Source organism: Triplophysa rosa, linkage group LG24, assembly GCF_024868665.1.
Source record: "Triplophysa rosa linkage group LG24, Trosa_1v2, whole genome shotgun sequence".
NCBI lineage: Eukaryota > Metazoa > Chordata > Actinopteri > Cypriniformes > Nemacheilidae > Triplophysa > Triplophysa rosa.
This window is the reverse complement of record NC_079913.1, coordinates 321030-598055: the sequence shown is the minus strand read 5'-3', so window position 1 is coordinate 598055 and position 277026 is coordinate 321030. Positions and strand designations below refer to the sequence as shown.

Genomic DNA, 277026 nt, shown 5'->3' with positions numbered 1-277026 from the left:
GGAAGTACCGCTCGATCTAAAATCACTACGGCTGCGTTCGAAATGGCATACTTCCTTGCTATATAGTAGACAAAAAGTAGTAGGTGAACGAATAGTATGTCCGATCCGTCAGTATTCATAAAACAGTAGCTGAGAAATATCCGGGTGGTGGAGAATTTCTTGTGAGATTCGGACGTGCGTATACTAATGTTGCGTCCGAATACGCCTACTCGAGAGCGCGCTCTGGCTTTCGGATGTGGCGGCGTTTAACCGTAATCCATTGAGAAACTGAGCCTAAACATGACACGATATATCGTCCCAGCCCTATGTCCCTTTCAGGTTCTGGTGCTAATTTGACGTCACTATTTTTGGACGTAAAACGGTTACCGCAGATATTGCATAAGGGCCAATGTAATAACATCTGCGAAACCGTACAGACAGTAGACACCGTGCATTGTGGGACAGTTCTGAGTAAATTCTGTTTATCCACATAAATAGTGCATATGACGGCGTGTGGTTAAACAGTCCCCGAGAAAGTAAACATAAGTTGATAGTGCTACAAAAGTCGAAAAACGTCCATATTAGGGGGAAAGAATTGCAAACAGAATGTAATGAAGTCTTTATGCGGTGTCCTCTTGAATCTAATCTTCTGGTTGTTGTTGCTTTTGAATGTATTTGTGTTTTTTCTCTCTCTCTGAAGTCTTTAGGTACACTAATCCTCACACAGGAAGTACTATTCCTGGCATACAGTATATATCTTCAGGTTGGTCATTAGTCATCGTGTTTTACAGTTGAATGAGAACGGATTGTATCGCAACTGGCACGTGTTTGTTGAACATCATTCCAAACCCGAAATAGGACTTCAGAACCCAAATACACAAATTCAGATCTACACTTATTCACAACACTCCTTTAGCTCAATATCTGACTGTTGGGTTTTTTCTTCACTGGTGCGTGAAGTAGTACGAGGTGCACAGGAACCTAATCCCTATATTTACAACAGACCACCCTTTCGATTCCTCCCGCTCACTGTTGACAGATACATGAATCTGAATCTGTTTTGCAGAGGAGATTCCCAGCGACGAGGATGAGGTTGGAGAGAAATCAATGCCCCTGCACTCATCCTGCATGCCCACCGGGAGCGACAATGAGGATGAGGAAGATGATGACGACGACGAAGAGTACTGGGATGATGACGCTCTTGAGGGGACACCATTAGAGGAATACAACACGCCGCTGGACTATGACAACGGAGAGGACGAATACCAGTTTTTTACAGCGTCTCTACTCCGTACGCACGCATTCTTTCAGTTTTTTGTGTGATATAGATTCACTGAAGTTACGCTTGTAAAACTAGATCGAATAAGTATTTAGACTCACGTATGAGTAAACTTTTCTGTGGCAGGTGTTCAAAGTTCAGATGCAAGTTGGTATCAGTCGCTCACATCCTCGCTAAGTGAAGACCAGAAGAAGCAACTGCAGGAGATCTACAACATCTGTCAGCAGAGGAGAAGTGCAGGGGTCAAAGGGCTGTGGTGAGTATGTGTGTGCTAGGAAACTTTCTGACTGGGATGATTCTTGAAGTCATTCAACATCGCCTCATTCCCTCTCAGAAGAGACCCAGTTATTCCGAGACGGGGAGAGCCGATCTTTTAAGGACTTGCCCTAGAAGTGTTCAGACATGGAAACGGTCCACCCTGACCTCTCGATACTAGAGACAACGCGGAGCCAGGGGTCGGCGAAACCACAGCAAGCTCTTCAGAACCGAGACTATCCAAGGAATACCGAGGCATCTTTGAGACTGGACAGAGATGTGTTGTCCCTTTGAGGTCGATGAGGTTACTCTAGGTCACCCACTTCCCTGGAGCTGTGTGTGTTTGGCTGCACATTTGTACAGAATTGTGTGTGTGTGTCTCTAAGTAAATGGACGTTATTCTGTTTTTCTCTTTCAATCTCTACTGCAGTCGCAATGAATGAGTGACGAAGTCGACTGAGGCAGTGAGGTAAGACGACGGGTCAGGCTTCAGACAGACAGACAGACAGATGAAGGCTCAGCTTCAGACAGAGAGTAAGACACACACAGATTGGGGGAGTGGTTAACTGTGATGGTCAGAGAAATGTCGGGATCTTTCTCCCCAAACAGATGAAATGTGCACTGGCCGGATGTACTGTAAGAAGGATGATGTTTATATTTGTCGTATATGTTTGTATGTTTCAAGAGGTTGTTTTTGTAACAGTACATTTTCAGAATTAACTTAAGTGATAAAAAACTATGTAACACTAATTGTTTGTGCAGTTATTTGTGTGGTTTTGCACAGTGGTTTATGTTTGTTTTATTTTTTTATATTGTGACGGCAATTTCATGACAATTTAAGAACACTTTTTTTAAATTTACATTTCTTTTTTTCCCTCAGCCTACACTGAATTCAGTACAATAAATACTGCGCTGTTTTTTAAAATGTACTTTACAGTTTAAATAATATTTTTAATAATTTATTTATACTATATTTTTTACATGAATTATTATATTTATAGTGTTGTGTGATTATATAATCATAATAATGTAAATATAACATTTTATAAATATTATTATTGCTACAGTATATTTTATACATTTAAATCGTTTTTGGTATGGGTTATTTGATTGTCAGGAAAATAATGTCTCAATGCAAAACTCATCACCATTAGCATTAATTGAAGTTCACATCTGGTTGCAAGAGTGATTTGACCACAGGGAGAGCCACCAGATGCATTTAAACAGGCCCCACCCCTTTTTTTAACATTTCAGGCATAAAATCATGTTTAGCCAGATGTTGCCCCGTCAGAGTATCTTTAAATGTACATTTATCATAATGAATGTTAGAATCTATTAGTACGTCCGATCCCAGAGCAATTTGCTTATGAACGCTCCAGCATGGAAGCTTAGGTCACGGTCAAGGCATTGAAATCATTGTGTGAAATATCCCACATTTCTTTATTGATTTCCTGTGTGAAAGCTGCAGGATCTCTGTGCTCTAATTTAGATTTGTTTTCTCTCTCTAAGTCTATTCTCCTCAATCATTATATTCTCTGGAATTTTTGCATTCTTGTTACCTTGGAAACCATAGTCCTCCAAAATACTATAGTTTACTACTGATGTAAACCATAAACAGTTCAAGACAACTCTTTCAAGCAGGGTAAAAAGCATTTACATCGTTCTGTCATTTTGTTTATTTGCATTTTGTATATTTGTTTCTAAAATATGTGTTTATGAATTGCTTTTTGGAAATGCAATCTTTTAAAAAAAATGTTTTAATTCTTAACCAATATTTACAAATGATTTGAAAGGTGATAAAAGTAATGGAATAGAGTAAATATTATTTAAATATCCCTGGTATTGTGGTGGAAACTATAGTTGCTGTGGATATTTGCTTTAATTTGCATGCATCTCTCTCTCTCTCTCTCTCTCTCTCTCTCTCTCTCTCTCTCTCTCTCTCTCGTTCGTCTCTCGTTCTTCTCTCTCTTCTCTCTCTTTCTCTCTCATTTCTCTCTCCTCTCTCTCTCTCTCTCTCTTCTCTCTCTTCTCTCTCTCTCTCTCTCTCTCTTCTCTCTCTCTCTCCTCCTCTCTCTCTCTCTCTCTCTCTCTCTCTCTCTCTCTCTCTCTCTCTCTCTCTCTCTCTCTCTCTCTCGCGCTCGCGCTCTCTCTCTCTCTCTCTCTCTCTCTCCCCTCTGGTTCCCCTGCGCATGCGCCGGTAGGCGGTTACACAGATTCCAGCAGTTTATACACATTCACACTCGCTAACGTTACGCATTCAGACTCGGAGCCGATATCCTACCCGAGCGTCAGGGCAGCACGCGGGACGCGTCTCCTTTTCACCCCCGTAATCAGCATGCAAGACGCGGACCGACATGACAGCGAACAACCGAGGGACCAAAGCCGCGTCTCATCCAACCCACCGGCGGCCGTCCGCGCTGCTCCTGTCGGTAACGGCAGTCCAGCTGCTCCGGTACGCCGTGCTGGTGGCGGTGTGCGCGCTCTGTTACAGTAACTCTCTCTGGGGAGAGTTTGTGCATGATGATATATGGGCCATCACCAACAATCCGGATGTCAGACCGGGGTCCAGCCTGCGGAGCATCTTCACCAATGACTTTTGGGGCAAACGGATGGCTGACAACACCAGCCACAAATCCTACCGACCCCTCTGCATCCTCACTTTCAAGTAAGAGCATCATGTCAGACGGAGCTTTGATCTCAACTGTTTGCATTTCAGAGAAGCATGCTGGATAGTTTTTGAACGCACTTTGCAATTTCTTTTGCCTTGAGCTTTTCACAGTGTGCGTCATTGCAAAGCAGCTTTAAAGAAACTTGGTTGCAAACAAATGTTGAAAAACGGGAATAACTGAGCTGAAATGCGCAGTGACATTTGCAGTTGCCGAATGGGTTTTGTAGTTTTTGATCCATTGATCTGTCAATCATGTGTTAAGTAAGTGTGCTAAACCCAAGGGCGTGGTGAATGCAGTTAATATTTGGTCATACCGTTTTAACAGCTCATAGGGGCGTGCGCGCGAGACTGTTCCTGTAGTCCAACTGGCGTAGCATTGCGCTAGTAACGCAAAGGTCATGGTTTTTACTCCCAGGGAGCGCATATACTAAAACAAACGTATACCTTGAGTTGGATAAAGCGTCTGCAAAAGGCATAAAATGTAAATGTCCCATAATCCGTTTGTGTGCCAGAACGACAAGGCTGAGCGTAACGCAAGGGTAAACGCGTCTTGCAAGAAAAGTTGTTTTAACTTGACACACCCCCTTCAAACCGCAGCGCTCGCGATGCGCGACGCAACGTGCATATGAAAGACGTTTGTCTGGTCCAACCAAGTGTACTTACGAAACCGAAAGTCCTCAGTAAACGCAACTTGAGATATTGAACAGCGTCATTAACATCGTGATTGCGCAGCTGTTGACACAAAGTGTCACCGCACATGTTGACCAGTTTATGGAGAGAGCTGTTTTTAGATCTCTTCCCACTTGTGAAAAGTACGTGATTGCGGTGAAACAAGGCAGACCAGTGTGGGAGTTAAAGAGATAAGGTTTTGCTCCGGATTTAGAGCGCGGGGCGTTCCTCTCGCCACCATGACGTCATAGTCCATATGGCGTGGGATCTGACAGCTTTGCCACAACATCACGAGTGATTCTCCTCATTGAGATAGCGCGAAGCGGGATGAAGACTGGAGGAGGACTTAGTTCCTTGTTTATTTTTAGCAAGGCAATTAACAGCAAACTTTGCGCCTTATTCTTTATCTTTATTTTTAGATCAGCTGCTCTCAGTCCTAGCTGCTTCTCTAAAACACTGGAGCCTATATTTTTTATAGGTATATATATATATATATATAAGGCAATAATTGATTGAAACGCAATGTTTCTATTAATAACATGTTTGTTTAATATTTATAAGTGTAATTCCTACAAGAATGTTTTTTTAATGTATGAAAGTCCCTTTAGGATTCAACACTATGACGGTAAGTCGTGTTATGTATAAGGTGTTTTTTTAGCCTATTTCTATACAGTTGCTAGGGGGATCCAGGTTATTATAAGTGTAACAGAATGATCAATAGTAAATCATTCATCACTAATATCAGAAACACCTTTAAGACCCAGAGGATTACGGTGTTGTGATTGTTATGAGACAGAAAGGATGCTGCTTGTGAGGTACTCCACTTGTGTGTGTGTGTGGGAATGAGAGGGATGAAAATACCCATGAGGCCATAGAAATGTGTGTGCAGGAGAGCTGTGAGAGTATCTCAGCTTGATCCTCGTGTCTTTTATCTGCTCTTTGATGCAGGCTCTTGAAAAACTTCAGCTGTCTTTTGGAGACGTGCACAGAGAGTTGGAGCTTAAAGCAGAGGCTAGCGTGTGGAAAACGCGAGACTCGATGTTAAATGAGTGGTGAACTCACCTTTATGTTCGTCCAGTCTTCTCAGGAACACCGAAAGGGAAAATATTAAAGAATAGTTGCACATCTCTTGACAATCAAGTGGATTCAAAAACAGTATTGGTCTCAAGGCTTGGTAGTCAAGGCTATATGTTGCTAGTCATAGCTGGGGGAACGGTATCTGACAATGGAGAATGTTGCTGTCAGATACCGTTCCCCCTCTGTTCCATTGGATAGAAAGTTTATACTTGTCTCACATTAACTCTGCTGACTTTAACACCAAAACAAACAGGCCTGATTTCACTAAATTTTCTATCAAAGCAGGAGAACGTATCCTGACAACTAAGAATGTTGCTGTCAGATAAGGCTCCCCGCGTAACACCTTTTGCTGCACCCTGGTCATCATTAATTGTTATAGTATGGTAAGAACTGTAAAACAAATTCTACTTTCTAAGACTGAAATTTTATTCCACAGAAAATATAATAGTTTAAATGAACTATTCCTTTAAAAGTTTTCCCGTTTCAGCATTCAAAACAGATGGAGAAGATGCTATAATCTTGGGTAGATCTGCAATTAGCTGCTGTTAGATGTGGCCAAGAGTTTTCTATGGCTCTGTGATTGCTGAATGCCCTAGTGATGCTGTTTGATGGCAAATACAGCCTGCGCACCCAGCATGGACGGAGAGATGTTTTTCTGCTCTGATGAGGCTTGAAGACATTTTCTGTCTCTCTTGTAGCGACTGTAATGCACTCAAGGATTCTCCATGTCATGTTAATCAGTGCTGGTTAAACAAACATAGGTTTACTATTAGCCACTAATGTACAATGCGTTTCACGTCGTTGCCGTTTTTACTCCGTCATGCCATTTTCAATTTTCTCATCGTGAATGTCTTCGTCCCCGGCTGCTGATCGTCAAGCTCGGAGCAAAATGTTAAGTGACAGGTGTGGTCACTGACTCATGTAAAATAATGTGCATTGCAGTCTCACGGGCGGTTGCGTAACAAGGTATACACTGTCCCAGTTGGTCTTCCAGTAAAGCTGCCACTGAACCTGTCAAAGTCATTTAGGGTTTACTGTTTGTATTCTTGTAATATGTTCCTGGTCTTGTGTGTGATTTATCGGTTATTGTATCATTTTTGTTGTTGTTTGTATTGAATATTTTTGTTTGTGTTGCCGGTACAGGTATCCAGTGATTACTTTTAGACTGTATTAGTCAATTGTAATTTCTGAAATCCTGACGTTTTATTTTAAATTGAGGTGAGCTAATGTCTGATCATTGGTTATCAAAGAACCCTAAGTGAATGGTGAGATGTGTTCATGGTCTTTCATCTACATTCTCCATGACCGTGTCGGCCCGCGGTGCTCTTACCAAATTTTAATTCAATCTCTCATTCAAGTCAAGGTGACCATGGAAACTCATTAATGTTGCATCACTTTAGGCTAATTGTTGCCGGCTCACATGTCTAACTCACTGGGTTCTTCTTGAAGCGCTTTCTGCGCTGCTACATTGCAAGGTCAATCAATTTCTTCTGGAATTTCTTTCGTTATTTATGAGGTTTTCCACATGCAGATCTTGTTTTGCCATTCGGATCTGGTCTTGATATCATTAAAAATCCTTAAAAAATATGAATTTAGAAAATATTATCTGTTCCTTGTGTTTCCTGTGTCTAATCATTTTTCACACTAAAAGCAAAAAATTGATGAAACACAATCACAGCCAATTGTGGCGTTTAATATGAAATATTTGGTTGTGTCAAAGAGGTTTTTGGACTAATGGGATGTCATCCTGACATCGTTTCAGATGTAAAACGAAATTCAGACCATCATTCATGTTCACGTACGATTCAAGTTAAAAACAAATGTTCAATGTCTTTTCGTCCCAGGTTAAACATTCTGCTGGCCGGCATGACCCCGTTCTACTTCCACCTGGTGAACGTGTGTCTGCACTGCACGGTGACAGCACTGCTCATGCACACCTGTGAACTGTGTGTGTTTGACGACAGCCGCCTGTCCTTCCTCACCGCCCTCCTCTTCTCAGCGCACCCCATTCACACAGAAGCGGTGAGTTTGCACACCTGTTTCCAGCCCATTCTAGGCCTTTGCTCACCTCTTTATTTTCCATTATCGTCTGTAGATTTCGTTTAGGTATTTTCTGACACAAATGTTTCAATTTGGTTGTGTTCCTGTAGCTCATTTGGTCCAGCATTGTGCTTGCAGCGAACAGGTCATGGGTTTGATCCCGTGGAACACACATACTGTACAAAAAAAACACACAACTCGAATGCACTGTAAATCGCTTTGAATAAAAGCGCCTGCCAAATGCTTTTATTTTCCTGGACGGCTGTGGTTAGCTAATGTGGCTCCACTTCTCAATAATATCTTATTCGTCAACATTAGTGATTTTATTAGCTATATTAGTAGTACACAATAGTACTATTAAATGTTAAAGCGATCATTATTTCATGTATTTACAAGTATTGTTTCTTTGTTAGTTCATGTTAACTAATGTTAATAAGTGGAAAGTTATTGAATAGTTACTGCTAATGTTTTGTGAGTCAGTAGTTTGTAATTTAAGGGCTTTTTATGAGGTTTTACGGGACTGCGTATTTGCCTGTGTGTTTTGGAGAGCAGAGTTTGTTTACAGTAGAGCGTTTGCCGAGGAGTTTGGAGCGAATCCATCCGGCGAGCCGAGCTCTGATCATCAGCCCTGTGTAAACAACACTATACATCAACAGCTGCACGGCAGCCCCCCAGCATTAATGAGACTGAACACACACACACACACACACACACACACCCACACACACACTCACGCACGCACACACACGCACACAGCTACTGAAGGTGGCATCCTCTGAGATTTGATTGATTCGGCAGAAATATAATTAGTGTTTGGATAAGTATTGGAAAGACGTACTGTGAGTTTGTCTATGCAGTTTAGCTTCATTTTTTATTGAATCATTTATTAGAACATAATGAAATTAAATAGTGCGAGAAATTTTTGGGAAATATGGAAATGTTGCCAACCGGATTTGAACTTATTGAAGAATTCATGCAAACTTGAATGAATGTGAATTAAAGTGACACCCAAAGATGACAATTCTATCATCATTTCCTCACTCTCTTCTCATTTCAAACCTGTTTGACTTTCTTTCTTCCGCAGAACACAGAAGAAGATATTTTGAAGAATGTTGTTAGCCGGCACCCATTCACTTGCATTGGTTTTGTGTCCATACAATAGACGTGAATGCGTGCCGACGCTGTTCGGTTACCAACTTACCTCAAAATATCTTCTTCTGTGTTCTGCGGAAGAAAGAAAGTCAAACCGGTTTGAAATGAGAAGAGAGTGAGGAAATGATTTTTGGGTGAACTATCCCTTTAATATTAAATCAAGCACACGGTTTTACATACAGGAAGCTTAATAGAATAGAAATGAATTTTACATTTGAATTTCTGTTTATATTTATACGTTATATATCTATCATATAAAGCAAAAATCATTCATTAAAAGCAACATTTGGTCACAATGACCCAACCTTGACCATAATCCCCAAACGCAGGGGTGCTTTCATGTAACAAAACAGTTTGTGATGAAATTTCCGTGTGTTATATTGTGTCGATATTGTAGTAACTGATATCCAATAACACGGCATCAGATGCTCTGCGAGGTTGCCGTGCCGACCGTCCACACGCAAGCCCCTCTCGTAACTGGGCTCGTCACCGAAGGTTTTCCTCGTAGCAGGGACTGCTGGCTAGTTGTTAGCGGCGTGGAGCATCGCTTTACAAGCATCAGCAGGACCCTGATGGAAGATGAAAGAGCTCATTCTTTTCCTCCCTGGAGACTGTATGGAAGTCTGTCCGCAGCATGCTAACCATCTGCTTGACTTCCTCCAGCGCCGGACCGTGTCGTGATGTCATGCCGTGTTTTAAGTGAAGCACCTGCCTGTCCTGTCATTGTGTGGATTTATGACTCTTGACAGGAATGTGTGTTTGCGTAAAGCTTGATAGGAAATCTTTCTATTTGCTAGAGGAATAGTTCACCCCAAAATGTCACCCTCGTGTGGTTCAAAACCTGTATATGACTCTTTCTTCTGTGGAACACAAAAGAAGATGTTTGACAAATGTCGTGTCCATACAATGGAAGTCAATGGGGACCGTTTGGTTACCAACGTTGTTTGAAATATCTTTTGTTTGTTTTTAGGTTTTAAAAGTGTTTACCTTTAAAGCATGTAGTGTTATTATATTCACATACTCCTCTATTTCATTTATAAATGTGAGTAATAGTTTCCAGATAACACGTTTGTGAACTGCTTATTTGACAAAATATCCACTCACATGAGCACGTGTCAAACGCTTGCTTACCTTCAATAGTAGAAGCAGTGTGTCAGAGAGATAAAAACGTATTTGTTTATCTTTGTTTATACTCACTTACGCTTGTATGGGTTCACATTGACAAAGGTGTTTTCCTTGTGTAGGTTTGTATATACAGACATTGGTGTTTGTGAACTCTCTGTTGGCAGGGCTGGTCTGGACTTTACTGCAGCGGTTCTCGTGAAATTCCTGCAGAATTAGGTAATTGGCTGAAACGAGGTTTCGCTGTGGGTCTTTTTACAAACCGCAGTCCGTTTTAGATCTCCAGCTTGATATACAATTACCTTTCAGTTTGTGTGCGTGCGTGCGTGCATGTCTAATCGCCGATCTTAGCTTGGCTGGCTTGTGCTTGAATCCACACCCTCGAAAGGGCCCCAAAGATTCCCGGGTCGCCGTTCGGCTCCAAACACAATAGATCAAGAAACAGGATTAGAATGTTAGGCAGACTCGCTGGCCATTTATGCTCGCTTGTGCTCTCTCTCCCTCTCCAGCGGTATAGATTTGATATATTCTGAGATTGGGTAATTGATGCAAATTGCATATTGCTTGAACAAAACTGTCAAAAATCAATTGGAGGAAGGATGTCACAGCATACGAGTCCAATGGAGCGACAGATGTGAATTTATTTGAGTGATGTTTGCTAAGGAACCGTAAACCGTTATTATTTACAGTACACTAGCCTTTTTCAAAACTCGTGATCATTTGTTCCTGGTTGATGTAAGCTGATTTAAGAAAGTCGTTTTTACTTACGTAGACTTGCTGACTACTAGCCCAACACTTACATCTTTGGCCGGCCGGCCCCTAAACACTCGACGGTGAGTTGAGTTCAGGGCCAGTGGGCTGTTACTATATTCACATGAAAGCTGACGTCTCGGGAGTGCAATAACACACGCGCACCAGCGGTGCATGTACGGTCTTTTGCTCCGGGGTGTGTGCTGTAGATGTGTGTGTGTGTTTAATTCTGTGGAATTCTGCCTCGGGGGGGATGGGCTTCAGAAATGCTCCAGATGTGGAGTGTGTCAACTGTGGGATCATTTTAACATTTGCGCCTCTGGCAAAAACAAGAGGGAGAAAAAACAGAGGAGAGGAAAGGAGAACAGAGATGAGGGGAGGGTGAGGATGATGCACATTTTTAAGGGGGATGGGAACATAAATGCAGACTGGAGCGGGGATGTAAGTCTCTTCTTTCCGTCTCAGTTTCGGCCCATTTCATTCGTTTCCTTTTTTTGACCGCACCGCAGATACAAACTGTTCCCTGTGATAAAGCTGTTACAATAAAGAGATGTTTATTGTTTTGTTGTTGTCAAATGGATGCGTTGCATTTATTGCATGAGTTGCGTGTGTTGCAGGTGTCTGGGATCGTGGGGAGAGCTGATGTGTTAGCCAGCATGTTATTCCTTCTGGCCTTTCTCTCCTATATTAGGTAACCGTCATATCTTTCCATTAGCGTTGTAAGCATGCATTGATCTCGCAATGAAAACCGCATAATTGCCTCGTTTACTGAAGTTAAAAATGAATTACAATTACTTTAATTAGGCTACTGTAATTGTGCACATTACAATTATAATTTACATTCACATTACACATTTATTTCTTATCCATGATTCAATCTTAAGCCTGGGAAAGTAAAAGCAGGTGTTTGCCAATATTTCAGTGTGATGTACGTTTTCTTAATGCTCACGTTTCTATTTTAGTTACGTGACTTCTCGATGTTTTTTTCAGGAGTGTGTCAGCAGGCGGAAGGGCGGACGTTTTCCCCCCCACAGTTTCTGTCCCGTCGCTGTCTCTCAGTCTGTTGCTGGGCACCTGCGCCATGCTGGTGAAAGAGACGGGCATCACGGTTTTTGGTGTCTGCGTCCTCTACGATTTCCTGGTGATCTGCCGTAAACCTCTCGTCTCGTAAGTTACCGCACGTGTGTGTGTTCATGTGTGTGTAACTGCAGTTATGACCCATCATAAATGATTGACAGCTGGCGTTGGCTTGTCACTTTGTTTTTTACAAAGCAGTGAAATGTTCTTTGCAACATAACATTAAGGTCTTTAATCTTTTTAGGTTACACATTTTTTTTTAATTAGCAGTGCATACTTTATTTGTCATTATGACATCATAAAACCAGCGCTTTACTATTTCCGTAACCATCTTTCCACGAAAGACATAAATCCACCTTTAATGATCATTTATACGCATTTTGTGTGTAGATTTGAAACAACAAACATGCTCATCCCTCATTGGTGTGGGACAGTTTGTAGAAATGGCATGTTGAGGGTTGAAAGAAGCCCATCTGTCTCTGTCTAAAATGAAATCTTCAATGGAAAGTTTATGGAGATTTCCACTGTAGACCCAGCCATATGCTTTTCATCTTTGCTTGAGACTGAGATGAGCCAGAAGTAACCAATAGCATCAAATCATGTAATCGGATCACATAGCGTGCATACTTTCTAAATTCATTAAGAGAGGATTTACCCATCAGAAACCTCCAGGGACATCGACTGGTTATGTACTGTCTGAAAATTTGCTTAGCTCATCAAAACATGCAAATGCATGCTGACACACCGTCTGACCTTATTCAGTTGCCATTTCGAGATGTGTTGCACAGTTTGCACACCGACACAAAGTTGTGTGTATTGCTGCGTGAGGGTGATCATCAGAATACCATGCCTGGGTGTGGATCATTACAACACATTTATTTTCTTTGCTTAGATCATATTTTTAAATAAGAGCTCTGTTCAACATTACTGGAGCCACTTAAATGCAAAGCGATAGAGAAGACCTTCTTGATGACTCGTTTTTATTGAACTCAAATTTAAACAAAAGTAGTCTTTGAATCTAGTCTTTGAAAGTCTTTGAATCTATACCAGCAAGAAATGATGCTTCATGGCATTAGTAATGTTGAAACCTTTGATTTAAAGGATGACTCGTGATATTTGAAGCTGAGATCGGCACGCCGTTCTTTGACAGACGACGCACAAAGCAATCTTCCAATTAAAGCCCGGCTGTTTTGTTCGGGGCTGGCAGTAATTGGCATTCAAAGAGATCAGGCGAAACAAACAGAAACCGCACTACCCTACTCTCTGTCTTGCTCTCTGGCTGTCTCTCTCTCTCTCTGTGTCTCTCTCTCTCTCTCTCTCTCTCTCTCTCTGTGTCTCTCTCTCTCTCTCTCTCTCTCTCTCTCTGTGTCTCTCTCTCTCTCTCTCTCTCTCTCGATGTGAACCGTATTTGCTTCAATTACAGTCTCGGTTACTTCAACTCTGCTCTGTGTCCGGTGGGTCTTCACTGTTGAGGGTGTGAAAAACTGAAGAAAGAGCGAGTAGGAGCCGCAGAGGGACGCACTGACCAGCCCTTGGGTTCTCATTACTGAAAGATACAAATCTTAACGTAGTGGTGGAGGCCAGAATACAATTGAATCAATCACTGGTTTTTCCTCCAACCAAGGTTTATGAGTGCAGGCATATGGGGGGAGACCACCTCACCTAATTGTGAACCAATTATATTACGCCATCTAGAGCAATTTTACTCCAAATTGAAGCGGTATTAAAATTGTAAAGGGGGAATTGTTATTTCCTACTGTATTGATATTCTAATGCATGATGTCACTACGTGTGGGCGGGGCTTTGTCTCACATTGTGCAGGTGGCTCTCGAGGTTTTCCACACTCCGCTTGCCAGAAAATTGTATCCGTTTTATGTTATGTACCAAAATCTACCATCAATATTCAACATCATTTTCAGCTCCAGCTGTCAATTATTAATGAGTACATAACTAGGGATTTTAAAGGTCCTACTTTGGTTTATGGAGTGACCAACAAGTTTATGTACATAGAAGGTGTAAAAACACTATTGTTTCGTAATAATAGGCAGTTATTCTTGATTCGTGTCTTTGATTCATGTGTCTAATCCTCTCCTTTCCGCTAGCCTAGTCTGATGTAGGGCTGCACGATCATTTATCGCGATACCACTAAATCCTATTGAAATCAAGCTGGCTGCGATATGCAATGTGTCGATAGCTTGTCCGTGAAGCACGGCTCTGGGATCAGTGGAAATGCTGCTCGATCTAAAAGCAGTGCGAGTTTGAGTCGCTTATAAAGTGCATTTGAAAAAGCAACACCCGTCAAACATGATCATTATAAATATACTTTATTATCATGAAAATACCCGAGGAGGCTTGAGGAACAGTGATAAAAAGATGTCCTTAGGCATTTCCTAGATTCTAGAAGGCGTCATGGTCTTCTTCTGCAGTGCGTATGTGGAGTTTCCGCACGAGAGCGCCCTCTGGCGTTCGGGTGCAGCAGCATTTTACCGTACTGCACTCACAAGCTGTGCATAAATCACCTGATATTTATCCTCGGTTTATCGCGACAGCCCTAGTCTGATGTGATTGGTCAGATGGTCTAAGTCTGCTGTGATTGGTCTACCGCGAATGAGGCTCACGAGCTACAGCTTGTTTGGGGGAGAAGTGAAGTTTTGGCGGGCAGTCCTAGCAAAACGTAGGCGGGGACTATATGTAGTGACGTAAATCTGCGGCGGTTCGCGAATCGGAGTTAGGGACGACTCGTTTGCGTGATTCAGAGTCGACTCTCTTTTTTCCAAGACAATAACTTTGTTATTCATTCACCTTCGGCTTTACAACTTGGCAGACTGCTTACATTCAAACACGCCAACATTACACACTGCATGAAACGTCATTTTCATGATCTCATGTTATGTAGAAGAGATCAGTCTAACTATGTGCAATTCAGTGTGTTCGGCATAGATCGAAAGAACAAGACGTGCATCTATTTCTGCTGTTTTCGTCACAGTGAATATGACCTCAGTGAAGAAATAAAGCAGTCTCTCAAGAACTAAAGCAATCGTCTACGGGAGGCGGTGTGTCAGAGTGATCTTAGCATGTTACCGCAGTAATGCTCAGAAGCAAGTGGCTTATTGAAATGTGGTATTCTTATATAAACAGTAACATTTGTTAGTAATAATAAATCAGATGATATTACCTATATTATTCATAATATTTTTTTTCTGCTAAGTAATATAGATCATTATCCTGACTGTGTGTGGTTGGTCAGCAACACCGCAAACTGGTGCGTTCACATGTGCGAACACCACGTGGCTTATCCAGTCAGAATTTAGAGTTGGAGTTGGTTTGGTTTTTAAGAACTTTATTGTACAGTTGGTATCGTTTTATTTTGTTAATTTGGCTTGTACTTTTGCGTAATGTGTTAGCCGAGGTATCCTTGTAACAGGAAGTTATCGAGGCCTCGTGACATCAGAAAGGAGCATCATGAGAGTAATATGAGTGACATTGACTGTAGATTTTCATTACTCTGCACAACCTTGAAGAAGCACAACGATCATCTCTGTCCCTCTCTGTCCTCAGGGGAATGAAGGGCTCTACAGCGTTATTTGATTTTCAAGAGTGCCTGTGAACCTTTGCTGCTGAGGACGACACGAGACACAAACTCTCTCTCTCTCACACACACACACACACACACACACACAGTGTGAAACGTGTGATTGAAGGATAATGAGTGATGGTCGCTGTAATACCTGCAGACACGCTGTCCTCTTGTGTTTGTAGTGAGGAGGTGGAGAGCCACTTGTGGGTTTTGTTAAATGCAGAAAGGCGACTCTTCGTTTTCTCTCTTATAACTCTTCATTAGCGTAATGTTACGTAAGTGCCCTATCAGATACTCAGAAATGCACGACTGAATGTTTAACGTGTTTGTTTATCTGCATCTGTCGTTGAGATGCCATAACTGTGAATTCAAAGTGGCTGTAATGCATTGTTATGACAAAGCAGTTGCCATCGTTTAACATCATTATTATTAAAACAGTAGACGTCACAGGGGTGTGCTTTGTCTGAAATGTTTGTTGTTTTTCAAATAAAATGGCAACCTATCGTAACGCTCTTGCAGTTTTCAATGAATCATTTCAAACGAGCCACCCATTGGTTGACATTTGAAGGGGTCCTGATGATGTCATCTGAAATGAAGGGTTATTTTAGAGTTACTATGTTTTAATGAACGATGTTTGTTTTTTGCTCAACTGAATAATTGATCAAGTACTTACTATTCAGTGGAAGACTGTCCTGTCTCATTCTCCTTGTCTTACAGTGAGGAAGAGACTAAAACGGCAGTAAATCCGAAAAGAAGGTTTAGCAGTAAAGGAAAGAGACGGAGGGGCGGGAGGCTGGCATTTTTTGTATTACGCTATTCCCTTCGAGCACGTTTACTGATCCCTGGAGGACAATACACTGTGAAAGGGACTGATGCACGCGCACACGGTCATTAAGCAGAACGCTCCTCCGCGCTTTACCGACTCAATCAGCACAAGTGCGATGTATCGCCTGAGCTCCGCCCCCTTCTATTTCACTTTCACTCCTATTTCTCCTCTTCCATTCATCTCACTTCATTTCCAGTCACGCTGAATTAAAATTCACTGTACGCTGTTCAAATAGAAATGCTGCCATTTTAGTTTAGGGCTCCCCGTTCGTCTTATTTCCTTTAAGCTCTGCATTGTAACGCTTGTGAGATGGAGAGTTAATAATTAAAAGAAGCAGTGAACAGATTAATATGGCCGTAAATTAATTAGATAATGGTTTGATGAAGTCTGTAATGAATGCAATTGAGATTGTTGATTGAGTTATGGAGTTGATGAATGCTTCGTGTTTAGGCACTTGTCACACTCCAGGTTGAAGGCGCTCGTGAGAGAATCTTCTCCGTTCATCAAGCGCGCCTGTGTCGTCTCATTACACGTAAGTTGCCATGTTTTCATGGTGTTAAATACATTTTAGTGTACACGTTTCAAAAGTGCAGGGCAGGCTTTATGCTTTTGAAAAAAATGCCAAAAATATTTGTAAAGAACATATATTTTCCTATATTCGAAAGTATTTACAATAATACATTGTTAATATATTACATAAGGAATTTCTGCTTATGGTATATTGTAAAATATATGCAATTGGTTCCAATATAATATGGAAATGTATTATTTAACATATTGCATTATATTTTGAAGAATATGATATATATAATAATATCAGATCTTTTGTTTCGTAAGAGGGATATACACATTCTTGTAGAATAAAACACTTTCTAGAATTTAAATGAAAAATATGTCAACTCGGGGAAAAAACATTTCATGGTGACTTTAAGGGGCGGTTGCCCAGACAGTGTTAAGATCAAGCATGGAACAGACCTTAGTTAAACTAGGACATTTAAATATCTTTTATAAACATGCATTAGAAAAACAAGTTGTTTTCAATAAAGACAACTCAAACCTGCTTTTTAGTTCGAGACTAGAATTAAGCTTTGTCTGTGAAACCGGGCCAAGTGTCAAGGCTAAGTAATTACTTTCTAAAGCAACACAAAACATCTTGCAAAGAACAGTCCCACTGGGCATAAGGGCTTTCTGTCCCATGGGCACAGAGGCTTTGAGAAATAATGAAATAGCTCCTGCCACTCGGACCTTTTGGTTAGCAGCCTAGATCCATTACCATTAGACTACAACGACCTCATTTGCAATAAATTCACAAGATATTTGACTGTATTTCATTTAGGTCATCGTCATCATGTCTATTCGCTTGTGGTTGATGGGTGGCTCCATGCCACTGTTTTCAGAGCAAGACAATCCTGCATCTTTCTCTCCGTACCTGCTGACAAGGTCAGTACGATGGCATTTCTCTTTTTTTGTAATGCCGAGAAATATGTTCACATTTATGATTACTGTATATGTAGACTAGCAGACTTTATGATGGTGAGTTGTGTATGCACACGAAAGCAGGAAAGCCTTTACGTTGCCTTACATCTATAAATAACTGTTGTTTTACTTGTATTATTGACTCATTTGGCTGCAACAGATAGCCCATTAAAACATCCCATTCAGCATTTCCAGCTAGATCTGCACGCTTGAATTGTAATGTATATGCTCGGCTGGGTGCTGTTTGTTAAGGCAAGCGTTCCTATTGCTTAAACGTACTGTAAGGGGTTTGTTTAAATCCTTTATCCCACAAATCTCTAGTGTTCCTATTAATATTGCGTGATATGTTGTTTTAGGTTTCTCACGTACTGTTATCTGCTCGCCTTCAACGCCTGCCTCTTACTGGCCCCCATAGTGCTTTGCTACGACTGGCAGGTAAATTGCATCACGTAACATGCCGGAAATTCACGCGGAGATGCTTTTGAGTGAGTGTTTGATGCGTATTGTGTTTAACAGGTGGGAAGTATTCCTCTGGTTGAATCTCTGTGGGACGGACGGAATATTGCATCTCTGCTTCTGGCTCTGGTGATGCTGGCACTGAGCATGACCTGTGTTACACATCTGCAGGTGAGCGCACACACATTTGCACGTCAAGACAGCCGCCGGGACGACAGGTTCACGCACTTCTTCTGTCATAACAGACACGTACGAACATGCCTTTCACTGTTTGATGGGGATGAAAGCATTCACACTGTCTCGCACCCCGCTGCTCTATCCGTTTCCCTCCCGTGTGCTCGATCCCAATTCTTCACTAAACATCTCCATAGCAACCCGTGAAAAGAGAAGCGATGGTGTGAATGAGTCTGCAGATGCTCACATTTCCTCCCGCGGGTTACGCGTGCAGTGAGATTATTTCTTCAGTTCATCGGGCTGTTTGTTCTGCTCGGCTTGTCTCAGTTCCAGAAATGTTTTGAAGCACCTCAGCATCATAGCCTATTCAGAGTGCAATTCATGTGAGAATGTTGCTCTAATTTGAATAAAAAAATAAAAACAAGATGCAGAAGAAGAATGCAGGTGGCATGATATTAAAATCAATCTTTACATCAGATGATGGTAATAATAAATGTTAAAAATGTGATTCATAGAAATGAAAACATCTTTTGAAGAGTGGCCAATTCAATTCGAAATGAAATTTCACGAGTTTAAAAGTCAAATCTTAGTGCCCATAAAATAAATTGTTGGGATCAACTTGCACTTTAGCTTCTCATCAAATTCCAGGCTGCGAGGTAAATTAAATGTTATTGGCTGTTTTAAAAAGATAGGGAGGATGTTTCCACTCCCTATGTCCCGCCCTAACTTCCTGTTCCAGTGGAAGATACGTCAATGCATTAAATAAAGCTGCACATTTCATCGTTAAATTCTGAATGTTACTTGACTTTGCCCCCATTGGTGGAATTCCTCATAGACAAACACACAGCGTACAAAAGCACTTTCACCATCAAAGTCGCTGAAAACAACCACACAAGTCCCACACAACTGCCTTAGCTTTATTTACTTTTTCAGGAATTGTAAAACTTTCCAGTAAAGCTGATAAAACATTTAAGCCACTTTAGTTGGATGTCAGTCATTGTTTGACGGTTCCCAGAATGCTCTTTGAGTAGTGTGCTGGTGTGGGGTGAAATCCTTTTATAAACTTTCACATGTCTCCACTCGAGTCCTTGAGTCTGAAGAAAGAAAAAAGTGTGAATGGCTGGTCCAGAGAAAACATGAAGGACGGAAAACGAGAGAAAGAGAGAATATCCCCGTCTGTGATCAGCAGATCTCATATTCCCTTGACTGAATCATTCATAGTGTGTGACTGACACATTCTGGCAGACCAGTGTCAGTACACCGCCTGCGTCGAGCCGCGCGAGTGTGCAAAGACTCTCAAGCCGAACTCAGATTTCATAAATACTGCACAAGTAAACTGACTTCCACCAGTCATTAGTCGTGTGTTTACATGTGGTCCAATGGTCACAGAGAAAATCTGGGACTCAAAATCTAGTTTAAACTTGAAATAACAAAGTTTGAGGATTTAAGAATATGTGGCCTTAAATGAATAATACAAATATCAAAATTCTGGGTCATTAAGTAAATAAGCAAATTTGCAACTTTGATCATGTTAACTCTAAGCCTCAAGTGCATGGTGTCAAGGGGACGTACTCGACTAAATACTTCAAAAATTGTCAAAACTGACTTTAACTTATAAGAAAATCAGAGCCAGTTTCCTTTCGTCAAGGACTGGTTTGCAGCGCACATAGAGGAAGAGATGAGGAGTTTGAGGAAGACGACAGAAAAGTGGAGAGAAATAGTAAAAGGCCGCGGCGAGATGAAATGAAGGAGGTGAATGCTACTGAATGGACTTTGGTCTGCTGACATTACGGATGACCTCTGTGTGCGCTGCCATGACAACAGATGGAGACTGGTAAAATGGATAATGCCAAAGCCATCATTATATGCATGACCCAGCTTTAGCTGTGTGTGTGCGTGTGTTTGCGTGTGTTTGCGTGTGTGTGTGTGTCTGTGCGTGTGCATGCGTGTGTTTGTGCGTGCGTGTTGACAGGTTTTTTTGTCTCTCATCATTTTACAATACGTTTTGTCCTAAAAAAATGACCATCCACATTAACAGATCAATGTCTTACAAGTACAGCAGACGAATTGATTTTAATAGTGAGAGAGAAAAAGAATGAATAAAAAAGTGTTTGGTACCGTCCTTGGCTACGCCTTTTTCATGCTTCTTCGATATCAGCCGTGTGTCAGCGATTCACCTTATTGACTTTCCAATCTGTGTCTTTGCAAATGTTTACTAGGTTAACATTGGGCTCCAAGAGCGAGACGATAACACAGACTGTGCTGAATGTTTTACACAGCATTTTTCCTGTTTCTCTAACGCTGTCCTGCCATGCGTCATAATATCTTCTCATTTGTTTCACATTCAACTGTAATTAATGTTTCTAATGCAATGCGAATCAAAAATCAATCTTAAAACATTGATGTCCTGTCTGGGTGTGTATTGGATTTTCTGTGTGAGAATAAACAACTCCAGACAATGGTTTCAATATTATTGTTTATTTCTTATCAGAGTATTGGAAGTAAACTGAGCGGGATATTTCATTCCACCATCATCTTGCATATCCATGTCATATCTCTATTGCCTCTCCATTCTTCAGCTGTCACATTTAATGATCTTATGCATTAATAACACAACAGCTCATTTTTCAAGCCTACAGACTCACATAAAGCTAATGTAGCGTTGTGGGAAAAGACAGTAAAGAGTGTCGATCATGTCCTTGAGTGTTTGTGGGCTTGTTTGGGTTGTGATTTGTTAAGGAAGTGGTCCTGGTCAACTTTTTTGGGGTGGACCCCTGTCCCCGGGCCTGTAAAGTAGGATATACTTAAATAGACCTTGGAGAGCCCTTCCTCACCTCAGGGCCTGGAAGCCCCTCCAACCGCCTGCTTTTGGACAAAATTAACATAGATTAAAGGATGTACCCAGACTCATATCGAGAGTATCTGGATGACCTAAAAATATCTCTTTTTAACCTTAAACGTGTTGAAAATGCTGAGAATGCCTTAGCAGCCACAGCGCGGTACCCTGGGAGTTTTGCGCAGACAAACGTCACTCACGTTTAATGTACTGCACAACATAATAGCTATTCTGAAAACACTGACGACGTGGTTTGAGCAGCTTCTCAGCCCCTGCATCTCTCTTTTATTCTGTTTCGTCTCTTTGTTTAGAAGATGGAAGGAAAGGAGGTGTTAGTAGGCGTGCTGTTCCTGGTCTTTCCCTTCATCCCAGCCAGTAATCTCTTCTTCCGTGTGGGATTTGTGGTGGCGGAAAGAGTTCTCTACATGCCCAGGTCTGTGCGCCGACTCCCTCTTTTATCCCTTTGTGAGGATAACAGGCTACTGATAAGAATGCATAATCTGTCAGAACAACGTTTCCCATAATGCACTGTTTTATAAATGTGTGTGTCTGTTTGTCAAGTGTGCAAATTTAGAGATCATTTAAACAATGAGGCGCAAATTGAAACAAATGAGTTCCCGAGCACACTTGGTTATGAGTCACGAGGGGTTTCTGCTTAGTGCATTTGAATGCCCTCTGTGTGCATGCTGGGAAGATATTAGCAACGCTGGGTTTGTTAGCACTAACAGCAATAGTTAAGAGATAAGTTAGGACTGCACACATGCTTTCCACACAATATTTTCAAGAATTCAGCAGAGCTATGAGAGGAATGTGAGGAACTCACACTGGTCACCGGTTCATAGTCTTTGTGTTTATGAAGCAGAAAGATCACGTAAAAAATGATCAAACTCATTGAACCTTTGATCTTGGAATCTTTTAAGTTTTTGATTTGCAATCTTAGAAAGCCGTAGGTTGCAATTTAACACATGATATCAAATGTCATGTAAACATATAGTGCATTATATTTGTAAAACAGTACTGTATGGAATACTGCTAATACTTCACAATGTATATAGTATATCATTCTTTTGCATGTAGAAGAAAATGTTTAAGACCACTAATGAGAACGACAGTAAAGGGACACTCCACCCAAATTCTGTCATGAATTACTCACTCTAGTTGTTCCAGACCTGTGTCCATTTCTTTGTTCTGTTGAGCACCACGAAAGATATTTGGAAAAATGTATACCATAGAAGGAAAAAATAACTTTTTTGTTGTTCCGTTGAACACAAAATGAGATATTTTGACGAACTTAGGAAAGCAAAAAGTTCTAGGACACCCTCGACTACCATTTACATTTTTCCTACTATTGTAGTCAATGATATGCCATAAATGTCAGTCGCTAACATTTCTCCAAATATCTTTCGTGGTGCTCAACAGAACAAAGAAATGTATACAGGTTTGGAACAACTTGGGGGGAGCAATCCATGACAGAATTTTCATTTTGAGCTAAAACCTTACTTTCTGTGTGCAAAATGTCCTTTCTTATTGATGTTTGGATGAATATAGACATGGATATCTTAGCAGGTTTCATAAGATTCACAAACTAGAGATAAACAACATGCATGTTAAACATTCGTAAGCATTTGGTTTCTGTACATTTTCCGAGAGAGAGGTTTCGCCTAGAGGAAGTAAAACAGTTCAATTCTATACAGGATCCTTGAAGGACAGACTTGAGCCATATTCAAGGATGTCTTAGAGACCTGAGCTGCAACGGAATAAAATCCATCGCAACACCACCTCTGCTTGAAGTTCTTAAGAAAATGTAAAAACCCAGTTCAAGGAAAGTATCTTACACAGAATTACAAAAGCCATCCATATCAAATGTGAATGTGCCGCTGGATTCGGAAAGATGTGAAGTGAGTCATCCTCCATCCTCCTAGCAGCATGGCCTTAAACTCACGGTACTGTTTAGCGTGTTGACTCTGTACACGCGTCTGCCAAATGAATAAATGTGAGCGTGGGAAGCAGTAACAGTGTGAAACCGCAGGAGTTTTCATACATTCTGTCTCCGAGTAAGAGTGGGTGTCGACGGGGAGGTGCAGGTTTTGTGAAGCGGAGCGGAGAGGCTTGGAAAGAAAAGGAGATTGGAGAGTAGTGTGGTGTGTCTTTTTCCACACTAATATTTCATAATGTCTGTGGGAGATGTCATTTTAGTTTGACTTCAGCTGTGACACCGGCGTCTTCAGATGAACTGTGAGACGTTTTGTGTTCTCACGATGATCAAATATGTGCTCAGGTCAGACTCTCGATCGCCCGCCTGACACTGACAAATAGTTCATGTCTCTGTGTTATAATATAAACCTCCCATCTGATTATGACTTTCTTTACATGTTTAAATGAGTCCTTTAGATGTCTGAAAGCAGGAGTGCATTAACATTTGTGCGTCTAAATAGTGTTCCACGACTTAGGAAAGACCGTGAAGACCGTGTGGTTGTGTGTGTGCAGTATGGGCTACTGTGTTCTGGTGGTTCATGGACTGAACAGACTGTATTCAGTGGTCAGTCGATGGGGTGCAGCCGCGCTTACAGTGTCCGTGCTGGTTGTTCTTCTTCTCTTGTCCTGGAAGACGGTCCAACAGAATGAGATCTGGCTCTCCAGAGAAGCCCTGTTCAGGTTTGTGTGTGTTTCACTGCCAGGATACTCTGTCTTAAAGCAATCGTTCACGCAGGATTTTTCTTTTACTATTTAGTGTACATGCAGGATTAAAGATCTGTATTAAAATACGATTTTTTGTTGTTGTCCATTCCTCTCATGAAAGACGGGCATTAGAAACAAGAGCAATATTTTAAATAACAGCAAAAATGAACAAAAAAGAAAAGAAAAGTTGAATGTGATTTATACTGTCAAGTTGTCAAAAAGCCTAATAAAAATCAACCCTACAATTTGCATGCTATTTTTCTTCGGAAGAATTTCGAGAATCATTAATGTAATGTCGTGCTGTTATACATTAGAAATCTTGACATCCACCTATTGAACTTTTTATTGAATATGTCTGTACTATTTCATATTTCATGGATTTTAGTTTCAATTTTAAGAATTGGATCAAGTTTTTGTCTCGAATGTTCGGAGTGAAATTTCCATTAGTTGCAGTTTGTGTTTTTAGACTTGCTTCTTTGGGAACACGTGGATATGATTTAGGAGTCGTTCGTGTAGTTCAGGGTTCACACACTAGTTCCTCTCTGTGGCCTCGGCGTTCTGAACAAGTTTCTTCCCACCTGCCCTCAGGTCCGGCATTCAGACTTTACCTCACAATGCTAAAGTTCATTACAACTACGCCAACTTCCTGAAGGACAGAGGCAGAAACCAAGAAGCCATTCACCACTATAAATCTGCCCTCGGGTATGTGTATGTGAGAGTGCCAAACCCTAAAGAATACATATGAAATCCAAGATTATGTTGTTCGACTGTGTTTTGTGTGCTATTATAAACCAACCACCGTAGAATCGGTACTTTGATTGATTATGTAAATTCCAACGATTCCCCGTCTCACTCTCTGTCTCTTTGTGTAGTCTGTACCCACGACATGCCAGCGCTCTGAATAATCTGGGCACCCTGACTCACCAGGCTGAGGAGGCTGAAATGTATTACAGGAAAGCGCTGGACATTAACCCTCAACACAACAGAGCTCTGTTCAACCTGGGCAACCTCCTCAAGTAAACATAACTCCACATGATTGCTATAAAACAACATTTTTTAAAAGTCAAAGAGAATTTACAGATATGGCATGAATATGAATATAATTATAATTTGGTTGTCAAATAATATCATGTTCTTTAAATAGGTATTTGTACTTCGAAACAAGACCAATGTCGAGGAAAACTGAGTGTGTACGATGGTAATCGAATTGTTTTCCAGGTCTCAGGGGAAGGAGGAGGAGGCTGAGAGGATGTTACAGGAATCAATTTGGTTCGGTCCACATTTCGCTGATGCCTACTCCAGCCTCGCCTCTCTGTATGCTGACCAGGTCTCTCTTTCCCCCTCTCAGGTTTTGTTACAGTGAATGACGCGTACACATAGTAAAAAAAATACTTGTACGACATTTTTATTTTTATTGCTTCGTAAGAAGCCTTATTGTTATGTAATGCACATTTTCCCTTTTTTTGTGTAGGGGCGTTCAAAAGAAGCAAATGAGATTTACACAAAGGGTATTGAGAACTGCCCGGAGAGTTCTGACCTCCATAATAACTACGGTGTGTTCCTGGTGGACACTGGTGAGAGGCTTATTTTTCTTTTCTAGCCAGAATGGTTGCTGTGCTGTTACTAAGAGAATCGACATGCTTACTTTTTAAATATAATACAAACACTTTCTGCTATGCACTTACTGTACATTGTAGGTCACGGGGACCGTGCTGCATTTCATTACCAGGAAGCTGTCCGTCTGAAGCCAGCTCACTATGTTGCCATGGTGAACCTGGGCCGCCTTCTTCGCTCCTCCAATGACAATGAAGAAGCAGAGTTATGGTACAAAAGGTAAGATGAGATCAAACGTATAGTCTATTTGATTATCCACCTTACAATGAATGCAACAGCAAACCTACTGTTGGGTGTCTGGGTGTGTGTGTTGCACACAGGGCCCTGCAGGTGGTCCGTAAGGTGGAGATCTTGACCCCTCTGGGTGCTTTATACTATAACACGGGTAGATATGAAGAAGCGCTGGAGGTTTACAGAGAAGCAGCCACGCTTCAGCCGGACAGCACTGATATCTGGCTCGCTCTGGTAAGAAGTGACTTTGTGCAAGAATCAGTACTATCTTTCAAGGGACAGTTCACCCAAAAATGAAAATTCCGTCATCGCTTACTCACCCTCGAGTTGTTCCAAATCAGTATACATGTCTTTTCTCTGATGAACACAGAGATCGATGCTTGTAAGCAAACAGTTCTTGGTAGGAAAAATGACAATGGTAGTCAGAAGCGCCCCAGAACTGTTTGCTTTCCTACATTCTTCAAAATATCTTCTCTTTTGGCTAAACAGAACAAAGCCATTTGTAACGCATTTTTTTCCCACTATGGTAGTCAATGGTGGCCAAGAAGTGTTTGGTTGCAAGTATTCGTCTAAGTATCCTTCTCTGTGTTCATCGGAACAAAAACATCGATACAGATTTGGAACAACTCGAGGGTGAGTAAATAAAGACAGAATTTTCATTTTGGGGTTTTTAAATCAAGAAATAAGGGCCAATCAGAATTTAGCGTGCACATAAAGCGTGTCTTCTGGCTTTCTTTGTCTTACAAAATAGATACAAACACAAATAAAAGTCCAGCACTTGGCTTTGCGATTACATTTGACAACATCGGCTCAGCATCTTCCAGAAAGCTTTGCTTGCGGTGTATCTGAGAGCACAGCATCAGCTTAAATGTGTCTCCAAAGACCTTTCACGGTGATCCACATCACTGCCTGAAAAGCACAAGCGGGTTGTCGCTCTTTGTTAATTTATTTCGTTATTTCTCGACAGGCGCAGGTTTTAGCCATGGCGGGCCGCTCTACAGAGGCAGAGAAGATGACCCTGGGCATCATTTCAAAGACGGGCGACTGCATTGAATGTTACCGCTTGTTGTCCGCCATCTACAGCAAACAAGGCAACCACACTGAGGTGTGTGTACGCGGGTTTGTGTGCGCTAATTCATGCATGCTCGCTTTTACTGCAAGCCTTTTTCTCATTTGGAGCTCAACTCATGCAGGATTTTCATTTTGCCGTCGTGCAGTTCTGCTGTGGTCGGCAATTCATAGGGAATGTTATTGAGTCCCAGCGAGCGTCTGCCTGTCCGGAGACTAGAATGAATCGCAGATCATTTCTCTTTACTCTTTTCTTTAATTAACGGACCTCAAAGAGAAATCTAAATGGCTCCCAAGACTGCACTTGCACTAGTACTATTAAAATGAATGTGCGCTTGTGTTTCAGGCCTTGGATGCTTTGAAAAAAGCCCTGCGGCAGGAGCCGTTAGACGCTGCGGTGCGGGCAGAGCTGCATTTCTCCGTGGGCAACCAGCTCAGAGAGATGAACGATCTTGACCAGGCCTTCCAGGTGAATTTACCTTTAGTTATCATGCAGATCCTCAACATTCTTGTTTACAAGGTTTAGGTAGGGTTAACTATTAAATATAGTATTTATGGTACTGTATTTTATGGTATTTTTTGACGAACAAGAAATACAACCTCGAACTGTGGTTGGTTATTTGACCTGTCAATCATCCATCCCCTTAGTATCTCAGTAACCGCTTCTTGTATAGAATAAGCTGCAATGTTGACCAGACCTCACATTGATGGTCTAAAGTCAGTCTGAAAGACACTCTTCCGTCTCTTCCCACCTTCACACAGCTCCTCTCTGCTGTCCTGATACTATCACAGAGACATCAGGGATTTCCTTTCATCCCCGTCTAGACTTCATCTCATTCCGGAAGAAACATTTGACTGTTTTTAGTTGTTAACCTCCGTATTCACAACAACCTTTAAAAGACGGTTTTCTGGTTAATAAGAAGGTTGTTGTGGTTGGAAGCGTTCCCGGTCTCCCGCTGCGGATCGGCCTGTAGTCCTACTTTTATGTTGACCACAAAGGACAGATGAGAACAGACTGCTCTCAGGTTTACAGGTCAAAAGTGCGAAAGTGCTCAATTCTGCTATCCGGTTCAAAGCTGGATTATAAAGCCCCATACAAAAGCCTTTTGAGCCGGTCTGTTAAATATGCCTCCAGTGGTTATGAATTATGAACGGGTCGTATTTCTATCACAGGCCAAAAACAGTTATGAAAAGGGGTTTTGGGCTGTTGAACGTATCACTGGCTATATATTTTGTACACAGTGTTTCATGTTTTCAGAGTTACAAGCTTGCTGTTGAACTCAAACCCGACCAGTCGCAAGCGTGGATGAACATGGGCGGCATTCAGCACATCAAGGTATGATAAATGAGTATGATTTCTAAAGCAAACACTTCAATTATAAAGCTCCTGATATTTTATGAGACTGTCTAGAGATGTCTAGATTGTATTTAAGCTCCCAAAGTTATAATAAAAAATCAATTGGAGGACCATTGTTTTTCATTTTCCACTTATGCAATTTAATTAAAAATCTCATATATTTATCTATTTTTACAGTGTACTGTCAAATTTAAATTATAAATGACATCTTATGAAAATTGTTTAGATGTGTCTAAATTATTTTTTACCCCCAAAATAATAATGAGGGGTATAATAACACTACATTTTGTGTGTAAAGTAAACAAATGAAAACGTCCTGAGACCATTACGGTAAACTTGAAACAAGACATTTTCAACTCGTGCAACGTGAGGTTTTTTTTTAAATCTTGAAATAAAGTATGTACAGTTTTACAGTATACTGTAAAGTTTCAATTATAGATAATAAATAAGTACGATATAATAGTTAAAATCATTTTAATTTAGAAAATTATTATTTCCCAAACAGAATGAATATTAATAAAGAATTTGAATACCATATGTTTTCTACAGTAATGCAGTAATGAGGCCAAATTGCCAAAAAACAAGTATCTTATATCTTATGCAAAAAGAGGATTTCTATTTTCTTTTGATTCTGAGCTAAAGGTGACCCAGATATTTCTTGATGAGATTCACCCAAGCTCTTTTCGAATGCCTGTTTGTGTACTTTTAGGGAGACTATGCAGCAGCGAGAATGTACTACCAAAGAGCCCTTCTACTTTCACCCGGTTCCAAACTGCTAAAAGAGAATCTGGCCAAGCTGGACAGACTTGAGAAAAAACTACAAGGGACGTAAAACAACGGCGTGACTTGAGCTGTCGGCTGAATCACAGAAGAGCAGTGACCAAGAGAGATGGGTGGGCGTGGGACAATGCAAACTACAGCTTTCAAGACTCAGGAGTTGATAAATGGCCTCCGTGCTTTACAAGAGGGGGTCTTAAATTGAACTAATCCAAATAGCCTCTCCATCCAGGAATGGACCGTGCCGTTACCTCTGACCTCAGCGCATCTTACAGAACCATATTTCAGGAGTCCTCACCAGTGTCCATGCGTGTCGTACCCAAAGCCATTTTACACTTTACAGGTCGGATGGCGAGAGCATTTCTGAGACTTGACTGCAGATGGAAGGGTCCACTTTAGATAATGGGCCGTCAGACCTTTATACAGAAGATCCGTCTCCGAGGCCTTTTTCTGGGATCCGAAGGCAGAGCCGTAGCTGTTCCACCCGAGCGCCGGAGCTCGATCCGCTTGACTGATTGCGAAGCCTCGAAAAGCATTTCAGACAAAATGTTGTTAGAGATGACTGGTGCTTCTGTTGTGTTCCATGAACATGGAAGAAATCCGTGGGTGGTCTGCGTTCTTCCAATTGTTTTGTTTCATGTTGGAAGTGTTTACGAGTGATTTAAATGAAGGAAAACGTGACAGCATGTTTTATCATGTGCTTTATTTTGTCTTTATTATACATGCTATCATTGTGGAATGTATCGTGGACTAAAGGCATATTGACCTGTGCAGTGCATTACATATCAAGAACCCTCATAAGCTGTTATACTGATGACGCTTAAAATTCTAATGATGAACATCGTATCCTTGAACTAGGTCACCATGTGATTAAATAGATTTGAGTCTTTTTAAGTGGTGGCCTGGATTTGTCATGCGGTACCCTCGATTATACCGTAATCTTTGCACTTACGTTCGGTTGCCATAGGAACTGTCATCAAGAACATTTCTTGAATTCAGCAGCCGTGCTAAACATGTCAATGTGAAGCGATGTATCATTATTTAATAAATATCATCTAGTATCTCTAAATGGTGTGTTTTGTGTGCTGAGAGAGTTTGTCATTCCTATGCAGCTTTGCTTGAAACATTGCTATGTGTGCAGAAATGCAATCACTTTTTATTAAAACATGGCTTTCAAAAACCTAATTCACTTACTTGCACAAAGTAATGCAATTGTGCTTCTGTAATTCCCTAAAGCTGCCTTCATTTAGCTTCACTGTTGAAGTACACAAACAATACATTTAGCTTTAAAAACAGATTGAAGCATACAGAGCTCTCGCTCTCTCCTTCGATTGCATTTTTGATGTCCTCCCAGATTTATTTATTTATATGTTTAATATAAATCCATATAGCTGCCATCACTACACGAACAGATGTAGCTATAAAAACAGATTTAAGAATCTCTCTTCTTCAATTCCATTCATTATGTGATTTTTTTACAAATATACTTATATCATGCATTGCACAAGACATTTCGTTAAAATGAAGGGTAGTCAAGGCCAAATCATGGATTGATAACCAGGTTGAATATTATGTCTACCTTGGAAAATTAATAATATAGTGGCAATAGCTTTTAATGGGGCAATATAAATGTGAGCTTTTGTGTAACATGTCCTTACGAAAATAAGCTAAGTTTCGTTTTATTTGTACTTCAACCATAACATTCACAAATATAGCCTATATGGTCTCGTAACAACAAACACAGTTTAACCATGGTATTTGTAGTAAAACTATGGTAATCAATCTGCCAGAAAACATGATTAATACACTTTCACTATAAAACAGTTACTTTTCCTAAGAAATCAAAGACAATTAATTGTTCTATTTTGTTAACGTTAAATAGCCCAATGAAGTATTGTCATGACTTTCGGTTTTACGAGGCATTGTTGACCTCTTGTGGCTAAAACCAGAGTTGCTCCGCTCAAATCATTCGACTTCAACGTACCGCGAGAACAGTCCAAACGCAGGCGCTTTCGAATGGCTCTCGCGATACTCTGATGTCATACGTTGATCAGTCTGCGCAGCGGAGCATGAAGAGCAGACCTAATTACGCGCTGATTGTGTTTTACTGGTGTCAATAGATTGTGTCCTGCTTTGTATCTCCATCTGGAGCGTATCGTCTGCACTTCTTCTTCCATTTTAAACTAGCGTTTGTGAACATGTGTATAAACTATTTATTATTTGTAATCTTCTGTCTTAATTTGTGTAATGCCGATCCTGGTGAGGCCCATTGATTTATAGTTTAAAAGCATAATGACAAAAGTGCCGATCTTGAGTGTGTTGTGGATGACGTAAATCATATCGCCTAGAAATAACTCTGCTGAGGTTGTAACTTAGAACGTTTGACTTTTATCGATCGCTTACATTACTGAATGCTTTATTTTCGTGCAGAATCTAATGCTAATGTGAGCCTGTCAGCTGAGACGGATTGCATTTTTGACAAGGGCTGTGATGGTGAGATATTATGGTGTTAAGTAGGTGTCAAAGTCATTTAAATTGTTTATTTTATTAAAAGCCTGATGAATTTCTGCTATGCAAAATAACAGAAGTCATCAAATAACAGATATGAAATCATAGGGTTTCTGTTGTGTTTTACAGAAATGGCTGGTATACGTGCATTCATCAGAGAGGAGGATGAGGAGGAGAGTCGGATTATAGGTGGGCAAGAGGCGTGGGCACATTCCTGGCCCTGGCAGGTGTCACTGCAGTACTCTGACTTGCCAGCCTGCGGGGGAGCCATCCTTGACCTACACTGGGTGGTCACGGCCAGCCACTGCTTCAAACGGTAAATATGCACAAAGAAATGTGAAGAAACATCCCTCATAATATAGGTATTAGACAAAGAATTGATGCATTAACTAACTTTATGTTTTTATATATATACCTTTTACATAAAAGTCTTGGACATCATCAGTTACAATAAGGCGTCGCTATGGACTGCAGTGGTCGGAAGACACAATTTAGAGAATGCGAATGAATCCTGCCATCAAGTAAGGGGCTGCTTTCTGTTGACGTGTGAGTGTGGAATACTGTAAGCCAAAACATTATGATATTAATATTATATGTTTTATTTGAAGACTGTAAAGGTGGAAAAAATCATCTCTCATGAGAACTACATCCAGAAGACAAATGAGAATGATGTTGCCCTGCTGAAACTGCAGAATCCACTGCAGTTTAATGAGTGTGTGAGACCAGTGGCCATCTGGAACAGTGACGTACCGTCTCAGGAAACATGTGCTGTCACTGGCTGGGGTGCCATTAGAGAAAGTAAGCTCTTATTACCACATATACAAAGAAATATTCTAAATATGCACATAGATGGTGTCGTTTTACATGTGAAATGACTTCGTAGATGGTCCGCGTGCCTTCAAACTCCAAGAGGTCAATGTAACTGTTTTTAAGCCGGAGACATGTAGACAGCTTTTTGGAGGAAAAATGCACGCATTTATGATGTGTGCAGGGGCGGATGCAGGCGGAATGGATGCTTGTCAGGTAAACATTTGCTGATTTAAAAAATGGTATTTGACTTTTTTCAGCGTAAGTGCATTTACAACGTATGTGTGTTCAGGGGGACTCTGGTGGTCCCCTTTCCTGCTTCACAGGAGAGAGGTACACGCTCGCTGGGGTGGTCAGCTGGGGGGTCGGGTGCGGTCGGGCCAAAAAACCAGGGGTCTACACAAAACTTGTCCATTACAAACAATGGATTCAATCGACAATACATGGTATGAACTTGACATGGTTCAAATTATGGCATTTAAAACCGAGGCCAGAGAATTGAAAATGCTCATCCTTACAGGTGAACTGAAGGCAGCCGTCTCTGGAATGGAATCAGCTGGTAAGACTCTCTCTTATATTGTCTTAAATCATCCATGTCTATTTTAACGCTGGGGTTTTAGCTCATTGTGGGCAGGCCAAGGTGGACCCCTGCCAACTGCCCAATGGCTTGGCACAGGTGGTTCCCGTTGAGGATGGAACATTTAAGGTGGACAATGTAAGCGAAGCGTGTCCTCACTCTTGGCCATGGCAGGTCAGCCTGCAAAGCCACGACCTGCATTACTGTAGCGGTGTCCTCCTTCACCCCAGCTGGGTACTGGCACCTCGCCACTGCGTTGCCAAGTAATCATTTCTATTATTCTCTGATCACTTGATCTTGAATAATCTACACTCAGTCTTTGCTCTTTAGTGTCCTGGTGTTTTGTCTTCAGGGTTGAAGATGCTGTGTTTTTAGGGGCTCATGACCTCAACTTCATGTCTGGCCAGACCTCAGCTGTGAAAAGCGTGCAGAGTCTGACCAACGACGGCAGCTTCCCACCTATGTCTGACCTCTCCATGATCCACTTAACTGTCCCAGCTCGAATAGGTGGAGAAATAACCTTCTCTGTGTTTTTAACAGGGTCTCGGAACAATTATAATTGTGTTCTGTACGTGTGCTCCATCCAGGACCAACAATATTCCCGGTGTGCATAATGGAAAATGACGATAAAATGGTTGATGAGGAAGAATCGTCTTGCGTGACAACAGGTTGGGGGCCAAGAAAAGCTACCTGTGAGTATACACATTGTCAGCTCGCTTCTCAAAATGAATTCAAACATATTAACAACATGAGCATTTACAGGTAATATATTTCTGTCTCATGATAGTGGACCTGAACCCTGATATTCTGCATATGGCCAGGGTGAAATTACTTTCTGAGAACGTCTGCAAAGCTGGCTGGGGAGAAATTGTTGCCAAGAAATCTCTTCTATGCACAGACGCAGCAGCATCCACCTCCTGCTTGGTACTGTGTGTTAGTCATTTCACCCTGTGTTCAATATTAAACCCTCACAATTTATTGCAAACATTTTGCAGGGGGACTCAGGTGCACCTCTTGTGTGTCAGAACAATGGGCTGTACTACCTTGTTGGACTGACGACATGGGGAGGCAGGAAATGCGAACCACGGAAACCGGCTGTATTCACCCGAGTGTCAGCCTTTTACTCATGGATACAAACTTGGATCAAAACGCCCTGAAATCTTTAATAAAGCATATTAAAATATTGTACGTCGTTTTGTGTGTTGATTTGTGAACTTTACATTAGCAGTGGTTAAACATACCTTTGAGTAATAATTCAAATCTAGCTTTTATATATGTGAACGGCGCCCTCCAGTGGCGTGTATATTACATTGCTCAAAGTAAAGTGTAAAAATCTACATGAACAGGCCTCCAGTGTGCAAAATAATATAAAACACATAAAAAAACATACATTAGTGGATGCTGAAGTCTCTTTATATTTTAAAGTCTTGGTTCTAATCATGCAGTTTACACATTGTATGAGCATAAAATAAAAATTCTCTAATAGAGGGTATGCATTGACGTCACTTTCCAGCGTGAACATGGGACACGCTCCCTTGAGTGGTAAAACTAAGGCAAAATGGCTGCGTTCAATAGGAGGAAAAAACACGCAATTAAAACAGTATAAAATCTATGAAGAATTATTCCATTTTTTAAAAGAGACTAATCTGATGAACAGAATTTAGATTTTTTTATTACTATTATGTCACCTATCATGTAGTGCTCCACACTCCAGTCCAGTAGGTGGCGGGAATGCACCTTTTAAGTTTGGTTTGCCAACCGCCATTAAAAATCATAAGAAAAAACACGCAATTATTTGCTGAAACTACAAGCAGCTGGACTCGACGGTGATCCTTACGACTACCTTATGAATTACAAAGGAATCAGGTGTTCTTAGACACTCAAATGTTGCGCGGAATTGCGTTTCCTGATATTGTAACCATTCATTTAGCCCAGTGTTTGACCACTCAAGCAGGCGCGTTCCGGCGTGTTCGCGTGGGCAAGTGACGACACGTGCATACGCTCTATTGTCTAAGAACCTTAGATTAAATATATAATGTATTGAATACAAGGTGTTAGCAACTAATATAAAATAACATAAAATCCTATTGAAAAAAAGATACTAAAAGTGGCATGTTAAAAGTATATTTTCCCTACATTTTAATTATGTTTGTAGGCCTACTGTTGCAGCGATAGGTAATGTTTGTGTAACTTTTTTAAATAAAGAAAATCGAAAATTGGGGTCAGAACAAATTTTAGTACACATCTCTTGAAAGGAAGATGCTGAAATAAACCTATTAAGATGGTTGCAAAAAAAAGAGGAATTTGTCATCGGTAATCTTTATTCCATCTGATGCAGCACTAGTATTTTATAGTGAGGCCCTAGAATTGGGGGGGAATCCAACTAGCGTGCAATGCTAATGTTGTTAAGAAAACAATAAAATTACAAATAATTTCATACAATTTAAAATAATGATTATTTTAAAATTTGTCATCAGTAATCTTTATTCTATTTAATGCATTAGTATTGTTCAAGACAAGAAATTAATTTTATCATCACTAAAGATGGCATAATATACAAAAATTGTGGCCTATTGTGCAATACTACATTTTATAGTGAGATCGCAAATGATTTGGTAAAAATTTAAATGCAATATGGTCAAACAATTACATTTAAAAATGGTAAAAGATTCCTTTGACCCGTTTCGCTCTGATAGTGGTGTGCGCGCACGCATGTGCTACAATTGAAACTCCGCCCCTCCGATTCCGCTTCATCATTTTTCCAATGAGCATCTGACCGAGCTCGAGCGCCGAAACAAAGTGACACATCATCCCTCCAAAAAGCCGACAAGATGGGGGAAGTAAAAACGCCCAGACAAATGTTCCTTTGGAGCATTGCGCTCATCTACGTGTGCGCTTTCGCGTCCGTCTACATCCAGATACCAGGTAGGGAAGTTTGTGTTGTCGATGGTGGATTTTGGGCGCGGCAGTAATGAATGGTTGTTGCGCTTGAACTTGAACTTGTCCCATGCTGCGGAATGTCGGGCGGTGGCAAAGACAAAACGTGCTTCCTGCGGTTCATTCATTCGTTCAAGCGTATCGCGCGTTCTCCCGCGAAATCGGGTGACGTGACTGCGGTGTCGTTTTTAGATGCAAACTTTTGGGTTCACATTTTAAATGTGAGGACATCGTGCTTCACGCTAGTTCCATGCAGAATGGCGGATCCGGTTTTCCATTGTAATCGCAGGGTTTCAGATCTTACAGATGTCCCCACGTAACTAAAGCACAACGTCATATTCTGATTCTTCACATGTGCTGAATGTTTGGGAGCCCCGCCAGTTAGTGATGAGTACTCATAGCGCAGTGAGTGACCCGTCATCATTTGAATGGCCTTTTGTTTCTACAGACCCATTCAGTGTTTCACGTGTATGCCATGTGGACCGTGCATTCGTGTGCAACAACAAACACTCGATCATGCAAGAATGCGTTTTCGATTTAGTAATATTGTACTAGTAGTAGTATTGAATGCATGTGACCGCAGTGTTGACCAAAGAGTTAGTAACATACGTGCATACAGCAGGTTAATTTACTCATACAGTGAATCTAATTGATTTTGTATTTAAAGTACAGTATATGTGCAATAACAACCCCATTTTTTTGATATTTCTATATTATATTTAGGAATAGTCCTTTTTTGCATAGTAGTTTGTCCCAGATTTAACCACCATCACAATATCTTGCCCACAATTGTTTCTCTTCCACGTTGAGGATATCTATCCCACATTGCATTGTGATTTGATGGACATTTCTTGTGGTTGGACTGTATTTTATGCCAGGATAACTTCAAATCAACGAGAGCAAAAGAGAAGTAGCCGTGACTCATTTGTTGGCCTTGGCACAATGCGGAGCCTGTTCTCTAAATTAAACCAGCCTGTGATGCGCTCGCTCGTGCTGTGGCATGTGCGTCAGAAATGTGGACCTGTAACTTTCTCAACTGCCATTCTCATTAAGACAAAGTTCAGTAAGCAGTTTTCTAACAGTAAAGTAGTCTTTCCAGATCTCACGGCGCTGTGCTGCTGTTGTTTTGTACACTCCCTGTTAGCAAGCACCATGCGGCTGTATTTTCAAGTGCACATCGGTTTGCAGTGTTTAACGCCACATCTGCTGCGTACGGGTTAAAAACAAAGCCACACAAGAAGTTTGTATTTTGTTCTTCGACATGGCAATATTGTTTGGTTAAAATAATGTTTCGTTTCCGTACATCACGGAACAAACACAACATATTATCCATGCAACCCCCGAAGGGGGAATCTGCCACCAACGCTTTTCCCAAGATGCAATTTTGCAGAATGATGAGTTGATGAGATATAATCCATATAATCTCTTTTATACATCTCACTCTCATCACTACCATAATAAAGTCATTAGTAAACAGCTGCGTGCGCAACCCGTTTCGTGGACCATCGGTAAGTAAAATTAAAACGTGGCGTGGGACTCGATTTGAATCCATCAGAAGTCACACAGACAGGACAGCCATTGGTTGAAATGTTTGTGGCCTTGATGATGTCAGCCAGGCGTCTGCTTATGTCTCTCGACAGGTTTGTATGGCGACGATGGTATGATCCCCGTGCGCCGGCTGATGCCCAAGGTGCAGCGGCCCCTGCTGGAGCAGTTTCGGGCCTCCCCATCCCTGCTGTGGCTGGGCCCGTCTCTGGGTCTGGAGCCCCAACATGCCCTGGAGCTCATCTGTGTGCTCGGAGTGGTACTCAGTCTGGGTGCTGTGCTCCTCGGGCTCCTGAGAGACAGTCTGGTCTACCTCTGCCTGTGGGCCCTCTACCTCTCAATATATAATGTTAGTACAGATTGACTTGGAGCAATTGAATCCTCTTGGTCTCATGTTGCCTTATGTTTGTGAAAAGCATTTAAATGCTTTTGGCCATAACGTTAAAGGGATAGTTCACCCAAAAATGAAAATTCTGTCATTACTTGCTCGCCCTCTTGTTATTTCAAACGTGTATGACTGACTTTCTCCCGCAGAACACAAAAGAAGATATTTTGAAGAATGTCAGTAAGAACACCGGCGCTACCTATTCACTTGCATTAGTTTTGTGTCCATACAATAGAAGTGAATGGGTACTGCCACTGTTCAGTTACCGACATTATTCAAAATATCTCCTTTTGTGTTCTACAGAAGAAAGGATGGTTCATCCAAAAATGACAATTCTCTTGTAATTTCAGCCTGTACGACTTTATTTTAAATGCTTATTTAAAGAGCTTTTTACCTGTGTGCATCATTCAGCGTGATTGTTGTTTTGTTTTATAGGTGGGGGGTGACTTCCTTCGCTCAGAATGGTGAGTCTCATTGCGTTTAACCGACGTGAGCCTTAACCGTTTACTGTTGATGCTGCAGAGAAAACATTTGCAAGTCAAATTCTGCCTAGTGCAAAGTCTTCTGCCCATTCATGCATCCTATAAAAACACTATTGTCCACTATTTGGAAAATACACGTTATCCATTATTGATAAGTTCGGAAGGTAAATAATAATTTGCTTGAGTAATTGCAAAACGTTCCCATGGCAACCATGCTAGCACGATGGCACATTTTGCACAAGCAAGCATCACTCCATCCAGTTAATCTTGTAATTCCATTTGGCAAGTGGCACACACAAGACGCCTCTAAGGATGAGAAATACTTCTTTGTCATTCTCTTCACAGGGACATGCTGCTGTTGGAGGCTGGGTTTCTGGCTGTGCTTGTGGCTCCATTCGGTGTGCTGCTGGGTTGCTCCGTGTGCAGGAACCACGACCCCGTGACCTTTTGGTTGACCCGCTGGCTGTTCTTCCGACTGACCTTCTGCACAGGTGTGAGTAAGCTGGCCAGCGGTGACCCTGCCTGGTGGAAGCTCTCAGGTACCCCGAATCATTTTAACATCGTCGTGGTTCAGATATAGTGAAGCATCTAAGGCATTCATGTAGTGTGAAGCATGAAACCCACGAGACCCTCATGTTTCAGTGTCTTGAAAGCTGAAGCTATCTCTTTTGCAGCGTTAAGTCATCATCTTGAAAACCAGATGAGCCCCACCCCTTTGGCCTGGTACGTCCATCAGCTTCCGGAATGGTTGCTGAGGTTTGAAGCTGTGGTTCTGTTACAGTGTGAGATCGTGGTGCCTCTTCTGATGTTCTTTGCCCCCATTCGGCGTTTGAGGCTTGTTGGATTTTATATTCAGGTTTGTTATAGTATTTATAATATTCTGCATCCTTGCACATGCTTGTATAGAAAAACAACTGAATTCCTCGCTTATTTGGAATTGGAAGAAATTATTCATCCAGTTTTCTTGCAGTTACGATAAATTGGGTTTATAAACGGTGAGGAGAGCAAATGTACAAATAAATCAATTGTGATATCACTAGCAAAAAAAGGTCACCCCTCTACAATAGAACATTTTCCAATGAAAAGATTATTTAGACAACATTGCAGCACAAATACTATTTTTGTTTTTCACAATGTGGATGAGTCAATATTATTTTCTTTTGTTTTGAACATGACTACATCGCAACAGTTCCTTAAAGGGACAGTTCACCCAAAAATAAAAATTCTTATCATCATTTACTCACCCTCGAGTTGTTCCAAATCTGTGTCAAATTCTTTGTTCTGATGAACACAGAGAAAGATATTTGGAAGAATGCTTGTAACCAAACACTTCTTGGCCATCACTAACTACCATAGTAGGACAAATTGCTTTTGCGTTGATGGCTTGGGCCCGTCATCACTGCTTGCAGCTATATTACATTTCTTTGTTCTGTTCTTTGTACTGTCCATTTAAAGGCGGGGTAACCGATTTCTGAATTATGCTTTAGACATCTGATTCGGGCCGAGTACCAAAACAATATTGTAGCCAATCAGCAGTAAGGTGCACAGGACGGACATTAGCCGAACCGAGCGCTGACGAAAGCAAAAGATGGGGCATGGCCGGTGTACCGGGCGTTATCCCGGTGGGCCGCTAACGTATGGGGCCGGAACGGAGGCGGTGGCCGCTTACGTATGGGGCCGGAATGGAGGCGGTGGCCGCTAACGTATGGGGCCGGAACGGAGGCGTTGGCCGCTTAGATGACGTATTATAAATGCGAATGCACACAATGCGAATGCAAAAGACACGTGTGCATGCACCACATCCCCCCGGCGCCAGATTCGAAAAATACCAGGGCTGATTTTTCTTCCCAGTCCAGCCCTGGATGGGGGTAGGGGTGTGTTTGTTTTGGTGATCTGAACATCAACAACGGCTAAGAGAAATCGTACACCCCGCCTTTTATGTTCTTCTACAAGACTATTTTTCACTTACCTCTCTTTTGTATCTGTTTCTTTAGCTATTTCTCCAAGTTGGCTATATCCTCATGGGCAGCTGCGGTCTTCTGAATCTGCTGAGCATCGCCCTGAGCTTCTCATTGCTGGACGACGATCATTTCAGCTCCTCTCCTGCTCAAAAAAAGAAGAAAAAGACCAGGAGTATGACCTCATTACTCATTCATTTGCCAAACAATTTTTGCAGTGTGTTCAAGCTGTACATTTTTATCCGTATGTGTGTTCCCTGGGAATCAAACCCATGACCTTCGCCCTGCTAAATGAAACGGGAACGCAATATAACTTTGGTTAACGTTCATTAATTATTGCTCATTAGAAGTAATTTAACATCAGTAACATTAGTGAAATAAACTTAATGATCAGGTCAAAGGGCTCATTAATGTAATCTCGGTATTGATGTTATTAAATCTGTCATTAGGAAGCACTCCCATTCAATCTGTGTGTTCTGTCAGTACCTCACAAGTATTCATCGTGTGAAATTCTCAACATCCTCCTCACTTATTTACTGTTGGATTGTGGTTTTCAGCATGGACACAGTCTTTGGTCTCCGTCCTGGTTCTGCTGGTGGAGTTGTGCGTCTACGTCTTGATTCTGTTCAGTGAAGTGAAACTCTTCAAACTGCAGATCAACTGGGAAGAAAAAACATTGTCATCCCAAACAGGTGAGTATTCTGTAACGTACAATGTGAGTTATCAACATTTTTATTCTGTTTACCTGGAAAAACAAGACCGTAAATGCATATATCTTTTTTTATTTCAGATTTCACAGAAAAGGAGTTTGATGAGCATCTAAAGTTCATTCAGGTGGCCACTGTCTGGGTTGCTGTGCTGTCGTTCACCTGGGAAGCCGTAGCGGCCATGTTACAGTAAGTTTTTGTCTTCCCCTGAATCTCAGCCCGTGGCTGTAGTGACGGGACACAAGCCAGGAATGACATCATATGTGTTTATTCGTAGGTTCGTGTGCACACGCGGCGTCATGAGCAAGCTCTGGTCCCTCTTACAGTGGACGGTCATGACGGCAGCAGCAGCGGGCATCTTCGCCCTCAGCGTGGTAAGTTACATTATTGTAAAAAAATGAAATGCCTTAAATTGTATTGCCCTGGATTGTAAACATACAAGTGCATGATTATGCAATGAGATGTATTGTTTTTCGGCACAAAATATTGTGATAAATGCACTGTTAATGAGTCACACAGCCTGCCCAAGATTATTATTTCTTGCATTCTTGTTTGTCCTCGAATGTATTTTGTACAATACTGTAGTGCCCCCTGCTGTTCATAATCATATGTTTCAAACGTTTATATTTCATTTGTAATGAACAAGCTAATCTTTTTCTCCTGGGTCTTAGGTGCCATACACAGCCATCACAGGAAGTAAAGTTTTACCCGTGGTACGAGAAGCTTACAGCGCCGTGGAGAAGTACCAGCTCGTTGGGGCGTACGGTGTCCAGCACAGAGCGACATCTGTTGAAGGCAGACCTGAGATCATTTTAGAAGGCAGTCAAGATGGCTTGGCGTGGAAGGTGAGAAGGAAAAGGGGTCACTTCTGCAACAAACCCAAGTTATCCTTTTATTTTCCGAATGATAAAAGCATTGTTTCAAAGGAAAGTTTGAAGGTTATTCTCAGTGGACTTCTGTGTTATAATCCTGTTACAGGAAATGAATCTCATGTATAAACCAGGAAGTGTGAATGCAGCCCCACCTATAGCAGGAGCCCACCAGCCGCGGTTGGAGTGGGTGATGTGGCAGGCAGCTCAAGGGGGGCATAATGAAAGCCTATGGTTTACAAGCCTCGTACAGCGCCTCTTACAGGGCAAACCACAAGGTAAGTGTTCCGAGGAGCTCCAGAATATATGCAGACTTAATATTGACATTATTATATGAGATATAGAGCCGCAGACAAAATTAAGAGACCATACCAAATTTTCATTAATCAGCGTTTCTCGATGTATCGGGCCATTCCGGTCCAGTGTTTGTTGAATTTCGCCAAAATCAAACCCCGGGAGTGACATGAAGTCATCCAACAGCAATGTGAAAGACTGACAGCGTGACAAGACACATGAAAACTGATCAAAATCGAGGTCATCGCACAAAAAATAATTTTTGAACTTTTCCTAAATATAAAAAACTTCTTTGCAGTATTTGAGGTCTGAAAATTTTATATATATATATATATATACAATTATAGTTATTTTGAGCAGAAACAATATATATTTTTTAATTTGGGCGAAATATTGTGGGTGAAATATTGTTAGTTATTGTTATTGGTAATTGACCTAAACACATACCTATAAATAGTAAATTCAGAAAAACTGATTTTTAAATGTTTTTTATTGTGGCTGGTGCATGCAGCCCTGAAAGCATGTGACCTGTAGGCCTATAATTGTTTTGCTTTCATTCATTTCGTATGCATTTATCACCGAGTTTGCAATATGAAATTGCTCACTTTTTCAATTCTGGGTAAATTGTTTAACATGATGTTGCTCTCTGTCTCTCACATTTATTTACTGTAGTTGTAGGTCTGCTCCAGGCAGATGAAGCACAATATCCCTTCAGTAAGAAACCGCCAACTTTCATCAAAGCCAACCTTTACAAATACCACTTCACACATCCTGCAAAAGACAAGTGAGTTGGTCACAGAATCATTATTTGTACTATAATTTTCATAATAATGTGATCGTAGGTAAGGTCATTTTTAATTTTTGTAAGAGATGCATTGTTTTTATTTTCAATGTAAGAAAGGATGAGGAGATTAGGCTTTAAAATTATTCATAGAACATGAGTGGAACACATTTTTGTGTAAGTAACTCACAAATGTATTCGTATTTAAGTTGTTGATTTGCAGACAGATTAATTCTGTTTATGGTTTGTGCATTTTAACCTATATGATTGAAAACAAGTTTTGTTTCAAAAGTCACTCTTATTGGACAGCATTGAGCTCGTCAGGCATATTGAAGTCTGAACTGGAACTGAAAGAGCACTGCAGCCTGAATCTGTTTTTACTTTTTTCCACATTTTGCAAGGTCCAATCCACAGGCGTGGTGGCGAAGGTCATACTCTGGGGAGTTTCTGCCCGTTGTGAAACTTGATGACCCTGCTCTTAAGAAATTGTTGGAACAGTCTGGACTGAAGGTGAAGTTGTTTCAGATTATTGCAAGAGGTGTTACCCTTTCATATGTTTTGAACAAACTTAAAAAATGTGTACGTGTTTCTGCGCAGGAAGAGTTCCCCGTTCAGCCTAGCTCAGACACGCCCGTATCCCAAGCCCTCGGTCTCATGCGGGGCCAGGTGAAGGGTCTCTCGGGGTCCCTAGTGCTTTCCACCCTGTTAGCAACTGTAGCTGGTATCTTCCTAGTCAAAGCCGTCCTGTCCTGGGCTTTTGGAGGCCGAAAACCCAAATCGGCTACAGCTGATCACAAGACTAAAAGACCAGCGGAATCCACAGAGAAAAGCCACGGGGCATCTGCGTCCAACCGGGGGAACAAGAAGGACAACTCCGAGGACAGGAAGTTGGACTCAGAAAAGAGCCCACGCAAGAGGAAATGAGCCCGGACGGTCACTTTGTGCCTTTCTGTTTGACAAGATGCGCTCACAAATGATTTTTCTCAGGTGTACATTTTCTAAGATTCTTTCTCTACTTGTCACACACAGATTTGATTGTTTACCACCTCATTGGATTTTCTCAAGCTTTCTCTTTGTGGCAGAACCTCTCTGTGTATGTCAGCATCAAACACGCACTACACATGGGATATAATTGGTTGTAATTGGCTTTGAATGTTCGAAGAGTCTATTTTTAAGCTGGCGATTGTTACACCCGTCTTTATACGCCTCGAAGGTTACAACAGAAGCACAAATGCCACTTTCTCATGCTATTTATCGTATTAAACGGTTGTCAATACGTTTATGTGTTAGTAGTTTGTTTTCTCTTTTATTTTTTTCTATTACGTACATTCTTTTTAAAAAGTGAAAAGTTTTATAGCTCATGTTCTTGAAAACTATTAGGCTTCACCCTACATTGTTTGTTTACAAGTACAGCGCACACACCCATTCCGTCAAGACAAAATCTACCTGTCAATCATACTTTTCATAATGAGAATTCCAGGTTTTATAGTGGCACAAGGTGGCGCTGTGCACAAAGCATCCCTGCACTCTTAAGGGAATGTTATTTGTGGATGTGTTTTTCCAAACCCTGCTTAGTCTGGGAATTTGTTTCTTAATATTACTCTACCTTAAAGTTAACTTTTATCTAAAATATTCAGTTTAGACTGGAATGAATTGCATAACACGTCCAGTCAGTCCTAGTTTATTGTAGTAGAATGTAATCATGTTGAGTGTAATGTTTCAACTATATTTAAGCTAATTAACATGTCTCATAGTTAGTTCGAATAATATTTATTACATTTCCATTTAGTTTGATCAGCGGTTCTCAAGCTTTTTATAAGTGAGTCTTTGTGGCCCCCTAAAGAACATTCAAGACACAAAACAATCTCAGACGCCTGATCAATTTAAATTTGAACAAATTTAAATTGAACCGAAACCATACACAAAATGAATGCTGCATGTAATGAAATGTCATAAAACTGTGGCGACATCCGGCGAGTTAGATTTTAGATTTTCATTTAGTTTAATGGAAAACACTAAACTAGTTATGTTGGTGTAGTTTAATGTTCCCTGCGTTTAAAAAAAATCCCCAAAAGGTTTCCATTAAACACCGTTATAAAGCATCAGCTGTATACCATTAGAACCATTACAAACTTGTTTTATTTAGGATGTTTTGGGCCATATTCCAGTATGACTGTTTCCATTTGACACAACTTCCCACCAATAAAACCTGAAAAGTTTACCAGTATAGAGACCACACAGAAGCCATTATAATTACCAACACAATATCCCATTATAACCATGAAGTTCTATATATAGCTTTTTTCAGCTGGGATTCCTAAAGCTTAGTTTGCATGCACTGTTTAGACAATCTATGGAAAAACAAAACAAGGGTGAGATGAAAACGTTTTGGTCACATTGTATTAGTGTTAAGTAGTAGTAATGCACTAGATGTATTTATAGGGCAATTACTGTAGGTCATCTCGTAATTACTTTCACTACTGTGATTAATTTCAGTTAAATGTATAACATGTACACGGTACAAGTTAATGGACAATTAAAAATCCCAAGTAACGGCTCTCCGTCAAAAGGAGAGGTGTCGCACATGAAAACATGATTTGTTGGTGTCACACATGAAACTCCCATGTGGCCTTTGTGATTGAAGTCCGCGTGAGTCACGCAACTCGACTTGAATAGTTTTCTCTATTTTACACATTAAAAGTGAGTCAAAGCGCCCTACCTCTTAAACACAGAGACGTCCAACCGCCCCCATTCATTTCACAGAAGCGCTGCGGGGCAAAATTGCGCACAGGCGTCGCGCGCTGAGCACGCCATGCTCCCCATCGGGACCGGAGCAGAAAGACACGCCAAAAGCACTGATCCCGAACAAGTGCTGTGATTAACTGAGTGATACGTACAGGCGCAAACATGCCTACATTCCGCTGCCGGGGAAAGCGAAGAAAATAACGAAACACGGCTGATTTGTTTTTAATATTCCCATATGTTCCACATGAGGAAAGTTAAGGTGAGTACGCGCACTTTAGGAGAGGCGCGCGTAAATGCGCCGCGGATCGCGTCTTGCGAAATGCAAATTTGCCAATTTTGCCTGTTTAAGTGGAAAGGTTCAAATATATTTACGTGGGAGGCGGAGAGGTGGGTTTAATTTGGATGGGTGTTTGGAGTTGCGCGTTATTTACTGTCTTCTGACTTGTCGTTATAGATTGGAGAAAGCATTTGTGTATTGGTATTGCTTTTTTCCGGGCTTGTGACGTGTTCAGGTGTTTTTGGAAGCCCTTTGACAGATGATGTGGTCACGCTGGGAACACTGGTAAGATGCGCAAAAGCAAGTTTTTAGTAATGCATTCTTGCCTTGTTTAATCTTCATCAGCTATACGGCGTAAAACTGCATGCTAGAGTTTCTCCTAAAATAATCCTGATTTTTTTATCATGATCAGAGTGAGAATATTCCCAGTGATTACAGAGTACCTGTTAATTTCATCTCCAAAGACGTGGTAAGTGTAAAAATGGATCCTTTTTGACGACCTGGTTGTTGTTTGAGAAATAGTTCACTAAAATAGAAAAATTCTCTCATACTCGTGCCATCCTAGATGTATAGGACTTCATTTCTTCAGTTAAACACGAACAAATCATTTCATAATGGTATCTTCTTAAGCTCCGTAATACACATCCGTCCATTATTAAAGTAATCCAGTGGGTTAATATATGTCTCTCGAAAGAGTCAATTATAAGATCATTTTTGTATTTCGGTAAACTGTTTCTTTAAAATAACCCTTTTGCTCTTTTTTCCATGTTCCCACTTTTTTATGTGCAATAATATACAGAGGGGTCAAAGGGGCTGTCGATAACAACTCATGCTCAAACTGGCATGGACTCAACAAGTTTGTGCAAAACCTGTCAATCCATATAAAACTTACATGATTTAGGAATTTGTCTAAGAGCTTCTTGTGTGCTTCAATGGAAGCAAGGAATCTTGACCTTTTGTAAAAATAAATGAACACAGTTGATTCCACAGAATTACTTATTTAATTTGTGATTTACAAATTTACTCTAAACCTTTGTTTATGTTCGGGATTAAATGTTCAGATTCTCAAACTCTGTGGAAATTCCATCATTTTTATGTAACCTCAGACCTTTGCACCCCACTGTATCCGCACACTTCTGGAACATTAGTTGTTGTGGTTTGTGACATTCCCACAGTGCCGTCTAACCACTTTTCCAATGTTTAAGGGTGGAGCTTGCTGGCTACATCTTAATCTGTACCCAGTTGAAAGCAGTTTAAAAACATTAGCCTTCAAGTTTGGCAACCTATCCACCAACAGAGCAAACATCACCCTTTTTATTACAATGCTGCAGGGCTTTCGCTTTACCCTGGATAATGAGGAGCTGGTAATTTCCTCTCGTTTTCATTCACACTCCTGTTCCTTCCATTGAGTTGTCATGGCTGTCAAATAACACTTGTTTGTTTGGTTTTCTTAGGAGGTAACGATGCAAACATTTAAGTGTCACTACAGAAGGGTGAAATGGCCAACTAGGCGGTACTTTGCCCATGTTAAAGAGGTTCTTATTGCAGCTGGGCCCACGCTCGGGGAGATTCATCACTGCACTCCTCCACCCTGCCGGACCCCCGCAGCCGCCCCTTTCACACCAGGTGATTGTGCTAAATCTTGGGGATGTAACAATATCCAAATCTCACTGTACGATAATACCTCGGTATAAAGGCCATGGTATGATATTGACTGCGATATTTAAAATGACAAATGATGACTTGGAAACGTGCCATAAGCATCCTCTTTTCTTTATCCTCTAATCATAACTGTTGCTTAGAGGTGTGAGTTGTAGTATGAGATGGGTCAGATGACCTAAAAATACCTTTTATCAAATAAAATAATTGCACCAGATGGACCTTGACAAAGGTAACATTCTCTATGTTGAAGAGAATGTCCTATGGTTTCATACAGTCATGTGAACACGATTATATTGAGACAATTTTGCTATTGCGATAACACGATATCAATCATTTTTTACTTGGTGTTATTATCTGTGCAGGATTCTTCAGAATGGATTTAAACATGACATTTAAAAACAAGAGTACTCGACCATTATTATTGATTTACTTTACCTCTATGCATTTGGCAGATGCTTTTGTCCAAAGCGATTTATGGTGCGTTCAAGGAATGCACTTTTTATTTCGTGTCTGTGTTCCATGGTAATCAAACTCTTACCTTTGTGCCGGTAAGGTAATGTTCAACCTGAGCTACAGGAACACTTAAATTCATTGAATTAACATGCAATAGCACAGAATCTGTAAATGGCAAATGTTCCAATGAAAGGTGCATATTCCGTGTGGGCCTGCACACGTGTTGATGAAACAAAACGTGGGCGTGTGTGCACAACACACATTACAGTAGGGACACCTATAAACATCCTGTTTGAAAGACAGAAGTCTAGCACTAATTGTGTTTGGGTATACATTGCATGTCGCCAAAAGATGTGGACACCTCCTTTTAATTACCAATGCTTTGATAGATCTCAATGCTTTGGTTTTCCTTTGTATGAAAAAAATGGTTTTCTCAGTTTGGGTGTGGAAGAACTTCCAAAATGCCTAGACCCCATTGAACATCTTGGAACGAGCTGGAATGCAGACTGTGGGCCAAACCACATCAGAGTCTGATTTTACTGATGTTCCCGAGTCTGAATGAGGGCAAATCCCTTCAGTCATGTTCCAACATCTAGTGGACGGCTTTCCTTGACGAGTGAAACATGTTAAAGAAATAGCTCACTCAAAATTCTGTCTTCATTTACTCACCTTGTGACTAAGCTGGTTGCTCAATGAAATTACAACGAAAAGGGGGCAGAATGGGCCATTTTTTTAATACCTCTATGGCGCTTTTATCTTATAAACATGCTTCAGTCACCGTTTAGTTTAAAGGCGGGGTAACCGATTTCCGAATTACGCTTTAGACAACTGAGTTGGGCCGAGTACCAAAACAACCTTGTAGCCAATCAGCAGTAAGGTGCACAGCGCACAGGACGGACATTAGCCGAGCCGAGCGCTGACCAAAGCGAAAGATGGAGGTATCGGTGTGTTTGTTTTGGTGATTTGAACATCAACAATGGCTAAGAGAAATCGGACACCCCGCCTTTAAGTGCAAGAAAAAAGAAACAAGCAAATTCCTCAGTTTTGAAATTCCTCTGTTGAAAGGTTTGTTAAGGGTCATTTAGCCCAAAGTGACCCTCGTGTCATTCCAAACCTGTATGACCTTCTACTGAACACAAAAGAAAATATTTTTAAGAATGTTGGTAACCAAGCAACTTTGGACCCCATTGAATGGCTCAAAGACATTTGTCAAAATATCTTCTTTAGTGTTCTACAGAAGAAACGAGAATGAGATGTGGGTGAATAAATGATGACAGATTTTCTTTATTTTTGGGTGAACTATCCCTTTAAGGAAGACCACCTTCCTATTAATGCTATTGATTATATAACTATAGTTCAGATGTTTTACAAGCGATATACAAGAGTTAAATCATGTCAACATGATCTGACAGGCAAACACAAACAGCAGAACGGAATGAACGGAGCGATCCATGGACTCCTGGCGCTGCTCATCATCCCCAGCATGGCGGTTCTGGTTCTCACTGTCAAAATGGTGAGTTAATATCGCACCTCAAGCAGTTATTAAACTAACATCATACAACCGTGTTTGCCAACGCAGGTGACTTTTCCCTGCGTCACAGGCCCTGAAGGCACAATATGACATTTCTGACATTTTTTCTTTGTGGTAGCTTAACGTTTCATGAGCACTCACACATACTTGTAGAGGAATGACAGAGGCTGCTTGCAAGTGCTTGTGTAAGTTATTGTGACTGCTTCTGTAGGTATTCAGAAGAGGAGGTTGTTGTTCTCAAAGAAGGCCCGAAATGACACCCGGTTTACATGAGCCCCATGACGAAGCTGCAGAAAGCAGCCATGGACCCCAGAGAGGAGATGTGCAACTTCTCCGTGAGCCTCTCGACGCAGCTGCGCGAGGAGGCCCTGTGTCCAGTTCCCACAGTCAGCAGGACAGGTACTAAAGTTTACCTGCTTTCTTTGACTCGGTGGATCTCAAAGAATTCTTTTTTATATATTGAAAAAATGATAGATAGATAGAGTTTTATCTGATGTTATCTATGTTTTAGCAGCAACACTGTTTGTTTACTCAATTGTAAACAAGACCTAACAAAGCTTATTTTCTCTCACACATTGCGGTGTCTTCACAGGGTGTGGCTGGATTCTTTAGACTGTGCAGACACAGAGGTTTAATCTTAAAAATGCACGAGAAATCAACAAAAATGGCGATATTTTTGGCAATATGTCCAGATTCATGAAGTAGACAATGAAGGGAATGGAACATTTACACTCGTGCCAAAGGACAACGCTACAAAGGGACCCATCAGACGTCTTTATCGACACGCAGAGACTTACTCATCAAGCCATACCTGCTCGCCACAAAAACACTAAGCAGAAGAGACAAATCACAACTTGCGCTGGGCTTAACCAATCAATGGGAGTCTGCTGCTCCGGGATGTGCTGCTAAGACACGGCCATGGGAAGGCTTGTATGATGTCATGCGGCAGGAAGTGAGGCCCTTTGATGAGTGTGTTGAGTGGCAGAGAGGCGTCTGCTGTTGTGCCCGCGGCGGGTCGTTGCCTTTGAGGAGTGCCAGTGGTCCTACAGGCCCCTACGCGTGGAACAAATGGCTTTTTTGTGGCAGCTCCACATCGCATGAGGATGGTGGTTTATGTTGCATCAAAAACATCTTTGGAACAGAGCGCTCGCTTGTCTAGAAATACGTTCGATTTAGAGCGTGGACCGAAATGGGCCAAGATTTTTGAGGTTTTACAACTCGCTTTACGACTTTTCTCAGTATGAGGAGGATGGTACTGGACAATTCTGACTTAGCATTGTATTTACATTAAGAGTTGTGTTCTCACAATCTTGAATCCACTTACTGGTTTTAACAGTCTAACAGGGCATATGCTGTACAGTGTGAGGTCCAAAAGTATGACTACATTGAATATCTAGTTTTCAATGTATAGAATGTATGAATATTCATATTATTTTTTTCCATGTAAATAAATATATTTATTCAAAAACTACCAGATTTGTATATCTATTAAAGCAGTTGAGGTGCTATTCGGACATTGTCAAGTCATGCTGGAATAGCATGCTGGCAAAAAATGCACTGTTAAATCACAACCAAATATTAAAACATTCTCAAATTCAGCAGATTTTTTTTACTTTTATTAAAATTTTTATCGGATAAAAAAAATGAAGTTGCAAAATAGAAGGCCCCAGACTTTTGGACCCCACTGCATAAAGATGTGCTCTCTCTCTCTCTCTCTCTCTCTCTCTCTCTCTCTCTCTCTCTGTCTCTCTCTCTCTCTCTCTCTCTCTCCCTCTCTCTCTCTCTCTCTCTCTCTCTCTCTCTCTCTCTCTCTCTCTCTCTCTCTCTCTCTCTCTCTCTCTCTCTCTCTCTCTCTCTCTCTCTCTCTCTCTCTCTTCTCTCTCTCTCTCTCTCTCTCTCTCTCTCTCTCTCTCTCTCTCTCTCTCTCCCTCTCTCTCTCTCTCTCTCTCTCTCTTCTCTCCTCTCTCTCTCTCTCTCCCTCTCTCTCTCTCTCTCTCTCTCTCTTTCTCTCTCTCTCTCTCTCTCTCTCTCTCTCTCTCTCTCTCTCTCTCTCTTTCTCTCTTTCTCTCTCTCTCTCTCTCTCTCTCTCTCTCTCTCTCTCTCTCTCTCTCTCTCTCTCTCTCTCTCTCTCTCTCTCTCTCTCTCTCTCTTCTCCTCTCTCTCTCTCTCTCTCTCTCTCTCTCTCTCTCTCTCTGTCTCTCTCTCTCTCTCTCTCTCGCTCTCTCTTCTCTCTCTCTCTCTCTCTCTCTCTCTCTCTCTCTCTCTCTCTCTCTCTCTCTCTCTCTCTCTCTCTCTCTCTCTCTCTCTCTCTCTCTCTCTCTTCTCTCTCTCTCTCTCTCTCTCTCTCTCTCTCTCTCTCTCTCTCTCTCTCTCTCTCTCTCTCTCTCTCTCTCTCTCTCTCTCTCTCTCTCTCTCTCTCTCTCTCTCTCTCTCTCTCTCTCTCTCCTCTCTCTCTCTCTCTCTCTCTCTCTCCTCTCTCTCTCTCTCTCTCCTCTCTCTCTCTCTCTCTCTCTCTCTCTCTCTCTCTCTCTCTCTCTCTCTCTCTCTCTCTCTCTCTCTCTCTCTCTCTCTCTCTCTCTCTCTCTCCTCTCTCTCTCTCTCTCTCCCTCCTCCTCTCTCTCTCTCTCTCTCTCTCTCTCTCTCTCTCTCTCTCTCACACACACACACACACACACACACACACACACACACAGATTCAGGCTCAAGCAATTAGATACATCTCTGTGTCTGAGAATAGTCTGTAATTTAGGTCATTGGTCCATGCGTATTTCCAACCACATTTATTTCGCGGATATGTACGCGGATAAAAACATGCTCACACACTCGCAACAAGAGCGGATTGTTTTCTTGACAAAAGGGTGAGATCCAGAGAGCATGAGAAAAGAGCTCGCATGATAAATATGTTACACCAAAATGACTCATGTCCCATAATTCAATCTCTCTTATAGTATACTGGAGCATCTCTCTCCAGTTTTCCTGCGTCTGCTTTTCTTCTCGCTGTAGCTAAATAAGATTTAGGTCATGACATGACAGTGTGTTTATTAGATAGGCCAAGTGAATCTCAGAATAGGAATATCTTTAACCTTTGTCTTAAAGAGATAGCCATCCTTAACTCACCCTTAAGTGAAAGTTTAGTTTCATAAAAGTGAAGTTTAATGAAGTGAAATCTCTGTTTTTTTCTTTTTAAGTTTTACATTCTTTTTGAATTCATTAGGGAAATAAGTTCAATGTGATGAATAATTCAAATTCAGAACAGGATTTTGAATGAAGTTAAAACGAAGTCTGACTTCAGGAAACTTAAAATAAAGCGCACATACATTTATTTATAGGGTTTTTATAATGTTGGTCAAGCTTTTGTCCCATGTGCATTTGTTGTATTTTGGAGCATCTTTGTAGAATGACAGAATGTTCATTTTTAGATTTGTCGATTTTTTAAAGATCCAACCCAAGACAATGCCTCTCTGCCTCCTCCGAAGTGTTTATCGTTTGCTGGCTTTGTGTATCCCAAACAGTCCTGAAAATCCCCGCTGACTCAGTCTGAGAGCATCGTTCTTACATTTGTCCAGACCGGAATCAGGTAGTGTCAGTGGAAATCTCGAGATCCTCTCCGTGTAAATTTCTCTTTGTCTCTATCAATGCCTGCCCTGTCAACTGTTGTCGTAAAGCATGACTGCCAACCCACGACCGCATGAGGTCAATAATGTCAGCCTGGATATCATCAACTGCAGGGCGACCTTAACAAAGACCCCTCTTATGTGGACAGACACGCTGCTCTTTATAGCTTATGAAGAGTTTCGTCCATCATACTTCAGTCAAAACCCACTCGCCGACTCAGCTTCCACACAGACACATTCACACACTAAACCATCATGCCTGTAGCTCTGTGTCATTAACATCATCTCTTGACTCATCAAGCTACAGACATGATGATTAATGAAACAACATCTTTGCAAAACCCAGATCTTTTCTAAAAGAGGAAAGTCTATGGCACGAAAGCAGAGCTGTTTATTTGCGCACGCGACTCCAATGCGTGCTCCAATGATTTTTTGTTTTGTTTACTGTTTGGTAATAATTTTAAGTTATGTAGATGGCTTTTGGTTGTGTGGTTTAAGTAAAAAGCAGAATATATTTGGGTTTTTTTTTTTAAAAAGAGTACTATTAATGTATACATATGCATCAAGAAAACTTACAAAGCATTATCAAATTTAAGCCAGTTTAACTGTATGAGTGCCATTGTATTATATAACAAAATATAAACAAATGTAAAAAAACAAACACAAAGTATTTAGACACTTTCTGTGAAATATGTCTGATGAGTTAGTTGTAGGTTATCTGTATATCCTTAAACTGACGTCATACATCTGGAAATGTGAAACTACTTCTGATAAAATGCATTTACAGTTATTGGTTTGATATTTTGTAATCTATGCAATGAAATGCATACATGTTGTGTGCCTTTTTGCATACGTATGTCAGTGTTTGAAAATGATTATAATATGTGTCTTTGTCATTTATGATTTCAGGTCAGTATTTTTATACAATTACACTTCTACAGTATATGTAAACTTGTAAAGGGGCATTAACATAAATGGAGATTAAAAAAAGGTCTGCTTGAAAAAAGTAGGTTGTCTGTCATCGCCAAAACCCTGACGTTCAGAAATATGTTGTTGAAAGAAATCCTATCAAGTGAACTCTTTGAGAAAGAGATGCTGGTTGTTTTAAAATGACAAATGATACTCCTGAGAACAAGCGCCGACCTGTTTGAAGAAGTGTGAAGGTATTAGGTGTCTTTGGTCAAATGTAGACCTAAGATTACTCTTTTCAAGAGAGCTAAAATTGGCCGGTCCCAATCTGATCAGATTACACGAGAGAAGAGATCTGGGCTCAGTAGTCATCGCCGTTGTAGCCCTGATGGTGAACATACTGCTGATCATAGTTGCCTTGCTGGTATTCCAGGTTGTGAGGTGTGTTGTCATTTTGACTGTTGTCTTGCTCATAAAACGCTTCACGATTGTGATACTGGTCATAATTTTCAGCAACATATCCACCGTGATCGTAGCCAACGTGAACGTATCCACCGTTCTCATGTCCACTGTCAATCTGTAGGTTATAGGTTTGCTCAACAGGCTGCAGGTGAACGGGCTGTGATGAAGGACTCTCCTCCACGGCGTTCAGCAGTTTATTCGGATGCACCTCTCTCATCTTGCGGCCGATGCATCTGTAGGTGTGAACTCCCAAGATAAACTGCAGCACCTGAGCATGTCAAGACAGCATCCATTATTACTTGAAGGGTGTCATTTTTTATGTTTCCTGTCAGAATGTGTTGAGACAACTGTAGGTATTTGATGCAGAAATGACAACCTTTAGATTTAACAGTCAGTATAGGAATATTCGGCGTTGAAAAACAAAAAAAGGTCTATAGTGGAACGATTCTCCCATATTCTGTACGTCAGTGCAGTGTATTTCGTTCAATGAACCTTTGATTGCTTTTACAAACTGATCTCTGAGTATAAATAATTCAAATGTTTACCTAGATTTATTATATCTTTAACATTTTTTATGTGCAAGTCTCTCACCTGAATCAACAGAAGTCCAGCATCCATCCCAAATATGACAATTATGTTTGCATGCAGCCAATCTCTGAGAAATGTCTCGCAGCCCTGTAAACAAAATAATTGTGTTCAGTGTGCATATTAAAACCACAGAGAGACACACAGTAGTTAGCTAAAGATGAAGAAGATGGGCAAAAGAGCAACATGTGTTACCCTATTGTGGATATTTGAACCATTTCCAAAACTGTGTGTTTGGTTGATTGAAGGGCAGGTATCATTGAAACAGGAGCACGGGTAGATGTCTGTCCCATTCAGGGACCAAATAACCGTATTATTCCTCCATTCATCTGATGTCAGCCTACCACAGCACTTTGCCTAGACAGCAAAAAATGTAGGCTCATTAAATACACCTTCGGCAGAGCCCAATGGTAAACTGCAGAGTAAAGTAGTCCTTTTTAAATTCAACAAATCAGGTTCATACAGAAGTCTGCACGCTGTCTAGAAGGTTCCATGATGTGTGTGTTTCATTTCCTCCATATTCCTTAATGATGTTATCCACACCGCTGGTCAAATATTGCTCGATCTGGTGAGGTTCCAAAGTAGTGTTATACATTTGATCACAACAGAGTACACAACATGAACAGAATTAATAGTTTATGTGTAGACTTACACGTTGTCTTCTTATTAATAGCACGAAGGTGACAAAAATCTGACCCAGTATGACGATAATTAAGAAACCCAGATACTGTGAAAAACGACACACGCAAGTTGTTATAGTTTGTTGAGTTGAACTAGGACAGGTCAAACAGCAGCATCAGCAGCTTTGTGTACTGATTATAAAATGGCCATACTTACAAATGTGATAAAACATCTGTTCTCTAAACAGGCACCAGTACAACCCAGCAGGGACACACCGACCACAACCAGTCCGATGAAAAAAAGCCCCCCAGCCACCAGTCTGATGTCCTCTCCTGAGACACCAGAGCTATTTCACTCCAAACAGACTAGTACAGATATTATGGAAAGATATCGTGTCGTAAATATACAGTATGAAGATAAACTTACCAGCACTTATAACCCTTATAAAGTTGGTCGTATCGAACAGGATCCAAGCAGAACACGCAAAAATGCTGATGCCAAGAATCTGTCAGGATTGTTTTATTTGTTACCACACGTAAGAAATAGGATATTTTATTTAACTTGAGTAGAACATGATATCCTGTCTTTTTATGGCATTATGAGCAAAACTGCTTTTGACTGCTGTCAAAACAAATGAAATAAATTATTTAACATTAATCACAGCTTCATATTCATATATGACATAAATGTCATCTTACCACAAAGACTGAATTGACAAGCATCAGAAAGAACTTCAGGATCTGAAGTTTGTCGTCAGCTTTCATTTTGTCGTTAACAGCTTCCACAGCTTGAAATAAAAACCTAACAAATGGTGTTTTAAAATAAAGAACACCATAAATTAATCAACATTCAGCTGCTTAAAACGCTTCGTTTTTATGATTATGTTTTTGTAAGACAAAACTGTATTGTCTTAATTAGTTCATTTTATAACACAGTCCAATATACAAAGACATAACATTCAAAGGTTGAGGTTTGACTTACCTTTATTGCTGAATCAGCTATCCTTATTCAGCAAAATTGCAGTGGAAAATAAATGTAAACTACCAAAATCTCCAGCTTTATGCAGTGCATTCCTTTTATTTTCCTGGATCAAATATTCACTTCGCACAAACCATCTGTTTGCATAATGGTTTCCTGGAGACCTTTCTAATACATCTTAGGTTTAAAGTTCACTTCCTTATAACAACAAGAATCATTAACTTGATGACAATCGTTTATGTTGGGCTTAAATACCGGTTTTTTTTAAACCCTTAGATTGTAAACAAGACTACGAGGGCTTTCTATCTCTGCCATAGTGCAATTTGTTTCATCAACTTCATCCATTAGCAAACCAAAGCACAAAGAAGTGCAGAAAAATGAATAAAACCTTTTGTATTTTCATGGTGTTGACATGTACACATATGGAAATCATTCAATTGAAGTACCACCATATTGTTATTAAATACCATTGTACTCCTTGGGGAAATAACCATGGTTTTACTATAGTAGGCCTACTAAAAGTGTGTAAGGATGGCATTTTGGCAGATTTATTACCATTGGTGATGGTAATTTGTTGTATTTGTTTTAATAAAAATACTTTGGTTAAACTATGGTTACTGTGGTGAAACAACAGTAAATTTGTGGTTCGGTTTTACTACAAAATAAAACGAAAAACTATGGTTGCAGTTAATAACCATGGGTCGTAAGGAACCACCACAGTACTGTTTTGTAAACGTCATCTCAGTCATTATCATCAGTATTTCCATCGCCCCCTTCTATGACCTTGAAACAATTTGCCTTTTTACCGATTTACCAAGAAGAGATTTTTATCTCAAATCTCTCACTAGAAATGTAAACAAATCGCCATCTGCTGGACACATGCACAACCACATGTTCGATTGCTCCTCATCGATTACTCCTGCCTGCAATTGACCCAGTTCGGCCGTCCGCTATTCCCGTCTACCCGCTCTCATTTCCGGCGCGACATAACGAATGTGTTTCGTTGTTGCGCTCGAGCCCCGGTGAATTTAAACGAGTACCAGCAGAGATGTCGACCGCCCTTGAGAGTTATATCAACCGTATCCTTTAATCCGATTAATGAAGGGCATATTGAAGCTGTGATGGATTGGTGATTGTTTCGATGGGCGCGAGAGCTGGTGAACGAGCGAGAGGTTTCGCGTCTGTTCACTGGAATGATCGGAACAATAAAGTCTTTATCACGTTAAACATTATATGCATGCATTCATATTTATGTTCTATGTACGTAAAGTTGATAAATGAAACATTATATTTATGTTAAGTACTCTTTCGTTTCTAAGTCGCTCATGCGTCTGCTAAATGAATGATATTAAATAATGAAATGTTTGATGTGTGCTGCTACATGTGACAAGTGTCAGATGCTTTGACACTTTTACAGACGTCATCTATTCATGAAATTTCCATAACTACCATTTTTTCAGGGACTGTTGCCATCGTCACTTCAGATGGTAGAATGATTGTGGTTAGTATTTCTAAGCACCTGAAGTGACCAGTGTTTGTGTGGATTCAGAAAGATGTAGTTCACTATGACCCTTTTCACCTGTCTTTAGGGAACATTAAAGGGCTTCGATCAGACAATCAACCTCATTCTGGATGAGAGCCACGAGCGGGTGTTCAGCTCTTCTCAGGGGGTGGAACAGGTTGTTCTGGGGCTTTATATCGTCAGAGGCGATAATGTGTATGTAGTGTCCCATTACAGTAGTTCTGGTATTCAGTGTTTAAGGTGTCAAGAATGTTTGGAAATAGTCTGTGGCCTCTAAACCTTTCTTGTTAACTTGTTTATGTGTTCAAGGGCTGTAATCGGTGAAATCGATGAAGAGACCGATTCTGCACTGGACCTTGGAAACATACGAGCTGAACCACTCAATTCTGTGGCACACTGACACAGAAAGGACAGAAAACTTCCTTTCAGATGAAACTCCCCACATCCATTTAAAGATGCTCCCTAGGAAACTTACAGATGCGGAAAAGCAGCAATATCATTTGCTTTTTTTAATCTAGATGAAAATGGACTTGGATATCCTTTTTTACTTATTGCAATAAAAAAACACTTAAAGAAATTTGTGAAGTTTTTACTTTACATGAAGGGCAAGAGACAGTTGCTGATTATCAGTTCACTGATGAATTTGGAAATGTATTAAATGACAATCACAAATAGGACATAATACAACATCTGTCCGGAAAATGTTATCAGCCTAAAGTAAATGCTCACAATGTTTTGGTTTTTCATGGGTTCTTACATGATCATGAAGCGCTACTGTCCAATATTTTTTCTGGTGTTTCAGAATGACAAGAGGAAGCATCTGACGTGTTTCACACTATTTGTGCCACTAGATGGCAGAATATAAGTATTTCCTTGCATCAAAAAATATTTCACCTTTTGGTTAATTTATTGAAAAGAGAAAAAAAAACTAATTCATATTAAAGCAAGGAAAGCAATTTGTAAAGAAAAAGTATTTTAGCATAAACTAGGTTGATGAATTTTACATAATATTTATCTTGCATCAAATCTCAACACACAGGGACAGTTTATTTGCACTTATAGATGATATACAAATAACACTTCCTACAAGGTTTTTGAAGTGGCTGATGTCTTTTTTGTTTGTTTATTTATTTAGTACTTATTTTTCCGGATAGCCACATTTCTGCAGTTTATTTTCAGCCCTGCTCCAACACACCTGGCTGCAATTTCCAATCTGGTTCAGGTGATTAGAATGACATCGAAACGTTGAAGGAGTTTCAGGACAGGACTGAGCAGCTGTGGGTTACAGTAATATTTCAGACTCCACTGGTAAGCAAATACGTTTAGCTCAAAGTTCAATGATCTTTAGTTTGTAGTGTCAGGCCTGTTGATAAGTCATGTATCATGTTAACTTAACTCAAACTGTTCACAAACAATATGACATTTTTGTTTAAGTGCACAATTAAAAAACGAGGATTCATTGTGACATATTAGGGTGGATAAATTGCGCTACACGTGACTCTTTCTTGAATTTGTCGCAGCTGTGAATAACCAAAGCTTTCTGGAGGTCTGAATGTTGGTGTGCGCTGAGCTCTGGGCTGTTGTGATGAATTTTGATCCAGGATTGACCTGCCAATAAACGGTGTTTAGTTGAAGTATTTGTAAAATATGTTTGGAGTATGCGACATGAATAGATTTTTACTACAAACCTTTTGTTACCTGCTGTCCCATGTCTACCAAAAGCTCTGCCCCCACGCTATGATCAATTTTCTCATCCAATTTATTACGTCCGGCCCCTAACCTATGCAGCACTTTAGCCAGGACCAAGCCATCAATCTCCAAAACCGTTCCTGTCAAAACAATGACAGATGTGTTGATATCAGTGAATGTTAATAGCGGTGTATGATCTGTTTATAATCGAGGCTGTGCTGTTAGCGTTATGTAAAAGTGATTCACATATTAGGCATTCAAATGAGATCACTGAACATAATTACCATCGTGTTGCGACTTAAGCTCCGTCTGATGTGTCGCCTGCTTCATGTGCTGGAAGTAGTCTGCGCCATCTGCACACAGGGAGCAGGCGACGTCTGCAGACACACCCTGGGCCACCAACATGTCCTCAAACTTTTTCAGGGCTTCTCCGTTCATCAGTTTCTGAATGATTTCATTTTTCCCGTTCTCTAGTGATGGGGAGTGGCTGCTCATCCATAATAAATATCCCCCTAAGCACAATTGGATATGTTCCATATTGCAAACTCGTTGCGTCTTGCACAGCTTGCTATCAAAAGTATGCAGATGTTTTAAAACTATTCTTACCTAAAGTTGAAACTAGTTCATTTAGATCATCCGGCCCCCGTCCTTTGAGACAATCGAGGGCTTCACACACCTCAACCGCATTTCCCACACACCGACCAATCGGAGCATCCATTCGGCTAAGCACCGCCCCTGTTTTTACGCCCAGGTTGTTACCTGCAGTAACCTGGGTGCAACAGGGACACAAATGTAGATTTTTGAGCTAAGTGCAACTGTCTGAATTTGAAGTCTAAAATAAAACCGGTCCAAAACAACATTTCATGGATATGTGAAGCATGTCACATATTCAAATACAAATGTATAGTATCATGCAACATAAGTCGCTTTGGATAAAAGCGTCTGCCAAATGCATAAATGTAAACGTCTCAAATTCACAAGTCATTTCACCAGTGACCGGGCGAGATGGTGTGCGCTGTCCAGATCTTTATACAAAGCTGCCCTGCCAAACTTCACATCTAATATGAGCGCTTTCAGACCCTCTGCTCCTTTCTTAGAAATAATGGAGCCTGTACAGAAGATGAACATTAACATGAGAAGTAATGTTTGGTTGCCACCAAAATAATTGTTTGTGTCCTCAAAATATGTTAAGTCATACAGGTTTGGAATGACATGAGGGAAAGTAAAGGATGTAAGCTTAAATTTTGTGTGGACTGTCCCTTTAAGTCATCATCCAGGTGAGTCTCACCTGTAATGAGAGGAAGACTATCAACAGTTGATGTGGCATCTCTGAGGGCATAGAGAACACGATCTGCTGGCACCAGACTCTCTGTCTGTCCCACAATACAACAGCCAATGTCCTGCAGGATCTGCTTGATCTGGAAACACATACACATGGATTTATTCCTACGAATTGCAGTTTGATTTCCTGATCTGTAGACCAATTAGTCCGGTTAAAGCAATAGTAAAAGTTAAAGTATAAACAGACTTTCATATTCCAAAATCTTCTTCCCTCCACTTCACATTACCTGTTCAACAGACTGGTTGACTTTAAACCCAGGGATAGACTCCAGCTTGTCCAGCGTGCCACCTGTATGCGCCAGTCCTCTACCACTTATCATAGGCACCTAATAAAACATGAGCATCTAAACCTCAGACGTGTTGAGATGCGGGAGCATCATTTTTTCATTTTTTTCAAAATCACAATTTTCATTTCTTGATCATTATTAGATTTACACTCCATATCATACAGTTCCATTAAAAGGTATTCGCCCCCTTTCTTGGATTTTGTTTATACTGGACAAAAACGCTTCAAAATCCCGACTTTTTATTAAGGAGACAAGACTATCAATGCATAGACAAAGAAAATCATGAATTGCATGTTTAATAAAAACATTGCATGCAGCATTCTGAATAGATTAAATGAAACGGAAGTTTAGGAGTGGCCCTGCATGTGTCAGGACCTGAAAAATATCTACCACAGAGATGAATGAGAGTCGATACATTACATAATAACATTCGGCTGTAACTACACACCCTACATTTTAGGTGCAAGAGATTTACCTTCACATTGGATTCTATTTTCTATTTCTTCATTATGTTATCTACTTTTACATCAATGATTTTTTTAAATAGTCAAAAATACAGAATATCATGACGAAGGTTAATACTGTTTCCTGATTTGATAAAGGCCATCGTCCGTACTTTGCAGCCACACGCAGCCAAGGCAGGTGCAAGTGGCAGACTGACTTTGTCTCCAACTCCACCTGTTGAGTGTTTGTCCACCACAAGCCATTCATCCGGCCAGACGAACACTTCCCCAGATTTCATCATCTCTCTTGTCAGTCGCAGGGTTTCTTCTTTAGACATACCCTTTAGCCAAATAGCCATGAGCATAGCCCCTGCAGTTACAACATTTTTAGTGAAACATTTACATTTTACAGCTGTAGGCCCTTAAATACAGTTACTTATGGGATTGAACATCAAGATCATGCGTACTCATGCTCACCTATTTGACTGTCCTGGATGGTTCTCGATTTGACCCCTTGCACAAAGACTTTTATGTCTTCGTCACTGAATTCACCACCATCTCGTTTTAGTCTGATGAGCTCAGGAAATGTGATTGTGTTGTTTGTAAATGACATATTTAAATGACAAATGGAGTTGTCTATATAGTATGCTAGCCAAGAAACAATGAATAGTACTTGATAGTGAAGTGAAGCGTTTGCAGAAAATAATGAAAGGAGTCGGACCTCTTGACCAATCAGAGGACAGTGCAGTTTTAGTAAATGATCTAACAACAATGCAAACAAACCATGCGATTACATTAAACTCTTCTGTAAATTGAATACTTTTATACATGTGAAAGAAACTGAATAAAGTAAATAAAAATTCACATTTTTTGAAAAGCAGCCTGCTATGACAAAATATGTGGTTTATTGTTAAAACATTCACTTTATTGTTTGAAAATGAAGGTATATCTGATATGATGACTTTGATAAAAAGATAATACAGCTTTGGGATTCGGAAACTTCGTAGAGAATTAATTTACCCATGGATCATATAAAATAGAAAATAAAGTACAATTTATTTTATAATAAGCAAAATCCTATTTAGTTTTCACTTGGTTACAGAAAAACGGCAACGTGAAGTACAGTATGTAAAAGTAAACACCTACCTCTTACTGCAAAGCAAAGAGATGACACAAGCTTTTAAATCCGTGTGCTCACAGTCAGTGATATATTAACCTGCTCCTCTCTCGATCGGATTCTGTTTGCCGTGTTGCTGTTGACTGCACTGCGCAAGCGCTGTCAATAGACTTTTATTGAAGTAAACACCTGAGGCTATAACATGATCTTGTTACCGTGTGCTTCAACACCCCCAAAGATTTGAATTAATCCCAGTAGTCATTTCATATAGCAATAATTACATAACGAAACAATGAATGGTAAAGAATTAAAACATTATAATAGCCTTAATGAATAGGAATGTACTGTGTTGACGTTAAGCATCAAGGAGACCGGGGCTAGTTGTCACATGGGAAAGTTGTCACAAGGGTTATATGTCCGTAGCCAAAGGTTTTGAGTCAAAAGTTCAGCTCTCTGGCAGTATGTCTATGTTGGCTTCAAGCTGTTTCAAACAAACATTTTTGCTAATCTATTCTACAGGCAAAGGTTTCAATATCATATTTTGTAAGTAGCTTGGCTGCACATTAAAACCCTGAAAATACCAAAAGTCTATTTAATTAATCCCCGTTGAACCAAATAGTTCAACTGTTTTCTCAGAACTAGGGTATTTTTTCATATACGTCAGATCTGGACAGGTGTCATGTGTGTTGATTGATACAATTCATACATTTTTTTTTTGATAGTTTAGAATGTGACTTATTCTGATGTTTGACGCTCTACATATTGTATTATAATCATTTTACGGTTTAAATGATTGCTGAAAGGTTAATAAAAAGCCTATAGTTTAAATATAAATATTTGAGTACATTTGTTTCCAAACAAAATTTAATACAAACTGTTTTTAGTTCCCCAAAGAACCATTTCTTCTCAAAAGAACCTTTTGTGAGTAAGTTCTTCAAATGGTACAGGTTTTTTGGAACCAAAAGAGTGCATATAATCTAGTAAAACCCTTTTATTTTAAAACGTGACATGTTTATTTCCCTGGTGTGACAGAAATGTATTTTTCCAATTAGGAATTTTGTCACAATCCTTTGATGTGTATTGTAGAACAACATTTCAATGTTCATTTTCAGAAATAAAGACACGTTCAAAACATGTTACTGTAAAACTCCCTTTTGATGGATTCACACCAACAATCCACAAAAACACACAGAAAAGCCATCAGCAACATGTTTGTATTCGTTTTAAAATTCTATAGCCATCCTGAAAGATAGATGAATAAACCCGAACCGATTGTTTTTCTCCAAATGATGATATATTATGATTAATCTCCACAGCCTGCGAGATTATCTTTAATAACAGACAAATCAAATGATATTTTTGTGAACATATTTCTCATTTTAAAGCAAACATGTCCAAAACTCAATCTTCAAATCACTTCATCCAACAAACAATACAAAAGAAGTCAACAACATAAGAGAGCTTCTTAAAGTAGTGAACTCAAGAACAAAGATGCCTCATACACCAGTATTTAATCATGTACTAGTGTGGATGAGAGAAAGTTGGACTGAAGAGGGACGAGCTGAGAGGCAGATGAGGGAAGTACAGTAATATTTTATGCACATGGCTTATAAACAGTAGCACCCACATCTTTGTGCAAATTGATCAACTGGAGGAGACACGTGTGCAAGGATTTTCCTCTGTTGGCAGAGCCTACCGAACAAAACATACAAGTCAAAATCATTTTTATAGTGATGCATATAATCTCAGTGTTGGATTATCAGACAATCTGAAGGATTTTAAAGCAAGAGAATTGAAAAATAGAGTGAAATATTCACAGTTCAGATGATTCGGCCGAATTTGTATACATAATTCAAACAAATGTTAGCAAGATTTTGGGGAAAGTCACGAGCAATACCTTTGATATGTTAATGTGTCATGAAGTTACTTAAGTGTGATTTTACTAATGGTTGAGGATTAGGCAATTTTGCCAAAGAGATTTAGAAACAATTGTAAACGCTTAATGCTGTCTTTGTTAAAGCCCTTAGGTAGCATATATTTAGCTAATATTGTTCTAAACGAAAAGCCTCGATAAGCATTCAATTCCAAATGCGCAATCGCACAATACATAACCAAATAGATCATGGCAAAGAAACATAGTCTTGGTAAATTCACAAATTGATCAAATAGACTGACGCGTAATTATCACATACAAAAGGTAACAAATACATGTATACCAACAACCCATAGTATTTCAAATCCTGTTTTTCAACGAAATTACATTCTACATAAAGTCTTAAGGAGAATTGATTTATAATAGACGTAAGTCAAAGCTCTGTTTGAAATAAAGTTCTTAAATAACCGACTAAAAAACTGAGCTAATCATTTCACAAATCACTTGTTGTACTACGGACGGGGGACGGGGACGGGGATGGGGGGTTTACTGTATTAATGTCAGGGTATCACTTTATAATTGACAAATCAAATAACAAATATAAAGAGACCAAATATGACACACTCACAGGACAAGTATAAGACAAGTATATCTCACCTCATACATTCTCCTTTTTGAATATATAACTCCATATATATCATATACATATAAAATTGAATGTAGTGACTGAAAATATCTATCTTTAACAAATTTTCGATGGCGGCAGTATTACCTCAAGGCCACACTTGTATTGTATTGGGAGAAGTTTTTTCTTCTCCTGGTTTAGGGCAGATTGTCAGATCCTTTCTTATTTGGACATGTTGTATTCACATGCCAAGTCCAGTCGCAGCGATACATCTTATCATCATTAACATGGCTATCTACTTTCCAGTTGCGAGATGGTTGATGGACATACTGTAAATAATGGGCACTTGGAAGCATCGGCATCGTTTACAGAACCAGCTTTCCATTTTTTCCCCTTTTGATTCCAAGTGGACACTGATTTTTAGATGTCTCTCTCATGGAAGCGTGTGAAGATATCCTTATACTTCTTCTTACAATGTGATATCCGGCTGTTGTGTTGTCCCACGCCTGCTGTTGTAGTTTAATTGTAAAAAAAAGGCGCATGAAAGAAATGGCTGCTTGCTGGCAATTTCATGTGTTATTGTGCAGGAAACCTACTTAACAAAAAACATGGCCAGTAAATTTGATCGATATTGCGCAATGGGCCCATGCTCCTTTCCGGCAGTTCAGTTTTACTCCTAGTAGATGGAAGTGATGAATGTGAAGATGTGTAAAATCAAGGGTGCATGGCTAATATGTTGTGTGAGTACTAAAAGAGTGGGGTCAGAAATAAGTGTGTTAGGTCTTAATCTGTGGAGAACTCGTCTTAAGTTTCTTTGTAACAATTTAAAAGATTTAGTAATGGGAACTATTTCCTGTATTTTTGTTCTCCTCAACTATCTAGCAGCTGCTTTAGCGCACGTTCAATGTTCATTCTGTGTCCCACTCGAGTCACTCCTAACTCTGCCAGATCGTCCTTGGTGAGGGCAGGCAGGTGCGCGCCTTCAATCTCATGCTCCAAAAACCGGGCGCGGTGTTCCCCTAGTCCTACACTCTCTAGCCATTCTCCCACGTCATACTTACTCCAAAGTGCTAGGGGGCGCTGTCTGAATGGTCGCAGGGCAAGAAGTGGGCCTCCAAGAACCGGTGAGGGGCAAGGGGAAGCGCATGGGGAAGGTGATGGAGATCGGCTGCGGGCTCGGGCGCTGGCGCTCCTCATGACGAAACGCACCTCCTTGGGCTCCTGGGGTAAACTCAGGCTAGAGGACTTGAGGATGGTGTGATGGTGGTGATGGGGACCGAAAGTACGTACGGGGCCCAGCGGTTCACTCCGTTCAGGGGTGGCTCCAGGGCTGGGAGTCCTACGGGTCACAGGGTATCGGCTACCAGGCCGGATGGTGAAGGTGGTGCCGTAACTCCTCTGGGAAATGGTGTGAAGCTCACCTAAACTGCTAAATAGTCTATAAGAGAGTGAAAAGATATAGACCGGAAAATAAGAGAGCTGTAGGTGTAAAGGGAGGAAATTAAAAACAATCTCTAAAACAGTACTTTTGGGAAACTGATGTGAGAGTGAAAGCCAATCCAATGCAGTAACCATTGGGTTTGTTAACTGAAATGGTGCAGAGCATGCAGTAAGAATTTAATGCAATAAAGTGACAGAGCAGTTCATATAAAACTGGAGTCCTCAGAGGAGTACAGGTTTTGTTTTAAAGAGTTGGAACTTCAGTTCATCACAGTATTTTCACAGCTGGTACTCGGTATGTATTTTGAAAATACCCAAAATCTGCTGCAATAAACTTACCACAACGCATGCAGTAATATAAACGTAATCTAGGTTTAAGGTATGGTTCCTATGGAAAACTGAATATATGCATGTAATAAAGACTGCATGAATTTGCCTTTATTTGAAATTTCTTCTATAGATATTCAAAAAGGATACACTGAAAATTCCAGTTTCTTTGCTCAAATACAAAAAGCTGTTAGAATCTGTTACTGCACATTGAACTATAATAAGCCCCGAAGACAAGCCCACCATGTAATTTGCAGCTGGATTAAAAGCTGCAGACAGGGGTTTTAGTGAAAGTTAGTTAGATAAGGAGTTGTTTTTACCCACAGAGCTAAAAACCTACGATTTACTCTCTCCTCCATTCTCCTCACATCTGCAAGGACATACAGACACACACACACACAGGTGTGTTATGGAAAGGCAGTTTAACCAGGTGTGTGACTGAGGGTGTCAAGTCAAGTGGCTGTATTGCTAAAAGACATTGAGAGTTTGGCTGTGGTTCATGCAGGTGTGCAAATAAGATTTTTTTTGTGCTTTATGTCCACTCATTATTCGTGAAAGATCTTTCTTACCTGGCTCCTCCCACAGGTGACCTCCTGCCAGGGTCAAGAGGTGCTCCCATTGGTGGCTCCTCCCCCAGTGAATGAGTGTCTTTACTTAGTAACTCTGCCCCCATAGCAGCAGGCCGACTTTCATCAGCCCCACCCACCTGGGTCCGGGGCTCCTCCCCCCAGAGTTTGGAGCGTCTTTGGAATAGGTAGCGTGGACGGGTGGGGCCTGTGCTGGGTGGGTGTGGAAGCAGCTCGCTGTCTGATGACTGTTTAAGCAGTGGGTCCCTGAGATGGGCGGGGCGACCACGCCCCACCCCACAACGTGGTTTGCTTGCATGAGCGGAATCTGTGCTCTCTGAAGACAAGGTGGACATGCTGGAGACTGTGGAAACAGTACTGGTGGTCTCCATATGAGGGTCTTCAACCCCAGAGTCCGCTGTTGAATCACTTGCTTTACCAGAGGAAGTCTTGGCAATAGATGGTCGTGATCCAGTAGGTGAAATGCTTAGGGTGGCTTTGGGTGTTTCTTTAATTAGAAGGCCATTCGAGAAGGGTTGAGGGGGTGGCACGAGGCCTATCTTTCGAAGCTCCTCTCTTGTTTCCTCGTCGCTTGAAGAGAGCAGAGCAGGGGGCAGAGTCACTGTGTAGGGCTCTGCATCCTCCTCCGAGCTCATAGTCAGACTTCGTGTGGTTAGATTCGAGAGGGTGGGGGCAGGGGAGGGCATGGGGGGTGGGACTGCTGGTTGGCTATGCTCTGTATCCATTAATGTAGTTTGGACGCCTTGAACGCTCGGTGCCGCTAATGACTCTTCTAGGCTTCGTCCAGACCCCGGGCTACCGCTAGTCACTTGGCTAGTCGACTCTGTGATACTGACAGGTTCATCTCGCCATGAATTTGAAGGAGGAGCCTCAAGAGGAGCAGGAGGTGTTGCTCCTCCCTCTGTCTCTGGCCTCTCCACTGCTCTGCCTTGAGTGGGAGAAGGTGTGGGTGACGGTGTAGGAGTGGGTGTAGTCCGGCCACTAAGAGCCCGTTCTCGTGCGGCCAGTGCAAGCGCTAATGGTGAGGAGGGATCCAGTGGTCGACCTGTTAGAGGATGTATAAAAGTGGTTCCCCCTGGTGGTGGGCCAGGGGAGAGCATAGGTGCGGGTGGAGGCAACTCAGCCAATTCGTCCACTGAGTGAGACTGAGACAGTAACGGGGTTGTCTGTGGTTCTGTTGCGCCCCCTTCCACAGACAGGAAAACGCTAGGCCTGCGTCGAGCCCCAGGGGGTGTGATCCTGGCTCGCTCTGAGAGAACCTGCTGTTGGAACTGCTCTGCCCTGCTGCTGTGGGGTATCCGTAACCCTCCCAAAGGAGAGGGGTCTCTGCTTGTCTGAGCACTTTCCTCAACTTGTCCTTGCTTGACTAGAGGGCTCTTCCTACGTTGAGGCTTGGTTGGAGTGTAGACGGCACTAAGGCGACCTACGTTAGCATATGGGTTCTCGACAGCTGGCCCGCGCCTACGGCCACGTTCAGGAGGAACAGCTCCAGAGGTAGGCGTTTGCGGTCTTGCTATAGGGGCAGGCTCCACTGGCAAGTGGGCGGTGTCCTGAAGAATGATCATGGAGCGGGTTTTTCGTTGGCGATCAGTCGTGACTGGGCCGTGGAGCTTAGGCTCCACCCCCGGGCGAAAGCTAGATCGGCTCTGGTTGGCAGCGCGAGAGGGGGGCGGAGGTGGAAGAAACGAAGGAGGTGGCCCTGAATCAAGGAAGTAGGGAGTCGGAGGTGGTGGAGGAGCTGTCTGCGGAGGCGGTGGAATACTGTCTTGTCTAAAGCTGTCTGTCATTGAGGAGCTTCGGGGGAAGCGATGCTCTCCAATCAGGGCAGAAATTCTTTCATCTTCAGGAACACCTACAAAGCAATGCGTATGAAGTTAAAAACTACTACTAGTATGCTTAGAAGAAGAATTTTTTTGACAACAACTCAGCTGCTAAAGGAAGTTTTTTGCTGTCTTTTACAGCTTATTCACACTAATCTGAAGGAGGGAGATTTGATGTGGAGAGTCTTACCAGGTAGTTTTACTTTTAAAGACAACCTCCAAATTATCTTTGTAGTAAACTAAAGAAAAACGAGTTTCCCTGCAGAGTAAATGTGTGTGTGCCACGCGGCGCTCAACTTTACCAAATGACTTGGTTCTGGACATCCCTCGAGGAAGCTGCATGTGACTTCTGTCCACACCCAAGGACACTCCTGGCAAACCCTGTCTCTCTAACAAGGACTATACATCAAAAATAAAAACAAACAATGGACAGAATTCAGATTCAGCTTTGCTTGAAATACACAGAAAATGCAATGTTGCAGGATCAATGCCACTCGTGTCACCATCTTTTGTCTAGACCACCAGATCCAACATTTTTATTTATCCCAAGACAATACGGATTACAAACAGAAGCCGATCAGCTGCCAAATTTACTGGCGTGAGTATCTTTACTGACACACTTTGGCTACTGTACTACAATGGAGATGTGCACCATCTGTTGCACACAATGCATATTATGTCATAATATACCTGCTATATATAGCATAACGGATGTTATTTTATGTAATAACGCCTTTTACATCAAAAATGATCAACTTTTGTTGAATGCAAAAATAACTGCACAGAGCGTTTTATGTTTATGTGTATAAGACTCACACTGATCTCAGCCTGTGTGATGCGTCGACTCGTCGGTCTCGGTTTCACAGTGGCCGCTCTGCAGTCTCCATCTGGGGGGCGTGGCCTCATCACTACAACAGGTTCTTTTGGCGAACTCAACATCTCATCCAACTTCTCTGTGAGGGATACACAGGTCGCAACCCACAAACACTTAATACACATCCATCCCTGAGCGGGGTTCTGTTATATCAATAGCTTTTAAATCAGAGAAGACAAAAACACCAAGTGCACTAGAAAATAAAAGTACATGAGTATGAAAGTCTGTAGTAAAGAACAAATAGGCTACATCACCAAACACACAAATACAACAGCAAATCTAGTTCGTCTACAGGCCACAAAAGGTATACAGTACATTTAAAGAAAATGTTTAAGAAAAAACACAATCTTTTTACACAGCTTGTTTCCAAGCAATGAAACAAGATAAAAAACGTTTAGATAACATTGACATTCCATGCTATCAGCGCATAGAAACATGGAGCTAGTCTCACAATTATGATGTCATATCTTACCTCCCCTCCTTCTCCTCGACGCTTGTGAACAAGAAGCAAGGAGAATCTACAGTTCCTGATTTAGCTCAAAGATTTGTACATTTGATCATTGCAATGAATAAAACAATGAGATAGGGCCTAGTGTATTATTTGAATTCATCTCAAGTATCCAAACATCTCCAAACGCAAGGAGTGTGCATCCATGTTGCATGTTTGCATATGTCAGTATTGGCTTACCCAGCTCCTCCAGTTCTGCGGTCATGCTTTTGGAGCGTAGGGTCAGGCTGGTGCTTGGGTCCCTTTTAGGAGGTGGGGGGGCTAAGTAATCATCAGCAGGGAAAGACCGTTTGTTTAAATCGAATTCAATGACGTCCTTGAAAATCAAAATGTATGAAACAGGCTTAGGATACGAACCTTTCTTGCGGACCACATCCCCCGTATCAGGTTTGCGTGTGACGGACACCACCTTCATTACGAGGCGACTCCCACCCTGCCGAATCAGAGATACCACCTGCCTGTGGCCCACCTTTACAACACTCACCCCATTCACCTGACGGATGATCGAGACAGACCGAAAGGAATCATATTTTAGCATGCGTTTCACACAGACCCTTCAGTGCATGCAGTGTTTGAGTTCATTATAAGTGATGCAATCAAATATTCTCTACCTCTATGAGGAAATCCCCCGTCCTTAATCCTGCCCTCCATGCCACCCCCTCGAGGTCCACTGATTCCAGATATTGCAGGGCAGGAAAGGCAGGCGTTGGCGTGAACTCCTCTATGGGCGTCTCGGCTGGTAATACACACGCCTCTTATTAGCGCATCTCTGTGTGAATTTATTTGCATGTCTGTGACTTCACCTGTTAGTGTTTGGGTTTCAGACCTTTAGCTCCCCGAAGCACGAAGCCAAATCCTTCGCTGTCTCTTTTCTGCAGTGTTGCACTTTTTTCTTCTATAACATAATCGCTGCGAATATACAGAAATCAATTGTTAAATGTGCTGCATTGCCAGAATTCTCTGTCTTTCCAGAGTCCCTCACGCACAATCCCACACATTGCCTCCAATTATATTGAGAAGGAAACCGAACCAAATGCTATTTCTCCATGCTAATATTATTTCAGTACGTATACTCTGCATTCTAAGCAAATTTCCACGCCAAAGGTACATTATGAAACAAAGTTCAGACTCCGTTCTGACTGGATAAGCTATTTTAGCAAGACATTGCGAAATGACTATAGGTCATAGAAACTCATTTTAGTGTTTCTTTAGTAATGAAATGAAGTGCAAATTGCTTATATGCGTGTGTCCACACCTGCCAAATAACAGATGAGTAAGCCAATAATGCACTCTTACATAGCTTTTTATAAGCGTAAATATTGAGCAGTTTACCTTATCCCACAGTGCAAAACCAATTTTGAACCGTCATGTTTTAAATGACCGTATTATTAACATGTGTAGTATCATTTTTGATTATTAGTTATTTTGTACTCCCACAAATGAAGATATCTGTAAAAACTGGATTTAAAATATCAAAAAGACCACTGAACCTCATTGATTTCATCAGGATGAGAGCGAGATTGAAACACAATGAAGGGAAGGATGGAGAGGAAGTGTGTACCTGTAGGAGGTATAATTGTCATAGGAGCCAACAGTGTAGTGCCTAAAAAGTCTCTTGGTGCGATCTTCTCTCGTCTCTGAGAAACAGATACATGACTACATCAGTACAATTGAACTTGATGCCATTTTTCTCACCAAAAATGATGCGCGACGCAGCAACGTGACCGCACCTTCATTTAAAGGGTGGGATTTAGATGGCGTGGGCGGGCCGGGCACAAATATATTAACCGTGCTATCTATGAGTGTGTAACACCGCACTTGTTTTATCAAATGCACCAAATGTCCTTGACAAACGTCTGGTGTTACATTGCATAGAACTTGACGTAGTACCTTGTGTATATTCTTGAATGTGGTTTGTGTACTAACCAAGTCGTGGGTCATACTGTCTCATCTGGACCTCCTCTACACAGTGAGCAGGAAACCAGCCGGTCCGTCCTTTAACTGAACCTTCCCAGAATCCTCCCTCACCTATGCTTAGCACTAAAAGAGATGCCATTTCAATCAATCGAAGACATCACTCATCTGCGCAGCATTTGTCATCAAAAAAATAACTTTCTAACAGAAAATGCATTCGGTCTATATTGTATAGTGAGATGACCAACTGACCTTTGACCCTCTCTCCGCGGTTCAGCGTGATCTCACCCTCGCCCTGTGGGGTGTGGGAGCTGACGGCGATGAAGGTGCGGCCGGGCACTGCGCTGTAGAGTCGTCGCTTTGGACCTCGAGACACAGCAGGAGGACTCGGCTCTCTTTGTACAGGACTGCCAGGGCTGCAGTACGCCAGCGTGCAAAAGTGAACGACAACCAGCTCTGGAGTCAACGGCAACTATTCTTCCAGGTATTTAAACGCATCACATGTTATATGAATGCCAGTTTGTTAGTGTGTAGATTCTGGACCAATAACGTCATTTATAAGATCAAAATAAGATTAAAAAGGGATTTTCCTAAACAAATCTGAGATGCACTTGTCTGTGTGAAACTGTTGGAAATGTTGGGGGTGGTTGTCAGGGTGTATGGTTGCTAAGGGGCTCCACTAATGCATGGCTTCAAAACACTTCATCTAGACCGATTTAATGCTACTGATTCAACATTTTTAAATTTTCACCGCCTGTGCTCACCGTTCACTTTCATTTTATAGAAAAAGCGTGTTCTTTTGTGTTTCACAGAATACAAATCATATGGGTCTGAAGCTACATTCATATGATGATACAATTTGTATTTATGGGTGAACTGTCCTCCACACCTCAGATGCCCGCGTGTGTGTCTCCTGAGGCTCCGCGTGTGTGTGTGAGCAGCTTGGGGGCTGCGCTGGGTGGGCACGTTGTCATCAGGCTCTAGTGGAGGCAGACTGCGAAGCGAGGGGGCCGGAGACGGGGCGGGCAGACTCTCATCCAGAGCGTTATCGCTGGCCGATCGCATCAGAGAGCGACGTGGGGATATGCAGACCGCACGACGCCGAGACGAGTACGAGGGGGTCTCCCTGAAAGGCACTGTTGTAGAAAGACAGTTTTACACACAGGGCTTACTCACATTTACTGTATTTTGCTATTTTGTTGTGAGCTTATTTCACCACAGTTATAATATAAAACCATGCCAGATTTGAGAAGATATTAGACACGCAAATAAGGAATTTAAAGCATACACACCAATCATGGAAAAGGAAAGTAATTGGGGTGTAAATTTGCATTGTTGTGGCTTTTACTGCTCCCAAAAATAAAACACAACTTGTTTTATTTCAATATATTTACCTACATAAACCAAGTCACCAACTCACAAACAAGGAAGCTAGGGAAACACATTTGTCTTTTCATCTTCTTAGTCAAGGTGGGTTGAGTAAAGCAGGCCGTATGAGGTCACATATTCATTCAAAGTTAAAAGCGACATGCGAGTTGTGTCCTAAACGTGCCATGTGGTGCATCGGTGAGTCTCACGATTTGAAATGATCTGATAGAATGACCACCATTGTGGTACTATTGGTTCAGTTATTCATGAAATCAGTTGGCCAGACAGTGAAGAAAACCCATTTTTGCCTGTCGAATGGATCAAGAACGCTCTCCATGAGGTTCAAGACTATCATATAGAAAAAGACTGGCAGAACAGATGAACCCGTGTCAATGTGATAGAAAGTGAAAGACGTATAATCCCTTTTAACCCAAAGCCTTACCTCATCTGTAAAATATGGTGTGGCTTAGGCATGTAAAGCTGCCATATAGAATTCTTTTGTATGTACTAAATGGTGAGACTGGGGTCATGTATTTAAAGTCTTTCATGGTTTATGAACGTAAATATTCAAAAGAAAGTTGGACTTTATTAACGGGGTCATATCAACCATTACATCGCATGCGAATATAGAATACATTTTGTAAATATACAGTATGATTTAATACTGTATTAACAGCTGCTATCTCAAAATATCAAGGACAAATAGATTTTTCATGATATGATCCCCTGCAGGCATACAAAGCAATAACCTAAGGGGTTACACAAACAAAATTCGACAAAACGGGTGTAAAATGAGGGTAGCACTAATGAATGAAACAAATACATCATTAAAAATGACAAAAGCACATATTTTTCGTTACACGCAACACATGGAGGGAGAGAGATTACACAAAAATGACAAACAGACGATGACTCACAGATGACATCACACAGAGCATGACTGAGGTTTACAAAGAGAAACACACACAAATTAAAAAGAGATTAGCCCACATAAACTAGTATGACAAACACTTCTGCAGAGATTACATCACACATTTCAAAATTAGACTGCTGATAAAGACAATAGCCAGACCGCAGTGGCTGTCTAAAACGAAAAGAAATCATGTTTTGACACCGATTTGATGGAGTTGCCAGATTTGGGCTGCTTCGTGCGATCAAGCGCTTTTATGTTGTCTTTCCTTTGTAATTTGCTATGAATAACATTGGTTTGTGATACTTAATGCTTGAGTTACAGTGTTATCTGAGTAGGACATTGAGGATTGTGATGGTTGGTTTTGGTTTACTCGAGCCCCTTATCACGAGGCAAACACGGTCATGACCAACTCACCAACATCTGAGGTTTTATGGATCTTGATGATTTCTGCCAGGTCGAAGTTCCCTGCGATGATGGCAACCTAACAAAAATCGTTAAGAAAATATTTACATGGATTTATTTATATTTAATCAACATTATATATAAACATACATTGATTTTCGTATTTGATATCTTTCTTAAATAAACACATGTGCTTGTATGTGTTTATAAGCACAAAATTAATATGCACATTCCACAGACATATATTATGGAAACACAGACGTTTATTCTGCATGCGATTAATCACGGTTAATCATTTAACAGCCCTATTTTTTTAATACAGTGAAAGTAAATGATGACTGCAAAAAGGCTCTATCAGATGTAAATTTCCTTCTGTCCATCAGTTAAAAGTAGGGCTGTCAAACGATTAATCACGATTAATCGCTTCCAGAATAAAAGTTTGGGTTTACATAATGTATGTCTGTGTACTGTGCATATTAATTTTGTATGAATAAAAACACAGCATTTATTTAAGAAAAAACAAAATATTAAAATGAATAACCATTTACATATAATTTAAATTATATAAATAAGTACAGGTAAACATTTTCTTAATATATACACTTTTATTCTGGGTGCGATTAATCGCGATTAATCGTTTGACAGCCCTAGTTAAAAGTGCTGTTATGTTATGTCTAGCACAAGTCATTTTTGAAGAATAAACTTGTAGCCTTGACATTGGTTCAGATTGGTCATAGGTACCTGAAATGCTGTTTGGTTGTTGTAGTTCTTGATTTCTTTATTTGCTCCTCGAAATAGGAGAACTCTAGCACAGCCTTCCTGCAGAGATGGAAGAGCACAGAGGAAAAAGTGGGTGAGTGAAACAGAGAAATAATGAGAGGAAATTATAGAATCCAGCAAATGTGTTTGTATGCGATTTGGTGCCCAGCGGAGTTTAATGACTAGAGAGTGTTGCCGATGAAATGCGCGAACTGCACACTACACACTTTGTACTGTGTATACTTACCGTTTTTACAGAGTAGTGTGTAGAACAGTATTGTATTACATGTTTGTCTCGGTGAGTGTGCAGGTACATCTCAATAACGAAATCATTTTTCATCTAATTCATGCATAAAACGTGTACCTGGTTGTAGAGGGCACACAGGTGAAGCGCTGTGTTTCCTGAGGCATTCTGAGCGCTCATCTCCGCTCCATAGAATAACAGGTGCTCAAGGTGCTGCACGTTTCCATGACGACAAGCCTATGGTACAAAAACACACACTCCGATCACCCACTGCTGCAGGTGTAACAAACAATAAAAGAGGATATATTTAGTCTCGCTGGAAAATGCAACTTTTTCCCCTCCCGTAGGTGTAATGTGTGCATTCTGAGCGGAAACGGACGATTTACTTGATGAATCTCTTGCCAGCCGTTCTCATCACTGTAGCCCAGCTGGGCGTGATCGTACAGCAGCAGCTCACAGCAGTACGGATCTCCCCCGACCATGGCGCTGTGATAGAGGGGGGTAAGCCCACGACTGTCTTTATAGTCTGGAGAGGTCCCCAGATCCAACAATGTCTGCAGATATGGAGAGAATTGGGACACAAAATGCGATGGGCATATGCGCACGGACCCACAAGCTGTTGCTGACTTGTGTAAGCGTGACTCCTTCTTTGGAAAATGTGTGTGGGAGGGACTCACAGTCAGTGCTACATGGTTGTGCGTTTGGACCGCTTTGTGCAGCGCAGTCAGGCCATCTCTGGTTCTGAAGTCCAGGTGAGCCCCTCCGCTCCTCAACACCTTGATCAGATCGCCACATGAGTCCAGCTGGGCCACGAGAGTCAGAGGAGATTCTAGAGACATCACACAACAGCATGACGGAGATGATTACGAAACCCAAATGTCAAAACGCTTCAAATGAGAAAAACGAGTGCTCATTTTGGGGATTTGGCCTGATTAGTTCAAAGCAGCATTGCTTCGAATTTGCATTCATTAAATGCTAATCAAGTCAAACTTTAAAGGAATAGGTAACCTTTCAAAGTTCACTCAATGTCGTGTTGTTTAAAAAAATATGTCTCTTTTAATACATTACATTAGGTTTGACATCATGAACGAAATCATTAATGGAAGATTAACGGAATGGCTTTCATTTCTTGAGGACTATGGACAATGGTTTTTCTTTATAAATCTTTATTGACGCTTTCATCTAAACAACATAAACACACGTTACAGCGCATGCGCACTCTTATGACCCCCAACTGAACTTCCGGTACACATTCGCAAACAATAGAGCGCCTGTAGATTATTTCTGATAACAGTCAAAAGAAACCGAGAAGAAGCGTTACTTGGCTAAACTTCAACAAATCATTTATTTAATACAATTATCATATTGTACAGTAAAATAATAATACGAATGAATATTAACATAAATTAAATGAAATATAAATGGTTAACGCTAGCCAAACACAAACCGGAAGTTAACTGGGCTCAGGCGCGCGCGTCCTTTGAAACGGTCAACAAACATTGGGACTTTTGGGAAGTTGCATCAGCACCATGGCTCCATGCACATGTCAACTCCTAACTCACCTCCGCTGTCAGTATCGTGAAAGTTGGGGTCCAGCCCTTTCTCCAAAAACCTGCAGACCTTTTCTACGCTCCTCTGTTGAACACACTCCATAAATTTCTTTAAATTGGCCTGTAAGCAAGAGCACATGGTCTCGGATTACTAACCCTTCAACAATGTTGAGTCTTTCTCTTCTCAAATAAAAGCAATGATGCAATTCTCTTCCCCAGTGCACTTGAACCATTAAATGGTTGTTCAGAAATCTGCAGGCTTGTGGAGTGTTGTTACTCATTACTCATGCAAAGAAGTTCGAGAGATTTATTACTCTACATGTAGAAGTCTTACAGGTACAGTAGCGAATCGGGCCGTTTAATTCTGAATGTGCTGTTGCGTTTTGTGTAGCGCTCGAGCGCTCGAGCTTTAGAATGACTCTTGAGCCTAAAAGATGTTTGCATGTGTACTACCTGGACCCTTTTATTAGTGCATTCAATCGCATGCACGGCACGCACATCATCTGTGTGACGACAACCCACACTGTAATCACGAACAGTACAATCTACTCATTAAAAATGAGTTAACTGTACTCAAAACTGATATAGTCCCGTTTACTTAAAACTTTAAAGTGTCTCAGATAGCAAGCAACCATTGAATACATTTTTAAAACTACCATTATGGTGATCAGTGTTTGCTTTAGTTGGGCTCTTGACTCATGTGTTTCACTACTAGAACACTTGCTTAGCTTCTCTTTAAGCGCTGAAACGGTGAGTTAAACCCGTTTGTTTGGGGTAAAAAGCAAAGAAATCCGGTAGCTGATTTCAATTGGTGATCGTTATGAATCACTGATAAAGAGTGTGTTGTGTTATTACTTTGTAAACTGATTTATATTACAGATTAGTGTTATGACTGTCATATCCTCAGAGACAAATTAAATGTGCTTAAAAACCTTTAAACTAATAAATCAATTAGACATGAAGAATCAGTGTATGAAACTCAACAATGGTGACAGTCAACAAAATAAAACTTCATGCAGCAATGCATGCTGGGTAACATCATAGTACAAAACTCATTCATGATTCCCAGCATGCATTGCAGTTGATCTGTTTAGCTGAATTAGTTTGATGATTGTCACCATCGTTGAGGTTTGTATGATGAGTGTTGATGTCTAAGTGAGTCAGTAAAACGTTCTTTATTCATTCTTACTCATTCTTATTTACAACAGCTTTTGTACTTTATTAATAATTGACACCTATTATGAAATCTACTCCAAACTGACCTTTTAAAGATCTCTTTTTAGTCGATGTGCAAGTGTTATTTCTGAAACACACACAAGCACTGACAGAGACGTTTACTTAACAGAAGCCAAGAGTCAAGAGCCCAACTAAAGCAAACGCTCATCACCATAATGGTAGTTTAATCACTTGCTAATATTTCTTTAGTAAAGTGAACACTATTATAATAAGTTAACTTAAGTAATGATTTTGAGTCAGCAGTACTTAATTATATTTGATCAGTAAGTTCAGACAACAATTATTATTGAGTTCTACGATCTTAAAATTAAAACACTACTTTACTTAAAAATATTGATGTAATCGGTTTCCTCATTTTTTTTAAAGTAAAGTCAACTTATTACATTTCGCAGTTGATGTTACTAATTATTTGAAGTTCAGTCTACTTAGAATTTAGTGCAATGCCCTTTTATATGTTGGATGAGCTGAACATTTTAAGTTCTCTTTACTCAAATATCAAATACACATTACTTAACTTGCCTCAAAATGTTTAAGTACACTCAACTTGTCCAGGTTTACAGTGGTGCTGTGTGTAAATGAATGCAAATGAACATTAAATGTTACCTTGGTATGTAATTTAGCCAGTTGCTTGTCATCTACATAGCTCTGAGTGTAAACACGCCTCTTATACCGGAACTGAGGGCACACAAATAAATTGAAGTAACAGATGAAAACATTTGTTTAAAACATGATCCAATGATAATTAGTTGAGAACTCCAAAGCATTATGGGAATTAAAAGTGTGTTTATGTGTGTGTTCGTACTTCTAGGTATGGGACGGGTGTGACCGTAGGGAGAGGGTACTCGCTGAGCAATCTCTCCTCATCGAGGAACTTTCCGGCGCGCCCGTTAAAGGCAGGGAGGTAGAGGCCATAGTTAAGCACATCGGTCAGGCTTTGTGTCAAAGTGACCAGAACTCGCTGCTTACAAACCCAAACTGGAGCTTCAAGATCCAATCGCAGGCATTTCTGGAGCGACAGACACACAAAATAATTGTACAAAATAACAGTACAGTACTTTTAATCCCATTTATATTTCTTACTGTTTTAATTTTACAGATTGACAGGAAATCATAGAGTGAAAAAAGAGGAAAGGGATCAGAGTCCTTTGGAGGAGTACTGTACATGCACTAGCCGTTGCGCCATGGATCTGATTGGGCCAGGTCATTTTAGTCGTTCATGTAGAATTGTTGCTGTGTTTTTATATATATATAATCATATTACATGTCCATGAAACACTTCAATACGTTTGACTTTACATGCATAGATCATTTAAATGATCAAGGCATGTGCTGTTTACAGGGCTGGGGAGTAACCAAATACATGTAACTTAGTTACGTATTTAAAGTACAAAATTTGAGTAACTGTATTTCATTACAGTTACTTTTAAAATTACAGTTACATCCGAAAAGTATTTTAGATTACCAAAGTGATTACTTGGAATTTCAATAGCATAAAACGGGCAATGAATGTAAACAGCAATCGGTGATTCTCTGACATTCTGCAAAAGCATCCCAAACTACAGTTCTGCTCATTTTCATGCCCCTCGCAGAATATGCAAAATTGGAATCGTTTAAAAAAATAAGAGGGATCTGGGTTCATAGAAATTGCATATTAATTTTATTTAGTACTGTCCTGAATAAGCTATTTCACGCAATAGAAGTTTTCATATACTCCATTCCACAATTTGAGACAATTAATACAAATTGCCACATAAAAAACGGAGATACCCTTGAATCTTTAGTGTCTGTGGTTACCTGAATGATCAACGACTGGTTTCATGTTTTGCGAGTCCCTTGTTTAAGTCATTTGTTTAGGTAATTGCGACTTTTTATCTCAGAGTTCTTTTATCTCCCAGTTCTGACTTTTTCTCACAATTGCGAGTTTATAACTCACAAATCTGATTTATTTTCTTAGAATTGTGAGAGATATACACTCACAATTGCATCTGTCAGTCCAATGAGAGAAAAAAACACTGACTTTTTTCTCAGAATTGCGAGCTTGAGAAAAATCATCTGAATTGTTATAAAGTTATAAAGTCAGAATTGCATAAAATAAACTTACTATACAAATGTCAAAATTGCGAGATCTCGCAATTGTGAGTGTTTCATGCAATTCCGATTTCATGACTTGCAACTGCGAGTTTAAATCTCGCAATTCTGAAAAAACGAAATTGAAATGTTTTATCCGTTTCCATCAAAGACAATGCAGCATTCAGAGAAGAGGGTGAAAATGTTCAAACAGGATGATGTGTAAAGATGTTTTATTTTGTTTATAGATCATATTTTTTTCATGTAGTTCTGCCCTTCACATTAAGCATGTATAAGCACATGTTTCCCAGAAGACAAAAGAAGTGCATTTTGCCTCCAATTCAAAAAAGTTGACACACCCCAGCTCTTAATTCATTGTGCTGCCTTTTTGAGCATCAGCATTTTTCTTTTTCTTTTTTCTAAGATTGTGTGCTTTTTTCACATTGTGCTGAACAAATGATTTCCTATAAGAACCAGCCAGTGCTTATGATGTAAAATGCAGAAGATGTCTAATAAGAACAGGTGAAAGGATGATGTCTGTGATCAAGACAAAATGTTAGATGGGACACAAGACAAATGTTAGACAACCCCAAAAAAATCAATAAAAAAACAATGTTGCAGTGGATGCTGGAATTGTCAGAAGGCGTGAGGTATGTATGTATGTGGATATTTCTGAACTGAAAAGTTGGTTTTGTAAATGGGTCATTCTGTTGTGTGCCATTTGAGTCCCCAACACGTAATATGGAATATTTTATTTAAAAATGGGATTATAATAATTTCGTAAAGCTTGTCTTCTATAATTAACCCATCTTTAATGCAGTTAAAGTGAAGGACATTTATTATAGAAATGTAAATATTACATAAACTATTACTTCTAAAGAGACGTCCTGTAACAGAGGGGACATTTGGCCTGTGTCACATGGTAAAAACAATCGTGGAAAGTTAAGCATTTTTTTTGGAAAGTTTGAAATGCCACTGAATGGTAGGAATGACCCAAATAATATATTAAGAAGCATTGTAGACTCTCGTATTTACTTACATTAATATGGATTTGATCATTTCTTTAAGAAATGCCTATTTTATTACTGACCTAGTTATTTCGAAATAATGCAGAATCTGTCATATTTCTTGCGAAACAAAAGTGACATCATTTGTTTCAAATGTTTTTCAATGTGCTCTTAGACTTTTAGACCGTACATGTAAGACTGTACATGTGAAATTTTCATCCTTTACCATAAATCGCCATAGAGTTCTGCACAGAAACATGCACGCATGCACAAGACCTGCTGTAGGTCTCTCACACACCCCTTACACCCACGCGGCATCAACAACCTTTATTCTACCAATCACTGCCACTCTCCACTCCAGCACTGCAGTGCAGCCATTTCAAAGAAAAGCCCAGAAAACTGAGCATGCCTGCTTATGCACATGGGTGTGTGTGTGTGAGAACGGAGTGAGAAAGAGGAGCGAAGCGAGAGAGGCTCACCGTTTGCTGCAGATCAGGGATTCCGATGCGGATGACAACTGCGTTTCCGTGGAGATCCTCCATAGGTTCGGAGGTAGATTTAGTCCCAGGAGAGGCCCGAATGCTGTCATCTCCGTAGTTACCGTTGGTAGGGGCGTGTTGTTGCCGCGGCCGGTCGAGACCCTCATGTTTGCCGTCGGCAGGTGGACTGATAGGCATGCTCTGGGAGAGTGTGTGTGTGTGTGTGTGCGTTCTGCTCAACACGTCAGCCTCACAACCCTACAACAGAACACACACAGACACACCTGCTTTTTCATTTACTTCATTTATACCCGGTTTGTTTCCCAGGTTTGGGTTGTACTGTATAAGAGATGGGCTATTTGGTACATCTGTGTCCTAGGAAGATGTGCGTATACTGTACAGTGCTTTTGAAATGTGTTTATACGGCCTTAAAGAACACGCTTTCGTGAGTAGTAGTATTGAAAGAGCATCAGCTAATGAAGTCTTTACGTAAGCATGGAGATGACATTTTAACACAAGCCACAAATCAAGATACAAAATATGGGTTGAGAGAGTTTGCGTGTGTGTGAGAAAGAGAGAGAGAGGAAGTCCATTGGTTGTGAGTGGTTGCCATGGACACTGTAAAGCAGATCCACTTGGGAATAATGGAAATTGAGGGAACCCTGCATCCCAGGTTACCATGGCAACTCAGCACTTTGCTTGTTCTGTTAAACCATAGCTCTACCACTTCCTCTTTAGAGACGGCTGTGCAAAATCACACACACAATATACACCTCCATCCCTCCCTCTGTAATCAACACACACGTGACTTTTAACATTTATTTTGTGTACTGTGCACATAACAATGCCTTAAAATACCTTGATCGATCCCCGTCGTGCTAGAAGTTACCGCATCATGCAAACACACACACACACACATCCTTTTACCATACTATTAACACAGCTGGCCACATGTGGATCCCACCTACTCGCTCATTCCAAAGCAATCACACGCAAAAGCGCTATTGTCCACGAAGACTCAAGGGAAGTCATCTGTTACATAAGACATTGTCATAGAGAACAAGAGGTGGAAAAACCCCCAAAAAGAGTAAGAGAGTGATCTCAAAGTTCCATTACCCAGGTGGTGTTTTCCATCAGAGACCAGTTGGGCAGACATAGAAAAATCAAAGCGTTTGAACAACTTACAGTTATAGGCATTCTTGATGGACGGCCCTATTGACTCACCTCTCTTATAAAAGACGTCCTCGTGTTTAATGGAGCCTGAGATTGTTTTGAGTACCGCAATTTATTCCTTGAATATTTATAGTTCCATTACGAGACCTGAAATATCACTAGCTGACTTTGATATACTGTAACTGTGAGAAGCGATTTAAACATTCACTGAAAACACATTTGGAAAAAGTCACACAGAATTGATTTGTAAAATATCTCCTGTACGTGGCTGGGTTAGATGAGTAGCTCTTACGTAGCGGGTTTCTTTTCTTTGTACAACAGGAATGGTCTAGTTTTGTCACATTCAATCTCTGTTGCCCATATAGTTCTCAATAGGGTATTTACTATAAATAGAAAAGAGAGTGAGGGAACAAGTGAGCAAATTGCATCAAAACATTGTTGTCAGTGCACACGTGTAGCCGAACTTTGCGTGTTAAGCATAAAGGCTTTTTTGTTCTTGTCAAGATGAAGACTTTCAGACTTTGGGCCTGTAATATTCCAAGGGGAAAAAATGGGGCTAGTTCTCCTATTTTTTAATTAATGGCAATATAGTGTACGTAGGTTTTGTATATACCTTAAAGCCGTATAGAAAAATATAGAAAAATTCTACTGTTATTCCCCAGAAAAAAGTTCTTTAACACAAATGTTGACCTTTTGCTATTGGGTTAGTGTCACACTATATGGGGGATGGTGTCACAATGGAGTCTGTCATTATAGATACCCTTTTAGCTAAATGTCAAGCAAAATATGTATTATTATGAACACAAAAGTTTTATTTTAGAGAACTGAATCAAAAATATTATAGTATTTATTCAGAAGCATTATATTTACATTTACATGTATTCATTTGGCAGACACGTTTATCCAAAGCGACTTACAACTAGGAGAGCATATAAACATTATATGTAGAACTAAAAAGCACATGTCGTCACATTTAACGATTTGCTCTAAACTGATATTTAATAAAAAAGAACTACATTTTTACTATCATTGTACACTCTTGTTGAATGTACAGTATTTTTGGGTTAGATGTTTGAATCTACAAATATCCACAAAACCAGTGCTAGAGAACACAAACTATTGATGTTATTGAGCCTTTATAGTCAAAACATTATAGTTACTGACAAATAGCCCTTGTGAGAACTTCCCTTTGTGACACTTATAGTATTTATACCAAATAGTGATCTGTCAAGGTGTTCCTGTTTATCACAATTAACAATAACTTAACTCTTAATACAAATCTATTAATATATAGTAAAGAAATAAACCTGCAACTATAAGTAAGCTCTAACTATTTTTGTAACATTTCAAAGCACAAAAATCACTGCCATAGTGCTAGGGGTCTTGCGGTTGCCAGGGCATTATTATGCTGTTGCTAAGGTGTTCTGGCTGGTTTCTAGGGTGATGGTAGGAGATTACCTGTTCTTTTGGCTGTTCAATAGTTTCTATTATACTTTGCTCTCTAGATATCGCTTTGGCTTTTCCTTCAATTTAAGCCAATTGCATTTTTACATCCCTATATGATTGATCCGGAAAGACTGATCACTTAGTAAAAACACACTTCCCCTCAACAAAGTTATACACCAAAGTCACACAGTGAGATATTTGAACAAACCCTTTTAGTAATAATGATTTGCCTTATCAAGCAGCATTAATAAGTCGAATACATTTAAGAACAGGGATAAAAGGAGGAGTTCACCTTTGACCTGGGCTTCCCATGTGAGCTTTCCTATACAACAAGGACCGTGGGTGTTTTCGTGAAGTTGGTCTCCTCGGAGTATTCTTCAAAGTTTCCAAGCTTTCAATCTTGTATTCCAGTTGTATTCTGCCAATATTCCACCCAGCGTACTTTGTGTTTCCAGGTTGGTGAAGTATCGACTCGAACGTCCCAGCACTCGTTCTGAACTCTGAGATTTCAGGACACTTGAAGCCCAACCCTGATGCTGAGTATTCCCGAGCAGGAAAACCAGCAGGAAAGAGGAAATTACAGCAGGAAGGTTTCCAGACCATCTCAACCAACCGAAAACATCCCTCGCTGATCTCGACCAATAAGCAAACAGGGTTCAATCATCTCAGCCAATCGCCAACGTTTCTCGAAACACCTCAGGTGAGGCTACATTTAAATCCATCATTCTGGTTGTAATAAACATCTCTGTCACTCCTGGCGCCACGTAATACTGCCAGTTTCAGGGCCAATGAGAATTTGTTGTGGATCAACTGTGGCAATAGTCTCTATGCATGTTGCAGTCAGAATAACAATATTTAAATGGAGGACATGGTGTGGGTCTGAATGAAAAGAATATGAAACCATGCATTTTAAATACAGGATCATCAAAACTCCCACGCCTTTCTACCAACACACACAAATCCCAACCATCATTTCTTCAAACCACTTCTACAGTCATCAAAAACTTCCACTAGACCTGTTTTCAAAGCTTTTTGCTTTGCACTTCCTGTGATCTCAGCCCCACTTCCTGCCCTCTTCCCGGCTATGTTGGGCCCGGCTCCTCGGGATGTTTTTGCAGGAAGTGTAGGAAAAGCTGCACGCCTCTGATAACTCGGTCCTTTCCTCAGACCATTCAAAAATGCACCTCGCACACATGAGTGCGGAACAGAAATAAAAGCTAGTGGCACCCACACACCTCCCTGCAAATCTGCAGCTACATAACGGCAACATTTCCATTTCCACCTCGCGCTAGATGATAACGAAATGACAGAAATGTACGACGGCGCTAATACTGGAAGTAGGTTAGCTACAGTTGATTTGAGCTGAATAATATATCAATATTTTAAATCGCACGGAAGGGTTAGGTGACTGCTTCAGGAGTCTCGATAGATTTCATTTCCTTTTGATTTCATCACACCAAATCATGGTGCTCGGTTACATAAGACGCACCTTGATGTATGCATCTGTGGATCACAGCTGGACTAGAGTTTTAAGACTTCAGCTGATCCTTAAATGACTCTTACCCACTCTCAAAAGCAGCAAATGCATGCATTTAGCTAGTTGATCAAAAACATCAAGGTCCATGAACCTCTTTTTCAACATCAATATACGCAGGGAAAGTGTATTTTTAGATGCAGCATTTCTTTGAGGTTTCTTGGCTTAGTTTTCAGCTTCCAGGACAAATATCCAGCTTAGTTTCTCAATTATTACGTTTTAAGGTCCTAAAACTACATAATGGTACAATGGTTCTTTGAAGTAGTTTTAGATGCTCAAATTTTCAGGTCAACTACCTACACTCACAAATAAAGGTGCTTAAAAGGTTCAATCACAGGGATGCCATAGAAGAACTATTTTGGGTTCCACAAAGAACCATTTAGTCAAAGGTTCTCTAAAGAACCATCTCTTTCTTGCCTTTTTATAATCTGAAGAACCTTTTTTGCCCCAAAGAACCTTCTGTGAAACAGAAAGGCTCTTTGGATGTTAACGTGAAGCACCTTTATTTCCTAAATGTCCCAACCCCTAAAACACCATTGTAAGTCCTCAATGCTTTGATATAAATCCTAACTTTACGTCTCTCAAAGTTTTGAAGTCTTGACTTAAAATGCATTCAAGTCATGACATCTGAGCTTGTATCAAGCATTCAAAGTTACAAAACCACAATTCCCGATGACATGCCTTTAAACCACTCAAGGCTAAACTTCTGGATACAGAAACTATGGTCCCCGTGTCTACAACATTCACAAATGCACATACATACCCTCTCTCATACTCGTTCCCACATGGTTTCCTCTCCCTTTGGGCTTTTTGTCACCGCGGTCCACAGATCCGAGAACAGTATGATCAGCCAAAGAATGCTGTGAGCAATAATGATGTGCGTACGCGTGGGTGTCTCACCTCACCTCATCGCCGTCTCTGTTCTGAGTCTCAGTGCATCTCCATATCTCAGTGTGAGAATTCACATGCTAAGAGCTGTCACTGCATCCCAGTACCACTGCACCTCTCCAAGTCCTAGCTCCATCACTATGGCAACCAGAAAAATGGTTCACCAGGAAACTTTGCCTGCGTTTAAAGGGCCAAAGCATAAATCTGGAGCGCGCGTCCTTCTGCATCTCCCGACGCGCGTGCAGAAGACAAGCAGATGTTAAAGAAGTGGGAAGATGGAGAAAAAGAGACGAGGGAGAAAGATGCGGGGAGCGCGTCTGTTTAATGAGTGGGCGTTAGGGATGAATAGATTGGCCTCAGTCACGACAGAAATCAGTAAGATGTGAAAGAGCGACAGGTACAGTAGGTAAGAGGGCTGTGGTGATGTGCGTCTATTCGGCAAAAATAAATTCACTCTCAACCAGCGAGAACATCCGGCAAATCTTTGATCAGATTAGTCTTTGCCTGAGGAAGACATATATAGGGTAAACACAACACTCATTCACACATCTTCGTGCAAACGCGCACACACGCGTTTCGCCTGTTAGGAAAGTGTTCCATAATTCCTCTCGAAACACCCAATACCAATATCTGCATAGAGCTGCTGTACAGAGGTGTGCTTACACAGACAGACAGACAGACACAAATCTTTCAATAAACGCCAAGTCAAATTCATTCAAACGCGGATAACCCAAGGATATGAAGGAAATCATTCAACTTACCCAATAAAACCAGGGCACACATTCCACACCATCTCGACTTCCTCCTTGAGCATCCGTCTCTCTGGTTCGTGAAAGTGTTTAAGTGTGTGGAATTGTGTATTTGGACGTTTGTGAGTAAGAAAGAGAGGAGAGGGAGAAAAGAGGAGAGATAGAGGGAAAGGGAAAGAGAGAAATAGGAGGAGAGAGAGAGAGGGAGAGAGAGAGAGAGAGAGAGAGAGCGAGCGGAGGCAGTGAGACTCTAACTCTATGATAGGAATGCTCAGCTCAGCCCACACAGTGCAAGCATGATACACTGACTGTGTGTGTGTGGTGAGAGAGAGAGAGAGAGAGAGAGAGAGAGAGAGAGGTACAGTCTCCCACTTCTTTGCGTGGGCATGGCCTGAATCTCACTCACAGTCTCTCTTTCTCTTCCCATCACTCTCTCTATAACAGCTATTACAGCAGAGATGGATGGAAAAAGAGGGGGATTGTGAATGGGCACGCTGGGGTGGGGGGAGGAGGGGAGAGACCAGTCCCCAGCAGTGGGCTCGCGGCTGATTGGTTCGTTTTATGACAGAATTTTGCTGACAAAGTTTTTATAAAAGCAGCGGCGAATGAAAGGTTTCGTGGTCGCCATGGCAACGCGCCAGATGTAAACATCAGCGGGGTCGCGTGGGCGTCCTTTGTTCGACGTGTGTATGGACGGATCGTCACAACAATGCCGTCCTTACGAGAGGTCAGGGTAGTGACACGCAATTATGTCATACGTCCGTACGCGCCCTCGCACACACGTATGCGTCTTCATGTTAACACGTAGTCACGGACGGGCAGGTTTTAGCACCGAAATAGAATGTGACACATACACGGGTGGGAAAATTTGTGCTTAAAAATGAAGCCTATTTTTATTTATTTATTTTTCATTACAGCGTTGCAACCGAGGTTTTTCTTTTTTTGGAAATGGGCTTGAGATGCAAATGATGTGGTCTTAAAATAGGCTTTAATTTCTTCAAGCAAAGGATGATTTCTCCATTCTTTCTTTGGATTTTGGGGTGAAATAGGTTCCAGTACGAATAGGCATGTAGTTGTGGTTTTAAATTGACAATTCACCCCAAAATTCTGTCATCATTTACTCACCGTAGAACACAACAGAAGATATTTTGAAGAATGTTGTTAAACGAGCAGGGACAGAATCCATTGACTTGCATTGGTTTGCTGTCATACAATAGAAGTGAATGGGTGCCGCCGCTGATCAGTTATGCCAGGATTTTCATTTTTGGGGGTGAACTATCCCTTTAAAGCTTAACCCAAGCTCTCATCACCTTTCAAATCAAATAGCTGTATATGTGAACCATCTCTGTGAGCAACAATTAATTGGAACTAATAAGTAAAAATGCTTACATCAGTACAGAACAATGAGACGCTGCATGGGGAAGTGTGCACATACTGCACAATAGCCAATCGTAACTAATATTATGAACAGGATTAAAAGGAACCTCAGTGCAATATCAACAGTGTCCCTGAGGGCAGCTGCACAAGAAGCAGGCTCCAGCATGGAGCTGCACCAGGAGGCCCTCTCATCAGAGCTGTGTGTCCTCAGCGTGCTGCTGCACCAGGAGGCCCTCAGAACTCCTCTGCATGCGTTCTGTGCTGCGCTGCGCTATGTTTGAGGGCCACCTCCTGGATGAGATCTATAAATTCACTCTTCTCCAGACAGGCTCTGCATTCCTCTCCCCATGAGGCCAAGACTCTTTTCAGCTCCAGAACTCGCATTTTAGACAAAGCATCCCTGCTCCAGTCCAGCACCGGACGTTCTGAATCATACACACACCAAATAAATCCGTAAGATAATCTTGCATCACTGTATAGGGATAAGTTACCCGTCGTCATTTATTCATCAAGCAGTATATTACTTTCTTCTGTGGAACACGAAAAGAAGATATTCTGAGAAATGTCTCGGTGGTTTTGTATCAATACAATGGAAGTCAATGGTTCTTCAAAATGTCTTCTTTCTATTCAGCAAATAAAAGAAAGTCATGCAGGTTTACAATGACATGAGTAAATTTCCAATTTTCCACCAAAATTTGGGGGTAACTTTTCCCTTTAATACACGAATGTATTAGTTGTGCATGCAAAACAATTTTCTCAAAGAAATTCAAATATTGTATACATACAAGTCAATTTATAATGTTTCCATCGTCTCTCTAAACATTAGAATTCAAAAAGCTGTCCGCCTTACTGTACCTTTAATGTAAATGACCTCCGATATATACATGTGTGTATTGTGTATGTTAATTTGTTGATAGTTCTGACATCACAGTGACGCATTCTGAATGACCCATTTTTGTCATCTTTGTTTCCATAAATGGTCTGCTCAGACTGAGGAAGGAGCTTTGCGTTGTATAAGTACATCTATATAGAACGCCAAACTCTCCTGTTTCCACAATTATGTCCCCTCTTTACCATTATCTCCAAGATGTTAATGTCTGAACGGAGTTGGCAGTCTGACCCCAATCTACTCCAAACACGCATGGTCTGTTAGAAAGGGTCTTTTGCTTAATCGCGTACCGTATCTAAGCTCACAGATCTGGCCGTCTCTGCGTTGAAGTCTCTGGCAGATTTTGTGGACAGGAACGTGAGCACTGAGGGGGCGGCTCACCTCACCTGTCACTTTGGCTGCTGCATCACTCGAGGCGCCGAGGTAATAACACTGAGGTAAAGAATATTGATTGAGGTTTGAATTACAAGCCCTAATAGGCTACGTTCAATATAACAAGTGTTCCATTCCACATATGAATAATTGAACAATGTTTGTTTGTGCTGTTCTGCTGGTTAGGAAGCGGTCTCCAAAGACAGACCAAGCAAGCAATGAGCGGAAAATGATAAAGTGAGCTTGTTTTGGTGCTGTTCTTACTAATCTGTTCTCTTTTCCTGTAGCCTCAGCACACGTTCTGATGAGACCCTCCTCCACCAGCTCTGGGGAGAGCTCTGTGTGCCTCATAACTAGTGAGGTGTAAAGGCGCTCCAGGACATTTACACACACTGCGGAACACATGTACACATTTGCACTTATACACTGAAAAACACAAGGTTTCATACATTAATTGTATTTCCCAACATGAACTGACAATGAACAATTTACATTTTACAACATTTTTTGTATTTGTTTATCTTAGTTCATACGAATACATTTTTTTTTTTTTGTTAATTCATTGTATTAACTAACATAGCCATACAGAATGTTTGATTTAAAACCCCTATTAGTAAACATTTACTAAGAATAATCAATGCTGTAGAAATGTTCAGTAGGCTATGGATAAATAATGTTAACCAATGCAGTTAACTACAATGTAAAAAACCTCAACTCATCTTTTTAAGTTTCTTTTTTCCATGTTTTTAGTTCATTTAGTTAGTTAGTTAGTTAGTTAGTTAGAACATTTATAATTTTGTCAAAACAAAATGTATTCAAATTACATTTAGTTGACTACAATAAAAAGTACAGTGTAGTGTAAACAAACCAAAGCATATTGTAATGTGTCAGCAATAGTAATTGGTTTGTAATAATCCTGTCTCACAATTTAAAGCAATATTCTTCTTTAAATAGGAATGGTTAAAAAACATGTAAATACATTTTTAAACAGAACAACAATTATTTTATTTATTAAAAATAAATAAAATGTTTGTTATAGCATAGCAGGCAGCACTCAAAAAAAAGTTGTTGAACGAACTTAATTAAATTAAGGAAAACTTTTACACGAAATTGAATTACATTTCTCCAACAAAATCTAATTTGTTTGAAACGACTCTTTATAATCTTGTTGTGTGAACTTAATTTTTTTAGTAGTCTTGATTAAATTCATTTGTGTCATATACATGCATATTTTACATGAAACCAATATAAAAAAAAAACAATTTTACAGATAAACTTATTTAATGAAAGCACTCAAGAACATTTTTTTATTACACATGTTTAACATTAACATGTTTGACATTACTTCATCTAACTTCAATAAGAAGATATTGAGTTAAAATAACTCATCAGAAATGTAATTAAAGGATTGTAACCGCCCAAGACATAACCGAAGGCAACGCTTTATAAACCATGGTAACCACAGAACTCAAAAATTCCTTAATTCAGAACTCTTCAAAATCTTAAAGATAAATGAACATTAAACACTAACAAGGGTTTCTTTTTACTGAAAAATGCATAAAATAACACTTATTTAAGAAAAGAACTCTCAAAATGCAGTTATACTCAAAGCATGCTGGGAAATATAAGTCCTCTGCCCATATGTAACTGTTTTATGTTAACACAACCCAACTCCTTTATGTTGTTCCAACATGAACGGATTCAGTTATATGACTAAACATAAAAAATCATGTGACCAAATTTTCCAAAAGTTGTGTTGATTTAACTTAAGCAAGTTAAGTAAATTGAACAAGCAGCAAAAATCTTTTTTTTAAAGCGGGGCATTGCCATAATACATTACCACCATGGTATTACCATAGTAGAGCTTCCACTGTTCCATGCAACACAAACCCACATCTCCTTTTGAAAAGTAACTTTATTTCATAAATGTACTTTATTTACTGTGACACGCACATGCACTTGCGTAAAATAACCCAACACAGTTCAAGCAACTATTTTTAACTGCAGAGGCTCGTGCGCATTGACACCCAAAACGACCAATCTCACCTTCGCATTCCTCTGCATCAGTAATGGGGAATAAAACAACACAGAAAAGCAAAAGAAACGGAGTGAAAAACACGTTAGTAGAAGACATGACACCGCTTTTAAAACGCGTATGGAGACGCACTTTTACGTGGACTTCAATACCCAGCACACACCTCGCTCTCGTTGGCTGGGGGTGTGGCGTTAGTGGCTACGGTTCGCCAAAGAGCTCTACTATTCGCTTACGCTTGTGCTTGCGTCAGCATAGCGAACCTCCGATTGGTTAACAACTCAAGCGACTCGCCTGTGATTCGACTGCCCTCATGAGCCCCCCTTTCTAATTTGCATACGAGTACCGGCTTCCGGCTGAAATTTTCGGAAGCATGGCTGCCATCGGTGTGCACTTTGGTTACACATGTGCCTGCGTTGCCGTATTTAAGGTAAATTTGTCATGAGAATAAAGCGTTATATTGCAAAATGAAAGCGTATGTGAAGCTAGACTTAGAAAATATACGACGTGTTTTTGTCTATGCGGCCGTGTTGGTGGTCTTTATGGGGAATGAATGAAGGTTTGCCAAGCTCTCTCTGGTTTATGAACATTGTTAAACTTTTTACCGCAGGATGGGCGAGCAGATGTTGTTGCCAATGATGCTGGAGACAGGGTCACACCGGCTGTAGTGGCATACAGAGAAAATGAGCAGGTGATTTACTCAAGAAGACACGGATGCTGTAGTTCTTTCGAATGCTTCTGTATGTATGTTCTGCGTACAGTGACTGTAACGTTAATACATTCACATCTCGTGTTGTGTGTTTTGATGAATGAAGCGTAGATGTCAGGTTATACATGTCATATAAATGTCAGGTTATGTTTAATGGTTTGTTTTCTGATTCCTTTGTTTTATAGATAGTTGGTATTGCTGCTAAGCAGGGCAGAATACGAAATGCCACAAATACCGTTGTCAAAGTGAAGCAGATCCTGGGCAGACGGTATGTTATGCGTCACACTCAGTGTATTTTAGTAGTTTTTAAAGCTATTTTCACATTTACACACTACTTTAATTTAAGCTGTGCAATCACTTTAAATGTGAAGGATCAAAGTTGTCATTCAAGTTTGTTTAATGATTCAAGGGTTAATGTTTTGTCCTTTTGCTTTCAGATACGATGACCCAGATGCTCAGACACACAGAGAAGAAAGCAAGTGCATTGTGCGTTTATCAAGCTGTTTTGTTTATGTATTAAGCCATAAAATGATGTGCCTTGCATGATTCGATATTATTCTATATTACATCAGGTTGTCAGCAAAGGTGACCTACCTAGGTATGAAATCGACACAGGAGAGACGACGAAGTATGTGTTGCCTGAAGATGTAGCAAAATTAATCTTCCACAAAATGAAAGGTACACTTTTCTGAATGCTTGCACACCACTTCCTCTCATAGTTAACATGTTCAGTGCGGGCCGGCTTTAATGTTCATGTTCTCGGCAGAGACGGCGCAGTCAGCCTTGGGTTCAGATGTGAACGACGCCGTCATTACGGTGCCGTTTGAGTTTGGAGAAATGCAGAAGAAGGCACTCAGGTATACGGCTTCATGTGACGAGATGGTGTTTCGTTTAGCTGGAGCACAATTGTATTGGAATTATGATGTTGTATTGTAGGCAAGCTGCAGATAGTGCCGGGTTCAATGTTCTCAGGCTGATTCACGAACCGTCCGCTGCCCTCTTGGCATATGGAATTGGGCAGGACTCCCCGTTGGGAAAAAGGTACAGCCAAGAAATTTCTGCATATCTGAGATGAACGGTTTCTTTTGGATTAGGTCTTGGAAATGTCATTACTACACTTTTAAACCACAGTCACGTCCTTGTGTACAAACTTGGAGGCACGTCGCTGAGTGTCACCATCCTGGAGGTAAACAGTGGAATGTACCGCGTCGTCGCCACGCAAACAGACCACAGTACGGGAGGCGAGAGCTTCACGCATGAGCTCGCGCGACATCTCGCTGCGGAGTTCAAAAAGTCAGTAGATCTCTAGTGTACTTGTGTGCAGGTTTTGTATTTTTTGTGCTATTTTATTTCGATTTGTTCCTTATGTGGGTCTGCAGGACTTACAAGCTGGATGTGACCGGTAACCCCAGGGCGATGCTAAAGCTCATGAATGGTGCTGATCTGGCCAAGCACACGCTGTCTACCCTGGGCAGCGCCAACTGCTTTGTAGACTCGCTGTACGATGGCATGGACTTTGAGTGCAATGTGTCCAGGTGAGCTGATGAAGATGCGTCTTCAATTAAATCAATATTATAGCGTAAATAATACATTTACATTTAGTCTTTTAGCAGACGCTTTTATCCAAAGCAACTTGCAGATGAGGGAAAAATACTCACCATGTGATGCTTGGTTCTGTCCATAGAGCCCGGTTTGAGCTGATATGCTCCAGCCTCTTTAATAAGAGCATTCAGCCAGTCAAAAACCTCCTGGAGCAAGTAAACCTGTCCACCTCGGACATCAACAAGGTAATGCAACATTTGAGTGCCTGTGGCCAGAAGGGGGAGCCAGAGTTTTATGTTTGAACCTTACAGGCCGTTAATACAGACCCAGCCGTGTAACTGAGCGTTCACACCAGACGCGACTTGGCGAATAAATTGCGCTATTCGCGCGTAGTTGGACGCTTGAACATTTTGAGTGTACTCGCTTCATTCGCGCGTGAAATTCACTTCACAACAGACGCCAATTCGCGTCATGGGAGGGGCTTCTGCCAGGCGGCTCCAGAAATGGCTGACATGGCTTTTGTTGAGAGGGTAGCTGCGCTTTGTGCTACGGAAGGCTGAAAAAAACGGCGTAGGCTCGTTCGTAGTATCGTACAGCTCCGGGTATTAGGGTACATAGAGCGACGATGATGTTGTCCTGCATTGTTGTTTCGGATTTCTGCCTCCGCTCGCTACGTCGTAATCACGTCACTACCAGAGCAAGCTCCTGATTGGTTAACGCGGCGCGAATATTCGCCAAAGTTTAGATTTTTCAACTCGCGCGATTCGTGCGTGTCATTCATGCAAATCGCGCCGCAGGATGTCCTATCGCGTCTTTGCATTGACTTCACATGTAAATCACTCACGCTTAACGCATCAGAATGAGATGAATCCAGGTTTTTACATGAAAACTTTAAATGGAGATTGAACTCATTCAGATCATGTCTAAGGTTGTCTTGTGTGGAGGCTCGGCTCGCATTCCCAAGTTGCAACAGATGATCAGAGATCTGTTCCCAGACGTGGAGCTGTTGAACTCCATCCCCCCAGATGAAGTCATTCCGGTGGGCGCTGCCATGCAGGCGGGCATCCTGGTGGGAAAAGAGAGCATGGCGCTCGGGGAAGATTCCATCACTTTAGACTGCTGTGCCAGCGACATCACCGTTAAGGTGGGTACAGTGAGGCGATCGAAAGCGCTTGTGTACTAAAGCTATATTTAGTTTATCAATCAGTAGATGGGGTTCTGAATCGGTTGATTTCTGTCTTTCTCTTTTAAAGGAGGTGGATGACTCGGGCACGGAGGTTTTCACAATTTTGTTTCCATCTGGCACACCTCTCCCCGCCCGCCGCCATCACTCTCTACAGGGTCCTGGCAGCCTGTCGTCAGTGAGCCTGGAGCTGTACCAGGCGCAGCGAGCGATCGCACAGGTTGGCACCCCTTTTAAGAGACTTTTCTGTACAAATCTCAAATAATTAAGGGATAACATACAGTCAGCTGGAAATGACTGCAAAATAAATCTGGATGTTGTGAATTCGGTTTTGGATCACCCTGAAGATGTTTTTCTATTTCTACATTTTGTTTTAGTTATTTAAAATCAAGGATTCCAGAAAACCGAGATATGAGATGACGTGTAGGCTGATTTGAAGAGTTCATTTATGAATGTTTCAGATGTATCAATCGTTTTATTTTTCTAGATTGTACTTAGAGACCTGGAACCAAAAGAGGACATGCACGACATCGTCACAGTTCTAACAATGAAGAGGTAATGAAAACATAATGCCATTATGATGTTTTAATAATGCTGTTGAACTTGCATTTAGATGGATGGTTCACCCAAAAATCACAATTCTGTCATCATTTACTCACCCTCAAGTTGTTCCAAACCTGAATAAATGTCTTTGTTTGCATTAACACAAAGGAATATGTTTGGAAGAATGTTAGCAACTGAGATTTCTGGGGCACCATTGACTACAATAGTAGAAAGAAATATTGTATTTTTTTTTGTTCTGTTAAAGACAAAAGAAAATATTTTGAAGAATTTAGGAAAGCAAACAGTTCTGAGGCATTTTAATGGTAGTCAATTTTGCCCCAGAAATCTCAGTTGCTAACATTCTTCCAAATATCTTTCTTTGTGTTCAACAGAACAAAGAAATGTATACAGGTTTGGTACCACTTGAGGTTGAGTTCCATTTACATGTACATTGAGTCATTTAGCAGACGCTTTTATCCAAAGCGACTTACAGATGAGGGAAACAATGGAAGCAGTTGGAACAACATAAGGACAACAAAAAGCATAAGTGCAACAAAAGAAAATTGGTCTCACATAGCCTATCACAGTGTGCAGAGCTAAGTTTTTTTTTTTTTTTTTTTTAAGAGTAGAAAATAGAGAAGTGTCAGAGCTGATCAGTCAGGTGTTGACGGAAGAGATGTGTTCCATGACAGAATTTTCATTTTTGGGTGAACTATCCCTTTTAAGTAATTAACAATATTCTGTTAGAATTGAATTGGTCTAAACTGTTTAATTTCAGGGATGGTTCACTGCATGTGACATGCACAGAGAAGGGCAGTGGCAGATCCGAGGCCATCACCATAGAAACGGCTGCTGCTGCATCATAACCTTGAATTGTTGTAACATGTTGCCATCTCGATTCCATACTGTAGCTAAACACCTGCATGTCATGAGGTTTTCCTGTGTAGGTGCTTTAGATCTCTCTAGATCTAAGTCCTCTCAATTTGTTATGTTTTAGTTAAAGGAACAGTTTAAAGTGTCATTTACCAATTCTCGTGTCATTCCAAACCGCCTTGCCTGTACTTTTTTATACAAAAGTAAAAAACAAAAAACAATGGGACTTGGTTTCTAGAATTCAAATATTCTACAGGCAAAGCAAAAGCTTTTTATGAGAAACTGAAATCATTGTTCACAGATATTCTTCAAATATCCATAACAGCATATGGATTTGGAATGACATGCAAGTACATATTTATAGAGTGCGTTTTTGAAGCTTTCTTTAAAATGAATGATATAGTCCCTATGACTGTTGTATTTTGTTTGCAAATTATGTCAATACTGTGTGCCTTCGTGTTACCTGCATCCCAGCATTGTTTTAATCACAAGTCAATAGTATTGATGGATGTGATAAGCAAAATTCAACAAAGTAAATGATGCCATTACACTAAACAGATCAGTCAAGGCCTGTCCTGGAGAAAGAGGCAGATGAAGGTAGAACGGATGGTTTCCCATGAGATTGTATGTGTGAGTATACAATATACGTATGTGGCTTGCTGATGTAATCTCGTGTGTTTTATCTGGTGCAGTCACACGCTGAGCAGGTGCAAAAGCTGTTCCCCGTTTAGTCAAGTGAAAGTATCACGCAATAAACTTTGTTTAGAGTACAAATGCTTGTGCTGTGTTTGCGTCATTTCAGCGTTTCTGTATTTACGACAATATTTCTATAAACCCGTTGCAGTTTTGTAGTTACAATAAATATATCAAAGCTTTGACTTCTTTCACTCGACTGTTGGGATGTCATGTAAAAAAATAACCGATTGCTTATTTTTAGGGCTGTCAAACGATTAATCGCATAAAAGTTTGTGTTTACATAATATACATCTGTGTTCTGTGCATAATATTTTGTATTATCACACATGCATATATTTAAGAAAAAAATGTAAATTATTGGTAAATATAATAAATACGTTTAAATATTTCCTAAATATGTATTCATCTGTCTGTGTGTGTGTGTGTGTGTGTGTGTGTGTTTGTATTTATGAACACAAAATCAATATGCAAAGTACGTAGACATATATGATGTAAACACAAACTTTTATTCTGGATGCGATTACTTATTTTGTGTCATTAATAATGCAACAAATGGATTTATTTCACTGCAGACTTGCATGCAATTTCAGGACAGTAAAAAGGTGATCAATTTGTTTCAAGACTTTATTGTTTTGCATTTTGAATGGTCCAGAAAATGAATGCTGACTTAACATCAAAAAATCTTCCTTTTTACAACTTCCTGCCCTGCTGCCAACTTCCTGTACAGCTCTTTCAGCTCCTCTGGCTCCGGGACTTTAGAACCAGGTGTTGGTGGAAGCTCAAAGTCTGATGATACCTGCGAGTCTGATTTCGGCTCATTACAGCTACCGATCACATCTGACGCCACCTCACCGGGTTTGCATGTACCACCCTGAAGCAGCCCATTGGTCTCTTGGTCGCTAGTAACAGCCTTACTGTCATCCACTTGTACAAGAACCATATCTATTTGACTTGAGCTGTCTGTAACTTCATCTGATATATGTGTAGACTGTGAGGAGGTCATGTGACAGCCGTCATCCTCGTCTTCAAGAAACCGCTCCGGTGACTGAGACGTGTTTTCAGTGGATTGCGTTTGACTGTTATCCAGCTCGCTCTCATCGGTCAACACTGGGTCAGCCCTGAAGAAGTTTTCCCAGCGGGGCGGAGCCGCCTTGGACGGGGTTGTGTCTGAATTGGATGTGGGCGGCGGGCATGGCATTTCTGTGCAGGGTGAAGCAGCACCTGATGGGTGAGGCATGATGTTTGAAAGCTCATCGTCGTCATCATCATCATCGTTTGATTCTGTGCAGTCAATGTAATTGGAAGGCTGTGTGGAGGGGCGGGGCTCTGGGAGGATATTCATTTGGTCCTTATCAGGGGAATCTTTTCTAGGGCTGTGAGGCTGTGTGTAAGCGGCAACCTTGGTCACGTCAGTCACTGGCATCTTCCGCCTCCTTGGAGCCGTGGCAACCTCATCAAACAGGTCCCCATCACTGTCTGAGCCTGAGGGGGAGAAAAGTTGGTTAGATAAGACGGTAAACAAGCATGCCATTCATAGTTCAGACTAACGATTTATACCTTCTGATGTGCACCGCTTCCTGGTTCTTTTGAGTGTTCCCAGCGGCTTGTAGACAACGTCCTCTCCTTCAGAGCGGCTTCTACTCAGTGGCTTCAACCTGAAGTGAAAAAAAGGTTATTTTACAGCAAGTATTTCATAGATATACAGCAAGTGAGATGAGCAGAACGACCCATCCTTACAGCTCCACAACGTCCTCTAGCGTTTGTCCCAAGGGAATGACACTAGGATAGATGTTTACAGGACAAATGTAAGACATGAAGTCCTTGACCTAGTTAGAGGAAGTAAAATTGCTTAAGACCGGGCCATTATGGAATATTCTGCATTTTTCACAGCAGGATGATTCTCACCTCCGAGTAAGAAGAGTGAAAGGAAAAACACGCTCTGTAAGAGCTGCTGCCCATCCTGAAACCAAAGTAACAATCATAGAACATCCCAAAAAAGCTGGTTTCATTTCATGGAGACTTTGAAAGCCGTATTATGATTAAGACTCACTTGACAACGACTGAAGTCTTTTTGGACCGTTCTCCAAACCATATCGTCGAGGGTTTGATGCTGATGATGTTCAGCGGAGTGCCGTCAGGAGCCGTGGAGCCGCACGGTAACCTGCTGGCCCTGAAAAACATCTCATCCTGTCAAAGAACCACAATTCTGCTCTCAGTCTACAAGCCCTTATTCAAGATGAGACCAATCATAAGACATCCTTGTGCAAAGAAGTTAAGCCTGCCTTAGGGTGCCTGCAAGCATGGATCTGCGTTGCACGGTTGGTAGTCATGTGACACAGAATTTCAGGCATTTTCTTGAACATATCCAAGTTGTTGACATGTATCTGTAATAGGAAAATTGGTTAAAAGTTGTTCGTTTGTCAACACGAAAGTAAACCGGGTGCAAAATCTGTAGAAATCTCTGACCGGTGAACTGAACTCCTGTCCCAGGTTGGTGAAGAGATATTCATAACCATACGCTGCTTTACAATTCAACCAAACTACGTGGTACGCACTCCGACAAATCCAGTCTCGCACCAGCTGCGTAATACCGGTCAAACAAGCCTCCTGAAACAGTGAGATATGTGATTGAGAAGGACATTGGCACAGGTATGTAATATAGTACATTTAACGAAGTGAGTGTTAATTCTTACCCTACTAGGTATCTGATGGTACTTCGAGTTAAAAAATGTACTATCGAGATACACACTCTGAATGTCTTTTACTCTGAAATGACAACATTGTTTGTAAGTGAACTAAAAAAGGGTTCTGTCTGTCTACAGGAAGAAGTAAAGGTAAAAGACTTGCGTGATGCTCACCTGTCTCCAGAGTGCAGGTGTTCCATTCTGGCAGCATCTCCAATGGCCAATCTGAAGTCTCCGGTGTACAGAACTGTACCCCGAGAACCCTCAAAGAGAAACCTACATCAAGATTCAATGACAACGTGTAAACCTTATCAAGAACTGTAGAGTTCATATTTTCCAAAACATAAAAGTTCAAAGATACCTACATAACTGATCCTGGACAGTGTCCAGCAGGGAGCAATGTGACAACAACATCCTCCGACTGAAAAAATAACAATACAATTTAAGATGAACTACACTGGATCTTCTTTGTAATACAAGTTGTAACACAGAATAAACAAGAAGTTAACGGCCCACCTCTCCAGTGGTTTCGTCGATCAGAGATATGTGAGTAGGACTGTCCAGTTCCAGGGCGACCTGATATTCGATGTCAGCATTAAAAGCTTTCAAAAGCAGCAGCATTCTGTCCAACTGTTAGGCAAAACAATGTTGGAAACGTGGCTGGCTGGGAAAAATACTTACGATGTGATCTTCCCAGAATCCATATCTTGGGTTACTAAGCAGGAGCTCCTTTGTCACAAATGAGCAGTACAGCTTGACAGTCAAACTAACGGAGGGTAAAGTTTCACATGTCAACTGTACGACAACAAAGTAATTGTTAAACATAAAATGTTATCGAAGAACTTGAACTTCACCTGAACTTTAGCTTTCTCTTAAGCAACGGTCCTTTTAATCCTTTCATGTGATCTGTTACAAAAAAACAACAACAATTACGCCAAACAAACTAATGTCTTCGAATTAGGAACCAATGGGATCGAACTCGATGCTTATGATTTACCTTTGTGGCAATGAGAGAGAAAATAAGCTCTTGCGTGTAAATTCTCCCTGTCGAATCGGTCCAGGGAGATGGTGGGATACTCCTTCATGCGTCCGGCAAAAGAGCTCATGTTGAAGTTTAGGCTCAAAAACACATAAACACACAAGACAGCACAGTCTTCGGTCTCTCTGAACTTGGGATCTAGAATTCATGCATCTGCTTTTCCTCTTCATGACATCGCATTGGTATGACAACACGTCGGAGTCTGAAATCAACATCTGTAAAGACAGCGACATCTGTTGGACTAGAAAACATTGCTTTTATAAAATGTCAAATCCACATAAAAGTGCAAAACGCGATTAACGTTATACTCTTGAATGGGGGAATTCAAATAAAAATGTACACTTCACGATGTTTTTTTTTTAATGTTGTGTGTAAGACTACATCTACTTTGCGCCATTTGATTTCCGGGAATAGTTTTGGATGGCCAACCAAACGGTTTCCTCGAGTGAGCTTTCTATCGGCCAGCACTATTTGTTTTCAGTACGGTTGCTTAGGAACGATGATAAGCAGCCTACAGTAGCTTACTGAACGAACGATTCTGCTGTTATCGCTTACGTCAAAAGTTTGTATAAAACATTATTAATAATATATTTTGACATGTTTTTGATGATAATTAACGTTAGACGTAGTGTTTAATTCAGGAATAAAACGCAAAGCCTCTTCTACGCAAATGAGATCAGATTAGCTGTCCTGTAAATCTACATCTTTTCTAAACTACTCGGCTGTTTGTACTGCTGTACTGTTGATTTGACTATTGCAAGAAATGGGACGTGTTAATTATTCCTAAGAATAATACTGTGACATTTTTCTTGTTTTTTTTATGTACAGAACATATCCTCTGTTATGATGGATACTAACGCCAGACCGAAGTCCATGAGCCGAGCAAAGCAATGGACAGGTGAGGTTGAGAACCTGTACAGATTCCAGCAAGCTGGATACAGAGATGAACTGGAGTACAGGCAAATTAAACAAGTCGAGGTACACTGTTTCTCTTCAACATATGCCACTTAACCATAGCTTTGCTTCCATTACTAACATCAACGAACATTCTTACATTATATAATGCTTACATTTTTCATACTTCTTCAGTGTGATTCAGTACAACATACAGTATATTTAATACACTGGAGCATTATATGCTTCTTATCTCTTTATAGGTGTATCTCTACTATTTCCTGATTAGTCACTTACGGTCATTTCCACAATTAATACTTAATTATATTTGCTCTAACTGAAAATAAAGAACTGATTTACTGTTGCCCCAGATTGACAGATGGCCAGACACTGGGTTTGTGAAGAAGCTTCAACGTCGAGATAATACATTCTACTACTACAACAGAAAGAGGGAGTGTGAAGATAGAGAGGTCCATAAAGTAAAGGTTTATGGGTACTGATGGCCCAAATTCAACCAGCACTTTTCCCATGTTTTTTTTTAAAGCGCAGTTGTTAAAGTCTTCATCCAGTCGACATGTCAAAGTCTTCATCCACTGTACAATTCAATCTGAATAAACATTTTCATGTAAACGAACCATTTCATGGTCTATATTTAAAGGTCAAATTCAACCCCTTATCCACGTATTTAATGTGTGAATACCAGTAAACATAAATAAAATCGATTTTTATGTTATTTATTTGTTTATTGCATCTAGGAATTCAAATATGTCCATGTGTTTAAGAGCAAAGCTGCTTTGACAGTTGATTTGTATTATTTAAAAAAACGTTTGTTGTAGGGTAAAGAAAACAAATAAGATTTATGTTTGTCTTGTTTTATTAAAATACTTAATAATAAATAAGCCCCTTGTATCAATTACACTTGTATGGTTTGATTAATGCTTTATTAGTATATATACCAAAAATGTGGTAATGACAAACAAACCGTGTGGCCCTTTAAGACGACGCGACTTCCGGTTTCAAGCAGCTAGTCGTCTTTACGGCGCTCTGCTGCTCTTGGGAAGTCAGGCGGATAATACTCTCGTCAGAAAACACCCCGTGTGATCAATAAACCCCAACGTTTCTTTCACATCCAGGTATGTTATATTATAACAGTTTATTAAACACTAACACCTTTGTTATTGTAGTTTGTTTTAGTTTACATTAGCCGGTTGGCTGTTTGATGGCTTTGATTTATTCAACAGGAACAAACTGATTACTCATATTTAACGTTACCTTTTTGTTTTCAAGTTAAAGAATCACAATTCGTTTTCGTATATTACTGACCTTAAATCCGCATGCTTTATTAATAGTTTATTGGTCAGTTATAATTTATGCAAGAACAAAATCAGTCCATGCACAAGCAGTGATAGTCAAATTGCTGAAGTAATGTACTGGACTGTTAAGATGAACATTCTCTCTTGTCATGTGAAAGTGTGTTAGGTCTGTAATAGTGTAAGCCGCCTTACGTTTTTAAAGAAGGAATTAGATCCATATAGATTTGAGCAATCAATAGTAAAAAGTGCAAGGAAGTTCCATCAGACACTAATGCTGATCTATGGTTACTAACACAGTTACACAGTCTGGAGGTGCTCCTGGTCTTCCATCCTCACACACCACTCACCAGCCATTTTAATCATCAGAAGGATGAAGAGTCATCTTAAATCTCAAGGTAATTTGTTGGAGTGCACACAGCAGCATAACATAACTTGGATTTGAGCCTTTTCAGCAAAATCATTTCTTAAAGCGTTGTTTGAGTTTGATTAAGTGATTATTTGTGTTTATATATGTGCTTCACTAAAGTCTACACAAGCCACATTTGTAAGTTTGTGCAAAACATGTTTATGCACTGACGGCCAGATCAACTCCCCACATGACCGGTCACATTTTTTTGAAAGGCCGTGCATGTGCGATTTCATGAATCAGACCGCAAAAGCTCGAAAGCCCCTAGGCTGATGGTTAGAAAGACGGACTTGTTTGGTTACTCTGAAACACCATTGCAACCTGGCGTCTTTTGATTCCTCGGAAGACTCGGAAGAGGAACAAAAGTGCATGACAAATGTGTTTTATCAGTTAATCACACACCTTTCATAAAAATAATGGATGTTCATTTTTAAACTGTGTGGCTGATCTGATATGTCCTAAGGTAACCCAACCAAAATGATATCCAGCTTCTAAAGAAGAGGAAACCTTAACAAGAGAGAGGGGAGCATGCATTGCCGACCTCCACTGAAGAAGGGACGCTGCTGGTAAAAGATATCGGGAAAAGGGTTATGTAGTGCTCTTGCCATGGATGACTTTACGACACGCACCTATGGCACCAGTGGTATGGACAACAGGCCTCTGTTTGGCGAGACATCGGCCAGGGTAACACAATTCATCTTTACTTTAATACATTTTTCGTGTCTTATTGTCATGATTCATGAAAGCATGCTATTCTAAACCAGCAAACGAACAAAAACAACACTTCCTCGAGGTACCTGTCAAATCACTTATACATGTTTTTCTTGTCCCTTTCAGGATAGAATCATTAATTTAGTCATCGGTGGACTAACGTCTTTGCTCGTTCTCGTAAGTTTGAACAGGAAAGAGCAGTTGGTGTTTCTATGGATATTGTTGGTTTGGCACGATGCTAAATTCTCACTTTCTGTTTCAGGTGACCATTATTAGCTCATTTGTCTTCCCCTCACTGCCTCCTAAGCCGTTGAATATTTTCTTTGCCGTCTGTATCATGTTAGTCTGCGGCTCAGTGTTGGTGCTGGTAAGTCTGAGATACGTTACACAAAAGCATTTCCTCACTGTACCATTGCTACCAGACGGTAGATAATAACTGCATCAGACTGTCTTGTCATGCGTTTCCTGATCTAAACAAATGAAATCACAAACGCATCAATCTTCTCTCTCTCTCTCTCTCTCTCTCTCTCTGTCTCTCTCAGATATATTGGTATAGGCAAGGAGATTTGGAGCCCAAGTTTCGCAACTTGATCTACTATATGCTGTGTTCCATCGTTCTGCTGTGCATTTGTGCCAACTTGTACTTTCATGACGTGGGACGGGACAAACAGAGCAATGCCTTATAAAGCTGTTTCCATGGGAACCGTCCCAATCACATGAATGTCCATTATGTGGGCTCTTTGAACCCCACATAAGCTCACGTGAGTGTTTGAATCAGGAGAATTCATACAAGCCCCAGATGTGGGCTGGGCCAGTCTGCCTTTGGGAGTCAGATGCAAATATGTTCATGAACAGGAGCACTCTGGGATGTCATGCACACGTTTTTCTACCCGAAATGCTGTACACAGCTTACAAACCTATATGCCAATGTAATTCCAAGACCTCTTGAAATAAGCCATGGCAGTGTAATGCAGAATGCTTTTATACTTGTACACGACACGCCTGTAGTACATTCCCAAATGAGACATTTCCTTTTGTATTTAAATGACTAGATAAGCAATCTTGAATCGGAGCACTTGATTAAAGACATTATGTCATTGCTGCTTTTTCTTCCTTTTTCTAAGTCACTGTACACTTGATATGGTGACAAACTTTACACATCTGCCATTAATCATTGGAATTTTATGTAATGAATAAATACATAACTGTAATGCGTTCATGTTTTTCGCATTTGTTATAGCACACAGGCATGGAACGGTGACTCTAGGCCCCGGTTTCACAGACCAGGCTTAAGGCTAGTCCCAGACTCTCAACTGAAAATATCTTGCCCTGACATCTTAAAATATGTCAGTGCCATTGTTTTGTCTCGAGATGCACATCGGTAATGCTGTTTCTAAGGCATTTTAATAAAAGCGATTTAAATAGCCTAAATGAACTAAGACATGGACCTGATTTAGGCTAAGCCTTGTCTATGAAACCTGGCCTAGGTGTTTTTTGTTGATCTGATATTGCTGAGCTTCTGATGCCTCCAGAACGTCCTTATCAAACACACCTGATTTAACTCATTAGTTCATTAAGCAGAGGTGTGACCAGGAGCAGAAATGAAAAAGCCCATTTCATTTTCGGGCAAATCTAAACACCCTGCAAGCTTTTTGGACCTCTACGTTTTGCAGACCTACAACAGACCCTTCACGAGGTTTGAGTTTTCTGCATGTTTCATCAAATAACCAGAATCCTATTCGTGTATAAGCTTAATTAGGCTTATTAAAGTTGGATTCGATTGTAGACTTTAGGAGACAACATTTCAGAAGAACATTATTGCTCGGGGTTGATGTTAGTTCACATTTGATAAGAGTTCTCGGTTGTGGTTCATTCAAGTATCAACTCTCAGATCTTTCTACTAAATTTACTTGGGAGAAATGAAATCGAAACAGATGAGACTATTGTTAAAATACATTAAGATGTATATAATAACCTGGATCTGGTAAAGTGGATGAGAAACATTTGAGTTCAAACTGAAATCTAATAATATTGACTTTTGATTGAAATTTGGGTCAATCTGAGCTCAGTTTGAGACATTGTTGAGATCTCTTCTGAAACTCTAATGCTCCAATGTCTATAGAAATTGAGATATTAAAGGGATCATATCTGTTTTTTTTTTCTTATGGGATGTTACAATAAGCTTTTTGTATTTCCTGTCTCTATATCAAATGCACTTTTAACCATTTAAAAGTCATAACCATTTTAATCTTCTTAATATAACGTATGTGAGTGATAAAAAGTTTGACTTGCTGTTAAACTGTAAACCTCACAAATATAATCAGTTTTGTAGATGGCTGGTTTCACAAAGCCCTGACGATTTTTTTAATGAAGGTTTGTTATTACAAAATGGGAGCGACTAAATATCTATTGTTGTCTGGAAGGTGAAGGTTTTGTGGACATCATTTGTAAATTACCTATGCAGAGGTCGATTCCCATGAATGTTGATGTGCTGCTAAAAATCTTCCCCAAATAAGACATATTTTTCTCAAAAACGTCTAGTTCAGTCCCTTGCTCTTGGGTAAGAGTCCTCAAGGTAACTTTCAGGGATGAATTAATCGGGGATTTAACCAACAACATTCCCATCCAAAGCCCCGTTCCTTAATCTCTGAGCTACTGTAATCCTACAATCCCTGCAGCAATGCATCATATTACTGCCGATACGTCACTGCAGTTTGTAAAAAGCGCACGCATGCAAGTCGTGACATTTTGTTTATTCAATAAATAAACACCGAGGCACTAACATACAGGTTAGATGGATATTTAAACCCTTTGATAAATTATAGCCAGTCTATAGTAGCCGTTTGGAATTCTGCTTCTAACATTATTATCAACAGTGCAGCTTTACATAATTCACTGATCAAGTATCACGGCAGAAAAGCAGGCTATAAAAACTGTCAAGTCTAGAAATGCACACAAAAATATTTTAACGTAAAGGCATGTCATATTTTAAGAGCGCGTTAAAAACAAGTGTAACATAGTAAAAGTCTCTCTGCATGGAGACACGGATGAGGCTCAAAAACACACATGGGTTATATAAATACTGTGTTTGATGCAAGCATGTTTTCTACTCATGATCCTGCGTTTCATCTCACTAAAGATGCTACACATCTTTATATCATTTCACATTCAGACCCATCACACGTCAATGGAACTTGGGTAACAACAACTCAACACAAGTCTTACAGATTTATTAGTAACATCCGTGTGGAGTACTGTGTGTTTATCTTATTTTGATTTGTCATTCAACAGTGTTGGAAGTCCCGCTTCTGAAGTCTGACCGAGCATCGGCAACAGCCTTCAGTCTGATCCCTCTTCTTGGTTCTCCAAAATGGGATCTACATGGAAACACAAACAGTCAGTTACGTAATGCATTTTTATCTCGTCTCTTTTCAAGTGACTTTAATAAAAAAACAATCAAGGCTAGTCGATGCACTCGGTACCGGTCAATGTTCCAAGGGGCAGGACCGAATCGGTGCCGATATCTTCATTAGATGGAATGAAGCAGCTTGGAGACGGAACCATAAGCACGGCTCCACCACCAATCCCAGAATTCTCGGTTTCCTTGACCTCACAGGAGATCAGCATCTACGGAAAAGGACAATGATTAAGAGAAGTAGATGAACAAACACACAAACCATTTTTGACAGGTTTTGAAGATAATACCTTTCCTCCATCCTGTACATCCTCCGAAGTTTGTTCACCGTGTTCCTCCTCCCCGCAGTCGTTTTGCTCTTCAGGAGGCTGTTCCTTCATCAGCCCCTGCTCTGCTTCCAGCTCGGAGAGGTCTTCTGAGGTCACCGTCTGGATGATGATGCCAGGATGGGACATCTGAACCGTCACGTTTTCAGCATCACCCTTGAAGACGTACAGTAAGTGTGGGTGAAAGACGTTTCAAGTACAGAACAAGAGTATGTTTTGTGCTACTGCAAACAAACAGATTTACTGTGAGACTGTGCAAGATAATCTGGTCCGGGGAAGATGGAGAGGCCGCAGCTGTGAGCGTGACCGTGGGATTGGCTGACAGTGTGAGTGGGAGGCTCTGATTGGTTCCTGTTTGGAGGTAATAGGTTCCAGGTGTGCCAGTGGGCTGCAGGTGAAACGACTAAAAGAGGAAACGAAACCATTTATTTATAAAACATCACGAATAAATGTCTTTTAACCAAAATAATATCAAACTGCAATACTCACAGGCAGTAATTCAAATGTCTGTAAAGCTCCAGAATTCAACGTGATCGTTTCACTGTCTGAAGTTCCACTCACACCATCTGAAGACGCTGGGGATGAAGACATGCACTGAATCTACAAAAACTCCTGTAAACACACAAACTCCACAAAGAGTTCCCTTAACTCACAGCTGCAGGTCAAACGCTCATGTGACTGCTTTTTCATTTCAAGTTGAAACTCAGTGAACGTGCATTAACAGGCCTGTTTGTATTCTCACAGACTCACAGACATGCGTGATCTGCACTGGAATCTGAACGGGGATCTGAAGCGCAGTCACCGGGCTGGGCGACGCAGTAGCTGACCGAGAAGTGACCACCACGACCTTCGTAGACGGTGGGGCCTCCACAACATCCTGCAACCCTTTCAACAAGACTAGAAACACAAGAATTCACTTCCGAGTCTGACGAGATATTGAATACCTAAATAAGGAAATTTCTCATTGGCTTACATGGAAAGGGAAGCTCCTTGTGATTGGCTACTTGTCTTTTGATGGTCCACCATTTGCTGCGCAGCCACTGAGGCGAGCGCACGCTGCTCCATCCGCCAGCCAACGTATCCCAGTTTATGTCATTCTCGTCCTCCACCTCCAGCTCTGCTATTCTGCAAATGATTACAGAAGAATGATCGGTGGATTTAATTGGCTGAAAATTCTACGAAACGTCTCCATGTAAGGGTTGAGGCTGTCCATCTGCTGTGACCTCACGTACCTGCGGACGAGGTTGATGTCGTTTTCTTTGCTCCATTCTGTTCCGCCGCTTTGCTTCCAGTTAAGGTAGTTGAGCCACTTAGAGCGGCACTGTTTCTCCGAGCGAGTGCCAACTAGTTCTGCCACCGTCGCCCAGGAGACGCCCTGAGTAACGACATCGCCTGCCTCTGTGCCAGTCAACTCATGGACCACTTCTGCCAACTTTCTCTCCTCGTCCTCTGTCCATTTTCCTGAACGATGGGAACGTTAGCGTTGTGCTAGGTTGCACCGTTCTCAATGACACGTCAGTATTTATTGCTCGTAACCGATGGATCAATGTGGTGGAATTCAGAACAGCTCACCGGTGTTGCACGTGTCCTTCATGAGTCGACACCGGTCCTTCACAGAAGATGCGCTGCGACCGAGCGCCGCCCCGATGGTGGCCCAGTCGTTCCCGTGTTTCTCCCTTAGCCTGTTGCCACAACACACAGAAGGAATGAATGCAATGCAGACTCGGATCAAACGTCGTGGCATTCGTGGTTCCACTTACTCTTTCAGTTTATTGATCTCCTCATCGGTGTATCTAAACAACAAGAAAACAGCACATCCAATATTACGGCAGGCATCAGGGTGTATACAGGATTCTGTGCGAGTCCGTAAACATCCGTGTCCTTACTTGCCTACGTGGTTCCGGTTGTCGTACATTCGCAGTACACGTCTGTACACAGCAAACAGCGGTCTGTTTAAACCCCACGCTATACTGCGGTAAAAATCTTTTCGCTCTTCTTTTGGCATCTCGAAGATGATCTCGGCAGGGTCCTGGATCCCCCGGTTCTGAGTTTGGACAGACGGAAGATTAACAAGACCGCATCTTAACCAGCAAACGTGACGTGTCAAATATCAAACGAGCTCACCTTCACGTAGCGCTCGATGTTACTCATCAGGATATCGATCTCCTCTTTTGACCACATGCCCTGTTTCCATTTGTGACCTGTGTAACAACTTCAGTTAGATCCGGTATTTTGTCTGTCTATCACGCGTACCACAGTTCACACATGCGAGAGGTCAAATGTACCCTTGTTGACCAGCGTGTCTTTATCTTCTTTCGTGGTGAACCAGGCTTGACTGACGGCCGACACATCTTCGGTCTTCTTAACGACGGCAGAATTCTTATGCTGTTGACAAACAAACACATCAACATCTCTGCAATGACGCAACTACGTCCTGGTGCTGACAGCTTCTCTTGTAAACTCTGGCTTTAAAAAAGACAAGCAAGTATCATAAACATATATGATTTCCAAAAACCGAGATGCAGGTTGATGAAACCCAGAAGCTGAACGTGTACCTGTGTTTCAGATGGATCTTGGGTTTCCAGCTCTCCTTCTCTCATCTCTGTCGCAGTCATCGTCACCTCAAAACTTTCATCGCCTTCCGTAACTACAATCATCACAAACTAGGTAAGGTCGTAATTGATGTTAAGTGCATTATGAGTGCTCCATTCTTTCTCTTGTCCCAGTTTCATACACAAAGACAACTACAGGCAACTATTGAGTCCGGCAGGACTACTAGTTTGGTTGACAAACAGAAGGTGAAGGTGTTTGGGAAACCTATTGGCATTCGTTTTGTGGTTGACTCACTAGGTAAGGTGACGACAGCGTACTCTGCTGAGCTAGAATCATGAGGGTCTTCGCCATCCTCACTGGACAATCGCAGTCGTTTGTGAACCGGTTCGTCTGAACCCAAGTCCTCCTCATCTACAATACATCAACAACATTTACATGAACACACGTTTGATACGCACGCAAATAAGAAACAGTCTTGAAGTTTGATGTGGGGTGTCTCGCCATTTTGAGGGCAGTGCAGGATTATGTTTCCATCGGTGTCCTGAGTAAATGTGACGGAATTGACGGATTCAAGGGTCACAGTGGCTGGGACATCTCCTGCGTTCATAGTCAGTCTACAGGTCAAGCAAACACACAAACAAACTAGTTTGACTTCTGAGCTAATTCACACATAAACGTCCAGGAACACAGAGAAGTGGAGTGACATCTCCAACAGCAAATTGTTCATCAGCACTTTACTCTGTTTGTCACATGTCTGTAATACGTATGCCTTCAGTTATTGAATATTTGATGTTCACTAGGCATGGGCCGAACACCGGGTCCGAGGTGTACCGCGGTTTTGGGCCGATCGCGGTTTCAAACCACTAAAAGCTTCTGTTATGCCGTTCCGAAGGTAAGAGCTGTTTTGTGCAGGAATCCACCAGGTTCTGTGCTATATTTTCTTTATGCTTAATTAGTCGTTTGCTCATCTGCATTTAATTTATTTACGTGTACATGTATGGATGAATGCATGGAAGTTTAATTGCTGTGGACATGCATTTAAAAGAAGACTGGACAGGGGTGCCATGCTTTCAAAATGTTGGGGAAGCACTGATTTAACCTGACATACCGTTCATGTTTACTACTGTTCCAAATATTGTGTTCAATGGTTCTACTCAAGCTTTAAAATGTGTTCTTTTAAATGTCTAAGTCTTAATGGTGCCATACCGTCAACCTCTCATACCGGCCCATGCCTAATGTTCACAGAAATATTTACACATCTTTTATGTTTTCTGGAAGTAAAAGCACTTTAAAGTGAGATGATGTTTCTTTTCTGTTCAGTACAGTATACATACATGTTATTGCAGAGTTCTTGACTGAACTGTTTTAATATTATTCATAACACTGCAATAAAAACTAAAAACATAAACTCACTCGTTCGTTGAATACTAATTTAATACAAAACAGGCTGGTGTACATTGTGTTGCATATTTATTGCAGTCATCCATTTATTTCACCATGAATCCATACATCACATTCACACAAATGAAGCCATTTCAAAGTCAAACAGCTAAAAACCACAAATGCTTATCCGGTAAAATTATGTAAACATGTGCTAAATAACACCAGAATCAATCAATCACTCCGAGCATAGCTTTACAGTTGTGCTCGTTTAATATAACCTTAAGCCGATCAGAACTAACGAGACGCCATGTTCGTATGCAACATGAAGCCGTGAGATGTCGACGGCATTTTTTCGATGTTGGTGCATTACTTTCTGCATTTAAAGGATAAAAAGAATTTGAGTTGCTCGCGTCCCGCGCACAGGAGTGATCGAAAGTGAATTTTAGGCTTGATTTTGGTACTTACTTCCTGTTTTGGGTACGGGGACTTCGCAGTGACCAGGATGAAGTCAAATACCAGGATGGAGGAAAGAGCTTTTCTCTTTGTACAGAGCGGAAGTGTCTACAGGAGCTGGTTGTTGACTTCCGGTTTGGAAAGCAATGGCTTTGGTTGAGCACCCTTTTATCTATTAAATGTGCTTTTGTATGGGGATCTGCCATTGGGTAGTTTACGAAATATGTGTAAGTGTTATGTTGGTTTAAGGTTGCACACGCCTCTGAATTGCAGCAGGTTTTCAATTTAGACGTATCAGCAGCACCACCTAGCGTTGACATTTAGGAAATGCATCATGCTTTTTGGGTCTGAATTTAGAAAATATTTCAATATTTGTAATATAGCCTTGGGCACGTGTTTAGAAATAAGGTATGTTCATTTTTGAGTTGAACTTGATTGTCCTAAGGACCTAATTTTGTATGTACAAGAACAAATTCTCACTCAATTCTCTCAACAACGAATCACTGATTTATTTACCTAGACCAGGGGTGGGCAAACGTTTTACCTCGAGGGCCACATCAAATTTTCGAATCCATGTTAAGGGCCGCGTATTATTCGCACATTAAACTGAATCTTTTTTTAATTTATTCCAGACTGAAGTTTGATAACTATTGTAGTGTATGCACATGCAATTCCTTCTACCCTGTGTTTTATAAACACTTTAATATTGAAAAATGGCAAAACATTTGCACACTGTCATAAAACAGATTATTATAATCATTTACAGTATACTTTATTTTTATTCTTGACATCATTTTAAATATTCCTCTAATTCAGGGTGTGCAATTAATTCCAAAGGGCCACATAAGAAATGGGAATGTAGTGGAAGGCTGAACCAAAAGGCTAAACTTAATTCTGCTCAATACTGAATTTATGGCTTTTAAAGTGCAGTAAACATCTGATCTGATCTAATTCTTTTATATTTAAAAAAGAAAAACCACCAGCACTAATACTTGTCTGTATCTACCCTTTGTGCATATCACTGGTTAAACACGTACATACCAATGTGTAATATACAGTTTTATATTCTATTATATTATAGCCTATTAAATTGTATTATATTTATTATTTGCAATAAGATTATCACTAATTATTGAGTGCAGCATTTATTTAGTATTTTATTTTATGAGAAGTAGCGATCTCTTGTGGCCAAATCCCGCAATTGCATTTCTAAATGAACTGTAACATTGTACTAATGAGAAAATTGAGTGCAGCATTTATTTCGTTTTTTATTTTATGTAAACTGGCGCTCTCTTGTGGCCAAATTCCACCATACATAGAACATAACCACAAATTAGTTTTCAAAGTTTGTGTACAAACATATTTTAGGCATTATATTATATTATATTATATTTATTATTTGCACTAAAGTTATGTTAGCATAATTATCACCAATTATTGAGTGCAGCAATTTACTTTATTTAGTATTTTATGTTATGTAAAGTTGCGCTCTCTTGTGGTCAAATTCCGCTATTGCATGTATAAATTAACTTTACCATTGTACTAAGGGGAAAACTGAAAAATATTACTACGTCAACGAGTTGTGCTTTGTGAGAACTTGTTTAGTCATATTTAGTCTTTGAAAATGAAAACATTAAAACATGAAAAGATGGAACGAAATAGAGCGGTCCTCCTCTAACGGCTAATATTACCCACAACTCACCGCGAGTAGGCGGAGTTAAGTGACGCTCCACTGCATTAATAAAATTAAATAACTGATGCGTCACTAAATTAATAAATATAAGCACAGAGTTAACATTACATATGAAACAATGAATGAATGAATGAATGAATAAATACTTAAATGGAAAGAAGAGCTGTATTTTAATGTGTGTGGCAGTTAATGGCCACGATGTTGTCTAGGCAACAACGGCCACTTCCGTTTCCTGTTAGTATGTCCCAGTGTGTGCATATTGTTTGCTACACACTAAAATGTATATACTTTTTCATAACAAAAACAGTACATACTTTTAGTGCATAGTATAAGTAGGCGAACTGGGCCGCAGCTCAAGGATTTAGTGAGAGCCCCGATGACACATCGCTGCGCGAGCTCTGCCTGCGCAAACCGCTCCGTTTCGTTCAACATTGGTGTGTTCGGCTTCCCATAGTAGGGCGTGGCTAATGGTTGTATGACCAATAAAACTAGTGGAAAAACTAGTAGTCGTTTTGTCAGATTATTACAAAGGGCGGAGCTCTGCGTTGAGGAGGGGCGTATTTCTGGCGAGGGCGGGGCTAATTTGGGAAATTTATTCCCAAAACTGTTTTAATTTTATGATTTTTATCCCGCACTTTATACACTGATGCAGATTTAAGTCTTCTGTGAAAAAAACCCTCTTATTTATAACGTTGTTTTACAGTCAAAAACTTTAAGCTTCCCGGCCGTTTCCATGGTGACTTCCATGGAAATCTGTGCTCCATTGACAATATCTTCATGTTGTTTGTGTGCGCGCGCGTTAACTCTGGGTACAGTGTTTTCAGATTGGGTGCTTCTTTTGAACGGGTTAGACCGGAGAAAAATGCATTGGGCGGGTGGACAAAATTTGCAAGCAGCTTGCCTTTCCTTTGCTTTTGATTAGTCAAGTTATTTCAAAACGTTCGAAAATAATGTGTAGTGCAGTCATAAACACATTATTCCTTAACACAGCCCTTATTGGTTCAGTTTAACCAATCAGGTCTGGAATAGGGAGACCTCGCCTGTCAATCAATCTACATTTGAGATCATGTGATGGCTCGTGAGTGACGGGGTTTTGGCGCGTCGGACCAGATTGAGATTTTCTATATTGAAGCGATCGCAATGTCCCAAAGTGGCCCGAATATATGTTGCACGGTGGGGCGAGTAACTCAAATCTCACAGGTGGTGACAGACGACTCGAAGACTTTGTAAATATAACTATAACTGAATTCACAGCAGTTGAATGATTTAATAAAAATCAATATGGAATTCCACTCACGTTACTTTTGTTCATCATACTCGTCCTTGACAGCTGCGGGACTTGATAAATTTTGCGTTATATGTTCTGCAATATAAACTTCACGAAAGACGTACTGTAGTTCTGTCTGATGTCAAGGCAACTCTCAAAGGTAAGCGCATTATTGTTGCTGCTGCTGTTCCTTTTGTTCTGTTGTGTGTATCAATGAATCGCATATTTTTGGCTGCTGTGGCGTGTGAATGAAGTTCATGTGTGAAAAATGCCTACTCAGCTTTCCGAATCCCATTAATTATAGGGGGCACTTTTTGCACAAAATGTGTTTTTTGAGGGTTAAAGTCATTGGTTAATTTCTTGATTGTCGCTTTGAAGTGGTTTCTGGACACATTAGTCATATTTTCTAACTCTCTTTCATGCTATGTTTGATCTGTTTGACCTGTTTTCCTGGTTTAATTATATTTTTTCATCTTGTCGTAGTTCGTTTTAAGGAGATAAAATGGTCATTATCATCGTTGATTGACATTGCAATAAAATACTATCACATTATTTTGGAAGTTAAAATTTTGGGCTGGATTTTGTTGGAGTGGGCGGGTTTATTGAGCCTTTGGGCTGGAAATTGTCCACCCAATCTGGCAACACTGTTTGGGTATCTTTCGGGAGATTTATTGAACTAACTCTTATCAGGTGTTTTGGAACCGACATGATCAGGGTAAGCAGGTTTTGGGTTAATCAACCGAAAGGTCCAGGTTAAGCTGGTGGTAAATTAACCCTGCTTTCTGGAATACACCCAAGGTTTCTGCCCAAAAGCAACAATATATACTTGTAATAATCTATTCTATTTTGTTGATCTTGCTAACAGCAAGTCATATATTTGGATCTCTTTCTCATTTAGTAATATATTTCAAGGTCAAGGAAATCTTAGCCTAAAATTCAAATATGATTTCTAGTTATCTTTCGGAATATATCAAATATTTTCTGTGGTTAAAAACATGCATTCATTATACAAAAGTTGCGAAATGTGTGGCAGGTGAGGTGAAAATATGCAAATTTCGGTAATTTTTGACCCATTCGTGTAAAGTTGATGCTAAAAAACAAAAATTGTAAGTAAGAAAAGGAAAATAAGAAAATAGCATCTTGGAATTATCCCTTTGGAAGGTTCTAACTTACATTTTCATTCACATATCTTATTGTCATGATCCCTGTCTGTGTTTCCCCGATTATTGTGGACTTTTAGTTTGTATGCCTTAGTTCCTGTTTCCTGTTGTAGTTCTTTTGTTCATTGGTTTTGTGTCACGATCTGTTTCAGGTGTGTCTTGTTAGTCCTCTCAGTACCCTGTGAATTTAAGCCCTTGTGTTTCCTTGTCTGGTGTCTTGTTCTTATGTCTCTTGTTTTCAGTCGTTTTCGTGGTTTTGGATCTTTTGTTATTTTGTTGCTTTACTGCATGTGGACCGCTTCTCTGCCTGGCTACTCCGCGTTACACTTATTCTGTGACTTATTTACACTGTGGGGGTTTTTCTTTGTTTTGTACATTTTTTGCCTTTTTTAAATAAGAAAACAAATAAGTTCTATCTACGAAGTCAAATGAAATGCAAAATCTTTGAATCTCAATATCTCAAAACCGCTCAGGATGCAGATAGAACCTTATCATTCTAAGGTGGCTAAAAGTATTTCTGGAAATCAAAATCAAGATGTTTAATGAATACCTGGAATATAACATGATGAAATACATTTCTTTCATAGATTCAGCAAAGAAACACACCATGATTGATATTACGTAAGAAATGAATGCGGTTCATTTAGACCATGTTGTGCATTAGAAGAGTAGTGTTACAAAAACTATTTTTATTCAAAAAGTAAGAAAGGAAAAATGAAAATAACGATTTGTGATGATCAAAAACAAGTGCATTGAGGAATACTAAATTATAAAATTAATTTCTTGCAAAGATACAGAAAATAAAAAAATGTCAGGTCAGTTTAGACCCATGTTGTGAAAAGGCACATTTTAAATAATAAAAGAGAACTGTAAGAAGTGCAACGGAAGTTTATGCATTTACAAAGCATCCGATTACATATTTTATAGCTTTATCTTTCTGCATAAAATACTAGTGATGTGATCGCTTTATTTTTCATGGCGAATATGTGTTTATGAAGATGAAATTCAACTCTGGCTCACTAAATAAAAGATGCCGTGTGAATTTATACTGGGAGACTAGACACGCGTGACGTCAGACCCTTCTTGTCAATCAAAGCAGCACAAGCGCCACTACAGTAGCAGCTTACCGCTGAGAACCGAGCGCAACGTGCTAGCATCTAACACTGTAGCCACGGGCATCGTGAAACCTTCTTATCTTTGTTGGGATTGTTGGCATCTCTTGTTTTCCTTTAATACCTGCCCTTATGAAATGGAGAGGAGGACGCGTCGGACATCATGTTATTTCGTGCGCTTTGTTACGCTCTTCCTCTGCGCACGAGCGTCAGGCAACCTGCCACAGTGTAAAGAGGTAAACGACATGTCACCTTTCTTGATATTCAACGTAAACATAACGCAATGACCAAGCTGATTTGATCTCAAATTATGCTCTTTAATGCGTTTAAAATTCATCCGTAGGAAAAGGTAGAATAATATTATGCCACTGTGAGCTTTTAAAACGCACAGAATCCGTCTTATTATTATCTGTATAATTGTGACGGAGATTGGGTTTTTATATAAATAATATGCAATAAAGAAGAAAATGGTACATCTTGTTATTGAAATATTACAATGGTTACCGGAGACCCATAATATGATGACGCGGCGCCTTGGCGACCAATCAGCTGACAGCTCGATTAATGTCATACGCTGCAGTTGTCTTAAATCTAGTGAAATGGATAGATTCAATCGCTGAAAGCATGTTATATTTGAATATATAGTTATTTAAATATTAATATTGCGACTGTAATACCTGGCCTATTAATACTATTTTAGAACAGAAGTAGCCTAATAATCATTTCTGATCAATTGTAGCTCTTAAGATTTCGTCCTGTTGTTTTTGATATGAGAAGCTTTTGTTTTTATGTCATTAATTCGTTTTTTAATTTGGAAGACACAAAAGGCCACACATTAAAACATGTGGAGGAGGCTAGTGCAGCAGTGACAGGTGCAGGTGCACCATTATGTTAATGGTCCTCCAGGTGTGTGTGCTGTAACCATGCATCTCCAGGCTACAGTCACCTCCGGGGATGTACGCATGTCTCTCAACCCAATGGGAAAACTAACAAAGACATTACACGTTCATCATGGCATATAAATGAAATACCACACTGCAATTTAAATGATCACAGTGGTGCCTTTTTCATTTTCAAAATCTTGCACCTGCTTGATAGCATGTTCATTAAAATGGTATGGTTCTTCACTTGTTTGTCTCGGCACCTGTTTGTGTATCTTGGCTGCTGTGTACACACCGTGCACAGGCTGATTAGCATAACAAATCTGTCACTGACGACACACGCACAGTATTTGGTGCCTTCATTATTTCAGGCCGTTATCAGTGTATATCAGGCTCTAATTCATCACTGCCCGTACACAAGCAATGAGTGATCGTCATGACAACAGTCACAGGGCCTCTGGCTGTTTCCCTGGTGACTGTCCGGGGACAGAAGGCAGATGGAGGCCCCCTCCCTTTTTTCTTTGTGCACGCTCACGTTATCTGTATCTGTTCGATGTGCCAGTGGGAGACAATAGGGGTACGCCATCAGCAGTGTTGGGTGTAACTAGTTACTAAGTAATTAGTTACTGTAATTTAATTAATTTTCCCTTGAAAAGTAAAGTAAGGGATTATTCTTATTTTTTCTGTTATTTAATTAGTTACTTCTGAAGTAATTAAACTAAATACTGTGTGTAATATGTGTGTGCAATAGTGGAATTGACATCAAAATTTAAAGTCTAACTTTAAAATCTGTGCTTTAATGTGTCCTTCTCACATGTGTAATACTTTGGTCAATTAATAATACTACTTTATTTAGTTTTATATGATTTATTTGAATGAGTTTAAAGAGCCGTTTCATGTCTCTCCTTGACTCACTAAACTAATCAAAGTTGATGTAGGATTTAGAAAGTAATCAGTAATTAAATACTTTCTGGAGAGAGTAATTTGTACAGTAATCTAATTACACTATTGAATTTGTAATTGGTAACTAGTGATTAATTACTTTTTCATAGTAACTTGCCCAACACTGGCCATCGAGCCATCTACTAATGTGTAAACAATACCTTCTGAACACAACCAAGCCACACAGGCCATGAAGCAAAGACCTTCCAAAAAGACATAGGCAAAATGTATATGTGTGTTATGTATGTAGTTCATCGCGATCTTTAAATGTGTTTTGTTTGTGCGTTTCAGACAGACTATTACTTTGAGTACACAGAATGCGACAGCACAGGGTCCAGATGGAGAGTAGCCATTCCTCACAGACAGGGCAGCTGCACGGGCCTGCCAGAGCCGGTCAGAGGCACAGACTGCAGTAAGATTCACATACTACATACATATGCATGGATGTGTTCGTATTAAATGTGAGTAAATGTACGAGGTTTCAGAAGGACCGCAGTGATGTATTTGATCTAATGGATTGAAATTCATATAATGCAATGATATGCAAGTTCTTTCTAGGGTCATTTTATTTGGATTATAAACATGCCTATATTTATTATTTCCATATAATATTATATGAAGAGTTTGGTTCCAAAATGAGATGACTCTTTTTTTAAAAAAAATCAAAAATCATGTTTTTTATTATGTTATCATGTTTTTATTGTGTTAGTTGGCTGTTTATTTTAGTTATGGCGTAAATCAAAACAAACCAACTGCAGTTTGATTGATATTAATTGGAATGCACAATAAAAAAAACATGATTTTTGAAAATGTTTATAAACGGAGTTATCTCATTTTGGAACCAAACTCTTCATATACTTGTATAGTATCATTTATAAGTTAATAATAAGTATAAAAGTATTTTTATAAAAAATATTGATTTATATTTTTATCTGTTTAAATGAAATGCAACAACATATGAAAAAACCCTTCATTCTTATACAATAAAAAAGACCTTCACTGCATTTACATTCAATTAATAATGTTTTTTAGCCTTTTCCTGTGAAGCCGGGGAGTTTTTAGAGATGTCTTCACAGCAGTGCACATCATGTGCGGCCGGCTCATATTCATTGGGCAGCGGTGTGCGTTTCGACCAATGGGATTCCATCCCTGCCGGATTCAGCAGCCTGGCCACATACATGGATTCAGGAAGTTCAGGGGACGACTCGATGACCTGCAACAAGTCAGTTTCTGTACCTAATACATTTGTCCTAAAATATTCTTTGTGTTTTTCCACAATCATGATTGACTGGAAGTCACGGGGGTTTGTAGGTCAAACGTTTGCGTCATCTTAATACTTCTAAAAGAGCAGTCATGTGTCAGAGGAGTTGTTTTCAGGTGTTTGCATTACGATGTTTGATTGCAGTTCTTCATGGACAGCTCAGGGAACTCACTTGGAGTCCAATCGTGATGACTGCACAGTGTCGCTGGTGTACGCAGTGCATCTCATGAAACAAGGCTCCGTCTCCTTCGACTATCAATACCTGGACACTAACATCTTCTTTGAGTTCTTTGTATGTCTTATTTTCACACCTTTCGTCAAATGAAGTGTAAAAAATGAATTTCTAGAAGACCACATATTAACAAGATGTGTCACTGTTTGCTGCAGATCCAGAATGATCAATGCCAGGAGATGGACCAGGCAGGAAGTGAGAAATGGATCAAACTCACCACAAACGGAGAGTGGGGAACCCACACGGTTGGTCATCGTTTGGTTTTGTTGAACAATTTTTGCGGTTACGTGAATACTTTGACCTGAGGTCTGATGCTTACCTACACCTGTACGCCGCAGGTTAATCTAAAGTCAGGAACAAACATTCTGTATTGGAGAACCACTGGAATGCTTTTGGGTGGGAAGCCTGTGAAGCCGGTCCTTTTGAAGAACATTCAGATCGAAGGTGTGAGATGCTGTGAAAATCACTTTTAATTAACCTTTTTAATAACAAATCACATCAGTCTGTGGAAGTTAGAAGCATAGTCAGTTATTTTCATGTGTGTGTCTTTTGGGTCGTGTCCTTTGAAAGCAGGCGTGGCGTACACGTCCGAGTGTTTCCCATGCAGACCGGGCACCTACAGTAAAACTCCAGGCTCTTCCTCCTGTGATCTCTGTCCCAGGAATACGTACTCTGGAAAAGGAGCCAGCTCCTGTACGCCATGCTCGGAGACACAGTATTCCCGTATGAACACACACACACACACACACGCATATTCTCTGGTTGTTAAACACACTTCTATCGGTCCACACGTATCGGTACAGTGCTGTATTTCTCTACGTGTGTGTCGTGTAGAGGAGGGCTGGTCGGAGTGCAAAGAAAAACCACCGTGTTCGGAGAAAGACTATTCCCAAATCCATACTGCGTGCGACGGCGATGGCAAGGTGGGTTATAACGCCGATTGCGGTGAATGTGTTTTGTATTAAATGTTATGCAAAAGCTCTTGATATATTTCACACTTTTTACTTTAGACCCAGATTTTGTACAGATGGGTTGAGCCACAGGTGTGCGTTGAAAATGTGACCGGTGCTGTGACGCAGCCCCCTAGTGGAGAGAAGGAGGACTGCCCACCCTGTAATCCAGGCTTCTACACGCACAACACTTCCACCTGTCTGCCGTGCCCGCAAGGGACCTATTCTGATGGCACCACAGGTATATACACATCTGGACATAGACGGACATGCGTGTGTTTCGGTTTTACTGGTCTGGTACTGGTCCACTGACATTTATTTTACGCAGAATGTCAAAGATGCCCAGGGGGAACCGAACCGTCTCTGGGATACGAGTACAAGTGGTGGAACATCCTGCCGAGGAATATGAAATCATCTTGTTTTAATGTGGGAAACTCCAAGTGTGATGAAATGAATGGTAAGAGTAACGGAAAGTAAAGAACACACTGTGCAGAGATTTATGATATTAAACATGGATTGAGGTTTTTTTACGAGTAATGAAGTGAATGATGAAATGCACATTTGTTTGCGCAGGTTGGGAAGTGGCTGGCGACCACATCCGCAGTGGAGTGGGAGGCTCGGATAATGATTACCTCATCCTTAACCTACGAGTGCCTGGATTCAAGTGAGTCATATTATGTGTAACTGCATTTCTAAAGGTACACATCCAGGGTTGTGTATAAACATTTACAACCACTTTCTCTTTCAATTTTTGTTTCCAGACTTCCTACGTCTGTGGATGACGCATCGGCGACTGAGTTTGGACGTATTACTTTTATCTTCGAGACCATCTGCAGCGCAGACTGTGAACTTTATTTTATGATAGTAAGACACGACGCATAAAAGGCTCACAGTAACCCGTCCTTCGGATGAGACGTTAAACCGAGGTCCTGACTCCCTGTGCTCATTAAAGATCCCATGGCACTTCTCGTAAAGAGTCGGGGTGTAACCCCGGTGTCCTGGCCAGATCCCCTCCACCGGCCCTTGTCAATCATGGCCTCCTAATGATCCCCACCCTCTGAATTGGCTCTCTCTCTCTCCTCTCCTCCTGTAGCTGGTGTGTGGTGAGCGCACTGGCGCCGTTGTACTGTGGCTGCCGTCGCATCATCCAGGTGGACGCTGCACACTGGTGGTGGTTGAGGAGAGACCCCCCCCCCATATGATTGTAAAGCGCTTTGGGTGTACAGCAATCCACAGAAAAGCGCTATATAAATGCCTCATTCATTCGTTCAGTACTTTGCAGAACATTTATAAATATGTGACAGTGACGGTGGTCTCATACGATGACCCCTAAAAGTTTTTGCACACTTTTATGAAAGTTAGATCGATTACCAATTGGCATTCGTTTTAAAGACAGCACAAGGACACTTTTAAAGGACATGACATAATTCATTTGTATCATAAGTATGGATTCAGTCTACAAGTACCTTTGGGTGATGAATAAGATGTCTTGAATGGTTTTTGTAGGATGTGAACAGGAAGAGCACTAATGTAGTGGAATCGTGGGTAGGAAGTAAAGTCAGACAGGCATATACCCACATCATGACCAAAAATGCATCTGTGTCCTACACATGGGCTTTCCAACGCACCAACAAAGCCATGGATGTAAGTAATCCACACATACGTCCGGTTTTGTCGTGTGACAAACACAATAATCACATTGTCTCTTTATTTGTCAGGCACGTCAGTATGTGAACGACATAGCGAAGATCTACTCCATCACGGTGACTAACGCTATGGATGGCTCGGCGTCCGGATGCCACGCCTGCGCTATGATGCGTCAACAGGAGGGCTCGTCCTGCGTCCCCTGTCCTGCCGGACATTTCATCAACAAAGACACAAACCAGTGTCAGGAGTGCCCGGCCAACACCTTCCTCTCTGGGCATCACATTTACGGCCGGGAAGCCTGTCAGCCATGTGGACCTGGTAGCAAGAGCAACAAGGTACCATAATCAAGATTCTTGGTTTTACAAATATACTACAAAAATATGTTTGTAACATGTATGTTTTTGTTTAGGAACACTCTGTGTGTTTTAACGACTGCTCCTTCTCACATGTTGTTGCCAACCGAAATTTGACCTATGACCTTAGTGCCTTAAGTTCGGTGGGGTCGATCATGAACGGGCCTAGCTTCACCTCCAAAGGAACCAAATATTACCACGAATTTAACATCAGTCTGTGCGGCACAGAGGTACTCACATGACACTCTTGTGTGCATGCAAACTGCTGGTGTCTCCATGAGTCACACCTGAGAGGAAGTACATGTGTTAATCCCAAACACATAATACAAATGAATTAGACTCGTCTTGACGTTATTGCATTAGCAGCTTTCATTTAATTCAGATATCCGACTTCTGTCACAGGGGAGGAAAGGGGCGGTGTGCACCGACAATGTTACAGATCTATCCAATAAGGACCTGCAGAACGAATCAGCTGACCTCAACAATTTTGTGGAGACTTTTGTGTGTCAATCAACCATCATCCCTGCAGATGGGCGGGGCTTCAGAACAGCCCTGTCCTCTCAGTCCATAAGCCTGGCTGACACTTTCCTCGGTGAGCTTGTGTAGTCTATAGCCGCAAAATTTGACGTCATTTTTCCTTAAACTCTTTCCCTTATGAAACTAGGAATCAGTTTCAAGGCCATCAAAACCTTTCTATAAGAAGTCCAATTGTTTTTGTACAGACCCTTGTTTGAGTGTGTTTTACTTCAATGTTTGCCTCTCGCAGGAGCTTCTCTTGGTAACATGCTGGATGGAGTGTACGCGAGCCCAGACCTTTTTTCACAGGCCTCACGGAAAGTTCCATATATCCATTTCTTCTTTCGGTAAATGATGAAAGATTATGTCAATAAATTGAATGATCTTTTTTTTACAATAGTGTGTGTTACAATTCTGTTTTTTTTTATTGTTGGTATGAATCAAGCAAAGGTTTGAATACTTGAATGTCTTTCAATTGCTACATTTAATCATATAAAACAACAAAGGGTTCAAATCCCTCGATTACTTATTTCTTTACTCGCGTTGAACTAAACACCAGCCTCCAAAAAAAGCAACTGGAATTTTGCCAGTCCGGTGGCTCAGCGGTTGAACTCTCGACTTTTGTTCTTGAAGGTCTGGGTTCAAGTCCCGCGTTTACTTATTTCTTTAGAAGAAGGAGCTTTATTGCCAAGTATGTTTCCACACACAAGAACAGGCGACGGGAGCTTAGTGCAGAAGAAAGTGTGCACATGGTGCAAACATGGAGAGAATTAAATAAAAACAATAATGCACCATATACAAAAGAGAAAAAATATATAGACAAAAACAACATATAATTGTTCAAATGAGTGTGCAGATGTGTTATTTACAGGTTTAACCTATTGTTTCTTACAACGTACAGTTTCCAGATGCAATGTGAACAATTTACCCGCATTGAACAAAAACCCTCCCTCCAAACAAAAGCAGCTACACTTTCACCTGTTCGTTTCTAAATGTTGAGGGAAAAAATGAATGTGCACGTCTTCAAAAAACAGAGTGACTTTAAAACGTCAAATGTAAATGAACGTGTGCATCTCTTTTTCCGTCCATCAGCTCTCCCCAGCCGACGGCATCTTGCCTGAACGGCCGTAGTACAGTCGTAACTCTCCGCTGCAACCCTGAGAAGAGCGAGCGTGGGGAGCTCACCGTGCCGAGGTATATGCTTCTTTACACCGCTGTTCAGAGTCCTGCTCGCCCACGAATGTATTCTGATGACAGATGTGTGTTTCCAGCAAGTGCCCAGCAGGTACATGTAATGGCTGTGAGTTTCACTTCCTCTGGGAGAGCTCCAGCGCTTGTCCACTCTGCACCGAGGCCGACTACCACTCGATAGAAGGTGCATGCAAAGGAGGAATGCAGGTACGACCGTGTCTTGCTCCTGGGGAGCCACTGCTCTCTTATCTAACGCACCTGCCTCAAATCATCAGCTCATTAAGGACGAGATCCATGAAGTTAATGTGTAGAGCAGTGCGTCCTCAGGAACAGGTTTGGGAACCACTGTCTTACTCCACTTTCTCTATTTGCGTCATTCATTCATCATGTAACAGGATACGCTGTATGTGTGGAGCGAACCGAAACTCTGCATTAAAGGGGTTACACTCCCGAACAAGACATCCAACCATTGTGAAGTGGTCAGTCTATGGGTCAAGGCGGGAATTGGCGGCGGAGCCTTCACGGCAGTCCTCCTTGTCTGTCTCACGTGCTATTTCTGGAAAAAGAACAAGAGGTAACAACATGTCACTTCACATGGCCGCTATTTCAAGACTATTTCCTGCATTTTAAGCACTGGTCCGATGTAACTGAATGGGGAAAAGACTTCATCTCTGATGGTCAAGATTACGTTCTGATAGCATATCTTCAATCAGTTATTGCGCTTTAAAGTTGCAATCCGTATGTTTTTCAATTATAAATGAACAAAAATGAGTTATTGAGCCAAGAACATACAAAACTCCTTTTGGGTACGATTTTGCAGAAAGGATCAGCTTGATGTCATTTGACTTTACCCACATGGTCCAATGAGTAACCTGCAACAGAGATGGTGACAGAGACAAAAGTTATGAACTGAAGCTTTAAAGTTCAAATGCAAAAAAGAAAATATAAAAAAGATCTGTTTTCAAACAGGCTTGAATACAAATACTCAAGACTAGTGATGTCTGCCAATAAGGACTGCGAGCTGCCAGCGGCCGACAGCTGTGCGCTGGCGGAGGGAGAAGGGGAGGAGAACGAAGACGATGTGGTTTACTCGAACACTCCTTCATTACTGGGAAAACTGAAAGCTATCGCGAGCAAGGTCAGTCTGTAAACCTCAATGGCCATAAATGCAACAATTTGTAAATTATGAAAGAAATATTCCAGGTTAAGTTTACCTTAACTGCCATTGATGCAAAGTCAAATAAAAAGTAAAAAAGACATGCAAAACTGCACAATTGAAATTCAACATTAAAAATATATATTGTTGAAAGATCTTAAGTTGTATTAGACCAAAAATATTCCTTAAATCACACAAAACGACAACAAAAAAACCACACAAAATGTAATGTTTGTTTACCATTTTTGTCTGGCAGCAGGCAGACGGTGACGGCAGCGAATCGGTACAGCTGAAGTCGTCTCAAGCAGAGAGATGGGTTTGGGGATAACGGACTAGAAAAAACAGATTCGTCGTGATGTACAAAAAAGAGAAAGAGAGACGTGAAGGGAGCATTTAGGTTCTTACCAACAGTTTCCAATATCTTTTTCAGATTCTCAATATTTATTTACAAATTCACCTGGTTCCCAATACATACAGTACTCACCCACAGACACATAAGCATCAACCGCAACAGGGACATCACAAACACAGCGTTTGAGTATTCACACTGCCCTAAAAAACTGCAAACTGAGCCGAAACATATTTGTGAGAGTAATTGTGGACGGAAATGCTCCACGTTTAAGTTCTGCTTGATAAGTATATATCTAGTGATTAGCCAACAGAGGGAAACTATACCGCCACAGAGCGTGACTATCGCTTTCGTTTCCTCTTGATCACACAGCAGATCTAAAAGAGACGAGATGACCGCCCGTTCCCTCATGTCTTACCCAGAGAACCTACAGCTCTCCTCTTACTGTTGTTTTCTATTTGTATTGTGTATTTTGAGCTGTTTTGTTCTTCTCCCTATATTGGTTATGCTTTAATAAACTTTAAAAGTGCTTTAAACAAAGCAAATGTCTTAATGGACGCGTCAAAATCTTTCTCTCGAATACAAAAGAAGCTCATCTTAACGTAACTAAAGGTCCAGAGGCGGTGGAGTCAATGACCCAATAATTACGGACAATTTATCAAGATGTTTAGTAAAATCAATACCAGGCAAGACCAGTTTCTTTAAAGCATTCTTTTTATTGAAAATATGATATTGGTTAAACAGCAATGCAGATGTGACTCATGTCTCTGTAATAAATTATCCAGATCAATAATGACGCAGCTATCCGTGGATCAAAGTCCATCTTTTGTCATTTGCAAACTGCATACGGACGGGAATGTGTGTCATGGGATTCCTCAAGGAGCCAAACAGCTCGCTGCGGCCCTGGCTCTACAAGTCAATTCGCGTCACGCCCTTTCATGTGTAACTGCGTGATGTTGTTTGTTTCCCAGAGAGAGCAATATTAGCTCGTTTTCTTTATACTTCCTGGCCTCTATATCCTGCATGCTTTGATGCCATCTCGTGCTTTCCTGACGGTAGGCGGAGCAGGACAGCTCGTTTGGCTCCCGGCAGTACAGATGCACTTTGAAAAGATGAGTGAAGGAGAAAACAAAGAGACTAGACTGAGACGGGATCAGAGTCGCCGGGACATAAAGCCCCAGAGCGAGCGGATAACTAGCCCACGCGCGGCGTCTCAAACACGTAACACTGAAGACTCTTTACAAGAAACACGTTCAGACTCGGAGTCAATGAAAGTAGGGGAGAAAGGGGTAAGCTGTGCCACTTTTTACTTAAAGGGACAGTTCACCCAAAACAAAAAATTCTGTCTTCTCACTTTCGAGTTGTTCCAAATCTGTATACATTTCTTTGTTCTGATGAACACAGAGAAAGATGTGTGGAAGAATGCCTGTAACCAAACAGTTCTTGGCCACCGTTGGCTACCATGGTAGGAAATATGACAATGGCAGTCAATGGTGCCCCAGAACGGTTTTCTTTCCTACATTCTTCAAAATGTTTTCTTTTGTGTTCAACAGAACAAAGAAGTCGATAAAGCATTTTTCCTACTATGGGAGTCAGTGGTGGCCAAAAACTTTGGCACTCTTCCAAATATCTTCTATAAATGTATACAGATTTGGGTAAGAAAAATGTTGAACTGTTCCTTTAAGCTAATTCTTGGATATCTAAATGTGAAAAATATAAATCTCTTGAACTTATGTTTTTTAATGCTAAAAAAATGTATTTTATCATATATATGTAACACAAATGATGCATTTCTTCATCTGACCCCGTTCTCCCTATAACACTCAAATCAACATAACAATTGTTTTGCAGTAAGCTAACATGAATGTGAAATATATACAGCATGCTATTGATATATTACATCAGCAAAGGAAACTGTGCCTATGTTTACATAAACGTCCAAGAGAAAAATAGGGAGCGTATCCTTCAACGTAAGACAACATATATATTTACATACCAACGGCCAGTCTCGCATGACGTTGATCATTTTGTTTGGTTCGTAGGCTAGCAGACCGTTTCCAGGCTAAAAAGATATTGATGAAAACCTTTTGGCGGAGACATCCATCAATGCTTCCCAAAACAGTTCCTTTCATTAGTTTTCCTTTTAAAGATGCTGTTAAATGTCAGGCCAAGAAACACCAGCCACGCAGTTGTGAAAAAATATCTACAGTCAGCTCTACATATTTCAATCTGACGGGCTTTAAAGTCCAAATGTTTCAAGTCACTGGATAAAAGCGTGTGATGGCGTCGAACCGGATGTGAAAAACACACGTGGTGTTCTGGAAGTTTGTTTCGTAACACTTCTAGGCGTCGTACTTCTTTCCCGCTCTGTGGATCTGCTGGTATAAGGTCATGGAGAAGGCCATTCCAAGAAGCTGCAGGAATGAGGAAATTACATCAGCCCTGTGCCTGACAGGATATGACATCATTCCAGGCAAAACTATGGCTAGAAATGATTCTTGGTGATTCTCATGGTGATGCGTTTGAAAGTACCTGTAAGACCAGCACACACATGGCGATGGTTCCCAGCAAATGTTTGTTGTCGTTCAGCCATTCCTCAACCTTCTCGTAGCAACCCTAACAGTCCGAAATAAGACGTGTGCTGAAGATTCACTCAAACAGAAGTATTAATGCATTGATGCTCATGAGAAACTGGCCTGTTGGCACCACTTTAAGGACACCACATTTAAAAAAATGGCCAAATATAAAGCACATTTAGGTCATTGTAATATTTAGAAGTGGGTTTATATATCAGCATCTTACCTGTGACCAAAAGACGTTTGTGGCGTTGCGACCGCACTCTCTGTAGTGTTCCTGGCAGCATCTGTCTGGCACGGTTTTCTCCTGTAGGGCATCGTGCCAGTCCGTGTGCCCAGTGACGCCACAACATTGCCACTGGGAGAGAAAGAAAGAAAGCGAGCGGGCGAGAGAAAATATTCTCATTCACGAAGCCAAATTTTGCAGACGCTAGCTTATTGTTTCTATCCAGGGTAAAATCAATGCTGGAGGGCTTCTGATTCATCCCCCCCCCTGTAATTCCGCGGGCAGGCAGCTGCGACCAGAAATGGTCCATTTGTCTCCGTGTTAAATCAGCCATCTGAACTTACAGTGACCTGTGATTATTACCCGTGTCACTGATGGCTGTATATCACGCAAACACATACCTCGGCCTGTATAATGTTCCAGGCGTTGCGGAGGCCGATGTTGTTATCCGTGTTGTAGAGCCTCAGGCCGTCTTTAAGATCCTGTTTAGCATTCTCGCTCACCTGTAAAAGAGTTCGATTTAAGAGCGACATTGGGAAATGAGCATAATGTGGAGTGAGACACACTGCAAAAAAAAGAAGTTCTTAGTATTTTCTAAGTTTTTATGTTTTGCAGTACAAATACAAAAAAATAAGACGCATACCAAAGACACAGAAAAACACATGTACGACCCCTTTAAATCTTGTTTTCTAAAAGAAAATATTAAAAAGTTTTGCTAAAACAAGCAAAATATCTGCAAATACTTAATATTAAAAAAATGATGTTTATCTTTTCTACCCCGCTAGCAAATATTTTTGCTTGTTTTAAACTACTTAATTTTTATATTTACTTGAAGAAAAGAAGATTAGGTCACTTTACATTTCAATTCATTCAATAAGCAGATGGTGGCGTGACATACAGAACACAATGTGAAGATGAGAAACACTGGAGCAGGTGTGTGGGCTGCTGGATGTGTCTGGAGTTAATGACAGTGTGAGGTTTAGTTGTGTGCGTGCTTCATACCTTGTCCGTGTACACGAAGAAAAGTATGAGCAGAATCAACTCTGCCAGCAGGATGATCAACAGAACGATAAAAAACTGGAAGAGAAAAAAGAAAGCGAGGGATTGAAAACGTCCAAATGTAACGTTTTGGAGTCAGATACATTATGCATAGAACTAACACTCTTAAGTGGACTTACGCTCAGCAACAAGCACTTGTTCTCTTTGATGGCACCGAGGCAACCCAGGAAGCCCGTAACCATGACAACTGAGCCCAGGGTAATGACCAGATTGGCGGCGGAGAGGGAGGGGAACGAGGGAGAGAACGTGGCGAAGCTGCCCTGAGAGACGGACAGCCAGATACCCACACCTAACAACCCACAGCCCGACAACTGAGCGGTGAGAAAGACACGACATCGATTATGAATGAAACACGGATCACAGTTCGGTACAACAGGGTTTTTAGGTTTCAGAAAGCTTCGCATTTTGAAGCCGAAAGACTTTACAGAGTGCACTTGGTCAGGACACGTGAATACTACAGACATTAGTCAGTAGACAACATGTGTGACCCTGGACCACAAAACCAGTCATTTTTTTAAATTGAGATTTATACGTGATCTGAAAGCAGAATAAATAAGCTTTCCATTGTTAGGATAGGACAATATTTGGCTGAGATACAACTATTTGAAAATCTGGAATCGGAGACAATTGCCTTTAAAGTTGTACTTCAGAGGCGCTGTAGCAGGCCGTGGCTAAAAAGAAACAGGTTTGTTTGAACGCTCTCTGTTGGTTTACCGCTGTCATGATGTTGTGGAGAGGAAGTGGAAATTCTAAGCTTTACATAGACGCCAAACTTGAGTGGGTAAAGTTTGTAGGCGTGTTTCTGGCCATTTTTTTGGTTTGCGATTTTGCTGCATGCTCTTACAAAAATAACGTTTTTGAAATATTTGCGGTAAGAAATTTACTAAATATCATCCAAATAGCTTTACTAAATAGCTAAGCGTCTGCTAAATGACTAAATGTAAGATCTTCATGCAACATGATGTTTACTTGATATCCTAATGATTTTTGGCATAAAAGAAAAATCGATAATATTTACCCATACAATGTTTTATTGGCTATTGCTACAAATGTGGTGGTCTAGGGTCTCATATTGAACTGAACACAATTCAGTCTGTTACACACAAAAACGTAAGGGTCAGACACTTAAATTCAAGTCAATTCGACTCGTTGCACTAATAGTCGTTGACTATTCAGCCAAAACGTCTTTTTCCCAAAATGTTTAGCGCGTACAACTCTTTATTAGGTGGCCTAGAACCTCAAGACATTTATCTTTTATTCAATTGGCTGTACTCATACCCTCCGTTTCTTTCCAAATTAAATACGTTCGTTATTATATATATACAGTATATACTATTAAAGGCTCTTCATGAACTGAAGGTCTGAGGAAAGTGAGTTTGTGTGTGCCCAGCCAACAAAATGATACCTGTGTCAGCTTCCCCTGCTGTGAGAGTTATATAAATGCTAATACAACCACAATAAAGCTAGGTGTTGGGGATTCAAGTGTGTATGGCTGTATTTTGTGTGTGTCTAGGGTGTAAGAGATTAGATGGCACGCTCGTCCACACATCTTATGGGGGAAACTCTTGTAATTTCATGCTCAGGCAACCGAAATGTAAAAGCAATCTAGTCCGCTATGGGCCAGACACCAGGAGACACTCGGCTAAAACACACCTAGACGGGCTCCAGACAGAAAACCACAAAATGTTGAATTTGCTGCACACGCCGTGTGTGTGTTTATGGGAGAAAGATTGGACTCTTGCTAAAATCAAAGTCTTTTTTTCACTTTAAAACAAAGTTTTCAAAACATTATATTTAATGTTAAAATACTTCCTTCCATCCAAGCAGCATTTATAGATGAATAATTAACATTGCATAGAAAGAGATGCGGTGTGTCACGGCTCACTGTCTGCCCTCATTCACCACCGGACTACAGCACCCACACAATCCTTTTCACTCGTCACACCTGCTCCCCATCATCTGGACATTATTGGTTAATCCCCATCACCTGTCTACCCCTCCTTATCTGTCCTATTTCAGTTCTCTCCTTGTTCGGTTCTGTATCTGGTGTTGTGTGGTTCTGTGTCGTCTCATCTTGGATATTATGAAGAAGTATTGGATGATCTGCATCTCTCGAGTGGTCCCTGCACTAACCGTTACACGGTGAAGGTATGGCAAAAGAATGGTCACAGCAGTGAGATTCCCAACTTGGGTTTCTTCGTATTTAAAAACTAAAGCAATAAATAAATACAATTTTAAAACACATCTAGCAATTTAATCTAAAATTAAACCATTTGTTAAATATTAAAACACATTTAACAAAAGTGCTTTTAAGATAATTAAACATCAAATTTAAGCAAGCAAGATGTTCTACGTTCTCTCTTCTACCCCTCGACCACATTGTGTGTGTGCGTGCGTCATCGTGCGACGTGCCCTACGGTCTAGTGGTCCGGCTCTCCACGCGCTCCTCTTTGAGCGTAATTGAAGGTGAAAAGCCGTGTCGTTCAGTTCCTTCATGAAAATACCCAGCATGCACTCTGAGGCCACGAGGAATGTGAAACGAGACAGAATCCTTATGCTCGCGAAACTATATAGAAACGAAAATAAAGCGATAAACCGGCTGCGAGAGAGCCAGAGATAAACAGCAGGAGTCCGAAAAATAGGTTAAAGATGACGAAAGTATTTAAAGGACCGTGAAATTAAAAAGGATGACTGGCAGAGAAAATAATTGGCGTGTGAACGTAGGCAAAAGACAGAAACTAGAGATCAAATCTGAGGTTCTTCTGTCCACAGAAACAGACAGACGTTGTGGGCGCTAAGGTAGGACGCAGTGTTCTTTGCCAGCCGTGATAAACGGCTTTTAACCCAAATTGTAGTGTTCATGGTGCAGAAACACGTACACAAAACAAATTGAATTCAATGTACTCTCTCTGCCTTTGGAAAAGCTTTTATAACGGGTTTGTTTGTTAATGTGTTGAGATGCGTTTGAAGTGGACTGCCACACAGACGGCACAGGAGAGAAAGAGCTCATTCTCTAAAAGCTGTTTGGTGTGAAGTAGCCGTAATGAACACAAACAAGGTGTAGAAAAGCAGAAGAGGGGAGGAGGAAGAGGAAAGTTTCCTTTTATTTGAAGCAAGACTGATAAACAAGGATCGGCTATAAGAAGAAAGGCTTATGTAGCAGTTTATGTTAATAAGATCTCTAATGTGCTGACCTCTCACACAAATGAGTGTGTTACGCTTGGCGTGTTTGACCTTGCTGAAGTCAATCTGGCCTTAACCTTCCGACTCATGTTTTAAACATCGAGCTGAGAGCCATCAGGCTCACTAATGTCAAACGCATGAAATATATATCACCCGTCTCACACCAACATGCCTAATTACCCCTCAATCATTTATAGAAGTAGATCAATCCTAACAAAGACCGCGTGGCATGTCATATGGACACAAACACACTACCTTTCATAAGCAGGAAGGGTTTGTTTATCATTCGGATTCAAAGGGAATCTACATTAAAAGAGCTGAATGCTTCTATAAATCAGGACATCAGCACAGAACAAAAGCCATTTCTCTGAAAAAAAATCACTCTCAAATTGAATTGCAACCAACCGAAGCACCGAAAAAGAAAAGTCTTCGAATCCGTCTCAAGGTAATTCTGTCTCGAGCGTTCCGTCTCACCTTTTAAGCCGCTTCACTTTTATCTTACTTTCTGTCCCTCCCTCACATTTATTCTTTTATTCTTTCTCCGTCCTGGCGTTTAAAGTGTCAAATCTGTCTTCAGGCTTTTGTAATCTTTCTGTAGTTTTCGCATTCTCGTGCATTCCCTTCCTAACGCTACACCAGTGGGGTGTGTGGGAGTGTCATCATGAGTGGGGAGCTTTTTCCTGAAGTTTCCTGATTGTGATTCGGTACATCCGTCATTAAACACAAACAAACAAACAACAACACACACACACACACAAACCAGCAATCGCTTCCATCTCAGAACTGTAACACACACACACACACACACATAACCAGACAACTAAAGGTAGAGAGAGGGAAGAAAGAGAAAGTGATTACTTTGACTGCTTCAGTTTAGATGAATATGTATTACCGCCTTTGATCTGTGAGCATTTAATACCTAATGATGAAACAAATTCCCCAATGTCTCTCAATGGAGCAAACACACACACACACACAATATCTGAGGAAAGCCACTGAATATCTCATGGAACCACTGAACATTTGAGCCAATCAATTCAACTCTTAATGTCGTGACTGCTCTGGAACTACAGGAAAATTGTTACAACAATGCTGATTGGTCAGTGGAACCACAGATGCCAACCCCTTTGCTAGTGACTAGTATAAAATAGTATGAAATCGTTTCCATTTATGACTTGCAAATTTTGCATCTTTAGTTGTGTACGTGTACACCAACATGACAGTCAACAAGAAAGTGCGAGACAAGCTTGTCTTGCGTTATTAGACCGAACAGGTCCATCCTCATAACTGTACTGAGTCAGTGTTTTTGGTGTTTCAGCAAGCTCAAAAGTACTACAGAGCCTGTGTTTTCCCTTTTTTTTGTTATATTATATATGGTGTAGTAACCATGTTTTGCAAATTGATTACTACGTATTTTTATAATAGTTTGACCATAAACTATGGTTGTTGTAGCAAAACCATCATTCATTTTCATAAGGGATTAGAAAAATATGTTTAGGTTGAAGAAATGACACTAGAGTGTATGTTACACGGTTCAGGCAGTGCTCTGATACTCACCCAGAACAGCAGGTTGAACAGGAACATCATGTATTTGACACAACACAGACATCCACGCGCCATCTTCAACTTCTCAAACTCTAGAAGAAAGATAAAAGACAAGTCCAGATAAAACACAACGTACTTCCCCCCGGCAGACACGCGCTTGTCCTGGGGCTTCACCCCTGGCGGGACCGCGACCACCGCTCCGTCTGTGCACGCTGCCTTGTTTTTGACATTCGAGCCCCGGGAGCCGTAGAAAGCCCCCACGGCAAGACGATGACCCCGTCGGGCCGCCCGGGTGAACTCTGACTCCGCGCTGTCCAATGAGGGACTCCGCAGGACCTCGGAGTCGTGGCTCTCACTCCTCCGCATCGTCAGATGAAGCGCGCATGTTTTTACGCACAACTGGATACGAAAGGTCCGGTGGCGCGCGTCTCCAAAATTGGCATCTGGTGCGGAAGGGTATAGTTGCGCGTAAATTGTTTCAACACCACCCACGAATACACGCACTTGCACAAACTCCGGAACTTACAGATGTCTCCAAGTGCCCCCAAAACGCATTTGCACGAGATCTTGCTCCTTCTGCGTTTCTTTGGAGGGGTTGGTGATGCGCAATTCCGCTTCACTCAACTACGGATTGTGCCTCAGATTTGTATTTTCCCCCTTCTGTTATATCTGTCACGCATGAACGCAAGAACACGAAGCGTGCGCTTTCAACTTTACGCGCTGCGTCTCTTCATCGTTGGCATCTGTCGAGCGGATTCATCCTCTCTCTCTCTCTCTCTCTCTCTCTCTCTCTCTCTCTCTCTCTCTCTCTCACTCCATAGAGCAAGTAGCGGTCCGTTCCTCTCTTCTTTCTCACTTCTCTGCATCCTCACAGCATCTCTTTCACTCGCTCCTCCTACAGCATTCAGGTCAATCCGTTTGCGAGTCAGTGGATGCGTTTCTTCGCACCTTTCAAAGCCAAACGGGAGAACGAAGCTGATAAACCGAGTAAAACAAAACCTCAGAACATGTACGAGCAGCAGTTTTTGTTGTCCTGTGAGTATGTCTGTGTGCATACCGTCACCAACTGAGACTCAGAATTGCTGTGAGATTGTTATGCAATCCATGTTTCCAGGTCATCTTGTTTATGTCACCCTACATAAGTGTAAACAGCGAATTTTACTTGCTCGGTTACGTGATGGTGCACTTTGCATAAAATAAACATACTCGCACATTTACAGGCATAAAATATGCTTGAAAAGCACAACAATGGACGTTGAATTAAATTATGAAACTGAATGAATGCACTTTTATTGTATGAATATAAGCAGCATGACCATTTGACGCAATAGCAGAAAGTAAATCAAACCGGTTTGGAGCTAAATGAGGACGAATAAATGATGATGGAAGGATTTTTAGGTGAAGGATGCCTTTCACCACTAGGCTGCACTCTCCGGGGCTCTTAAAATATCTATCTATCACTGTCACATCCAATCAGACACCACTTGTCAACACCTTGTGAGTGATTCTGAACTAACCGCTGGCTAGCATGTTTACTGACCTCTAACACGAGTTGCGGCGAAGCGTTGCTTTTGCGTTTAGGAGCTTTTAAACTTGATTTACACTCCTGCAGCTAGACAGGAAGAGCATGGCACTGCCATCGCCAAGGTCACGGTTCGATTCCCAAATAACATAAAAATGAAATGAATACCTTGAAGCAAACTCAAGATGCACTAGATAAAAGCTTCTGCCAAACTCAAGTTCCGTCTTCAGGCGGCAACACAAAAATCTGTGTGAAAAGAATTAATTCATTCTTATTTTTGTGTTTGAAGTGTGATTTGTATGTTCATATGAGCTTGAGTTTCCCCATCTCTGTGACTGTGCTCAGTTAATTATTTTTTGCTTTAATTTATCTTTCCCTCTGGTACTCTTTCCACTTTTGATTAAATAGCATTGTGCAATCTTGTGCAACGCACTCGTGTGTGTGTGTGTGTGTGTGTGTGTGTGTGTGTGTGTGTGTGTGTGTGTGTGTGTGTGTGTGTGTGTGTGTGTGTGTGCTGACTCGGCGTCTCTCTGCCTGTGGTGGCCTTGTGAGATCAAATAGTCACAGGAAACTCATTAGAAGCCTTTTATTACTGGATGAGTTTCATTTTGCTGTAACCGTGGACAAAACCGTCCCACAACTCCAACCAACAAAAGTACATCTATATTTAACTAAACTCTCACAGCCATGTGTTGGGATTTTGAGAGTTTAATTTGGATATTTGTGCATTTGGTGGAAGAATTTGTCCAAAGTGATATACATTGCATTTAATGTATGCACTTGTCAGTGTGTTCCCTAAGAATCAAACCTATGACCTCGGCATAGCCAGCACCATGCAAATATTCACCTACCATCCTTATTATAAGCAACCTACTAAGAAAACATCTAATGTGCAAATTTGGTAGCGGAGAAATATTTCATATCTTTGCCCACACATTTAGATTTATGCTGTGCTATGTCTTTTATAATTTGCTGAAGTATCGAATCCACTTGCGAAAAAAGCCAATGGAGAGAAACGTGGACGGTCCAGATGCACATCTCTGTACTCTGAGAAACGGACTCTTCGTGGGTTTTTCAGTAGGCAGCCTCACTGAGTAGTACAGACCATCTGTCTCATCTCCAACACTGAAAAGACTTCAGGTCACTGACCTCATAGATGGACTGAAACTTTACCCGAATATCTTCATAAAACGCCTGACAGAATGCCTGAAGCCCCTATATATTTTCCCTTTGGAAAAACATATCGGCTTAGACTAACCTGTGACAGTGGAGTTTCTATTGCCATACTTTACCAAGATACAGAATATTGATAGTATTGTAATATTTTACACGGTGTGCCTTTTATCCAGATGTTAGAGGAGACAGCACAGCCGGAGAAAGTGCTGAATATTGGCTCGCAGCTACTTAAGGCACCCAGCCACGGCTAAGAGACAGAAACAGCGGTCATTTATTATACATAGACGAAAGGCCGAAATGCAAGACATGTGATGGAAAAAACCAGAAAGAGAGCGAGAGACTGCAAAACTTTTAGGTTGTTCACCTGAATATAGTTCTACATTCAGTCTAGTTCATTTTTCTGCAATAAAACGTAGATTCATTCAGTATCACATTGATTATCGAGCATAAAAATCATGTATTAGCAGGCAGTATCGATGGAATCAAAATTTCCTCAGAGTGGTGTCCCTAAACCTATGGCAAAACAATCCAGATGTGTATCTAAGGAGCATTAATAAAACAGATCCTTCGGAAGCCCAAATTTGACACCTTGTACATTACAACCCTATAATGAACATCTGTCTCACACACACACACACACACATCTCTCACACGCACACACACACATCTCTCACACACACACACACACACATCTCTCACACACACACACACATCTTCTCCCACTGTCTCAGCCTCAGATCCCTCAGAGAGCTTTGTGTCTTTATAACGAGAGCGCTCTGTACAGCCGGACACACGGCCTCGCTATCCGGGGAATTCTGGTTTACTCACACTTTCAAACGCATGCTTAGAAATGGGATTTACATCCCCGAAGCAAGCCGAGAGAAATTTTGATGAAGGAACAGATACAGTCGTTCCATGACATAACATAAAAGCAGTTATGTAAGGGGTTTTCTAAGCAGCGATAAACTGCTAAAGTATGCTGAAGTACACAGCGAGAACACTTATATCGACACCCTTGTCTTTGCATTCAAACCCTAAATGAGTAACTAGTGTAGCGTGACAGATCCGTGTGCCCTAAATCCCAGTTGGTATGATTAAAATACTATTTCAAAGCGACCCTGATTGCATACTCTTTACTGTACAATTCTAAACCAATGCATGACACCTGCATCCCATCATGCATTGCTCTCTTTCTCTCTGATGAAACTCACAGATGTGTGCTGACTGAAACAAACCGCGGTTACAAGTTTCAACACCTATCCACACACAAATAAAAAGCCTTTAACTTTGGATGTCACATTAATAATGAGCTTTTATATCGTTGAAAACGCCGTCAACACTGGAGAATGCTGGAGAGTACGCGTGTAATATTACGTTGAGTCACGTCAGATTGAAGACGCATGACCGTATACGGCATGACGCAGACGCTCCGCTGCTTCAATATTAATGCAAGCGCTCTCTTTTACATTAGTAATAGCATTTTTAACATCGACTTGCCCAGACGTAAATATTAAACGCATCTTGGCCGCAGTAAATCTTTCGATTTACTGTCAGAAAACACTATTACTCACTATAAGTCGCTTAGGATAAAAGCGTCTGCTAATGTCCAACTGAAAAGGGGATTTAACACAAGAGGGTACAGGTGAAATAACTGCTTTTATTTGACCTGTCTAAAGAAGTAGAGTTAATGCACATATATCATTTAAATCTATATGAAAAGTCGAAAAGCTACATAAAGGTTCAATTATTGTCAAGATGTCCTTTGACGAGAGTATTCAGCTCACTAGGCCCCACAGAAGTGATTTTCTGTGCTTGACGCCTGAGGGGATGAGATGTCTCATTGCTTAATCGTATCATTAGTGCTTTACTGTGCTCTCTCTCTCTCGCATTATTAGCGTGACCTCGTTTCAAGTGATTTTGGGATGCACTGCCCTCTAGCCGCATTATAATTATACTGCGTCTCTATTGCCTGCGTTCCGTTCCGAAGTGATCATCCCTCTCATCCCTATGCCCTACTCCCTTCGAAGAGTAAAGCTCTTGATGTGTAAACTCTGGAGGGAAAAACGCAGTTGTACCGCTTAATGGGCCTCGTTTATCAATCTAACGAGAAACGGGCGCAGATCCGGGCGCAGACATCGTTTTACGACAGGCTTCACGTGTGATTCATCACCAATCTCATCGTACGAATGATCGTATCTTGATAAATGCGGCGGCTGAAATCGGTCGTGGTTTACATATCACGCCCCTATAAAATCAGGGTGTAGACGCCTCGCCCCTAGCGACATGGAGAAACGTAATCCGGCCAAAACGAGGAACCTTTCCGATTTAGAAATTAAAGTTTAACCTTGAAAAGCGGATTCAAAGGAAATAAAAAACAGTTTGGAAAGAGATCGCTATGGTCAACAGCGTTGGTGTAGTGAACCGAACTCCAGCTGAGGTTTGTATTTTTTATTGGATATTTATGTTTAGTAAATATGAGCGCAAATATTTTGTTTTATTATTAGTGTTTCACTATTATTTTTACACTGAAAGTATTGTTGTTGCTTTAAATTAGTTTGGTTGTGTAATGTATCATTTAGGTGAAGAAAAGATGGTCTGTGGCAGAGGAGACAGATGCATGTTTCTAAGCAGGATAAAGGTTTAAAATCTAATGCTGCTAATCTTGCATTTCAGGCTGCTTAAATCACACACACAGTTTTATTTTGGCCTGGGACCTGCCACACAAAGCCAGGCAACCTGTGACCCAGTGCGCATCTTCCATCCCATCGACCATCGCAGATCGCACAAATAAAAAAACATCAAAGCATGAGTGTTTTCTGTTTTCATATGTCAAACAAAGAAGCTATCACCTTGCAAATAGGTAAACTTACCCATTGCTTGTAATTGATTATTACTTTTAATCGTGCATTTTAATTGGGGTAAATTATCTTAGAAGTAGCCTAAAAGCTCATGGACGTTTTTTTAAACAAAACAACGTAATTTAGTGACGTTTTGTATATATGTCCTCTTTCAGAAGGGCCCTTCGGAGGGCGATATATCCCGTTTGAGTCACCACAGAGACATTTAAAGGGACAGTTCCCCCAAAAATGAACATTCTCCCATTATTTACTTTTCATGCCATCCTAGATGTATATGACTTCCTTTCTTTAGCTGAATATATTTTATATATATTTTTATATGATCTTGTTATGCTCGTGGTAAACATTCTGAAGTGAAATGATACAGTTGTGACAGAGAAGTATTCATATTTTGAGCTTATTTAGCAGTTCGTGTTAATATAACATAATCCATCTGTTCATATTTGGGTGAACTATCGCTGGTATATATGATAAGAAAGGAATTTGGAACGTGGGCAATATATTGCTTTCTTTTTTCAGATATTTCAAACTGTGAAAAGTCTTATTGTTCCACTGTAATTTAATTATTGAACAATGTGTCTTATTAGTATTTCATTCATTTCTGCCGTTGTTGACATTCACATCGTGCAAGTCACATTGTGTAAAGTGTTTGTGTGATTTCTGTTTTGTACTATTTGCTATACATTTACTAGTTTTAAAGAATTTATGTGATAAATATGATTGCAAAACATAGCATTTATAAACAACACATGTCTCATTTACAAAACTGCTTTCCCAATTTGGTAAAACCACACAAAATCAGTCACCATGTTTTTATTACGTTCCATTTCCCAAACTTCCAAAAATCTTTCCATGAAAAACTATGAACAGTGTAATGTTGTATTTATAAGCCCTATGGTTGTTTTATCTAGCCGATGAGTCCACCACCTCCCCCTCATCAGTCTCAGAGATGCGCAACAGCTGTCCGTCTAATAGCGATGCGCCAATCCTGCGCATTCCTGCGCAACCATTAATCAGTGGAGGGCATCTGCAGCGCGTGTACCACACGCTCTCTGATCAGTATAATGGAAGCCGGTTTATTCGATGCCAAAGTAGCCTAGTTTCATGAAACTGAAGGCTTTAAACACAAATGCACTGCTTCCATTAGGCCGTTTTCACGTATAAGGCTAAAATTGCGGACACGTGACTCGCCTATCTTTCCATATCAAGTAGTTTCCGTTCTGTTATTTGTGCGCAGCCGAGATTTTTCCACTCATCACCAACCGGGAACTCACGAGGCACGTCGAGTTGCACGTGTGTGCGATACAGCATGTAAGGTATTTATTAAAACACAGTAAAAACACACACAAAAGATATAAACAAACCAGACCCGCGTAACACAAGCAGCCGAAATGTATCAACCATGGGGGAGGTTAAGAAAACATGCTATTGCAAACAGGCCTAAATGTTTATAAACACCTACAGCATTTTTGTTACTTTTTACATAACGTTACTCACCTTATTGGCAGTGCTACTGATGTTTATGACTTCCGATCACAGCAATGCTGTCTTCTTTCCGAAGGAAACCGTCTTCACTTTCGTGCGCTCCTTAACAGTGAGTGGCAGATCCTAAACGCATGGAAACATTCGCTGAAGGGAATTTTGCTTTCATTGTGATCAAGGGGATAAAAGTTTGGGTTTGGGAACGATCGAAAACTTTTCCCACGAACGGAAACCGAGCAGGAGAGATGGAGAGGCGTGACTTAAACCCCTTTACGGTCACTGCTGGGAATTCATAGCGCCGTTACAAATATTGTCCTGTAGAGGGCGCGCGTTGACCTGCAATCCATTTATGGCGATTTCTTTAATTCGTGTGAATGTGGAGGCAAATGTGCTGGATTCAGAGGATTTACATAACATCTAAACATTTGCCAGATGCTTTTATCCGAAGCAAGTTACAGTGCATTTAATCTACACGTTTTCTCAGTATGTGCGTTTCGTGGGACCCATGGCACGTCACTTATTCAAGTGCTAAAAGAGCACAAGTAAAACTGTACAACACATTTTGCTTAAATATAAAGTTTATTGCAAGTGTTACAGCATGAAATGCATAGTGTAAAGCGAACCTCGTGATATTCAAATGAATTTAAAAACACGTTTTAGTCAATACGGTCATTGTCTTCGTATTAAGAATGGTCAACTGTGTGTGGAGTTAGTTTGCATGGTAAACAATAAAAAACAGTTTCATCAATAATACATTAGGACAGGCCATATGTTTTGTTTAATTTTTACATGCATAAGTCTGAATTGAAATGACTGTACATTGTCAATATGGTTGTATATGCTTCCACATTCTGTCAACAGATGAAAACAAAAACCAAGTAAAATCATATAAAGAATGATGTTCGTTTGCATAGTAGCATAGCATTTTTTGGCAGCAAGACTTCTTCACTTACCTCCAAAGAGCTTTATTCTGCACCTTAACTAGTTGAGAGTTCTGGGATATATCATTAAGACAGCAAAGCATGTAAGTACCGTGTCGCAAACGGCCCAGAGTGCACACACTCTAAAAATGGCTGGGTTATTTTTTAACCTATAACGCTGGGTTGAGTCCGTTGGGTTGTTTTTTTGGGTTATTTTTCCACATGTTAAACACTTTTTGGGTAGTTTTAGTTTTCCAGGTGTTGGGTTAAACCCGCTGGGTTGTTTTTGCCCACCGCTGGGTTGTTTGAAGAGGCTCACGCGCTTCCCGCCCTGAAGACGTTGAGTGTACTACGCAACTTTCATTTTTATAAAGAACAATGGGGCAAAGCCACTGGTTGGAGCAATTTAAAGGTACGTGTTTTACGTTTTAAGTAAATATTTATTGAAATGAGCAGAATTTGTAACATTTTGCAAGGCAACAGTGTCTTAACTAACATTAGTGATGTAACTTAGATGACCAGCAACTGTTACCTCAGATCGCCATTACATAAATTGACTCGCATAGTCCTGTTAAGATGCGCGACACTGCGAATTAATACAATTTTAGTTAACCCCATTACATGTAAGCTAAGTCTATGAACTTTATTGAGAATTGAACTAAAAGTGAGTCAAACCGGCGAGTGCCCCGCGAGCGCGGTCCAGCATTCCCGGTTCAGGAACGCCTCTCTCGGAGTCCACTCTGGACATTAAGCGGCCAGTCAATTATATTGCTCCCTCCGTTTTAAACCAAACATTTCAATTACTTGCATATATACCTGATGTCAAGACACAGTGCTAAGTGTATCGGAGTATTGTTATTTTATCATTTGGTTTTCTTCTTTATAGATTGGACCAAACGTGGTGGAATTTCTTCACCGGACAGAATTAACGAAGCCCTTTCATTTTGTTCCGCCATGGGAAACATCCGGCATATATCTCAGGCTTTTGTCATTTTGAATGGACAAGTTCTGGAACAAACCACGCTGCTTTCAGCTGTTGATGTATGTTTCAACGCATTTTATGTGTTTTGATGTTAACTTTCCCAGGCAATGCGCTTCTACCTGGGAATTTCTCCAGACTGTTGTTTTTCAAATGAAGGGGAATGAATCATCTGCTATTCGATTTCTTCGCTGCTCTTTGCTTGCTGAGGAATAACTTAACTTTTATTTTTTCCTTGATGTTTTTGTTAATATCTGTATTCGTTTAATTTAAATACAGTGAAAGTATACATTTACACATTAATGTTTTTACTGATTCAGAATTCAAATTTGACTGATTCATGAATGATTTTATTAATTCACTGATAATTGTTCTAATTGATATGTGACATAGGTCTGTTGCAACATGTAATTGTGCAGAATTTTATTCATTTGTGTTATCTATACTGCTAGTGTTTGATATTAGCCATATTTTTATTTATTTAGTTATTTTTATTAATTGTCATTTGTTGCTACATATTGTGGAAAATGTTTATTAGTTATTTATAATGTTATTTATTAACATGTTATTTATAATGCTTGTTAATGTTTGATATGAAACATTTTTATTTATTATAATTTAACAATTTTCTTTTAAGCAAATCTATAAATATTGCTGCTACTGACTGTAAAAGTTTAAATTTTTATTAACAATTATTTTTACAGTCAAAAAAAAAATGTTTTAAATAAATGTCAATTGTCTTGATTGACAATGAAGCACAGGAGAAATTAAGAATAACCCAGCAAGAATAACCCAGAATTAAACACATGAATAGTTAAAATGACTACATTTGGGGTTTTTTCAATAACCCAGCATGTGTTCTGTCCAATATTTACCCAGCGCTGGGTTGCCAATTGGGTTGTTTTTAACCCAGCCATGTTTAGAGTGCATGAAACCGGTCAGTTTTGGACCAATGAAAACAGCAGCTGCATATTTTTGACACCTATATCATGCAGATGCATGTAAGATTCAGTCCCAGTGCAGACTGAAGCCTTTGGACAGCATCGCCGCTTCCAGATCGCTGTCCTCCTCTCTCTCGCGAACTCTCTGCTCTTCCAGCAAAGCCACCAGGGCATCCCGCTGCTCCACGACGTCCAGCATCTCGCTCAAGATACGCCTCTCCTCGGCCAGCTCTTCCTCTCCTTTAAGATGATCTGAGCCCGAGAGAAAGAGGGATTAAATGAGTGTCACGCTGCGAAAATGTTATAAATAAATAAACATAAGGGGAAAAACGCAGCTGTGATTATTTCAGGGGTCATCACAATGTCAATGTGAGAGATGTTTTCTTACTATGGGATTTGCTTTATTACTGACATACAAAAATTGATGTGCTGTATAATACTGTAAGTGCAGTGAGAAAAAAAAAACAACCGTCGCTATTTTGGGTCAATGTTACTGTGCATTAAAACACCGGTGCCAAATGGAAGTTTTGTGTCCCAATGCTGACACATTATTTGAATGATAAATGATCTTGAAGATTACATGTCATTGATTATTAAAAAAAACAAAAAGTGTATACAGTATCTATGTTTTTTACAGTACATGTATGTACAGACATCTATGTTTCATGAGGCTATAAACTATAAACTACTATCAACTTTTTTTCAGTGTGTGTTCTGACCGTCCACTGCCATGCGCTCTCTGAGGTCCTGCTGCAGACGACTCTGTCTGTCCTCCAGCTCCAGCTCACGTGCACTGCAAACAGACCCCACAGATGAGCACAGAGCAGTCCGACACCACTACAGAGTACAAGGTAGGCATAAAAATACTCATTGTGCATTAAAACAACGCGGAAAAAGAAAAAAATACACAAATATACCACTCACAATATCATGAGCTCAGATTCATAGCGCACAAGAGCGTTCTTCTCCTGAACCAGCTTAAGCCACTGATGCATCAGGCTGGGGTCATCCTTCTTCCCCATCCCTGAATGATACGGAGAACTATTATTTGTGAAAACTTTAAAGCGATAGATGCATTACATGCTTAGAAACTATACGTCTAACTCAATTGGAGCATTGTGCAAGCAACAAAAAGTCACGGGTTCCAGAAAACACACATACTGACAAAACAACATCGATTGAATGCACTCTACGTGGCATTAAATATAAAAGCATCTTCCAAGGTCGTAAATGAAACAAAGGTCAACTATACAAGTCATGCAAGCTGCACACAAACACAAAAGGCTGGGTATTTAATATGAGATGTAGAAACAGGCCAGGAGATCATTCTGTATCTCTGCAACATCCATGCAGATCAATGACGTGCCCATGCAGTTCCAGCACAAGAAACAAACAAGAAATAACATACGTAGCTGGTGCAGTGGAGGTTCCTGCACCACATAAAGAAAAAAGACCGTACAGACATACACGGAGTGATCGTGTTCTGTCCCTTTAGCTTTGGCTGCGTACGGTGATGCGCAAAGACAAAACGGAAGAGGGAATTTGGAAACTTTAGAAATGTGTTATCATGAGAATCTGCAGTAGTGAGACAGGAAGCTGAGGCGGTTACCTTCTGAAGAACAGCATGGACACAGATAGACGGGTCTTCTACGTGGAGAACCCAGAAAGGGCTCGGCTAACACCACGGGGAGGAGCAGGGACAGACGGGGAAGAAGGAAAAGCGGAGGGCGTCAGGAGTTAAGTCGGTCATAAGATGGAGAAGACGAGCGGGGTTTTGTTTTGATTGTGAGAATCGACTGAATGTGGCCTGGACTCGAGCAGAGAAATGTGTCCCATGTCTTGCCAAGTTAAAATGACCTCTGGCCTGTCCTGGTGTAGAGTACTGCTCTATGAGTCTCGTTCAGGGTAACATAAAGAACTACAACAAAGACTTTTTATTGTGTTAACTCAAGAGCCTGTGTTAGCCCAATCCTTTATTAGTAGCATTAGCATCAGCGACCCGTCGAACGTGTCGTACATACCACCCAGATGTATGTCCAAGAGGTCGGAGGTACTAGAATCTTCCCAGAAGTCTATATTGTAAGGAAGGGCACATCATGAGAATTGTGACCAGGAATGTGAGGGCCAGGTGACAAACCGAAAATATCGACGTCTTACATTTTATGTCCAATAAAATACTTTCTAGAATGAGTATGTCCTTTCTAACACCTGCCAAAGACTAGCGGTAGAAAGTAACCGTTTGTGAAAAGTAGGACATATCTGCAGGTTACCCCTGGATTTAGGAATGTCAGCATGGGAACAACTGTGTGCATTAAACCTTATACGTTTTTAAAGATCATGTAAATATGTTTTGATATACAAATCCAGGGCTAGCATAAACCGTGAAGGTTATACAACCAAATGTGAAAGAAAAAATAGAAATTATATTTAGAATAAATATATAAATGTTATGATAACGTACACTTAGAAAATAACACGGTATGAATACCGTTCTCTTTTTTTCCTACATCAGTATGCAGTTTCTTTTTATATTCAAGGGACAGTTCACCAAAAATTCCATCATGTACTCATAATTACTCATAACTCACCCTTAAACCACAGAGACATGTCCTATCGTTTGTATTCCTCAGAAGAGTCATATGCAGATTTTAAATGACGCGAGGGTGAATAAATGATGACAGAATTGTCATTTTTGGGTAAACTTTAAGTCCCGAGGCTCCTAAATTAGATGAGAAAGTGACAGGTGATTGACAGGTACCTGCTTCCCCCCTCAAGGCTTTCTCTACGGCCACGCCCCTCTCTTCCAGCTGCCTTTGCTTCACCTCCACCTGCTCCAACTGACGCTGGATTATCTGAGACGACACACAAAATACACAACCTTTAAAAAAGCATCTTGTGTGCTTTAATGGATGCGATTTGCAGAACCTTAATCATTTCTTCATACTGTACTGTACAATAGCTTTTCATAAATGTAAATCCTGCAACTTTATTTGCAAGTTTAAATAAAAGATGTTGAGAATATTTGAGTATATTACAGACGTTTGGACCTCAGTATACAAAGACACATGCCATGGGTAGGTTTGAAAACATGGTACGGATACAGTAACGCTCACCTGCGCTCTGTGGAGTCTCCGCAGCTCCTCCTGCTTGGCTTGTCTCCGCGCCGCTCTCTGAACCCGGCGGGTCAGTTTGGCATTGAGTTCCTCCTCTGTTTGTGTTTTCTGAAAGAGCGTGGTACACACACTTATACTGGAGGGGTCGGGGAACACCACCCACACACCCACCACTTCTGTAGAACACCACGATTCGCTGGTAGCCTTGATTGGCTGCTCTGGTTTATCGCTGCGTTTCTATTGGGCAATAAGAGTCTGAGCTGTTGCATGCACCAACAGAAGGAAATGTGGGAGGGGTTTATCAAATGTAAAATAAAAGATGCTACCTTAACGGCGTACGCTCTCTTGAACGCCAACGCGTGAGGCACATAAAGAGACTCCAGAGAAAGAGGGCAGATAATGCATTAAACTACTTTGAAACAAAACTGTACTCTAACTACGACATACAGCTAGGGCTGGACGATATGGCCAAAATTGATATTGAAATACATTCATGCATTTCGGTCAATACGATATAATTCCGATAACGATATAAACAATCTATAAAGCGAGTACATTACTCCCACATTACAACACCTGCATTGGCCTGCACTGTTTTCTGTACGGTGTCCTTGAGTGTCAGTAAGGCGCCTATAAATGAAATGTAGTAGTATTACAAAAAGTCAAATGTAAGATAGAAGTTGAGAGAGCCCTCTGATATGAACAATACAATGCTGGTCAAAATCATTCTAGATGCCAGCAGTGTGCAAAGCTACATATGATTATTAGAATAAGATATTTTGTATAGGACTGTGCCCTTACCTTGTGTAAGTTTCAAATATTAGAATCATGTTTACCAATAAAATTGAGAATAACTTTTCTAAATGTGCTTCAAAGCATAATTCCATAACTTCAAATGTGCTTTAAAGCATTGGCATATTTTCAAAGCTCTACAAGGGCACAGGCCTCCCATTACTTGACACTTTTTTTCTTTTGACATATTCTTCTAAATTAATAATTTTCAATTATTAACGTCCACTGAATTTTATGTATGATTGTATTTCCCTTTTTTTTTTGCAAAACTGATCTATGCAACATCTGCCATGCTCTCCTGCCAGCTGACATGAAGAACCGTTTTCATTCGTGTCGGTGTCTTTCAAAGGCCCTACAGTGTGCTTCAGTTAGCTATAAAAAACTATGAAATTTGCCATTCTGTCCTCGAAATTGACATTAAGAACTGTTTAAACTTGTTCGTATTTATTTTCCGAAAGCAAGCATTAGTAAGTTGCAGATCCGTTTTGTAAATTAATATACGGACAAAAATGATCAATATTAAACTTAGCCCGTGTTCAGACTTGACTTCTTTTTCGAAGCTGCTAGCGTCTGTTTGACATTATAATCCTATGGAGTAAACCGTGTTTTCAAAAACGTCCTGAGCGTCTTTTTCTGCAGCTCAGAGCGTCTTTAGAGGTTGAAAAAAGTTCAACTTTTCTGGGGAAAAAACGCCCACGTCAATATCAGCTAACCAATGACAGAGACCTGTCGTTTCCATAGCAACAGGCTCCAGCTCGAAAAAATAAAAAGGCAGCCGAAACGCCCATTGGAGCATAGTTTTATATAAATGTAAGTTTAATTTTCACTTTCAACAACTTCTGATTGCATTTCTAGCGAGAAATTAATATTATAGTTTTTCAATATGTGATTAGTTGTTGCAAATACGCTCTCTGTTTGTAACTCAAATAGACTTCCGTTACGCTGCCTATCTGTTTCTCTGGGCTGCCTTCGTGCACGCTGACGACGAAGTCATGGTGTTCGGCTGCTGTTTGTAACCAAACGCTGCCAGCGTTTATTTTTACTAAAAAAGCGCATTGGTCAACTTTTCCTTCTCAAAAAAGAAGTTAAGTGTGAACACGGGCTTAATCTAGTGATTTATACTGGGGCAAGATGGAGTGGCGCTCCATAACACCAGTAGCCACTGCCGCGGAGCAGAGCGAGGGCTCAGACCCGGACGTGTAATGTATATTGAAATATCGAAAATGTGTTTAAAAACCATATCATCATTATCGAAATTAATTCTATCGCAATAGTTATTGTTATTGAATTATTGTCCAGCCCTACATACAGCACAAACTCTATAGAAAACTCTAGAACTCTATATAATTCTATATCAAATCAAGAAGGAGAAAGACCCTTTTGGATGGCCGGTTTGGTACCTCCTCCTCTATTGTGTCTTTCTGAATGTCTGATCTGATGTGAGAGAGCTCCTGACTCAGCTGAGAGCAAAAGCAAGAAAAAGAAAAACAACAACAAAAAACTTGATGAATAAATAAACTGCCTGAATTTCCATCCGTCAACCCAGATACACACAGCAGCTCTAAGGGACTGAGTGATGAATATAATGGGTTTTAAGTGCCGTATTTTTTTAATTATTATTATTTTTTTCTCGATTAGAGTTTTGGGTTCCTCGCCACCGTTTGCATACTGTTTTTGCACTATCTGCCTGACCGGGGGGGCTGCTTTAGAATTTTAAAGTTTTACTTAATTAATATTGCACATAGGAATTTATAGTCTGTTATATTTGACCTGTGCTTCTCTCTCCTTTATCCTAAATGTGTGCTCTCACTGAGCGTGTGTGTGTGTGTGTGTGCGTGTGTGTGTGTGTGTGTGTGTGTGTGTTTGTGTCTGTGTGCGTGCGCATCCGTGTGTGTGTGTGTGTGTGTGTTGTGTGTGTGTGCGTGCGCATCCGTGTGTGTGTGTGTGTTGTGTGTGTGTGCGTGCGCATCCGTGTGTGTGTGTGTGTGTGTCTCTATGTCTATGTGTGTTAGTACGTGTGCATATTGTGTGTGTGGAGTGTTTTGTATGTGTCTTCTGTGTTTTCAACCTTTTCTTGTTTTTGCAGGTACAACTTTAATTATTTTGCTTATAGTCAATATGTCTCATGTACAGCTGCTTTGTAACAATGAAAATTGTAAAAGCGCTATATAAATAAAGTTGAGTTGAGTTGAGTTGACTATTCACTCGTTCAACAACGCAATGCATTTCACAAGTCATTCATAAAAAGATACACAGGATCGTAACATGAGAAAAAAACTTTTCCTTTGTTTAAAGTAAATTCATTTCATTACTAAAACAAGCTGCAAGTAAAACTACTCAAAACCTTCAGCAATGTTTTATTGAACTTGAGCTACAAATCATTTAGAAGTTTTAAGATTTCTTGAATCAGAAACCCAAATACAAATAACTTCGTACATAGTTAGTCACAACTAATCTAACCCATTTTATACTGTTATGATGCATCGTCTTATAATGAATTGTGATAGGCAGTCAGTTATCTTTCTCTTTTAAAACCAATTATAAACTTACTTTTAAATCTGTAATCCTAAAATTAATTTTACAGTTCAATGTACATATTATTAAAAAAAACAATATTATTAAATAGAATACTATTCTATGTGTTCTATATAGGTTTTTCTAATTTTGTCACTACTATCTGTATGTAAAACACTATAAAGCTTCCTTGCAAAAATGCAAAATTGTCAAAAGTGCTACATTAGAAATGAATCTGAAGTCAATTGAAATCAATCTGTGAATTGAAGGGAATGTTTTTGAATGATAAGCGAACAAGGAAATGGCAAAAGGACATGAGGATGACAGAAGAGAGGTGTTTTACTCCACCTGAGCTCTGAGTGGACATCTCTCTAAAACAGCACTGCATGACAAATCTGTGTCCTCCGAGAAACTTGGATTCTTCCTGAAGCACAAATCTGACATGCGGAGAGACATAAAAACATCATCAACATCACAGCACATGACGGTCCATCCATCAATTTATCAGTTTACAGGATCTGTATCTCACCTGCGGTTCTGCCCGGTACTTTCCTCTTGCTCTCAGTGTTAGCAGCTGCGGCCGGCATCGTCTCCTCCTTCCTCTTCTTATCCTTCTTATACACCGAAATGACAGCTTTCCAGAGAGACTTCTGCTTGCCCGGCTCCCGCTGCGTCTCCGACGCTGCATTCAGACTCTTCCTGCTTTTCCGCGGTGAAAACAGCGAATTGCGCTCTTTCTCCTTTCCCTCCACACCCACGTCTGCCCCCCACAGCTTCATCTCCGGCCCCCCTGCCAGCAGCGGGGCGACCACACGGTCTGGAAGCGTCCTGCTGTGCCCCAGTCCGCGCTTATCTGTCCCATCATGCAACGGGTCAGCCACGTTGCCACGTCTTTCCGGCAGCCCGGCTGGCATTGCGGGACGGTGGTGAGGCTCTTCGGCATCACCCGCACACAGGATCTCTATTTCATCTGACGGAAGACTTTGAGCTTGGTTGAGTTTTGGTTTGGAACCGCTCTGTTGGGGAACAGTGGTGTCCAGAGTCGTGACTGATGTAGATGAGCAGACCAGAACCTCTCGCTTCAACGGCGGTTCAGAATGCCGCGGGATGTTGCAATGCTTGGCAACGGGGCTGTAGGGAGGGGTCAGAAGGCCTGCATTTGGATCTGAAAGTCCAAGAATCGCTCCAGAAGTAAAAGAGATGGAATCAGAGTCCGAATTTTGCTTTTCAGCTGTCACACAACCCTCCACAGTGATGCTGAGCCTGTGTCTTACAGAGCAGCGACCTAAAGCCTCTTGTAATGGGACGTCTGCCTCGCCATCTGGAGACTCCCTGCTTTTTGGCGTTTGGATGGCAGAGGTATTGCAGGACGGTATGAATGTGACCGAGGTGTAAAAGCTTTCTTTACTGGTGGATTTTTGGGTGGAGGAAGCTGTCGTCGGGTCTCTGGACACCGGAGTCAGGCCTAAAGTCTTCCGGATCTCAGCACTTTTCAGCCAGAACTCCTCTATGATCTCTGATGTCTTGACGGACGGGTTCTCAAGGGCCGTTTCGGATTTGGATGTGGAAATGTGTGTGGGGCCTGAGTCGGTATCAGGCGCTTTAGTTTGTTTATGGGTGGGTGGAGACTCTGCAGGTGATTGGTGGAATGGAATGGACTCTTCCTGTTCATGTGGGTCACATGCTTTGGAGACTCCGTCTGAGTTGGTGTCTAAATCCTGTTCATCACTGCAGGTCTCTGGACAAAAACAAAGAAAATGTGAACCTAAAGAGCTTCAATAAAGGAAGCGAAGCAAAATCTGAATCAAGCGAAGAAAAGCAGGAATTTAAAGCAGCTGAAAACAGATATGATGGAAAAACATGTTGGAATAAACGGTGAAGATTTTATTCATAGCTTTTTTAAAGGTTTCCAGGATCTGCGCCTTTTTTCTGAAAGTTCCTATTTTACTTGGTTAAATATTTATGAATGTGTATTGGCATATCAATGATCAGTACCTTTAGTTTAATGTTGCTTTTTATATTCAAATGTACAGTGAAACAAAAACAAAGGCTCATTTCTTTATGCTTTAAATAGCAGTAAACAGCAAGCATAGACATATTCTATAAATGACACTTACTTCAATCAAGCAAAAACGAAACGCTAATGCATTGCAAACTATACATACTAGGAATCATGCATGGGCTGCAAATAAAAAACCTGCAAGCAAGATCAAACGAGTTACAAACAACTCAAGAAAAACTAAAGAAGGCTGTCAGTGGTCATCAGGGGCGGTTCTACCTTCAACAAACCCCGCCTCCTCTTCCTCAAGCCACACCCCTGAGAGCCGCTCCCTCTCCCAAGGGCAGTACTCGCCCTCTATACACACAGATACACACACGGGTGTAAACAACCCACAAAATAATTACACGCTTTAAAGTGGATAAACAAAAAAGAACAATGTACGGACAAACATGCACATCACATACAAGACAAATACAACACCGGTATTGTGTATTAACAAAACCTTGAATTAAACTGTCCATTACAAATACCTCATCTTAAAAATCTACAAGATGATTTTTCTGAAATGAACAAGTTCTATTGTCAAAGTCAGTTGAAGTGAGACCTTTAAATAAAACAAAGGAAAGATGTCAATAGTAAACAGACGCTCACCATCACTAGAACCTCCCTCCTGCTCCTCCACCTCCTCTTCTTCCTCCTCCTCTTCCTCGTCCTCCTGTCTTATCTGACCTCCCTCTTTTTTCTTTAGTCCCTCCCCCGAGTCTAACACACCCTCTCCATTGGTCCTGCTGTTTGTCTCCTCCTCCTCCAGCTCCGACTCTGAGCTACTGAAGAGCAAACAGCCAGACATTTACTGGAAATGCCATCAAACACAGGAACACAAGAAGAGAGCGTTTGCTACCTGGACTGCTCCTCCGAGTTCTTGTCCTGCAGGCTGGCGCTGAGGTTGTGCTGTGCCAGCGTCTCCTCGGGAACCTCCTGCAGTGGGTTGTTCTCTGTTTGCAGGCAGGGTTTGTAGTTCTCCAGCTCGATGCGCTCCGGTGTGCCACACAATCGCTTGGCCAGGCTTGATGCCATGTCTGAGCGGGTACCGGACCAGCAGTCTGGAGGAGTCGCCGTGCCCACAGACCCCGGTGAGGACAGAGACGTGGAAGCTGAAGATGGTGCAGGGGCGGCCTGAAGACACGGAGGAACACACGTTTTCCATTTGCTCTTAAAACAAAACACTACATTGAAGATTTGACCATGTTTTAAGGGAATACAGAAATATTTAGAGAGAAAAAAATGACCCCACAAGGTCAAATAATACCTTTATTAGCCAGCTCTATAGACTGCGCAAAATACTAAAAATAGAAAAAGTATAAGAGAAAGCTAATGTAATGTATAGATAAAACTAAACTGAAATAAAACTATGATTCAGACTAAAGGAAAAAATCAAATAAAATGAGTGGGAGGAAATGAAAAGAAATCACAAAAACAAGACACTAAATGACACGAAGCAAAAAAACAACAACAAAAACCAACTAAACTAAACCATTATTTTTGGTTGGCGGTCCTGTGCCACTTTCTATCCAAAACACACAAACAGCAAAACTCAACAATCATATATACACTAAAATGAGATATAAACCTATCATCACTTAAAGATTCAATAAACACAACAATCAGCCATTATGTATAATAAAACAGCCGTTTTATTCAAGTAAAAGTAGACACGATGAGATTACCTGAACAGGCATCTGGGCCGGTCGCTTTCTCTGAGTCAGTCCAGCGGGTCTGAAGGTGAAGTGGTGCTTACAGTAAAACTTCCCTAAAAAGTACAAAAACGAAAGAGAAAAGAGTCGAATAAAACCATAAGCGATGCATAGAGTAAATGTCTTATTTATACTAAAGCTTACGTGCCTTCCAATGCCGCCTCTTTTTTGAAATGTTTAAATCATGTGATCTATGACGGCCAATCAGATTGAACCTATTGAATGTTTTGAGTTCTATTTTTAAACACGTCTAACACGACATATTCCTGAGGGGCCTCAGTTTGTGTGTGCGTGTGTGTGTGCGATATATCATTTTCGTACGACAATAAAAGCCCTGTCCCAACACACACACGTTTAGACCTTATGACTGTGGAATGGCAGCAACAGAGCGGTTTGTCCAAAAAACATGCGCCCACAGCAACACAAAACAACAGCGCATTCTGACGTGCCGGGTCGCCCATCTTGTGACAACGTTCATTTAAAAACACTCATTCTTTTTAATAAAGAGCATCACATTTTACAACCACCGAGTACTTCTTTTATTATGGAAAGTAGGGTTAATGGGTCACGAAAACAATTTGTATTATGTGCTTTGAAGTAGTTCATTCACAATCACTGGAATACTCGGCTCTGATTGGTCAATCCTGATACGTGCTTGTTTCCTGTCTCTCACTCTCAAATAGAAATGTGTAATATTAATATTGATCAATACTTTTTGATGAACTTCTGTGCACGTACGTACCGTGTAGCTGATCGTGGGCGTAGTTGGAGAGGCGCAATGTGGAACTGCAGTGATCACACTGGAAGCAACTCCTGTGGAAGAACTTTCCTTCCGCGCTCAGCCTCTCCATCACATACACACGCCGCGCGCAGAAATAACACACGTCACTGCCGCCCACAGTCACAGGAAACTCCTTCGTCTGAGATCCCTGTAGGTGAAAGGTCAGAGGTCACAGTAAGAGGACAGTACCACAGGACAGAATATGCATGTGGGTCAGATGGTGACATGGGAACGTTAAGCAAGGCAAGCGTTCTTAAAAGTGACAAATGAAAGAAATTTGGAATGACGTGAGGATGAGTACATGATAACAGAAATGTAATCTATGCCTAGAAACCTAAGCTTAAATTAGTGATCAGTAATGCTGGTTGTGAAGGGAAGCAATGAGCCAGACTTGAATCGTTGGGCTTATTAGAGATATCAGAATTAGGAGACGATAATAAATGAATATCAAATAAATGGACATTTGGCATGGGTTCTGCCTGCATTACAAGTGAACTCTTACCAACTCCCTCCTGTGAAGGAGCTTGGGAGCTTGATCCGTCTGACTCTGAATCTGATTGGCTATCTGCTGAGCCAATGAGCTCACTCCGCCCGTATACATCTGAATGTAGCTCTACAAATCAAAAGATGAGTATGGAAACTAAAGAGAAATGGAAAACTTGACAATCACCAAGACACTCGCTCAACAAACTATCGGGAATAACACATTCAGCGATTTCCTCCCAAACCTTTTACAGTAGGCATTTACAAGACGCTTTTATCCAAGGTAACTTACAAAACAAAGAATAAGCAATTCATTCTAGGAATCGGGAAGTGGTCACTACAACGTTTCAACAACTGTTATAGACATGTCCGTAAAAAGGGAGCGAAAGTGTAGATGAGAGGGATTTGTTATATTAAAATGAAATCATTTAAGACAATCAATCACTCTTCGGGATCAGTTCTGAATAAACTAAATGTATATAAAACGAGAGAATGACTCAAAAAACTTCCGTCAGTCAGTAAGATAACAGAGCTTCATAAAGATAATGAATCGTTATGTCAGAGAATTTTCAGTTAAGACATCACATGTTCAATGTCCTCTAGTCACCGACAGAAAAACAACATGACGTCTATTGGTCCGCGGGCTAATTCACACAGAGCTTCTTCTTAAAGTCTAACAATCACTGGTCTACTTCTGGATTCTATAGAATCGGTTCGATAGGAACTATGAACATTTACAGGGCTCTGCTTGTTTTGAAGTACCTGTTCGCTTCTACTCGGCAGAGAGTGAACTTTGACCTTTTCCTTGTAGCGAAAGCTCATCAGTTCCTGTTGCTGCGTTCGTTTTTTCTTGGGAAGGGGGCGTGAAGGTGAAAACATTACATGTCGTGCATAAGAGTCGACTTTTAATGCAACAGTCTACTGCACACACACAGCACTAGGATTAAATCTAATACAACACATCTATGTATGTTCTTGCTCGGCCTATCGCTATACTGAAGTGTGTACCTGCCTCCAGGCTGACGGTTGAATCTGCGGCGAAGGTGAACCGATGCGCACTAGATTGGGCAGAGAGCCGCTCTAATGACGGCACGATGGGTAACACGAACACAATAACCACACTGATGAAAACGATCAATGGAGAAGAGAGAAGGAACCAAACTTGTAATCGACTACATCTTAGCCACACCCACTGCAAAATCTGATTGGTTAAAAATCCGCCTCAATATACAGTACTGTGGAAGTGACCTTAGGCGCTCTGCGCACATGCAGCTCACACAAATGTACACACCTGTCTGCGAATAGCGTTGGCTGATGTCGCCGGGGCGCTTTCCTCGAATTTAGACAGCAGTAGCGTCGCCATGGACCGAACCCTGCTGTGACCCTCAAGCGCCTTTGACTCTGACCCGGATGTCACCACTGGAGTCTGATCATCATTGGTATCGTGAGGAATGTCCTCCTATATCAGTCAAATATATCAGCAAAGGAAATCGAATAAGAAGTATCGAACTAAAATAAAAACTTCTGACGCAACAGTACTCACATCCTCTGATTGGTCCGCTTCGCTTGTCCGTCTCCTTTTCCCAACGCTGTCTGTATCCTTCTCTTTCTTATCCTGATAGAGAAGAAAAATAACAGCTGAGCGGGAGAAAACGAGAGCAATCGTGCCTTTGCTTGTGACTGCGAACCTTAGGATTGCGCTTGCGGGACAGACTCTGTCCCAGTTTGCTGAGGAGAGAGATGGGTGACCTGGGGCTGGAGAACACAACGGCTTTCTCTTCCGAGCTCGAGCTCTCTGTCAGACGAAAACAACAGACGAGTCTTTGTAAAGAGTGTTTGTGACTACAATGACATGCTACCTACTCATTTTAAATCGAAAGTAGTGTGCAGTATGCATACTGTGCAAGCTTTTCTGTGCACTTTTTGTATTCGTGGCATACCCGGATAACATACTCTATCCCACAATGCAATGTGCTCAATCAAATATTTATCAATGATTTATTTTACCAAAATAAATCATTTAATATTAACCTTAATACTTATCAAGTAAATATTTAATTCTGACATTTTTATAGAAAATAGATTTTTATTTAGATCATAACTGCAAGTAAACCGCAAAATTACAACACGGTGAGCTCATATGACAGTAATGTAGCTAATTCTTTACAATTTATATCACTGGATATTGCAAACTGTTACCCATACTAATTTCACATAAATAGTAGGTAGAACACAGTATGTAAAAAGGACATTTAAAACAATGTCATTGTGTGTATAGAATTTTTTTTTGTTGGTGAACAAAGTCAAACCATAAGAAAAATGCAGATGGCATTATACTCACCACTAGGTGGCGCTGTGTCTTTAAGGAGCTCGTGGAGTTGACTGAGGTACATGATCATACAGAGAGAGTCGCTCTCTTCTAAAGTGCTCATCTCTTTGCCGGTCATTATAGGACAAATACCAAACTCCTGCTCGGCCACATTCATACCCAACTGACCGTTGAGCTCCGCCTCGCTCTCCTTCAGAGACGCAAACCCACTGCGAGAAACAATGAAGCTAGTATACAGTCACACGTACTGAAATACTCGACGCAGCAATACAGTCAGCCCACACATCTCTTTTTCTTCACGCTCTATACTAACAAAAAAGTACTCGCTATTAGTATTCTTATGGGATGCAATAGATCTGAAAAGCGAGTAGGGCTTCATACTCCTGTTCTGTAAACAGAAAAACTCTCTCAGAAGAGTACGTGGACTCACATGAGGTCAGGTCTGTATCTGTGGATGAGGGCGCACAGGGCCAAGCCACTCCTCCAGGACGTTGTGAAATCGCTCACACGCACGCTGGCGTAACCCTTCAGCTGCTCCTGACACCAGCTTAGCAGCTTACCGTAACGGGCTGTTGACTCTAAACACACAAACATCATTTCTATTCATATTTGATATGCTTTTATGCAAAGAATTCAAGCTATGCTTTTATTGACATGCGCACGTACCTTGTCGTGTAAGTCTCGGGTGTGGAGAGCTGACCGTATCCATGCCCAAAACGGGACCCTCGCCCGTGTCTACGAGATGCCTCACCTGAACAACACACCATTATTGCATTATCATAATCATCATATTTAATGTGCCTTGTGATGTCACACGATGAAGATTTTGGACCTGAGCAGCATTGATGAGTTGCACATTGATGTTGGGATAGCGACTAGCTGGATCCAGACGATACTGACTGTAGTTCTTACTGACGTTCTCTGGTGTTGTCTGCGGAAGTAACCGATACACGCTCTCTCTGAGACGGGGAAGAAAACGCAAGGGGATATTAGGACAGAATTCTGCCGTCGCAAAACTGAATGTAAATAAATGTGGCTTGATTTTATGTAGATGTCTGTTAGCTCTGACCTCTCAGCCAGAACCTCTAAAGGGGCGTGGCCTTGACCCCAGCTGCGCACCATCCACGCCGTATCCATGGCTGCCAGGAAGCCCCGAGCAATTCCGGTTCCCATTGGCCAGAATGGCTAAAAGAATAAAAAAGGGTTTTAAAGGGACAGTTCATCCAAAAATGAAAAATCTCTCATCATTTACTCACCCTCCCTAAATATCTTTGTTCTAATGAACACAGAGAAAGACATTTGGAAGAATGTTAGTCATTTTCAGTTCTGGGACATGTTTTTTATTGTATTTTTTTGTTCTGTTGAACACGTAATGAGATATTTTGAAGAATTTAGGAAAACAAAGAGTTCTCGGGCACCTTTGACTACCATTTAATTCTCCCTACTATGGTAGTCAATGATCAAAAAATGATGAAAATGACTAACATTCTTCCAAATACCTTTCTTTGTGTTCATCGGAACAAAGTCATTTATACAGATATGAAATTACATGAGCGTGAGTAAATGATGACAGAATTTTCATTTTTGGATGAACTGTCCCTTTAAGATATACTACACACAGAAAAACAAAATGTGAAGCTTTTAAAACATCGAACTAATGCTTTTAGATGAGAAGCAAAATATTGTTTTTCTTAAACGGTATCTGTGTCTTGTTTAACATTTAAATATCTAAACAAACCTAAAAGCACTTTATAGTCCAGAAAGGTCTTTCAAGGGTTGCTTACTTTTATGACAGCTAGTCTACATACTGTGTGACAAGAAAGAAAGAAAGAAAGAAAGAAAGAAAGAAAGAAAGAAAGAAAGAAAGAAAGAAAGAAAGAAAGAAAGAAAGAAAGAAAGAAAGAAAGAGAAAGAAAGAAAGAAAGAATCCAATTTTAGGACGTTGAACTCTTTTCATCTGGATCTCATCCTCTCACCTCCAGTAAACTGTCTCCCACCAAAGCAACCAGCAAGGCCTGTCCCCTACGCTGTCGCACCATCGCCGCGTTTTCTGATGCGTACATGCAGGTGAAGTCAAACATAGCCACGTCTGGCTGTCCATAGTGGTTTATGGCAAAATCCAGGGTAGGGAGCTGCTGATTGGTCGAGAAGTCCGCTGCCTCGCGGGCGTAGGAGAGCAGTGCATTCTGGTCCACGTTCTGCCTTGACAGTAACATCTCTGTGTCTGCGTAATCCTGCAAAGCAACATGTAAACATGCGGCTGCATACGCACGCAACCACACACACGTAATGCCATGACTCACGCGCAGTATGACTCCTTTGTCCAGAAGACTTTGCTTTTTGGCCGTCATGACGAAGTAGTGAGTGTCGTCTTTATAGTATACTATATTCTCCAGATCAATTCCTAAAGAAAGTTTCATTTATTTAGAAGAAATACTCCATTAGTCATTTTTAAAACAAACATGAATATATTGATAATATAGCATACAAATTTTAAAAAATTGTTTCCTTACATTTTGAAGTACAATCAAAATGTCTTTACAAGTCATTTCAACTTATTCAACTTTGACCTTTTGTCCAGCTCTTGTAATTTTTTTAATAAGTAACTATTTTGAGGAGTGACCGTAATGTCAAAACATTTAAAAGTTTACATTTCAATCTAATTTGATTTAAGGAGCAATTTTGTACAGTATGAAACATGATTGAATAGAAATAATACATCAGTACCTGTGGCTTTGCGCAGGTCTTGGAAGAACTTCTGGTTGAAGATAAAGGCCACGCCGCTGATCTCCTCCACTTTAGCTTCAGCGGTCGTGTTGCGATTGATGAAATTTGCCGTGATGGCAATAGCCAGTTTTCCCCGAAACTCTTTCCTGCGAAATCCTTCAGAAATAACACGAAGAGTTTCAAACACCTCTGAAGTTTCAGAGCGGTTCAAAAACAGAGTCTATGTCTTCATTTCATGCGGGGTAAAATTAGAATTGAGGAACTGTCTGTTATAGAATGCTGGGAGCATGTGATGTGTTTCGATGTTTGGGTTAGATTCGTCACCTCAGGTCTTACAAACTGGATGTCCAAATGTTCATTATTTGCAAGTTCTAAGCTCAGGATAATAGTGCTTGTTCTTTATGTATATTTCTCAGTATTATATGCTGTAAATATTCCTTATTCCATAATATTATTTCATTCATTATTAATGTTAAATTCATACAGTTTTGTGCACCTTGTTCAGCAGGGTGTTTGTTTATGCTAAAAAGATCAATTTTTAAAACCTAGAAATCTTCACATTTTTGTTTTAAAACGTAACACTTCTTCATCAAGCTTTTGCCAGAATTCAAAAACACAATCTGAATGCTGTCGTTTCCTATGACTCAAACCTCAGCACAGGTTACAAAACACGTTTTTGGCCTTTCTGTGTGTAAGTCTGAGAAAGAAGAGTGCGCAAAAGAGGAAGACCGGAGAAAGCGAGCTGAGACGGCACACACTCCTATCGTGACTAATGCGAGTTTAAAGGATACGTCACCCAAAATAAACATTTCATTTATTCACCCTCATGTCATTCTAAACCCGTTGATGTCTCTTTATAGGATATGTCTCCAAAGGTTTTGTGTCCAAACAATGGAAGTCAATTTGGGTCAGTGTCAAAATATCATCTTTTGTGTTCTGCAGAAGAATGACATACAGGTTTGAAATGACATAAAGGTTAGTACAAATCAGTTTTGGGGGTAACTATGCCTATAAAATGAACACAGACTAACACCGTCCGATCGCTGTGTTCCTGAAAGTACAATAAACATTCCCATAACTCCTAGCGAGGCTGATACCTGGTAATGTGTTTCTTCTCCCATCCGCTCCGATAACTACATCGAACTCCAGCTGTCTGACTGGATGAGGTGAAGGGTGGACCTCTGCTCTCCAGCCAACCTCTACACAAAACCAAAGTTCTCAAATGTGTGTCCAGTTGCTCGGTTGAATTGTGTTTCGATCACGGTCTTACTTTGATTCTCCTGGTTCTCCGGAGGTTCCAACAGATGTTTGAACTCCACGTTCACGTGAACCTCAATCCCCAACAACAAGGCCACTTTTAGTAGCATCAGCTGCAGCCGACGAATACCTACAAATAAAAAGATGTTGGTCAAATCTGCAAGACGTTTAGTGTGTCTCGATTTGAAGATTAGATACTGTCCGCTTGACTCACTAATGTGGTCTATGGCTCCGGCACAGAACTTTCCGTAAAACTTTTTGGCCCCGAGACCCCGGAGGTCCTGAATGGTGAAGGGCCAGAGGTGCAGAACGTTGTTCCTCGAGAAAGCGTCTCTCTTTTCCACTAAAACCACCCTGGCACCCAAGAAAGCCAACTCGATAGCCGTCCGCAACCCACACGGCCCCGCTCCAATGATCAGACACTGAAAACAAAACAAAGTTGCATTCGCAGTTGTGAAAGTGCCCAACGTAGCGAACGGCATTGTGGGTGCACCTGTGTTTGTACCGTGGTGTTGGCGCAGGCATGGCCTCTCATGTACTCTTTTTGGCCGACACGTTTGTCCAGTTTGGCCCATAATGCTTTGGCTTTCCAGTAGTGCAGTCTGTTCCTCAGGGTGTGGTAGAATTGAGGCTGCCCGTCTGGATGAAGATCGAGTTCGGCGCACAGTTCTTGAAACGCTTTAAGCGTCTCTCTGCAGGTGGCCGCCTGCACGAAGGCATCGAAGAGGGCGTGCGCGTGACACACGTCTGGCTGTCAGTCTCCCATGTCTGCAGGAGTCAGCTCACCTTTGGAAGGGACCAGACACAGGCCATCTGGGGAAATGGAAAGAAAGAGATAGAATATTACAGGAAGATCCAATGCTGGGTGTCTGGACAGTGTGTGAGAGCTGAAGAGGTGGTGTGAGTCTGGTTTTAACCCTTAAGCAATGCCACCCACTGGGAAAGAAAAGGGGATTATGGGTGAGCCCATGTAATCGTTCTTTTATTTTTGGCTTACAGTAGCACAGGACATGTTGGTGCTCTATGTTACTGGATGGTGACCAGCTGATACATATGCTCACCAACAGACACATGGGTACAGAGCTAGCTAGGAAATTAGTGCAAACCATCGACATCTGAGCGCTTATAAATAACTGTAAAAATGAGGAAATCACAAAAATAAGGATTGTAATAGCTGGCTAACTATTAGGGACAAATCTGTCCCAGACACACACAGGCATCTGCAATGACATTTGCCTTATTGAGATATCGGGGTGTATTTGTGGTCAGTGGTCAGCCAAAATATTGAACTAAAAGCAGCTAGGGAAACAGACAGGCCTTAGAGCAACTTTACAGGAACAAAAAGTGACTCAAAACACAAACGCATCAACGCAGTGAAGAGCACACTGCCCATCCCCTGGTGTTCTGCAAGACTGCCTTTACTAACTAATTAACTAATCACCCACATATGATCATGTCTGTGGGACAACAGCCAGCAGCATCCTCTAGATAAAACCTGTGACCTGTGTGCTGAGGTTTAGTGATTGACAGGTGCGCCGTTTAAAGGGAGAGGATTACAGTGCGTAAAGCGCGTGCTGCAGAAAGACTATCGATCGCAATTCTTCCTCTAGTCAGCCATTCATACATTGACTGCACTGTAAACTATGATGGCATCTTAATACATGCATAATTAATTCAATTGTAGTTAACATTGTTCACATATTATTGCCATGTACCATTGCGCACCATGCGCGAACCCCCGACAGATGCGCAGAGATGCAAACGTAAGCTTTTCTCCACAGTCTATTTACTGCATTTTCCACATCTAAACATACTTGAAATGTTTCCCACACTAGAGTGACACACACTGAAACAACCCGCACGGCATGTAATCTGCACACATTTTCAGTGTAACGTTATAACACGAGCTCCAAAAATATTTACCGACCGTTCTGGTTCTCCCCATGATGCTGACATTCTTCCTTTGCTCCACCTCGCGGGCAAGTGTCCAAGTGGATGTAGCCGCCACCGGAGTCACATTTACTCTGGTGTCATATACAGTACAGCTGCAGTGCTGGAATTAGGTCCGCTGCGCGCTCCCCCTCACCTCGCTCGCGCTCACGCACGCACACTGTCGCGCTCTGTCCTCCTTCTCCATCACTCTGTAGCCAAGGTCAGAGGAAGGAGCTACCAGGCACTTGCTGACTCCTCCTCAACACACACTTTCAAGCAGGCAACAAACACAAACATTGTCTTTCTGGACACACATGTACATTTCTAGGACGCGTGCGCGCGCACGCACGCAGACCGGCACGGAATAGGAGTATTTAAACAATCAAAATGATAATGTTGGTGATTCATATGAGCTGGTTTTATTGTGTCTAGTGTACTGGTCAGTATTAGAGCAGATCTGTTGGCTGATAGTAGTTGGAGAGCAGCCTTAAATGTAATCCCATTTACACAGAGACTTCATAATAAGATTACACACAGAGAATGAGGGGGTAGAGAGAGGAGAGAGGAGAGTGGAGGAATTACAAGGGAACCTGGAGAAGAAGACCTTGAACTACAACACTTAGACTGCAATACTTGATCTTGAGCTCCTATTAAAGAAAGACGGCGTAATGTCTCCCCCTAGTGGTTGTTATCACACATTACAGAGCCCAGTTTGGGGCCTCCAACCATGAAGATCCTGTTGTGTGTTTAAAGAAACAGTTAACCCAAAAATGAAATAATGTCGAATTATGTCATAATTTACTCTTCTTTGTGTCATATAATTTATTGAAAATAAAAACAAGATGTTTCGTCACAATTCGTTTTTTTATTTAAAAAAATGCCAGAATTGTAATATTTCTAGGTTTCTTTAAGTAATGACCCTCTCCTTTAAAAGGCTGACAAAATAAACTTTTACCTCTTTCACTTATTTTCTACTAGGGAAAAGGACTAGTAATATTAATGCACAAATGTTTTGCATAAAAAAATGAGAATATCCGCTCCTGATGAGGCAACAAGAAATAGCCAGCCTAGCCTGAGACATAAGTTAAACTATAATTTTTTTTTTTAAATGCTTCAGTATGCTTCGTCCCAACTTCATGTTGCAATAGCACATAACAATATAGAAAAGAAAATTGTGTCTAAATATTTCATGTGATGTGATGTGATGTGATCAATGGACTTCATGAGAAACGTGACCCACAAATTTGTTTAAAAAACAGTTCCAGCTTTAATTTGACATCATACATGATTTGTTAGTTTTGTTTTTTTACAGAAGTGCAACTGTCCTTCATCTTCCTCAGGTGCTTTTCATGCATTTTGCTGAAAAGGATAAATAAAAAAGTCAGTAGTTTCCAAATCAGGTTGTTATTAGAAATAAATTCATTCTTTACTAAAGCATGTCACATCACAAGGTTTAATGTTGTGTGCAAATAGAAGAATAATGACCTGTAATGCCCGTCCTCTGGTCTCTATGGGCAGCAGGGCAACGCCCACAGCACAAATAACACAAACCACAGCAAACGGAGACAAGGCCAGAATTACAGACTTGGACATCAGCACCTAACACACATGCAAACCAAGGAGATGCAATCATTCACAGGTCATGTCAATATTTGAAACAAACACAGGGAATGTATACAGGCAAACGCGTGTACACAGAGCACCTGTGCAATGAATGGCGCGATCATTCCCCCGATTCGACTGAAGGAAGTGCAAAATCCCATTCCTATTGAGCGGACGGATGTCGGATAAACCTGCAAAACACACCGAAGTGAACTTCCAGTGGCATAGTTACATTTCAATGTCTTTAGTCAACCTGCCTTAAGGATCTCACCTCTGCTGTATAAATATAGACCACATTAAAATTCATAGCGACCACAGAACGGAGAAGGAAGAGCAGTATGGTAAATCCAAACCTGTAGGGATAGATGCACATGAGTGGCTGCACTTCTAACACGTGACCACACGAGGGCCACATGATGTTTAAAATCTTTGTAAATTGATTGCACAGTAGACAACAACACATCCTTTCTGCAGTCTATAATATGCTGGCACAAATTTGAAGTATGCAAAAGAGTACACTAAATGGGATGTTGTATCCCACAATGCACTGGGCTCCACCTAACTTGCGTACATTTACATATAACTTCACTTGCATGTGCGATTCATTTCAAATGATTTTCTAGACGATTCAAAAAGTCACACTCACATTGTTGTGCAGATATTGACAAGCATGAAGAAAACAGCACACAGCAGCAACAGTATGCACATGCTCGGCTTTCTTCCGAACACATTTAACAGGCAAATATTCAGAGGGATGACTGCAGGGAAAGCAAACAGGCACAAACATTAGGATCTCTAGCTAACGGCGGACCGGCAAGAGGTCAAAGGTCACTCACGTGCCACCTCGCCCAGAGCGCTGATGAGGAGCGTCTGGTAGTCGGCCATGTTAAAGGGAATACAGAAGCACAGCGCCTCCTCCTGGTCGTGTTTGATCTGGTGCTCCTGATCTGCATCCGTCACACACAGCAGGTTCTTCTCAAGTAACTCTGAGCCGCTGAGGACTGAACCATAATAGGAGAAAGAGGCCACAAACCTGAGGACAAACACAACAGGGTGTCATATATTTAACATACGGCCAACAGTACAGTCGTTAGACACGGGAACGAGCAAGAAAAAGTGTGTTAGGCCCTACCATGTGTACCACAGCAACAGAGAGGTTCTTCTAAACGCAGGGCCGATCAAAGTGCTGGCATGTCCTCGTTCTGTCTAAATGCAAACCGTCCTGTTAGTTGTGTAGTGTCTTGTATATGACACAAATGCATTAATACATAAATGTAAAGGCATATACTGCCTACTGCCCGGGTGCAAGGATACTTCCTACTTTCAAACATACTTTACTCTTCAGGCATCTTAAACTGTTCATATATTTTGATAAAAAGTGCTATTTTGAGAAGAAAAGCAAAACGTTTTGGTTTGAAAATCTGATTGGACGAACCATGTTCAAGACCACACACACACACACACATTAGAGGAATTCTCTATAAATAAACCAAATCTACAACTAGTTATACACGGTTTCAGCTGCAACAACATAAACAAACGTTATAGTTCAACCAAAAATGAAAATTCTGTCATCATTTCCTCACCCTCTTGTCATTTCACACCTGTAAGAGTTTCTTATTTCTGCAGAACACAAAAGAAGATATTTTGAAGAATGTTGATAACTGAACAGCGATGGCAGCCATTGACCTCTATTGTGTGGACACCAAACCAATGCAAGTGAATGGCTGCCACCAGTGTTCGGTCAACAACTTCTTCAGAATATCTTCTTTTGTGTTCCGCCGAAGAAAGAAAGAAACTCGTACAGGTTTGACATGACAAGAGGGCGAGGAAATGATGACAGAATTTTCATTTTTGGGTGAACTGTCCCTTTAACTTCTGGTAGACCTCCGCAAAAAAATCAATAACTGTCCAGTAGTTTTAATGTAATTTAATACAATTGATAAACAGTAAAATATTAATCTAAATGAATATAGATATAAATGAAATGATATTATAATTGGTTATAATATTAAAAGCAAACACAGACCGGAAGTTAACTTGGGCCCAGGTGTGTGCATCCACTGAAACAGTCTATACAAACAGATCTGTTCAGAATTTTCTGTTACACGTACGTGCATCATTTGGCAAACTATCAGTATAATCAGGGATTCTTTGTGATTTCTTTGAAAGAGGTTTGAAATATAAAGCCCGTGGTTATGTGTTATTCACAATATTACAGGTGCTGTAAAGGAAAATACCACTGCCGGCTCCCTCAGTTCTCCTTCAGGTAGTGTTGCACCATTCATAGTAGCAATCCATTGAAGTGTAGACATGGCTCCCTTGATGTTACCCGCCGACACCTGGAACCGCGCTGACTCGGGAATCAACTAAAAGAGAGCGAGAAGGGACCATTTAAAAATAGTATACTTACACATTTGGGTAAATGACGTCGTGTTCTCAAGAAATCAAAGCCCTGACCTTGAAGCGGTGAGTGCAACGTTGAGTTGATTATATAAAACTCACCAAGAAGAGTCCAATGAGTATGAGGCTGGGGATGATGGAGAAACGGATCATCCAACGCCAGCCCATAGTTGGCACTACAGTCATACCGAGAATGATGATGAGCATAGATCCCAACATCCAGAAGATCTGTCAACAATCACAGGTCAAAACGCGAAACCGTGAGGCCGGTATGAAGATTGTTCTACTAGTCTGTACTCACCGAGGCAAGAGGCAGCAGAGATGCTCTGTATTTGGCTGGAATGAATTCTGTCTTGAGGACAAACCTGTGGGAGGAAATAACAGCGAGGGCTCGTAAAAACAGTAATGGTGCTAATAAACGCCAATTGCTTGTGATGTTCCTCATTTGTACCGTACGTCGCTTTTGTCAATTTAAACCTCACCCTTGAGATGTGGCCGCCACTCCACAGCCGACCATACAGCGCAGGAAGATGAACCAGCCGTATGATGGAGCGAATGAAGTAAGCAGAGAAAAATATGAAGCCCACACAAAGCCACCAAACACCACCTGTCAGCAGAAACACAAGGGTTGGTTATACCCTAAAATCCCATTCTAACATTTGTGAGTCAAGTGTGGCGTCTGACCTTCCAGCGTCCGTATCGATCGGCAATATAACCACTGAGAACTCCGCAAACCATAAAACCCAGAAACACCATCTAAACACGAAACAAAGCTGTCAACATTTGAAAACCTATTTAGAAAGGTATTTAAACATAGAATAAGACACACGTGAAAAAATCTAAACAAAACTAGTTTGACATTCCTGTTCTATAAAAATTCAAGCCATAATAAAATAAAGTGGCCTGATTGGATGAGCTCCTCACCGTGGAGACCAAAGCCACCTGCCAATCCTCCAGACGCCACTCGCAGCGGATCTCGGGAGAAACCACAGCCAACAACATGATCTCCATCGCCTCCACTATCTAAACACACACACACACACGAGTTTAATAGAAGATGTGACCGGCGACAACACAGACACACACAAACACAAACACACAACCTTCTTCTTACATTGGCACTGCCCATGATGACAAAAAGCATAATGTGGAAGCGTCCAAAGTCTATGCTCTCGACCGCCTCCTCCACAGTGAAACATCTGGGTTCTGTGGGGGCTACAGAGGACAGGGGTGAAAAACAACTCATGGTCTTCTCACGTGAGGATTGATGTTATTATTCCTATGACCCTCACCTCTGACCTCTGGAGCTTCTGCAGCTTGTCCAGCTTCTGCGGGTGTGTTATTGCTGGGGTCGGTGCTGGTCTCTCCCAATTCCACTTCCTGAAGGTGGATGGCATTGACCAGCTGGGTGTTCATGGAAGATGATCGCCTTAACGCCATCCTTTCGGACGTTTCTTCGCTCTGTTAGTTTGGAGAAGCTGGATTGATATTAACAAAGATCAGCAAAAACTCAAAAGCGTATTGCCATCCAATGGTAAGACTGCCTACTGTAGGATCACTGTATGTGAATATATGCTAAGCATTCGGTATCTCAAACCATGTAAAAACCTGAATCTAAACATGCTTCATGGTATTTTTAATGTACTATACTTTGAATTTGTTGGAATATTCTTATCATTCATAACAACTCAGAATACCAAGGTGTTACCTACATACTTTGTTTTGTGTGTATTGTAACTTATTTTTTAAGTACGAATACATAGTGGTGATAAAATAACTCTACTTACTACAACATCGGATCATCAAACGCGATTCTTCATCGTGTTATTGTGTTTTCATCGCATCTCGTTCGGTTATAAACTTGTATGCTGTATTTTTCGCAAGCGCGCAAAAGTTCCCGTATGTTGGCGTTGCCAAGACTTTATGGACGCGATTTATGCAAAACACCGAACGCAGATTTCAATCCTTAACATCCATTAGTTACATACTCCTGGTACTAAAATCCCTTCATACAGATATTCAAATGCCCTTTTAAAAAGCCTCCTCAGGTCCTCTACGCGCCTATAGAACGCGTCCAGTTCACCTGCCGGCAGGTAAATAACGTCACTCAACTTCGGAGCGCGAGGGGCAAGGCTTCGTTTTAAAGGGCCATCCAAACGTGTTTTAAGACAGCACGCCCAAAATAGTTTCTTTGCTGTGTATATAAAGGATCGAGGGCCGGATTCCAGTTTTCTTCTCAGGGAGCGCCTAAAAGGAGACAAACAGGTTTTAATGAGAAACCTTCCTGTACCTGACACAGCCTACATCTGTGGAGTTTAGAATTTCATTTGATTCTTATGTAGCTTTTGTGTCGTTTTATTTGGGTTGATAAGTCCTATATTCTGTGCGTAATGTGATGAAAGAAACCATGTAGAAACAATGCAAATGATGTTGTTTCTCAACCTGTTTGGCAAGAGTTGCAAGTGACGTGGCAGGTTTTACCTAAAGGGGGCGTGGCCAACATATTCGCATCAGTGACATTCAAAGTAACGAGTTGAATCTCTCCCTGCCAGGGACTGCACGGCCTGCTGAAAAACCAATAGAAGTTCTAATGGTTTCCATGACAAAAACCATCCAAATCATTGGCTTTATGTAGTGTGTTTTAAGCCTTATTCCAGTAAGATTGAATGTTGTTCTTTTGGTTCCCATCACCTGATAACATCCCTCCAGTAAACAAACACATTACCAGAAGAGACCCACGGAGTCCATTATAGTTTCCATTTAAACCAATACAATTCCCATTATAACCATAAAGTCCATTAGAAGGATGGTTTCTATTGTTTTTACCAATCGTTTTTTTAATTATTTGTCAATTATTTGACCAGACAAACCACCTGCAACCTGCACTGTGGCATTAAAAAAGATGGAAATAATCGACGGCACGTTGTTTATTGTTTAATTTACACAACAATATAGAGACATTAAACATCAAATACTGGGATGCAGTTTGCAGAGACCAAGAGAGAGAGAGGAAAAATAAACAAGACCGAATGAAATAAAACAATATTTTCAACAATAATTCAACATCCGTACATTTTCAGATATTTAAAATAACTTAGAATGTAAAAATGAACTTTTTGATGACATCCTCTATGGCACTGACATAGATGAGGTATAATATTGCATACACACACACACCCTCTCATTCGGTAAATCTCAGAGTTGTATAATTGCTATAAATGTGATTAAAACCTGTTAAGTGCTGTAAGGTTTTGATGGTTACACGCAAAACATCCCACAAGCAGTCACACACGCACACAGAGTGTGTTGAGTAGCACCATGTTCGTCAAATGATTCATAAATGCGGATAAAAACAAAAACAGGACAAAACATTTCAAAGGAATTCCCAGTTGGTCTTTGCACAGTGGGAGAAGGGTGGTCTACCAATGATACTCGCCCTCTTACTGGTCATCAGTGGACTAGATATTGAATATTTAAATATGGAGAAATGTCCATTCACATATTAATACTCTTTCTACATGATATATTTTCATCATAAATATTGATTTTCAAAAAATATTATTCAGGTTTATAAATAAATACTGTAAAATGATTTTGATGGTTTCTCTGTGCTTTCACCATTGGTGTAGAGTCTCACGAACCTTTACATAGTAGTCTTTCATAGTAGGCTAAATTCTATCAAGCTTGTTTGTCACATTTTTCATTTTTTAAGACTAATAGCATGCCCATCAAGACAAGTAAACAAAGGAGAAATGAAGCAAAATCCATCACTTCACATGCGTTCTAATTTAAGGCCTGCCAGGCACCTTATACAAGAAATAAAAAAGATTAAAAATAAGAAAAAGAAAGGAACATTTAAGTTTGTTTGCGATTACTTAATAAGAATAATAGTAAAAACTTCTTTTTAAAGAGATCTCGCTCTTTTTTTATGGACTTTTAAAAGATTAAAATCATGTTCAGGTCTGGAAGGTTTACACTCAAACTTCCCTGATATTGCAGGTGATTGTGGAAACAAAATGGGAAAAAACAGATTAAAAATGAAACGAATCTAAAAAGGTAAACCCAAAACATAAGACAAAGAAGTAGGTTAGAAGAAATGAACGAAAATAAAAAGAGAAAAGGCCTTTAACCCTATAGCACATACAGCTCTTTGCAAATCCACATGACCATATACATTAAAATACATATGAATTACCAAGCTGATGAACTATATGCTTCAACAGTGATTTGGTCTTTTTTTAAATGTCCCATAGCAACACTTTTCCAACATCTTTAATACATAATACTTTCAGAACAGTAAAAAATAAATACAATCTAATATGCTTAACATATAATCTAACAGATTGTGCTCAATGGGTCGATACATCGATATGCAATATATATTTGTATTATAATATCTTTTATATAATTACCGTTTCTCTCATTTCCACAATAAACTCTGAAACTGATTGACTTCCACCATGATACGAATGTGCAAAGTTGAACATGTGCGAAATAAAAATCTGTAAACCGAGAAGCGACACGCCAGTCATTTCCACAAAAAGACACAGCAGATAGATTAGAATGGACGAAAGAATGGGGACAGCAATCCTAATCTTTTCCCTGGAGATGCTTGTTGTTGATCTGCCCCATAACAAAACCTACCAGATCACTAACACAGAGCAACTTCAGTCCCAACAAAACCCTTCTGCAGAGACACCATACCCGGAGCTCGTGCCACAGACCATCTCACTCCGTCAGCCATTACTGATAACAGTGACAACAGGAAAGAGACTGAAAATACAGCCACAAAAGAAGATAAGCTTGCCGTTCCCGTATGCGTGGCATCCCGATGGAGGCCAGAAATGATGTTTAGCACCAGAGGAGGTCCGGAGTCCCATTTGAAGGAAGCACTTTGACGGACATGAAACTGAACGAGATGAATTTTCACATCGGCAACAGTCAGCACGAAGTCTTAAAGAGTCACAGCTCCCAGCATGCAATTTGAAAGCCCTGTATGCGGGTCAATCTTTCATCTAAACGGGTCTGAACGAGAGCTGTATGTGTGGAGTCGTACAGTTGTTTTAACTGGATTGAAGTTTATATTCTGCACGTATGTCTTGGCGATATCAGGACGCCTTTGTGTGAAACAGACCAGCCGTACTTGAAGTGTCAAATTTTGGTTAGAGTTCGAGTAAAAGCAGCTGCGTGAGGATTTATGTGGGATGCTAACAGCTGCAACAGGAAGTCACCCAGGACCGGGGTTTGAGGGGTCTTTCTCAACTGTGGTAACCCACAACGGTGGCCTGTTTTTGAGAAAGTCTCTGCAATTCTTCCCTGATGGCCTTGATGAGGGAAGCTGAGGATTGAGGGGGTGGAGACCGTTCCTCGGAGGCGACGTACCCTGGACTGGGGGTTTCCAAGTGGGTCTGGGGTGTGCTGGGGTCCTGCAGTGATGTCCTGGGCATCTGGAATACAGGTGAGGAGGAATATTCCGGGAATGTCAATATCTGTGGGATAAGAAGAGACGAGATTGAATCCCATTCCAAATGAATATCACATATAATGTTATCCTGAGACATTGTGTGTGCATCGTCGACTTACAGCCTCCCGGTTGGACCCTGGTCTTGTGATCTCATCATCTGAGCGATACTGGGCCCAACTCGATCCGGAGGGTCCGGATACACTACGGCCAACACCCGGATACAATCCAATCCGACTTGACAAACCCACCTGTGTTAGCTGATGCAACTGTGCACCTATACACACAACACATTGCAATTATAACACAAACACGTACAACAAATATGAAATGACTTGGTACTCCACACTATCACCTGTGCTGCCCCCTACTGGTCGAGGCCGAGAAGATGATGGGAGTTCTTCTCCATACTGCCCCCTGCTGGAGTAACCAGGATCAGACTGCATGTCTGCCGGCACCAGATAGCCCAGGCCTTGCGCCTCCCTATGAATTATGCAAACAATCTGCTGAGTAAATATTAGATCTGACACTTAATCAATCTGTAGTGATTATACAAACATCTTTAACGTGCGTTAAATAAATGTTGAAGTTATTACCCCAAGCTTCTCTGTGTTTACGTACTTGAACTTTTTTATTTGTGTAATAAGTTCACAGTCTTTCTTTTTCAGAACGTGGACCAAAAATATTGATGCTTTACCTCCGATCGATCTTGTTTGGTTATTCGAAATAAGTGGATCTCAACCTTTTTGACTTCGACACCCCCCATTGTCCACAACAATATTTCAAGACCCTCCCAATTTATTCCCAACAAAATATCCCACAGCTTGACATAACTAAGATAAATAAATAAACACAAAAATTGCATTAAAGCTTATTTTAAATCATTTGAAGTCATCTTAAGACCCCTTGGAGGCTTGTTGAGGTCCCTTGGCTAAGAAACACTGTTGTTAAAAACTAACCCGAACCCATCTCACCTCTGCAGTAAGCCCTGGACCGACGTAGGAGACATTCCTAACTCCGCATACCTCTATAAAGCAGAGAAATACATCATTTCATCACATCACACCCAATATCAGCATCACAACATATATTTAAAGGAATCTGTAGAGGTCACAACGTACCTCACTCACTGGAATAGCTTTGTTCTATAGTTACTAAATACGTCCACTTCCCTACTATATAGTATACATAAAACAGTATGCAAACTGGGTAGTATGCATCATATTTATAATACGTCTCTCTAGTGTATATTTGCTATCCCACAAGACTAGCGTAGAGAAGCTGTCAAATTCCTAAACGACCCGCATACTAACCAGTACATACTACATTGAATACAAAATGAAATTCAGAACATGCAGCGACTCACCGCAGAGAAAGGACTGTGTGCAGGGGCTGCTGGGTAAGAGGAGGATCCCCATTGGCGTGCAGGGCGTGAGGACGGGCTAGAAGGTTGACCGGGAATGATTCCTCCAGCGACTGCAGTGACGCCGGTGAACGTCAAAGGGGCGGGGCTTCCTTGAGAGGAGGGCGAGACGAGAGCAAAGGCGTCATCCAATAAGGAGTGCATCTGCTGCCGGGCCTCTTCGATGGTTGGCTGAGGGAGGACGTAGGCGGGCGGGGCAGGGGCGGGGCCAGAAGGCGGAGATCCGGGGTCTAAAAACACCTCATCGGTCGGGGAGGGGCTACCTGCATCTGGGAGCTGGTCTGCATCAGACTATAGGAACAGAAACGTTTGTGAGTTTGTGTTTTTGGTCCGTGAAAGCATGTGTGACTGTGTGTGTCCTACCACATATGCCACATTATTGACCCCGGGGTACTTCCTGTATGTGGCGTCCCCATCGCTAATGAGGCGATCTTTGTCTCTCAGACTTCCGCTGCCACTATAATTCTGTCTCTGCCTTTGTCTGGGAGAGCGTCGACCTCTTGCACTACTCATACACGTAGAAGAAAACACATAAACGTGAGGTTAAGTGCAGCTTTATTTCATGTGATGGTGTGTGTCCTGTTGAAACAGAGAGTTGGGCGGTACATACTGAAAAGACTCCATTTTAATTGGACGGGATCTTTTTGTTGCTGACCTCTTGCGTGGCTCGCCGCACGACGACGGTGTGCGTTCATGCGGATGCAGAATCTTGTGGATCTGCTCCTGGGCTTGCTGATAAACACGCTGCTGCTCGGTGCTGTCACCGAACGCAGCCATGATGTCCTCCATGGAAGGAAAATCATAGTGACCCTTTCTCTTGGCACGCAGGCGGATCTTATTGCGATGGTGCTCTATCTCAGATTTGTGCCTTAAGGCCACCTGGATCTACATCAACGTATAACGTTTGAATAATCATAAATGTCTTCTCAAGAAGTACATGAAATAAAAAAGGACCTTTTCATGATACTGACCTCACTGTTGACCTTTGACCCATCAGACAACATCTCTGTAAGGCTGGGACTCAGGGCTTGGTTGTGCGGATGAGAGGGCGGGCTCGGCATGGGCTGCATGGCGATAAGCTGGATCTTATTAGATACCCTGCGCGTTCCATCAGACGAACCGCGAGAGAGACGGTCGACGTGCTCAAATATGGAGGAGGAGGACAATTGCTCGTCTGCACCACTTCCAGGCTGTGCACCTGAAGATCAAAAGTGGAAAGCGTTTGCAACATATAACCAATGTATATGCAAGTGCAACATTAATAAAAGAGCTTACCTAGTTTGTTTTTAGCTGAGAGGTTATAATTGAGGAAAAGAGAGAGAAAGAAACAGATCAGAGTGTTTTTCACTATATACAGAGTCATATTTACTCTGGGGTCCAAAAGTGAAAGACCGCAAGGAATGACATAAAATGTTTTTCTTTGAAATATTCCTGTATATTTACAGGTTGAAAATTTGACATGTACCGTATGTATATAATATGTACAGTATGTGTTTTATTGTCATATGGTACCATGCTTGCTCTTGCGATGCTGGGGTTTGCTGTCACTCGGTGTCACGGCAGCTCTCGTGCTCTCCTCCGCTGATTCTCTTCCACTGGATGCTTCACTTCCTAATGAATCGCCATCAGACGGAGACAATCTGACAAACACGCATTAGTTTCGTAAGTTAAAACCTTTCATACATGTGCTCAAACACAATCCACAAGACTTCATCGCAGACAGTTCCCTACCTCCCTCTCCTCCGAGCAGAACGTGAAGCTTTCGTGGACGAACTCTTCGATTTGGGTGTGTTCAATTCTCCGCCCTCGGAGGGCGTGGCCTCTTTAACCGAAGGCGGGAGAGGGGCGGGTTCTTGAATTACCATGATGTAGTCCTTACTGTGCTGACCCAGATGAAGCTTAGCGAAATCAAAGCCTTTTACACTGGGGGGCTGCAACTAGAGGAATTATACACGACGGTAACTATAATACAATAGCAAAAACGCATAATAGGCACAACTGGCTGTCACGAAGTAGTCTAGTCTTCTCTAAAAGCCCTTAACACAGGGCAAAACAGAGTACAGTTACAGTCCAAACCTCCTTCACATGTTGTATCTATGAGTGGCCTACTCGCACCACACACACACACACACACACACACACACACACACACACACACACACAGTCACACTCCGCAAACTGTTGTCTGTGATTCCAACCTTCTGTCTCTGCTGGATGGTGCTCATAGCGTCTGGCTGAAATTCCAGTTTCTCAGAGCGACAAAGCTTCCAATAGAGGATGATGATGATGAGGATGACCACCAGCACCGGAAACACAACCCCCACGATGAGCCACACGTTACTGGGCTGCGTCTCAGAGGGAGGCAATGACAGCTTCTCCACAGCTAAGACGCACAGGAGATATCAGATACAAATGTTCTGCTAATAATTTAAAAACAACATTTACATTATGATTTTAAAACGTTTAGCAATGATAATTGCTCGTTTAACATGCAAGAACGTTTTGACAACGTCTTGACAACGTCTTTACAACATTTGACAAAGTCTTTACAAAATATAAAAAAAAAATTAAAAAAAATTGACAACGTCTTTACAACATTTTCTGTTAGCTGTGTGGAATAAAACAGCTTTTTCTGGACTACTGACATGACAGGAGACATGAGTGTGAGTTTACATCATTTTAAAACCTTTTTTTAGTTTTGGTATAAAACAAACTTTTCACTTCCTCTTTCTCAGCTCACTTTTGTGTGAAATGAAAACGAATACACGTAAGACTCACGTGTGGCCAGTATTCCATGTACCCGGTAACCCAGTGCAATAGCAGCTCTCTGCAGGTTGAGTCTGTTGAGCAGGGAGGCAGTGGCCTGGGCCGGCAGCCTCTCTCCCGGCTCCGCCTCTACGAAATACACCAGCTCCAGGGGGTAGTCCGGCCCATCCAGACGAGATGTCAGCACGATCTGAGACAAACCAGCATAGAGATCCATTTACAACACAGCAGTGTGGAAAGCCATTCAAAACGATGTGTTTTAATGTGTACCTGTACACTGCTGTTGCCGATACTGGTAGCTCTTTTCCAGCGTCGATTACCAACCCCTATTCCAAGTCCTTCTCCAACCAACAGGGCCAGTCGCCTCTCCATCCTGGCCTGGAAGGTTCTTTCATTCACACGCTGGTCCAATACACCCAATAACACTACAGCACAGAAAGTATGATTTCCATTAGCATTTTATTAAGGTATACAGACACAAAAGAAAACTTGACACATCACTGACCTGTTTTCACCCAGGATGAGCGTAACAGGTGGGACACGTTCAGCTCAGGGTAATGAAAAGCTGGAAGAGAAAAAAAAGTGAGATCATTTTAGTGCTAAAGAAAGTATGTAATAATACAGACAGAGTCGGAATGTTTCTGAATCTATAAGTGAGTATATACAGACTTACGTTCAGCGATCTGCAGGGTAGGAAAACCGAGGTAGAAGCTGAACTCCACCGCGCTGAGCTGCCTCATGTGGGCACTCACATCTGCTCCCGTCAGGTAACCCTGGGAATCACGCACAGCAAAGGTGATGTCCACCGGTGCTTTTTGCTGACGCTGACCCTTAGGAAGGCTACTGGTAATATTCACAATCTAAACAAAACATTGATCTAGCATTATTATAACACAAAAAACAAATACAGAGGTGTAGGGAGGGGAGGTTACAGTAGTTTTGCTGACGAGCATCTCATGGGAGGAACTGAACAGATTAATGTAATGTACATACAGCATTAAAAGCCTTTCATGTTTTATTTTTAATGTGCCTCTGGCACATCGTGTCTCTAAGGGGCATACGCACATGTACGGTGAAAGTCCCATTTTCCTGCGAACGCTTGCGTGCTTCCGCGTACGCCATGAGCAGCCCTTTCTCCACACGCTCGCTGAAGCTACAGAGACGCACGTCCACGTGACTCGGTACAAACTGCAGCACTGCAGGACAAACACGCTTATATAACACATGTGTAACATGCATTAACGTATAGACTAAACAAAGCATCAATTATTCTCAATTCATCTTAAAACATGATCAAATAATGTCTTCAGATCAAAAGAATGAAATGATGTATTAACCTGATTTCTGACAACATTCTGTTGGTTATTTTTTTGTATTATTATTTATGTCATTATTGGTCAATGTTTATCCCACCTGTGTGAACCTGATGTTTATAATCGGACACTGCGTATATGGGGGTGGCGGATAGAATGGTAGAAGAGGAGGAGCTGTGTGCTGATTGGCGGAGGGAATTGATGACTGACACCGCAGTGTACACCAACGGACCAGAGACTGTCCGGAAGATGAAATTGGGCGGGGGTTTGAGGACCTGGATGAATTGTACAGATATTAGTAATCTAAGTGAGAGTTGATTTGACAGGAACCACTTGTTTTTCCTTTGAATTTATAGGATAAACTCACCTGTAGCTCGACCGAGCGGTTGAACTCGCGTCTGAGAATCTCTCGCACATGTGCTTTGGCAAACGACACTGAAGACCCGCTAGGCATGCCTGCAGGGGTCACAGAGGTTTTTGATCTTTGTTATACATTTTATGTCCTGGGGTCTGCTTAAAATGTGAGTCAAAGTCATTATTTAGTTTCTCGTGAATCATCGTTTTCAAGTCTCCCTCTGGCCCTAAAATTTAAACAGGCCATTTTTGCTGCTTTTGCATTTTGGGTGTAACAGTATCTATCCTACTTTCTCCAAACTACTCACTCACTCACTCACTCACTCACTCACTCACTCACTCACTCACTCACTCACTCACTCACTCACTCACTCACTTAAATGATGAAACTATCCACTTGATTTCTCATTATACTTTATGACTACTTTATTTTGATATGATGAAATAATGATGAAATAAAAATACAATCTTACCCACTCTGACGAGATACATGTCTGGTTTGGTGATGTTGCAGAAGTACTGTCGAGGTGCAATGGACAGTGGAATTCTGGGAGTTGTAGGCAGTGAACTTTTGGTTGAGATGCTGGTGGGTCTGGTTGTAGTCGTGGTTTTAACTGTTGTGGTTCTGACTGTAGTTTTGGTGGTATGAGGTTTTGCAGCAGGGGGCTTGAACGTGACTGCTTGTATTATCGGAGACTCTGGGGTGTCCGGTGGAGGTTGGGCGGTTGGCACTGGTGGCCGAGTTCTGCTCACGTGGGATGTGGGTACATAAGGAACCTCCTTCTCCGGGGTTAAGGGGACTTCAGGGGGTGGTTGAGTATCAGTGGGAGTGGCTGATGTGGGCTTAGTGGGTTTTTGGGGCAGAGATGGACTAGGTCGCGGAGAGGTCCAGTCGACATGATCCGCCCCTTTTTCCAAAATGGCAGTGGGAGTGTGGGTGGGTCCAATGGTGTGGGTGGGCGTAATGTGAGGGTGGGCATAATGCGTCTTATTCCTCGCAATACTAGCATTCTCTTTGGCTTGCAATGTGTTGTAATACTCCAGACTGTTCATGTCTGGAAGCAGCATCTCGGTTGGCTCAATAGGATAAAGCTCCGCCCAGTCAAAATCAAAGTCATCGTCTGTAAATCTTGTATGTATTGAGTCAGGATCCAACGGGAGGCGGGGAATAGTGGAATGGGCCGTCCTTAAGTTACCAGCAAACTTAACGGTCGCGCTGGGTTGGAGGTCTCTGGATGAAAGAGGAAGGACCGGACGAGAGGGAAATGCCGTGTTGTAGCTGACAGCGCCATCGTCGTCGCTGTCATATGGATCGTATCCGTGTGTGGGGAGGGTGGTGACGAGCGAAAGCTCCTCCCCTTCAGATCCCATGAAGGTAAGAGTTTCCAAATAGTCTCCGGAACCCCAGTCTACCTCCGCAGAGTGGACGGGATACAAGTCTTCATGTGCCACAATGGTCGGAGGGGCAGGCGTAGCTGGTCTTTCGTCGCGGAAAGGAGGCATCTGGCTAGGCGTCAGAAGATCGGGTGGCCGTAACAGCAGGTGAATGCCCTGAGCCCCATCTCCTAAGTCACCCGACCCCTCGGTGCCAAGGGGAGGGGTGGGGTCTATGCTGGAGGCACTGTGATGGCGACCAGGAGATTTGGCACCTGGTGAGGTGTGAGGCGGACGTCTGGTTCTTTCCGAGCGCTGAGATGAGGAAGATAATGGTGATGAAGATAAGGCAGGAAGTGAATGTGTTCTCGCTGGATGTTGATTGAGGTTTCTTCTGAACATGTGGGGTGGGAGGTCCACTTGAAAATTAAAGCAGAATAGGAAATGTGGAAAATGCTTTAAAATGTGGTATGATGAAAAACTATCAAAGTGCAGACAAATGTAATACATGCGAAGAGTAGAAAGGCAGACCGTGACTTGATTTATCGAGTCATGCGTCCAGATACAAAACATGATGGCACAATGCTTAGGGGTTCTGAAAGGTTGACATGGCAACGCTACACGTTACATGCCTAAGTAAAACCGCATAAAACATGATCAATAGAAGTAGAGCGTGCCTTTTTACCGACATTCTAAAAGCTAGAACATAGCGCAGACTGCACTGGATGTTTAATCTTAAAAATAGTTTGGCCAAGGACAAGGCTTTTAAACATACAGCCATTATACCAACCGGCCTATTATGGTTTAGAAGAACCTAAAACTGTAACAGCTAAACTATAAACCACATTAGTCACCTTACTGTCACAGTAAATGCATAACGTTCTTCCTAATTTAAACAAGCAGGGGGTCATATGGTGCTTGATTCGTTGGCACTGTGAGCCATTGTGGTTGGAACAGAGGGTTTGTGGGTAATGAGGCTGATTGAACGGCACTGTGGGAGAGCATGAGAGTACAGGACAGCTGAGCGGCATTAGTAGGCCAGTGTGTCATTCTGGCTGAAGACAGACATCATTGACGTTTAAAGACATTATTTTACATCTGTTAAGTGAGTCATAATGATGCTTTTTGATTGCAAATCAAACTCAAATGAAATATTTCTGGAGCTGTGTGCCAGCTATTGTTTGGCAAATGATAGTAGCTAATTCACGCAAAAGGATTTTACAGTCGAATAGTAAAATTAGGGTTATTAAATATACAATAATAAGAAAAACCAACATAACACCCTACAGTCTCCCGTCTGACAGCCTATTTTGCAAAAAACATCAAGATAATAATGAATCTGCTTGCGATTAAAAATAAATAATGAATAAATACACTTATTAAGCATTTATAACATATATATATATGCGAGTTAAAAATGGCTCACTATTTGGCAGGTATTTCGTAGAATCCCCTTTTTATTCATGCAGTTATAAGTGCTTTATATTAATCATTAGTGAACACATTTATAAATGCTTTACAAAGCGTAACTTAATGTGAAGTGTTACCGTAATTTCTTTTGCTTGTTTTCATAAAAAATCTACAGGGGCTCTATTCTTGCGGATGTGTACCGGAAGTTAAGTTTGGGCCACAGAAGCGTGCATGCGCAGTAACGTTTGTTTATGTTGCTTTGAAAACATCTATAAAATGATAAAAGTCCGTTTTTGAATGTGAGGTCACATTTGTCATGTATCACTATTTTACAACAGCTTTAAACATGGATCATCCCAATCAAAACGGTCAGATGACACCAGCCAAAAACAGCTTAGCTATGAAGGTTCTGGCGTACAGTATGTGTGTTGAAATCGTAGGATGAACCGCTCTAGGGAATAGCACATGAAATAACTTCAGTAATTGACTTCTGTCGTAGTTAACTATCAGAGTTTTCCCAACGGGGAACGCAACTTCACACGGGGGGAATCACACACATACGTGTACGCACGCACATAAAGGACACGCGTAATGTATCAACGTGCATTCCTGTGAATGGATCTGTGGCGTGGTCAGGCAAGGTGTTTCCATGGTGATACTGCATGTGTGCGTGCCGGCTGCTTCATCAGTATGCTACAGATACAGCGGAGAGCTCGCAGGCATTTCTCACACCGACAGAATCAGCTCGCGCGGGCACGTATACCGACTGACACAGATTCGCCAAGAAATGAATAAACGAGAAAACAGGAACGATGGTGTCTATGAATAGCAGCACATTATTACAGATTGCGTTGATGTTACTAAATCCAATCATCAATGCCTCACCATCAGATACCAGAGAGAGAGAGAGGAGCTTCTACTCGGACTCTAAGCATAGACACACAGAGATCAATGGTCTTAATGGAGGGCTTGTTACACCATAGGACACATTTCCATCTCAGCGGTGAGGAGCACCACAAGGGAGTGCGACTCCTAATGAACCCCATAATGGTCGACTGTGTTCGGCCGAGTATCTGATTTAAGGGAAGCGTGTGAAAGTTGCATCTTCCCTTTAAGAATGTATCGAGATGCTTTCATCCATCTGTCTGGGTTATGTGAGTGTACGTATGAGTGTATAACAGATCTATCTATGTGTGTGTGTGTGTGTGCGCGTGTGACCAGTGTTAATCACCCAGGCCTGCTGTCAGCTAAATACAACCACAGCACATCTCGAGTACTGAGCGACTAGCCAAAGAAAAAAGAAACTACCACTACACCCAACATTTCTGCTGTGTGACATTATGTTTCATTCTCAACATGTCATTTCAAGGCCATATCAATGTTAGAAGTCAGATCACATCTCTATTTTCTCCAGAAAGAAATTGATGCTAAGGGTAGATGTGCTTGGACTTGAAATTGTCTGTCTCTCTCTCTCACTCACACACACACACACACACACACACACAGCAATGCTGATATCTGAAATAACCATAACACAAGCCGCGGAAAAAAAACATTTCAAAGACCATTTTCAGTTTCTCTCAATTTACTGTTTATAGGTGTGTGTTTAGGTAAAATGCTCATTTTGGTTTCATTCTGTGAACTACTACCAATATTTCAAATAGAAATATTGTTTCTATTCGCATTTATTTGCAGAAAATGAAAACTGGAGAAACAGGTTAGAATAACAGAAAAGATGCTCTGTATTTCTTCAGGCCTCAAATACTGCACCGAAAACAAGTTCATATTCACTTTTGTTTTGGGGAAAAGTTCAGCAAATGACTTTGTTCCTCCTGAGGTTTGATTTTGGTGAAATTCAACAGACACTGGACCGGAATGGCCACAGCACATCTAGAAATGATGAATAAATGATCATTTGGAATGGTCTCTTAATTTAGTGACAAAAACAGCTGAAATTAAATGAGACATTTCACAAAATATTTCCTCAACATCCAAAGTGAATTAAACAATGCTGTGTACTTTGGAACTGACAGGAAACTATCCAAATCTGTTTATCAGCTAAGTGGGCACGATATTTGGCAGATGGAGAGATATCAAAATGGCAAAATGGCCAATGTTCTTCACACCACCAGAAACACATAATCTTTACTTGGAAAGCATTCAAGCACACAAAGCATCGTGATTCCCATTCAGCTCTCCACAGACGTCATTCGCACAAACTAAGGCTCGCCCGTGCATACGCCTACTGTCGCTCTCATGCGTAAATCAACTGTAAAAAAGACTTCTTTTGAAAATGATGACACTCTTTAAGAAAAATGTCACTCAAGAGCCCACTAGTCAAAGAAATACAAGCAAAAATGTGTTTGAAGGAGCACAAGCAGATATCTTTCTACACATACCAGGCACAGGTGTGCTGAACATCACCATGAACACCAGCAGCATCCCAGCCACCAGCAGAAGAGCGCAACATCCCAGCAGAGGCCGCGAGCTCTTCAGGACCATCCTTGAACGTGAGCTCTCCATTTCGCTTGTTTCTTATTCAAGACATGCCATCTGACTCTGACAAAATTTCCCTTGGATGGCCACAGGTCTTCCTGCTTGGTATCCTTCCATTTTTATACATTGCTATAAGGAGGAACAAACATTTTGTTAGAGGACAAGGTTATAACTATACAACCATACCATGATTTTATAGTATAAGTGAAGTAAAGTAAGCTTGGTTTTTTGTGGTGGATTGATTGCCATTTGTATTATTATTATAGTTTTAGGACAAATATCATGGTCAAACTTTGAATGCTATAGTATAGTATATATACTATGGTCTTTGTACAAATATCCCAACTTAACTAGGATCTATCTATCTATCTATGGTGTTAATTGTTCCTCTGTCAGTGATTTCATTCATTTAATTGGCATGCTAAGCTATAATGCAAACTCACTACACACATACCGGTGGGAATTGAGGTTATTATGGATTATTCCCAGGTATCATGTCAAACAGGTATAGAGATAATGAGCAGAGGTGATATGAATCTGATACATCAACTAGCCTAACGTTACTACAAAAGGGCGGATATGTGACAGATTAAGCGCGTGAACCGGGTCAAATCACATGTAGGTTACCGGCGGCTTTTCTCACGTTCAGCAAACCTCAGACCACATATATGCATGCAATAATATGTGAATGGTGTAGTGACATGCAAAGCGACAGAAGGTGAATGGCACCTTATATCGGTGTGAATTTCGTTACCTGTCATGTTGAGATGCGCGCGCCCCTCACACACCCGTTCTCATGATGACAAATACGGCCAAAAACATACAATATCGACGTAAATCAAAGAGATTTCAAATTAAACGAATTAAATCAACACTGCCGTATGCATGCGTACACTTCACAAATAAAACGACCCCCGGTCTTCATTCGTCGTATGTTGACAGCTGCTCATATAAACGGCGCCCAGAGGTTTATTTCCAGTATCCGGTTAAATGTGAATGTCCAAAAAAGGTCACAACGGCACGGCGTCTTGCTTTCCCCATGCACGGCCCTTTTGCCAACATCCCTCTGCAAACACACTGGATAAATGCACAGCATGAATACGTGGGCTTCTGAAATGCTTTTAAAATGTCATTCTAAAATAAATATTCTTGCAACGCATGTCTATTGCCTGGGAGTAAAATACACCAAAGATGATAAATAGGCTGTCCTGTAGTGATATCTGCAGAGAGAGAGAGACAGAAGACCCACCCCTTGCATTTATTCATAAGAATTGTGAAGAATGAGTGAGCCACGGTCATTGGCTACCAGCAAGATCACTCAACAACCCAGGCTAGAAGAGCCGAAATGCTTTTTTATTTCTTCAATTCAAACATTTATATTTACGCATTTGGCAGCGTTTATCCAAAGCGACTTCATTCTCATTCTGTAAAGAGTTATTATTTTGCGTTTTTCTTTATATTCATAAATGCAAATACCTTTGTTTTTGGTTTGGACCTATACCTAACAAGACTATTTTATATTCATTGACATAATTAAAAAAGACATTAAGCCATTTTATTTTCATTGTCGTTAGTTAGTCGTTAGATAAATGTAGACAATATTTTAAAACCCAAACCCTGACTGTTTCTTTTATATGTATTATTATTGCAGTCTATTATATGTATTATTTGTTTTGTTATATATAGTTAAAAAATAATGTTTAAAGATTTTTTAAAGAGTTTAAAGGTCTAGTTTAAACGCTTGGATATGAATGTATGTATTAGTCCGATATTTAAACCAATGTAATAATGATATCAATAATATTAACATTTTGCGGACAAAAAATAAATAATTGAAACTAACCGCAAGTCAAATGTAAATATAACTAGCCCAGTGTCTTCAAATCAATGGCATGACACTTCCGTCGATGAAAACCCTGGCGCCACCTAATGGTAGAAGATTGCAATGATCTCCTGTACGACTGGCTAACAAACAGCTGTTTGCCTAAAAAAATGTGACTTACAAATGTTGAAAAACAGGGAGACGTTTTTATTGGTGGTTATATAAAAATGAAAAAGTGGGCTAAAAGCATGTCATCCCATTAGGTCCCACATTCACTAAAGGCACACCAGACAAATCCAGGCACAAAACCGACATATAAGACAACATTCACAGTATCATATGTTCAGCGGGTAGAACTATTGATACTATATTTGACAGTAATTTATTTTTGCTCAAAATAAATCATAAGCACTTAAAAGTCGAAGATGTAGATGTAAATTTACTGGAGGTGAAAGACGGGTCTACTTAAAAAGTACAGAATATGCTTTTTTCATAATAGTATACCTATTGTAGGTTGTTCAAAACAGATTTTATTTATTGAAGAGTCTCTTGAGAATGATTTCACTTGTGCACATGATTCAATGGCAAGTTTGTATCCGAATGCAAACAATCCAAAAACACGGTAACTATGAATTTCAATGTCTGTTCTCAAGTCTGTAAACTCTGTGTGTGTGTGTGTGTTGTGTCACTGTGCAGCCTTGCTCTCCACATCATTAACAGACACGAAGCGTGGCCGTCTGCGGACTTTTCTTTTTGTGTTGTGTTTGGGGTTCCTTTGATACATATCTGCAAAAAGAGAAGTGATACTAAGAAGCCAGTAAAGAAATTCTGTTTCCCATACGTCTGCTTATCACAACACGCAGTATAATGTGTGTACCTTGAAAACTGACAAAGTAATGTCTGTTGCCCTTAATGACAGTGACCTCCGCAGTACTATCCTCCACATAAGCCTTCTCCAGCTCTCTAGACGTGACAGACGTCACTCGTTGTTTATCATCCTAGAAAATGAAGAGTCAGTGTTGAAACAAAAACAGCGAGAGCGCTTTTTCAACGTGTTCTCAAAAACAAACAGCTCTCAGATTACACCGAGTGTAGCTGTGCAACCCCGTCTCACCGGTTTGCCATACTCGATCCAATTCTCATGATCTCCTTTATAGTACCAAACCCACTCTGTTGTCAAGATGTAGTGGTTGGGTTTGGAGACCGAAGAAACCGTTGAGAGTCGGCGCACAGGGTCCTGATTCCTGGTCATGGACAGAAGATCCACCGGCCTTGAACCTGGACTGATTCCAGAGAGTAGAATGGACCGAGATTAAATGCTCAAATGTTTGACTGTCTGAGATAATGTTCTTGTCTGATACGTGTAGTGAAGATGTGCATTAGTACCGACCTGTGCTCATTCTTGGGGTCACAGAAAGCTCTTTCTATTTCCTCCATATTTCTCAAATCTCTCCAAGATTTCCCGTCGTTAACCTCCCACTTATATGGAAGATTAAAGTGGACAAGGACACACTGGTCTAAAGCAATAAAAAACAACTTGACTGCTGTAAACAGGGAAGGAGAACAGAATTAAGGACGGAGAATAAAAATATACAGTAGGAACCAACCCTGAAACTTGCATTTTCCTCTGATGAAGTGAAGACAGATTTCATTCTTCTCTGTTTGAGCGACTGGATTGAGCCCGGGCTCAGATATCACTTCTAAAACGCACATGCCAGGTCAGCAGATATAGTTACCGATATATTACCAATAAGTCATCGCTGATGGTAGGTTGGAGAAGGAATAAAATTGTATCTATATTAATCATTTACAAACTATTTTATTCAGCATAAGTAGTATTACGTTTGAAAATGTATGTTCATATATTGTAATAATGGCCATGGTTGCATAGTAATAATCATAATTACATTATTCCACTTAATTCATGGCTACTCAAATAATAGACGAATAAATACCTTTTTGAAGAATACAATAAAAAAACTTTGATTATATTTTTATGCGACACAGCAAACAACAGAATGCTGTGATTGACCAGTCAGAAATAAGTCTTCTAAAAACATGGAATAAGTGAAAGCTTGCTTTTTTTTTTTTAATAAATGCATATAGAGTATGTGTTCTTAGCCGCCTACCATTCTGAAGCGTCTGTAAATTCAGCCGGTGAACATTCTGGTAGATGTAGGGCAGGTCATGGATGAGGTCACCACCGAGACCCCGCTCCTCCAGCATCCTGCGGCTGTGCTCGTCGATGCTGTGCTGCCGTTTGCACTTCGGGCCGAACAGACAGGCGTCTTGAACAAAGTGCTGACAAATATGCACCTTAGTGCAGCGCTCCATAAAGGTACAGGCCCCGAAAAGCCCAGTGCCTTTATTGTAGTGAGCACAAACCTGTGTGTACACAGCACGAGGTGGGGATGAATACTAGCCAGGGAAAGTGAGAGTGTGCAAAATCCCATGTCACTCGTGCAATTCAATAATATGTGAGAATACTAAAAACACTTCTACATGAAACCAGTGTGCACAGAGCTCACAGGAAAAAAGACTTTACCTCTTGGGTAACTGGACATTCCCCACTTTCATCAACAGGCATTTTTCTCTTTTTCTTTTGATTTTTTTGTTTTGTTTTTCTTTTCTTTTTAATTATGTCCAAACCCAAGGCGATGACACAAACGCAGAATCATCGATCAACTCTTCATTCTGAACACACAGGACTGAAGAGCACAATTCTTCTCAAATGCGGCTTTTGTTTATTTCTTTGCCATCATTAACATACTGATTGTGGGTGGATGAGGTGGAACATCTTTGGCTCGATTTGTCTTGTTTTTTTTTTTAGAAAATCTGAATTATCAGATTGCTCCATATCCCGGGCACCACGCAGAAAACAAGTTCCTTTACGGACTAAGTTATAAAGAAAAGACTTTTCAATGACCTGGCACTATGACATTCTATATTTGGGTGTGACCAGTCGCTGACTCAAGCTCAAAGAAATGACGTTTAGCTTTGTGGTTACACGAGCTCTCATCTACCCTGAAAACATCTGGTAACTGAGGGCACAGTGAAACGGAGAAGGACGTTTCATACGGCAGGCGAGGGACCTGGAATGCAGAAATATTCCAATCATAGCGTGAGTTTGGCTCCGGGTAGAAATTTAGTTGTGAGAAAGGAGTTGTAGGTATGCATTTTGTCTTCTCGTTTGCATTTCCTCACCTCTGGCAGAAGGGTCGGGTCATTTTGAAGCAGAAGCAGGAAGAGGTCATCCTCGTTCAGTTCGTGAAGTGTACACTCTCGCAGCAGGGGGTAGTTATGCTTGGACTGAATATTATGAGAAAACTTGCACGCCTTTCTGAAAAACACACCAGCCTGTTTAACAGTTCTTAAGTTACTGTATTATGATGGCAGATCAATAACAGTCAATAACAATCAAGTTAATGTAACAATTATGGCTTCTACCTTTAACAAATACATAATAAAAAAATCGTTTAAATAAAAGAAGCAAAGGAAAAGACTATCTAAAGTCAATGGTTGGGTACTTTTAACCATTTAATATACTGATTAGTTTTATATTTTTACAACCAAGATGTCACACTTTTGTCATAGTTGTGATGACTTGTTATTTTGAATTTTATAAATGAACTAATTAATTAAATTTTTGATGTACTTTAAAACATTTTAAATGAATTATACTTATTTTAAAATGAGAAAACAGTCATAATAAAACTGAGTGGGCGTGTCCCAACTTTTTAGTAGAGACTTTCCTCTGGAAACGTAAAAGATGTTAAACACGTAAGATCTATAAAGCTATACTAAAACTAAATTGTAGCTAAACTAAGGAATCTTAATATTGTCAATGTTACACATTGTTATATGTCCCCTAAAAAGACTCGATAACTAACAAAATAGATTGTAAACATTATTCTTTCTAAATATAGCTACCGTGCATGTCCTTTTATGGACTCGAATACATTATACGTTTTATTTTGCCAATATAACGGAGGAAAAAATGACAATGGATTTTTCGGCTCTCATCCTTACCTTCCCTTCCCATATCTGCAATTCCCGTAAACGAAATACTTGCATAGATGTAAATCCTGGCATTGGTAACATTCATTCTGGGAGTATTTCTTGCAAAGTCGCAGAGATGTTTCGGCCACAACGATGCGTTCAGACTGCGCATCTTCAGCTCTGGGTCTGCTCGCGACAACAGTAAAGCGGGCACATCCTTCAATAATGTACCAAAACGTGTCTTCTGTGATGTCCGCGAAGCTTCTAAAAACTGCCCGGTGGAGTTGCGATAACTCCATGGAGCCTTTATTGCTGCATAAAATGCTGGTCGCATGATGTATGATGGGAGAAAAGCTGGACATTTCTGCGCAGATCTGCGCATCTGTGTACCCGTACGTCTGTGCTGCCGAATCTGCGTTTCGGTCTTTGGTTTGGTTTCTGGCGAAATGAAAGCGGAAACCGCAACGTACCAAGGCTCAAAGCCAAGTACCCAGCGCCAGCTTTTCAAAATAAAAGTCTCACATTCAATTAAATTTTAAGGTATTATAAAACCACAAAGGCGCCAACAGAAGTGAAATATGCAATCAACACAGTAATGTGTACATATTAAAAAGATAAACAATATTAAAACAGACATAGAGTTATTTGAGAAGTATTGCAGTTAGAATAAGGTTTATCTATCCTATTCCACATTTTAGGAGAGGAGAGGAGAGGATTCTCATCTACTGATTCTGTGGCTTAAGTGCTTCCTCCTGTATGATGCATCTCTCTGGGAAACACCTCCCAACTGACCTCGGACGAGACGTATGTAAACCAGCTTTTTCTCTTGGCAACAGAGTTCTAATATCACTCTGTGGCCCAAATACTGACACCTGGAAAGTCATCCATGGTCTCTTTAGGGTTTCATCCTGGCTGTAAATTGGATTATCCGGTGATGGTCTTACATCTGATGAGGTCCTAGAGAGTCTGGTGGTTGGTCTTGGAATATGTGACTTGGATTTTGTTTGTTGTAGCTGTAGCAGAGAAGCAGTGGGTGATGCCCTCAGTGACTGTTTCCTGTTTGAGCCTGGCCTAATGACCTCTGGCACAAATTTCCTCAGTCCTATAACATTAGTGTTTGAAAGACTGCAGAAGAGAACATCATCAATAAAAGTCTAAAGAATGATGAGATATTGTAAGGACATTGAACTTACTGCTCAAACTCTCTGGTGAGCGGGTGCTCGTGGCCCAGGATGCAAATCCTAATGTCTGAAGCTCTTTGAAGTAGATCCAGCCCCTCTCTCCTCTCCGCTTTACTGCTGCTACGCAACAGGAATTTACCTGGCAAAAAAACAAATAAAAGACACCTATGATACATTAAAGTGTCTACTACAAGCAGGAAAAGTTACGGTAACACTTTACATTAACGTTCCATTCATAAAGCATTTATAAATGTGTTCATTAATGATTAATAAGTCATTTACAAATGCATTATAAAGCAGATATAACTGCATAAATAAAAAGGGGGATTCTACGAAATACCTGCCAAATAGTGAGCCATTTGTAACTCACATGTTATAAATGCTTAATAGGTGTATTTATTCATTATTTATTTGACTCAAAAGCAGATTCATTATTATCTTGATGTTGTTTGCAAAATAGGTTGTCAGACGGGAGACTGGGTGTTATGTTGGTTTTTCTTATTATTGTATATTTCATATCTTATGTCACTTTTCAAACCATGTTGCTGGTGCCCTCCAGAATGCCTTCAGATCATGATGCTATTCCAAAGTAGAGGGTGACACAGGAGTGGATTTTCAAACCTCTCCCGTCCCACTCCCACAAAAAAAATCCGTCCCATCCCAATCCCGCGAAAAAACTGGGGGAAAATCCGGTCCCGTCCCAAGCCCAGAAGAATAACTCCCATTCCCTCCCACTCCCGTATTGTGTTTTTTTTTGGCCGGAATCTGTCAGTTACAAAAATGCAGTACAGATCACAGCATTCCCAGTGCCCACCTTAGTTAAGTAGATATCCAAAATATAGTTTTTGTGTTGTTTTATTGAACTGAAAGCCATCTCAGGGCCGGCGGGTAACGACTGAAGTGCCCTTGAGCAAGGCACCTGACCCCTACTTGCTCCCGCGGCGCTGCAGTGATAGCTGCCCACTGCTCCGGGTGTACGTGTGGTCACCACTTGCTGTGCGTGTGTTCACTACTCTCTGGATGGGTTAAATGCAGAGGTCACATTTCGGGTATGGGTCACCATATCTGACTAATAGGTCAATTTCACTTTAAACTTGTTTGTTCATGATGCTTTATTAATGATTCAATTACTTCCAATAGTTCATCAAAACCAGAAAGCATTTATTTATTATTTATTGTAGAAACAGAATGCTCACAAGGCACAGTACTATTTAGAAGTATTGACAGCCCATGAAAGTGCACTTTAAAGAAAAGTGGATGCCTGTGAAGTATCACATTTATTAAGCATTTATAACATGTGAGTTAAAAATAGCTCACTATTTGGCAGGTATTTCGTAAGAATCCCTTTTTATTTAGGCAGTTTTAAGTGCTTTATAATGCATTTGTAAATGACTTATTAATCATTAATGAACACATTTATAAATGCTTTATAAAGGGTACCTTAATGTAAAGTGTTACCAAAGTTTGTTGTTTTCAAACTAGTACAGACTGCCTAACATTGATTTTCCGCTTCATTTACCAGCTGAATAAAATACAACCATAGGATTCTTAAAGTAACTGTCCAATTATTATTGTTATTCCCAAAACAAAAATCACACAACTGTAGAACCAAGCAATGAGGCCATTCAGTTACTTACCGAACTTCACAAGAATCACAGCAAGATCTTTCTGCAGGTTGACTTGATGCAATGTTTGAGCCTCAGTCTCTTTAATGCTCAAAACATGGAGGTACAGTTCAACAATCTTCCTCTGTTCCCATCTACATGTGAAATAAATACGTGACGTGAGGTGTGATGACAGACAGATGATCAAATCCATACAATAAGATCAATCTCTCACTCTGTGTCCGACTGTGTGTCGGCCCAGAGATCTGCGAGCTGCTCCTCCACTTCTGCCACCAGTCGATGCTCAGAACCATACCAGCCCCTCCTGCTGGACAGGGCCGCTTGGAGGCATCTCTCAGCTTCTTTGAGCTCATTAAGACTCATTCTTGACATATTAGGAAATATAGTTACTTAAAACTATTATTGATAAGAGGTCATTAACATCCAAGCTACCATTCAGTTGTCTTACTTGTGTATGGCCTTCAAAAACAACACAGTGCCTTCGGAACAGGGATGGTCAGACATGTGTCTAACAGAGCTGATCTCTTTCAGAAGTCCTGGCACTGCATATAGTCGTCCATCTTCCAGCAATATCAGACACAGACAACATAGCATCTGTCCTGCAAGAGCGGATTTGGACTCTGTGTGTTGCTTGTCAGAAAAACATACAGCTTGTCTATTTATAAAGGTTTAATGTTTCAATCTGAAATATATTTTACCGACTATAAGTTGGACCTCTGTGCTATCTGTCAGGTACTGGGCTGTCTCAAGTCCCTTGTGGCAATACATCTCGGCATCCTTCAGCCGGTGCATTTGGACATAAAGATTTGCCAGCATATGCTGCACCTTCAGGACTAACTTCAAAATGTCTCTGTCCAGTTCCTCACCCTGTAGAGAACATGACACCAACAATCCTATTGTAAGCTTTAACATGAAAAACTATAGTGACTACGCAAAACACTTATTATGATTATCGAGCACAGTTGATTTCTGATTGAGAATACTTTGCTTTTCCTCATTTTGACCCTTCGGAAGATTCGATCAGTTTGTAGTAACAGCTCCTCGGTCTGATGGCTCTCACCAAAACAGAGGAGAACCTTCGCGCAGAACAGTGATAATCTCCATGTGGTTCTTTCTAAAAATAAATCAAATGAACCTTTAGTGCATCATTGGCAATGTGAGATGCTTGCTGTCTGATTTCTTCTGTCTTTTCAAATGTCATCTGGATATGATAACAAAATATACTGTATTTACCATCAAGATCCTCCATTCTACAAGCCTGAAACATCAGAAACTGGAAAGAGGAAGCAGGGTCAAAACCTCTGTCCCTTAGTAGTGTCCAGTAATGTATAACATCAGTTGTCAGCTTTGGGTACTGCTCCAGTTTGTTTGACAAAGCCTCTACAGTACTGTGGAAAATACGGAGATATGTTATCATTGTATTTGTACAGCTTAATAATAATTAGCTGGTGTATGAAGTCTATTATCTTTATTTATTCATATATGAGAGACTGACGTAACACAGCGACAAACTCTCAGATTATGTTTGCAGTCTTACACTGGATCGCTGAGGAAACTGTGTAGCTCTTTGAAAGAGCCCATTTGCATCAGGTGCCAAGGAATCTCTTCCATCTTCCGTACCCAAGAACAAAGTTGCAAACTGGACTTCTGAAAAAAGTCAGCAAGGATCTGGTTGAAGACATTTTGGCTCTTAACCTGACCCCTCGAATCTATGAAGTAAGTGATCGGGGTAAAAATGGGTTAACAACATACAGTGAATTATGGCACCATATTTATTTTGGGTGAATTGTTCCTTTGCTAAATTCAAAAGATGTTTTGTTGTTAAACCCTTAGCATGAACATAACCTCACCAAGAAGCAACAGGTTCATAGCTTGGCTAAAAGACTGATGCATGATGGTCAAATGACCATTGGCTTTCTCCTGAACCCAGGGCCAAAATGCAGAGCGCAGTCGGGCCCACTCCAGCACCTCATCTTTGGGATTTCCAAAATAACCAAGATCTTCCAACAAAGCCAGAATCTCAGCCTCAGTCAAACCAGCATGAGACAGATGAATTAAGCACAATGTGTCCCATACCCAGCCCGACAGGTCTGAAGAGAGGAAGAGAGAAGGGCTGTAAATTCATCACCTCATCTCATTGGCCAGACTCTGGTTTATAGAATAAAGATTTACCTTCTGTAAATAATGCAGTATTTGTTGCATCGCTAGTGACTTTACAGTGACTAATAGCTTGTGTTCGACTACTAGATCCATTGTAATCTTTCACCCAGCGAAGAATGACCTTCACCCAGAGCTCTGGCATTGAATCAACATCTATGTATTCCTCCAACAGCTCGATCTCTTCTTCTTTCTCCCTCTGCACCCCACACGACCGCATTTCTGTACCAAGGAGAGCTAAAAAGGCTGGCAAGTGGCATAGCTTCTTAGCCGCAATTCTTTGGAAAACATTGGTTGGCAGTTCTTTGCAAGGTAATGATAGATGTTTAAGTAAAATACTGCGGTGGATGCTAGGATCAGAAAGATCGGGACATGTGAGAGTATGGACATCGGTCCTGACATTGAGACTTTTATAAGTGAGGTCTGAAAATGTTGTCGTAATGATACATTTACACCGGGGTGGTAGAGCATCCGGCAACCATTTTAGCTCCTTCACCTGTAAAATTACAATGAAGTGATAATCTATGGACACATTGCTGAAATCTTTTCAGATCAGTTTATTCTCAGAAGGTTTTTGGTTTAAAATAAAGATCACCTCTTGAACTGAGAGTCCAAATGTTTCTGTCAGAAGGTCAATGCCATCTAGTAAAAGTACACAAGGCCCATATCGGACTGCTGCAGAGAACGCCTGCACCATCTGATGAAGGGGTTCAAGCTCAGTAGCATCTTCCAAAATTCCATCCCAATCTGTAGACATTGTAAAACACACCATGCATTATGAATAAAAATGTAGCCATCATATATTGCATTTAAACCAATCAAACTCATTTTTTAATTTCCAAGTCTCAAGGAAATTCACCATAATGCACTCTTTGAAGTTCACCAGTCAACTGTCTAAGCATGGATCGGACATCAGTGCTGGACGTGCTTGTCCCACAGAAATGAGAGATGACCGGAACATCAGGATTCTCTCTGCAGAAGGTCTGTAGCCACCATGCCGCCAGAGTTGACTTCCCACAACCCCTTTCACCACATACCAGCAAAACAGACTTCTCTGATTCTTTGCTGCCAAGATCACTAAAAGAACACAAGGGTCATAACTTCTAACATAAGTGCTTAAACTGCTTCATTAGGTTTAGATCATCTTACCATTTGAAATGAGCTTCTCGATTTCTCGAGTGCATCTCACATTTTGTGTGATGGGTTATAGGATGCACAAATGTGTTGAATATGTTCAGTATTTTAGTGGCTTGTGTTGAGGGCACAAACCAGTCGCACAATGCACGGCCGTGGCTCTCATGACAACGGAGATCCAATAAATCTTGCCTTCCTTCAATATAAATGACCATAGAACATTATACACCATAATATACTGTATATGTAATATATATAAAGCACAATCATAAGAAAACATTGGTGTGGAGGGTCCCTTTATGAGTGCTACCTGCGACTGGATACTCTGGATCTCCATAAAACTGATTTATAACCGCTTCCCAGTCATTCCTCATCATCATCCCAAGCTCATGCAAGTTTCTGAAGAATCTGTAATGAAATAAATGAATTCATAATAATCCCAAAATCATCTCTGCATCTGACAAACAAATGTGCTTTAGCATTTCTGCATCACAGTAAATGTAACTCTGCCTTTGTGTTTACAAATCTTCAATTCAAGGTTTTTTTGGCGTTCAAACCTGACAGGAAGACAGCGGCCTATAATTCTTCTTTTAAGATTTCTCATTCGACGTCTCACACTATGGTTTTCGGTGTACAGCTCACTTAGGGATATGAGCATTTTGTCACTGATTTTCTCCATATTGTCCTGGGGCGTGTAGTCTTTGAAATAAAAGAAACATATTCTGTGCTTGTCCTGAAATGCCGCCTTGATGATCTCTAGCTCTGTCAGGCTGCAGGTTCCATACTCGTCCTCCGTGACCCAAGGGTAACCAGCCATTGCAGCAACATGCAAGTTCCTGGCCACCTGAGAAAAAGAACAAGGTCCGATATCGAAAGTGGACCTGTTCTCGCCTTGCAGAAAATCACCATATTTATATCCGAGAAGACAAATGAAAAAAGATGATCGATCAATGAGATCCAGACTGATTTTGAACTGTTGATCGGAGAGAGCAGGTGGCTTATGGTAGCTCATGTCATTATCTTCATCTCGCTGTAAGTCCACAGGTCGGAAACAGGTTCCCCTGGCCAAGCAAAGTGAGTCCAGGTAAGGGAACACCTGTGCATTAAGGTAAGATAACTCTTGCTGTAGATCATCTTCTACATGGCACATGTAAGGCCGAAGAGGACACGCCAGGTATTGGCGGACCGGTCTTACCCTCTTTTTTGTCCCTTGCATACTTTTACATACTTCTAAATATGAATGCTCAACTAAACATAATATGCTTTTATACAATATTCAACAAAATAAAAGCATCTAAGCTATATATTAATTAAAAACAAATATATTAATGTAATTCCAAGCATGAAACAACGCAACAAAAACAACACATTCAAATCAGCGCGTGTTATGTTAAGTGAACCACCGATGTGTGAGTCTTCTTGTGGTCTTCACCATGACAACGGGTTGTTAAGGTAACCCCAAGACCTATATGTGTCCAACAACCACAATTCAACGCTGCGGGCGTAATTCTGATTCGGCATCAGTTAGTTCAATTCTTTCCAAGCCGTTCAAAGCAGCAAACAACACGCAAACCGTCCCCAGATCAGCTGTCGCACTCTATGACGAAATCTCCTCACAACGCTCCCTCGACGAACTGACATCCCGTCGAGCCAATCAACGCGAGACACGATTAGAACGTGTAAAATCGGACATGTAAGACAGTGATTGGAGGACGCCGGCTGCGAACCGCTCTCTGATTGGTGCGGTGTTGTGCGTGGGGTGCAGCGATTGGCTCACGACAGCTAGACACCGCCTCCGACCGAAGGAGTTCATAAAGCCGACTTCTTCTCCGTCCACGCACTGCAAGTTCATTGAGGCGTGGGCAACGTTGTATCAAGTTCAAGGCGTGAATCTCCAATTTCGGCTCGTTCTTAAGCCATTTTTGTCTCAAAAGCAATGAGGCGACTGTGGATCATCGGTCTCATCTGTGCACTTCTTGCATTCAGTAAGTATTTGGCCATAAATTGCGCCGTTATGCGGATTATGCAGTTTGATTGTCAGTTTGAACTTGACAAAGATTCGGTGTTTACAATAATGCTGCCGAAATGTTATTTTGACGTTGGTGTTATATTCTGATTTGTAAATGCATATGTATTTTTTCATTACATACCTCGTATGTGATTATCATGCAATGGTTTTCAACAGGAAATAAAAGATGGACAATGAATCTGACTTGCATGTGCTTCTGGAAGTTTCTTAAAGATTGAGCTGGGTTTTGTGTCGTGGTATTCGTATTTTATATGATATTTTATGCTTAGAATAAAAAATATTCTAAAATTAAAGATCACGAGATGCAATTTCTCATTCTAAATCACAAAACTGCTGCAACTTCACGAGTAACGTTAGCTGTCTGTCTCTCTCGCTTTAGCATATTTTAAAAACGCGAATCTAAATCTTGGTAAGAATTGAACTAGCGTGGTTAAACTGTCATTTCACGGTCTTTAAAGAGGAAATGAACCGTTCGATCAAATGTACATTATTTAGTAAACTTATTTTCACTTAAATAAAAACGTATAACAGATTCGACACATGTAACCATTTAAGAAAAAACGTGATGTTTTGTTATGGCTTTTGGAGTCTATGGCCCAACTGACAGTCTTCGGGGGAGAAATATAAAAAAATTCACAAATCAAGATTTTGCTCATTTCAGGTGATGAGGCAAAAATTCACCTGGGTAACTTCAGTCAGATTTTAAGTAAAAATGCATACATACGCTATGTTTATTCCTTCATAATACATTTAACCGGCTTGCTAAGCAAGCACAGTATGGTCTTCATGCTTTGGAATTACCTAAAAACATACCATTGAGAGCTGCATCTCATGAAGGAGTCATTTGGTATACCCTGCCACTCGTGCTACAGACATGATTTTGGTGTAGATGTTAATGTTTGATATTTTGCATAAATTGCAGCCTCTGTGAAAGCTGATGATGATGTTGACATTGAAGGCACAGTGGAAGAGGACCTAGGAAAGAGCCGTGATGGATCCCGCACAGACGACGAGGCTGTTCAGAGGTCTGTTGGCATTGGAGTTTGAAACCACACCTGACTGTATTCATTTTAAACATCGATTTGTGGATCACTGTGGCAAAATAAACCATTCAATCTAATTTAAGCTGCAATTCTTGGCTTGTCAAAACACATCTGTTTGTCTATTATTAAGACACATTTAAATGGATTCAATTTAAGCTCATTGCATGTTTCCCAATGGGGGACGTAGACATCTGGTTGATGCTTTCATGAGACTTGTTCCACTCAAGGGTAAACCATAATGAGTCCACTGAGGAACAAACACGTTACAAACAACCCTAAAACTCTCCCATGATTCCATCTCTTCGCAAACAGGGAGGAAGAGGCCATCCAGCTAGATGGACTAAACGCTTCACAAATTAAAGAAATTCGAGAGAAGGCAGAAAAGCATGTGTTCCAGGCGGAAGTGAACAGGATGATGAAATTGATCATCAATTCTCTGTATAAGAACAAGGAGGTAAATTGGTGGTCGGCTTTTTTACCCATAATCTGGACTAAGTCCTTGCGTAGTTGACTGGGCTATGTGGGCCGTTCATGTTTTTCTCCATATTCTAGATCTTCCTTCGAGAGTTGATCTCTAATGCTTCCGATGCCTTGGATAAGATCCGCTTGCTGTCCCTGACCAATGAAGACGCCCTTGCTGGAAATGAAGAGCTAATTATTAAAATCAAGGTGTGTACAACGTTAGCTGTTAAAACTTCATCCCCATTTTTGGGGGGGGGTTAGCCTCATATGTGCCTCACCACTGAACGATCAGTACTGAAACTTTCCACTGGAGGCCTCTGAAAACAACTTTTTACATTTGCATTGCAAAACAAAGTCAAACGTCTGTGAAGTCCACTCTGGAGCTTTTCCTTTCTGTCGTTTCCATATCTTAAAAGCTAGTCTTAGAGCTTTACGTGTACTTTTGTTTAGAGCGGTTTGTTTTCAATAATACTTGTCCATTAATTTCCCAGTCTGACAAAGAGAAGAACATGCTTCACATCACTGACACTGGAATTGGCATGACCAAAGAGGAACTGGTGAAGAACCTCGGTACCATCGCCAAGTCTGGAACCAGCGAGTTCCTCAACAAGATGACCGAAGTGCAGGATGATAGTCAGTCCACCTCTGAGCTCATTGGCCAGTTTGGTGTGGGCTTCTATTCCGCCTTCCTTGTAGCTGATAAAGTCATTGTCACATCCAAGCACAACAACGGCACTCAGCACATCTGGGAGTCTGATTCCAATGAGTTCTCCGTCATCGAGGATCCCCGTGGAGACACCCTGGGCAGAGGCACCACTATTACGTAAGGGGTGGCTACTGTGAAGAACGTCACATGAGCTCTTGCACGTTAAGACATGTTGCACGTACTAAAGTTTTGTTTTATCAGGTTGGTGATGAAAGAGGAAGCTTCAGACTATCTTGAGCTGGAGACCATTAAGAACCTAGTGAAGAAGTATTCTCAGTTCATCAACTTCCCCATTTATGTATGGACCAGCAAGGTCAGTGTGTCCTCCTGGGTGTCAGGATTCCAAATGAAAAAAGTTGACTTAAAGTTGACTTGATTTGTTCTGCCTTATCCCAGACTGAGACTGTCGAGGAGCCCATAGAGGAGGAGGAGGCGGCTGAGGCGGAGAAGGAAGATGCCACCGAAGATGAAGCTGAGGTTGAGGAAGAAGAGGAAGACAAGGACAAACCAAAGACCAAGAAGGTAAAATAAACCGACCAGAATTGTAACCACATGCGAATAAACCTCAGTATCAACTAGAGATGTAACTGTGTGAACATTTCAGATCACGGTTATAGTGAACAACATAATCACGGTTCTCAATATTAAATTTGGTTTGCATCAGTATTTTTTACCTTTCCAGAACATGCCAATAAAACCGCGATACTATTGATTTTTACCTGTAGATGTACTTTGGTTCGATTTACATAAAATAAATGACATTAATATTAGTTGCGGCACATTGGGGGCATGAGGTAAAAGTTTCCTAGTTCAGGTTAAACACAACCTTGAGTAAATCAGATTTTCATATAAACACAATTCAGCAAATCATCTGTCTGCGTGTGTTGTGAGAAACCGGGTGTACTTTAGGACCCAGGAGAAAGCGGCATGACATCTGCTCTCATAGCAGAAGAAACAAACTCATATCATTTCATGAAAAATGAATAGAAATGATGGGTCTGTATAAAGAAATATGAAGTCAATGAGTGACAGTATATCTAAATTTCCACAAATGTGCACATTTTTAGATTACAGTCCAAATTACACTGTCATCACAAACTCACAGGAGCAGATGTGAATAAATGGGTATGTCTCGCATTATTTTGTTCCGAGTGTCAATATTCCTGACTCCTGATTAACTCTCCTGACATGAATGAACAAAACCCGTGTTTCATGTTGCATCTACATTATACTCTTGATAACTTTGTTTAATGCTGGACTGGGTTATTCAAGCCGCAACACTGGTACGGTTTAATGGTAATTAGAATATGATGCGGTAATACTAATCGTTGGACGTTATCACGGTAAACCATTAAACCTCTAATCGTTACATCCCTAGTATCAACATTTTTTGAACGATTCTGTTCTCGGCAGGTGGAGAAGACCGTTTGGGATTGGGAGCTGATGAATGACATCAAGCCCATCTGGCAGAGGCATGCCAAGGAAGTTGAGGAAGATGAATACAAAGCCTTCTACAAGACCTTCTCCAGGGTGAGTCAACATGTGCTGTAAACTCAACCTCAATCATCTCCTGGGGTCCTTGGAGGATCCGTTGAAGTGAAATCTGGTTTTATTTCAGGACACGGATGAGCCCATGTCACACATCCACTTCACCGCTGAAGGCGAGGTCACCTTCAAGTCCATCCTCTTTGTTCCTGCATCTGCACCACGAGGCCTTTTCGACGAATATGGTACAAAGAAGAACGACTTCATCAAGGTAAGTTTTGATGAGCTTAAGAAGCATAAATTCTAGATTGAGTCATGAGCCAAACTTTTTTTTTTCTCTCTCTCTCTCTCTCTCTCAGCTCTTCGTTCGAAGAGTCTTCATCACAGATGACTTCCATGACATGATGCCCAAGTACCTCAACTTCGTCAGAGGCGTTGTAAGTTCTACAATCTGCCTCTTCAGCTACCGTTTGGATACAAACTGTGTAGTGAACTGAGCGTCTGATCTTGTTTCTCAGGTGGACTCTGATGATCTGCCTCTGAACGTGTCCAGAGAGACTCTACAGCAACACAAACTGCTCAAGGTAAAGCTCACAATTTTGCTTGCTAATGATTATTGATAGGATATAAAACTGGTGAAGGATTTTATACTGACCAGTGTTCTTTTGTAGGTTATTCGTAAGAAGCTGGTGCGCAAGACCTTGGACATGATCAAGAAGATCGCAGAGGAGCAGTACAACGATAAATTCTGGAAGGAGTTCGGCACCAACATCAAGCTGGGAGTTATTGAGGATCACTCCAACCGAACCCGCCTGGCCAAGCTGCTCCGCTTCCAGACCTCCCACAGCGAGACCGTTCTGTCCAGCCTGGAGCAGTATGTGGAGAGAATGAAGGAGAAACAGGACAAGATCTACTTCATGGCTGGAACCAGCAGGAAGGAGGTAACCGTGTGATTTAAGTTGACACGTTAAGAAGTTGAACTCTACTACACCTATAGTTCAGATGGTCTCTAACTTGTTGTTGCTTTCAATTTAGGCCGAGTCTTCTCCGTTCGTCGAGAAACTTCTGAAGAAAGGACATGAGGTCGTCTATCTAACCGAGCCTGTGGACGAGTACTGCATCCAGGCCCTCCCTGAGTTCGAAGGCAAGCGTTTCCAGAACGTGGCGAAGGAAGGAGTGAAGTTCGACGAGAGCGAGAAGGTCAAAGAGAAGAGGGAAGCCCTGGAGAAAGAGTTTGAACCCCTCACCACATGGATGAAAGACCGTGCCCTGAAGGACAAAGTATGACTCGTTTTGCATACTGTAAAATGTTGCATTTGCACATGGCACAAGTTGAAATTGGTTTTCTTTTTTCAGATTGAAAAAGCTGTTTTGTCTCAGAGGCTGACCAACTCTCCCTGTGCTCTGGTCGCCAGTCAGTACGGATGGTCAGGCAACATGGAACGAATCATGAAGGCCCAGGCTTACCAAACAGGGAAAGACATTTCCACAAAGTACGTTTTCTGCATGGGTCAAAGACACTCGTAATTCAAATCGGTTCACATACAAACTTTATCATAAAGCTACATTTATAATAGCTATTACTTCAAGTAATTCAGTTCACCACCAACTGCTTTATTGGCATGACAGAATGTACATTCGTATTGCCAAAGCATTTGCAGCTGGGCTGCGTACAAACAGTGCTAGTATGTATACAAGCGAAAAGAAAAAAAGTGAGATGTACGTATGCAGTGCAACTTAACTCTCTGACCATTAAACTTCCACTTTCCGCCCTTTTAGTTATTATGCAAGTCAAAAGAAGACGTTAGAAATCAACCCCAAACATCCTCTCATTAAAGAAATGTTAAAGAGAGTCAACGTAAGTCTGACATCATTCTGCTTTACTTTTATATTCTGATTCAGTTTGATATTGCCCTCAAAATCTGCAGTTCAGATGATCGAAGATGTTTTTGCTCTGCTTGTAGACTGATGCTGAAGACCAGACAACTTCAGATTTGGCCGTTGTGCTCTTCGAGACCTCCACGATGCGTTCCGGTTACCAGCTCACAGACACCAAAGCCTACGGAGACATAATAGAGCGTATGCTCCGGCTCAGCATGAACGTAGACCTCAGCGAACAGGTATGGCCTCCAAGACTCGAAGGAGCGTTTGCAGCGCTAGCTGAAGTGTTTACGTGAAGTGTTGCTTAATGTCTTTTTCTGCTTGTGTGCAGGTTGAGGAAGAACTAGAGGAGGAAGCTGAGGAACCAGCTGAAGATGCAGAGGCTGAGGATGAAGAGGAGGTCCAGGCAGATGATGATGCAGAGGAAGAATCTGTGAGTGTGCCTTCCAGACGGGTCTCACAATAGAAATTGTCGATAATAATTTCATGTGGTTTGGTTGTAACCTGCCTATTTATTTTTTTTTCAGGATTCAACGGGCAAAGACGAGTTGTAAAGCTGTTTGATGGGAGGGGACGGGGCTTTGGACTGATGCAGAGTGAAGATGACAACATTCTGGTTCTCTCTGTATGGGTGGGTTGGGGGAATGGGGGCTGGGTTTTTTTTAAGGCGCTGCTTTTGTTTGGTTTTTTTTTTACATTCCTCCATGATTGTAAATTTGTTAATATTTAACTGACCCAGTTGTGGAGTGCTGACTCCTGTCCACAGAACCATTAAATGTTTCCGGAAAGGGACCTTGTGAGTATTTGTTTTCTGTTGTTTGATTAGCTGCTTTCACGAATGATTCTTATTTGATTTCAGTGCACATGACAAGACACTATCGTATGCTATTTTATTATAATCTGTAGGATTTCATTGCTGCAAAACTGAAAACATTGTCCAACATTTCCATCAAGCACCATAAAAAATGAAAGTTCCTTTAAGATTAAATTTAAGGATCATTCAGTCTGTTATGGTCGTATCGGGGAGAACCTTCCTGTGGGGTCTGGAATAAACCATTTCTCCCAACGCTCCAAATGGACACATGGGTACTCCCATGGTTTGAAATTGCCGTTCCAGTGCAGTAGTTGTGCCTCTTGGAGAACAGACTCTGGATACTGAGCATCAGGACTCCAGCCTTTGTAAAGTAAAGCACAAGAAGATAACATTAAAAGGTTCCTATTCTAAATGATTGCTTTGACCATGATTTCTGGAAACGTGCTCTCTAGGAAATCAAACCGCATAGCATACATAATAGGGATGAAAAGAAAGCGAGTCAGAAGATATGCATTACCCAAGTGTCTGACATGCCACAGTGGATCAATGGTTGTGTATCTATTATGAAAGACGATGAGCATCGCAGGGCTGGCCACGCCCCCTGCCACAGCACTGCTGTACAGCTTTTCCCTACATACAGTGGAAAAAACAAGTTCTATATGAACACTGCCTGCCTCAGACCGAGACTTCAGCACTCCCCTCAACCCCGACACGGATAAGTGCTATAGATGGATAAACATACAGGGGCGGTTAGCTGGAGTCACCTGAAGTTCCTAGTCATCCAGATCTCTAACTGTTTAGTTATTTCTTGCTTTTTCCATTCTGCAACATCTGCCACAAAAACCCCAGGGTTAAATGTGCACTCGCTGGGGTTGATGCCCAGCTCTCTGACTGCCTCTTTGCGGTAATCCAGGAAGCCCATGTAGGTTGTCTGTTGGAGCCGTTCAAAAGATGGATACATTGAGACTCCATGTGATATGCATGCATAAATATATAACACGCACACAAAAATATACACCTGCATCCCCACGCTGCGCACCATCTCGTGAGTTTGGGGCAGGTCGCAGTCTGATGCGAATGCTGCTGCGTGCCCGGCTTTTAGTTTGATGTGGTACAGTTCCTGTATATCTCCTGCGGTTTCATGCATGTGATGTATAACTGTAGTTGCAATATAGATTATTTAGAATAATACACAATTCATTTGATGATCAGTCTCACCTTGCACTATGACATCATCATCCAGGTAAACAATGCGCTCGTGATTTTCAATGTCAAGAAGCGGCAGGTAGAACCTCACAAAGTTCAGCTGTAACATGAGAGAAACCAGCATCTCACTAGAGCTGAGTTTAAATGGCTATTTTCGTATTCATTTTCATAAATAAGTGCAATGAATGATCCGGAGACCTCGCTCGGCAGAACTCACAGGGTGCAGCAGTTCTGGTCTGGATGAGTCCGGATTCACTTTCCCTTTCAACACCATCGGGTTAAACTCCAGGATCCTGTACTTGATTTTTCTTAGTTTGGTATTATCAATGTATTCCCTGTAGTCAACAAAACAAATGTGGGGGTGCCATGTGATGTTTCATGTAAAGTCGGTTGTACTGCAAAACCTTTCGGTCGCCGACCCCTGACCTTATGTTTCTGATGGCATCTCGCAGAGTAACTATGTAGAAAAAAACGTTAGCCTGAGTGTTGCTGAAGACGCTGTTGATGGTTGCCATGGAAGCGCCGATGCGCTCCTCTGATGCACAGATCAGCACAGGGACATCTCTGTCCGGCTTATCTTCAACACCTGCTTCAATCTCATCTTTCTTCAGCTCTGTATAATCAAAAAAGTAAAAACAAGATCATATCGACAAACAAACAAACCACATTTTTCTGACAGAATGCTACCTTTAACACCGGGATATTTGCACCATGTGTGTAACCTACCTGAAAACTTGGCCATCTGTGATCTTGTCTTGTTTAACAGAACATAAAGTGCCACCAGGATTAACAGAATGAAGAGCCCACGGTTGACTGGAACACACAAAAAGAGAGAACAAGTTTTCACTACATTTCAGCAATTTTAGAGTGCTGTAATGTATTATGGCCAGCAGAGGTCACTACCATACAAAAATTGTAGAATTAAAAGAAAATCCGAAGAGTACATAACATGACATCATGAAAATTACATTTCATGCAGTGTGTAATGTTGGCGTGTTTGAATGTAAGCAGTCTGCCAAGTTGTAAAGCCGAAGGTGAATGAATAACAAAGTTATTGTCTTGGAAAAAAGGGAGTCGACTCTGAATCACGCAAACGAGTCGTCACTAGTCCGATTCGCGAACCGCCGCAGATTTACGTCGCTTCATGTAGTCCCCGCCTACATTTTGCTAGGACTGCCCGCGAAAACTTCACTTCTCCCCCAAACACTGTAGCTGTGTCCCAAATGACACACTATGCACTCAACCATGTAGTGTATGAAGTTTAGAAGGGTAGTGTCGTCCCAAATGGAATACTAAACGGTTTTATACTAACCGAAAGTATATCGGTTTCCCAGACGAGCGCAAATGACGTCAATCGCTCGGCACAATACGTGTGAATAAAAACCAACTTGAACATTGTACAATTAATGTAGTTTTCATGTGTTTTGCCCAGCACTACTTTAGTCATCGTCAGATTGAAGCTTTATACCTCTGCAGGAGAGTTGTGCTCGAGCAGCGTCTGATAGCCCCGCTACCTAAGCGAAACTGCGACCGTTGAGTGCGTGAAGTGTCTACAGTTCCATACTTCATATTTTAGGTTGAAAAAGTGCATCATTAGGGTACTTAAAAAGTTGGTTACTTTCTACCTTAAACATTGCCAAAAGAGTTAAAACAAACAAAAAAACCTTACTGTTTTAAAACAGTAAGGCATTTTTTTGTTTGTTTTAACTCTTTTGGCAATGTTTAAGGTAGAAAGTAACCAACTTTTTACCTCTTAAATGATGTAGAAATCATTTCCATTCATTTGACAGGTGTGCGAGTGCAACGTGTTGTCATAGCAACGCGGTACTTCCTGTTTCCTGCATTTTAAGACCAATTGCGTCACAGCAGGGCGACTGAAGGCTGGTAAGGATGTCCCGATTCAAAGGTTGCTTCAAAAGCAGCCCCAACATGCGACCTTATTTCCGCAGGTTTTTAAGGATACAACAAATATATCATTAACAGCTTTGGCTATCCCGAGATTCATTGCGCGCCTGTAACGGCTTGAAATTTTTTAATAATCTATCAAAAATTATTGGTGCATTACTGTGTTTTTTTTGAATTTATAAGGTTGGTTAATTTAATATACTGTTGGGCTGTTTTAATCTACATATTCTCGAAAATAAAATATAATTTTTGTGGCTCCGTATTTGTTTAAAAAAGTCAGAAACGTCTCTGCTGTGTCCTGCTGGCATCACGCAACAGGAGCAGCAGGTGACGCAAATCACGCAATTAGGAAATCCTCCGCGAGGCTGGACCGTCTCATTTCAGTTCGCTTCTTGGACTTTTGAGGCACGTGCTTTGAAAACCAAGTCCTCGTTTTTAAGTCCGCGACCTTAAAGGTTGCAGCCCCTGAATTGGGACACAGCTTATGTCGTACGAAGGACGTCTCGTTTCATTCTAAATTGAGAATCCTCCGTATACCGCATCCTTCAGAGGACGAGACCTCTGGAGGACACAAGGACGCAGCCTTACGAAACGAGACCAGCTTGTAGCTCATCTGACCAATCACATCAGACTAGGCTGGCGGAAAGGAGAGGATTAGACGGATGAATCGCCGAACGAATCATTTCAGAGTCAGTCAAGAAGTAAGGTAAGAATAACTGCCTGTTATTACGAAATCATGGTGTTTTTACACTTTCTATGTACATAAACTTGTTGTTGGTCACTCCATAAACCAAAGTAGGACTTTAAAAATCCCTAGTTATGTACTCTTTTTTTTAAAATAACAAAAACAAACTTTTTACATAGCATAGAAACTTCATCCTAAACAGTTTGTTTCTGAGTTCTATTATCATGACACACCATCTGTTGTTATTAAAGTTAGGTGCGGCGTGAGGACTAAAAGTACAAATTCAGTACAAACTAAACTCTTGTTACATGTCTTTTATGAGTCCCCGATCTGCCTGGTTACCTCATTGACTCTTGGACAGCCAGAAACACACACACACACACACACACACACACACACACACACACACACACACACACTTGGGACATCCCAGTTTTAGCAGGACAGAACTGTAGAAATAATCCTATATCGCATAATCAAACATGACAAATTCGTTCACTGATAATGAAGTTTACATGTTTTTCTATAGTGATGAAATAGTGATAAATGTACCCCTGCAAAGGAGGATGGGGCAAATAAATATTGTATTTTGTCACTTACTTTTCCTTAGCAGAGCCATGTTTCATTCTTAAGCATCTATAAAAACAAAAGTGAGATGAATCTTAGTTGTGCTATTATATCACTTTCTATTTTATATGCTTGCTTTGTTCATTTGGGTGACAATGTGTTAGCATGTGTTGTGTTGTGTTATTGCTTTAAAACATCATGCTTTGACAGCATTATGTAAACTTAACTAGTTTAGTCATGATGGTTATATGGTCGTGCCCAAGACTCATTTGGAAAGGTTTGTGGGTCTCTTGAGTCTGTGCACATGTGTTATTGCTTACTGGGAATCTTCCAGTCTTTCCTTCCTGATGGCATTCTTTCTTAAGCCTTAAACTCAGAGTTATCCGTTTCATTCCGGTTATCTTTTCTCTCCCACTTAATAGCACATTCTCCAGTAAAACTTAACTCTTGGGTTGCGTCTACAATGATGAGGCATTTTTTCAACAACTGAATTTATAAAATAATTCAGAGCAGTAATCTAAATAGGAAAATCTTAGATGCATAGACTGGAATTGAATATGTTATGCCGCCTTACACGGCATATTTATTATTAATAGTAACAGTGTACATTTGTATTAATAACATTTAACACTGCTTAACAGAGACCTTGTTAAAATGAACCATTGTTTTACTACAGTGATCTATGGTAGTTGTAGTAATTTGCCATTGTGTCACTAAAGCATCAGTTCAACCATGAAATATGTAGTAAAACTGTGGTAATACAAATGGTAAAAAATATACTAAAACATGGTTACTACACTTTAAGTTTAGTAAATATATGATTAAAAAAGACGTTTACCACAAAAGACAGGGTATGTGACGTTATTGTGTAAGCAAAGCTCAATGTTGCACAGTAATGGACAAAATACGAGCACTTCGACGAAAAACACAACTTCGACGGAATTGAGTTTGAGATGTTAATCACTTACCTGTATGATTTCCACTTCAATTCACATCAGTCTCGCGTTAATATCCATTCATCTGAACAACTCGAGCGAGTGGGTGTGACCAGCACGCGTCCGATATTGTGGGCGTGGTCATGAAACGTCCCGTCTCCAGGCGCGTGCATGCGTCTCTCCGTGCAGCACAAGATGCGCAGTTTTAAAGTCAAACTTGTCTCTCCGTGCAGCGCGAGGTGCGCAGTTTTAACGTGTCTCTCCGTGCATGCGTCTCTCCGTGCAGCACAAGATGCGCAGTTTTAAAGTCAAACTTGTCTCTCCGTGCGCGCGTCTCTCCGTGCAGCGCGAGGTGCGCAGTTTTAAAGTCGCGCGCATCTCTCCGTGCAGCGCGAGGTGCGCAGTTTTAAAGTCGCGCGCATCTCTCCGTGCAGCGCGAGGTGCGCAGTTTTAAAGTCGCGTGCATCTCCCCGTGCAGCTCGAGGTGCGGATTTTTAACGTGTCTCTCCGTGCATGCGTCTCTCTGTGCAGCTTTTAATGTTTAAAGGGGAGTTTTAAATTACTAAATTAAAGATTATATTTGTAAAACCCAATTTGTGGCGTTTGCACTTTGCAAAGTACATAATAGGTGAAATACCCTGATTTGGGGGTTTATTTATATCAGAGGTGGGAAGTAAGGAAGTACACTTTTTGTACTATACTTACGTATTATTTTTTCTGGATACTTTACTGTACTTCACTACATTTGAATGACAAATATCTCACTTTAAATGATACAAAAATATATTTCTTTGGCCAACCGCCCCATCCCTCCCACGTTTGGGAGAGACTATTGTTGGCTGCTTATAAAATGACACCTGAATCAACTCAGCCTTGGTGTGTTAATTAGGGAGACATCCACAACATTTTGGGAGAAGGCAAATGAGTTCAGTTGTGTAAACTTTTCCCATCTCTGGTTTAGTCATTATAAGCAAAATATCTAATTAAACATTTTATCCGATTAATCGAAAAAATAATCGCCCAACTAATCGATTATCAAAATAATCGTTAGTTGCAGCCCTAATAACATGTAATAACAATATTGACAATATTATAATGTTTTGTTTCAAACGTTTAAAGTGTTAATGTTTCATGATATAGATTTCAGAAACATTCAATCAAACATTCTGAATATCAAAACAAGTATTAAATACTGTAGAAAAATGTGTATGATTATGTTAATTTGTCGGCTTTCTCCAAAACAACAGCTACAAAAATGTAATATTTAGAGATAAATCTAATATCCCACAGTGGTGTTTTATGCAGCTATGATTCCACAAAATACAATCCAGTTTAAATGCTCAGCTTGAGGTTATAGAAGGAAAAAAACACGGTGTCTTGCATTTATTTTGTACTTTTCAGCAACAGACCCGCAGATACAGCTATCTTAAATTTAGTAACGTACAGACATACATATGTATATATACATTCTTATAAACTCTCACACGATGGATGGCTCTGGATAAATGTCTTCCGAAACAAATCACCATATAGTTAAATAGGGAATAAACAGAAAAAATATTTGTTTTGGACAATTATTCGACATGGAAAACAATTTTGATCAAATGAACATGCCAGACATTTTCCACAGTTAAAAATTGTGACTTGTAACAAAATTAGACCAACAGTATCGAAATATACACGATATGAGTAAAAGTGCAAACCTACTTTGACTAATCACACCATGCCATCTATCTTTATGTAAATGCAATGTTTTTTATGTCTCGCACAACAATGAATATAAATAAAGGGCATTTCTCCATAAATGACTTTTTTTGTACAATTCTAAATGTTTCTCTTCACTTCAACTATTGCGCTGTTCACAACAGCTGAAACACTGAAGGTTCAGAGGGTTTGGATAGCCTCCACTTTAGACAGGAAAAGAAAACTTTAACATGCTTATTCCCCAACTAACATGGTGATGTCACTGTTTACTGTGCTCCAAATAAGAGTCAAACGCAATGTGAAACAGATCTTCAGATGGACTGCAGAACTATGTTTAGAAGCACTTAGAAATACTTAAATACAAATCTAATTCAAATCTAGTCCGAATCTGAATCATGAGCAAACGAAAACTTGTTTCAGACTATTTGCGAAAGGCACTTAAAATAGAAAGGACAACTCAAAGCTACTCATTTGTCTGCATGGACACGCTCTTAAAACAGAGCTAACAGCATGGCAACGTTGATGGGCAGATCGATGCTTTCGTTAGTATAGGTCATGGATCTGACCACTTCAGGAGGAGCGAGAAGGAAGGCGACGGGTCCAACACGCTGGTCCACACAGGTCAAACAAAGAACACCTCCCTCATCCATATCGTCCATCTAAAACAAAGAAACGGTAAATAGGACTGTACAGGATCTAGCCTAAAGAAAAAACCAAATCCATGAATAACTAAAGGTAACTGACATATCTGATGGGGAGTTTACACATGCTGAGGGCTGAATCCGCTGTGATGTGGTTTTCACAGTCGGAAATTGAGCAGATGGGAGACGGGTCTGTACTTAGCAGAGTGCTGGTCAACTGTGACCTCAGGAAGTACTCCTGCAGCGCACAGGAAGTGGAAGAGTTAATGCTTCCAGATAATAAAACCACCTTGACATTGTGATTTCTGGATAGTTCATTGGCAATCGAACAAATGACAGTAATTGGAAGAAAATCAAGTGAGAAGAAACCGAGTAATAACTCACCCCAGTAAATGTGAGGATGTTGCTGATGGTCTTGGTGATGTAAAGAGCTCTTTTGGCTCGCGTGACAGCCACGTATAACAGGTTCCACTCATCATCTGGGACACTTGCTACAGGCAGAAAGAAAATTCTGGACATTTTTCTAACATCTTTCCATCTTGTGATTAAACAAGTATTATTGCGTTAAAAACAGTGAACTGAACTGAAGGACGTGTTATTTCGAGACGCACAGACCTGTGCTGAAACTGCCGACTCTCTGCAGGTTGTGTCGAGAACAGGGAACTTTCGTGAAGTCATCCGTCACAACCACAGTGTCGAACTCCAGGCCTTTAGACTTGTGCACCGTACCGAGAAGATAATCTGTGAATGCAACGCATTCTGAATGATGAGGGCCATTCGCATGGTAGGATGTAGGAGAACTTTACTGCAACCCTGCTGTGCATTCATCATAAAAGTACCTGCACACTGAGGATTTCTCTGGACACGTCCGTAGATCCGTTGCACCAGTTCTGGAATGCGTTTGTGGTATTTTTCCACCACAGCTAGTTTGCCCTCGAGCTCACGGTCTTCTGAGGCTGTGGCGTATCCCCTCAAACCTCCGTATCCACCCATCTTCTCACGGCAGAAAGTCCGGATGAAGTAGTCTTTGATTGTCAGGTTCTCTGAGGAACAGAATCAAACCCAAAACATCACAAACCTCTGCCTGTTTAAGAAGTTCTTCAAAATGTTCACACTTTAACAACAGCTTTACAAAAAAAACCAGTCATAACAGACATAAAACAGAGGTTCACAAAAATGATCCTGAGTGATATTTTATGAACTTTAAAAAGAAGATTATTGCCCTCAAAAACACATGACTAACCACTTTTGCGTTTGTCCTCAGGTTGCGTCAGGACCCAGATATCCATGATTTTCTCCAGTCCAAAGTTTTCAACACCCTAGATAAAGAGGTAAAATCATTTTTTACTTTTAAAATTACTTCTTAAAAGAAAGAATTTTGGACCAAAGAAATTTTACTGTGGGTGGAGCTACACAGAGCCCCACAAGGAAAATCAACACTAAATCCACTGGTATTGGCCGGTTTAAAAACGGTGTAAATGTTTAGTGTTTATGTACTGACTCCAACAATGTAAATCTTGCAGTCGGGGTTGGCATCCGTGAGTCGGACAGCTTCACTAAATACAGTCACGTTACAGCGGCTCAGAATGGCCACGCTGCCTTCTTGTGACAGTTTCTGTCCCTGTTTCAGAAGCTCAAGTGCTTGTGTGTCCTCTCCTTTAACATATCCTGAGAACACGGACATGCACACAAAGGGTTACGTCTCTCTCTGTCTTGCATGGGAAATTTGCGAAAACAAAACGCTCCAACAAACTTACCATCCTGACTCCCACCAACCAATATCTGCTTCACTTTTTTACAGCTTTCCAATATTGTAGCGCCAACATAGGCGATCTCAGAGCCAAACCTGAAACTCTTAAGAAAAATGTGGAGATGTTGGAATGTGCCACCCTTTCTCATGGTCTATAGGCAACTACCAATCTAAACAGCTGGATTTTTTTGTACCTGCGTGAGATAGTAGATGTGTGTGTGAGAAACACTGTGCAGGGCGTTCACCGCCCCTCTGAAGGTGTAAATCTGCTGATGAGGGTCTCCAACCAAGACTTTTCCACACTTCTGGGAGAGCATGATGTCCATGACCACTGAAAAATGCAAATAACACGACACGTGCAGAAGTGAACTTTAAATGACCTACGACCTAACAAAGCTGAATGAATTGAATGGATGGGAGTGTTTTCTGTACCTGGTGTGCAGTCCTGAGCTTCATCAATAAATATGACATCATAACCATCCAGCTCTGGTCGGGTCAGCTGCCAGAGTTTGAGGTAACCTACAGTGGATCAAACTATTAGCATTGACATCGACGTCATGTTGTATGTATGAACATGACCCTCGATGCATTGGCATGTCTGATCATTTCAATTTCATTTCAAGCATTTACCGTCATGGGTCATGTTGTAGGCTCGCTCTTTTCTGTGCTGCAATTCCACCATTTTGTCCCATAATGTCTGTGCAATATCTGCAAACATCTGCAGTGAAAAAGAAACACAATGACCATGGTCAGCATATGAACAACTAGCAAAACCACAAGCTTTCCTTTCCTTTCCTAGTCTAGCTGCAAGTACTTTGGCTTTACCCTTCTCTGTTCTTCCTCTGGGCGCACCATATGGCCGCGCGTGTTTTTGTACTCCCACGGAACGTGCTGCATGCCAACGCGCCGGTCTATGGACGCCATGTAACCGCTCACGGTTTGCGTCACCACTTTAGCATTGACAAATCCTCCGTGATCCTTCGGCAAGACCCACGCCACCTCAAACGGTATCAAATTACTGGATAGTTTCTGCCTATATCTACATAGAGTAAATGAGAATGACCAATGACAATTTGTCTCTGAATGGTATTTTCAGGGACCCTTAGTACGCAAGTATTTAGTGCTATCCACTCGTAATAGTAATTTATGTCTATATGTTTCATATATTGAGTGATTTAAACTGACCTCACTCCCACAGCTTTGAAGGCCATTGAATGGACCGTACTGCATTCCACATTGCGTGGGAACAACTGTTGCGCTTGCACTGCCACAGATCTGTTGAAGGCGAGGTAGAGAAAGCGCAAGTGTGGCCTCTGCTCAGCGTACTTCACTAGTGTCGTAGTCTTTCCAGTGCCTGCAAAATAATAATAGTAATGTACAGTATATGCATGTTTAAATACTTCTATTCATCCACTTAGCAAATGCCTTCGTAATATTTATAATATTGTTATGTGTTGGCGCATATAGCATTGTCATTTATTTTATTAGACCATAACAGAATCTAATAATACAGAACTATCCTATGCAAAAGCTTACAAATACACAATCAGAATAAAATACATCGGCACTGACATAAAATTGAATCAGGAATATTTTTCTCTTACCTGCAAAAGCAATTATCTTAACAACATGGTCTTTTTGGATATCGTGATTGAGGATCTGTTGTTGTTCATGTGTGACATGAAGCGCTCTGAAGAAGAAATAAATAAATAAAGTCAGTGTTTACGTTTATACTTTCCCTTCTCAATTAGCAATGTAGACCACCCACCTGATGCTTTGCTGGCCCAAAGGAGGAGGCGCGTTCTCCAGTAAATGCAGCGCATAGAAGATGTTGTAATGCCACCTAAAATAGACGCAGATGGATAAAGGATTTATCCCAACAGTGTTGTTATCATCATGGCATCTGATGCTGGAGAATCATGGCATCTGATGCATTACAACATTGCATGAAAGGTCCTTGTGTCTCACCGGTTGCTTATGTTAATGTTGTTCTCTCTCATGGCCAGAAGCAAAGTCGCCACAGCCCACAGATACTCGGAGATTCCACCTGCCGTCAGAAGACATCCAGACCTCCGCAACAGAGCTACCAAATCCAGGACGTCTTTCACTCCGTCAGACAGTATCAACATCAGGGCCATGGCAGACCAAGGGTTCGGACCCTGGAATAACGTCAAATAAGGAATCACAAATTCCGCTTTAAGACCGTAAGTTCAGAAAACAGATTCACGTACCTCAGAGTCCGTCACATCCGGCAGTCTGTGTTTGATGCAGGCCTCGGCATGGGCATAGAAACGATGTGCTTTCACACACTCCAACACGTCCTTTACATTCACTCGCTTGCTGTGTTCGAATTGTGACATGTACCTTAAAAAATATATATATATATATATTTAGATATAAACTCATAACGCTAGAATCGTGTGATTTATATTAATATGAAAACAAGATTTAATTAATAGCAAGAAATAAATGTTCATATAATCTGTTTTTTACTAATACTATAGAATGAATTTAAATGATGTGCAAGTGTAATGCATGTAAATATTTAGTCCTGGCGTGCATGTGTAATGTCACCCAATATAAAGCCAGAAAAAAATGTGTAACATTAAGACATTTAATAAGGAACAATAAGGTCACGCTTTACTTTCCTTGACCATGTGACCAAGAAAACCCAGAATCATTCAAACTGACCAATCAGTGGATGACAGTTAACTCCCGTATCACAAACATCACACCCTTAATGTCTAGCGCCTTTCACTCCCTTGTGGTGCGACAGTGGGGGTTGTGAATGACCCTGAAAAGTGTATTCCTCAAAGAACACGCATTCCCACCTCAGCATGTTGAGAAGACACAAGTCATCCTTTTTGTTAATGTGATTATCATACAGGATAGACTTCACTTCCTTCACTGCCTCGGGTTCCCGTTTACGGTATCTGTAGTACAACTTCTTCCAAGGATGAAACTACGAAAGAAACAACAGATGTTACAAAATGCATTGAAATATATCACTTACTGAAACATATCTAACCAACCATATACCTAGACCTAATCAAACTACACACATGCTCTTCATTATTACTGTTTCACATGTTTATTACTGGTAAGTATATAACCCCAATAATCTCCCTGTAGTGTTTATAGACCATCAACAACACACCTGTGGGTCCATGGCGAGGATTCTCCAGCGCTGGCACACCAGGCTGACGTGTCGATACAGATCTTCTGCGGGGAGGTGACCAAACAAGGTCCTAAGGATCTCATCGGGAAGGTCCTGGACGTGACCCTGGGGCACCGCATCCCCGCCCTGCACTCCGAGCAACCCATAGTGGGCGTCAGGGAGACTGTCTACAGGATACTCTTCATCCACTTCTTTTTTCACAGAGACCAAGAATTCCTTTTCATTTTTGACACAGACCTCATCAAACATGTCTTCATCGAACATGTCTTCTGTGATGCCTTCCATGAAGTCCTCTGTTACATCTTCATCTGTCGGGACCAGAGGTTCAGCGAGTTCCTCTTTCACGGGGGTCTTGTTGTCTTTTTGGGGGCTGCTGCTGATGACTCCAGTAACCGAGAAGAACTCCGTAATGCCCTTCTGTTGTCCCACACTTTCTGCAGCTTGTGAGCCACATTAAAAGTCAATTAAAACATGCGTTCATGAGCCCTTTGTGGAGAAATGTAAAACAAACTATACAAAAAAACACCTTGTCTTCTTTTTTTGGTGGGTGTCCTGGGTTGAAGTCCATATTTGGGAGCGTCGTTTCTGCCATTGGCAGTGAATGGCTGTGCGAGAGAGTGGGTCCCCGAGCTGCTCTGCGCCAGATCTTGACACTCGGACGGCCCCAGATGTCTGCGTTTGACCCGTCCTGTGTCCAGATACATCACACGGCTCAAACATTTCAACATTCACACACAGGACCGAGTAAAAGTACGAGTTTTGACTGCAGCACTAAACAGAGTTTGCGATCATTCATTTAAAAAAGTGAAACACTAACGTTACAGCCACAAGACAGATAAGTAAGAAAAATGTAAGTAAGGCATGAACAATTCGTAGAGATTTACCACTCTTGGACGACTCCATGATGTAGAGACGAGGAGACGACTCTTCTGGTCCGATTTAAAAAAAGACCCGAGTAAACACAACCTCACGCCGTGTTCTCTTCCGTTCAGCGTCTCGTTTCAAAATAAAAGTCTTCATTTTTAAACTTCGAAAAAAAATTAAGAACTCCAAATATAAATCTTCAAGTTCGTGCTTCGTAGACCAACAGATGGCAGCAACAGTCCGAAAGCTTAATCCTTTCTACAACATCCAAACTGGTATCGTGATCTCTCTTTTAGTTCGTGCATCTTGGAACTAATGCATGTGTTTTTAATGATGTATTATAGTGCATTAGGAGCATGTCCTTGTGCCTTCAAGGAGACGGATTTTGTAGCGGTTCACCAGCCTTGTTTGTTTATGTAAGCACGTGATCTTTGATCCTGGCAGAGTAGTGTGTTTATTTGCGTAAAATGTTTGTCCTAGTTTGTATTTATTAGGTTCATAAACTAGTGTCATGTTTCGCTTGAAATCTAATCAAATGTATGTAGTGTATAGTAAATGTCTTTATCGTACTTGTGTCTATTCTATTGAAGGTCCTCATACAGCAGCTTCAGAGGTTTGTTATTGTCTTCTAGGTGTCAAGGCTTGGCCCTTTAACATGATTTGTATTGGCACCAAAAATGGTCAAATGGAGCTTTAAAACAGCGGTAGGTGTCTTCTCATTGTGCACCGTGGTGTGTTACAGCCAATACACATCTATACCAAGAGTGTGAACCATAGTTACATTTCCAGTCAAGTGCATGCGATCTGGAAATTCACAAAATTGAAATAAAGTTGATATAAATAAGTCAGCTCTGTTTTTTGTGTAGCCTATGTATAATACTGTATATGTAATTCAATATATTGGTTCTAGGATCCGCTCCTCAGAGTTTTCTCCTGAAAAAGAACTGAGTAATATGTCGTCTCTGGAATTTCAGAAATCACAAGAAGTCACAAACTGCTTAGATTTGCTTAAAAGGGCTTGGACCAGCGTTTGCTGTCGGAGATTTCAATATACACTCAGAGTTTCTTTAGCCTCACGACCGTGCAAAGCTATTCACATCAGTGTCTACTTTTATTTCTCTACAGAATTTTAGGTAAAAAATGCTCAGTCTTTTTAGACTAAACAGAGCAAAGGACTCTTTGGATGTGTGACGTCTAAGTTCTGTGTTTAAAATGCTAAAGCATGTGTGGTATGGTACTGTAGGTTGTTATGAGCCATCAAAAGCTTTAGCTTGTCATTTTCTGAGCTCATTTGTAGCCCTAAAGTTACTGCAGCTACTCAGGTGCAAGCTGGCACTTTTTGAGCCTGTATAAATAACAGCGAGTAATTCAACGCAGTACCAGGTCCTTCCGACCTCATTTGGGGTGTTGGGAGAGGAAGAATAATAATAGCCAGTTTCGTTTTTCCCACTTGCTGGCGGTGACTGGGGATTTCTGCCCGTGTAAAGCTGCACGTATGCAAATTCACTGACGCTGCTCAAGTCTGCGTGGAGCACGAGGAGAAAATGTGTGTGACTCAACCTTGAAGTCATCTGAGGACATTTGGATTTCACTGTCGACATAATGCAAGTCTATGAAATGATGTGACTAATAAAACAAGTGTGCGTCTCAGCACGGACTCTTCAACACCCTCATCAAGTCAGTGAACTGTTATGTGGCCTCCTGCAGTCTGGTTCTGAATCGATCACTCGCTCATTTTTATTTTCCATTTCTAATGATGCAGATTAGCTCCTTCGGGCAAGATATTAATCTTCATGAAAAAGTTATACACAAGTTGTGCCTGTAAGCACAAAAGATCAGTGGTGCCACCCTCAAGTAAAGAAAATAATGGTCTTGATGATGCAAGAATGATTACTTCAAGAAAGAAATACGTCTCACTTTCATTTCTGTAGATTTAGGAACAAAGGTCAGATGGAGGAACTTTGGAGTGAGACTTTCTGACCCTTTGGTTGCTGTTATAATGAGGATTTAGATTCCATGTAGAAAAAAGTCGTTTTTACAGTATATGCATTACACAAGAGAAGATGTCATAACAAGGAAGAAGTCAGTAAGTGGAATGTAACGCTAGAATGAACCCGGTGGCAGTTTACAGAAACGTTGAAATAATAGATTTTCTTGTACATTTGTTGGCAACCCAGAAGTCTTATTCGTGTTCCCTCAGGAATTTCTAATGAGTAAATTAAAGCACGTGGAGATTTTCAACATAAGTTGCAATTCAAACAAAGTTTTATGACGTACGCTCTTATACTGCAGCTGTTTCAGAAGCCAGTTCTCATGCTTGCTTTGTTGAGATTTTGTTGCTTTATAGCAATAGACACGAGTGCTGGTCTAAATCCTGTTGGTTGTCTCTGTTCCGTGAGGAGCATGAGGACATTTTCGGTAATGCTGGTGAAGATATTAGTGTCAGCTCTTTACAACTGAAAGTGCTTAAATGAAACTTCTCATCATACTTCAAAATGAGATGTTTTGACAGAAAAACCGCAGCGAGCGTGCATGACTGCTTGGTTGAGCTTACAATTTGGCAATGACTGTCCAAAACCCATTTCATACAATACTCTCCCACGCACTGATGTTTTTAATTCCCATGTGTAGTGATATAAACGCTAAGGCTTTTGCCAAAAAGACCAACATATGTTGGATGCTGGTGTGAGTTTATGTTTATGTATAGCGCTGCAGTTCTATACAGAGCCTAATAAAAGTGTGTTTGCCCTTGACACAGATCACTGGTATTGTGTGTGTGTTCAGGAATAAAGATAAATACAGTTCTGCTGTGTCTGTTTGACACACATGGACATTATGGGTTACCTCTACCCTGCTTGCTAATATATCCTGCTTACTTTACATCAAAGAAAATATGACAGCAAACGGCACTGTGGCAGAGGTGGATTCTATTTTTGTCCTAGAAAATGATAATATGCTTGCAGTTTTTTAAGATCTTGTTCAGTGTGGGAAACAGAGTAATTCAGCAGTCACAGATTCCAAACGCTGGATTTATTTGTTGATAGCTTTGGTTAAATGAGGCACATCTATATTTATACAATGTACTTTGGAACTAGGCTGTAACCACCCTCATTTACTTAAATACATGCAGTATTTAGCCAATTATACCAATACATTATTTCCTTTTTTAACATGGACAGGTTTACCACATTTGCGCACAATGTATCTGCTCTTCTTATGAATCATTTCCTTTCCTACATTCCTGCTTTTTGGTTCTTTTTTATTTCTTTTTAAGCGAAATGTGACTTAATGTATTTTAAAGTACATAAAGTATATCAAGCTGATATTGATCTGGTCGATATGAAGATATGAATTTTTGAACCTGAGTAACCTTGAGGACTTGCTTACTTGTTTGAGTAATTCAACATTTCAACATAATAATTGCTATAAAGTGTGAAAAGTCCTAAAGACAAGTCACACTAGACAAAAGTTAACGATGATGCAATCTTCGTTTGAAATGACTCATGACATCATCATTCATTACTGAACGGGGTCCATTGATATAGTAGACAGGGTCAGATAACATGAGAATCTGCTCATATGCAGTTGGAGTTGTACGTTGGTCCTGTTGCGTTAAAGGTTGCGTATTAACATTGGTCTTTTTCTGTCCGTCCATGCAACTTCAGACTTATTCAGAGAAACACTTGACATGTTCTTCAGTAATTATCATGTTTAATAAAACATCTTTTAGTTAAGACAGAGCAAAGAAGGTAAAACCCGAGCTGCTAATATCATCATATCACGTTATAATATAACGGGTTAGTAACGCCTCACATGATCAGCTGGCCTCACAGTGACCTGCTTTTTCTGTCTGCACAGCTGTTGGTTATGTAGTCACTATGACACTTCCCTGGTCACTTATTCATGCCAACATCTCCTGTTTGAGTGGAAATGTTTCACTGTGGAAGGGACGCTGCCCAGATAAATAGAGAGCGTTGCATTTTAGTGCCTCTGTTAGTTTGATGTTTAACTTGTTGTATCTGATGCCAGGAGGCACTTTCCATTTCGGTCGGTCGGTCACATATTTATGAGATTTATGGGCGACGTGTGAGCTGTCTGTTGTAGATACTGGAATGTAGTGCTCCTGTGCTTTTTAGATATAGCACAGATATGGATAAGTGTAGACAGATGCTGTAGACAGGAATAGATGTATTTGCTGTATTTAGCGTACTTGTGTGTTACATAACTTTGTTAACTGAGTGAATATAAAGCTTAAAACTGAAAATAAAAACAGATCTGATATAAAACGCAAATGTAGTACAAATGTAAATAATAAATATATTCATATGATTAAATCACATATTATTATTTAATGCATTAAATACGATAAATAAATATATTAATAATGATTTGGTTAGTGATATTCATATGGACATCGAAACCTGTTATTCATGGACATTATATACTAGATAATATATACAATGTCTAGCATTACTACTGTATATATACTGTATGTAAATATTTTTGCAACAAACCACCGATCTTCATATTTAAAAGAGAACAACACATCAGATTTCATCTCACTACTTTATAGTGCTTTATTTCACAGAGAAAAGAACATTGTATGTGAGTGACACAATCCCATTGGCTTTCCTAAAAAAACCCTCTTCTTTTCCTACCCAGAATGCACCTCTGAGCTGTGAGAAAACACTAAATGCCATACATGACGTCTTTGGTGACATAGAGACACGAATGCATAAATACAATAACTTAAATATTATTACTTATAATAGTATTTACAAAGTGTACATAATAGCGACTGTTTCTACCAAATGACCCATAATTCAGTGCGCTAAGACCTTTTAAATACATTCATACAGATTCATGAAACACAGCGCTCACAGTCACAGTGACAAACACAAACACGCTTCTCCTTTAAAGTGCTTTGTGAGGACGTAACAACAGAACTGACCTTTAGTATCTCTTGCAACATTTGACTTTGGGGTGGGCTCACGGCCAGGGTGACACAAACATATAAACGCTATCCTTCAGTACATCTCTAGAACACATTCTGGGGACAGTGTTTCCAAAAAACACGCACACACGAAGAACGATGGGGGTACTGACGCAACTATTACGTTCGACCCATGTCACCAAGACGTTGACGACAACTTGTGGTTAAATAAATAAATCGTTCAATATAGAACAAAAACAGGAATGTGATCAATAAGTTAACACGAGGCAGGTAAGGCTCTCCTGTGCATGTACGCAAAATGTTCAGAGTCTCAGCAGTTTAAAAGCCTTTTAATGAATCAGTTAACAGATTACAGAAGAGAGAATGGCTTGGATATACTGTATAGAGAGCCTTTGAGCAGATGATAGACGTGAAGCACCAGAGACGTTCCTATGATCATTCGAATCAGCCATGACAGAGAGAAAGGCCTTTCACACATATCAAATCCAATTGAAATAAGATTCAAGCCCATTTAAAGAGAAATTCTAGTGAGAATAAATGAGCAGTGAATTACAGTAAATGCACAGAAAAGAATCAAGTCAAATCTGGTTTTGGTGGATTCTCTGCCTGTGGAGCGATGTGGTGTTTGTAAGATTGTCATTACAACGTCAAGCAAAATCCTAATGCACGCTGAGAGGTTCTTGGCCTGGATATTGGTTTTAGTTCATCAGTATGTAAGTATTTGATGTTTCAGCAGGATTTTGGGGATAACTTCTGCTCTTTTAATCCTCAGACATTCAAGGCACTTTGATGGCTCAAAACCAAGGAAAGTTTCTGAATGTTTTAAGGCTGTTCTGGTGGGTATTATGGGCGTGTGTGTCCACCCACGGATTCAGACATGATTATTATAACAATAAGGAATTCTTAAAATACACCAGACGCATTGTGGGTGCTTTTGGAACGTGTTGCTGAAAGGCTTACATTTTGGTATAACTAGAATCTGTCATTTAAGTAACAAGAAGTTTATGAATTGACTTAAATGACCCAAGCAGAAGATGTGGGAATTTTTTCAGGAGGACAAATCTGACAACATTTTATAAGAGAATATATATTAGATATATATTTGTGTGTCTATCACTAACAGATGGAGAAGAAATAGTTTTTAAAAGGAGCTAGTCGTGGATGTGTTTTTGAGCTTGTGGATATTTATGGGTGTGTTTTTAAGAAACCATCTTTTAAGAAATGCTCAGGAAAAGATTTACTTTTGTTTATGAAACGTGGCAAAGCCCATCGGGATTCCTGCGGAGTGGAAACCGAGACCTTCGGGATTATAACTTATTCTTAAAACGGCCGTTGTTGTCATGTTTTTAGAATTTATGAATCACGTGAAGTGAAATATGTCAGACGCCGGACCACGAGGTGCATGACAAAGCCGTAATGCGGACTTCTGGCGGGTTCTACTCTATTGCATCCGAGGGACTGTCGAGGTGGTCTTTCACAAGACAATTCTCTGTAGCTTCAAGATGCTCGCATTTCAAAAATGCAAATGCAAAGTTGCATTGACAAGTCAAGTGACAAGGTTTGTGGTGCTGGGAAGGTAAAACGGTACAATCTTGGAGTCATGGAACACAAATCTCAGCTTGACAGGAATCCAATTGCACTCCTTGTTGAAATCCACATTAAAGGCTTGGGCGGTTTGATCAGGATGAGTCGGGGAATAACGTGAAATCGTCCAGACTAATCTCACATCTGAGACGGAGATTAAAATATCACCCTAACAAGATGACAATATCAAACAATATTAAAGAACCAAAGAGGGTCAACTCATGGCCAAAGTCAACGTTTGTAGATGGAGGAATTTAGGCAGGTTGCTATCAAGTGATACAGGTCCAAACAGGCACAGTACTGCAGAAACTCAAGGCAGAGAGGAGAAGTAATACAGCAGTACCGTATTCAGAGCTATCGCAATCAAATGAACAAACACGGGGACAGATATGTGTAACGCTGTGTTCTCTTGTCTTTTGTTGTAGCCGGGGTCTCTCCAGTGCTCATCCGTAGCTGTGCGGGCTCCGGGGGTTAATGGGGGAGGAGTCTTCACGCCCACTTTGGCCGGCGAGCTGGTAGAGGCGGTGGCTTAGGTTTTGTACCTGGCAGGTACCGAGGACGCACCCGACGCGCATCAGCTGGGCGTGGTGATGGTTGTGATGACTTCGCACGTGGCGGCGACCTCTTGATCCTCTTTGCTGTGGGACTCCGCCCACTTCATTGGACTCTATTCCCATTGGCCGACGGGTGTGGATTTCGGTTGGGTTGTCTAAGGCTGAAGGTGGTGATCTGGAGAGGATGGCCCTCCACAGAATGGTGCGGTCGATGGATACGCCGCGGTCAGTAACGTCCGGAGAGATGGTGCCCTCTACTGTCTGCTGACGGGGTCTTGACATGAAGTCCAACCTGCAAAACAAAGAGTTGGAAGTTAGATTCAACCGAACAAATACTGCATCTCAAATTTAGACTATATAAATGGTATTTCATTTTGCTTTTACGTTTTATATTGGGGAAAAGCTTTAATTAAACATAACATTTAGTGCATTATGCACTGATTTAATCAGTATAGATGTTCCCTGGAAATTAAACCTATAGCCTTGCAAAAAAGCAAAAAAAAAAAAACACGTTTTGATTCAAATCCTTTTAATAGTGATAATAGTTATCATCACTGATGCTGAATGTGCATTGCGGACAGAGAAAACATACTCATATGCTGAAGTATACTCGTAAGCAAGCCGACTTCTTCCCACTCCTCTACAGGTTATGACTCTTTGGGACAGAACGTACTGCAAACACACTTGATTTATTCTGGTTTTGATGTCCTGGCCATCTGCTTTTTGTTTGATCACGCTGTGAACTCGGGCTTGATTCACTCCTGGTTTTAATGCTGTTTGCACAGGACACTAACTCAGGTCTTGCTTTTAGAATCCGTAAGCGCCAGCTAGTTGCATGTGACAGGTGCGTGCTACGAGAATTTCGATCAATTCTTATTTTTAAAGTTGCATTCTATAACTTTAGCCTCAACAAAGTATATTGCCGTCTCTGTTTCCAACACAAAATTGCCATTTTTTTCACGTACTTCTCTATCAAGGTAGTTTTGAACCCTTTTTTACTCAATAATTTACTCATTCGATTTTTGATTATTTTTAACCAAAATAAGTTACAGATTGTAGCTTTGCTCAAAATACTTTAAGCGAAGCTGTTTATTCAGAAGTATACACAAGAAACATCGTTTCTATAAAAATCTAAAGCTAAAATTTGAGAAATGACTGGCTGCTCTTTTGGTTTAGATTTAGACCATCTAATCTCATCGAGACGGAATAACTATGACTTCGACATGCGTGTTAGACATTTATTTTGTTTTAATGTCTAAATGATAAGCACAGGAACAATCTGAAACCTTAAATATAGATAAAAATGATAATTATAGTCTAAATGTTATGTACAGTATATGATGTAATGTTTAGTTGGCATGGATTTACTGTAGTCATGTGACATTGCAAAGCCGAAACCAGAGAGTCACTTTTTGAAATGTTCGTCTACTCTAAAACATTGCGATTAGCCTTTTTCAAAAGAAATGTCTTTGTAGTATTATAGACTCTTATCTTCCAAAAACGTGTTTTCTGTGAGCAGGCATCAGGTGGGTGTCCGAACAGTGGAACACAACTTCTCACATCTCATCAGGCCTACATGATCACAGGTAAGCGCTTACACCCAGAGCACCGATGCAGAAGAGCTGACGTTAAGATGACATAAGCTGCATTTCATCCATCGTTAACCTTTCACCTCCTCTCAGGCTCTTTTCAAATGTTTTGCTAGACCACCCTGACCCTTGCCTCTTCTTAAATCGGATTACAAATGTCCTTGCGTAGATATTTTTTGACTAGTTTTTAATAAGTTTAGTTAACTCCAAATCCGAACTCTTAAGCAGTTGTAATAGATATTCCCTTCTTTCCTGCTCCCAATACAGAACCGAACTCTTTTCAAGCAGTCTGCATGGTGAATGCAGAAGAAATGTAGTAGCCGCAGAGATTCGATTGCAAGAAAAGCGAGTGGCAGCTGTTGTTTCTAGCAAAATCCTGTTTATTCATCCTGTTGTGATCCATCTGTTATACAGTGTTGAATTAAGTTTCACAGACCTGCCAATTTACATGGAGTTGTTGTGTCTGTTCAATTATAAATCTCACAGCAACAATGAAATGCTATCTGTGCATTAATACTCCATGTCCAGCAACGAAAATTAGCACCTGCCTTCTGAAATTCAATCTGTTCTGGGATAATCACGGTGTGCCGAACCTTCATTCGCAATGGCGTGAAAAGATAAGACACTTCCAGAAACCAGAGGTAATGTTGAGATTGGCATGTTCTTAAAGAATATGTCAGATCAGTCAGTTAAAAGCTTGTAAGTGTGGGGTCAAGTCGAGCACCATCAAAAGAGCAATCGGCCTGATTCAGTGGGAATGGTTCTGGAAGGCACATGGCCTGACGTAAAGCCCGGAGGTGGACTTTGTGTCGGAGGGATTTGATGCCTCGTGTTTAATGCTGCCGTTGGCCTCTCACCCAATTGTCTGAGACTGCCACGAGAACCCAGTGATGCCCCATGGGAACTTTCTTTGTTTCTTTGTGGGAACACAAGAAGATCTAATATTTTGTTTTGATTTATTCCCTGATCCTCCACTGAGAATGTCCGGTGATATAAATTAACTCAACGGGTTTGTTTGTTTTTCCTGGACGTCCAGGATTTTTGCGCAGGATGTGGCTATTTGTAAATGGGTCATCAGAGGTTTTATTATAGATGACCAGAGGAGAAGTAATCATTGCACTTGTGGTCTTAGATAAGAAATGTGGCCATAGGTCAACAAACCACTGACCTTCTCCAGTTACTTTGAGCTGTTTTGTTCCATTAATTCCAGCTTGTGTCATGCTAAAATGCCACATATAGCGGGGATTTCACTTTCAGGCACAATGACGTTGTGCAGAGGTTGTCTGGAGGTTACATGTGTCCTCCTACATATCTATGATAGTTAAGAGCGCTGGTCACTTTGGTTTTAAATCATAAAACCAATTGGAGTAATCTGGTAATGCATCAATGAAGTATTAACATGCTAAAATACAACAAAATTCTAGTCTTCAGACACGCATCGTATGACTGCTCTGAGAGATGAAACCATGAAAACAATGAAAGTGTTTCTAAAAGTGTGTTCTACTGTAAGCGTGTCAATGGTTAGCTTGTGTTAATGCGATTCTTTTCAAACCCCTTCCTCTGTGATTGTTCTCAGTGCTTTATCATTTCTCTACACACTGAAACACTCCATCGTGAGGAGAAGAAAGGAATTCAGGTCTTAGTTACTAATCCACGACGGAATTCTGCCTGAGGGATGAGTTTTCCCAACACTCTTAGCTCTCGCCGCAAGTAATAATGAGCAAACAGCGTGGTGTAAAGCGCTATTGTTTTTATTGTAAACTAACCCAAGTTCAAAGGTGATCATCTCAGGTTCCCATTGAGTGAGAAGCAACGTATCTCCTTCACCTGTGATTAAACTCAGTGTTCCGAGCCTCAAGTTTCCCAGTCGTGAAAATGGGAAGTTTGTATCTACTTTTTAAGCTCTTCTATATGTGGAAAATCATAATAATAACGATAAAAGACCGTTTAAATAAAAAAATAAACCTACGTTTGACTTGCCGCTCCGCTCAAAATATACTCTCGTGAATGTAACCGCAAGACGGTAAACTAGGCTATGTACTGTACAGCAAGCTTTTTACCAACGATAAAAATCCCTTGCTGACATCACAAAGATTCCTGTACATTGTGTAACTAGCCACTTATCAAATCAAAAACACTGAGAAGCCCATGTAATGAACGCAAAGTTCTATGTCTGTGAGACAACATGGGACATTGTGAACAAGACATGACAATGCACAGAGAGGGAGACGGCAAATAAAGATGCTCGACACTTCATCCACACCCTAACTATAGTCTGAAGTCAACAGTCATTCTATTTACTGTCCCCAACAAAATTAGAGTTCTCAAAATAGTCGAATCTAAAGTATTTTTAGGCTTTTGTACTTTTGCTCTCTAAATGTTGACATGTGTATATATATAATCGTCTTTGACCAACAGGCCTGTTATACATGTATACTGTAGATGCTGTAGGTCGCTGACATATGCTTTCCCTCCCTTGGCATTCCATTGCCTTTACGTTTGGTTTGCTGTCAGGTGTGGCATTGTTGGGTGGGTGGAAAATTGTCACAAGATATTAATGAGCTTCTAGGAAGCAAAGAAAAAAATCTATTGCCTAGTTTGAGCTGTTTTTGACCAATGGATCGTTCACCCAAAAATTTTTTATTCATCATTTACTCACCTTCATGTCATTTCAAACTTCATGACTTTCTTTTTTCCGCAGAACACAAACAAAGATATTTTCAAGTGTTGGTAACCAAACAACATCGGCCCCCATTGACTTCCATTGTATGGACACAAACCCACTGAGATATTTCTCAAAATATCTTCTTTTATGTTGCATGAAAGAGATGTTTTGGTCAATGGAAGGGGGAAAACATGAAGACAATTTTATTTTATTTTGGATAAACGATACTCCTATAAGTGAGCTCATGTGACCACATCCTTCTCAGCCAGAAGAGGCAACGCAGACACTCTTCTTACAGGACCAATTCATTCATTTCGAGTACAGGGATCGATCATCAGCGAGCAATAATGGCATAGTATTTCCTTACTACTATTAGCCATTTTCAGAAACAACTAGCCCAGTCTCTGACAGGCTGTGGATCATGTGGGCATATAAGGAACGCTGCTTCACGTGCAACTAACACGCTTGTGACGTCACACTTTTTAAATAAAACCAAGATAAACGTGGTATGAAAAGGCCAATTTCTATCTAAAAGTTGGGGGTCACTCTCCCCCATAAGAAGACCCTATACCCCATAACATTTAAATGGAGTCATATATTAAGGTCAGAGTTATAGGAACCTTTGAGAGAGAGACTCATGTTCGTCTAACCTTGACTCAGAGAAGTGACGCAAGTTTTTATCACTGCGCAAAAACGCATTGTACATTAATTTCTGATTATACATTCATTTAGACCGGCCGGCAGCGAGTGTTATACTATTCAGAGAAGTCTCATAGGACTTTTTGGAAATGACTAATGTCTCGTTTTGCCAGTTGAGAAGCTAAAAAGGATGATGCAATGACGTTCTAAAACGTCAAATAATAACATATTGTTACATCATGCTTCGTTACGCTGACAAAAATACAACTATGACTACATTGTTCATAAATTGTATTATACATATTTATATTATAGGTAACCTATCTGTTTAATGTAGTATTATATTTGTTTTTGACCTAATAATGAAATGTATTTAAAGTGATCTTGCTAAGCTGCATGCGCTAATGGGGATGCGTGCGTTTATTGAGTCACGTCTACCATCCACTGACCTTGTTCACGAAAACCATTATCTCGCTCGACACAACACCCTCTGTTTGTACGATCAACTTCCTTTGCTTATTTTAAATGACCGTTGTATCAATACTGTTACTAAATGATGGTCACAACTTTCTAAAGTTGAGAAAGATTTGTCTTGTGATGTGGCAGTCGAGCGCCAGTCAGACCCACTTTCATTCATTGCGAAGAAAGTCAGCTTTTAAAATAAAAATGCGTTGTATTATTACGTCATACGGTTAACTGGGGAACTTTACTTTACTTTTTATTCCATTCAATTTTCGAGCATGAGAATTCGTATGCAAGCATTTCTCTTCTTTCTTAAATCAGATCAAACGCCGCTGCCATAATATACATGCTGTGTTCAAGAGTGAACATGCACAGAAAAGTTCAACGGACCTCCGGGGATTCGATGCATTTATAAAGGCGGATCTTACCTGTTCTTCCCCAGCTGGCTTCTCACCGGCAAAGCCAACAGTTGTGAGGAAAGCAGGCTGATGCAATACACAACTGCGAATAACGCTCTCATCGTGCATGCGAAAAATACTATCACTCCCCCGGGATTCAAGGGGGCTTTCCAATGTACCTGGACAATGTTCAAAACCCGGCTTCTGAAATTTACAAGCTGGTTCAAAAGTCCGCGCAGTCGATGCTGTACCGGCGTTTCAACTCTGTCGCAAATGGACTTCTGGAGCCAGAAAAAAAGAAGAGAAGCAAGAAATCAGTTGATGCCCAGTAGTTTCTTTTAGCACGTTATAACTGTATTGTACTGATTTGCTCTGCTTACGAACTGTATGTTTAACTTCACAAGCACTCTATATGGTTATGTGCATATATCAAATAATATGGCTAAATTGCAAAATGTACAGAAGAGGACCCGGTTAGTTCTCAACCTACAGCATTCTTTTTGGGTTTTTTAGTTGTTCTTTCAACACGTTTTAAGCACATTCGCGTTAATCTAAAATACCGGTGAATGTTTATATGCACTGTTTTATCTAAGCATGCCAGTATGTCATATAACGGCAATTGTTTTATAGTGTGTAATATTATGCATAATAGCTATTATACTGACCTTTATCTCGGGTTAAAATTGAGCGCCACGCGCAAAACTTGTCTTGAGAATTTTCCCACGGCTGCGCACGCGCTCGCCAAGTTCAAGTTCTTGTAAAGTGTGAGGTTCAACTGAAATTGACGCCTTTAAATATGGACTGGGCGGAACTACAGCCTTTCCAAGGTGTGTCGGATCCCGTTCACCGTTGATCGAGCTCCAGCTATGACTCATGTGCACGGGAGATGGGCACACTTACAGTAAGACTATGATCTACAGTATTCCTTATTGTTCGAGATCGAGATTGTGCTGCCAATAAACGACAATTGACTTTGAATTTGTTCTTGCCCTACTATGGATCACTTGGATATTGCATTTTACAGTAGTTTAACATATACAGCTTAGATATCACTTACATGTTCTCATGCTTTTGCGTATTTTTGCTATATTTGTTGGCACATGCAGTGACCGATGGCAACCCTGTAAATAATGACATAATTGACAAGCAAATATCAAGACATTCAAAGCAAATGGTCATTAACCCCCTCTCTTGATTTTATCTGTAACTGTTTGGGCGAGTGTGGGGTGTGGATAAGTATGCTGGGGAGACCACACCAGAACTTCACACCCTCCGATCACAAGAATGTGTTTGATTGATAACTGTTTGTGTAGAGGGGTCTTTCCAGCTGTGGCACACAAAACAGAACACAAACACTTCTGCAAAGTCATTTTACATTGTAGTACACAAATGAGCTGAATGGAGATGTTGTGCGGAGACCTTAGAGAATGCACTTCTGTAAGCGAGTTTGCCTTTAGTTTGAATGAAATGTAGTGTAAGATATTAGGTTACAATTAATCTGATGTTAATTCTTGTCACAAAAGGCAGAATTGCTACATAACAATGTGTAATCTGAGCTTCCAAACAAACCTTTGCTGGTGTTATCAAACCCGCTTCATAGCCCTTTAAAAAACTCTCACAAAATCATTTTGAATGAGGAAATAGTTTTCTCATGTACCGTGTCGTGATCTGCAAATATGATTTATTTATACTGTATACAATCCTATCTGGTGCCGTTTTGCCTGTGCATGGTCATGATGCCGTGTTGGAAAAAAACTGGCTTGCAAATATGTGACAGATGAACTATTTGTGTTATTCCCCCTGTTCACTGACAGATCAACATCTCGCATGTTTTCCTGGATTTCATTCTAGGCTCGGAATGTTTATTGATTTGCTGACCATGATGAAGTATTTCAAACATTTAAGGGAATGTCCTACGCAAGGTTCAATCCTGAATCTGGCATTTTGCTCTTCTATATAAACGTATTAGTACTTCAATGAAACACGTATGTGCGACTTTGGTCAGTTATTCAGGTCAGTCCTGGGTGCCATTTTTAAAGTTTCTATGTGTTTTAAAAGTTTACTGGAACAAAATAAAGGTGTGTATTCTGGCATATTTAACCTGCAGTGAGGTTAATACGTTAATAAACCTAAGTGAGTGATTTCTCAGAGACCAGCAAAATCAATGCGTCCAGGAGCTTGACAATGAACCGGGCTGGTGAGCGCATCGATTTACATAATCACGAAGAGTCATGTGAGGGCAACACAGCCATGATGTGAAGCCAAATCCCAACTGGTGCCCTCCACTGATCGGGTTTGTGGCTCACTCGCTGTAGTATATGTCCCAATAGTTGACGTGAGTAACCGTGCACTTTAGTTAATGAATCCTGGACAAAACGAAGCAGTTAAGGGTCATTTTCCAAAAACGGATGATAACCTGCTTGTTTTTAATTACAACAGCCAAGATAGTATAGCTTATCATATAAATGCTTTGATTGGGTGAAGCCGTATAAATATCACGTCACAATGTTAAAATAAGAGCCTCCAAAAAAAGACATTCTGTGTTCTACAACATGAAAATAAGTTTAAAACATTTAACATTTGTGCATCAAGACAGACAGATGTGGTTGTCTTTTGTCTGCTGCCCCCTAGTGAAGGTGATCCATGTTGAATACAGTATGTCAGCAGTATCATGAATGCAGAGGAAGGGAGAAAGGAAGGAGTTTTGTGAGGATTCAAAACCTAAAGGGGTAGTAGATTCGATCTCCCATGGGATAATCCTTATTAGGTTCAAAGTGCACGCAAACAATATGTCTCAGTCAGTTTAAACACAAATATGAATGAAGTCTTTGACCTACCCTGTAATGAAATTGTAATTCCCTGTTCCAAATCAGTTTAGAAACATGCCGTTTCCCACTGTTTTCTTCACATGTTTACTATGGCTCAGCATCTGCAACTGGTTTGTTATGACTCTTAGATGTTTATTTACAAATACTCAGTGATGGACAGCTTGTTTCACAGAGCCTCTGTTACCATTAGCCTATATTATCTTCACGTATGCAAGGGATCGTTCACCTACAATAAGTCATTATTTACTCACCCTCATGTCTTGCTTTCCAGGAAAAGAAGAGGAGAGCTTTTGAAGAATGCTTATTTATTCATGTAATGACAGTGAATGGGGACTGGAGCTGTCATTCACTTACATTTGGCAAAACATCTAAAAGTAAATAAGCAAAAGTAAATAACAAGTAATGTCAAATGTAAATAATGAGTGTATGGGGTGAACTATCCCTTTAAGTTTGTGAATAGCAGTCTGGTTGAGCAGTTTTCATTGGGCGTGTCTGCAAGGAAACAAAAGGGCATATTTCCAGACGTGACTTGAATGGCTGAATGAAGATAAAGGAAATTGTGAATTAGTGGATCAAATAACTGGCAGGTATAAAAGATGAATGCGTGCTTGATCCTCTCTGTGGTGTGTATGGTTAACTTCACCAGCCCGGGCCTCACATGACTCGTTGTTATATTCCCAAACCAGCATTGCACTGGATATACAGTATCTGGCAGTGACCGGTTACGTCTCTCATTATTATTCATCTTTAATGTAGCTTATTAGTTTCACATTCCTCGTATTATTTGTTTTCAATTGATGCTTGGACAGTTTGGTAATGCAAAACTGTCAATAAAGCTTGTTTAAATACAACACATACATGTAGCCTTGCTTGTGTTCTGTGCTTTTGGTAAAAGTATTGCGGTTCTTGGGTCACCTGGGCTCACACCTCTGCACAATGCATGTAATTGTTCGGCATAATGTTTCTTCTATAAACAACATGTTTCATATTTTGTGTTTGATGTCAAAACACAAATGCTACAAGTTTTCGTTTACTATACACAAAGCATCTACATTCAGTGTTTAAATAAAATACAGATCGGATCTGGCCAAATGAACAGATTTTATCTGGTGTTTAATTATGCAACAATAATTGCCACCGGAATCTGGAATACTTGATTCTGATTGGTCAATATTGGTGTTCATATTTATGACTGCTAAACTCATGTGCCACTGGACAAAAAAAATACTCAGACAACTTCAAGATACTGGATAATATTATCTGGCAATTATGATGTTAGACGTTCTTTAACAACTGTCAGGTGCGATCAGAAATGATGTTCTGTAGAATAATGAATTTTACCTAGCCATGAGACCTCTTCCTGTCTGTTGGTGTGTTGACAGGATGTCATGTGACTTTCAAATCCGGCCGAACAGCTCTGCTTCGAATGCTCCCAATAGGCTATATGTCATGCGTTGGAGGCCCAGACACCTTTCCACCCACAGACACAGAACACTACACATTTGATAAAACCCAACAACATCCCACGGCTCATCCTGTGATGTTCTGACACACGACACTGTTGCTCACCTTTAGTGGAAGAAGACATTTATACTCTAATACCTCTTGAAGTAGGCTATACATTTTGTATTCAAAGGTTTTGTAGATTATGAGAAACATAAATGTAGTTTTTGTGTCAAACCTTGACTGCTAGTAGCTTAAAATATTTGACCGGACAAAATGATTATGATCAAAGATGAGTGTTTTGCAGGTTTTCTTGATTTGGTAAACCAAAGGTTTCGCACCCGTCTCAGAAAATCCTTTCGCTGTGGTGTTGTCATTTTACAGACATACGCAGGTGCAGTGATTTTGAGGTGAGGCGTCTTTTGGCTCGTCGGATATGAAGGTGGCCCAGCTGCACGGGAAGGCTGCATTACTGTTCATGTTGCTTTTCACAAGGCATTGTGGGAAACTTGATGATATCTGTGTCCATTGTGGATCAGGAGGGATTAGGCTCATCTTCACTGATTCTGTCTCAACCCTGTACCCCACTCACACTGCACGAAGAGAACCCTCTCTGTCTCCTTCACTGTCTTCATTTCATTTGTTTGGGGCTGTCACGGGTCATTTGGTAAAGAGTGCACCACCACAGTAGATGTTGACTACAACAGGTTATTCAAAAAAATGAAAAATACTTCATGTTGTTCTAAACCAGCATGAAACCAATGGAGATACAACTCGGGTTGTCAAGTGTTGAACAAATGAACAAACAATGCCAGAACATGTCTTTTTATTTGAACTATTTCTTAAAAGAAATCAGGACACCTGCTGTAGGGAATATTACAGATGATTCGGAAACGCTTGTTATTCTTCAGTCCAGTGAATGTCAGTGGCAGACTAACCGTACGGCATGCATCCGAATGTTTTTAATTCTGCCGTGATACGTGTTCTGGGTCAGAGGACATTACACAGGAAGTGTTGGAATTCTTTTGGAGGCGTGTTGATGCTGACAGGCAAGGACACAGATTATGGGATGGGGGTTATCCGGTGGTGCTCTTCAGCTTTTTCCTCTGTGATGTGAAGCGTAGCTGTAACGTTTATGTAACAACTGACTAAACATTGCCTTTATAGCAATATCAGTACAGAGAGCCACAGGTTCGTATATAGTATCTGTCATGTGACCAGAGTGGTTTTGTTTATTCTTATGTGAAAGGTTTTGGAATTGCAGTATAGGCTGCTGCCATCCTAAGGCCCAATGCATTCTGGGATACCAAAAATAAGATTATGGATGCTAGATTGATGCTATTCAGTTTGAAGAGCCAAGGTCTAGAGACTATTTAAGTAACCAAAAGAAGTGCTTCATCTCTATTCAAATACAATCAAAAAGCAAATGTTTACATTTGAAATGTTTTCGCATGATGATGTAATCAAGGTCCATTTTTGGCGTTTTTATTCAATTTGTTTCTTCTTCGTTATTTGTCTTTTCTATTAGCTACATAATACAATAGTATACTACATTGCAACTTTAATACAAACAATAAACATTAATATCTTAAATATGAAATAACGATACAAAAATCGAAAGCGAATAAATGTAGGAAAAGCTCAAACTAAAAGAAAAGCTCCTTTTTTTAAATATTATTTCGTATGCTCAGTTCTCCACACGCAGTAATGAATGACCACGCAACATTCTTGCCCTGCGCCCCGCCCTGCCTCCGTTGAGCTCACCGCGCATGCGCAGAGCGCTGTCAGGGCACGGCACACTCACACCGACAGTATGGCGGCGGGCTGCTGCTGGAGGGATGCTGCTGTCGCCGCTGCCTTCGCGATGTGATCGGAATACCGACTGCCTGCGGATTTACTACAGCCACCACCGAGGCCTGTCGCCGTGATCTCGATAAGATGGCCCGGCTCGCCGATTACTTCGTGGTAATCGGCTACGATCTCGATAAAAGAGGTAAGAGAGATAACGTTACACACCGAGCGATTCTTCTTCTTCCTTCTCCTCCTCCTCCTCCTGATCTGCTGTGCCGGATAGAAGCGTGTTAGTTTCGGGTTAAACACGGTGAACACAACAGAAGGCGGAGGGTGGGGGTAGAGGGAGGGAGGTGGGACCGACACAGCTGATTCCTGTCCGGGCTGGGCGGTCTACGATCAGTCGCGGATGTCCCGGGCCTCTAGATCTGTAAACTCGAAATCAAAACCCGAATCCGGCCGATTTTGCACGAACCTAAACCGTCGCGCGAGCATTTGACTGCTCTTTTCAGTTGCACATTTTGTGTTAGATGGATTATGAGATTGCAAGCGTTAAATAAATATCGTTTGGCCGGCAGGGTGTGACTTTTCTAATAGGGATTTATCAGTGCAACCTTTGCCACCATTGCTGGTCATGTAACAAGCTGTTTAAGAGCGTGTATGCTAACGTAGTGAATAGAAATGCACAGGAACGCTCTGTTTAGTAGGCTTACATGCTAATATGCATACATTCCTAAGACATGTCAACCCTCAGAAAACATGCAGCAGGGTTGTTGAACACTGGTCCTTTGGCAGTGTCCCAAAGTAAAGTGTGCTGCCTACCTAGACAGCATTTATAGTCTTCACAAGCACCTGCAGCATTTCTTGACATCTCTACAAAGTCTAGTTCTAGCCTCAAAGAGTTTGTTGGAATAAGTTTACGAAAGCACTAATGTGTACCTATCGATTTACGTATTTAGCTATTTTCACATTTTTCATTGGATTGGTACGGTTTGGAAGCCTGAGTCAATGTCGTACACTGTAAAAGGCTCTCTTTTAGTGTGCATTGTGTTAGTGGCCTAGTTTGGTGCCATGTGATGGGCCCGGTGAGCATTCATTATTCACCAACCCTCGTCTGAGAAAAGCGATCCCATCAGCCAGCCTTTATTGAGAGAACTGCGTGAGTGCGTCTTCTTTTATTTATGCGTCCTATTTGTAAAGGCACACGTAAACATGTTGACCATGGTAACTAAGTTGAGCAACAGGGAGCTCATGGGATTGATGTGCATGTTGGGTTTACGCTCAGAAGGGTTTGGCTGTTTCATAGGTGGCCTTACATGTCGTCTGGCAGGATGTCGAAGGGCTGCACGCTCTGCAGAATGTCTTCCTTTCCTGTTTCAAACCTGCTGCTGGGTTTCCACGCCGACGCTAGCATCTGGTGAGCAGACTGTCATGCTGGAGCGTAGGTGTGTGAGGGAAATCAGTGGTGACTCGTGTATACTATTAATTCACAGAAAAAAGGCTTAAAATATCATTAAAATGCACATTAGCAGAGAATGCTGGAGGTATTGCAGCTGTTTTGTGGGGCGGGCTTATGACATCATAATCCTGTGACAGTGGGCTTGATGTGTGACATCACCAGCGAGTGTCAAATCACTGTTTAACACATAAGTGAAAGTGTTGCTAAGTCTGATTTTTAGCATCGAACACAATGTCTGAAAAGCTTCTTGCGTGTTTTGACTTTCCCAGACATGTTGGTTTTTTGTGGTTTGCAGCTCTGTTGGAGTCGTGGTGTAGTGGATAGTTTTGACTCATCGAGCTGCTGTGGTACGCGTACATGTGTTTATCATGTAAATAGATGTTTGGAGCTGCTAAACTGCTCATGTTTTTTTCTCAAGTGCTGCTTTAGTAGTAAACTCTCACAGTGTTTTGTGCACCAGTGCAGAATGCGTCCAGCAGAGTCAGATTTCTTTCAGCCCTAAATCGGCATCTCAACTCCTCCAGGGCCAGAATGGCTGCATCATTGGCGGGGAGTGAACGTCAGGGTGGAGTCGGCGTTGTGAAACTGGACAGAATGCTCGGCCGCTGGATTCACGGCACTGCGAGGAGAGCTGCGCTGAAGAGGATTCTCTGGCCGAGGGGCTTTCTCTGTAAAAACAGGAAATGGGAGTTCGGACTCGAGGGAGAAGACATGATTGAGTGAGAATCCAGATTGTCCTATGGAGTGAGAAAATGGTGTCCAGAGTTTGGGCCGGGGTGGACTTCCGTTGAAATGTCTTTTGGGGTTCAGCGTACAGCCCCCCTTTCCTCGCCTCTTCTTTTTCTTGGGAGGAACAGAGAGGCCCTGAACAAAAGAGCCGAGCGTTTGTTTGGCTCTTGTGTTGTCTCTGGCAGACTCTTTTCTTCTCTAACCCCTGCGTGCATTCGAACGATCGTGTATTATCATGCGATGGTCACGTTTAGAAGAAACTAGATTGTGACGTTTGGTTGTGAATATGAGTGGTGTCTGTCGTGCAAACTCTGCCACAACACCAGGGTGTTTGTTAGGGACCTGCTGTGTGGTGCTTGTGTTCTCTCGCTCTCTGGTGGCTTGGCGGTCAAATAAGCCCCACCCTATAGACCAGGGTATTCAATTCAAGTTCCAAGAGGTCCAGTCTTTATATTTTCTTCCAAACGGAGGTCCGGACAATATGTTTTTTAAATGACAAAAATATATATTTAATCAATTTAGCCCACTTGGATACATGTATATATATATAGATATGATCTTTTATCAGGCCATTTATTTTATATTTTGATATCCACAGTATGTATGTATTGTAGGCTCTGTGGCTTTAGGGGAATGGCCTCTTCATAGAAGTCTGATAATTCATATTTGTAAATAAAAAAGCTACGGGCAATATACAAACAACAAATGTAATGTAAGAATGAAATTGCTCTCATCATAAACAGAAAACAAAGTGACTTACTAAATTATCCTTTCCATGCCATTCATACCAGAACTACTTCTATCTTTAAATCATTTCCCAATTAGAACAAAATGTGATCGTGCTTGTGAAAACCCAGCAAGTCTTTTGACTGTTTTCTACATAAAATCATCCTACAGAATATTCTGTGAAAATATAACAACAATATCTTCAATATTGACTGAATAATGCCATTTCAAAGATTGAAATCGTAGTGAAATTAATGCTTGAAATTAATCTTTGATGCTTGTTATTTAATAATTAATTTGTTTATGACAATTAGCCTGGGTTTTCACAGGGACACAAATGTTTACATGCTGATCAATAATGCTAATGATAAATGTAGGCTAGATAAAAACGTTCATAAAATATCACAAATCTGGTTGAAAGGTTGGAGACATGTAGCAAACAGTAAACAGAGAGACAGAAACAAATACTTTAATATTGTTTACTGTTGTGTCTCCATTGATCTGCTCTGCGTGTCTGCACTAGTGTTGTTAAAATAAGCACGTGTCTGTTGCTCTTCAGGCGCATCTTTGGTGCACGCGGGACGGAAAGGGTTCAAATGAAGCGCGTTTAGAAATAAAAGATATCACAGGATATAGCGACAAAAGATCAATTACATACAATATTCCTGAGAGTACGCGTGATGTGATTCTCCGTTGTGTAGACGCGCGGCTCAATGTAAACAACTGAAAGAGTACAAATTTGAAATGGTTTATTAGGCTATGTCTCGCGGCCCGAATGAAACAAAGCAAAGGTCCGGATCCGGCCCGCGGCCCGCGGTCCGCCAGTTGAGGATGACTGCTATAGACTATAATACTCAAGTCCATATATATGATGTGGGGTACTTCCAATATAAAAGTTTTTGGGATGTTAACATGAAATCTACTAATCAGGGCTGTCAAAAGATTAATTAATCGCATCATGAATAAAAGTTTTTGTTTACATAATATATGTCTGTGAACTGTTCATATTCATTTTATATTTATAAACACAAAAACATACACATACATGTATTATATATATTTAGGATATATTTCATGTATTTGTTTATTTACCAATCATTTAAATCATATATATACTGTAAATGGTTATTCACTTTTAGATTTTAGATTTTTCTTAAATAAATGCACGTGTTTATAAATACAAAATAAATATGCAATCTGCACAGACATGTATTATGTAAACACCAACTTTTATTCTGGATTTCGATTGATCCCGATTAATCGTTCGACATCCCTACTACTGGTAGATTTTGACAAAATTTTCATTTATAAGATATAAATATTTAAAATGTAGTGTCTTTCAGATTCAGTGATTGGTCAGTGACTGTGAGGTCAAATAAATCCTATTGGCTATTTCTTAAAGGGGAGGGGCCACTTAATATGCCCTGCCTTAACTTCCCTTTTCACTGGTAATTATGTTAATGCATTGAGTCACTTCAGTGGGTATTTAAAGGGACACTCCACTCAAAAATGAAAATTCTTTCATCATTTACTCACCCTCATGTCAAACCAAACATGTCCGACTTCCTTCCTTCTGCAGAACACAAAAGCAGATATTTTGAAGAGCGTTTGTAACCAAGCAACACTGGCCCCCATTGACTTCTATTGTATGGACACAAAACCTCCAAACGAAGAAATTTCTCCTCAACAAGCGGCATAATTTGAGCTAACGTTTATGTTGGTAGCGCAGTCGTCTTACATGCTAAAGCTTAACTCTTTCCTTTACAAGCATCACTAATAACTCCCATTGTGTTTTTTAATAGCCGGCCAAAATAGGTCTTACTCACAGAAGCCCGCCTTTAACAAATCTGCCCTCTGTCCGCCTTAGAAAAGTGCACTGAGTCAGCCGGACGTCTCAAAATATTCCCCAACAGAGCCCACATTCTTATTCATGAGGGAGAATGGGCCCGAGGGGGCCGTGGCGTGATACGATGGCCGCTCTGTGTTACCATGACACCCCGCTTCTGGCCATCGGGCTGGACTATCAAAGGGTGGCCGGGGCCGTGGATACAGACGCCCGGTGCCCATTCCTGCAGCGTATGGCCGCAAAACTCAACAGGCAGCTGGTGGATGAATACTTCTCATTCATGTGGCAGCCGGGGGGCTAGAGGGCAATGGTGATTGCCCTCATTCTGAGAGACGCGGAGGCTCACACACACATTTTCCGTCCCTTTTTGTCTTGGAAGTGGGTTTGCCTGTGTGTGGTTGTGTGGATATGAAGAGCTACAGACAACATGTAACAGAGACTGGGGCTAGTTGTCACACAGGAAGGTTGCCAAAAGAGTTATATCTCAGTAAAAAAAGTCAAAACTATTACACGTGTGTTTGTTTGCAGTCTTTTTTTGGTTTGAAACATCTAGGGCAAAGAAGTTCTAAATGAAGAGTTTGGTTCCAAAATGAGAACTCCGTTTTAAAAACATTTCAAAAATCATGTTTTTTTCATTGTGCATTCCAATTAATATCAATCAAACTGCAGTTAATAATAACTGCCATAATAACTCAAACAATACAGCTAACAAACACAATAAATACAAGATAACAATAAAAAACATGATTTTTGACATTTTTATCTCATTTTGGAACCGAACTCTCTTTTTATAAATGATGTCCTGGGGCATGTTGTCACAAAAGTCCAAAATATGTTAAATGAGCCGTTTCCTTTTCTTGGCCAATAATGTTGAAAACATTTGTATGGTTGATTTTCTGTGTATGTGCTTATATAAAAATGTTCTTTACAAACCTCTGACTGAGAAATGTTCACTGTTTTTCGCTCTTCCCATAATACGTTTGAAACTGCTAGTCATGTGGTTTCAGTCTGAATGTGGCGAATTTGCATGACGTGGTATTGGCCTGATATTCAGCTTTGCACTCGTGTAAAATGATTAGTTATGGAAGGTGTTAAGCGGTGAATAATGCCTTTCAATGACAGTTAACGCCAGTGTTTGCGCTCCACGTTCAGGGGTCTTGTGGGTCAGTGAGCGGTCTCTTCTGGAAGGTTGTGAAGGTCGGGGTGGGACAGGGGGAAAAGCTTTCATGGTCTTCCCTGGTATTTTGAGAATGCGGCCCTCTCCCCTCCCAAGCCCCTCGGGTGCAGACTGGAGATGTTGTTCTCTGGTTACGGGAAATCGTTCTTCTAAATCCCTTTTTTCCATCGCTGAGCCATCAGATTATTTGGGGGTCTTTGGGACACAGAAGCATGAATGATATTCTGCCTCTCCCATGGTATTTCTCAATCGCAGGATTCAGCTGCAGCTCACTTTGTGTTGATTGGCTGAGCGCTGGGCAGCTGATTGGTCCATAAGTGGATGTGAAAGGAACCTCTTTTGAAGAACTCATGTGATTGGCTGGCACACTGAATTTCATGTACTTATGGTCAATAACAGATTTTTCTTTCTTTACTTTTTTATTGTTTTAATGACAGATTGCAGCTTTAAACACACAGGTCACAGTTTTATGTCTGCTGGCAGACTATGGCCGAGGTTGAGGTCTGAACTGTCTTACCCTGATCCTAATTTCACTACTGCTTTCCATACGGTTTCCAAACGTTGACGTGAGGCTTGGAAGATTTGCTGAGGTGGAATGCCTGACTCATTATGTAAGCAGCGTGCTGTCTTTGCCCCTGTCAGTTTGCTCTTCGGCCGTTACACAGGACGTCAGTCATGGGCTCTGAGGTGTTTAGCTAGGGAATGTTTAACTACTGATGCAACTTGATGTTTGAAGAGATCCAAAGTGTGCCTGTTTATCTCATGGCTGATATTCGCTTGAGGATTGTTCAATACGTGAACGTCAATGTGCATTTCTGTGTCATGTGCAGATCAGAGTGACATGGCTAACAAACGGATCGGTTACACGCATTTTGAGCTAACCTGCTGATATAGTTTGCCATCATTTTTTGTTAAATCAAAAAATATAATGGTTTTGTTCTGATATTACTTCATATAAACACACCCAACAGCAATGTGAAAGACTGTGACAGCATGACAAGACGCACGAAAACTGTGACAAAAATGAAGGTTATCACGTTTCCTAAACACATGTAGAAATATGACTGTTGTATTGCTTAAAAGTGAATATGAACTTGTTTTCTTTGTAGTATTTGAGGCCTGAAGAAATACAGATCATCTCTTCTGTTATTTTAACATAAATATTTTTATTTGAAATCTGGGAGAAATATTGTTAGTAAAAAATGAAAATGAGTACAATCAAGCCCAAAAGACCAATTCGTTCACACATTTAAAAAAACTGTCAAGGATAGCATTCTCAAAATACTTCCATTGTGGTCCTCGGTATTCAAAATGGACAAACAATTCATAATGGGAGTGAAGTCACACATCAGCATCTCACATAATAACTTCTAAAACCATAGTTCATGAAACAAAACTGATGATTTTACCTAAACATATATTTTTACCTATATACATTTTTCATAATATATCATATATTATTATGATATTAAGTAACATTGGAACAAACTATTACCATTTTTTCTCCTAAAATCAGAGAAGTCATCATTTAGACCAACCAGTCATAGTAATATTTATGATTTATGAAAAAAATAAAATACATTCAACACGTAACCCTGTACTCATCCTTGAGTCATACCTAGGGCTGTCACGATTATGAAATTTGATTGACGATTAATTGTCTAATAAATCATTGCGATTATGACGATTAATTGTCTGTTTTTGAGCTTTGACATTTAATTCTCATACATTTTTGATTCAGCGATTGAAACGACCATATTGTTCTGAATACATGACTATGTTTTTTTCTTGGAAATACATTGGAAAAAATTGGGTCATCATATATTTAAGGTTTAGGCTTTTACCTGTCAATAATACAACCACCAAATACTTGTAAATGAAGTAAATTGATCAGGTGTGAATTGAAGCCACCATTAAAATGCTATCAGTCATAGAAAAGCTTCTAGTCTGTTTTTTTCTCACTTGCAAGACTACAATAAAATGTTACTTGTATGTTAATGAAATTTTGGTAGACTGGTTTTCACACTGAGATTTGCTTAAATAATATTAAATTGTACTGCAGGTAATTTGTATGTTTTTTTTTTTTTTAAGTGATTGTGTTGTGGTGGTACATTTTACAAGTATTACCATGCTTTAGTAACAATATATACACTAAAATATGCAATATGCAGATGCACTACAGCTCCCCCTAGTGTCTTCTATAGAGATGTGCGATAATTGCGATGATCCGAAATCATCGCGATGAGGTCAAACAATCGCGATGAGACGATTATTTAATAATCGTGACAGCCCTAGTCATACCAGAATGTAAATCAAACCCGTGTTCGTGTTTCATACCTTGACTGTCGTTTGTTTTACAGGCTTACAAGCGTTGGAAAGCTCTTGAATACACCAGTTCTGACGTGACACCACAGCCTGTCCACTGACAACCAAACTGCCTGACCAAAAATATCAAAACCACAGGTCTTTGCATAGAACACAGCAGTGCCGCGGTTTCACACGCAACCGACGTCACCGTGGCATTAAACACAAACTCTAAATGTTTGGCGTTTATAAACGGCATTGTCAACCTTGTTGCATTTCTCGAGCTAACAAGGTGTTTTTGTTGTTGAACTAGAGCTTTGTAAAACATGTGGAAATCGTCTTCACTCGAGTATTTCCGCTATTGAAAAGGAGGCCTGGGTTTGAATGCGGTTGTGGGACGGGTGGCTGCTGGCGAGCAGGAAGGATGTGAGTTAGCTGAAGAGCTTTCTGCACAGCAAGAGAAGAAACCGTTGCTCGCGGTATCCCCGGGCGACAGCAGTCCTGTGGCCAGCCGTGTGGGGCAAAACTGAGGATTTGAGTCTCACGTAATGCAATTCTTATTGTGTTAAAAAAAACATTCTGTCATGATGTATTCACCCTCATGTTGTTGAAAATATGACTCTTTCTTCTGTGGAACACAAAAGATATTTTTAGAAATGTGTCGGTGGTTTTGTGTCTACGTATAATAGAATGGGAAGTCAATGGGACCCGGTGTTGTTTGGTTACAGCGTTCTTCAAAATATCTTTTGTGTTCTGGAGAAGAGAGAGAGTCATACAGGTTTGAAATGACATGAGGGGGAGTAAATGATGGAAGATTTTTTATTTTTGGGTGAACTGTCCCTTTAACGGTCGGCCAACAGGTTGTTGCTGTCATGGAGACTGAAGTGTTTTGACAACGTGATTAAAACAAGCTGCGGTTTTCTGGTTCATGATACATGGCCAAATCGTTCTCCAGAACACGGACTGACGTTTTAACTCTTTCATGTGATGTTAAACACAGCACGCCACTGATTTGACTGCTTATACGTTTTACGATTTAACCGTAATTATTTCGACAAGCTAACGCTGCATTTTCTGACCTGTCTCTTACTTTTAAGTGTCTCTCACTGCAAGAGTGCTTTCTGTATTGTCCCACACACACACACACACACACACACACACACACACACACACACACACACACACACACGCGCGCGCAAACACATCTGTTGTCTTGCACTAGCTCGGCGGCGCTGCTTTAATGTGTAGTGTGCATGTTAAGGAAGCTGGTGTTACCCGTGTCCCGCCACAAACCTTTAACTTCTCATCTCGATGACTAAAGCATGACTGCCACGCTTTTCTACTTTCATTTCGAGTGGTGTTTAAAAAGAGTCCGCTATCAGTGTGTGATGGGATCATGTGATTTCTCCTGTAGCCTCCAGTTTCACTTCACCTGCCCCAGAATGAATCCACTGTCTGGTGGCCGGCGCTCTCACATCCTTCATGGAGGAGGGCGTGACATTTCTCTGTTAATAACCAGATGTTCTTGTGTGTCGAAGCAGAAGCAGTTCGTTTTCGGTGTGATCGGTGAGGCCTTTGACCTCATTTCACCTCCAAATAGGACTTTATGATGTTCGGCACAGCCGATTGGGGTTGTTTTTAGGGAACCGTTAAATCCATTAAATGTTATATAGTGTTTTCGGCAGGGTTCTAATTTTCAGCAGGTCCGTCAGAGTTAAGGTATGGGGTCAAGTATTAATATTGTGTCTTTAGAACGCCAAATGTGCAGTTATCAAATCAAAAAACCGGTTTGAATCCTGTAGTTAGGGGCATCCACCTGTGATTCGATGACATATTTGGATAGCAGGTGTGAACATGGCCATGAACTGTAAAAGTGTTCGTTTAGCCTCTATTAAGGTCTGCTGACCCATTTTTCTTCACCAGAATTTCAGAGGGAAAACTTGTACTCGCATTGCTTGCTTGGATTCCAATCTTTTTGTGTTGTCCCTGGAGTCCAAAATGAGGTCAGAATTCTCCTACAGTTTCAGCTTTAGCCAATGTCCTTTTGTATCCACGCACACGCGTTCACTGTGGGCACGTGTGAATGTATAGATAACTTCTGGATAGACGTCTCCTCAGGGGGCGCTTGAGAACGTGAGCGCCGTTTCAGCCCATTCAGCTTTTATCTGGACTTCTGGATTGGGAAAAGAATGCTGGGAATCAGTATGAGTGAATTAGTGTTTGCAGAACAGAGCCCGTTTGTGCTTGGACGTCCCTCTCTCTCCTTCGCTCTTCACTTTCACTCTCACTTTGAGATTCAGAAAGAGGGAGGGGTGGGTGGGAACGAAAGCACGTTTTAAATTTCCAAACATGTCGGAGGCCTCAGATTGGTTTGATGCCTGAGCTCGGATATCTTGGCTTGTTTTTTTTCTTAGAAAAAATGAAGCTAATCCATATCATTCCCACTTAATAGTGAGCGAGTGAAGAGTGATGATTGGCTGACGCCCGGGGGAGCTGGCAACAGGCCGGATCTGTGTTCCAGTAGCTGGTGCATTTCCTCCATACGGGCCGTGTGTGTGCGGGCCTGCAAACCTCCAGTCTTAATCTGCAGAGATAAGGGAGGATTCTGGGATTGTGCCACCTAAAGGATTTTGGCAGCGAACAGTGTTGTGAATAGCCTCTGTTGTGGTGCATGAGGTTTGGACGTGCTCCAGAGTTCGGGAATTTTGTGTTTTATTTGCAAACCAGCCCATTCAGATTTGAAACGTTAAATGTCTAAAACTGACTTCATAACCAATTAGTTAAAGGCATTAGTTAAAGACTTTTACTCATCCTCATGTCATTCCAAACCTGTATGACTGTCTGTCTTCTGCAAAACACAAAAGAAGATATTTTGAAGAATGTTGGTAACCACATAACATTGGTCCCCATTGACTTCCATTCTATGGACACAAAACCACGGAGACATTTCTCGAAATATCTTCTTTTGTCTTCCACAGGAGAAATAACAATATATAGGTTATAAACGATATTTGTGGGTAGACATGTGTCGATATTCAGTATTGCGATTAATTGCGGTAATGGATTAGCACGATGTTGTTATCACGGGCACTTTCAAATACCGCGAAAATAGATAGATTTTTTAGAATGTGTATTTGTTTATTTTTCATCAACCGGATAAAAGTACACTGCGTGTATGCTGCGTAGGAATGCGCAGTCTGATCTAAACGATCCCGTTCCCCATGTGGAGATGCCTACGTGTGTGTGTGTGTGTGTGTGTGTGTGTGTGTGTGTGTGTGTGTGTGTGTGTGTGTGTGTGTGTGTGTGCGCGCGCTGCTGAGCAAAAGACGCGCGCGCACTCTGATGTGAACAGTAGCACACGGAGAGGAAGCGTGGCGGAAGCAGGAACGCTGCCGACGGTTTATCCCCCTTCTAAAAGGGTGAAGTCTGAGGTTTGGAAATATTTAGGGTTAAAAGTAAGCCGAGTAATGAAATTTGACAGTGTGGCAGAATAATTATTTTAATTATACGTTGATGGAACGCAATAAAGTCATACACTGTCACAAAGTGCGAGTGAATTTGCTGTTTATAAATGTTTAGCTTGCTATAATAGTTAACACACTGGCTTGGCTTGTTATTCAAACAATAATAATAATAATAATAATAATAATAACATGAATTGTAGTACTAGCTTTGTGCAGACATAAGTATATTTAAAAGCAGTTAACAAAAGTTGTTCTTTTGCAGTTTGCACTTTATTCTGTTTGAATAAACTCACTTTATACATCATTACTGTGCGTTGTTTTATTTATATTTAAATGTTTGAGGTTCTCTTTATTATTTAAAATAAAGTTGTTATCAAGAGGAAAACACTGAAGTTGGTTTATATTTTCAACCTGCATTTCTCATAGAATTGAATACTGCGATAATACCGTTTACCGCCATGAAACCATAATCAATTAATCGCAGCATGGAAATTTGATACCGGCACATGCCTATTTGTGGGTAATTTATATTTTTGGGTATGAGGGAAAATGGTAAAGAAAAGTGAAATTTACAATTTGCTTTCGTGTTAATACTTCTCACTTTTTACTAGCGACATTGAACTGCAGGCAGGCATTTTGTCTTCGTAGTCAATGTTAAGTATTAGAGGTGCATTGTGAAGTTATTTTACTCCTGTAACTGACGCCCAGGCTGCATACTAACCTTAAGTTGATTTCCCACAATGCTGGAGTAAACACGGCCTGCTTGCTCAATCTGGACTGATGTAATACAGGAGCGGCCGTGTTTACATACTGTTGACGAGACATCAGCCACGTGCACCTGTGCCACTCATGCCAATCGTGAGTCACCTTTCTGTACGTGCAAACTAGCGCACACACACATGTGATGGGTTGGAGGGAAGCCGAAATATGGTGCGATTCCCTTTTGTGTGCTACCTGCGACCTCTTTATGAGCCGTAAGTGACATTTGTAACTGCGGTGTGTAAAATCCATCCATAACTTTTACCTCTCTAGCGCCATCTCCGTTTGAAACTTATGTACTTAGGTTTATGTGGGCTGAAGTGAAATTACACACTTGAAGCTGACATTTCCTTCAAAATAAATATCCACTTATGGTTGGCCAAAACAGTCAGTCAGTCAACTCCAGTTATGGTTGTACATAATCCAGTGAGTCCTCCGTGACACCCACAGTTTCACCACAGAGCGTCTCTGAAGCTGAATCACATGCGTGTCTGGATGCAGACATATCTGATATGAATATGAATTCCTCTCTTTTCTACTTCTGGAGTGTTTTAATGGTTGTGTTTCTGATAGTCCGGCCCTGCAAGTGTGTGTGCGTTTGCTTCTGTGTGTCGGGTCTTGGGAGGCGTCCAGTTATTGTTTGTTTTATGGAGGGTCTGTTGGTGGTTTTGTTTAGCCGCTGAAAGGTCGGGGAGGTGCTGTTCCTTCTCTGCTGTCCCGTTGTGATGTTCGCACCATTGCTAACGTTACCCTGCTTCTTACGGTCCTCTCATGCTTGAAAACTTGAATATTGTTTTTGATTTCAATGGATAATATAATAGTCATTTATCTGTTGCATTGAGATGTAAGACAAGCACCACAGCATTACATGAGCACATGCTAACCACCAAAACATGGTTTCATGTGCCCGGTTAACCGCGGTTACCACCAAATCCTGCTGAAACCGAGCTGGCTGCGAAAATGCAAGGTATCGATTATTTTATTGATGCGTAGCTTGTCCGTGAAGCACGGCTCTGGGATCAGTAGAAATGCTGCTCGATCTAAAAGCAGTGCGAGTTTGAGTCGCTTATAAAGTGCATTTGAAAAAGCAACACCCGTCAAACATGATCATTATAAATATACTTTATTATCATGAAAATACCTGATGAGGCTTGAGGAACAGTGATAAAAAGATGTCCTTAGGCATTTCCTAGATTCTAGAAGGCGTCATGGTCTTCTTCTGCAGTGCGTATGTGGAGTTTCCGCACGAGAGCGCCCTCTGGCGTTCGGGTGCAACAGCATTTTCCCGTACTGCACTCACAAGCTGTGCATAAATCACCTGATATATATTTTCGGTTAACCGGGCATATGTGTAGTTTCGACTGAAATGATTTCGAATTAAAAAAAGTTTTTTTTCCCCACAAATATACAAAAAACTGCGTACACGTGTAGCAAACAGCACATTTTAGATTTCTGAAGGAAATTTCAGAAAAACAATCTGTGGGAATTTTCAGCTGGAAATGATGTAGGATGTGACTTATTTTTGTCTGTTAGGATTTGATTGGCTGGAAACATGACTGTGACTTTTTATCATAGCAGAAAAATACATTTTTCGAGTGATTTGGTTATTACTTTGTGTGAAACATTCACAGCTGTGTAACAAAACCACAGACCTTCATAAAGAATTTACTCTTAAACGGTTCATTTAGAGTTTGCCAGTCACAAACATAAGAAATAAAGCATAAAACTGATGGGATATATGATAACGTTCATAGGCTAGTACTTGTTTACAGGTCAGGAAGTGTGCATTATCAGTGTGCTTGTGCTCCGGGAACAATGAATCATGATGTCATTCATGAAGGGTCATCATGCCAGGTGAGCTCAACATGTGTTCTGACGACGTCTGTGTTTTTATAGGAGGTAGTGAGGGTCAAGGCCGGATTCACCAGCGTTTCCCAGAGAAAGACTGGGAAGATAATCCCTTTCCTCAAGGCATTGAACTGGTAAACCATCACACACACTGACCAAAAACATCGTATCCCACAATTCAATACGTATATATTGACAAATATCTGTGTATAACTGACTGTTATTTTGATTTGATGTGTGTTTGTTTTGATGTTATTGGTTGTCGTTTTGTTTTCTCTCAGTTCTGTCAGCCCAACGGTTGGCAGCTGGTTCCAGAAAGAAAACCTCCATCTTTCTTTGTGGCGGTCCTCACAGACATCAACTCAGAGCGACATTACTGCGCCTGCTTCACTTTCTGGGAGTCCGTGGAGAACCCGCAGGTGGGTGGTGGTCACTTGAAGAAGATTTAGATGGTGAACGTGAGACCAAAGTAAATATATGGGAGAAGAAACATGCTGCGGCTTGAAGATCTAAACTGAGACTCACTTTGTGTAGCTACAGAAGGGAGAGTCCAGTGAGGCCGATGAAGACGATGGTCCAGACGTTCTTCAGCCCGCTCAGCTCTACGCTCCAAGAAGCTTGGTTCTGGTCTCCCGTCTGGACCACACAGAGGTATTTAGGGTAAGAAACTCTCAATCACCCAAAATCTCAAGGCAACCCATTATTTCTGCTTACTCATGCCTTGCTCTTCTCCACAGAACTGTTTGAGTCTCATCTACACGGTTCATGTGGATGGCCTCAACGTTCCTATGGAAACGGTGATCGGAAACCTTCTCACCTGTATCATTCCCATAGCTGGAGGATCTCAGGTGAGGCTCAAATAATCATCTTACTTTCCTCCTTTGATGTAATCTCTCTGGGCGTGTGAGTTTGTAAAAAGGTTTGCTGTGCATTACGGGTAGTGTAGGAGCCATGTTGTCTTGTGGTTGACATGGCTTGCTGTGGTCTTAACCTTCATCGCAGAATACTGGAGCCATCATGACCATTGGTATATTGTACATTAATATGGACTCGATAACAATAATTCATCTATAATTCTTGTTTATGTTCATGTTTTACCTTATGAATGAATGATGAATGAGGTCTTGTGTCATGTACAACAACCCCCAAGAGTTGTTTATTGCCCTAATTAATGTCATCTGTGCACAAATGATGCTTTTCTTAACTTGGCCATTTTGGAAAAGACATTTCATCAGCCGTCAAGGTGAGTTTTAATGGATGTATGAAGTCGCTGAAACGTGTTACACAATTCAACACCGTAAAGAGTTGAACTTTCTCAAGAAATACCCTTGTCCTTATTTTCAACAGTATGTCTTTTGTACGATCATTTGAAACATGCAAGCCTTTCGCGAAATCGTGTTTAGTCATCTAACGTAATGCCGTTAAGGCTACAATGTCGATGCTCTTGGGTTCACTGCGTGTGCTCAGGTTCACGTGAGGTTGTGTTACATCCTAATGGTTCCCTTCCTCCAGTTTACAACTGACTCCTGTGTGTTCCAGATCAATGATCCTCCTCTTTGTAGTTTAACTGACAGTCTGCTGGGTTGTTTCCAGGTAACATTTACCCTCCGGCCACCTCAACCAATCAACCCATCTGTGATTCAAATGCAGATCTCCGCTTGGCATTATTCCCCCGAGATCAATGCACCCCGTCTCTTTCTGATTCTTCTCCAATCTATTGCATCTGCTAATGAATTGACATCAGTTGTGTGTTTGGTGATGGTTTCTCTCATCTTTTCACTGTTTTCTGGGTCTGCGCGTGAACACTAAAGCGCTCTCCAGACGCACACAGTCAGTGTTTGTGTCCTGGGTCTGATGTGGATTGAACATATGGGGCGGCACGTGGCAGATGGCGTATAATCACACCGCAGCGTGTATGAATGACAGACTTAGAAACACACAATCCATCGTCACTCCAAAACAACACGCTGCGGCTTCACCGTGACGTTTCCATTGTTGAGATATTGCAAAAGAGAGGGAGGGTTTGTTTTTTAGGGATTATGTTTGGCTTCAGACGTTTAGAGCTGTGGGGCGGGGCCTTTTGTGGGTGATGCAGGTTTGAGTCCGCCATGATCCCCCTGCTTTAAATACATCTGTTACGCTCCGATTAAAACGCCAATTTCATTTCTGATATGTATTTTATTCAGCAAGGTTATTTGCTGTGTGATGTGATACAAGCTGTAACATATTAAACTAGTCTGGATAAACTGAAAATGGGCATGATAAAGGCAAGTCAGTTGGATCTTTTATCCTGGGGCTGGGAGATGTTTTTTCAATCATTCTGGACTTCCTGGAAGGCATGTTTTACTGTCCCTGACCCCGGCTCACACTGTGGCAAGATATGTTTATTGTTGATGTAAATGTGAGCGTACACAAGGATGTAACATCACATTTAGGGTTACGCAAGTCAACGTTTCCCAGCCGTCTATTCCAAAAAGCATCTCGGCTATTTTTACAGCACATTTGCTGTGACCTTTGCTCTGCGTGTTAGTTCATCACTGCATTGTTTTGGTTTGCATTTTTCTTGTCATGCATTTCCTTGTTTGCTCTCAATTTTGGTGTGTCTAACAGTTTGTGTTGCATTTTCTGTGTGTGTGCGTTTGTATTTCCATGTGCGCTGTCAATCTAGCCCGGCCAGGATGACGTAGAAGAGAGCTCGGTACGGCCCGTTTGATTTTGTTCAGCTCTGTCTGTCGCCGTCACCCCTGCTCTTCCCTCTGTTTTGCTCCACCAGTACACCCTAAATATCTCAGGAGCCAATCAGAGCGCAGACATATCTGATTGGTCAAAAATGATCCAATCTTTGACTAACACTCGTTTTTAACCAATCACGTTGTTTATTTACTGATTGGATCACGAGTTTGGTTTCCGGCATCACTCCTGTTGGTCGTGTTTCTATCGAGGCATGTGACCTTTAAATGGATAAAAGCTGCCTATTGGCTGGACATAAGAGCTTAAAACAATCATAACAGTTCTATACTAACATGCATGACTACTAGGCTTTGTTCAGAATAGTGGATTTACAGTGTCGCACACCCCTAAAAATGACTCATGGCTGTGTAAAAAAAAAAAAAAGTCAACCCTGTGAATCTGTCCTTCTCTGTTCTTCCCGTAAACAGGTATTTGGGCGTGAAACGTGCATGAGCTCTAACACGAGGCTGTTTCACGTTCTGTGTGCTGTAGCGATGCCCTAGTTGTTTCAAATGATACCTATGATGACATCACCACCTTTTAACTTCCTGTCATGAAGTGACATTTCCTGTTTTAGTCTTAACTCTTGTCTGATGTAATTCTGATGCGATATGAAATCAGTTTGTATCTCCCAAAATGGGCATAAACACCGTGTAAATGAATCTAGGCAAATGATAACATAGTTTCAGTTTTGTTTGCTTTCACTGCTGATTGTGGCTGAAATGAAATGAAATGAAATTAGACTGTAAATCGTATTATATTGTATTGTCATTGTGTTAAATGTCTGTACTAGAAGCTTCCAACACCAAAGAAAATTCCTTGTGTGTGCAAGCACACTTGGCAATAAAGCTCTTCTGATTCTGATTCTGATTCTGAACGCTTGCTTTAAATCTGTGTGATTACAGGAGAACATGTTTGGCTATTGTAGTTTCATTTCAACGCATACACTTTCTTTGCATGAGCTTTCCGTAGATATGAGTGCGATTTGATATTCTTTTTAATGACATGTTTGTTCTCAGTCTCAACATTTTAGGGTGTAAAATTGTATTACAAATACTTAAATACCCCTTGAAATCTGAGACTTTATATCCTCATTTTACATGCTAACAAAATTCATCTTAGATTTATTCTTCAACAAAAACAAACTCATTTCGCACTGCGCTGATTTTCGTCCAATCAGATGCTCTCTAGAATTTCAATGTCCATCTCTTAACACCAAATGGCTCCATAGCTTTTCGATGTCTTCCTTAAAGTTTCTGTTTTCAAAGGAAGTACTTTAACAGGACGTAAAACCACACTTGGCGCACCATTTCACGGGGTCTTTAGGTCAGCTGATTTATAACGTGAGAAAGATCTGGAATTCTTCCAAAACCTTTCCGGCGGAAGCACATGTTGCTCTTCGGTGCTGCGTTTTAATGGTGAATGGCTTCCAATTGACCCCCTTTCTTGAGCTCACCCTACGACCAGCCTGCTGCACACTCATTAATCCTTCCCGTAAAGCCGCGGTGGAGGTGCTTCGTTGTTGTTTTTTAATGACTTATTATCTCTCTGTCTGCTTTCTTTCTCCCCTCTTCTGTGTCTCGGCAGAGGACCATAACGCTCGGCGCGGGCGACAGGCAGGTCATCCAGACGCCCATAAACGACTCTCTGCCTGTGAGCGGATGCAGCGTGGCGCTGCTTTTCAGACAGCTGGGTAAGCCAATAAGAAACAGGCTTAGGTGCTAAACAGCAAATCAGCTTCATTAAAACGGCAACAGTCGCTGTCAAGTGTCAGAGGGGGATGGTGTAATCGTGTGGTGTTACCTAAATAAGGGTCGAAGTGCACACCGATATTACTTGACCCTTCTGTCTCTTTCCTTTTCAGGAATCTTGAACGTTCTCTGTCTGTTTTGTGCTGCTTTGACGGAGCACAAGATTCTGTTTCTGTCCAGCAGTTACCAGCGTTTGACAGATGCCTGTCGAGCCCTGCTGGCCATCATGTTTCCTCTTAAATACAGGTACATACAGCACTGTTATCACAATGCCCTCATGTAATCGCTCATCAAAATACAAACACGCTGCATTTACAAAAGACTGATTTTCCCTGTTTATTGATATAGTTTGTTGTTTTTTAGGGAAGAATTATTTATAAGTTATAAAACTAGTATTATAATGTTAAAGGGACACTTCACCCAAACATGAAAATTCTGTCCTCATTTACTCGCCTTCGAGTTGTCTGTATAAAAGTCTTTGTTCTGATGAACACAGAGAAAGATATTTGGAAGAATGCTTATATCCAAACAGATCTCGACACCCATTGACTCCCATAGTAGGAAAAATACAATGGCAGTCAAAAGTGCCCCAGAACTGTTAAAAGATAAAGTCATTTTTCCTACTGTAGAAGTCAATGTCTGGTCTGCGTGTCTGAGTGAATGAACTGCACAGTTTAACGTGCTACACGCGTGATGCTCGTGAATCTGTCTGCGTCTGCGCTTTGTGAGGACATGAACTTCACCTCCAGAGTTGCTCTGAGAGTTTATTTCACAAACATGTTGTTGTTTGAGTGAAGAAACAGACATAGTAAAAAATAAGCGTCTTCCGACAACCTGCCAAAATAAAAGTCATAGGCTGTATATTACTATTTAATAGTAAAAAAAGAAACTAAAACTAATTTAGATAAACTAAATGCATCATGCATAAGCTGAAGTTGAATTTATTCTTTCTATTTTTATTACATTTGTATTATATTGCATTTTGAATGTAATATGGCAATGGAATGTACTAAATGGGTTTAGTTTTCACAGATATTAATGTATGCAATTTCAGCAATAAAAACTTTAATTGTTCTAAAAAGGAAACAAATTAGTTGTTCATTTTAAGAGACGTGTCTTATTTTCTCTTGTATATTTAGAGTTGCTTTTTAATAAAGAAAAAGTTCTTATTATCCGAATACCCGATTAATCGGTGGAAAATCAGTAGAATACTCGATTAGTAAAAGAATCGATAGCTGCAGCCCTAATATAAAGTATAATGAAATTCTGTTTTTCTTTTTTAGTGTTGTTTTAGATTTTTGAGACCAAAAGTAGTTTAGTCTAACGTCCTGTTATTTATTTTGTACAGACAAAAAAAACTAACGTTGGCCGTTTATCGTCCACAAATTTGCAAAAAAGTCATATTTCTGGTTGATTTAGTTTCAGCTGCATAGGCTTTTTCGCTGTGTTTACGTTTCTTCTAAACCCGTTTGGGTCCTCCTAACCTTCTTGTTTTCTCATGGTCTTCCATATCGTTCTCTGCAGTTTCACATACGTTCCCATCCTGCCCGGAAAGCTGCTGGAGGTGCTCAGCACTCCGACGCCCTTCATCATCGGTGTCAACTCCCTCTTCCACTCGGAGACGCAGGAGCTGGTGAGATTCTCTTCCGTACGTCTTCTCATCCCACAGCTGAACCAAAGAATTTGATATCCAACACATGGGCCATTGAAAGTTATCAGATGACATATGGTGCTGCGTGTGGATACTCGTTCATGTGATGCGCAACTTGCGATCAGATACAATAGGGAAAATTGACCAGTTTTGGTTTCTAAACATCTGTTGAAATTCAAGGGTTTTAAACCCACGATGCTTACATCCCTGAACTTGTGTTTGAATGAATTTAAGCCGGAAATACAGTGAAATGTGATTGGACGCACAGCGTTTGACGTCAACAACAACCGATATGGGCTGTGGACTCCCTTTAAGAACTTGATAAGAGTGTTTATATTGCTGTCTGCATGATTATATGGTTTAGTTCAAGCATTTGTGCTATCTGCAATCCACACTCCAATCAGATTATTTTGAACCAATATATGGCTTATCATGACCCAGCAGTCTATCTGAATTTATATTCATGCTGCATAATTGTGTTTCAGGTGTGATTATGATGATAAAAGTCTTTTAATGTGGAACTCGTGACCCCTCGAACATTTATCTTCCACAGCTATCACACAGTTTTTGTAGTGCCGAACACCCAAACAATAGTAAATCAGTCAGGTGAATCTGCGTATCTTTCTTTGGAAAGAATGTTAAACATGGCTGAACACATTTATACAGCGATGACCTGTGTAATTGAGTCCAGATGAGAGATCCACAAATAAATCTCGCTACCTGGGTCGCCTTGTTGTGACGTTAGTTATTGTAATGTTGCGTTAAAAATGGAGATGGCTGTTTTTTTTTTTCTCAAATCATTTTGCAATGTAGCCTATAATAATCCAACAGTTTTCGTTTATTCGTATTTTTATCTTATAGGCCTAATGTGGAATGACAGTTTTTAATGAAGTGTTTTGTTGTAGGGGTACAGAGTAACTTACATGACATTATTTTAGCAGTCAGTTATAGGACTAATTAATATAGGCTATTCACAGGCTCAATTTTTTGTTTGAATTTACTTTGTTTTGCTCAATTTTATATTAAGTTGTATTGTATTTTATTGAAAAGCAAGACAAATTATAAAAAGCACATTTTGACTATTCAGTTTGTGCAATAGTGAAAAAAATAGCTTAATAAATAGAAGAAATGCAAAAAAACGTGTTCGGTATTATTCGACCTTCGGCCAAGTGTTTCACATCATGTTCGGCTTCGGCCAAGAATTTTCGTTTCGGTGCATCCCTAGTGGGAAACATGGAAGGAATTCTACTATTTCAACATGTCCTTCTGCGTGTCTATGAGTGAATGAGCTGCATTTAACTCGGGGATTTGTCTGCATCTTTCTCTCCGAGGATGTGAACACATGAACTTCATCCACAGAAATGTTATGAGTTTATTTTACAAGCATTTCACTGTTTGAGTGAAGCAACTGTCAAACACACTGAAGCTCAAGCGACCACCCGCCAAAATAAAAGTCTGAAAAAAATTTGAACCAGATGATAACTGTAGTAAACACTATAGTATACTTTAATATTTACTATAGTAAGGTTCAATAGTACACAAGAATTTGACTGCACTTTACTGTAGTAATACAGTATTTTTATGGACAAATGTATTTACTACTGTATAGTATAGCATTGAAAAAACAGAACTCAGAAAAATAAAAAAGGTAAAAAACAAAAAATCATAAGGCCCTAATTGATCTATTTGTATAACTTTAATGTCCTTTTTCAGTTACCGGTCTGTTCATGTGATGACCTGCACTTGTGTTTTTTAAAGATGATGACGGACGTGTACTGTACTTGTGCTACAAGTGTTTGGCCTGTGCTACAAAACTGTAAACCTCTGCAGCACCGGTGCTGTGTGCAAGAAAGTGAACGCACAGCCCTGTAATCTGCAATTTTATGTTTCAAGCAGAGGTGATGAGAAAGTTACAGATTGCAGCTTTTAGTTTTATTTGTAGCATGGTAGCATATTATATGTTTGTAGAATATGATTTCTTGCTATACAGGTATCAGTATGAATGATTATTGATGATTAATGATGTAGGTATTGATCTGCGTTCTCGATATTGTCTGTGCTTTATTCACAGCTGGACGTCATCGTTGCAGATTTAGACGGAGGCACAGTTACCATTCCGGAGTGTGTCCACATATCCCTGCTGCCTGAGCCTCTTCTACATCACACACAGACGGCCATCTCCATGGTAACCAATCACTTTTAAGCGCTTTGTAGAAACATGTCATTCACAGGAGGAGGTCCTGATATCAGGGTTGTCATCAGGAGTCGAACAAACCACAGATTAAGGAAATCTAGCCGTTGAGATCAATATTGACCTTTGTAATGAGGTTTCATGCGAAATGTTTCAGCATGTGAATACGGTTCAAGCGTGTACTTTGTTAGTGTGAAGTTATTCATAGTTTTTAGTCGTTTTTGTTATAATCACAGACCGCTGTGTTCTTTCTCTGAACTAACTTTGAATGGTTACTTTATTACCCAGAAGGTTTATACAAGTTTACTGTATATAGATTCTGCCAAGAAAGAAAAACCTACTCATACAGCAATATGACATGAATACTGAGGTGATATACAATATTAGGAAACATCCTGTTGAATGAACAAATTGAGATGTTTCATGAGTCATGCTTTCATACTATATCAAAGGAAGTCATTTTTTTCTTCACAAAAACACCAGCTTAACAAAGTGCAGAAGGCTTTGTGGTCGAGTCCTTAACACCTTTTAAAGCAAATACCAGACCTGTCAACGTTCAGACTAAACTGCGCAAAGACTCATTGCACACTGAAGCGCCTTGAGGTGCACAGCTTTGTTCGATGTGTTGAAACAGGAAGTGTATTGAGTGGCTCCTCCCCCTTTTAAAATAGCCAGCATCATTTACTTTACACCGGCTCCTGGAATCTAATAAGAAGTGCATGATGATGTCATAAAAGTTGTTGATCCCTATTGGTGGAAGTGAGAGATGTTTTTAATGTTATATCATATCAATGCGAACTTTGCCACGTACTGTTTTGGAGCACATTAGTTTCTTAGGGCTGACTGAAGAAATGGATCTTTAAAGGGTGTTTTTGTGTTTTCCTGCATTGTAGGTGTTATATGGGCGAACTGGAGTGTCTGCTTGTTCATATTGAACCTTAATCACGACGGAAATGTTGTTCCTCACAGACTTGCAAGGAACGCTCTGTCTCTCTAAAATGTGTGTCTGTTGCGCCATGGCGGACAGACTATCCCAGTAGGATACATGTTTGTGCAAGAGCCGTATCTCATACCCGTTTCCCTCAGAGAGATCATAATCATGGCTCAGAAAAGAGATGACCATGCCTCTATTACAAACCCATTTCATCTGCTAATCGCCTTGAAAAGCTTGCTTTCCACTGTTTTTAATCCTCAGTGTTTCAATAATCTAAAGATTAGAGATGCTCCTGATAGTTGCCATCTTCAGTTTATAAATCCCGTGTATTTACTGGGCAGATGGAGCGCAGCTTGGAGAAGGAAGAAATGGATCTGTAATTAAAGCAGGTCGCTTCGGCAGCGCTCACGTGGGCAGAGCACATGGGCATGGTTTACGTTTCAGTAAAGCGACTCGAATCTTGTGTTGTAGGTTCTTGATCCAGAGCTGGAAGTGGCCGATCATGCTTTTCCACCCTCCGTTCAAGCATCCACGCTGAAGGTTCAGGTAAGTTCTCCATCAAGATCAGCTGTCTCGATCAATTCCACCTCATGCTGAAACTGTCGAGGTGATGGTGACGTGGACGTGTGTTTTAGGACAAGGAGATTCGCGCCATCTTCCTGTGGCTGTTCGCTCAGCTCTTTCAGGGCTATCGATGGTGTCTGCACATCATTCGGATCCACCCAGAACCAGTCATACGCTTTTATAAGGTCCTGCAAAGACAAGTCCAGGAATTACAGTTCACGGTTTACCTTCATGGTCACTGAACTTTGTTTTTCTCCAGGCTGCATTCTTGGGGCAGAGAGCACTAGCTGAGGATGACTTCCTCATGAAGGTGTTGGACGGCATGGCCTTCGCCGGGTTTGTGTCGGAGCGGGGTCCACCCTACAGAGCCACAGATCTGTTTGATGACGTAAGTCTCGCATTCGGCTGTTCCCGTCGGGCACTTTTAATCAAACGCACAATGATATTTCTGTAACACATGTAATGTTCTCTTTCTTTGTCTTTCACAGCTTGTAGCCAATCAGGCGAAGCGCATTCGACAGGAGACAGGAAATTCTCAAAAAGTGATGAAGCATGTTAAGGAGCTGGCAGAGCAACTTTTCAAAAACGTACAAAAGCATTTGATTCTGTTGTAATACTTTCAATGTATCGTATTACTAACGCCATCATTATTTCCACACCCTGCTGTAGTTAAACTAAAACTAATAGTCAAAAAGGAGTTTTTAGGTGAATAAAGCTGTGCACTCTTCTCGCAGGAGAACCCGTACCCTGCGGTGGCCATGCACCGAGTGCAGAGAACGGCAGAAAATGCTCAGCCCCGTGTGCCGCAGACCTCCTTCCCACCCCTGGACGAAGTCAGCGTGCAGCTCTTTATAGATCACGCGGCTGCCAAACTTAAAACCGCTCCACCTGTGGTCAAATCCGAACTGAAGGGCTTGGTGCCGGCCGGCCCTCCGCTGGGTTAGTTTGCCACGCTGGCTAGTTTAAATTGAGTGGCTAATGCTAACGTCCAACTGGGGCAGAATTTGTTGTGATCACATTGAGCTCTAAATGGTCTTTTATTTCTCTGGTTTCTAGCCGACGTAGTGGACAGGAATGGGAACGTTCTGGCCAACAGTGCCAGAAGACTAGAGGTGGTCAGAAACTGCATCATGTACATTTTTGACAACAAAATGCTAGAAGCCAAGAAGGCACGTTTTCTGATTTTCTCTGTCACACATTGCTCTTAAACATCAGATGCTTGTGTTTGTTAACGTGCACATGTGTGTATTCAGTTAATGCCAGCCGTAATACGGGCTCTGAAAGGTCGGGCGGCTCGCGTGTGTCTGACCCAGGAGCTTAACCAGCACGTCCTGCAGAACAGAGCCGTTCTAGATGACCAGCAGTTCGACTACATCGTCCGCATGATGAACTGCACCCTACAGGTGAGAAAGAGCGAGCATCGTGCTTTAATGTCAGACGGGCAGTGTATTTATCAAGTAGATACACGTGCACGCGTTTACAGAACATTTCCTGGATGATGTTCGCTTTGAGTCACCTGATTTCCAGTCCCAGCTGGTGATCTTTTCAGACTTGTGTTCCTCTCTCTGTCCCCCATCTGGTTTCTCATCTTCAGTGTCCTGTGCGATAAACCCATCGGCATCCCAAGGCCCCAAAAATTGTTATGGATAAGTTACTATTAGCTAGGGCTGTCACGATTATGAAATTTGATTGACGATTAATTGTCTAATAAATCATTGCGGTTATGGCGATTAATTGTCTGTTTTAGGACTTTGGCGATTATGACGATTAATTGTCTGTTTTTGAGCTTTGACATTTAATTCTCATTCATTTTTGATTCAGCGATTGAAATGACCATATTGTTCTGAATACAAGACTATGTTTTTTTCTTGGAAATACATCGGAAAAAATTGGGTCATCATATATTTAAGGTTTAGGCTTTTACCTGTCAATAATACAACCACCAAATACTTGTAAATTGATCAGGTGTGAATTGAAGCCACCATTAAAATACTATCAGTCACAGAAAAGCTTCTAGTCTGTTTTTTTCTCACTTGCAAGACTACAGTAAAATTTTACTTGTGTGTTAATGAAATTTTGGTAGACTGGTTTTCACACTGAGATTTGCTTAAGTAATATTGAATTGTACTGCAGGTAATTTGTATATGTTTTTTTTTTTTTAAGTGATTGTGTTGTGGTGGTACATTTTACAAGTATTACCATGCTTTAGTTACAATATATACACTAAAATATGCAATATGCAGATGCACTACAGCTCCCCCTAGTGTCTTCTATAGAGATGTGCGATAATTGCGATGATACAAAATCATCGCGATGAGGTCAAACAATCGCGATGAGACGATTATTTAATAATCGTGACAGCCCTACTATTAGCATTCAATTCCTTTCAATGTGTGTTTGTGTGGATTCAGGACTGCTCACATATGGATGAACATGGTATAGCCGCTGCTCTCCTGCCATTGGTCACTGCCTTCTGTCGGGTATGGGAACATAGAGTGCCTCTCGTGATTCTTATAATGCATGAATCTATTGAATATATTGCTGTTGCATGTCCAAATGATAATCAATATGACGACAATAGTCCTTAGCATAATGTAATCTTGATGATGCACTTAAATATAAGATCAAATTAAAACGATAATAGCATATGTCTTTTAAAAAAGAACCTGCTAGTTTATATAATTAACATAGAAATATCATATTGGAAAGGAATACGCCATATTAGAATATTGATCTGTTCAGAAGTTGTTTATGGCATTTTACCGTAGGTTATACAAATCTCTAGTTGTATTTGTATTAAACCACTCTCTATTAACATTGATTAACGGGTGTTTTCAATTGTGCGTTCTAGAAACTGGGCGGAGGCATCACTCAGTTCGCCTACAGCTGCGTTCAGGAGCACACTGTGTGGACCAACATGCAGTTCTGGGAGGCCATGTTTTACAGCGATGTTCAGAAACACATCCGCAGCCTCTACCTGGAGAACGAAGACGACGGAGATGCATCCGCTAATGTAAGCAGCCACCTTCGTCCGTGTTTCATACCTTTCTGGTGTTCTCCTCACCCTTGACCTTTGTGTGGTTCAGGACGGCGAGGGCGATCAGCAGCAGGTGAGCGCGCTGGAGCTGGCGTCCGAGCAGAGCCGTCTGTGGCCCACGCTGAGCAAAGAGCAGCAGCAGGAGCGCGTCCAGAAAGAGGAGAGCACTGTGTTCAGCCAAGCCATCCATTACGCCAACCGCATGAGCTACCTGCTCCTCCCGCTGGACACCAGCAAGAACCGCCTGCTCCGCAGCACCGGCCTGGGCGATGTGGAGAGTGTCAGCAACAGCTACGTCACCAACAGGTGTGTGCTCGTGTGCTGTTGGGATTTCTCAACGTGGTCACGTCAGGAGGATGGTTTTGGGATCTTGTAATGTCGGTCAACTTTATCAAAGATATCAAAGTTGGAAGGTCGTTTGTATTGTTTCTCTCCATCAGTATTGCGGGCAGCATGGCGGAAAGCTACGACACAGAAAGCGGCTTTGAAGACGCTGAAAGCTCGGACGTGGCCAACTCCGTCGTGCGGTTTATCAACCGGTTTGTTGACAAAGTGTGCAACGAGAGCGGAGTTACCAACGAGCACCTGAAAGCCCTTCACACCATGATACCAGGTACTGCCTTCTACACTACGAAATCAGTCTGAAAATGCACATTTGAAACGTTAAGCGTTATTTGTGGAACTTTCATGCAGACATCGTTCAAATGCACATCGAGACGCTGGACGCAGTCCACAGAGAGAGCAAGCGACTGCCGCCCATCCAAAAGGTAAACAACTCATTGTTTTACGTTCCACTGGCCAGGGAAGCACCCCGCTTCACCCCCTCCATCCTTGACTCCGAGTGCAACGGCAGGTACGGCACAGTCTCGCTGACCGCGTCCTGTGTGATGCATGCTGGTTTTGCAGTCCACTTCCTGTCCTCCACCCTGTTGACCTGCTATACTAAGCACACTAAAGTCTAAAGTTCTGCTTTTCGTTGCTTTGAAGGAACGTTGAGGGTTAAAAACAAGGTGTGACCTCTATCGGCAGCATCTGTGGCCTTACCACAGAAAATCACTTGAACTTGTCCATCAGTTTGTGGAAAACAACTCATTGTTTATAGAAACGCACGGACAATTGAAGTCTAGGTTGTTTTACAAACAAAGACGAGTTGAATTATTTTTTGGCCCTTTTATTGTCATTGCTTAACTTGTTATCAACGTTCCTTTTCTGTGTTGACTTTTATCTCAGGTTGTGCTGTTTTTTTAACGCCCTCAAGGCTTATTTGACTTTGTTTGGATGTCAGTTTATAGGTTTGCCCAAACATTTTCGATTTATTGCACAATGGAATGCTTTTCTATCTGATCTCGAGCAGTTCTCGGTGCATAACCTTTTTCAAGGTGCAGTGAAGTGTGGTAAAGAACACCTACTCGTGTTTGTTTGCGTTCATCTGGAAGAACGACGCTGCACTCTCGCTCCACAGTATTCTAGGAAAAAGCACTCGGCGCTGGAGAAACCAGTCATGCATCTGTCATCACTAACAGTGAACCGTTTCCCATAATCTAACCAAAGCGTGGCTAGACAGGTGAAATCTGTTTCCCATCAGGTTTGCTAAAGTTTTGCTGTGTCACAACACATGTACGCTTTATTTGTCAACTACGTGAAAATGCTTGCACGAGTATCCCATCCCATGCTCAAGTTTCCCCACGGATGAATCTACGCAACTTGCTTTCTTCTGTGGAACACAGGAGGAGAATGTGACTCAAAAGTTTCAGGGGAATTGAACTGCATGCCTTCGTCTTCATGGTGTTTCTGCGCTGTGTGCTTTCAGAACAACACACTGCCAAACCTTACGTATCATTTCACGTTCATCTGAAGAAAGTCAGTCGTATGGCTTTTATTTTTTGGGGGCAAACTTTTCCCGTAAGCTCTGATGAGTTTGGTCAGGAGATCTGTTTACGCCTTTGATTGTTAAACCTCATAAATGTCAAACTAACTGTGATGATATTCTCATCTGCTGTGTGTCCAGTTGGTTTGTGATTTGACGGTTGTTTTCCTCACGTTCTTGGTATTTTCAAGCATCTGCATGCTTAATGTCATGTTCTTGTTTTTCCCTTTGTGTCCAGCCTAAGCTTTTAAGGCCGACGCTTCTGCCCGGTGAAGAGTTTGTGATGGAAGGAATGAGGGTACACCTCATAGCAGACGGGCGAGAGGAAGCCACGGGTGCGCTGGGCGGTCCGCCCCTGCTGCCGGCCGAGGGGGCCGTCTTCCTGACCACCTACAGGATTATCTTTAAGGGCACGCCCACCGACCCTCTGGGTGAGCTCTGATTGGTCAAGGGGCACGCATGTGTCTAGGGTCTTTGCATTATTAGTGACGGTATCTTTTTTGAAGAACATTCAAAGGTTGGCATTTTTGGCCAAAATGCATTGCATGTCTTACGTTTTTAGGTGAAAAGCGTGTAAACGCCCCCTTAGTTTTAGAGGTTTTATGGCTGGATTGAAACCCGTAGTGCTGCTGGTGATCATGAGTTATTGAAATGAAACTTAGTTTGGTGTTATGGAAAGAGAACAATCGTTTTCATTCCAGCACAAGTAGAACGTTTTAAAAGCCAGTGTCCGTGTGGCTAAAAGTCTTGACACCTTTTTTCTCTTGTGCAGTCGGCGAGCAAGTGGTCTCCCGCTCCTTTCCCATCGCCTCTCTTACGAAAGAGAAGAGACTCTCAGGATCTCAGGTGAGCGTTCCCTTGGATCAGTTCGTCCAGGAGGGCCTGCAGCTGCGTTCCTGCACGTTTCAGGTACAGAGCTTCACTTGTTCTTGTGCTTTCTCTTTGTGCTTTGCACTTCATTGAGTTGCATTGCATCTGGTGTTCAGCTTGTGTTTAAAATCCACTCTAAAGATGCACTGCAGCGATCCATTATCTCTCCTTTTCATGCTGTAGCTGATGAAGATCGCCTTCGATGAGGAGGTGGCTTCAGATTTGGCTGAGGTGTTCAGGAAACACGTGCATAAGCTCAGATACCCGCAGCACGTTCAGGGCACGTTTGCCTTTACTGTGGGCCAGTCTGCCAAGCTTGTGGTGGAACACAAAACCAAGGATAAGAACCAATCATTAAAGTAAGAACTTAATGAAATCTTTCTCACTCGCCCCACTCATGTTTTAGGGGTTTAAGCGTTGGGCCCTAGCAAAGCCAAAGTCATGAGTTTGATGATTATTTTGCATCATTTATTCATCCTCATGTCATTCCAAACCTGTATGACTTTCTTCTGCAGAACATAACAGATATTTTGAAGAATGTTGATAACCAAACAACATTGGCCTTCATTGACTTCCATTGTATGGAAACACCGCTGAGACATTTCTCAAAATATCTTCTTTCATGCTTCACAGAAGAGTCAAATACAGGTTTTGAACGACATGAGGGTGAATAAATGACAGAATTGTTATTTTTGGATGGACTTTCTATCACTTTAAATGCATTCTACAGTAAGTCGCTTTGAATAAGTGTCTGCAAAATGTGTCTTGCCACGGCCCCTTTAAATTTGCATGTGTTTGTTTTGAATTCTGTTTAAACTTCAAATATGTATTATATTGTGAGAACCGTAAATATTTGTGTGTGTGAATACTCCGAGCAGACCTTTTCTTTCTCTCTTCCTTACACACGCACACACTTTCATTCTCAATCCAGCTAGTGTATTTCCTGTTTGGGTGGTGTGCGTGTGGATGCTTTGTGTCGGTCCCCAGTGGCACTACTAAAGACACAAGAGCAAGTAAAAGAACAAGCGAGTAGAAACACTAAAATTAGTAAGCAGTGGAATTGGCTTAACATTCAACATTTTTATGGCAAAATCAAAAATGCACCATGGCAATATCTCATATCTTAAAGACGGGTTATGCATCTTCCCTTTAGATTTGGAAATGACTACTTTAATTCGTGCATTTTGCGGACATTTTTTAAACAGACTCAACTGTGTTAAGGCTTGACGTTTTTATTAGCGTGTGCATTCGAACCCATGACCTTGGCGTTGCTAGCGCCATGCTTTATCTGTTGACATTCATAGTAGCCTGATTATATTCTTTGCATACTAAAATACATTTGTAAATGATAACTACACATAGGCGTGTTTATTTTTGATGTGGTTCTATTGTAATGGTTGAATTATTTAGCCTCTTCATCATTTATTCAGAGGTACTTTTAAAAAAGAAATGAGTGCTTCGAACTAAACTAAACTGGATTGAAATGTTTGAAATGTGCTTTGCTGCCTTCTTTAGAACGCTGTCTAAAAACCTGGTGAAGACTGCAAAGAGAACCATTGGGCGGCAGTATGTGACCCGGAAGAAGTATTCTCCACCCACCTGGGAAAACCGAAGCAGTTTGCAGTCGGAGATGGACGAAGATGAGATCTCTGGTGAGATGCACCTCATTTTCTTAACGCGCTTCTTTTTTTGGATATGCTATTTTTTCCCAGCTAAGCTTGTTTTATTGGGTAATATATGATGAGGTCATTTTCTAATTGATCAGTGTCTGAAGAGCCTGATCAGAGTTCCCTCACGTTGTCCTCCACCATCCGTTCATCTGACCGGCAGACGATGAGTAATGTCGTCGAGCGGGCTTGTTGCCGCGACTACCAGCGGCTAGGATTGGGAACGCTCAGTAACAGCCTGACCCGATCCAAAAACGAACCCTTCCGTATCTCAACCGTCAACCGGATGTACACCGTCTGCCGAAGGTGATTTCCACGTTCTAGAACCGTCCCACACGGAGTCCAGTATGGACATCACACGAGTAATGTTGCTTTTTGTGTCATGGTTTTGTTAGTTACCCCGGGTTACTGATCGTGCCTCAGAGCATCCCGGACTCCACCATCCAGCGCATCTCTCGCTGCTACAGGCAAAACCGCATCCCCGTGGTGTGCTGGAGAAATTCTCGCACCAAAGCGGTGCTTCTGCGCTCGGCCGGCCTGCACGCTAAAGGCGTGGTGGGGTTCTTCAAATCGCCCAATGCGCCCACTGCAGGTAGAAGGCAGAAACATCTTACACACAATCTATGGGTTCATTCCTCTGGCTCACTCCGAGCTATGAGGTCAAGAGAAGCCCTGGTTGGAACGGCTTGTGCGTGTCTGTTTCAGGCCCGTCTCAGGCAGACTCCACCAGTCTGGAGCAGGAGAAGTATCTGCAGGCCATCATCAGCTCCATGCCCTCCTACAGCGACGCCAGCGGGAGAAACACGCTCAGCGGCTTCACCTCTTCACACATGAGCACATCAGGTCATCTTTAGCCTAATGCTAACTCCTAACCCACAACTAACAGTCCATGTCACACAGTGACCCACAAGCTATTTAGACACTCAGAAAGCGGATTCGTTTCATTTGCATTAGAAAACAAATAATCTAACCGAGTGGATTATTTCAAAGAATGATCAGGCCTTCCATGTATATTATTATATTTGATAAGGTCTGTGAAACAGAATTGAATTGTAATATTGATCAAATCAAACATTTAGTTAAAATCAAGTAATAATCAAGGAAGCTAAACCCTAAGAGAGAACTTAAAAACATTTTTTAATATTGCACCAAAGGTTATTTTATTTCATTTCAGGATTTAGCGTATGTATTTATTTTAATGCCCCAACTTATTTTAGTTTATTGCTAGGGGGAAAAAAGCCAATTGTCCTTTCATTTGTTTTCAAATAATATTTAGGCTTATTTTTTTATTTCAGTAAACATAAATGTTTTGGTAGTTTTAGTTTCTGTTTAATGGTAATAACCTTGGTGTTGGCATCTCAGCCAAATGAATTCAGCTGATGACATATCATAAAAAGATGTTATTTTCCTATCAGATAACATATAGCCTCTAAAATACATATCGTAATTTGTTCTGTATTGCTTTATATACCACATAGTTCTAAATAAAGGTGATTTTATTTTCCGGTGGCACTTATATTTGTATTTATGTATTTATAATTATATATTTATTTATAATGTAATTCAATTCGTATTTGAGGTGTCTAAATGGTGTTTGGGGACACTGTGATATCCACTGCCTAATACGTCTTTGTGCTCGTGTGTGTTTGTTTGTTTGTTTGTTTGTTTGTGTTTGTTTATTTCTGGACATCAGACTCATCAGACAAGCTCAGGCAACCTAAAATAGGAGCGTTAATGAAACAGGTCATGGGTGCTAAAGAGGATGTGCCGGGAACCTTCAGTAGAGGAGGTGAGAGCAGTTTGTGTTTCCGATACGATACGTAGTCCTGTCAAGACTTGGCCCTCTTTTCATTTGTTTTAGTCATTTATGAGTCATTTTTAGGCGCCTCTGCAATATAATTGTAGATGCCCGAACCAACTCGAGATTGTATTTTTTGGCGAATGGTGGTTAGTTTGTGTAATGAAAGTAACGGGCATTTTTATGTCGTCTGACCTTAGCGCTGGGTCAGAGGGCAAGGGTCATCTCCCTCTCTCAGCCTAGAGTTTCGGTCAAGGCCCGCAACTCGCCTAGAGGTACAGTAGGCCCGCCCCCTGCTTTCAAATCTAACCAATCAAAGCACAGCGGCGCCAGCAAACGTCAGCTGGCACTAAGTGTCCATGTGGTGTTGATGTTCTCTTTTCCTGTGCTGACTAATAATTGACCACCATATATGTATGTATGTTTGTTGTTTGTGCAGATCTGAGTGTCTCTCTTTGCATGTGAGCCACCAAATTCTGACAGTTCCTCTGTTTTTTGTTGTCCGTTGTCTTGTAAAGTAGACCTTCAAAATTACTCACAAACACAAGTGATTCCCTATTGGTTGATTGTGCGTTCTCTATTGGTGAAGACTTTTGATTGTCTGTGTTTTTCAGGAAAATGGGGCAGTATTCGTGGCAGTGGGCGGCTCAGCATGTATAATGCTGATGTGGGGAACAGGCTGGCTGGGAAGGAGTCGCCTCAAGCCAACGGAGGCCCAGCCGAGCCCTACTTCCTTCGGCAGCAGAGAGCATACCTCTACATCATTGGAGACAAGTCCCAGTTAAAGGTTAGTGTCTCAGACATTACAGCTTAGACTAATAAACCTGAATTACAGTATTAAGCTAAACTCACGTGTCTCTGTGCTCAGGGCGGAAAGCAGGACTCTTTCCAGCAGTGGGAGGTGGTGCCCATCGAGGTGTTTGACATACGGCAAGTGAAGAACAGTTTCAAGAAGCTGATGAAAGCTTGTGTGCCTTCTTCAACCAAAAACGATCCAAACATGACCTTCCACCGCTGCCTGGAGGAGTCCGAGTGGATGAATCTGGTACATTCCTACACATTTTAACTAGCCTACAGCATCATTTAATGGAGAAGTGTCGAAAATTCTTTATCACAGTTTGAAATGCAAAGATAACTTCAAGTAGGCATTTTGTATGTTGAGTTCCTTACTTTGGTGCTATGTTAAGCATCCCGACACAGCAGCATTGGCTCAGCCAATGGTTTGCGTTTGAAGGCGGGGTCATTTTTTGTCCATTCAATGGCAGCCTTTGACATATGCAAGTTCAATGTATTTGTTCATTATCTTCTAAAACTATTCAAACATATTTGTTAATTGAAATGAAAATAAATATAGGCCTAAATATTATTTAAAAAACCTCAACTGGCCGAAACGTAGAAATGTTGCTGAAGCAACAAACTTTACGTTTAAGGTGAGGCACAAAATTATAATGGGAAAAAAGTCGAAACCACGTAAAACGAAATAAATTAAATCTAAAATAAATAATATTACAAAAGCATATAACAAAATTGCTAACAATTAACTAAAATCATAAGAAAACTAAATATAAATAATCATAAGAAAACTAAAAATATGAAAATAAACACCAATATAAAATATAAAAAAGAAAATATTTTTCAGATTCGATTAATAGGACTAGGTGTTATAATCCCACTATTTCAGCACAGTTGAATTGCCCAATAGGACATTTCCCTGCACGCCTTATGCAGGGGGAAGCAGTCAAGAATATGAATAGAGGAATGGAGGTCTGAGGTTTCACTGGTTCGTCGGGTAGGCATCCTCTGTGTTTGGGGGATAAATGATTATAGAAACACATAGCACACTTACCTTTCCTTGCCATTATCAGAGAGACATCTCATGTGTTGTGTGTCCCAATTTCATCACATTATCCTGAGTGAAAGATGCCTTTTGGTGAGGTGCTGCTGATAATGCCCTTTGTATGGCTCCCATCAATGCAACACATCGTCAGTTGTGCACCTCAGCCTCATTGGGTGTTTCGGCCCTTTATCACAAGACACCCTCAGCCAAGGGAGGCCCACCGCAAGTTGATCAGACCTGGGTGTATGTCGCATTGTTACAACGGGTTACAACCCGTTGGCTAAGGCTGTTATAGCCCCACTGGCTCCGTTAATGCACGCTCAGTGCCCCCGGTCCCGTATGGCATAACAATACAACACACAACACCATTTATTACGTGGTCACTTGGCAGCCCATATTGCGTCCTTCCGTTTCAACCAGTGGCTGCTTCTCTCAGCAACAGTGGCAAGTTCTTTGCCTACCGTCCGTTGGCCCTGTCCTCTGATCCCCACTTTCTTAAGCAGCCTTGTAGTGGAATTGGAAACAAAGCCCCTGCAGCCCACCTCCAACGGGAACACTTTCGCTGTCCATCCCCGATCTTCAGCCTCCGCTGACAAATTGGCATACCGGAGATTCTTTCTTTCAAATGCTTCGTTAATGACCTCTTCCCAAGGTACAGTCAACTCAACTATGAGGACTGTCCTACTGGAGCTGGACCACAGAACCATGTCGGACCGCTTGTTGGTCGCTGCGATTTCCAAGGGGAAAGTAAGTCTGTGGTTTAAATCAACTCGCATTTCCCAATCCCTGGCTATACTCAGCAGACTGAATCTGGGGTTAAGGGCTTGGCCCGCGGTGTCTGCACCTCCTGAATAAAGGGTTGCCTTTTTAGAGAGTTAGCCTTGGCGTTTTGGGGGAGGGCATTTGCTGCCACTCTCTTGGTCTCTATTGCTGCAGCAAAGCTCTTTAGTACTTGAGTGTGGCGCCGTGTGTATCTCCCCTGTGTCAAGCTCTTCTTACAACCCACAAGAAAATGTTTGAGGTCTGCTGGAGCTGCACATAGGTGGCAGGCTGGATCCTGTCCACACCAAACATGCAGGTTTGTTGGTGAGGGCAGCACATCATATGTAGCTCTTATGATAAAGCTTAGCCTGTTTGTTTCCATACTCCACAGCTCACTCCAAGTGATTTTGCGCCGTTCAATGCCTTTCCACCTCATCCAACGGCCTTGCTGGGCTTGAGAGACTGCTCTGGCGCATGTACTTGCTTCCTCTTGACGCCGAACCTCCTCCAC

At 40.9% G+C, this 277026-nt stretch overlaps 27 protein-coding genes and 1 long non-coding RNA gene across 65 annotated transcripts in view; 12 read left to right on the top strand and 16 right to left on the bottom strand.

Moving 5' to 3' along the window:
• The window catches only part of ipo8 (importin 8), a 10524-nt gene extending 8111 nt beyond the window's left edge, over window positions 1–2413 (top strand). For 2 of the 3 annotated variants that reach the window (XM_057323705.1, XM_057323703.1), the window contains exons 23-25: window positions 1046–1270; window positions 1385–1514; window positions 1593–2412. In XM_057323705.1, the coding sequence (XP_057179688.1) occupies window positions 1046–1270; window positions 1385–1514; window position 1593 (356 nt within the window). In that variant the 3' untranslated portion in view covers window positions 1594–2412. Of the gene's footprint in view, window positions 1–1045; window positions 1271–1384; window positions 1515–1592 lie in introns of all 3 variants that reach the window. The other variant, XM_057323704.1, reaches the window with a different exon arrangement.
• A 1304-nt stretch (window positions 2414–3717) lies between these two features.
• tmtc1 (transmembrane O-mannosyltransferase targeting cadherins 1) lies at window positions 3718–30208 on the top strand. 5 transcript variants are annotated; one of them, XM_057323869.1, is made up of 20 exons: window positions 3718–4178; window positions 7772–7949; window positions 11609–11682; window positions 11982–12158; window positions 16922–17003; window positions 17808–17911; window positions 18304–18382; window positions 18464–18574; window positions 21728–21846; window positions 23901–24068; window positions 24681–24794; window positions 24965–25108; window positions 25311–25440; window positions 25564–25666; window positions 25790–25925; window positions 26027–26171; window positions 26905–27042; window positions 27352–27474; window positions 28264–28341; window positions 29072–30208. In XM_057323869.1, exons 1-20 carry the CDS (start codon window positions 3868–3870, stop codon window positions 29192–29194), a joined length of 2637 nt encoding a protein of 878 aa, XP_057179852.1. In that variant the 5' UTR covers window positions 3718–3867; the 3' UTR covers window positions 29195–30208. The 5 variants fall into 5 exon arrangements, with proteins under 5 accessions (XP_057179852.1, XP_057179851.1, XP_057179853.1 ...); XM_057323868.1 differs by having other exon boundaries at window positions 3722–4178; window positions 21725–21846; XM_057323870.1 differs by having other exon boundaries at window positions 3725–4178; window positions 21725–21846; window positions 25311–25419.
• Window positions 30209–30463: 255 nt separating this feature from the next.
• Window positions 30464–34197, top strand: ovch1 (ovochymase 1). Of its 4 annotated transcripts, none has more exons than XM_057324532.1 (13): window positions 30464–31398; window positions 31570–31632; window positions 31777–31963; window positions 32093–32168; window positions 32256–32445; window positions 32531–32670; window positions 32747–32900; window positions 32975–33013; window positions 33075–33294; window positions 33384–33538; window positions 33619–33723; window positions 33819–33955; window positions 34027–34197. In XM_057324532.1, the coding sequence occupies exons 1-13, from the start codon at window positions 31338–31340 to the stop codon at window positions 34186–34188; spliced, it is 1689 nt and encodes a 562-aa protein (XP_057180515.1). In that variant the 5' UTR covers window positions 30464–31337; the 3' UTR covers window positions 34189–34197. The 4 variants fall into 4 exon arrangements, with proteins under 4 accessions (XP_057180515.1, XP_057180518.1, XP_057180516.1 ...); XM_057324535.1 differs by having other exon boundaries at window positions 30464–31503; XM_057324533.1 differs by having other exon boundaries at window positions 31366–31398; window positions 31570–31652.
• A 1570-nt stretch (window positions 34198–35767) lies between these two features.
• Window positions 35768–44265, top strand: lmf2b (lipase maturation factor 2b). The gene is made up of 14 exons (XM_057324530.1): window positions 35768–35956; window positions 37609–37862; window positions 38334–38362; window positions 38726–38919; window positions 39055–39236; window positions 40375–40513; window positions 40896–41030; window positions 41129–41234; window positions 41323–41419; window positions 41717–41890; window positions 42024–42192; window positions 42881–42992; window positions 43391–43499; window positions 43587–44265. Exons 1-14 carry the CDS (start codon window positions 35863–35865, stop codon window positions 43911–43913), a joined length of 2121 nt encoding a protein of 706 aa, XP_057180513.1. The 5' UTR covers window positions 35768–35862; the 3' UTR covers window positions 43914–44265.
• LOC130548070 (uncharacterized) lies at window positions 38309–40438 on the bottom strand. The gene is made up of 3 exons (XR_008961972.1): window positions 40350–40438; window positions 39625–39661; window positions 38309–38414 (listed from the first exon to the last, which is right to left on the bottom strand). It is a non-coding gene; the product is annotated as an uncharacterized LOC130548070 (long non-coding RNA).
• A 1202-nt stretch (window positions 44266–45467) lies between the features above and the next one.
• Window positions 45468–51558, top strand: kitlgb (kit ligand b). The gene is made up of 8 exons (XM_057324356.1): window positions 45468–45993; window positions 46189–46296; window positions 46424–46480; window positions 47217–47375; window positions 47466–47637; window positions 49539–49639; window positions 49869–50056; window positions 50250–51558. Exons 1-8 carry the CDS (start codon window positions 45970–45972, stop codon window positions 50290–50292), a joined length of 852 nt encoding a protein of 283 aa, XP_057180339.1. The 5' UTR covers window positions 45468–45969; the 3' UTR covers window positions 50293–51558.
• A 2983-nt stretch (window positions 51559–54541) lies between these two features.
• si:ch73-139j3.4 (CD82 antigen) lies at window positions 54542–56612 on the bottom strand. The gene is made up of 8 exons (XM_057323442.1): window positions 56547–56612; window positions 56275–56353; window positions 56065–56180; window positions 55880–55954; window positions 55691–55792; window positions 55423–55584; window positions 55234–55317; window positions 54542–54910 (listed from the first exon to the last, which is right to left on the bottom strand). The coding sequence occupies exons 1-8, from the start codon at window positions 56610–56612 to the stop codon at window positions 54542–54544; spliced, it is 1053 nt and encodes a 350-aa protein (XP_057179425.1).
• A 1160-nt stretch (window positions 56613–57772) lies between these two features.
• Window positions 57773–58925, top strand: lsm8 (LSM8 homolog, U6 small nuclear RNA associated). The gene is made up of 4 exons (XM_057323549.1): window positions 57773–57905; window positions 58287–58327; window positions 58416–58543; window positions 58658–58925. Exons 1-4 carry the CDS (start codon window positions 57875–57877, stop codon window positions 58746–58748), a joined length of 291 nt encoding a protein of 96 aa, XP_057179532.1. The 5' UTR covers window positions 57773–57874; the 3' UTR covers window positions 58749–58925.
• A 514-nt stretch (window positions 58926–59439) lies between these two features.
• Window positions 59440–62728, bottom strand: tymp (thymidine phosphorylase). 2 transcript variants are annotated; one of them, XM_057323545.1, is made up of 9 exons: window positions 62586–62728; window positions 62282–62478; window positions 61606–61704; window positions 61326–61455; window positions 61028–61146; window positions 60644–60806; window positions 60322–60549; window positions 60037–60177; window positions 59440–59956 (listed from the first exon to the last, which is right to left on the bottom strand). In XM_057323545.1, the coding sequence occupies exons 1-9, from the start codon at window positions 62719–62721 to the stop codon at window positions 59805–59807; spliced, it is 1365 nt and encodes a 454-aa protein (XP_057179528.1). In that variant the 5' UTR covers window positions 62722–62728; the 3' UTR covers window positions 59440–59804. The 2 variants fall into 2 exon arrangements, with proteins under 2 accessions (XP_057179528.1, XP_057179529.1); XM_057323546.1 differs by having other exon boundaries at window positions 60047–60177.
• A 1534-nt stretch (window positions 62729–64262) lies between these two features.
• On the bottom strand, window positions 64263–89301 carry shank3b (SH3 and multiple ankyrin repeat domains 3b). Of its 9 annotated transcripts, none has more exons than XM_057323535.1 (24): window positions 89021–89300; window positions 83219–83476; window positions 80468–80671; window positions 80269–80340; window positions 78442–78550; window positions 77557–77708; window positions 77266–77433; window positions 77000–77116; window positions 76618–76695; window positions 75889–75955; window positions 74083–74329; window positions 73446–73609; window positions 73206–73319; window positions 72841–72916; window positions 72106–72188; window positions 71891–72015; window positions 71637–71772; window positions 71460–71540; window positions 71244–71264; window positions 70714–70850; window positions 70200–70296; window positions 68060–69929; window positions 67831–67860; window positions 64263–67161 (listed from the first exon to the last, which is right to left on the bottom strand). In XM_057323535.1, exons 2-24 carry the CDS (start codon window positions 83414–83416, stop codon window positions 66594–66596), a joined length of 4914 nt encoding a protein of 1637 aa, XP_057179518.1. In that variant the 5' UTR covers window positions 83417–83476; window positions 89021–89300; the 3' UTR covers window positions 64263–66593. The 9 variants fall into 9 exon arrangements, with proteins under 9 accessions (XP_057179518.1, XP_057179520.1, XP_057179521.1 ...); XM_057323537.1 differs by lacking the exon at window positions 89021–89300 and adding an exon at window positions 88277–88644; XM_057323538.1 differs by lacking the exon at window positions 89021–89300 and adding an exon at window positions 88135–88251.
• Window positions 89302–89716: 415 nt separating this feature from the next.
• Window positions 89717–93793, bottom strand: cdnf (cerebral dopamine neurotrophic factor). Its single transcript, XM_057323547.1, has 4 exons — window positions 93693–93793; window positions 91911–92038; window positions 91565–91706; window positions 89717–90810 (listed from the first exon to the last, which is right to left on the bottom strand). Exons 1-4 carry the CDS (start codon window positions 93778–93780, stop codon window positions 90620–90622), a joined length of 549 nt encoding a protein of 182 aa, XP_057179530.1. The 5' UTR covers window positions 93781–93793; the 3' UTR covers window positions 89717–90619.
• A 148-nt stretch (window positions 93794–93941) lies between these two features.
• Window positions 93942–99527, top strand: hspa14 (heat shock protein 14). Its single transcript, XM_057323544.1, has 14 exons — window positions 93942–94108; window positions 94289–94369; window positions 94573–94655; window positions 94825–94873; window positions 94960–95065; window positions 95154–95244; window positions 95324–95428; window positions 95519–95680; window positions 95767–95922; window positions 96072–96174; window positions 96858–97073; window positions 97183–97332; window positions 97600–97667; window positions 98434–99527. Exons 1-14 carry the CDS (start codon window positions 94052–94054, stop codon window positions 98519–98521), a joined length of 1515 nt encoding a protein of 504 aa, XP_057179527.1. The 5' UTR covers window positions 93942–94051; the 3' UTR covers window positions 98522–99527.
• A 213-nt stretch (window positions 99528–99740) lies between these two features.
• Window positions 99741–103341, bottom strand: dclre1c (DNA cross-link repair 1C, PSO2 homolog (S. cerevisiae)). Its single transcript, XM_057324259.1, has 14 exons — window positions 102906–103341; window positions 102763–102814; window positions 102590–102674; window positions 102425–102484; window positions 102274–102329; window positions 102083–102184; window positions 101918–101990; window positions 101691–101831; window positions 101507–101608; window positions 101275–101411; window positions 101130–101184; window positions 100962–101050; window positions 100782–100879; window positions 99741–100706 (listed from the first exon to the last, which is right to left on the bottom strand). The coding sequence occupies exons 1-14, from the start codon at window positions 103012–103014 to the stop codon at window positions 99898–99900; spliced, it is 1968 nt and encodes a 655-aa protein (XP_057180242.1). The 5' UTR covers window positions 103015–103341; the 3' UTR covers window positions 99741–99897.
• Window positions 103342–103777: 436 nt separating this feature from the next.
• meig1 (meiosis/spermiogenesis associated 1) lies at window positions 103778–104754 on the top strand. The gene is made up of 2 exons (XM_057324344.1): window positions 103778–103925; window positions 104213–104754. The coding sequence occupies exons 1-2, from the start codon at window positions 103791–103793 to the stop codon at window positions 104339–104341; spliced, it is 264 nt and encodes an 87-aa protein (XP_057180327.1). The 5' UTR covers window positions 103778–103790; the 3' UTR covers window positions 104342–104754.
• Window positions 104755–104849: 95 nt separating this feature from the next.
• tmem243b (transmembrane protein 243, mitochondrial b) lies at window positions 104850–107480 on the top strand. Its single transcript, XM_057324343.1, has 6 exons — window positions 104850–104974; window positions 105452–105549; window positions 106024–106244; window positions 106398–106448; window positions 106534–106638; window positions 106814–107480. The coding sequence occupies exons 3-6, from the start codon at window positions 106167–106169 to the stop codon at window positions 106955–106957; spliced, it is 378 nt and encodes a 125-aa protein (XP_057180326.1). The 5' UTR covers window positions 104850–104974; window positions 105452–105549; window positions 106024–106166; the 3' UTR covers window positions 106958–107480.
• Window positions 107481–109015: 1535 nt separating this feature from the next.
• Window positions 109016–114622, bottom strand: dmtf1 (cyclin D binding myb-like transcription factor 1). 2 transcript variants are annotated; one of them, XM_057324085.1, is made up of 17 exons: window positions 114414–114622; window positions 113067–113179; window positions 112860–112976; window positions 112568–112659; window positions 112298–112397; window positions 112137–112213; window positions 111899–112056; window positions 111773–111805; window positions 111585–111694; window positions 111245–111473; window positions 110986–111137; window positions 110763–110909; window positions 110502–110587; window positions 110257–110415; window positions 109977–110168; window positions 109754–109898; window positions 109016–109648 (listed from the first exon to the last, which is right to left on the bottom strand). In XM_057324085.1, exons 1-17 carry the CDS (start codon window positions 114605–114607, stop codon window positions 109611–109613), a joined length of 2142 nt encoding a protein of 713 aa, XP_057180068.1. In that variant the 5' UTR covers window positions 114608–114622; the 3' UTR covers window positions 109016–109610. The 2 variants fall into 2 exon arrangements, with proteins under 2 accessions (XP_057180068.1, XP_057180069.1); XM_057324086.1 differs by lacking the exon at window positions 114414–114622 and adding an exon at window positions 114227–114403.
• A 4989-nt stretch (window positions 114623–119611) lies between these two features.
• Window positions 119612–129640, top strand: elapor2b (endosome-lysosome associated apoptosis and autophagy regulator family member 2b). 4 transcript variants are annotated; one of them, XM_057324875.1, is made up of 22 exons: window positions 119612–119869; window positions 121748–121868; window positions 122489–122678; window positions 122862–123009; window positions 123105–123194; window positions 123288–123393; window positions 123523–123672; window positions 123784–123872; window positions 123960–124140; window positions 124228–124356; window positions 124473–124563; window positions 124661–124763; window positions 125406–125543; window positions 125618–125881; window positions 125956–126129; window positions 126302–126491; window positions 126666–126762; window positions 127508–127609; window positions 127687–127813; window positions 128002–128180; window positions 128576–128744; window positions 129019–129640. In XM_057324875.1, the coding sequence occupies exons 1-22, from the start codon at window positions 119771–119773 to the stop codon at window positions 129088–129090; spliced, it is 3009 nt and encodes a 1002-aa protein (XP_057180858.1). In that variant the 5' UTR covers window positions 119612–119770; the 3' UTR covers window positions 129091–129640. The 4 variants fall into 4 exon arrangements, with proteins under 4 accessions (XP_057180858.1, XP_057180857.1, XP_057180861.1 ...); XM_057324874.1 differs by having other exon boundaries at window positions 123520–123672; window positions 129019–129132; XM_057324878.1 differs by having other exon boundaries at window positions 129022–129131.
• mical3b (microtubule associated monooxygenase, calponin and LIM domain containing 3b) lies at window positions 129001–167500 on the bottom strand. The gene is made up of 33 exons (XM_057324873.1): window positions 167258–167500; window positions 165836–166143; window positions 165545–165752; window positions 165344–165460; window positions 165171–165272; window positions 164074–164229; window positions 163650–163750; window positions 163323–163580; window positions 162416–162531; window positions 162179–162305; window positions 162013–162097; window positions 161777–161924; window positions 161359–161555; window positions 160706–160812; window positions 160561–160632; window positions 160309–160476; window positions 159037–159147; window positions 158496–158682; window positions 157727–157809; window positions 156901–157175; window positions 156651–156826; window positions 156276–156353; window positions 154527–155735; window positions 154346–154434; window positions 150692–150799; window positions 150337–150430; window positions 149188–149253; window positions 148987–149079; window positions 148503–148602; window positions 148298–148371; window positions 144754–147830; window positions 137713–137792; window positions 129001–129094 (listed from the first exon to the last, which is right to left on the bottom strand). The coding sequence occupies exons 2-31, from the start codon at window positions 165863–165865 to the stop codon at window positions 147646–147648; spliced, it is 4920 nt and encodes a 1639-aa protein (XP_057180856.1). The 5' UTR covers window positions 165866–166143; window positions 167258–167500; the 3' UTR covers window positions 129001–129094; window positions 137713–137792; window positions 144754–147645.
• Window positions 131413–132308, bottom strand: tspan9b (tetraspanin 9b). Its single transcript, XM_057324879.1, has 3 exons — window positions 131914–132308; window positions 131644–131727; window positions 131413–131525 (listed from the first exon to the last, which is right to left on the bottom strand). The coding sequence occupies exons 1-3, from the start codon at window positions 132091–132093 to the stop codon at window positions 131454–131456; spliced, it is 336 nt and encodes a 111-aa protein (XP_057180862.1). The 5' UTR covers window positions 132094–132308; the 3' UTR covers window positions 131413–131453.
• Window positions 167501–168126: 626 nt separating the features above from the next.
• svopl (SVOP-like) lies at window positions 168127–173516 on the bottom strand. The gene is made up of 16 exons (XM_057324389.1): window positions 173055–173516; window positions 172560–172745; window positions 172382–172482; window positions 172192–172290; window positions 171952–172023; window positions 171750–171874; window positions 171569–171632; window positions 171370–171495; window positions 171105–171233; window positions 169997–170070; window positions 169701–169897; window positions 169511–169622; window positions 169136–169217; window positions 168966–169055; window positions 168748–168861; window positions 168127–168621 (listed from the first exon to the last, which is right to left on the bottom strand). Exons 2-16 carry the CDS (start codon window positions 172705–172707, stop codon window positions 168610–168612), a joined length of 1545 nt encoding a protein of 514 aa, XP_057180372.1. The 5' UTR covers window positions 172708–172745; window positions 173055–173516; the 3' UTR covers window positions 168127–168609.
• A 660-nt stretch (window positions 173517–174176) lies between these two features.
• si:dkeyp-27e10.3 (UPF0606 protein KIAA1549) lies at window positions 174177–189098 on the bottom strand. Of its 2 annotated transcripts, none has more exons than XM_057324169.1 (22): window positions 188619–189098; window positions 187768–187993; window positions 183058–184377; window positions 182598–182686; window positions 182331–182505; window positions 181983–182113; window positions 181591–181777; window positions 181423–181482; window positions 181188–181342; window positions 180930–181107; window positions 180350–180534; window positions 179883–180088; window positions 179664–179791; window positions 179427–179441; window positions 179123–179349; window positions 178762–179036; window positions 178515–178656; window positions 178095–178442; window positions 177703–177755; window positions 177084–177211; window positions 176851–177005; window positions 174177–176756 (listed from the first exon to the last, which is right to left on the bottom strand). In XM_057324169.1, the coding sequence occupies exons 2-22, from the start codon at window positions 187889–187891 to the stop codon at window positions 176526–176528; spliced, it is 4512 nt and encodes a 1503-aa protein (XP_057180152.1). In that variant the 5' UTR covers window positions 187892–187993; window positions 188619–189098; the 3' UTR covers window positions 174177–176525. The 2 variants fall into 2 exon arrangements, with proteins under 2 accessions (XP_057180152.1, XP_057180153.1); XM_057324170.1 differs by having other exon boundaries at window positions 178807–179036; window positions 188619–189097.
• A 774-nt stretch (window positions 189099–189872) lies between these two features.
• On the bottom strand, window positions 189873–194157 carry parp12b (poly (ADP-ribose) polymerase family, member 12b). Of its 2 annotated transcripts, XM_057324172.1 has the most exons (8): window positions 193716–194157; window positions 192891–193026; window positions 191816–192071; window positions 191294–191386; window positions 191077–191203; window positions 190801–190969; window positions 190564–190684; window positions 189873–190472 (listed from the first exon to the last, which is right to left on the bottom strand). In XM_057324172.1, the coding sequence occupies exons 1-8, from the start codon at window positions 194045–194047 to the stop codon at window positions 190372–190374; spliced, it is 1335 nt and encodes a 444-aa protein (XP_057180155.1). In that variant the 5' UTR covers window positions 194048–194157; the 3' UTR covers window positions 189873–190371. The 2 variants fall into 2 exon arrangements, with proteins under 2 accessions (XP_057180155.1, XP_057180156.1); XM_057324173.1 differs by lacking the exon at window positions 191294–191386 and having other exon boundaries at window positions 191077–191230.
• Window positions 194158–194363: 206 nt separating this feature from the next.
• ttc41 (tetratricopeptide repeat domain 41) lies at window positions 194364–201080 on the bottom strand. The gene is made up of 16 exons (XM_057324171.1): window positions 200340–201080; window positions 200093–200190; window positions 199798–199978; window positions 199508–199725; window positions 199244–199395; window positions 198664–199144; window positions 198342–198581; window positions 198029–198200; window positions 197725–197879; window positions 197475–197605; window positions 197190–197358; window positions 196940–197090; window positions 196706–196855; window positions 196504–196625; window positions 194879–195005; window positions 194364–194810 (listed from the first exon to the last, which is right to left on the bottom strand). The coding sequence occupies exons 1-16, from the start codon at window positions 200996–200998 to the stop codon at window positions 194408–194410; spliced, it is 3609 nt and encodes a 1202-aa protein (XP_057180154.1). The 5' UTR covers window positions 200999–201080; the 3' UTR covers window positions 194364–194407.
• Window positions 201081–201616: 536 nt separating this feature from the next.
• Window positions 201617–208180, top strand: hsp90b1 (heat shock protein 90, beta (grp94), member 1). Its single transcript, XM_057323568.1, has 18 exons — window positions 201617–201767; window positions 202734–202836; window positions 203167–203308; window positions 203407–203523; window positions 203808–204139; window positions 204224–204335; window positions 204419–204544; window positions 205436–205552; window positions 205641–205778; window positions 205867–205944; window positions 206026–206091; window positions 206179–206448; window positions 206543–206788; window positions 206864–207000; window positions 207287–207365; window positions 207472–207627; window positions 207720–207821; window positions 207916–208180. The coding sequence occupies exons 1-18, from the start codon at window positions 201719–201721 to the stop codon at window positions 207940–207942; spliced, it is 2397 nt and encodes a 798-aa protein (XP_057179551.1). The 5' UTR covers window positions 201617–201718; the 3' UTR covers window positions 207943–208180.
• A 113-nt stretch (window positions 208181–208293) lies between these two features.
• On the bottom strand, window positions 208294–213592 carry glt8d2 (glycosyltransferase 8 domain containing 2). 3 transcript variants are annotated; one of them, XM_057323571.1, is made up of 10 exons: window positions 213534–213592; window positions 212599–212634; window positions 210135–210221; window positions 209835–210021; window positions 209626–209743; window positions 209421–209508; window positions 209221–209333; window positions 208967–209133; window positions 208720–208832; window positions 208294–208563 (listed from the first exon to the last, which is right to left on the bottom strand). In XM_057323571.1, exons 2-10 carry the CDS (start codon window positions 212615–212617, stop codon window positions 208397–208399), a joined length of 1059 nt encoding a protein of 352 aa, XP_057179554.1. In that variant the 5' UTR covers window positions 212618–212634; window positions 213534–213592; the 3' UTR covers window positions 208294–208396. The 3 variants fall into 3 exon arrangements, with proteins under 3 accessions (XP_057179554.1, XP_057179552.1, XP_057179555.1); XM_057323569.1 differs by having other exon boundaries at window positions 208967–209333; XM_057323572.1 differs by lacking the exon at window positions 208294–208563 and having other exon boundaries at window positions 208728–208832; window positions 208945–209333.
• Window positions 213593–215219: 1627 nt separating this feature from the next.
• fbxo18 (F-box DNA helicase 1) lies at window positions 215220–221832 on the bottom strand. Of its 2 annotated transcripts, XM_057323567.1 has the most exons (22): window positions 221658–221830; window positions 221300–221461; window positions 221011–221213; window positions 220753–220899; window positions 220427–220557; window positions 219827–219959; window positions 219564–219754; window positions 219364–219438; window positions 219200–219285; window positions 218781–218949; window positions 218421–218634; window positions 218226–218313; window positions 218028–218114; window positions 217790–217926; window positions 217603–217699; window positions 217347–217513; window positions 217089–217164; window positions 216685–216888; window positions 216461–216586; window positions 216230–216336; window positions 215949–216083; window positions 215220–215863 (listed from the first exon to the last, which is right to left on the bottom strand). In XM_057323567.1, the coding sequence occupies exons 1-22, from the start codon at window positions 221674–221676 to the stop codon at window positions 215696–215698; spliced, it is 2922 nt and encodes a 973-aa protein (XP_057179550.1). In that variant the 5' UTR covers window positions 221677–221830; the 3' UTR covers window positions 215220–215695. The 2 variants fall into 2 exon arrangements, with proteins under 2 accessions (XP_057179550.1, XP_057179549.1); XM_057323566.1 differs by having other exon boundaries at window positions 220753–221213; window positions 221658–221832.
• A 4365-nt stretch (window positions 221833–226197) lies between these two features.
• On the bottom strand, window positions 226198–236024 carry adm2a (adrenomedullin 2a). Its single transcript, XM_057323573.1, has 3 exons — window positions 235148–236024; window positions 234513–234763; window positions 226198–229021 (listed from the first exon to the last, which is right to left on the bottom strand). The coding sequence occupies exons 2-3, from the start codon at window positions 234602–234604 to the stop codon at window positions 228619–228621; spliced, it is 495 nt and encodes a 164-aa protein (XP_057179556.1). The 5' UTR covers window positions 234605–234763; window positions 235148–236024; the 3' UTR covers window positions 226198–228618.
• A 4493-nt stretch (window positions 236025–240517) lies between these two features.
• Window positions 240518–277026, top strand: part of sbf1 (SET binding factor 1) — a 42250-nt gene continuing 5741 nt past the window's right edge. The window contains exons 1-34 of one of the 11 annotated variants that reach the window (XM_057323783.1): window positions 240518–240746; window positions 254905–254990; window positions 255138–255275; window positions 255391–255516; window positions 255594–255704; window positions 256396–256449; window positions 257525–257554; window positions 259174–259279; window positions 259451–259583; window positions 260862–260985; window positions 263060–263173; window positions 264585–264659; window positions 264749–264862; window positions 264937–265065; window positions 265166–265264; window positions 265412–265616; window positions 265734–265846; window positions 265931–266080; window positions 267089–267157; window positions 267529–267690; window positions 267764–268020; window positions 268155–268327; window positions 268408–268481; window positions 269820–270012; window positions 270354–270490; window positions 270635–270810; window positions 271967–272103; window positions 272217–272424; window positions 272514–272710; window positions 272824–272961; window positions 273812–273907; window positions 274117–274191; window positions 274531–274703; window positions 274785–274961. In XM_057323783.1, the coding sequence (XP_057179766.1) occupies window positions 240692–240746; window positions 254905–254990; window positions 255138–255275; window positions 255391–255516; window positions 255594–255704; window positions 256396–256449; window positions 257525–257554; window positions 259174–259279; window positions 259451–259583; window positions 260862–260985; window positions 263060–263173; window positions 264585–264659; window positions 264749–264862; window positions 264937–265065; window positions 265166–265264; window positions 265412–265616; window positions 265734–265846; window positions 265931–266080; window positions 267089–267157; window positions 267529–267690; window positions 267764–268020; window positions 268155–268327; window positions 268408–268481; window positions 269820–270012; window positions 270354–270490; window positions 270635–270810; window positions 271967–272103; window positions 272217–272424; window positions 272514–272710; window positions 272824–272961; window positions 273812–273907; window positions 274117–274191; window positions 274531–274703; window positions 274785–274961 (4404 nt within the window). In that variant the 5' untranslated portion in view covers window positions 240518–240691. The remainder of the gene's footprint in view (window positions 240747–254904; window positions 254991–255137; window positions 255276–255390; window positions 255517–255593; window positions 255705–256395; window positions 256450–257524; window positions 257555–259173; window positions 259280–259450; window positions 259584–260861; window positions 260986–263059; window positions 263174–264584; window positions 264660–264748; window positions 264863–264936; window positions 265066–265165; window positions 265265–265411; window positions 265617–265733; window positions 265847–265930; window positions 266081–267088; window positions 267158–267528; window positions 267691–267763; window positions 268021–268154; window positions 268328–268407; window positions 268482–269819; window positions 270013–270353; window positions 270491–270634; window positions 270811–271966; window positions 272104–272216; window positions 272425–272513; window positions 272711–272823; window positions 272962–273811; window positions 273908–274116; window positions 274192–274530; window positions 274704–274784; window positions 274962–277026) is intronic. The other 10 variants (XM_057323773.1, XM_057323774.1, XM_057323776.1 and 7 more) reach the window with 10 other exon arrangements.

Coding starts and splice junctions, on each gene's coding strand:
- ovch1 (XM_057324532.1), top strand. CDS start 31,338: ATGTGTATAAACTATTTATTATTTGTAATCTTCTGTCTTAATTTGTGT. Junction 32,169..32,255: donor CGAATGAATCCTGCCATCAA/GTAAGGGGCTGC, acceptor TTTTATTTGAAG/ACTGTAAAGGTGGAAAAAAT. Junction 32,446..32,530: donor CTGGGGTGCCATTAGAGAAA/GTAAGCTCTTAT, acceptor ATGACTTCGTAG/ATGGTCCGCGTGCCTTCAAA.
- elapor2b (XM_057324874.1), top strand. CDS start 119,771: ATGGAGAGGAGGACGCGTCGGACATCATGTTATTTCGTGCGCTTTGTT. Junction 124,357..124,472: donor CAAGTGTGATGAAATGAATG/GTAAGAGTAACG, acceptor TTGTTTGCGCAG/GTTGGGAAGTGGCTGGCGAC. Junction 125,544..125,617: donor GCACCAACAAAGCCATGGAT/GTAAGTAATCCA, acceptor TTTATTTGTCAG/GCACGTCAGTATGTGAACGA.
- dclre1c (XM_057324259.1), bottom strand. CDS start 103,014: ATGAGCTCTTTTGCCGGACGCATGAAGGAGTATCCCACCATCTCCCTG. Junction 101,412..101,506: donor ATGCTTGCAGGCACCCTAAG/GCAGGCTTAACT, acceptor GTTCTTTGACAG/GATGAGATGTTTTTCAGGGC. Junction 100,707..100,781: donor GAAGCGGTGCACATCAGAAG/GTATAAATCGTT, acceptor TCTCCCCCTCAG/GCTCAGACAGTGATGGGGAC.
- svopl (XM_057324389.1), bottom strand. CDS start 172,707: ATGGCGTTAAGGCGATCATCTTCCATGAACACCCAGCTGGTCAATGCC. Junction 171,875..171,951: donor ATCGATACGGACGCTGGAAG/GTCAGACGCCAC, acceptor TTCTGCTGACAG/GTGGTGTTTGGTGGCTTTGT. Junction 169,056..169,135: donor TCTATATTTATACAGCAGAG/GTGAGATCCTTA, acceptor TGTGTTTTGCAG/GTTTATCCGACATCCGTCCG.
- dmtf1 (XM_057324085.1), bottom strand. CDS start 114,607: ATGGCAGATCCCCATACAAAAGCACATTTAATAGATAAAAGGGTGCTC. Junction 112,398..112,567: donor AAGATCCATCTGAAACACAG/GTACACGTTCAG, acceptor GTTTGTCAACAG/CATAAGAATTCTGCCGTCGT. Junction 110,588..110,762: donor AGTGCAGATCACGCATGTCT/GTGAGTCTGTGA, acceptor CTTCATCCCCAG/CGTCTTCAGATGGTGTGAGT.
- parp12b (XM_057324172.1), bottom strand. CDS start 194,047: ATGTCCAGCTTTTCTCCCATCATACATCATGCGACCAGCATTTTATGC. Junction 193,027..193,715: donor TGCAGATATGGGAAGGGAAG/GTAAGGATGAGA, acceptor TGTGTTTTTCAG/AAAGGCGTGCAAGTTTTCTC. Junction 190,473..190,563: donor TTACTTTGTCAGTTTTCAAG/GTACACACATTA, acceptor CTCTTTTTGCAG/ATATGTATCAAAGGAACCCC.
- tymp (XM_057323545.1), bottom strand. CDS start 62,721: ATGTCATTTACAAACAACACAATCACATTTCCTGAGCTCATCAGACTA. Junction 60,807..61,027: donor ACCATCTCGCCCGGTCACTG/GTGAAATGACTT, acceptor TGTTGCACCCAG/GTTACTGCAGGTAACAACCT. Junction 60,550..60,643: donor TGAACTAGTTTCAACTTTAG/GTAAGAATAGTT, acceptor AATTGTGCTTAG/GGGGATATTTATTATGGATG.
- si:dkeyp-27e10.3 (XM_057324169.1), bottom strand. CDS start 187,891: ATGGAGAGCTCACGTTCAAGGATGGTCCTGAAGAGCTCGCGGCCTCTG. Junction 181,778..181,982: donor ATGGGACTTTCACCGTACAT/GTGCGTATGCCC, acceptor TGTTTTGTTTAG/ATTGTGAATATTACCAGTAG. Junction 176,757..176,850: donor CAGGGTCCAACCGGGAGGCT/GTAAGTCGACGA, acceptor CTTATCCCACAG/ATATTGACATTCCCGGAATA.
- hsp90b1 (XM_057323568.1), top strand. CDS start 201,719: ATGAGGCGACTGTGGATCATCGGTCTCATCTGTGCACTTCTTGCATTC. Junction 206,449..206,542: donor CTGGAACCAGCAGGAAGGAG/GTAACCGTGTGA, acceptor CTTTCAATTTAG/GCCGAGTCTTCTCCGTTCGT. Junction 207,822..207,915: donor ATGATGCAGAGGAAGAATCT/GTGAGTGTGCCT, acceptor TTTTTTTTTCAG/GATTCAACGGGCAAAGACGA.
- adm2a (XM_057323573.1), bottom strand. CDS start 234,604: ATGAGAGCGTTATTCGCAGTTGTGTATTGCATCAGCCTGCTTTCCTCA. Junction 229,022..234,512: donor AGCCAGCTGGGGAAGAACAG/GTAAGATCCGCC, acceptor TTTGTTTTGCAG/GTTGGACTTCATGTCAAGAC.
- ttc41 (XM_057324171.1), bottom strand. CDS start 200,998: ATGCAAGGGACAAAAAAGAGGGTAAGACCGGTCCGCCAATACCTGGCG. Junction 199,979..200,092: donor TCCAGAGTATCCAGTCGCAG/GTAGCACTCATA, acceptor TTTATATTGAAG/GAAGGCAAGATTTATTGGAT. Junction 194,811..194,878: donor CTCACCAGAGAGTTTGAGCA/GTAAGTTCAATG, acceptor TCTCTTCTGCAG/TCTTTCAAACACTAATGTTA.
- meig1 (XM_057324344.1), top strand. CDS start 103,791: ATGATGGATACTAACGCCAGACCGAAGTCCATGAGCCGAGCAAAGCAA. Junction 103,926..104,212: donor GGCAAATTAAACAAGTCGAG/GTACACTGTTTC, acceptor CTGTTGCCCCAG/ATTGACAGATGGCCAGACAC.
- hspa14 (XM_057323544.1), top strand. CDS start 94,052: ATGGCTGCCATCGGTGTGCACTTTGGTTACACATGTGCCTGCGTTGCC. Junction 95,245..95,323: donor ATGCAGAAGAAGGCACTCAG/GTATACGGCTTC, acceptor GTTGTATTGTAG/GCAAGCTGCAGATAGTGCCG. Junction 95,923..96,071: donor TTTGAGTGCAATGTGTCCAG/GTGAGCTGATGA, acceptor TTCTGTCCATAG/AGCCCGGTTTGAGCTGATAT.
- lmf2b (XM_057324530.1), top strand. CDS start 35,863: ATGGGGGAAGTAAAAACGCCCAGACAAATGTTCCTTTGGAGCATTGCG. Junction 37,863..38,333: donor TCTACCTCTCAATATATAAT/GTTAGTACAGAT, acceptor TTTGTTTTATAG/GTGGGGGGTGACTTCCTTCG. Junction 38,363..38,725: donor GACTTCCTTCGCTCAGAATG/GTGAGTCTCATT, acceptor TTCTCTTCACAG/GGACATGCTGCTGTTGGAGG.
- si:ch73-139j3.4 (XM_057323442.1), bottom strand. CDS start 56,612: ATGAAAGCTGACGACAAACTTCAGATCCTGAAGTTCTTTCTGATGCTT. Junction 56,181..56,274: donor TATAAGGGTTATAAGTGCTG/GTAAGTTTATCT, acceptor CTGGTGTCTCAG/GAGAGGACATCAGACTGGTG. Junction 55,793..55,879: donor TATTAATAAGAAGACAACGT/GTAAGTCTACAC, acceptor GAACCTCACCAG/ATCGAGCAATATTTGACCAG.
- tspan9b (XM_057324879.1), bottom strand. CDS start 132,093: ATGAGAATATTTTCTCTCGCCCGCTCGCTTTCTTTCTTTCTCTCCCAG. Junction 131,728..131,913: donor CAAACGTCTTTTGGTCACAG/GTAAGATGCTGA, acceptor TCGGACTGTTAG/GGTTGCTACGAGAAGGTTGA. Junction 131,526..131,643: donor TGTGTGTGCTGGTCTTACAG/GTACTTTCAAAC, acceptor TCATTCCTGCAG/CTTCTTGGAATGGCCTTCTC.
- glt8d2 (XM_057323569.1), bottom strand. Junction 209,509..209,625: donor GACCAGAACTGCTGCACCCT/GTGAGTTCTGCC, acceptor CTCATGTTACAG/CTGAACTTTGTGAGGTTCTA. Junction 208,564..208,719: donor GTGGCATGTCAGACACTTGG/GTAATGCATATC, acceptor TACTTTACAAAG/GCTGGAGTCCTGATGCTCAG.
- shank3b (XM_057323535.1), bottom strand. CDS start 83,416: ATGCCTATCAGTCCACCTGCCGACGGCAAACATGAGGGTCTCGACCGG. Junction 77,709..78,441: donor TCACGATACTGACAGCGGAG/GTGAGTTAGGAG, acceptor TGATGTCTCTAG/AATCTCCTCTGACTCTCGTG. Junction 77,434..77,556: donor ACAACCATGTAGCACTGACT/GTGAGTCCCTCC, acceptor CCATATCTGCAG/ACATTGTTGGATCTGGGGAC.
- tmem243b (XM_057324343.1), top strand. CDS start 106,167: ATGGATGACTTTACGACACGCACCTATGGCACCAGTGGTATGGACAAC. Junction 106,245..106,397: donor TTGGCGAGACATCGGCCAGG/GTAACACAATTC, acceptor TGTCCCTTTCAG/GATAGAATCATTAATTTAGT. Junction 106,639..106,813: donor GCGGCTCAGTGTTGGTGCTG/GTAAGTCTGAGA, acceptor TGTCTCTCTCAG/ATATATTGGTATAGGCAAGG.
- cdnf (XM_057323547.1), bottom strand. CDS start 93,780: ATGTCTTCTACTAACGTGTTTTTCACTCCGTTTCTTTTGCTTTTCTGT. Junction 92,039..93,692: donor TGATGCAGAGGAATGCGAAG/GTGAGATTGGTC, acceptor TGTGTTCCGCAG/TGTGTGTAAATGTCCTGGAG. Junction 91,707..91,910: donor CAGGAAAAGAGAACAGATTA/GTAAGAACAGCA, acceptor TCTTTACCTCAG/TGTTATTACCTCGGCGCCTC.
- lsm8 (XM_057323549.1), top strand. CDS start 57,875: ATGTCGACCGCCCTTGAGAGTTATATCAACC. Junction 57,906..58,286: donor CCTTGAGAGTTATATCAACC/GTATCCTTTAAT, acceptor CCATTTTTTCAG/GGACTGTTGCCATCGTCACT. Junction 58,328..58,415: donor CAGATGGTAGAATGATTGTG/GTTAGTATTTCT, acceptor ACCTGTCTTTAG/GGAACATTAAAGGGCTTCGA.
- fbxo18 (XM_057323566.1), bottom strand. Junction 218,314..218,420: donor CAGAGGAAGAACAGAGAAGG/GTAAAGCCAAAG, acceptor TTTTCACTGCAG/ATGTTTGCAGATATTGCACA. Junction 218,115..218,225: donor CTACAACATGACCCATGACG/GTAAATGCTTGA, acceptor GATCCACTGTAG/GTTACCTCAAACTCTGGCAG.
- tmtc1 (XM_057323868.1), top strand. CDS start 3,868: ATGACAGCGAACAACCGAGGGACCAAAGCCGCGTCTCATCCAACCCAC. Junction 4,179..7,771: donor CTCTGCATCCTCACTTTCAA/GTAAGAGCATCA, acceptor TTTTCGTCCCAG/GTTAAACATTCTGCTGGCCG. Junction 25,926..26,026: donor GCAGAGTTATGGTACAAAAG/GTAAGATGAGAT, acceptor TGTTGCACACAG/GGCCCTGCAGGTGGTCCGTA.
- kitlgb (XM_057324356.1), top strand. CDS start 45,970: ATGTTCCACATGAGGAAAGTTAAG. Junction 46,481..47,216: donor ATTTCATCTCCAAAGACGTG/GTAAGTGTAAAA, acceptor CCAATGTTTAAG/GGTGGAGCTTGCTGGCTACA. Junction 47,638..49,538: donor AGCCGCCCCTTTCACACCAG/GTGATTGTGCTA, acceptor ATGATCTGACAG/GCAAACACAAACAGCAGAAC.
- mical3b (XM_057324873.1), bottom strand. CDS start 165,865: ATGAGAGGCCATGCCTGCGCCAACACCACG. Junction 160,813..161,358: donor AGACACAGCGCCACCTAGTG/GTGAGTATAATG, acceptor TTCGTCTGACAG/AGAGCTCGAGCTCGGAAGAG. Junction 159,148..160,308: donor CCAACGCTATTCGCAGACAG/GTGTGTACATTT, acceptor TTTGATTTGTAG/AGCTACATTCAGATGTATAC.